This window comes from Schistocerca gregaria, chromosome 1 (assembly GCF_023897955.1).
Source record: "Schistocerca gregaria isolate iqSchGreg1 chromosome 1, iqSchGreg1.2, whole genome shotgun sequence".
Classification (NCBI taxonomy): domain Eukaryota; kingdom Metazoa; phylum Arthropoda; class Insecta; order Orthoptera; family Acrididae; genus Schistocerca; species Schistocerca gregaria.
This window is the reverse complement of record NC_064920.1, coordinates 1,173,560,547-1,173,840,378: the sequence shown is the minus strand read 5'-3', so window position 1 is coordinate 1,173,840,378 and position 279,832 is coordinate 1,173,560,547. Positions and strand designations below refer to the sequence as shown.

Genomic DNA, 279,832 nt, shown 5'->3' with positions numbered 1-279,832 from the left:
AGGATACATGCGGACGTGCATTGTCCTGTTGGAACAGCAAGTTCCCTTGCCGGTCTAGGAATGGTAGAACGATGGGTTCGATGACGGTTTGGATGTACCGTGCACTATTCAGTGTCACCTCGACGATCACCAGAGGTGTACGGCCAGTGTAGGAGATCGCTCCCCACACCATGATGCCGGGTGTTGGCCCTGTGTGCCTCGGTCGTATGCAGTCCTGATTGTGGCGCTCACCTGCAAGGCGCCAAACACGCATACGACCATCATTGGCACCAAGGCAGAAGCGACTCTCATCGCTGAAGACGACACGTCTCCATTCGTCCCTCCATTCACGCCTGTGTGCTGGACCGTAGCCCAGCTTCATGGAGACGGTTGCGAATGGTCCTCGCCGATACCCCAGGAGCAACAGTGTCCCTAATTTGCTGGAAGTGGCGGTGCGGTCCCCTCGGCACTGCGTAGGATCCTACGGTCTTGCCGTGCATCCGTGCATCGCTGCGGTCCGGTCCCAGGTCGACGGGCACGTGCACCTTCCGCCGACCACTGGTGACAACATCGATGTACTGTGGAGACCTCACGCCCCACGTGTTGAGCAATTCGGCGCTACGTCCACCCGGCCTCCCGCATGCCCACTATACGCCCTTACTCAAAGTCCGCCAACTGCACATACGGTTCACGTCCACGCTGTCGCAGCATGCTACCAGTGTTAAAGACTGCGATGGAGCTCCGTATGCCACGGCAAACTGGCTGACACTGACGGCGGCGGTGCACAAACGCTGCGCAGCTAGCGCCATTCGACGGCCAACACCGCGGTTCCTGGTGTGTCCACTGTGCCGTGCGTGTGATCATTGCTTGTACAGCCCTTTCGCAGTGTCCGGAGCAAGTATTGTGGGTCTGACACACCGGTGTCAATGTGTTCTTTTTTCCATTTCCAGGAGTGTATTTTGTGATCTGTCAAAGGGATTTGACTGTGTAAATTAAAATATCCTTGTAAGTAAATTAGAATATTATAGAGTAACAGGAAATGCTGCAAAAATGGTTCAAATCTTATATCTCTAACAGGAAACAAAGGGTGTACATAGGAAAGAGACATGTATCGAGCCATCAGGCATCATCCAACTAGGAACTAATTACATGTGGGGTCCCACAAGATTCTATTTTAGGGCCCCTACTTTTTCTTGTGTATATCAATGACCTTTCACCAGTAACATTACCAGAAGCCAAGTTCGTTTTGTTTGCTGATGATACAAATATTGCAAAAAATAGCAAATCAAGTGTGGTCTTAGAATGGTCAGTTAATAAAATATTTTGGGACACTAATCACTGATTGCTAGCCAATTCTTTGTCACTAAACTTTGAAAAAACACAGTACATGCTGTGCAGAACTTGTAAGCTGTGTCCTGCGAGTATATGACTAACATACGATGACAAGCAAATAGAAGAAGTGGACAGTGTTTAATTCTTCGGATTGTTGTTGTTGTGGTCTTCAGTCCTGAGACTGGTTTGATGCAGCTCTCCATGCTACTCTATCCTGTGCAAGCTCCTCCATCTCCCAGTACCTACTGCAACCTATATCATTCTGAATTGCTTAGTGTATTCATCTATTGGTCTCCCTATACGATTTTTACCCTCCATGCTGCCCTCCAACGCTAAATTTGTGATCCCTTGATGCCTCAGATCATGTCCTACTAACCAGTCCATTCTTTTTGTCAAGTTGTGCCACAAACTCCTCTTCTCCACAATCCTATTCAAATACCTCCTCATTAGTTACGTGATCTATCCACCTTATCTTCAGCATTCTTCTGTAGCACCACATTTCGAAAGCTTCTATTCTCTTCTTGTCCAAACTATTTATCGTCCATGTTTCACTTCCATACATGGCTACACTCCATACAAATACTTTCAGAAACGGCTTCCTGACACTTAAATCTATACTCGATTTTAACAAATTTTTCTTCTCCAGAAACGCTTTTCCTGCCGTTGACAGTCTGCATTTTATATTCTCTCTACTTCTATCATCATCAGTTATTTTGCTCCCCAAGTAGCAAAACTGCTTTACTACTTTAAGTGTCTCATTTCCTAATCTAATTCCTGCAGCATCACCCAACTTAATTCGACTACATTCCATTATCCTCGTTTTGCTTCTGTTGATGTTTATCTTATACCCCCCTTTCAAGACGCTGTCCATTCCGTTCAACTGCTCTTCCAAGTCCTTTGCTGTCTCTGACAGAATTACAATGTCAGCGGCGAACCGCAAAGTTTTTATTTTTTCTCCATGGATTTTAATACCTATTCCGAACTTTTCTTTCGTTTCCTTTACTGCTTGCTCAATATACAGATTGAATAACATTGGGGAGTGGTTACAACCCTGTCTCACTCCCTTCCCAACCACTACTTCCCTTTTTATGTCCCTCGACTCTTATAACTGACATCTGCTTTCTGTACAAATTGTAAATAGCCTTTCGCTCCCTGTATTTTACCCCTGCCACCTTCAGAATTTGAAAGAGAGTATGAAAGTCAACATTGTCAAAAGCTATAAATGCTAGAAACGTAAGTTTACCTTTCCTTAATCTTTGTTCTAAGATAAGTCGTAGCGTCAGTATTGCCTCACATGTTCCAAAATTTCTACTGAATCCAAACTGATCTTCCCCTAGGTCAGTTTCTACCAGTTTTTCCATTCGTCTATAAAGAATTCGCGTTAGTATTTCGCAGCTGTGACTTATTAAACTGATAGTTCGGTAACTTTCACATCTGTCAACACCTGCTTTCTTTGGGAGAGGAATTATTATATTCTTCTTGAAGTCTGAGGGTATTTCGCCTGTCTCATACATCTTGCTCACCAGATGGTAGAGTTTTGTCAGGACTGGCTCTCCCACGGCTGTCAGTAGTTCTAATGGAATGTTGTCTACTCCTGGGGCCTTGTTTCAACTTAGATCTTTCAGTGCTCTGCCAAACTCTTCATGCTGTATCGTATCTCCCATTTCATCTTCATCTACCTCTTCTTCCATTTCCAAAATATAGTCCTCAAGAACATCGCCCCTATATAGACCCTCTATATACTTAGAACTGGGTTTCCATCTTGGGACTACAGCTTAATAATGAATTCAACTGAGAGGAGCACACCACAAAACTGCTGAAGCGTCTTAACAAATCTCTATTTGCAATGTGAACTGTGTCAGACATAGGGGATATGAAAATGAGAATGCTGGCATACTATGCTTACTTTCATTCTATAATGTCATATGGGATTATTTTTTGATGCAATTCATCAAGCCAAGTTTTCTAGGCACAAAACGTGCAGTAAGAATTATATGTGGTGTGAACTCAAGAACATCTTGCAGAAGCCTGTTTAGGGAACTAGGGATACTAACTACTGCTTCCCAATATATTTATTCCTTAATGAAATTTGTCATAAAAAATATATGACTTTTTCAAACCAACAGCTCAATTAATGGAATCAATACTAGAAATAAGAATAATCTTCACAAGGATCTAAAGTCACTTGTACAAAAAGGTGTGCATTTTCAAAAACTTGCCAGCAGCCATAAAAAGCTTAACAACCAATGAAATTCAGTTTAAGATTTATTGGTGGCCAACTCCTTCTACTCCATTGATGAATTTCTCAGTAGAACTAACTGATATATATAACTTCTGCACAATTTCAGTAGAGTAATGTGTTCATTGTAAATAAGTATGTGTGTGTGTGTGTGTGTGTGTGTGTGTGTGTGTGTGTGTGTGCGTGTGTGTGTGTGTGTGTGTGTGTGTGTGTGTGTGTGCATGTGTGTGTGTGTGTGTGTGTGTAACTTCTGCACCAGTTCAGTGCAGTAATGTGTTCATTGTAACTAAGTATTTAGTTGTTGTAATACACGTTTATTACCTTATAAATAAATAAAAAACTTTTTTATTTTAAATTCAGTGCATTAGTATTTATAAAATGATTCTTTCATATAGCGTTCATTAAAAATGACAGTCATGCCACTTGGGACATGTGGAATGGTACATGGGCTTATTTTTTTGAGTTGTAAATATTTGTCATGTATTGTTGTTTTTCTGACATGTTCTACATCCTGGAGGACCTCCTCACTATGGATCAATTGGAATGAAAGTAAATCTAATCTAATCTAATGATATGCACCAACACAGCAGCTTTAACCAACGGAGATTTCTACAGACCTAATGGATTGTGGAACTCTGCTTTTGACAACAGTTCTGAGGAGATCATCCTACATTTATCAATGAATTTAACCATACCATGCTTAGTGACATATCTCCAGTACTATTCCCAAAACCAGTGTCAGGAGATTCAGAACTGATTTCAAATTTTACTTCATAAATACATCTACAGAATATGGGTGGAACATTCTTTCCTGTTTCTTGTGATCTAGTCATCATGCAGTCTCCACCAAAAGTATAAAACAGTGCCCAATTTTCAACAGCCTAACAGCCTATAAATTAAACCTTAAGAAAGTGAATGGAATAAATACAGCAGGATAATTGACTTCATCTCTTATTCCAGTAGCAGCTCTAGAAAAATAAATTTAATTTGCTTCTCAGCAACATAATGAAGCAGCCTGCAGTTCTATTCCACATAAAATAGTATAAACATTTAGCAGTAAGTTTTCATTGCTGTGCTAGGATCAAGAGTGACCTAGTACGGGGAAGATAAGACATGCAAGTAGCTCATTTAAAGAGTACACTACATATGAAAACTTCATAACCTACAAAAATAGATATACTGTTACTAAATGTTGTATCATTTCAGGAAGAAGAAGCACTGAAAGGTATGTTATGGTAAATTATAATAATAATACTAATGACAACAAAAAACATACAGTTGGATCGGGTAGTGGACTACAGGATGTGGCAGAAGATTGAAGATTTTACCAACGTACTCTCCAGTTCTAATGTTTGACACAAACCAATTATTTTCGTACAATGAAATAACACGGACGATTTGGCTCTCCTATCAACTCGTTCAAAACAACAGAAGTGGAAAAAAGTTGCAATTTGCCTCCTGACTCGATACTTGCATATAACCAAATTCACTATGCTATGAATCCTAATATGACAAAAACAATCACCGAGAGAGGTGGCACAATGGTTGGTATACTAGACTTACATTCAGGAGGACGATGGTTCAAACTCGCATCCAGCTATCCAGATTTAGGTTTTCCATGATTTCCCTAAATCGCTTCAGACAAATGCCAGGATGATTCCTTTGCAAGGTTACAGTCGATTTCCTTGCACATCCTTTACACAATCTGACCTTGTGTTCCATCTCTAATGACCTCTATGTCGACGGGACGTTAAACGCAACCTTCCTTCCTACAGAAACAACCATAGGTTATTCCTATCTAGCTTTTCAGCATTGCTTGGAATACAGGGATCATCACTGAGGACTGGACCATGGAAATCATAGTGCTGTTTCTAAATGTATGGAATAATCCCCTGATAATCAGCACCATGCAGACTAATTATGAAAAACTTAAATTGGAAAAAACACACAGAAAGTGTTTTGGGTAAGGCTCGCCAAAGTCTGCATTTTATTGGCAGGACACTTAGAAAATGTAACAGATCTACTAAGGAGACTATCTGCATTACACTTGTCCGTCCTCTTTTAGAATACTGCTACATGATGTGGGATCATTACCAAATAGGATTCATGGAGCGCATTGAAAAAGTTCAAAGAAGGGCAGCATGTTTCGTATTATCGCGAAATATGGGAGAGTGTCACAGAAATGACACAGGATTTGGGCTGGACTTCATTAAAAGAATGGCGTTTTTCGTTGCAGCGGAATCTTCTCATGAATTTCCAATCACCAACTTTCTCCCCCAAATGCGAAAATATTTAGTTGACACCGACATTCATGGGGAGAAACGATCACCACGATAAAATAAGGGAAATCAGAGCTCGTAGGGAAAGATACAGGTGTTCCTTCTTTCCGCGCGCTATATGAGATTGGAATAATAGAGAATTGTGAAAGGGGTTCGATGAACCCATTGCCAGGCATTTAAATCTGGTTAGTAGAGTATCCATGTAGATGCAGATGTAGAATTGAACGTCCATATTGCATGGCTAAAACCTCTGAATCACGCCCTGTTGCCTGGAATAATGACTCAAATACCATCAATTATTCCTGCTAACACAATTTGATTTTCGCAAACCAGATGCATTCTTGATAAGCTTAATATATTGGCTCCAGAGATTGCAAGAATATCCTTAAAAACGGATATTTAACTACTCTGCTTCTAGATACAATTTTTTTAAGTGTTGCTAATTTCTACAGTTGGCAGTATTAGTCGAAAATACACTCCTGGAAATTGAAATAAGAACACCGTGAATTCATTGTCCCAGGAAGGGGAAACTTTATTGACACATTCCTAGGGTCAGATACATCACATGATCACACTGACAGAACCACAGGCACATAGACACAGGCAACAGAGCATGCACAACGTCGGCACTAGTACAGTGTATATCCACCTTTCGCAGCAATACAGGCTGCTATTCTCCCATGGAGACGATCGTAGAGATGCTGGATGTAGTCCTTTGGAACGGCTTGCCATGCCCTTTCCACCTAGCGCCTCAGTTGGACCAGCCTTCGTGCTGAACGTGCAGACCGCGTGAGACGACGCTTCATCCAGTCCCAAACATACTCAATGGGGGACAGATCCGGAGATCTTGCTGGCCAGGGTAGTTGACTTACACCTTCTAGAGCACGTTGGGTGGCACAGGATACATGCGGACATGCATTGTCCTGTTGGAACAGCAAGTTCCCTTGCCGGTCTAGGAATGGTAGAACGATGGGTTCGATGACGGTTTGGATGTACCGTGCACTATTCAGTGTCACCTCGACGATCACCAGAGGTGTACGGCCAGTGTAGGAGATCGCTCCCCACACCATGATGCCGGGTGTTGGCCCTGTGTGCCTCGGTCGTATGCAGTCCTGATTGTGGCGCTCACCTGCACGGCGCCAAACACGCATACGACCATCATTGGCACCAAGGCAGAAGCGACTCTCATCGCTGAAGACGACACGTCTCCATTCGTCCCTCCATTCACGCCTAAGTGCGGGACCGTAGCCCAGCTTCATGGAGACGGTTGCAAATGGTCCTCGCCGATACCCCAGGAGCAACAGTGTCCCTAATTTGCTGGAAGTGGCGGTGCGGTCCCCTACGGCACTGCGTAGGATCCTACGGTCTCGGCGTGCATCTGTGCGTCGCTGCGGTCCGGTCCCAGGTCGACGGGCACGTGCACCTTCCGCCGACCACTGGCGACAACATCGATGTACTGTGGAGACCTCACGCCCCACGTGTTGAGCAATTCGGCGGTACGTCCACCCGGCCTCCCGCATGCCCACTATATGCCCTCACTCAAAGTCCGTCAACTGCACATACGGTTCACGTCCACGCTGTCGCGGCATGCTACCAGTGTTAAAGACTGCGATGGAGCTCCGTATGCCACGGCAAACTGGCTGACACTGACGGCGGCGGTGCACAAACGCTGCGCAGCTAGCGCCATTCTACAGCCAACACCGCGGTTCCTGGTGTGTCCGCTGTGCCGTGCGTGTGATCATTGCTTGTACAGCCCTCTCGCAGTGTCCGGAGCAAGTATGGTGGGTCTGACACACCGGTGTCAATGTGTTCTTTTTTCCCATTTCCAGGAGTGTAAAATGAAGATTCTAAAATAATACATCCAGAAACCAATATGTGCTGAGATATGATGCAACCTATCCTGTCATTTGCATTTGTCTGTTTTGAGGGCTACCAGACGGTCATCCACAGAGTAATGAACGTTTGTGAAAATCACCTAGTGCCGATCCCTGACCACTGCGATCGCACGTCTGCCACTTAACTCCTTCCCCCATCACAGTCAGAGACGAGTTCTGTTGCCGGGCAGTCACGCCTCATTGCTCTGTAACCCTTCGAGATAGCGGCACCCTTTGAAAATCCCGCTAAATGCGAAATGCGTGGTGTTTTCCGATTTCTGAACCAACAAAATATTGGACCTATCAAAATCTATAAGCAAGTAAAGAATGTTTATGGTGACAGCGCAATGAAAGAGTCTTCAGTGATGTGGAATGTTGTCAGCAAAGGTATTTTTGATCCATGACAATGCGCAGCTTCATGTATATATCTGAACACAGAAGGAACTGCAGCGTCTTAAGTGGGAAATTTTTCCACATCCTCCTTACAACCCTCACTTGGCACCAAGTGATTTTCACTTATTCCTAAAACTAAAGGAATTTTGGGGTCAAGAACAGTTTGCAGACGATGAAGACCTTAAATGAGCAGTGACATCCTAGCTCAGATCTTTGGCGCTAGAGGAGTACAAGATGAAAATTGAAAAATTGGTCCCAAGTTACAATACGTATCTTGACAGCTACAGCGACTACAGTAAAAAAATAAAGTAACCTACGGTAACTTCGTAAATAAAGTTTTGTGTTGATATCTTTCGTTTTTTGTTTAGTTATGCCTAAATGTTCTTTGCTTACTGGATGAGCCTTGTAAAACTGGGCACTGTGCACAGTGCTGCATGTGGTTACCACATTCCCTGACACATCATTCAGCCCTTCTTCACAGTAAACCACACACTCTTTCAGATATACCTGATTCCACTCAGATTGAGTCGAATGCGTTGGCCATAAGCTTTTGTAACATCTCGATATTGCCAATGGGTTCGATAAACACTCAAGCCATTAAATGTACAACTGAATCGTTACAATAAGGTACTGTCATATGATCCTCAGAAAATGGGGTGGTACTCCAACATGCTTAAACCACAGTCTCCATCTTTCTGCAAGGGTAATGTCCTCCAATAACGTTGGTAATTAATCTCGCAGAAATCAGTAACACATTGCACCTGTTAACATGATTGTTAGAGTGTATGGTCCTATGAGTTTGTCACCAACAATTCCGCCCCATACATCGATACTGTATACCACGGGCAATATATGTACTGTAGTACCATGTTTTACCATGGCTTGGCATGGCTTGGGGCGCAGTGCCATCTGCTGGCCATCATGTGCAGCTGTGTAGAGTGATTCCAGGTCGCAAGCAGTTAGCGATGGACACTGACGAGCAGCAGATGCTTCCTTCTTCTGGTCGTTGCCGGGTGTTGTGTTTGTATGGGTTGGTGGTTAGGACAACTACAGCTGGAGAGGGCATCTTCGGCGCCCAATTCAATTGAGTTGTGCAGTGGACGTCCAGTGTGACCTGTCCAAGTGTTTCTTGGGGAACAGATAGAGTGTCCCACTGGCATGGTACTTTCTTACCCCTGAATTTGCTGATGGCTGCTTCTTTCAAATGAGAGTGAGTGAGAGCATTCATGTTGGTTGTGCAACGCACAACAGATGTATTGTCGCACCAGGTACACATGTTTTCAGTACGATTGTTGTCTTGAACATTGCCACAGGAAGCTGTTTACTGGTTTGGTTCACTGATGTAAAATGAACCCACCATGTTAAGCACTGGTAGTCAGCTAGCTGTTCTCATTGTGTGAATTTATTCTTTCCCAGGGCACTTCTGGTTGGTTTGGCTATTGATTATCTGATCTGCTGTAAAGGCTTGGAATTATATGGAAGAGTATAGTATGGTTACGCTACACATCAGAAGCAAGGTTCTCAAATTTGGTTACTGTCCTTTAAAGAACTGGTTTTACTGTTCTTTAACATTGGAGACTAGATGGATTTGTGGAGATCTAAGAGCAGTTATTTCTGATTTGTGTTAAATTTTACCTAGCTAGTGCCTTATTGATAAATGTTATGGTGTTATCTTGAAGTGTCAATTTGGCCTGGAGTGTGCTTGTCTCATTCTTGCCATGAGTTACGAATTTTGTCTGGGCTGGTCTGGATGCATGATTTAGGTTTCTGATGGCTGATACAATTTGTTTCTTTTGGGATCATGTTATTGCTCGGTCGCCTGAACTGGTCTGTTTGGCATCGTGGGGCCCTTGTGCCATGCCACGAGCACTACTGTTATTAGTATTATTTGAATGTTTGTATGCGGCATGGACATGTTCACTGACACTTGCATCCGGTCTGCTGTGGGACTTCCCAGCTTCTATCCAGTGCCTGTTAGAAGAAAAAGGAAAGAAAGGAAAGGAGAAGTAGGAGCTGGAGTGTCCTGTAAATGTGTATTTGTGTTTGAATTGTATCTGTTCCATTATCAGTCACTCATGACCAGTATCGATGTGTTATAGACGTGAATCTTTTGGGAATTTCTGGCCATTACCCTGTTTAGTGGCGCTGTGACGTGAATCTCATTTGGAGAAAAGAGCCTTAGTGTGCTTTTTGGGGGATCTGTTGATTGTATTTACATTAACTTATAGTAATATATCGCTATCAGTTTGTGTTACTGTTTCGATTTTTTAACCATTTGAAAAAATTGATTTGTATAAGCTTTTCTCATTATTAAGGTATGATGAAAATTAATTGATCCCTGCTGCTTAAGTACAATTTTGATATTATTATTGTTCTGAGATACAGACAATTTAACTATTTAAACTGATTTTCATAACCTTTTGTCAGTATCGTTGTGTAGGGAAAAATTATTAACTGCTTGAACCCTGTTAGGCTCTTCTTGTTATTATCATTGCACTGGGATTAAAACTTCCTTAACTGTTCAGATATGGGAAGGTGATATTACTGAAATTTTTACATGGAGCTTCAGTACTGCAAATGCTATAGTAAGATGGGCTGATTACAATGATGGAGTTGAAATAAAAGACGCATTACCAAATAAAGGTAAAATTGTTGTAGAAATGTGGAAATTCAGGTACTTATTGTGAAATATTAATCTAATTATGAAATAGAGCAAAGAGAAAATATACTGAAAAATCCAAAAATTCTGATATCTTTTTATGAATTACAAACTACAGAGATAGCTGGATTAAACAGTAAGAAAAATTTTGAGCAAGATATCACGAAATATAATTGAGTGCAGCATGATATGCCTTACTTTATATTTCTTGTGTTTCGAACTAATCGGAAAAATAATTAGTAGATTGATTCATCATATCATGATCATGTAATGCTGTGGAGGAGGAGGAGACTGGTGTACAACATCCCATCGACTTCAGTGTCATTAGAGTTGGAGCATAAGCTCGGATTAGGGAAGGATGGAGAAGGAAATCCGCCATGCCCTTTCAAAGGTACCAATCCAGCATTTAAGTATATCACAAAAAACCTAAATCAGGATTTCCAGATGCAGGTTTGAACTGTCGTCCTCCCAAATGCGAGTCCAGTATGCTAACCACTGCGCTAGCTCGTTCAGTGTAATGCTGCGTACATTACATTTGAAAAATGGGTGAAATGAAGTATTTCCTCAAGAAATGTGTGGTTTAGATCGACCATATGTTTATTTGAAAGTTTATGATGCAATTCGCGAAATTAAACGTCTTACACAATTGAAAGCAGATGCTGATTTAAAATCCATATAATTTTATAACAAGCAATCCTACCTATGTAACTAATATGACACATAGAAAAACATGTAGTAGCTACACAAAAAGCAACAATGAAATTATGTACTGCTTTTAATTAGAAAATACTGGGCAATACACTTGCCTACATAATTATGTATGGAAAGAAAAATATCCCTTATGATGCACAACACAGAAAACTAACTGAAAATTTTTGATACTGATCCATTTAGGTTTTCTAACATAATTTCGTTATACTTTACATTTTGTGTTACATACTTTTATCTGATGATCAGTATTTAACAATTCTGCTGTCTTTGCAATAAAATGCTTGTATAGTAAAGCTTTACCTTTGTAACGTTTGTTAAATATCTCAAACAGATATTCAATGCGATCCATTTTATCAGGCTTAAACATAAATGTGTGCACTACTTCACTAGTAGTTTTATACAAATCCAGTACATGATTATGGAAATATTTAGATCTATATATTTTCTTGTTATGTGTATATGGTTTATTAGGATAACCATTATAGCATTTATTGCCATCACTAAACCATTGCATACAATTTTGACAAAAGTTCTATTGATTACAATCAGGTAGATCAGGCAGATCAATCACCTTGTCTCCATTCGCAACATCATAGGTATATAATTCGTTTTAGACGTAAAATATTCTTTTTTAATCTTAATTTAAGTGCTCACACTGACACTTGCACGTTTTTTACACTTCGTCTCTTCAAGTAAACGAAGCAATACAAAGGAAATCATGTATTTGCATCCAAAAAAACTGTTGAAAATGACTTAATTTGAACCTACTTCATTTCCCGAAGAATATATATATATATATATATATATATATATATATATATATATATATATATATATATATAAGCTACTGTAGTCTGTCAAACTCTATACAAATACGTTGACTGAAGGATGTGGCCATTATTGAAAGGAGTCTTATATACGATATGTTTGGAGAGAGCTAGCCATTTGGCAAAACATTTTCTATCTTCACTTCTGAACGACTCACTGCCATCTGCTGGGTAGATTTTAATACCTGTCCTAAAGGAGGAATGGCATATTCAGTCCAAATTAAAGGAGGACTCTGTTAATTCAGAGACGGGACTCTGTGATGCGCTGACGTTCAGGAGGCCAGAAGTCTAAAGATCAGTGAGGCAGTTGATTCACTGAGTAGAAGGCGCTCGATAGGAGACGTTTTGCACTTTTTTCTCTTGATTGTACAAGCGAAGTTTTCTTGAAGTAATAACTGGCCTCATAATTGTTTTCATGAAAATGTTGCATTATTTCAATGTCGGTAGAATGTGGTTACACTGTGCGCACTGATATATAAAATCTGAACACACAGAAAGTTAATTTAAATATATACACGAAATCAAATTCAGTGGATGATAATAATCAGTCATTCAATACTAAGTGCTAACACACTCAGTGCTTTCTGGTCTCCTGACTGGAAGTGTTGAAAATACGAATGCAACATCTCAAGCAATATTGTATATTTGCATCTAGATTACAATAATGATTTAGAATAATGTTTTTATTAATACTCGCATGCATGGCAATACTATCAGTGCACTATATAAGACAGCATGGAGAACATCTTTCACAGTCTTCAATGGTCCACCTGAAGATGACTGGCAGGTGACCAGTTGAAATATTGTGGAGTACAGTTTACAGCGACAAGCTGCAATCCCGAAATCTCTTAAAACATTTAATTCCCTGGGAAAATTCCACAGCTTTATAACTTGTCACAACTCGCCACGGATGTTATCATAAGTGACTCAGAAACACAAATTAAATTCTACGACAAGGACATCAATTTAAGAAAAATACAAATTAACAAGAGTGACACAGACCTATTGGAGAAAGGACTTCATCATAACTTAAAGTACTATTTATGGAAGAAATACATTAAAGAAATAATTTCTAAGCTTGTATTTGTATCATATTAACCAAATATGAAGAAACTAAAGCAGCTTACAAACTAGCAAAGTCCTACATAATACACTACACACAAATGCTTCTCTACACTAGTAAGAACTTTAAACAAGAAATTTCTACATGCAGAAGCACTAGTGATAAAATCTGATGAGGGTAATTCTACAGAGCTATTATATGACAAAGATTACATTGACAGAACATTATAGTATTTCGAACACAACGACAAAAACATTAGTAAAGGTCTACTCAATAAGCTCCAGACCGAACGAAAAAGAAAAGTTGATACTTCTCTATTCGTATTTAACCCATTAGAAAAACTTAGATTGAAGGTGATGACGCTAAGGATTGCTACTGAAAGAGCTCTGATTAAAATATGTCAACCTGGCAAATCAATTATACACACATAAAAAAAGTTTTGCATCACATTGGTTCTGAGAGTTCCGGAACCTGTACAGAAAACTGGAATAGAGATCAACATAAATATCATTTCCGGCCTATTTATTGCTTATGAAAACTACACATTGCATGTTGTATAACCATACAATGAGACCTTCAGATGTGGTGATCCAGATTACCGTACACACCAGTACCTATAACACCCAGTAGCTCGATCCCTTGTATTGATGCATACTATCTGTAAGTTCATCAAAGCACTGACGGTCCAGATTGTCCCGCTCTTCAAAGGCGATTCTTCGTAGATTCCTCAGAGAGGTTGGTAGGTCAAGTTGTCCATAAATGACCCTTTTCAATCCATCCCAGGCATATTCGATAGGGTTAATGACTGGAGAGCATGCTGGCCACTCTAGTCGAGCGATGTCGTTATCCTGAAGGAAGTCATTCACAAGATGTGCACGATGGGGGTGCGAATTGTCGTCCATGAAGACGAATGCTGCTGATATGGTTGCACTATTGGTCAGAGGATGGCATTCACATATTGTACAGCCGTTACGGCGCCTTCCATGACCACCAACGACGTATGTTGGCCCCACATAATGCCACCACAAAACAGCAGGGAACCTCCACCTTCCTGCACTCGCTGGCCAGTGCGTCTAAGGCGTTCAGCCTGACTGGTTTGCCTTCAAACACGTCTCCGACGAATGTCTGGTTGGAGGCATATGTGACACCCATCGATGAAGAGAATGTGATGCCAATCCTGAGTGGTGAATTTTTCACCAAACTATTTCGGAATTGAAAAATAAAGTAGATGAGCTCCTGCTTTGTTTAGATGACATTGAATCTGATAATGTAATAGATATACTATGCCTGTCTGAGCATAACATTGTCTCTGATATGGAAAAGGTAAATATCAGTGGTTGTAAACTAGCTGCACACATGAGTAGAGAGAATAAGGTGGGAGGAGGAGTTATCACTGTGTAAAACGCTGAGATACAAAAAAGTTTTGTCTAGAGCAACAAATAGAAACATGTGCCTGTCAACTTAAACTGAAGGAGGGCTCTTTTATAATTGTAACAGTATATAGGTCCCCTTCACGAAACTTTCATTTATTCCTGGAAAACTTGGATGCCTTGTTGTGCTATCTGTCAGATAAAGGAAAGCCAATTATTATTTGTGGGGACTTCAGTGTTGATTTACTGAAAGAGTGTAATAGGAAGAATGACCTGGAAGTCTTGCTCGGTTCTTACAGTTTGACATCTGTCATTAATTTTGGGTAGTAAAGGACAGCAGCACATTGATAGATAACACTTTTATAGACCAAGAAAGGTATACAAAACAAAAATTCTTGTCCTTTTGAGAATGGGCTTTCTGAGCATGATGCTCAGCTAGTTACAGAATATGACATACCTCCATTCAGTAATTCAAAATTACCCTCCAAAGTTGTACGTTCAATTAATGACTCAACAATTAGAAATTTCAGAGAAATTCTTCAGCAGTTAGACTGGTATGAGGTGTACAATGAACCCGATGCTAATTAAAAATATAACTTATTTAATGATACGCTTGTAAGAGAATTTGAAAACTGTTTTCCCAAGAAAGTAGTTAAATCTAATTATGAGAAAGCATGCAAAAAACCTTGGCTTACTAAAGGAATAAAAATATCTTGTAACCACAAAAGAGAACTGTATCTAACAACAAGAAAGAGTGATGACCCAGATACAGCCAAATATTATAAAAACTATTGTGCTACATTAAGAAAGTTTATTAAAAAGTCCAGAAGCATGTGCATCATGTGTGAGATTAATACCTCTGATAACAATATCAAAACAATTTGGAATATTATTACAAGGGAGACAGGGCAACCAAGAGTACAGGATGACGGCATCACCATCAAAGCGAATGGAAACTTGATAAACAACAAGCCGGAAGTCGAAAACATTTTGAATAATCATTTTTTAAATGTTGTAGAGAAAATATGATCTAAATGTGCATTAGAAGAAGCAAGGCAGTTAATAGAAGAGGCCTTACCCACACCATTTGATACATATAAAATTCCATCCACCTCTCCTTCTGAAATTAGGAACATAATGAACTCTCTCAAGAATAAAAGGTCACATGGAATTGATGGCATTTCCAGCAGGATAATAAAAACTTGTTCCCAAGAAATAAGTGGCATTCTTAGTCACATATGTAATAGCTCTCTGAAACAGGGTATTTTCACAGATAAACTGAAGTATGCCATTGTTAAACCACTGCATAAAAAAGGGGATACATCTGATGTCAGCAACTACTGCCCGATCTCTCTTCTGACTGTCTTATCCAAAATTCTTGAAAAAGTAATGTATTGTAGAGTAGCTTCACCCCTTAGTAAAAATAAGGTTTTAACAAAATGTCAGTTTGGTTTCGATATGGGTTTTTCAATGGAAAATGCTATATATACTTTCACTAATGAAATATTAAGTGCTCTGAGTAACCTGAAGTCACCCATTGGGATTTTTTGTGATCTATCAAAGGCTTCTGATTGTTTAAATCATGGAATACTTCTAGACAAGCTCAAGTACTGTGGTATGAATGGGAAAATGCTCAAAAGGTTTAAATCATACCTAACTGGAAGACTGCAGAAAGTTGAAATAAACAGTTCACATAATATGCAAAAAACTGGTGATTTCTCAAACTGGGGAACAATCAAGAATGGGGTGGCGCAAGGTTTGGTCTTGGGTCCTCTGCTGTTCTTAATATATATTTATGACTTGCCATTCTATATTCATGAAGATGCAAAGCTGGTACTTTTTGCCGATGATACAAGTATAGCTATCACACCCAACAGACAAGAATTAACTGGTGAAATTGTAAACGATGTTTTTCAGGAAATCATTAAGTGGTTCTCTGCAAATGAGCTCTCATTAAACTTTGACAAAACACAGTATATACAGTTCCACACAGTACATGGAATGACACCATTAATAAATATAAACTTCGATCAGAAATCGGTAGCTAAAGTAGAATATTCAAAATTTCTAGGTGTATGCATTGATGAGCGGTTGAACTGGAAAAAACACACTGAGGATCTGCTGAAACGTTTGAGTTCAGCTACTTATGCTATTAGGGTCATTGCAAATTTTGGAGATATACATCTGAGTAAATTACCTTACCATGCCTATTTTCATTCTCTGCTTTCGTATGTCATAATATTTTGGGGTAACTCATCATTGAGCAAAAGAGTGTTCATTGCACAAAAGCGTCTATTCAGAATAATTGCTGGAGCTCATCCAAGATCATCCTGCAGACACTTATTTAAAGAACTAGAGATCTTCACTGTAGCCTCACAATATATATATTCACTTATGAAATTTGTTATTAAAAATCTGAACGAATTCAAAAGTAATAGCAGTGTACATGGTTACAACACTAGGAGAAAGGATGATCTTCACTACTCAAGGATAAATCTAACTTTGGCTCAGATTGGGGTAAATTATGCTGCCACAAAAGTCTTTGATCACTTACTTAATAGCATCAAAAGTCTGACAGATAGCCATATAGCATTTAAAAGGAAATCAAAAGAATTTCTTAATGGCAACCCCTTCAACTTGTTTGGTGAATTTTTGGATATAGTAAGTGGGTAATTTCCCAACCCCCACAAAAAATTAAAAATATTGAGTGTCATGTAATATTTTGTGTAATGTAATATCTTGTATAGACACCTTTATTAACTTGACACGTTCCACATCATTACGAAGTGTCATATTGATATCTATGGAACAAGTACTAATCTAATCTAGTAAGTTGTTGGGCCCATCTGTACCGCACTGCATGGTGTCGTGGTTGCAAAGATGGACCTTGCCATGGTCGTCAGGAGTGATGTTGTGCATCATGCAGCCTACTGCACACAGTTCGTGTGGTGACACGACGTCCTGTGGCTGCACGAAATAGTATGGCGTTGCCGTCAGGGTTCCCCCAAGCCATAATCTGTAGGTAGTGGTCATTCAATGCAGAAGTAGCACATGAGCGGCCTGAGCAAGGCGTGTTATCGACAGTTCCTGTCTCTCTGTATCTCCTCCATGTCCGAACAACATCGCTTTGGTTTACTACGAGATGCCTGGACACCTCCGTTGTTGAGAGCCCTTTCTGGTACAAAGTAACAATGCGGACGTAATCGAACCGCGGTATTGACCGTCTAGGCATGGCTGAACTACAGACAACACGAGCCATGTACCTTCTTCCTGGTGGAATGACTAGAACTGATCGGCTGTCGGATCCCCTCCATCTAATAGGCGCTGCTCTTGCATGGTTGTTCACATCTTTGGGCAGGTTTGGTGAAATCTCTGAACAAACAAAGGGACTCTGACTGTGATACAGTATCCAGGGTCAACGTATATCTTCAGGAGTTCTGGGAACTGGGGTGATGCAAAACTTTTTTATGTGTGTAATTATTATTAATAATAAACATGCTACCAATAGTGAATTGAATTATGTACTCGATAAAAAAAAACTTAAAAGTGTGTACAAATTTGACAAAACTTTCAGCATCTGGTTTGCTAACAATTTAATAATTGTGACTATCCTAGAAGACGCATTTTCCGCCTCATAGGATGTTGCTAATATGTTTACTAATATACCAATTAATGAAACATTAGAAATAATAAATGTAATTAGTACAGCATAAATCTAAGGCAGTAAGTGAGATTGTAGAGTAGTTAGACTTTTTGTAATTGAGTCTGATTTCATATATTTTATCTTTACTGGAATAATTTACCACGTGGGAGATGGTCTAGCGATGTGTAATAGTTTATCCAGCATCATTTCAGAGACTTATCTTAATGGCTAGGAAATTACATTTTTCGATAAATTCCCGATATAAAGCAAAAAATACCGTATTATCACTGTTATGTAGACGATGATATTGCTCTGCTTAAAGGAAAGAGCAAGATTTAAATGAAGTAAGAAACAAACTTAATCAAATTCATCCAAGAGCTAAGTTTACAGTTGGCATGAAACTAATGGTACTATCAATTTTCTCTATTTATCAATTAGTAGATTAAATGGGAAACATATTTGTAAAGTTTACAGGAAGTCTACATAACCAGTTATAATTATTAGTAATAATTCAGATAACCTAATATAGTACACAAAATCATTTCTATTCAGCTTCACACAGAATGTTAAAATTACCACTTACAAATGAAGACAGAGTTACAGATAATCAAAAAGATAGCATTAAGGAACCGGTACCAAGAATGTGATACAATGAAACTGTACCACATTATACAGAAAAATATTAAACAAAAGAAAAGCAATAGCACAAAAGGCTGTGGAAAAAGAAAGGTGTATAACACACACGTCAAAGGTCCTATAACAGATTATATTGTGAGATGATTCCTAAGACTGTAAATTAAAGTAGCATTTCGATCTAGTAACTCCCTTAGACGTGAACTAATATACAAAAAGAATGTGCATATGGTCAAATACAGTAATTCAGAGGTATATAAAATGAACTGCCAAAATAGCCAGAACACATGCGTTGGCCAAACTAGAAGAATGTTTAAAATACATTATAAGGAACATCGAAATTTAAATGCAAATTGTGTGGCACTGTTTGAAGATTTTAGGAAAACTAACCACATACATTAGGAGATATTCAAGATAGTATGAAAATTATCCACATTGGACATAAAGGTATTCTGTTAAATATTTCTGAAGAATTTCTATTTTTTGTAGAGAAGAAGAAAAACCCGCAAAATGTAGTAACCAAACAAAAAGTATTTAATTTATGTGGGTTCTTCCAGTTATCTGATTTAGTTTTGTAGACAAGTAACAAAAATATAGCACCTCCTATGTTATCCTGACAGAAATATTTTTAAAAATGGTAGTACTGAATTGATTTTTTGTAAATACACTTTGAAATACGTATTTCTTATATGATTCTTGAGTTTCTCCCGGCGCATTTGATAATCAAAATATCCACGGGTGTCCTGCCGGTCTATAGTGTTCAACGGGCACAATATTTCGGCGGTCAAACATGTCGCCATCATCAGGTGATTACGTATTTCTTATGATGTAATTTTGTTTTAATTTTTGCAGATGTACTTGTATATTTGGAAAGATAAGCAGATACGTACAGATATAAGATGTCTATACATAAAAAAGAGGTGATAAAAAGTTAATTTCGTTTTCTGTAGACATAAATTATCTTTGGATACAGTACACCATGAGCAATATAAGTACTGTAGTATCATGGAGGTAAAAATTCTACCCATAGACTTACTAAATAAAAACTAGACCGCGCATTGGCGCTAGTGTCGCGTCCCCACATTGAAAGTGATAGAAGCCGCCATTTGCAGGGAAACAGTGAGTAAACATAGTTCGTTCGTGTGCTGCTTTTAATTGTAACAGTAAGAATGGAAGCAAAGACGAAGACAGAAACAATGTTACATTTCACAGGACATTCATTTCTTGTTGTTTGTTACTTTCTATTACTTGTATATAGTATTTTCATGGAGAAATAATACATCATGAGCGTTTGCTTTTGCTTAGGTTTCCCCCTACAACTGATTTTCTAAATCGGAAATGGATAGTTGCTACTCGGAGAGAGAACTTCCAACCGACAGGAAACCATTTGCTGTGCTCTCTTCATTTTGAAGAGAATTGTTACATGGAAAATTATGTGAATAGACGTCAACTGAAGGACGATACTATATCGACAGCATGTGGATTTCCAACTCATTTCAAAATGGTCTGGAGTGCTATTACTTTTCATAGCAGGACCCGTTTTGTTGTCATCCGCGGCATGCGTACAGCACAGCGATACGTCGACGATATTCTACACCCCGTTTTGTTGCCCTTCATCGCAACCCACAGTGTCCTGGAAATCGTGCAATATAGGCCTATGTTAAATAGTGTGGAAATATTGTCAGTGTGTATAATTTGAAGGTTCCTTTTCCAAGTTACCAAAACAAGGAAACCGCCAAAGCCAAGAAATGTTGAGACTGCAGAAAACGTGTGTGTCGATGTGCACGTTTCTGTTTACACTGGAAACCACAATTACTCATTTCCATCAAGCCCAAATAAGCTGAAGGAAAAGCTCGAAAAAAATTGAAGAAAGGAAGGAAGCAAAAGTTGTGCAATATAAGACTAAGTTAAAATCAGTGAACAAAAAAGAGCAAACGACAGACGCAGAAGATTTGCAAATAAGGAAATATTTTAGAAGAAGCGAAAGCTAAAAGCTTAGTAAACGATACAGTAATCTCATTTACTAACGCTACTCACAGTGACATGTTATTGGAGATGGCCATTACAATGTTCTATGATGTAAATGTCAGTGTGTTAGCTGTTACTTGTGATGGACATTCCACTGATATTACAATTGCAAAGGAGTTAGGGGAAAATATAATCGTACTGTCTGCTACTTTAAAAGTTTCATGTAATTATCTAATGCAAATAACTCGATATAAACTCGCTCCACCTTGTCAGGAAAGAGCCTTACATTCTTGAATTTCGCGTCTCTATGCAGAAGTATTTCGGAAATTAGGAAACTTCATTCATTTAAGTATACTTTTAAAACAGACTTGAATACTCAGTATTTTTTTTAAAACAAACATGTGTTTAATTTGTGCTTCAATTTACTCTTGTTGCGTCTCATTTACTTCAAATGACAACCCCAGTACTAGGATTCATCCCTGCAAATGGCGGCGATCAGCTGCTTCAATTGTGGGACAGTTGCCTCGCTTCTCCGCTATGACGTGGTAGGGGTTTGATTCTACCTCCATGCGTTGCACAGTCAGTATCATCTTTGGTGGTGTTAATATTATGGTTTATGACTGTACTTTAAACATACTTTAAATGTAAGTTTGTGTACTATAGTACATCCAGTCTAGTCTTTAGAGCCGGCAGCCCACTTATACACAATCTTTAATGCCGTGAGTCAGCTTTGAACATAAGTCACCATACTGCAAATATAATATGTACTTTACATAATATCAGTGCAAGTTCTCGTATTATCTCAGTTTGTATCTTTTACACTGTATATTCTGATAATGCCTTTTTCATTTGAAGAGCGAAAGCGGTAAACAGAAAACACAAAGTGCGGCTTTTGGCTGTTTTCAAAATCTTACAGTAGACTGAGATTGCGCATTGAAAGCCATGATGTCACAGGTTCTTCAAAACAAGTGCTAGGTGATGTCCCACAGAACCACCTTCATCCACTGGTATCACGCAGAATGCGACGAGCCGCTTTCGATAAACTGCATGGACTTTCACATCCCGCTATGACTGGTGTAATGATGCAGCTTGTCGCTGACCGATTCACCTGACCAAATGTCGATTTACATCTTGGATGAAAGCATGCACTGCCTGCCAGCGTTCCAGTATAGGACCCATACACAGCCACGACTTGGCTGTTACTCTATTCCTAAGTGCCGTTTTCTGTATTTCCATTTAGATTTCGTTGGGTCCATTCCAGATTCAAATGCGTATTGTTATATTCCATCAGCAATTGACAGAATAACACACTGGGTTGAGGCTACACCAACTCCAGGCATCATGCTGAAAACAATTGCAAAAGCCTTTATGAGTGACTGGATTTCTCATTTTGGTTGCCCTGTTACAATAACAGCAGACCAGGGTACGCAATTCGAGAGAGCACATTTGATGTGAATGGTGAAGGTTTGCTAAGAGGGATTACTAAAGCTGTGTATGAAATTACTTATTAATTAAAACAACTGGCTTTCTTTACAACAGTTGACTTTTCACATGCAACAAAAGTAATACAAAGAATACTATTGCTGCAAAGAAGACAAAGATAAACAGCTGGGCTCACATAAATAAACCCTATGCATTAGTGGTCATAATGTGAGCATAAACAAGAACAAGAACTGCAAACACACACAAATTCAATTATGCAAAACCTTTTCAACAAATTATTACTGAGCTCTGTCATACCTGTGGCCTCTAGTGCTTTTGAACAACAGCTTACCATTCACAAAGTAATGGTTTCGTATATTGCTGGCATCACACACTAAAAACACCCTAATGGATTGTAGCCACCCTATGGGTTCTTCTATGTGGGTATACGGTTTATAAAGCAGACATCAGTGCCTCTCTCGCAGAGCTCCTTTGTGGAGAAACCTTCATTCTTCTGGGAGATTTCACTGAAATGTCACAAATGCCAACAAACAAAGAACTGCCACAGCCTGTCTACAAAATCAAGTAACATATTGCCCCTTAAAGCTCCTACCAATGTAAGCGCCTGGACCCCAGAAAATTTTCGTCCATAAAGCTCTTCATGGCTGTTATCATATAATGCTGCATGACGATACTGTACGGCCAGCACCACATCCGCCCCTCTCAGGACCTCATAAAGTAATTAGACGGTGTGACAATACCTTTGACATATTTCTGCATGGGAAATTGACCTTTGTTATGGTCAAGATAGTTATACCTGTATGATATTACTGATAGTATCGGTATTCACACAGGCGACATTTCGAATGTTAACCTAGACGACAATGTAATTATGTCGCGAGTGGAGCTACACCAGTTCTGACCTGATATGATTTCAGTCAAACTAATCGGTGACCTTCTTGTTGTGGAAGAACTACAAGATGAGCAATGCATCTATGATGGCACACCACCAGAGACATTCTCTCGACAGTACTGCCTCTCGTCAGAGGTCGAATATGATTTCATCACTTCCAAAGTTTCTGCACTTGGGTTTCTGACATTAATGGCTGCTAAAAAGCTTGCCCTCCCCAACCACTGTCACCATAGCAAAGCATATGCACTGCATCCGCTTCACTGCATCCCCCTCTCCCCTCCTCACCTAAGTCTCACTACTTGCAAACTCCAATCTTTATTCTCGTTTTAGACGACCTCATCAGCTATCACCTAATCTCATGCAGTATCTCCTATTTTGGCTGCTACCGGGCACGTCGGCTCCACCTTATTACTGCAGCAAGAAACGGTCTACTCATGCCTTCATGTATAGAGCCAGCGCGACATGGGTGGTCGTGCATACCTGTGCGATACCCATTTTCGTACCCAACATTTCTGGGTCCATTTCTTCTTCGTCATCGTCACTATAAGCTCTTCAGCTAAAAGCTGCACAATTACAGTAGCTCCCGTACGAATATGTTCACTTTTCTGCATCTTGAAAGTCAGGTCAGTAGTGTTTCCAACTTCGACGTGGGGTTAAGTTAATTTGCATGTAATGGTAGTGGTGGGGAGATGCACGCGTAAGTAATTCATGCATGTAGCGACATGGCGTGATATGTTCTGAATGTGTAATCTTTGATGACATAATAATGTTAAATGTAACATATCTTTCGTATATAAGGTTTGGAATGTTGATATTTAAATTCTGTGTATTGCAGTAATAAACAGTAAGTGTGATTCTTTCTGTTAATGGTGGGACATGGTACAGATGAAGTGGGGAAAACTAATTGACAACTGTCCGGTTTCTTATGAGCAGTAAATATATTTGTTTTCGCGCTCTGTAAAGAAGATCACTGTACTGATTTTTTTCTAATTTATCAGGAACAGATATTAAAATTTTGTGGAAAAGTTCGCTTACTTAAAGCAGTAATCATTATATATTCTGGTGGAAACACAAACACACACTGACGACGGACAGTTGATATTGTCAGTGGGTGCTGCAAAACTGTGACAATAAAGTGTATCGTTAGCGTAGAATTTAATATCCGTGACATATTACAGGAACGCTGCACAGGTTTCGTACTGTCAGTTTTTTTGCATTATTTAGCATCCTGATGTGAACTAGAATTCATTCTCAATACCCGTTAATTGAATTGCGTTTTCCACCACCATTTAGGTTTTGACCATGTCTTTAATATAGTTTCCTAATTTCACGGTCGCGTAATGTTAACAGGTTGGCTGTAAAGCAAATCTGCGTTGGAAGAACGTTTTTTGTGGCCAATAAGTTAAGAATTTGAAAGTGTAGTGATACTTTTACAGCCCTATTTTAAGTTAACATAATGGCATTCAGTTTCGGTAATACTGCAAAATTCCCAACGCAAACGTCTGCACCATCTTTTGGTTTTGGCTCCTCGTTAACGACAACCGCTAAACCGGCAGCCACAGGTTTCTCCTTTGGTACTCCTAGTTTTGGCCTTGGTACTACAGCAGCCACAACAACAACAGGTTTTGGTTTTGGCGGCCTTGGATCAACACAGAATACTGGATTCAGCTTTGGTGCCACAACCACGACAGCAGCTGGGACTGGTGGATTTGGTACTGGCAGTTTACAGTTTGGTGCTGGATCAGCCGTATCTGGGACTGGAACTGCTCCGACATTTGGTGGATTTGGAACCACAGGCCAGCAACAAACTGGATTTGGATCTTTTGGCGCGTTTGGTGCAAAACCGGCGACATCAATAGGAGCATTTGGAAGCACTGGTTTATTTTCTCAACCACAACAGCAGCAGCAGCAGTCATTTTTGCAGCAGCAACAAGCGCCTTTGAAAGGGGAAGAGGCCATTGCAAGGGCTGTGTACTTTGTGCAGATATTTGGTGATGAACGTGATCAAGTACTGGCAAAATTTAACATGCTTCAGGCTTTGTGGGGTTGTGGAAAAGGTTACTATTTACCTGGCCAACCACCTGTAGAATTTACTCCTGCTAACCCTTTGTGTCGATTTAAGGGTATAGCTTACAGTCGCAGAGTAGATCCTGAAGAAGCTCGTGAAGGGCTTGTATTGCTCACGTTTGCAAAGGCAGAGGCAGATGTGCGAGCTGGTCAGTCGCAGCTTGTCCAGATCTTGCAAACTGCACTGGGAGATAGAGCTACGATTCACATCGACAGTATTCGCTCTGTAGGAGCTCAGAGAACAACAGTGAGCCTTTATGCTGAAGAAGCACAACAGCAGTTAGGAACAGCAAAACGTCGCTGTGGAGCAGCAGAACTGGCAGCGGGCATACGTCAACATTTGACCCAGCTGGGTGCAGAGTCAGTGCTGCCCCTTACTCTCCTGTTGTCTCCTGAAGTGGAACGATACCTTTCAGAGCCTCCTCCAGGCATTGATGCCCGTCTCTGGAAACAAGCACAGGCTGAAAATCCAGATTCAGCCAATCTCATACCTGTCCCGGTCATTGGGTTTGAAGCACTTGCAGCACGTGCTAAAGCCCAGGAACGTGAGGCAGCTGCACACTTAGCAGCATTAGATCGATCAGCTGCTGAAGTTTCTACTTTGCGTGCAGCATTGGCACGTACAGCTGCTAAGGTTTCTGAGCAACGTCGCCGAGCACTTTCTTTGGAGCATAGAGCACTAGTTGTAGTCGGCAGACAGCAGATCAGACGTAAAGCAGGGCAAGCGCTTGACCCTCGTGAAGAGGCTCTGTTGAGTCGATTGCAGGCACTTCAAGCCCATCTTTCTGCTCCATCTGTTGTTAAAGCTCGACTGAATGAAAGCCTGTCTCAGGTACGCTTGAGGCGAGGAGTTGATGGCACAGCAGGACCAGGAAGTGGTTTACGGAGTTCAGCAATGTTTGGTGATGACTTAAGAAAATTTCTGGAAATGGAACAAGATGGCATTGATCGCCTTGTAGAAGTTGTGCGATCTGACTTGAGCTCTATGCGTACAATTCAGGAAGGACTTTGCAAACTTTTGCCACAGCAGTACAAATGAGATTTCACTTAATTTTGACAAAAAATGGAAATACATGTGAGATGTGATCATTGTGTTTATGGTGAGCTTCTACAATGGAGTTGTTCCTACAGCATTTGGCTGTTTTGTGAATGATATATTTTCTGTGACTATTTTTTTACTCATTTGTTAAAATTTTATTATTGTGCTGTTGGTGTATTTTGAATATAAGACAACTATCTTGTGCTACATTTATAATTCATTAAATTACTACTGCTTCCAGGTCATAGTATTGCATTTAAAATATTGTGGGTGAATTTTATATGCATGGTATGGAATCCATCCTCCATGCCCATGCCCCCTTTTTCTCACCCCTCCCTCTCCTGCTTTGCATACACAGTCATTCAGACATGCAGGTGTAACATGTACACATTGGTTTAAAGTAATGCAGAATGGAATGAATCCAAGGGAATTTTTAACATGTAATCTGAAGAGAAGATGAAATATATTTAGCCAACACCTAGAATTTAGAGCATTGTAAAATGAAAGAAAAAGACCTTAGATTCAGGGTACATATAGGAATATAGAAAAAAAATAGTAGAGTTGCTTAGGAGCTAAGAAGAGATGATTAAGAGAAAAAGGATTGGTCAAACCAAACTGGAAATTGAAGGGATGCAACATTTCATAAAGCAGGAGTGCAAAACTTCATGTTAATGTGGCAAAGTTTCTGCCACAGTCTGATAAGTTGCTAACAGTGTATTCAGTGAATTGGTTTACATTATTGTTGAGTAGTCACTTGGTGTGTGTTAATTAGTGTGGCGTATGTTTTCCTTTTTAAGTCTTAATCATTGCCACAGGTCAAGAGGCAACGACTACACTTTATTCGAAGATTTATTGTTTGATGGAATGTACACACAAATTAGGCCTACTATGTTGTTAAGGAGTGAGTTGGACAGGGTTGCAGTGTGTTTATTTATGGAATGTACACACAAATTACTATGTTGGTATGAAGCGAGTTGGACAAGGTTGCAGTGTGTTTATTTAAAAGTTTGGTTCTCTGGCTTTTTTTCAAACTGCCACCTGTTTCTTGATGTATGTTTATCAAAAAAATTACTTGTTTGTTAAGGGGGGAAAGCCCCGCATGATGAAACCAGAACTTATAATCGATGATTTTATTATTGTCCATTGCTTTGGGCCGTCATTTGTAAGAATTGACCTATTCCATAACATCACTATTTTAAATGTATGTTGCTTATTCATCAGTTTCTTACATGATAGTTTCAATTTCCTCTCAGTGTGTGATTATTATGTGGAAATTTCGTAAATATGATTTGAAAAGAGCAAAATCAAATGTGGAACTGTTCAGAAGATTCTGAAAAAGCTGTACAAAATAAAGTAGTACACCTATTGTTACACTGAACGATAGAAATTTACTATCTGCATAAGGGGGACATTCAGTTCAAACGTTGCAACTGATTTGTTTGCCCTTTGTTGCACTATTGCAGTTGGCAAGTAGGCCTGCTTATTGACCAAAATTGTGAAGAGCTTGTCATTTTCAATATTCACCCCTCCCCACGTTGTCTTAATTGATTTGTAATCTTCATAATATAAATCTTCTTGTACTGTGTTTGTATTCTGCCCCAGAATGATCTAACACTTGTCATTAGAGTGACGATTTGAAATATTTATGTCCACTTCTCAAAGACTTTTGTTTATTCATTGAGAAGACTGATTATATTTTTTTATTTTCAATTTTTTTATGCAGATGTGCAGATAAAACAGTGAATGTAAAAGAATTTTTTATATAGTTTTAATCTGCTTTGATTGTCTTTTACATTACTCCATGCTGCTTTTAAAAAAAATTGAAATCCATTTTATAGACAGACTTGTAATTACTCATATGTGAACTTGTCTTCTTTTAGTTTGTTTCTGCCTGCCATAAAATATTGAAAGATAGTCTACTGAATAATATGATTTCCAAAATGTGACTGAACTTTGATGCAATACCGTTGTGTGTTTGTATTTACATTGGAATGATAAATTAATACAATATATAGCACTAGCATAGGTTGACAAAAATAATTTAAAAAAAATTATTACATTTTTTTGTATTCTGTGCATCCATACCTATACATTCATAATTGTGTGAAACTTCTGACAATAAATCTTGTTGTACTGTGTTCGATCTAACAAGTTATGCATGCTTTTGTCCTTATTATTTTGTTGTTATTTACTAGTAAAAGTTTATTAAAAACTAAAATCAGTTGATTCTAAACCAGAATATTATTTTGACTATACTGAACTAACTTTAATGCAATAGGAACACACCGTTTTTTGTGGACTTTGAAAAAATAACAATTAGAGAATATTTGAAATTGTTGTTGTTAATTGCTTACCTTAGAAAAGTAATGTAAGCATACAATATTCACAGATTAGGTCTTAGACCTGTTTTAACTGGCCATCTGTTACCTACAGAGCATTATGAAGACTGATCTGCGATCGTGAGATATATAATTAGTGTTGCCATGTAAGAAAGTAATTTTTTCTTAAAGCAAGCGGAATGTCAAGTGTAGGTAGAACAAATTGCATTATTTTGAGTGTGTGAGTAAAACTCAATCACTACTTGCCTCTCTCTATTGTTTTGCTCTTAATTATAAGTGAGCAAATAAGTGGCTCTGGTAGAGTTGTGCAAGTAGTTAAAGTGAAGCAGTAATAGGTTGGAGATTGATGTACATGTTTGCAGTTGATAACAAAGTAAGTATGGGAACATAAGTCAGAGAAAATATGTATTATCTGTTTGCAAACTGAAGAGCAGGCATCACTCATAACGGAGGAAATGGTGCTTCTAAGAGGAACACAGCAATTACTCTACAGGAACTCGTAACAAACAGTTCCTTGTATAACAGTGTAGTGCTGTGTGCAGCGATTCATGAAGCTTCTCTTTTTGTGCAGCTCTTGTGTTGGTTATATTATTTACTAACTTTTGTGTTCTGTATAGTGTTAACACATTTAGTAAAAAATTAACACTGTAGCTTGCAGATAAAACCTTTTTTAGCAGGAATGTGGAAATTGCGTGCTCGCTTTCCAGTTAGCCTATACAAAACGTGAAACAATAAATGGCCATTAGCACTGCACACATATGAAATCTATGTCTTAACAATTTCGGATCAAATTATATTATGTGGACACAGAGCAGTGGGAGAAGGCGTGGGGAATTAGGATAAAGAAATAACGATAATGGAAATTCTAAGATGAAGCAGTACATAAAATGATGGAAAGACTGTACCCACATGTAGTGGACTGATGTGTGGCACATAGACACTTGTGACAAAACAGTATTCACACTAGCTTTCAGGCTCACAGACTTTGAGTAGCAGACAGACACAACATAAAGACAGCTATGCATGTGAGCTTAGGGCCAAAAGCCCTCCTCCTAACATAGAAAAAACACAGACTTAAACAGAGCACAACTCACACACGTATGGCCACTGGCCAGACACAGTGATTCGTTGTGTGAATTGTGTGTGCACAAATTGTTTGTTTTTCTATTTTAGAAAAAGACCTTCTGGCTGAAAGCTTCCATGTGTAAGTCTTTTTGTTGTGCCTGTCTGTGACTCAACGTCTCCCCTATACGGTGAGTAGCACTCCATTCTTTTCATAATGTTGTCATTATATACCCACATGGGGGGAGGGGAAGCTGTCTACACTGACCCTTCCCTGTCCATCCAGAATGTAACAGATCTCATTATTCCCTGTATATCATTTTTCTTGGCATGTGTACATTTTGCAATGTTGCTTTTGGTATCTATACCAATTGAAGTGCAGTGGTTAAAACAGATGTTAGGTTTCCTTAAATTTCTTAAAATGAATTATGCCTTTCAAAAGTGTGCAAAGACAGCAGTCACTTAGTGAAAATTATCTGTTGTTACCTGTGTGAGCTCAGTACATATCAACTTCAGGTGAGCGAATGGTTTTCTTTTCTCATTTTTATTCATTGTTCTTGTTGTGGAACGTCCATTGCCTTAACAATTTGATGCATAACTTTTTGTTTGTTATGTTGTCTTAGTTGAATAATGCAAAGGAAAGTAAGTTATCGTCTCATCAGCATTGATTTAATGGGACATGCACTGACTATCTAAGTAGTGATGACAAGATGGGAATTAGCTGTGGCTGTGTTAAATTCGCCTGAAGTGAATTACATAATTTGGCACAGTGTGTGTCAGTATGGCAAGACTAGTATATTTCTGATTTCTCTTAAATAAAACTGCCATGTTAACCATTGTGAGGCTATTTTTGTTTCACACAAGATTCCAGAATTTTAAGTTAGCTTTCACATTTATACTGACTGTCAAGGTACAGTGATTAGGCAATAGAGTAGGATTAAGTTCCCATTTTGGTATTTATGTTTAAGTTTTGAAGACAAGAGTGTTGCTGGTGAACCGTTCTGCAATGTGTGAGGATCAATTTTGCATTTTATAGAAGAATGGATCGGTTGGTAGGACATGTTCTGAGGCATCAAGGGATCACCAACTTAGTACTGGAGGGCAGCTTGGAGGGTAAAAATCGTACAGGGAGACCAAGAGATGAATACACTAAGCAGATTCAGAAGGATGTAGGCTGCAGTAGGTACTGGGAGATGATGAAGCTTGCACAGGATAGAGTAGCATGGAGAGCTGTCTCAGGACTGAAGACAACAACATTGTAGTCTGCAGAAGTTTTGCCTTTTATAAATTTATTTATGTCATCTGCAGATATTGTACACTTCTCAGACTTGCTGAATGACTTGAGATCATTGATAAATATCAAGAATAACACTGATCTACAATAGAATATTGGGACACACTGTAAATAATTTCTTTTCTTTTAGAGTGGTAGGTATACACAATGTTCTCTTCCTGATTTGTTTTTTCTACTGTCTGCCCTCCGATTTTTAGGTATGATGTCACCCATTCACATATCAACCCCCCTAATTCCTGCATATTCCAATATTTGTAGCAGTTAGTTGTGGTCTTATCATATCAAAGGCCTTTGTGAGTTCCAGAAATGTTACTGAAAAACTTTGAGGTTCGCCGATGACATTTTAATTCTGTCAGAGACAGCAAAGGACTTGGAAGAGCAGTTGAATGGAATGGATAGTGTCTTGAAAGGAGGGTATAAGATGAACATCAACAAAAGCAAAATGAGGATAATGGAATGTAGTCGAAGTAAGTCGGGTGATGCTGAGGAGAATTAGATTAGGAAATGAGACACTTAAGTAGTAAAGGAGTTTTGCTATTTGGGGAGCAAAATAACTGATGACGGTCAAAGTAGAGAGGATATTAAATGTAGACTGGCAATGGCAAGGAAAGCGTTTCTGAAGAAGAGAAATTTGTGAACATAGAGTATAGATTTAAGTGTCAGGAAGTCATTTCTGAAAGTATTTGTATGTAGTGTAGCCATGTATGGAAGTGAATCATGGATGATAAATAGTTTGGACAAGAAGAGAATAGAAGCTTTCGAAATGTGGTGCTACAGAAGAATGCTGAAGATTAGATGGGTAGATCACATAACTAATGAGGAAGTATTGAATCGGATTGGGGAGAAGAGAAGTTTGTGGCACAACCTGACCAGAAGAAGGGACCGGTTGGTAGGACATGTTCTGAGGCATCAAGGGATCACCAATTTCGTATTAGAGGGCAGCGTAGAGGGTAAAAATCGTAGAGGGAAACCAAGAGATGACTACACTAAGCAGATTCAGAAGGATGTAGGTTGCAGTAGGTACTGGGAGATGAAGAAGCTTGCTCAGGATAGAGTAGCATGGAGAGCTGCATCAAACCAGTCTCAGGACTGAAGACCACAACAACAACAACATGTTTCATCTGGTCTGTTGCAGTTCAGTGCTTTGTTTTTAGAATCAAAAATTGCTCTTTCTATTGATTTTTTTTCTGATTCCATGTTGGGTTCTTGGTAAAAAAAAAAAAATGGAACAGCTGAGTGATTGGTCTGTAGTTGTTTACATTTGTCTTGTCTCCCTTTTTGAAGAGAGGCCTTACCTTCCACATTTTTTCTCGAAAAACATCTCTACACAACAAAGAGTTACAAAAATGAGTTAGGGGCTTAGTACTATTACACATTTTTTAAATATGTATCAGGAGCATTGTCTATGCCTGATTGTTTATGGAAAAAATAAGTAAAATTAACAGTGTGGGTAAGTTTTAAAGTTAACAGCTGTTCAGTTCTGTAGTTCCTACTTCAACTCCTCCATACCTCCTTGCAACATTTTGTCTCTCCTAATAGATCAGCACAGGTGTTGAGAAGAACAAATGCTAATCATAGCCTCCTCATTTGTTCCGTCAGAGCTGATTACTGTTCCACCACCATCAGCGATGACGACTCCCAACAAATGGAATAAAAATTCAAGAAACAATTTGCTATGATCAAGTTTAATGCTCACACTAGCTACCGCACTCATAGCAGAGTGCTCAGAACACTACTGAACGCTAATTGGCTGTTGGAGAATGCCTGACTTAGGTGCACAGAACACTCGACTGCCGTCATCCGTGTCTCCAACTATAGTCACCATTGATGTAATCTCTCTTTACACCAACCTCCTTCCCTGTCCGCCTGGTGCCGACCAACTCTTAAGGTGGCACTCAGGTGAAAGTGAATCTGTGATGTCTGTACACCTCTCATTAATTTTATAGTCACCAGTAACTATTTCACATTTGAGTGATGGACTTACAAACATCAGTGATTTGGCCTTGAAAACTAGGGTGTCTTATTGTGCCAGCCTTTATGTGGATAATTTTATCAAATTCCACAGATTTTCATTCCCTTGTTTACAATATACTGACAACATTTTACTCTGATATTTTATGGTGCTGGACTTCCTTGAAAATGGTGTCCTTTTAACAAATGAGATTCAAAAATGTTCTTATGTTAAGGATTCAAAGTCTTGACAAAGCGACAACTTATAAAATGAAGTCCATCAGATTTTTTCTAAATTTTGTGTTACCATGCTCAGTTTTGACCTCCGTCTCAGTTATGATATCTCCATACCTCAGAATATCTCAGACACACAAACATGCATCAGTACCTGCAACTTGGCAGCTGTTCCACTCACAAAGTGAGATTCTCTCTCCCCTATAGGTTTAACATTCATGACAAATGGTTCTTTGGATATTATTATTATTATTTTTTCTTTCCTTTCTCAGACGTTATGTCTGGTTAAGAATGGAAAGTGATGCGGACCTTGATCAAGCATGACTTCCTTCTAACTGTATGGTATATGTTGCATTGCATTTAGGAACTTTCGGGTAATTGAACATGTATCAATAATTAGATTTCTGTAGTTGTATATATACGTTTGGATGTCGCTGTATTGCGTTTATGTGGTGGTGGATGTTGTGTGGTATGACTCCTGTAGTTGATAGTATAATTGGTATAACGCCAACTTTATCCTGATGCCACATGTCTTTGACTTCCTCAGCAAGTTGGATGTATTTTTCAATTTTTTCTCCTATTTTCTGCTGTCTATTTGTTGTATTGGGTATGGATATTTCGATTAGTTGTGTTAATTTCTTCTTTTTATTGGTGAGTATGATGTCAGGTTTGTTATGTGGTGGTGTTTTATCTGTTATAATGGTTCTGTTTCAGTATAATTTGTATTCATCATTGTCCAGTACATTTTGTGGTGCATACTTGTATGTGGGTATGTGTTGTTTTATTAGTTTATGTGGTATGGCAAGTTGTTGATGTATTATTTTTGCTACATTGTCATGTCTTCTGGGGTATTCTGTATTTGCTAGTACATCCCCTTGTGATGTGATCTACTGTTTCTATTATTATTATTATTATTATTATTTGTCCAGGGCTTGGACATTCTCGTAGGGGAAAGGAGAGTCCAAACATGGATTTGATTGATGATGACCACGTCATCCACAACACTGCATATGAGTACTTTTGATATGTTGTTATTGACACAGCTAATTGCCAGAAACTTCTGGATTACCCAACACAGTACCTATTATATACCTGTGATTTGCAATGTTTTCATGAGGCTTCTTTTATAGCAAATTCTTCCTGAGTAGGGAAGGTTCTAGCAGCCAACCATCTTAGCTTGGACAAAACCATGTGCTTGAAAGAACACTGTTGAAGTACCTTACATCACAATGTTAGAACCTTCTTAGATCATGCAGGACAATGAAAGAGCTAGTGGTATTAACAGTGTACAAGCCACCAACAGTAAATACCTTTTATTTAAGCAGGAGAGAACTAATGAGGCTGGTAGGCTCATTATTTACTGAAACCTAAACGTTTTCAGTCGGTGCCAATAAAAGACACATGTTGATGTCTTGCTTGGATTATGTCCTATATTTAACTAACCATCAATGATTTAAGGCAATTTATTACAATTTTTGTTATCATTAACCCTTTAACTACTCTGGACATGTTAACGTGCACACCTTTGTACCTGTCCCTGTGTGCTCTGAACATGTTTACGCGTGCCACCAGACCTTCTACCTGGTACTCTGAACATGTCTACAGGTAGGCACGTTCAGAGTACCAGGTAGAACGACTGGTGGTACGAGTAAACATGTTCAGAGCACACAGGGACAGGTACAAAGGCGCGCGTGTTAAGACATGCAGAGCAGAGAAAGGGTTAAATACAAAATGTCAATGTTTCACCACTTATGACAGGGCAGATTATGCTAGTCTTACAGTATCGGGAGAAACATGGTTTCCTACCTAATGATTGTATCCCAACAGGTAACACATCAAACATTCTCAATGTCACTTTCAGAAAACTTTTCAGTGTTATGAATAGTCAATATTTTATGAATATGGAACTTGATTTCGTACTAAAGGTTTCCTGGTTTTCTTTATCACATTTGATGCTGTGCTGACATATTTTCTGAAGGTTTTTCATTAGTTCTGTCTGGATGAAAATGGGACTGCTAAGACATAGTTTCTTAGTTAATATTATCATCATATTTTTCTTCTGGATTAGGACACTAGAAATCTGCTAACTAGCTCCATAACTGTTATCCAAAGCTGATATGGTTATCAAAAAGTGCAGAGATGATAATTAGAAGGAACTATGTTGCATCTCTTAATTTTCTTAAATGTATGTGACACAGTAAAGATTCCACATAGGTGTAAAACATGTCTCTGTCTGCTGAGCTTCATGTTAATGATTGAACCAAGATGTTTTCACAACACCTATACTATTCAAGCACCCATTCTCTTCTAAACTATGTCTAAATTCCTTTGGGATTTTTTGTTCTATAGAGTATTTCAACTACTGCCATCAAGGAGTACAGAGATTAAGAGTTCTGTGTTTTGTTTGGATGATGATAGCTACAGAAATGAGTTATATGAAATAAACAGTCCTTGAATAACCTAGATGGAAATTCTTTATTTGAAGTGCCTAATGATCAGACTTGTACCTGCATTTTGTTTCCTTATTAATTTTAATTCCATGAACCATGGACCTTGCCGTTGGTGGGGAGGCTTGCGTGCCTCAGCGATACAGATAGCCGTACCGTAGGTTCAACCACAATGGCGGGCTATCTGTTGAGAGGCCAGACAAACGTGAGGTTCCTGAAGAGGGGCAGCAGCCTTTTCAGTAGTTGCAGGGGCAACAGTCTGGATGATTGACTGATCTGCCTTGTAACAATAACCAAAACGGCCTTGCTGTGCTGGTACTGTGAACGGCTGAAAGCAAGGGGAAACTACTAATTTTTCCCGAGGGCATGCAGCTTTACTGTATGATTAAATGATGATGGCGTCCTCTTGGGTAAAATATTCCGGAGGTAAAATAGTCCCCCATTCAGATCTCCGGGCAGGGCCTACTCAAGAGGATGTCGTTATAAGGAGAAAGAAAACTGGCATTCTACGGATCGGAGCGTGGAATGTCAGATCCCTTAATCGGGCAGGTAGGTTAGAAAATTTAAAAAGGGAAATGGATAAGTTAAAGTTAGATATAGTGGGAATTAGTGAAGTTCGGTGGCAGGAGGAACAAGACTCAAATAGGAGTAATGCAGGAGTAGGTTTAATAATGAATAGGAAAATAGGAATGCAGGTAAGCTACTACAAACAGCATAGTGAATGCATTATTGTAGCCAAGATAGATAAGAAGCGCACACCTACTACAGTAGTACAAGTTTATATGCCAACTAGCTCTGCAGATGACGAAGAAATTGAAGAAATGTATGATCAAATAAAAGAAATATTCAGATAGTGAAGGGAGATGAAAATTTAAAGTCATGGGTGACTGGAATTCGGTAGTAGGAAAAGGGAGAGAAGGAAACGTAGTAGGTGAATATGGATTGGGGCAAAGAAATGAAAGAGGAAGCTGCCTGGTAGAATTTTGCACAGAGCACAACTTAAATATAGGTAACACTTGGTTCAAGAATCATAAAAGAAGGCTGTATACATGGAAGAAGCCTGGAGATACTGACAGGTTTAAGATAGATTATATAATGGTAAGACAGAGATTTAGGAACCAGGTTTTAAATTGTAAGACATTTCCAGGGGCAGATGTGGACTTTGACCACAATCTATTGGTTATGACTTGTAGATTAAAACTGAAGAAACTGCAAAAAGGTGGAAATTTAAGGAGATGAGACCTGGATAAACTGAAAGAACCAGAGGTTGTACAGAGTTTCAGGGAGAGCATAAGGGAGCAATTGACAGGAATTGGGGAAAGGAATACAGTAGAAGAAGAATGGGTAGCTTTGAGGGATGAAGTAGTGAAGGCAGCAGAGGATCAAGTAGGTAAAAAGACGAGGGCTAGTAGAAATCCTTGGGTAACAGAAGAAATATTGAATTTAATTGATGAAAGGAGAAAATATAAAAATGCAGTAAATGAAGCAGGCAAAAAGGAATATAGACGTCTCAAAAATGAGATCGACAGGAAGGGTAAAATGGCTAAGCAGGGATGGATAGAGGACAAATGTAAGGAGGTAGAGGCTTATCTCAGTAGGGGTAAGATAGATACTGCCTACAGGAAAATTAAAGAGACCTTTGGAGATAAGAGAACCACTTGTACGAACATCAAGAGCTCAGATGGACACCCAGTTCTAAGTAAAGAAGGGAAAGCAGAAAGGTGGAAAGAGTATATAGAGGGTCTATACCAGGGCGATGTACTTGAGGACAATATCATGGAAATGGAAGAGGATGTAGATGAAGATGAAATGGGAGATACGATACTGCGTGAAGAGTTTGACACAGCACTGAAAGACCTGAGTCGAAACAAGGCCCCCGGAGTAGACAACATTCCATTAGAACTACTGACGGCCTTGGGAGAGCGAGTCCTGACAAAACTCTACCATCTGGTGAGCAAGATGTATGAGACAGGTGAAATACCCTCAGACTTCAAGAAGAATATAATAATTCCAATCCGAAAGAAAGCAGGTGTTGACATATGTGAAAATTACCGAATTATCAGTTTAATAAGTCACACTTGCAAAATACTAACCCGAATTCTTTACAGACGAATGAAAAAACTGGTAGAAGCCGACCTTGGGGAAGATCAGTTTGGATTCCGTAGAAATGTTGGAACACGTGAGGCAGTGCTGACCCTACGACTTATCTTAGAAGCTAGATTAAGGAAGGGCAAACCTACGTTTCTAGCATTTGTAGACTTTGTGAAAGCTTTTGACAATGTTGACTGGAATACTCTCTTTCAAATTCTGAAGGTGGCAGGGGTAAAATACAGGGAGCGAAAGGCTATTTACAATTTGTACAGAAACATGATGGCAGTTATAAGAGCCGAGGGACATGAAAGGGAAGCAGTGGTTGGGAAGGGAGTGAGACAGGGTTGTAGCCTCTCCCCGATGTTATTCAATCTGTATATTGGGCAAGCAGTGAAGGAAACAAAAGAAAAGTTCGGTGTAGGTATTAAAAGCTATGGAGAAGAAATAAAACTTTGAGGTTCGCCGATGACATTGTAATTCTGTCAGAGACGGTAAAGGACTTGGAAGAGCAGTTGAACGGAGTGGATAGTGTCTTGAAAGGAGGGTATAAGATGAACATCAACAAAAGCAAAATGAGGATAATGGAATGTAGTCGAATTAAGTCGGTTGATGCTGAGGGAATTATATTAGGAAATGAGGCACTTAAAGCAGTAAAGGAGTTTTACTATTTGGGGAGCAAAATAACTGATGATGGTCGAAGTAGAGAGGATATAAAATGTAGACTGGCAATGGCAAGGAAAGCGTTTCTGAAGAAGAGAAATTTGTGAACATCGAATATAGATTTATGTATCAGGAAGTCGTTTCTGAAACTATATGTATGGAGTGTAGCCATGTATGGAAGTGAAACATGGACGATAAATAGTTTGGACAAGAAGAGCAGAGAAGCTTTCGAAATGTGGTGCTACAGAAGAATGCTGAAGATTAGATGGGTAGATCACATAACTAATGAGGAAGTATCGAATAGGATTGGGGAGAAGAGAAGTTTGTGGCACAACTTGACCAGAAGAAGGGATCGGTTGGTAGGACATGTTCTGAGGCATCAAGGTATCACCAATTTAGTATTGGAGGGCAGTGTGGAGGGTAAAAATCGTAGAGGGTGACCAAGAGATGACTACACTAAGCAGTTTCAGAACGATGTAGGTTGCAGTGGGTACTGGGAGATGAAGATGCTTGCACAGGATAGAGTAGCATGGAGAGCTGCATCAAACCAGTCTTAGGACTGAAGACCACAACAACAACATTAATTTTATGTAATTTTTCTCTTAGTGCTTTAATTCCATGACCATACTGAACATCTACATTATAAACTATATGGGTAGGGTCTGGCCGAAAGTACATGGTCCAATCATGTTAATGTGACTACTGCAGATAAAATAGAAAGAAACTTCCACATGGGAAAAATATATTAAAAACAAAGATTCGGAGACTTACCAAGCGGGAAAGCGCCGGTAGGCAGGCACAATAAATAAAACACACAAACACACACACAGAATTTCTGGCTTTCGCAACCGACGGTTGCTTCTTCAGGAAGGAGAGGGAAAGACGAAAGGATGTGGGTTTTAAGGGAGAGGGTAAGGAGTCATTCCAATCCCGGGAGCGGAAAGACTTACCTTACGGGGAAAAAAAGACAGGTCCCGCTCCCGGGATTGGAATGACTCCTTACCCTCTCCCTTAAAACCCACATCCTTTCATCGTTCCTTCTCCTTCCCTCTTTCCTGAAGAAGCAACCGTCGGTTGCGAAAGCTAGAAATTCTGTGTGTGTGTTTGTGTGTTTTATTTATTGTGCCTGTCTACCGGCGCTTTCTCGCTTGGTAAGTCTTGGAATCTTTGAATACTGCATATGTTTGATGTCAGTGTGCTATAACCACTTGCTGACAGCAAGTCACAGCACTAGCAGTGGAGGATACATAAAGCTTGTTGGAGGAACATAGGAAACAGTGCAGTTATTGTGGTAATGTGGAAATGGAATGATTTACCTGATGTCCAAAATATTTATTTATTTATCCATCTATAGACAATAAATATTGTATGGATGTTGTCCAAAAGTACATGTAAATTTACTGGAAACAATTTGTGCAAAACGAACGTACAAAATTTTACATTAAGTAGCACAAAGAATAATACACACAAAATTGTATAAAAATGCACAAAGAATAATACTTGGTCATACAAGACACAGTAATACAACTTTTTATACATGTATACTAACAGTATTGTAACTGCATACTCTGTTTGCCCCAAGGTTTTACTTTTGTCTTCCCTAAACAGGAAGCCCTTATATTCACTACAATAATTCAGTAAAGATATTACAACACTCAGCAGCTGTCCATCAGATATACAAAATTAACAGATACTTCAGGGGATGAAAGACAGTATTTTCAGTTTTGCCTTAATATATACATTATCAGAAATATTTATTGGCCTAAATAGTTATTTACTGAGTAAAAACATTGTTCAAGTAGAAATTCCTTAAATTCTACTTTAAATGTGTTTTCATCTTCTGACTTCCTGATGTTGGATGGCAGTATGTTGTAGGGTTTTGTACCAATATGGCTCACATTCCTTTGTGTGTGTGTTCTTTTTGTTTGCTGAGTATGGAGTGCTGTGCTATTTCGAGTATTGTAGTTATGCAAGTCGGCATTTGTCTGAAAATTTGCAAGGCCATAACATATAAAACACGTTTGTATATACAGGGTGTTACAAAAAGGTATGGCCAAGCATTCAGGAAACATTCCTCACACACAAAGAAAGAAAATATGTTATGTGGACATGTGTCCAGAAACACTTACTTTCCATGTTAGAGCTCATTTTTTACTTCTCTTCAAATCACATTAATCACGGAATGGAAACACACAGCAACAGAACTTACCAGAGTGACTTCAAACACTTTGTTACAGGAAATGTTCAAAATGTCCTCTGTTAGCGAGGATACATGCATCCACCCTCCGTCGCATGGAATCCCTGATGCGCTGTTGCAGCCCTGGAGAATGGCGTATTGTATCACAGTCGTCCACAATACAAGCACGAAGAGTCTCTACATTTGGTACTGGGGTTGCGCAGACAAGAGCTTTCAAATGCCCCCATAAATGAAAGTCAAGACGGTTGAGGTCAGGAGAGCGTGGAGGCCATGGAATTGGTCCGCCTCTAGCAATCCATCGGTCACCGAATCTGTTGTTGAGAAGCGTACGAACACTTCGACTGAAATGTGCAGGAGCTCCATCGTGCATGAACCACATGTTGTGTCGCACTTGTAAAGGTGCATGTTCTAGCAGCACAGCTAGAGTATTCCGTATGAAATCATGATAACGTACTCCATTGAGCATAGGTGAAAGAACATGGGGCCCAATCAAGACATCACCAACAATGCCTGCCCAAACGTTCACAGAAAATCTGTGTTGGTGACGTGATTGCACAATTGCGTGCAGATCGTCGTCAGCCCACACATGTTGATTGTGAAAATTTACAATTTGGTCACGTTGGAATGAAGCCTCATCCGTAAAGAGAACATTTGCACTGAAATGAGGATTGACACATTGTTGGATGAACCATTCGTAGAAGTGTATCCGTGGAGGCCAATCAGCTGCTGATAGTGCCTGCACATGCTGTACATGGTACGGAAACAACTGGTTCTCCTGTAGCACTCTCCATACAGTGACGTGGTCGACATTACCTTGTACAACAGCAACCTATCTGATGCTGACATTAAGGTTATCGTCAACTGCACGAAGAATTGCCTCGTCCATTGCAGGTGTCTTCGTCATTCTAGGTCTTTCCCAGTCGCGAGTAATAGGCTGGAATGTTCAGTGCTCCCTAAGATGCCGATCAACGTCTTCCTGTCGGGACACCTTCGTTCTGAAAATCTGTCTCGATTCAAATGTACCACGCCACGGCTATTGCCCCATGCTAATCCATACATCAAATGGGCATCTGCCATCTCCGCATTTGTAAACATTGCACTGACTTCAAAACCACGTTCTTGATGAACACTAACCTGTTGATGCTACGTACTGATGTGCTTGATGCTAATACTGTAGAGCAATGCGTTGCGTGTCAACACAAGCACCGAAGTCAACATTACCTTCCTTCAATTGGGCCAACTGGCGGTGAATCGAGGAAGTACAGTACATACTGACGAAACTAAAATGAGCTCTAACATGGAAATTAAGCATTTCCGGGCACATGTCCACATAACATCTTTTCTTTATTTGTGTGTGAGGAATTTTTCCTGAAAGTTTGGCCGTACCTTTTTGTAACACCCTGTATATAAGGACAGTATTGTTAGACCTTTAAGCTTGTTGAATAAGGGTCTGCATTGTCTCTGTGGATCACTGTGTCTTATTATTCAGATAGCCCTCTTCTTTAACAGAAAGATTTGTTTTAGACGGCAAGTGGTGGAATCCCAAAATATTATTCTGCATGTTGCAAGAGACTGAAAACAGCTAAAATATGCCATCCTGGCACCCTCTGCAGTACAAACATTTGCAATAATTCTAAGAGCAAAATGAGCTGAGTTAAGTTTCTGCACAAGTTTTATTACATGATCATTAAAATTAAGATTTTCATCTACATGAATCCCCAGCAATTTTGTTGATGCCACTTTGTCTGTGGCCTTGTCACCCAACAACATGTCAAGATTTACATTTTGACATATTTTCCCAAAATGCATATAATTTGTATTATTTGCATTTAATGTCAACTGGTTTGCATTGAACCAAGTGTGGACATTCTTTATTACTTGATCAGTAGCAGTTTGCAACATTTAGTTTGGTACACCTATTAACTTACTAGTGTCATCTGTGAATAGTATGGCCTTTGCTGCTCCATCTGAGGTGTGAAAGTTATTTATGTAGACAAGGAACAATCAGGGACCTAGAATACTGCCTTGCATCACTCCTATTTCCAGTCTTTTTTGCATCTGATACAAAATTTATTTTGTGTTTGGAGTAATCAGACATCAGTCCTACAATCTGTGTTCTGTTTCGTAGGTATGATTCAAACCACTTTTTCCCTGTCCCATGAATACCTAATACTTCCAGTTTTTCTAAAAGAATGCCTTAATTGACAGTGTCAAATGCTTTGGAGGGATCTAAATTTATTTCTACTATGCCGTTGTCTTTTTCTAGTTTTTTGATTATTTGATCAGTTAGTGCTGTTTCTGTATTTTTACCTTCCTTAAAGCCATGTCGATTTCTATTTATTAATTTGTGATCATTTAGATATTTGTTGATTCTGTGCTTCATTAATTTTTCTATTATTTTGGAAAACGCTGGAAGGAGAGATATTGGCCGATAGTTTGTTACCTTATGCTTGTCGCCGTTTTTGAATAGTGGCTTCACTTTTGCCATTTTCATCTTTTCCGGAAACTCTCCTTCAGTAAATGATGAGTTGGCTATGTATGCCAAGGGCCTTGCGATTTGTGCAGTTGTCATTATTGTGATATAAACAGGCACCTCATCCAATCCTGCTGATATTTTAGGTTTCAAGCTTTTTATTGTTTTGAACACTTCATATTCATCTGTTGGATCTATCCTCATGTTACAAGCAGCTTATGGAAATTCAGGTTTTTCTTGGTTTGTAAATTTCAAGCTTAATGAAGTTGCTGCATTTATAAAATTATTGTTGATGTAATTTGGCAAATCTTGTTTTTTAATATTGACATTTTCTGTGTTGGCCTTTGCATCTCTTTTCTGTTTCAGTTTTCACAATACCCCATATGGCTTTTGATTTGTTATCAGACTGTCTTATTAAATTGTCATTACTCATTAATATTGCCTTGGCAATTACTTTTTGATACACGTATGTAATAGCTCTTTGGAACAGGGTGTTTTCCCCGATAGACTGAAATATACCATTGTAAAACCATTGCATAAAAAGGGGGATACGTCGGAAGTCAATAACAATTGCCCAATCTCTCTTATGACAGCTCTATCAAAAATTTTTGAGAAAGTAATGTATTCAAGAGTAGCCTCCCATATCTGTAAAAATAAAGTACTAACAAAATGTCAGTTTGGTTTTCAGAAAGGCTTTGCAACAGAAAATGCTATATACGCTTTCACTGATCAAATATTAAATGCTCTGAATAACCGGACATCACCCATTGGTATTTTTTGTGATCTCTCAAAGGCCTTTGACTGTGTAAATCATGGAATTCTTTTAGATAAGCTAAATCATTATGGTTTGAGGGGGCAGTGCACAAATGGTTTAATTCATACTTAACTGGAAGAATGCAGAAAGTTGAAATAAGTGGTTCATGTAATGTTAATACAACAGCTGATTCCTCAGACTGGCGGGCTATCAAGTACTGGGTCCCACAGGGTTCGGTCTTAGGTCCCTTACTGTTCTTGATATACATTAATGACTTACCATTCCATATTGATGAAGATGCAAAGTTAGTTCTTTTTGCTGATGATACAAGTTTAGTAATAACATCCAAAAACAAAGAACTAAGTGATGTAATTGTAAATGATGTTTTTCAAAAAATTATTAAGTGAAACTTCCTGGCAGATTAAAACTGTGTGCCCGACCGAGACTCGAACTCGGGACCTTTGCCTTTCGTGGGCAAGTAAAGCTGTGAGTACTGGGCGTGAGTCGTGCTTTGGTAGCTCAGATGGTAGAGCACTTGCCCGCGAAAGGCAAAGGTCCCGAGTTCGAGTCTCGGTCGGGCACACAGTTTTAATCTGCCAGGAAGTTTCATATCAGCACACACTCCGCTGCAGAGTGAAAATCTCATTCTGGAATTATTAAGTGGTTCTCAGCAAACGGACTCTCTTTATATTTTGATAAAACAGTATATACAGTTCCATACAGTAAGTGGCACAATTCCAGTAATAAATATAGACTTTGAACAGAAGGCTGTAGCTAAGGTAGAATTTTCAAAATTTTTAGGTGTGTCCATTGATGAGAGGTTAAACTGGAAGCAACACATTGATGGTCTGCTGAAACGTCTGAGTTTGGCTACGTATGCTATTAGGGTTATTGCAAATTTTGGTGATAATCTCAGTAAATTAGCTTACTATGCCTACTTTCATTCACTGTTTTCGTATGGTATCATATTCTGGGGTAATTCATCGTTGAGTAGAAAAGTATTCATTGCTCAAAAACGTGTAATCAGAATAATTGCTGGAGTCCACCCACGGTCATCCTGCAGACATCTATTTAAGGATCTAGGGATCCTCACAGTATATATATTCACTTATGAAATTTGTTGTTAAATATCCAGCCCAGTTCAAGAGTAATAGCAGTGTGCATAGCTATAACACCAGGAGAAAGGATGATCTTCACTATGCAGGGTTAAATCTGACTTTGGCACAGAAGGGGGTAAATTATGCTGCCACAAAAGTCTTTGGTCACCTACCAAACAGCATCAAAAGCCTGACAGATAGTCAACCAACATTTAAAAATAAATTAAAAGAATTTCTAGATGACAACTCCTTCTACTCATTGGCTGAATTTTTAGATATAAATTAAGGGAAGGAAAAAAAAGTAACTTAAGCATTAGTGTCATGCAATATTTTGTGTAATGTAATATCTTGTACAGACATCTTTCATTAACCTGACACGTTCCACATCATTACGAAGTGTCGTATTCATGATCTATGGAACAAGTTCTAATCTAATGTAATCTAATCTAATACACCCTCTTGTAATTCTTAACATAGTCTATGAACTGTGGATCTATAGACATCTTCAGTTTTGAATTTAGTCTCTTTAGAGTTCCACGAGAAATTTTGATGCCAGCTGTGATCCAAGAACTTGGCTTTGTATTGTGATGTGATTCTTGACAGCTTCTCTGGAATGCACATTTCGAAATATCTCATGAAAATTGAAGAAAAAGTATTATATGCATCATTCGTATTTGCTAGGGACAGCATTTCTGCCCAGGACTCACTAGTTAGGGTATTTATAAATTCTACACAGTTTTTATTGGAAAATTTTCTTTTGTGCATGAAGTACACTTTTTTCTTAGTGGCATTGAAGGAATTTTGAGGATAAGAGCATCATGGTCTGATAATTCCAAATCAGTATTTGTTACTTATACTTCCGTGGATCGTACATTTGAAAATGTATTATCTATAAGACCCTCTTTGTATTATATGTTATTCTTGTGGGTTCGTGTATGCGTGGAAACAGATTGAGACTACATAATAGATTTAGGAATTGATTTTTTAGCCTACTTTCATTCATAAGATATATGTTGAAATCTCCACAGACGACTACATTGGCTCTTTCAGTATTAAAAGGGCCAAGGGTGGAGCCATTTCTGAAATGCCTAAGCTTATTAACTATTTATGTGTCACTGTGATTAAAACATATTGTGTATGGCAAAATGGCGCTATCCGAAACTGGCACCAAGCAACTGGTGCACCATGGGCCATACAAGACAGGGGAGAATGGTGGCTGCAGAGTTTTATGCGGGCAAACGGATGTGCAACTATTGAGCAACTGACCACCCAGATGAACCAAGACACTACAAACAGTGTCTCCTCAACGACTGTTCAGCGAACATAACTGCATATGGGGCCTCGCAGCTGGTGCCTGGTTCATGCACCGTTGTTTACTGCTGTTTATCAGTGGTGCAGGCTGGAATTTGCACAGCAGTACTGCAACTTGATGTCCACTGAGTGGTGACAGGTGGCCTTTTCAAATAAATCTCATTCTATGCTCCATTGGACAGATGGCCATTGATGTGCATGGCATGACAGGTCTGAAAGCAAATGCCCTGTGAGCAGGAGGAAGCATTGTGATCTGGGTAATATTTTCATGGTATTCCCTAGGTGTTTAAATCATTATGGAAGGCACAGTGGATCAACACAAGTATGCACCTATCTTTGGGGCCATGTTCAACCCTACATACAGTTTGTTTTTCCTCAGCAAGATGGCATCTACCAGTAAGACTATGCAATGTGTCACACAGTTCACAGTGTATGTTCTGATCCCCCAATCCTATAATTAGTAATTCAACTAATTATTTAAATACTGTATTTGCTGGTTTTCGGGACATACACTGGGTCCTTTGTAACAGCATACTGAGCAAGCAGCATGGAAAGTTCAGAAATATTGACTGATCACAATAACTTATACTTAGCTGCTAAAATTCTTCTTCGTTGTTTCTTGTGGTTCACATCTAGCGGTCTTCTTTCTTGCTTTCCTGTAGAATATTGACAAAATATTTGGATTTGCAGGAGTTCAGGAGTATCAACTCTTGTGTCAACTCTAATCAAAACAATGAACATGATTCAGTTTACACTTTGCTGAAATATTCTTGAATCATTCCACAAATTTTAAATAACTTTTTTTGTTCACAATTATATATAAAAAAAAAGATGCTTGTGAGCATTGTTATTTAGACATAACAGGCAACACTTGCCCAACTTTGACCACATGTGGTCACACACAACTTCTCTCGGCAAACTACTCCACAGTATCAAACTTATTTTACCCACTGATAGTCTATAGATTGTTAAATACAAAGGCAGCAGCACACAGGTCAAAGATTATTAAATTTCTCTGCACATACACACCTTTGTGACACCTACAGTCACCAAAATAATCAAGACTTGAAACTTCCTGGCAGATTAATCATATTAATATATTAATTAATCATATCAGCGCACACTCCGCTGCAGAGTGAAAATCTCATTCTGTAATCAAGACTTTTTCATAAGAAATATTTACAAAATTTATAAATTAAAAAAGGGTATTGCAAATTGTGTTATAAAACATCTCGTGCCAGAAATTACACTTGGTACATACAACATGACGTGTCAGACCTGTTTCATCACACAAGCCCACCAGTCAGAATGTGAGGATGAGAATGATAACAGGCTGACAGAAACATAAAGGGAACTGGTCTGACTAAAATTTTACATTTTGTACAGTGCAAAATAGTGTGTTTTAGTTTTCTTCATGAAGGGCTCACTTGACCTCTTGTCCACGGCATTGCTAGTTTCTCCTGCTGCAATTCTTTAGCATGATGAGTTGTATGGGTCATTCCTATACAGCTTCATCATCATTACATGTTTCTGGAGATATCTACAACAGATATGAAACTTTGTCACTAAAGAGTGAGGACACAACAATCACAGAAGGGTTTCAGGATTATATTCCAACATGAGACACAGTGGACTATAAAACATAGAGGAAGTTGTCACAGAACTAGGGATAATACAGCAATGAGAACTGTATAAAACTAAATAGCATGAAACACACAAAACATTACAAGAACAATTAGTACTTGTTACTTATGAATAAAAACAAATGTTTTTTGTTGGAACATATTGTATGCTAATTAATTGTTTATTAGTTAAAAAAGAGAAAATATTACAATCAAAATAATAAAACACTACAGTAAGACAAATGTTAAATAAATGGTTTTTCATTAATAGCTCATCAAAAGTGTAGTAGTGAAGAGAAACTTAATAACTCATTAGATGTTTCTGAGAGTTTTTCAGATATTCAAAATGTTTATTCATCATTAATTACCAATACACATGGGAAAAGAAATACATGTAGCTAAAAATAGATGTTTTCACAAATGAGATAGAAATTGTGGTACTAAATAGTGAAAATCCCTTCAAATGGGTAACTGTATATACAAGTACATGATTTACAGAGTATAGCGTACAACAATCTATTTAGAGGTCAGATGCATAAATTATAAAAGACTTGCTCAGAGTGCAATTCTGAGACTTCTGTAAGAGTGCTCAGACAATAATTTTGAAGCTTTAAAGGTTTCTTCTGGTACCTACCAGTAAAACTAGTCAGTTAAAGACTGAAAAAGGGAATCTGCTTATAGAACAATTCTGAGACGTTTTGTTAGGTGGCTCTAACCAGAAAGATTGCTCATGCAACAATATCTGAGACCCTGAATGGCAATACTGCATGGTGAAAACAATATAAGTTCATAAGGATTATTATTAATGTATTCATTTTATCATCATCCTTCTCAGCATTTCAGAATTCATGAGTATCGTACCTATCACAGTTCAAAGCACAAATCAGAAGTTAGTATCACAGTAGGTAAATTATGTAGTGTTAAATCAGTTTACAGCATTTTGTATTTAAATGTTTTCCAGGTAAATATGTAAGTGTTACTTCATGATTGGTGTTTTCAAAAAGAAAATATAGCATTGACAGTAGAGGAAAAGATTGATAGGTTCAAAGAAAGCAGAAGAAGCTGTAGTACAGAAAACTAGCAGAAAACATTATTGCAACATTTAAGGCCTTTGTGCTCGCCAAGCACCTAATGTACAAAGAAGTGTACAGCCCACTGAGGATCACAAACAAGACAATATATTTGCACATACTTCAGCACACATTGATTTAAGGACAAATACTTGAATCAAATTTCATCTAAATTCATATAAACTTACTAGTTTAGCATTTAAATTTCTGTTTACCAGTCTTTTTTTTTCTAGCTAGTTCATTATGAAACACAAGACTTCATATAATCTACTTTTTTGCTTGTACAGTTGTAACCAGGTAATATTCCTCAACCCAAGAAGTTTTCTAGATTTTGGATGAACCAAACAGTATGCATTAGGATGCAGATTTTCAGCAATTTTGAGTGAACCACTGTATATATCAAAGAATTTCTTAGTTCTGCTGTTACCATTTTAGATCTTTCATGTGATTTCACAAGTACTTAATATCCAGTCTTAAACTGTGTTACTTTTACTTTACTGTTATGTCTTGTTTTTCTCCTCTCTTTGCTGTGTAGAAAAAATTGTACATGGTAGGTATTCAACTCTGATCCACTAGAACTGTGTTGTAAGCTATTCATGAAGTCTTCAAAATCACAAATGTATTCAAACCAGAGGTAGCATGCTTTTGACTGCAATAGGTATGACATAGCCACCAATCTCTCTCATGTATCTTGCTACAGGGTTAGACAATGGGTTATACAATTAAGTTGCAAAGTGTTTAATTGCTGTTCTTTCAACAAATGCTTTCCAATTTTTATACATGAACTGTGATCCATTGCTTGACAGAATGACATTTGGTTTTCCTACATTTTTAAAGTAATCCTTTTTAATCTTATAAATAATCTCTTTATTTGTAGCATTTCTAGCAGGGTACAATTCTATAGATTTGGAAAAAATGTCAACAATAACAAAAATTTAACTGTGACCTCCTCTAGTCTTTAGCAAAGATCCATAGAAGTCAACAGTTATCAAATTTTCAGTAATGGTGTTCTGCATTACATCTTGACATTTCCTATTACTTACCCTTACTCTTTGACATCTATCACAGGATGAAAATTCTTTCCTTACCTTTTCAGCCATTTGTAAAAATAAACATTCTCTTGTAACTTTTGAATGCATTCCTGAATGCCATAGCTTTCATACTATTCATGAGTGTACCTGATTTTCATCTTCCTCCTCTGACCAACATAACTCCCAGTTATCAGTGTCAGAATATGTCCAAAACAGTGTTCCTTTGTGTACTTTGTAAAATTTATGCAGTTTTTCTTATCCTCTCTTACCTAAAAAGCTTCTGACTAACCTCCAGTTTAAACTTTCCTCCTCCTGATCATGTAATTCATTAATTCGACCTAAGAGTAGCCTAGATACAGCATCTGCAACAACATTGTCAGTACATTTGATGCATCCCATTTCATAGTCAAATTACTGTAAAAACATAGATCATCTTGTGAGTCTTTCATGATGTAATCTGCACTCTTAAGGTAACTTAATATGTTGTGATTTGAGTATACTTTGATTTTATGACATAACAAATAATTTCAAAACTTGTCGAGTGCCCAGTGAATAGTCAATAACTTTTTTTCAGTAATGCTGTAAGATTTTTCATGTTTGAGTAACAGTCTACTTCCAAAAGCATGTGGGCAATGTGTAGTTTTACCATCAATTTCTTTTCTTTCTGCAATAATTTAGTTCCTAACCCACAATCACTGTAGTCAGTGTGTAACCAAAAAGGCAAACAGAAATCAGGCTAACTGGCCATTCAATTCTTCCTTATTACGTTCAACAGCTTTCTGACATTCATCGCTCCAAATCCACAGAGTTCTTAAGTAAATTTCTCGATTACTAATTTCTTGATTACTAACAAATTTTAGGAGACTCCACATAAACCAAAAAATGACTAACTGCTTTCTGTTATGTGGTGCTGGCAATTTGGAAATGGCTTCTATTTCCTATGGGTCAGCAAGAATCCCATCTTTGGTAATAACATGACCAAACAATTTAAGTTCTGGTACAGCAAGTTTACATTTATACAATTTAAATGTCATTCCCCCTGTCTAACTTATTGCACACCTGTTTCAAAAGCTGAAAGTGTTCATTCCAGTTTTGTCCACTTACCAAAATGTCTTGTATGTAGATTGTCAGTTGTGACAGAGCTTCTTTAACAAGCACATGATCAAAATCTCTCATAAATTCAGCAACGAAATGGTATAAAACAATGTTGATGAAAGTGACCATTATAAAAAAGGCATTATACTTTCTTGAATCATTGCTAAAGATACCTGGTGAAATCCTGAGATCAAATCAAGGCTTGGCATTTATTTTATGTCTTAAATTTGTGTAAAAGTTCATCAGTGTTTTCAGGGTGGTCTGTTTCTCTGTGAAAAAATTTGTTTAATTTGTGTGATTTCAGTCTTTCTTGGCATATTCCACTGATGAATTCTTCTCAGGTTATCAGCTGAATGGTGGTGTCTTCTTGTCGCAACATTTCAATGAGTGTCATACCCATCATCTTCTGGCCAGAAGATGATGAGTACGAAACCCATTGAAATGTTGCGACAAGATGATGCCACCACTCGGCTGATAACCTGAGAAGAATTCATCAATTTGTTTAATTGTCTGGAACCACACACCAGTCTTTCACTTCCATATCTCTTCATAGCTACAATAGGTGATTTACTATAATGACCAGCACTTCCTTTGTAATGTCACATACCTCCATTTTTCTTTAGCACTGGTCTTTTGACAGTTTGTACACTATAAGGTCTTGTAAAAATAGTTTGTAAGGTTTCAGCTGCACAGTAAAGTGGTAGACTTTTACTCTTCCTGGCTCACTATCAAAGACATTACTGTGCTCCCAAGTAAAGATCTATTCCTATAATGAAATTTTCATTCTCCAGCGGAGTGTGCGCTGATATGAAACTTCCTGGCAGATTAAGAGTGTGTGCCAGACAGAGACTTGAACTTGGGACCTTTGCCTTTCTGTGAGCAGAAGGGAATAGTGCAGTAGAAATTCATTGGAGAATGAGCTGAGTGTATGGTGATAACTTCATGACTGATGGTGTTGTGCAGGAATGGTGCCAAAAGTTTAAAGATGGCTGAAATGACATCCATGATGAAGGGAGCCAAGAAGAAGAAGTAGAAGTTTATTGTCTCATTACATACAATTTCAACCCATCAACTTAAAAGTACAGGAGACTCGTAAAAACACAAAAACTGGTTTACAATTTTCCTTATAATACCAGTAATATAATATACCGTACTGAATAATTACTTAATTAAGCAGTTAATAATTTTTCTTCAAAAGTAACAAACTTTTAAGATTAACAGTCCTAAATATTTGCTCTCTCCTGCTCAAATTTTCAGGTTGTCATTTATGAATTCTACTGAATAGTAACATTTCTGCTCTACATCTACATCTACATCCATACTCCGCAAGCCACCTGACTGTGTGTAGCGGAGGGTACCCTGAGTACCTCTATCGTTCTCCCTTCTATTCCAGTCTCGTATTGTACGTGGAAAGAAGGATTGTCGGTATGCCTCCGTGTGGGCTCCAATCTCTCTGATTTTGTCCTCATGGTCTCTTCGCGAGATATACGTAGGAGGGAGCAATATACTGCTTGACTCTTCGGTGAAGGTATGTTCTCGAAACTTTAACAAAAGCCCTTACTGAGCTACTGAGCGTCTTTCCTGCAGAGTCTTCCACTGGAGTTTATCTATCATCTCCGTAACGCTTTCGCAATTACTAAATGATCCTGTAACGAAGCGCGCTGCTCTCCATTGGATCTTCTCTATCTCTTCTATCAACCCTACCTGGTGCGGATCCCACACTGCTGAGCAGTATTCAAGCATTGGGCGAACAAGCGTACTGTAACCTACTTCCTTTGTTGTCGGATTGCATTTCCTTAGGATTCTTCCAATTAATCTCAGTCTGGCATCTGCTTTACCGACGATCAACTTTATATGATCATTCCACTTTAAATCACTCCTAATGAGTACTCCCAGATAATTTATGGAATTAACTGCTTCCAGTTGCTGACCTGCTATTTTGTAGCTAAATGATAAGGGACCTATCTTTCTATGTATTCGCATCACATTACAGTTTTGAACTTTGTCCACTGATCCTCAACACTATCTGCACTTGAGACAAAACTTGTGTTGAGACAAGTACTCTGAAATCTGCTTTTTGTCACTTTTGCTAAACAGAAAAATTTTCCTACCTTTTTTAATATTTCTATTTACGGCTGAAATCATCGATGCAGTAACCGCTTTATGATCGCTGATTCCCTGTTCTGCATTAACTGATTCAAATAGTTCGGGTCTGTTTGTCACCAGAAGGTCTAATATGTTATCGCCACGAGTCGGTTTTCTGTTTAACTGCTCAAGGTAGTTTTCAGATAAAGCACTTAAAAATATTTCACTGGATTCTTTGTCCCTGCCACCCGTTATGAACGTTTGAGTCTCCCAGTCTATATCCGGCAAATTAAAATCTCCACCCAGAACTATAACATGGTGGGGAAATCTACTCGAAATATTTTCCAAATTATTCTTCAGGTGCTGAGCCACAACAGCTGCTGAGCCCGGCGGCCTATAGAGACAGCCAATTACCATGTCTGAGCGTGCTTTAACCGTGACCTTCACCCAAATCATTTCACAATTCGGATCTCCGTCAATTTCCTTCGATACTATTGCACTTCTTACCGCTATAAACACGCCTTCCCCTTCACTGTCCAGCCTATCTCTGCAGTATACATTCCAATCAGAGTTTAGGATTTCATTACTGTTTACGTCTGGTTTCAACCAACTTTCTGTTCCTAGTACTATATGGGCTTTGTGACCGTTTATTAATGAGAGCAGTTCTGGGACCTTTCTATAGACGGTCCTGCAGTTTACTATTAGCACATTAATATTATTATTCCTTGTTGCATTTTGCCTACTCCTGCCTTGCTGCGTCTCAGGAGGCGTCTTGTCGGGCCTAGGGAGGGAATTCTCTAACCTAAAAAAACCCCATGTGCACTCCACACGTACTCCGCTACCCTCGTAGCCGCTTCCGGCGTGTAATGCATGCCTGACCTGTTCAGGAGGACCCTACATTTCTCCACCCGATAGCGGAGGTCGAGAAATTTGCACCCCAGCTCTCCGCAGAATCGTCTGAGCCTCTGGTTTAAGCCTTCCACTCGGCTCCAAACCAGAGGACCGCGATCAGTTCTGGGAATGATACTACAAATAGTTAGCTCTGATTCCACCCCACGAGCGAGGCTTTCCGCTTTCACCAACTCCGCCCACCGCCTGTACGAACTGAGGATGACCTCTGAACCCAGACAGCAGGAGTCATTGGTGCCGACATGAGCAACAATTTGCAGTCGGGTGCACCCAGTGCTCTCTATCGCCGCCGGTAGGGCCTCCTCCACATCTCTGATGAGACCCCCTGGCAAGCAGCCAGAGTGAACACTGGCCTTCTTCCCCGACCTTTCCGCTATTTCCGTAAGGGGCTCCATCACCCGCCTAACGTTGGAGCTCCCAATAACTAATAACCCCCCCGTGTGCCTGCTCGGACCTTACTGAAGGAGCGGCCACATGTCCACTCACAGGCAGAGCGGGCGATGCCACACGGCCAGCCTCCACATTGACCCTCCGCCTCGTGCGCCGCGAACGCCGCTGAACCCGCCACTCCCCTTGGGGAAAGGGTGGCCCAACCGCGCCCGGTACCCGCGAAGATGTCTCGACAGCAGGGACAGTGGGTGAAGCATGTAACACCTGGGGTGTACCTTGCGACGCACCAGACTCCCCACTGCCGCTACACTCCGAGGCAGCAGCCTGAAGACGGCTGACCGCGGCCATCAACACGCTCAGCTGTTCGCGAAGAGTGGCCAGCTCCTCCTGCGTCCGTACACAGCAGCCACACATCCTATCCATCCTAAGAAATCAATTTACTATAGAGTGTTAATCAACTTTTAACTAGACTGCTAATTCACTAAAGGCGGTTGATTATTGACTAAACTGTGATTGCTAACCACTTCTTGTAGAAAACAAGGAAAATAGCACTACCTGTCTCTGGACTGTATTGAAAACAAACACTAGCACTACTAGCACTATGGCTGACTGAAGGGACTCTCTGACTGTATTCAAAACAAACACGAGATCTATGGAACACTTAATAGCACTCGACTATTAAAGCTTCCTAAAAGCAAAAACACGCAGAAGTGACAAGTAAGAAAAATACAGATAATACTTAAATTAAGGTAGCTCGCTGCACAGCAGACGTGAAGCAGACGGCGGTTAGGGTGACACTGACACTACTGGCACTATGGCTGACTAAAGGGACTCTCTCTGACTGTATTCAAAACAAACACGAGATCTATGGAACACTTAATAGCACTCGACTATTCTAGTTTCTCATATAAGGATTTTTTCAGTGTTTCTAAATTTATGCTGAACAATTCTCTTCCTTTCATTTTGTTATAAATTTCCATACCCATATATTACTTTATTATTACTTTATTACTATATCTTCATTGTTTACCAGCCATGGCTGGACAGACTGCGTCACAAATACAATGTTTATCAACTAACATTTATACAACACCATATACAAAATTTATATTACAAATAAAAAAAAAATATTTATGCAGTGCACAAAAGCACACAGAAGATAGCGGGAATGAAATATAACTAAGCAGGAAAGTAAAACTTCATAGCAGCAAATGAAAATACCATAAAACAAAATTTTTACAAGTTAATTGTAGCTCACACACACAAAGTTTAATTTTGGCAAAATATGTACTTTAAGTAAAACACAAAATTAAATGTGCAGTTAACGTAAAAAGAAGATTAAATTTAGGCAAAATTATATATAAAACATAACAATATTTATTATTTTGTCCATTCACTAGAACCGCCGTTGAAAAACTCTTCCAAGGAATATAGTGGATGTTGTTTCAAGTCCTGAGCAATTTTTTCCGAAATAATTCAGGTGGCAGGGATTTCACTTTTGGAGGCAGTTGATTGTACATTTTTAGGGCGACTGTTGGAAAGCTGTCTTGTGTACTTGATAGGCGACACCTTGGGACTTCAATGTTCCTCTTACAGCGAGTGTCATGATTATGTATTTCTTGTCTTATGCTAAAATTCCCTTGATTTTCTTTTATATACATGAGGCAGAAAAACACATACTGGCTAAAAACAGTCATTATGCCTAGCCTAGTGAAAATAGGCTTACAGTGGTCCACTCTTTTGCTAGAGGATATGATCCTGATTTTTTTTTTTGTAACAGCGACACATCTTTGTTGCTTGGGGAGTGTCCCCACAACAACAGTCCATAGCTAATGTGGCTGTGGAAGAGTGCATGGTAGACTATTGTGAGAAACTGGTCAGTTATTACCCTCTTCAGCTTCCTCAGGAGGTATATCACACGAGAAAGTTTGGTGCATACATATGCAGTGTGATCATTCATGGAGAGTTTGCTGTCAATCTTGAAGCCCAGTAGTCTGACAGTCTCCATGTTTTCTTGGTCTTCAATGTTGGTTACACTGCATATCAATTGTTGGGTTTTTTCTTCATTGATCTTCATTTTGTTTATTACGAACCATTCTTTTATTTCTTCAAACATCAAATTTGATGCACCAAGAGCTTCTGCAGCTGTATGTCCTTTGGCAATAAGGGTAGTGTCATCTGCAAACTGCAACATTTGACTATTACATCTCATATCATTGACATATATGAGGAATAGGAGAGGTCCTAAGACTGATCCTTGGGGCACTCCATGTTCCAGTTTGTGTTCAAGGGAAGTTGCTCCGTACACTATTACTACCTGCTTTTGGATTTCCAAATAATATTGGAGTGTTGATAGAACAACACCTCCTACACCATAGCATCTATGGCTATTAGTGTTGTGTGTGAGATGCAGTCAAAGGCTTTGCTGAGGTCACATAGTGTCAGTGACACACTCTCTCTCTCTTTAAAACTCTGTCGAATTGTTTTTAATAAGTCCAGTGTGGCTGTCACTGTTGATCTCCCTTTTGCGGAATTCGTGCTGTGTGTTTTGGAATAAGTTGTTTTCCTCAAAGTAATTCAGTACCTGGTGGTGCATCACAGACTCAGTAACTTTGGCTAGTTCTGGTACCACTGAGATTGGTCTGAAGCTGGACACCTCACATGGATCCCCCTTCTTACATATTGGTACTGTGCGCGCCAGTTTAAGGAAGTCTGGGAAGACACCAGAAGATAGAGATTTGTTTATTGTTATGGCTAGTGGCTGAGCTAATTCTGCAATAATTTTCTTTAGCAGTGTGCAGGACATGCCATAGATGTCTACACTTTCTGAGTGTTTGTAGAAGTTCACAATTTTTATCATGTCTTCAGGGTGAACTTCCTTCCAGTTTTGAATACTGCAACTGTATCATTTCTTATGTTTGCAGTTGGATCTAGGTCAGAGTGTGGAATTTCACTCACTGTCTTTTCCACTATTCTTACAAAATATTCATTGAAGTCATCAGGGCTACACGAATTTAAGCAGGAGGTAGTCTTCTTTCTGTTCTCATTTACAAGCTTCCAGGCAGCTTTACGAGGATTTTGGGCCTCTTTAATGTATGTATCATTATATTTCTTTTTTGCTTCCTCTATGCCTTCCTATAAGCTTTTTTGGCTTTTATGTAGTTGCGGTGATGTAATTCTTTAGCTGGAATGTCCAAAGCTGATTTCATTCGGCCCTTGCTCATTGTTACAATACACTTCAATTTATTGAGCTCGGCAGTGTACCATTGTTTCACATTGATAACATTCTGCCTGCTTTGTGATTTGTCCAGAGGATTCTTCACTGGTCTTACCAGAAACATGTCATCAAATATTGCTTTTAATGTTTGGAACAGACATAAGAAAGAATCACTGCCTACTAACTCTGCAATTTTCTGCTGCCAGTTTACACAAGATAGAGCTGCTTTGAGATCATTTAGTCTCTCTTCTTTAACAAATCTTCTTTTGAATGTGTAGTTTGAATGCCATGTGCTTATCTGCGGTTTGCTCCCCATACTGGTTTCCATTACTAGTGCACAGTGATCTGCTATCATAGGTTCAACTACACTGAGATTATAATCCCAGATGTTGAGGTTGGTGATTATGGTGTCTAGGCACGCACCACTCTTGTTGGGAGTTCATTTGCAATAAACAACGCATAACTGGTGATTAATCTCATAAAGACTCTCTCTCTGGCATCTCCATCACCTATGTGTATGTTAAAATCTCCACACAGTGTGATTTTTGACTTTAGGCGTGTTAGGTAACACAAACAGTTCTCCATATGTCCAATAAAATTCTCAAATTCACCATCTGGTGAATGGTACACAGAAACAACAACTAAATCAATATTTGTTAATAACAGTGCAGCTAATTCAAGATCAAAAACCACACAAAAACTACTTAAATCAACTTCCTGGATGCGTGGAGTTTGAGCATAAAGTTTTAAGTGGTGGGTGGGCAGCATAAAATTATTTTGATTTCTGGTGGTGTAATCATGTTGAAAATGATTTACTACAAATAAATCAGGGTTACTGTGTACAAAGATAATCAGCTCATATATGTATAGTGAGGGAACACTTAATATACTCAGATTTTTTAGAAGTGGTCGAAATGATTTTCTTCGCCCTACATTGTGCATATTTCTAATGATGGCTTTCTGAAGTTTTAGTATTCGACACATATGGTTTGAGGTAGCCCAAAATACAATTCCATACCTTATTACTGACTCAAAGTAGCTATGATATACTACTTTTCTTATGCCCATACTGGTAGCATTGTACGATATTTTCATTGCACATGCTAGGTTATTTAATTTATGTCCAAGATACTGTATGTGTGACCCCCATGATAGATTTTTATCTAGTTACATTCCTAGGAATTTCACACAGCTAGCTTCCTGCAAATCCTGGTTTCTGTGACAGACCTGAATATAATATAATTGCTTGTTTTGTTTTAAATTGCATTAACTGAGTCTTTTCCATGTTAAATTTTAACCTATTTAAATCAAACCAGGTATCTAAGTTTTCTAGAATATATAATACAGTTTGTGGAATTTGATCTGTAATGTTACTTTCAATGATTAAAGATGTGTCATCTACATATAATACTGAGTGACACTCAATATTAAGTGGCACAACAAAAACAGAATGGGACCTAAGACAGAACCTTGGGGTACTCCTTGTGAAATCCCTAAGTATAACTTGCTCTCTCTGATGTTATAACCACTCTTTGTCTTCAGTTGGTTAGATAGGATTTAAACCATTGTAATACCATGCCCCTAATTCCATACTTTTCCAGTTTACAAAGTAGCAAGAAGTGATTCACAGTATAAAAGGCCTTTGATAGGACGTGAAAAATTCCTGTGGCATGCAGTGAGTTGTCTAGAGACGAGCTAATTATATCAACAAAATTATTTATAGTAGATATTGTGGTTTTGCCTTTTTGAAAAGCAAGGATGTAAGTCTGTCGTTGCAACCGACCTTGTTGAATGCATTGACAGAATGGTAAGAGAAAATCATAGGTTCACCATAACTGTTTTGTCTATGGAAATTCTGGAAGTTTCAAGATCTGTCATACACACTATCGTTACTGAACATTTAGGCTACAAAAACTTTGTGCTCGTTGTGTTCCAGAAATGTTGACAGACACCCACAAAAGTCACTGAATGGCATCAACTTTGAATTTCCTTGACTGTTGTCATGATGAAGGACAGAGCCTTTTCAGTTGATACTGGAGATGAAACTTGGATCCAATACGAAACAAAACAACAATCACAACAATGGATGCATCCAAATTGACCAAACAAACAAACAAAAATTCAAACAAACATTCAACAACAGAAAGGTTATGGCTACCATGTTTTGGGACCAAAAAGGTGTGTTGCTTGTAGAGTTTATGCAGCCTGGAACCACTATCAATGCAATTGCTTATTGTGAAACTTTACGATGTTTCAGAGAGCCCTTTAAAACAAACAAAGAGCAATGCTGACTTCAGGAATTGTGTTGATCCATGACAATGCTTGTCCACACACTGTTGGCACAACACAATGGCTCCTTGAAGCAGGGCAGCACTTTCAATCCAGTGAGAGATTGACAAAACAACATCAATGCTGATTTGAAATCATTGGTGACAATGTTTTTTGAAGAGGGTATTGCAAAGCTTGTCCACAGGTACCATAAATGTCTCAGTCTTTTCGGTGGTACGGTGGTGATGTTGAAAAGTAAAAAAGTAACCATAAGTGTACAAAACTTTTGGTAATAAAATAATTGTTTCTATGAAATAATTTTTTTAATTATATTCTACCGGAGGTTAAAAATTAAAATGATAATAATAAAAAAAGGGCCCCGTAGAAGTTCAGTTACCTAAGAAATTTCTCTCGACTGGCATTAATCTACACTCATGCACTTCACTTTTTGTTGTTTACCTATTAATACTTAATTTTGTGCCACCAGAGTGGACACAAAGTTTTAATTAAAATTTTTCTAAAATTTTTGCCATCCTGAATTGCGTTGCTGTTTAATCACAAGTTATAAAAGAGCACTTCATCACCAATTATTTCAGCAGAATGTTATGTGAAGTATATTAACTACTAGGACATAACATTTTATTAGAAATTAAACTTAGGAACTCAGTAGTTTTAGCACTATCATTACAACTGCTCATTTTCTCAACTGTTTCCTTGGATATTTCTACTACCCTTTCATGAACACCATTCTCCTCCTTATCATGATATGCCTGAACTTATTCCTTAAAGCAAACAAAATACTTCTCTTCTACACTTTTCTCCACAATATCTTCATCATCTTCTTCACATTTACTTACACAAACATCACTACAAAAATCTTTACCTTTGAAATCATTCTTAAACATAGCATCACTTTGATATCCAGATTCTCGAGAGTCACTTTCACGTGACACGGAGAGTAAGTGTGTGTGTGTGTGTGATGACTTACTTGTTCCTCCATAAATTCACCAATCCCAAAATAATTACATAATTCAGTTACCTGTTCTGATAAAGTATTGTTTTCTGCTCATTCATAAAAATCTGCTTAATTCATTTGTACTTCATGTTCAATGTTGTCATGTATGTTCTCAATTGTGTCTTTTTGTTTTGATGTGTGACTTTCATACTTCTCTACTGTAATGTTGCATAGTGGATAATACATTTCCTTAAATTATTTTTTTACATCAGATGACTTTATTTGTTGTGGATAATTAGGTTGGTTGGTCAGTTTACTGTTACATTTCTCTGCTCCTAACTTGCAGCCTGACAAAGGAGACCTAGTTAGGTGTTTATTCATTCATTTATTTTTTACTTAATGTACAGTTACACCTTGATGTTCTTTAAAATTGTGGTGCTCTTGCCAATGTCTGTTCCTGTGTTTGAAATTTTTATTGTAGTTCCTTTGCCAATGTATGATAATGATTCTGCTGGTACTAATTATTTTCAGTATGACTACTGTGGCAATAGTCTTTGTGTTCTTTTTTGTGGTAATTATTATTTCCCAAATTTTGATTCACATTTTTGTGTGCAAAGTTGTGGTAACTACAATGCTGTTTTCCTATTTTTTCCAAAGTGCTATTCAACTTGTCAAGGTTCTTCAAAAACTGTTCAAGTGTGTCATCTACTCCATAAAGTAAATCCCACTGAACTTCATCTGGTAATCTATGTCTTAAACCATCAATCGTTGTGAGTTCATCAAAAGGTTTACTAATGTGTGCTAGTTTGTGTGTCTGTTTCCTGCAGAATTGTTTTGTACTGTTTCTCCCTTCCTTGTGCCTTGGTCCATTCAAAAATTCAGTATTGATACGTGCCTTCTCTTTTTCTGGCCAAAACTTCACAACAAATGTATTTTCAAAAACTTCAAATGACATATCAATATAAAATTTGTGGTTTGCCCATGAAAATGCTTTGCCCTCTAAAAACTTTTTAATTAACTTAATTTTCATGCAGGGCACAAAATTATCTTTACGGTGCTGCATAAAACCTACAGGATACATGCTATCTTCATCAGAAAAGTTTTTCACTAGTTATTATATGTCATCATACAAGTTCCTACTGACACTGTCTGCATTGAGGTTTTCCACTTTTTTAGCTAGGACAGAAAAATTACTTCCTAAGTTGCTTACATCATTTTTGCTGATTACATGTTTAAGTTCAACATATATCACAAAAAACTTGACTTTCTGTTCCAGGCTACTTGTAATAGTAACAACCTTCACATTCATATTTTCCCCAAGAATGTTATGTTTTTCTCTAGATTTTCATTGACAGGCATTTTTATTTTTCTCCCTTTCACTAGCAAGTTCATCTGTTAGTTGTTCAATTTTTTTTTAGTAAGGCCCTTATCAATTATCAATTTTGCTCACCGGATGGTAGAGCTTTGTCAGGACTGGCTCTCCCAAGGCTATCAGTAGTTCTAATGGAATGTTGCCTACTCCCGGGGCCTTGTTTCGACTTATGTCTTTCAGTGCTCTATCAAACTCTTCACACAGTATCAAATCTCCCATTTCATCTTCATCTACATCCTCTTCCATTTCCATAATATCACCCTTGTATAGACCCTCTATATACTCATTCCACCTTTCTGCTTTCCCTTCTTTGCTTAGAACTGGGTTTCCATCTGAGCTCTTGATATTCATACAAGTGGTTCTCTTTTCTCCAAAGGTCTCTTTAATTCTTCTGTAGCCAGTATCTATCTTACTCCTGGTGAGATAAGCCTCTACATCCTTACATTTGTTTCCTAGCCAGGCCTGCTTAGCCATTTTGCACTTCCCGTCAATTTCATTTTTGAGTCGTTTGTATTCCCTTTTGCCTGCTTCATTTACTGCATTTTTATATTTTCTCCTTTCATCAATTAAATTCAGTATATCTTCTGTTACCCAAGAACTTCTACTAGCCCTCGACTTTTTACCTACTTGATCCTCTGCTGCCTTCTCTATTTCATCCCTCAAACCTACCCATTCTTCTTCTACTGTATTTCTTTCTCACATTCCTGTCAATTGGTCTCTTATGCTCTCCCTGAAACTCTGTACAACCTCGGGTTTAGTCAGTTTATCCAGGTCCCATCTCCTTAAATTCCTACCTTTTTGCAGTTTCTTCAGTTTTAATCTACAGTTCATAACCAATAGATTGTGGTCAGAATCCACATCTGCCCCTTGAAATGTCTTACAATTTAAAAGATGATTCCCAAATCTCTGTCTTACCATTATATAATCTATCTGAAACCTGTCAGTATCTCCAGGCTTCTTCTATGTATACAACCTTCTTTTATGATTCTTGAACCAAGTGTTAGCTACGATTAAATTATGCTCTGCACAAAATACTACCAAGCAGCTTTCTCTATGATTCCTTTCCCTTAGTCCATATTCACCCACAATTTTTCCTTTTCTTCCCTTTCGTCCTGTCGAATTCCAATCTCCCATCGCATTAAATTTCGTCTCCCTTGACCATATGAATAATTTCTTTTATCTCATGATACATTTGTTCAATCTCTTCATCGTCTGCAGAGATAGCTGGTATATAAGCTAGCACTGCTGTGGTGGGTGTGCACTTCATGTCTATCTTGGCCACAATAAGCGTTCACTATGCTGTTTGTAGTAGCTTACCCGCACACCTATTTTTTTATTTATTATTAAACCTATGCCTGCATAACCCCTATTTGATTTTGTATTTATAGCCCTGTATTTACCTGGCCAAAAGTCTTGTTCCTCCTGCCACCAAACTTCACTAATTCATACTATATCTAACTTTCCCTTTTTAATTTTTCTAACCTACCTGTCCGATTAAGGGATCTGACATTCCACGCTCCGATCCGTAGAACGCCAGTTTTCTTTCTCCTGATAACGACATCCTCCTGAGTAGTCCCCGCCCGGAGATCCGAATGGGTGACTATTTTACCTCCGGAATATTTTACCCAAGAGGATGCCATCATCATTTAACCATACAGTAAAGCTGCACGCCCTCGGGAAAAAGTATGCCTGTAGTTTTCCCTTGCTTTCGGCTGTTCACAGTACCGGCACAGCAAGGCCCGTTTTGGTTAGTGTTCCAAGGCCAGATCAGTCAATCATCCATACTGTTGCCCCTTCAACTACTGAAAAGGCTGCTACCCCTCTTCAGGAACCACACGTTTCTCTGGCCTCTCAACAGATACCCCTCCATTGTGGTTGCACCTACGGTACGGCCATCTGTATCGCAGATGCACGCAAGCCTCCCCACCAACGGCAAGGTCTATGGTTCATGGGAGGGAATATAGGTGTATGCAGTTATATTTATACTGATTGATCAAGAAGTTTGCAAGAGAAATATACTGAATATAGGTATATGCAGTATATTCCTCTGCTACCTTTTTACTCGATCAGTACAGATACAAGTGAGATCTGGCCCCTTTTATGTACTGTAGTTGGTTTTACAGATGGGATATCCAAGCAATCTGTTTAAAATAATGTAATGGTCTTGAAAGTTAAGTACATCTAAATCATACTTAAACATTGGTAGTAGATTGGAACATTTAATGTCTGGTGTGATATGATACCATATACTGAAACTAGAGCAGATAACAGGATTTTTCATTCATTTGTTAGAAGCCGTCCTAATATGCTGAATACTGAATACTATAGACTGATCATGCCCCCATCTCCATTAATAGAATTTGTAGGTGTCGATCACATAGCTCCAAGGCAAGTACAAATGACACTGAATTGTAGAATGTCTAATTTAGCAAGGAGTAATTGCATAGCATTGTGATAAAATATGCAGCCAAAATTAAAGAGGGATCTAATAATGCCTAGGTACATCATTTAACTAATATTGTTTCTTTGGCGGCTCACCAGAGTGTGCCAAGCGGCTGAACCAGGTGGCCTCTATGAGCAGGCCTATGAACTGTACGGGCGCATGATCCCTGTAATCGTGCCTGTCATGAATGAAGGAACATCACTCTTCCCTTCTAGGGGGTGGGAAACGCACTTACATACATAAAAACACTTGGCACAGAAGAATGCATGGTATAGAAAAAATGCACTAGTTCCGAAAGAAAACACTGGTACTGAAAAAGCACTGGTACTGCGAAGAAAAGCACTAGTTTCAGAAGGCACTGAGATTACCAGTCACAGAAAACATGAATGATGGCTTTGATATCCATTTCATCACTCGGCACTGGTGGCTGCAGTATATACATACTGATGTCCTCGTCAAGGTCAGCAGTCGGCGCCAGAGGAGTGAGTGGAACTGTCGGAAATGATGGCCGCACAGGACCCAGCAACAGAGGTGGCGGTGGCTGTGGCATCAGGTGAAGTGATGGCTGCACTGGCGACAGCACTCGAGGAGTGATGGCAGAGGCAGGGACCCCATGCAGAAATCCGCTAGGCAGAAACCTCTGATGCAGCACAAACCAGACCGGTTGCAACACTGGAACCGGCATCGGCAGCAGGGAGTGTGGGGGAGACAGTGGGCCCTCTGGAATAGACCCCACCATGTGCAGCCACAGCTGCTCAAAGTGACGAATTGTCGGCCTGTCAGGAGTGTGGATGGTGCAGAGGCACTGGCCCTGGTGATGCTCGATGATGGCAGGAACCCAGTTGAGCCGGCAGCCAAGACCAGAAGCCTGGCATGTTGACCTGGCTGGAACTGCTGTGGAGTTGGTGGTGCTGGCAGATGAGGCGTTGGATGCAGGAGCTGAACGAGGGTCCAAGGTTGGCGTCCATATAGCTCCTCCACTGGGTTCTTGTCCCCCACCAGGGTAAGTGGTACGAAATCAAAAAATTGTCTAAAGCAGCTTCAGGTTACCTGCCAGATGCATATTTCTGCATCTGAGTTTTAAACAGCTGAACCATGTGTCTGGTCTCACCATTAGATACAGGATGAAATAGAGGAGCTGTGAGATGGCGAACACCACTAGCCTAACAACGAGATGCAAATTCTCGAGAAACAAACTGGGAGCTGTTATTGGTGACCACACCATATGGAAGTCCATCAATTGTAAAAATCTTAGACAGGGACGAAATAGGAGTCACTGCGGACGTGGACAGACAATGCACCACATAGGGAAACTTGGAATAGGCGTCTACTACACTACTGGCCATTAAAATTGCTACACCACGAAGATGACGTGCTACAGAAGCTAATTTTAACCGACAGGAACAAGATGCTGTGATTTGCAAATGATTAGCTTTTCAGAGCATTCACACAAGGTTGGTGCTGGTGGCGACACTTACAACGTGCTGACATGAGGAACGTTTCCAACCGATTTCTCATACACAAACAGCAGTTGACCGGCGTTGCCTGGTGAAACGTTGTGATGCTTTGTGTGAGGAGGAGAAAAGCGCACTGTCACGTTTCCGACTTTGATAAAGGTCGGATTGTAGCCTATCGCGATTGTGGTTTATCGTATCGCGATATTGCTGCTTGCGTTGGTCGAGATCCAATGACTGTTAGCAGAATATGGAATCGGTGGGTTCAGGAGGGTAATGCAGAAACTTCGTGCTGGATCCCAACGGCCTCATATCACAAGCTTGTCGAGATGAAAGGCATCTTATCCTCATGGCTGTAACGGATCGTGCAGCCACGTCTCGATCCCTGAGTCAACAGGTAGGGACACTCGCAAGACAACAACCATCTGCACGAACAGTTCGGCAACTTTTGCAGCAGCATGGACTATCAGCTCGGAGACCATGACTGCGGTTACACTTGACGCTGCATCACAGACAACAACGGACCTGGGTGCACGAATGGCAAAACGTTATTTTTTCGGGTGAATCCAGGTTCTGTTTACAGCATCATGGTGGTCGCATCCGTGTTTGGCAACATCGTGGTGAACGCACATTGGAAGCTTGTATTCGTCATCGCCATACTGGTGTATCATCCGGCATGACGGTATGGGGTGCCATTGGTTACACGTCTCGGTCACCTCTTGTTCGCATTGACGACACTTTGAACAGTGGACGTTACATTTGAGATGTGATACGACCTGTGGCTCTACCCTTCATTCGATCCCTGCGAAACCCTACATTTCAGCAGGATAATGCACGACCGCATGTTGCAGGTCCTGTACGGGCCTTTCTGGACACAGAGAACGTTCGGCTGCTGCCCTGGCCAGCACATTCTCCAGATCTCTTACCAATTGAAAACGTCTGGTCAATGGTGGCCGAGCAACTGGTTCGTCACAATACGCCAGTCACTACTCTTGATGAACTGTGGTACCATGTTGAAGCTGCATGGACAGCTGTACGTGTACACGCCATCCAAGCTCTGTTTGACTCAATGCCAAGGCGTATCAAGGCCGTTATTACAGCCAGATGTGGTTGTTCTGGGTACTGATTTCTCAGGATGTAGGCATTCAAATTGCGTGAAAATGTAATCACATGTCAGTGCTAGTATAATATATTTGTCCAATGAATACCGTTTATCATACTTTTCTTCTTGGTGTAGCAATTTTAATGGCTAGTAGTGTACAATCAGCCAATACTGATTTAGGAAGGCCTCAGCAAAATCGACGTGTTGATGCTCCCACAGGTGTTGTGGCGTCAGCCAGGGGGAAAAGGATGCCTCTGGGGCTTCCTGTTGCTGAACACAGTGAGTGCACAAGCGGTGATAAGCTGTGTGACATCCGAATCTATGCCTGGACAATACACATGCTGGTGGATCTAAGCTTCGGCGCGAGAGGTCCACCAATGACTGACACGGAGAAGGTGCAGTACATCTCTCCACAAGGAAGCGGGATCCTCCATAGTTACCAAAAGAGTCCTGTCCAAGAAAGAAAGGTGTTTTGGTTGAAGAAGACGAATTATGAAAGGGATCCGAGGTACGGTCTGTAGGTTTTTCTGGCCAACCGTATTGCACAAAAGTGAGAACCCAACTAAGCACAGGATCCGTGGTGACAGCTGATGCTGCTGAAGTCGCCGCAAAAGTTTCTTAATGGTTTCTTAATGATGACTAGTGGTGTAGCCCTTTCATTGGAAGAAATAGGCCGAAAGACATTGAGCGACGTTAAACAGTCCAATTCGGCCTTGGCAGAGTCACGCAATATGACAGGCAACCCGAAAGAAACAAGAGTGGGCAGACTCTTTCTTGGTAATGAGAGCTGAAAACTGATAGCTCAACTGAGCCCTGGGGGAAAACAGAGACGAAACCTCAGAGCAGAGAGCTCCAGTTGCCGATACAGAACTTGACCTGGCCCTAAATTTACTTCATCACCAATGGAGAAACCGAAAATGTTTAGTGCCTCTAACCTGAACAGATCTGCAGTATGGGAATGATTCACGACAACGAAAGTGGAGAAACCGAAAGTGTTTAGTGCCTCTAACCTGAACAGATCTGTACTTTGGGAATGATTCACGACAAGGAAAGTGAGAGGGCAAACAACACGTTGTAAGAGACAGGACTAGAGAGTTGATCTAGGATCGAAATCTGCTGTTTGTTGTAGCTAACCAAATTCTGAGAACCTGAGTGAGAGCAGGGGAGCCAAAGTCCACATACATTTGTGTGTGTTTACTAAAGTCAGTGCAGGTCTTGTGTCCACTTTCATTTTTAGCGGTTTATTAAGCACACGCATATCACTAAACAGTTTGTTCAGGGAGACAGTCATTGTAGAAATACAGTGTATCTCCATTCGTACTACTGTATCCACCACGTCTGAAGAGGAGTTACACACTGATGCAATGTGGCCTTTCTTTTGACACTTGTTGTAAACAGCCTGATGCTTAGGGCACACAGCGCACTCATGTTGGCCGAAGCAGTGTGGGCAAGATGGAAGGGGAAAACGCGTCTGCTGCTGTGGCCGAGACGAACGCTGCCCCATGTGACGCTGAGTTGAAGGTTTTACTGCTGTAACGGCTTCCCTGCCATCCAGAACACTTGCAGCGTGCCTAACAGAGTTTGACTGAGCAACCGATACCTTCCCTCCATGCAGCAATCTGATCGCCTGCGGCCCATGACATTTCATGGGACTGTGCTACATTGAGCACATTCGTAAGTGTTGGGTTGTCACATTGAAGTGCTTTTCGCAGCTTTCCCAGTCAGAGACAGACAAATAGTAGCATTACACACCATGTGATCAGCATAGGATTCGTGAGGGATACTAGTGACAAATATACAGACAGTTCAACTCGTGTAATTCTGGAGCCCAAGGCTTTGTAAGATTGGTTTGGGCAGTTCGGACAATGGTAAAATTCCACACATGTAACAGGGATATGCGTTCTGTCACAATAAAAGGTTGAGAGAAGCTTGCATATTTTATCTTTAAATGATTGCAAAGGTGTAAGTTGGCACGACCTGATAAATGCGCGGCGAAAGCCAGAAAAGAAGAAAGATCTACACAGGTTTGCCTTGCCCATGCAAAAAACTTGGCGATGTTGCCGTAACCGTGTCTCGTAGGGGTCCCAATCTTCATTCGACTGACCGTATGCCAGGAAGGGCAACTGTTGCACTTACGGGAGAGTAACCTCCCGCGAACACACAGATGCCACCTAATGGTGGGGGTGGTGGTGAGCGCCTGCTGTTGCTCCACATAACTTTTCTGCTGGGCAATGCTAGATTCGACTACTTCTTTCATTGAGATGTTAGTCGGGTGACACTAACACGCGGAGAAAACGTAACCACGCTCGTCGCCGAGTTTGTTATAGCAAGAATAAATACCATTCGTGGAAGACAGAACTTTTTAGAGCAATACGTAAGATACAGTGAAGTATAGGTTTTTAATTTTAACTCGTTCGTATCTGGATCGAGACAATACAATGAATTATAGTAATGAATATTAAATCGAGATCAGTTAAGTTTACGGATTGGTAAAATATGTTTCATAAAAACTCTCGGCGCTTGAGCATGGCTTTTTCTGTTAAAGGTCCGTTCATGTATTTTTAACCGTGTTTCTTCTCTCTGTGTTTTCACTAAAATCGGACTTCGTAATAAAGACAGCACCCGAAGACGACGGTGGATCGAGCTGGACTACTTTTTGCTTAGAAGTACGAAACTTTTTGCCATGCCAAGTCACCCATTAATCTTACAATCACTAAAGACACCAAATAAAATATACATAGGTTAGTAATAACAGTATATTCTGAAATAAAACGCAATTAAATTACGACAATTACATTGAGACTTGCATTACGCAATTACGAGTGCCGATCGGTTGCAACTTGCGAATGTATTATTAAAATAATGTAGTATTAATGGCGGTGTGCCAAAATACGTCCGATCTGGACCAGACCTAGAAAACAAAAGGTGCCTCATATTCTGCCAATAATCTGACGATCAAAAATCTTTAAATGTTTCCAGCGGCGGCATACAATATTTATACAGCCGTGGACTATATATATGGCTCAAATTATTTCTTTATTTCATTGCTTACAATTACGTTCTCTGCTAATAAGATGCTCAGCATGCAAATGTGCCTTTAAAGGTTGACATAACACAACACTTTGACTGGACAACGGTATTGCAGGTTACAGAACAAGCCGTACACTTGTCTGCGATTGCTTCAATAGTTCAATAATATTGTTTCTTTGACGGTTCACCAGAGCGCTGTAGGGGCAGAACCTGGTGGCATCTATAAGCAGGCCAGTGAACTGTATGGACGCCCCATCTCCTGAAATCGTGTGCGTCATGAGTGAAGATACATCACTTGGGAAACCAGGAAGAAATCACACATAACACCTCTGACTTCAACGTAAATTTTTCTTTGAGAGATCTGGGTGCTAATATCACATGCCATTCTAGATAGTACACTGTTGTTGTTGTGGTCTTCAGTCCTGAGACTGGTTTGATGCAGCTCTCCATGCTACTCTATCCTGTGCAAGCCTCTTCATCTTCCAGTACCTACTGTAGCCTACATCCTTCTGAATATGCTTAGTGTATTCATCTCTTGGTCTCCCTCTACGATTTTTACCCTCCAGTATTAAATTGGTGATCCCTTGATGCCTCAGAACATGTCCTACCAACCGACCCCTTTTTCTAGTCAAGTTGTGCCACAAACTCCTATTCTCCCCAATTCTATTCAATACCTCCTCATTAGTTACGTGGTCTACCCGTCTAATCTTCAGCATTCTTCTGTAACATCACATTTTAAAAGCTTCTATTCTCTTCTTGTCAAAACTATTTATCGTCCATGTTTCAATTCCATACATGGCTACACTCCATACAAATACTTTCAGAAACGACTTCCTGACACTTAAATCACTACTCGATGTTAACAAATTTCTCTTCCTCAGAAACGCTTTCCTTGCCATTGCCAGTCTACCTTTTATATCCTCCCTACTTCGACCATCATCAGTTATTTTGCTCCCCAAATAGCAAAACTCCTTTACTACTTTGTCTCATTTCCTAATCTAATTAGCTCAGCATCAGCCGACTTAATTCGACTACATTCCATTATCCTCGTTTTGCTTTTGTTGACGTTCATCTTATAGACTCCTTTCCAGACACTGTCCATTCCCTTCAACTGCTCTTTCAAGTCCTTTGCTGTCTCTGACAGAATTACAATGTCATCAGCGAACCTCAAAGTTTTTATTTCTTCTCCATGGATTTTAACCGACCGATGTGGATGTGCGATTCTAGGCGCTTCAGTCTGGAGCCGCTACGATCGCAGGTTCGAATCCTGCCTCGGGCATGCATGTGTGTGATGTCCTTAGGTTAGTTAGGTTTAAGTAGTTCTACGTTCTAGGCGACTGATGACCACAGATGTTAAGTCCCATAGTGCTCAGAGCCATTAGGAGTTAATGCCTAAGCCGAACTTTTCTTTTGTTTCCTTTACTACTTGCTCAGTATACTGATTGAATAGCATCGGGGAGAGGCTACAACCCTGTCTCACTCCCTTCCCAACCACTGTTTCCCTTTCATGTCCCTCGACTCTTATAACTACCATCTGGTTTCTGTACAAATTGTAAATAGTCTGTATTTTACCCCTGCCACCTTCAGAATTTTAAAGAGAGTATTCCAGTCAACATTGTCAAAAGCTTTCTCTAAGTCTACAAATACTAGAAACGTAGGTTTGCCTTTCCTCGATCTTTCTTCTAAGATAAGTAGTTCTCTTTTCTCCATAGGTCTCTTTAATTTTCCTATAGGCAGTATCTATCTGACCCCTCGTGAGATAAGCCTCTACATCCTTACATTTGTCCTCTAGCCATCCTTGCTTAGCCATTTTGCACTTCCTGTCGATCTCATTTTTGAGACGTTTGTATTCCTTTTTGCCTGCTTCATTTACTGCACTTTTGTATTGCCTCACTTGTTCCAACATTTCAACGGAATCCTAACTGATCTTCCCCGAGGTCAGCTTCTACCAGTTTTTCCATTCGTCTCTAAAGAATTCGCATTAGTATTTTGCAGCTGCGACTTATTAAACTGGTATTCTTCTTGAAGTCTGAGGGTATTTCGTCTGTCTCATACATCTTGCTCACCAGATGGTAGAGTTTTGTCAGGACTGGCTCTTCCAAGGCTGTCAGTAGTTGTAATGGAATGTTCTCTACTCCTGGGGCCTTGTTTCGACTTAAGTCTTTCAGTGCTCTGTCAAACTCTTCACTCAGTATCATATCTCGAATTCATCTTCATCTCCATGCTCTTCCATTTCCATAATATTTTCCTCAAGATCATCGCCCCTGTATAGACCCTCTATATACTCCTTCCACCTTTCTGCTTTCTCTTCTTTGCTTAGAACTGGGTTTCCATCTGAGGTCTTGATATTCATGCAAGTGGTTCTCTTTTCTCCAAAGGTCTCTTTAATTTTGCTGTAGGCAGTATCTATCTTACCCCTAGTGAGATAAGCCTCTACAGCCTTACGTTTGTCATCTAGCCATTCCTGCTTAGCCATTTTGCACTTCCCGTCGATCTCATTTTTGAGTCGTATGTATGTATTCCCTTTTGCCTGCTTCATTTACTGCGTTTTTATATTTTCTCCTTTCATCAATTAAATTCAGTATATCTTCTGTTACCCAAGAACTTCTACTAGCCCTCGACTTTTTACCTACTTGATCCTCTGCTGCCTTCACTACTTCATCCCTCAAAGCTACCCATTCTTCTTCTACTGTATTTCTTTCCCCCATTCCTGTCAACTGCTCCCTTACGCAAGCCTCCCCACCAACGGCAAGGTTCATGGGGGTGAGTACACTAAGCTTCTCTAATTTATTTAATACAGTGGATGTGATACAGTGATGTGCGCAATGGTTCGGTATTCGAATCGAGGGCTTGGGACATGGTATTTACTGACGAAAAGCAAATGGCAACGGGAGGTGGGCTGCAAGGTTGTATCAGGAGACTGGCAGTGATATTTTCATGTCTGGTGCAAAGTGATATCAAAAGCGCGCGAGAGTTTTTTCTAGTCATGTGTTGTTTTTCTATCTTTACCGTAATACTATAGTGTCTCCTAGTTTTTGTTACTTCTCTTTTGTTTTTTTAGTTTCTTCTCATTGTGAGTTTTTCGTTAACATATTATACCGGATGGCTATGCAATTATTTGTTGTAGGCAAGTCGCCTACGTAATTGGTGGAAATGTTATAGTTGGGAATAATTTGCCGGTCAGACAGTCCGTGATCTTCATCCCTACACTTAGTACGTAAGAAAGATGGATCATGGAGATCGTGTGGGGATTACCGAGTATTAAACTCAAGAAACATTCCAAATAGATACCCGGTACCTAATATACAGGACTTCACATGTGCTTTGGCCGGCGCGAATATTTTAAGCATCCTCGATTGCAAGAAAGCATACAACCAGATGCTGGTGGCTCCAAGAGATGTTCAGAAGACAGCAGTGATTACACCATTTGGATTATTCGAGTTTTTATTTATGCCTTTTGGCCTTAAGAACGCAGCACAGACTTGGCAGCGTTTTATCGACGAAGTTATAAAGGGATTAACATTTTGCTTTGCTTATCTTGATGACCTCTTGGTTTTCTCTTCGGATAGTCAAACACATGAACAACATCTCTGTCAACTTCGCAAGTGTCTATCTGACTACGGAGTCGTTTAAACGAAAATAAATGCGTCATGGACAAGAACCAAGTCACTTTCCTTGGCCATACTGTGTCATCAGATGGTATATTGCCCCTGCCAGAGAAGATCGCGGCGATACAGTCCCTTCCGAAACCGACAAACTACCAAGAGCTACGACGATACATGGGAGTAATAAATTTTTATAGACGTCATCTGCCAGCAACGGCTGCGGTGCAAGCAACACTCACTGATGCACTCAAGGGAGGCAACGCCAAAGGTTGACGAAAGAAATGGAAAAAGCATTTAATGATCTTCAAGCAAGCCTCAGCAAAGCAGTGTTGCTCGCTCACCCAGTTCACTACGCACAGCTAGCTATTGTTGTAGACGGGAGCCAGTCAGCAATAGGGGCGGCGCAGCACCAGCGTGTAGAAGGGCAATGGCAACCACTACGGTTTTTCTCTAAAAAGTTACATACTGCACAACAGAAGTGGAGCGCGTACGACAGAGAATTGTTCGCGATCTACGAAGCAATTCGATACTTCCACCCACAAATAGGGGCTAGACCAAGTGACTGTGTTTACATACCACAAACCCATAACATCGGCTTTTAAAAACACCAGTGATAAGTGCTCACTAAGGCAGTTCCGTTATATTGAGTTTATAAATCAGTTCACGACAGGTATACGACATTTAAGAGGCGCAGAAAATTTAGCGGCTGACTATTTTTCACGTATTTGCGGGATTTTAAGAAATTATAGACTATGATAAACTTTCACTGGAACAGACCAAGGATACAGAGCTACGACAGCTGTTAAACGACCCGTCTACAGGTCTGATGTTCGAGCAAAGTCTGGTGCCTAACTCCAAGCGGAAGCTGTGTTGCGATTTTTCTCAAGGCAGACCGAGACCATTCATTTCAGAAATATTGCGCAAGACGGCATTCGACAGCGTCCACACACTATCGCACCCAGGAACCAACGCTACAATCAAGCTGCTGACAGACCGCTATGTGTAGCCTTCTATGAAAAGAGACGCGCGCCTTTGGGTATGTTCCTGCATTCCTTGTCAACAAAGTAAAGTAGGACGACATGTGCGTACTGACATTGGAGATTTTCAAGGTACCTCTGCTAAATACGCACACGTTCACGTGGACCTGGTTGGACCTCTCCCACAGTCAGAGGGTTACAGGTATTTGTTTACGGCCACAGATAGGTGCACAAGATGGGCAGAAGCAACTCCAATAGTCGATATTTCAGCCGAAACTACTCCGAAGACGTTTCTGTGTATGTGGGTTGCCCGTTTTGGATGCCCCCTTCATGACCTAGGACTTCAGTTGGAATCTACGTTGTTCCTCGAGCTATCCAAAATGTGCGGTTTCCAACGCCGCCACACGACTACCTATCACCCTGCCAATAATGGTATGGTCGAACGATGGTACAGAACACTCAAAGCAGCATTGGTGTGTCATCCAGAGAGATGGACGGAAGCATTACCATTAGTGTTTCTAGACCTGGGGACAGCTCACAAACCCGATATTGGTGCATTAGTTGTCGAGATGGTTTACGGCGAGCAGCTACGGATTCCTACAGATTACTTAGTACCAACCTCACTACCTGGATCAGAGGGCCGCACACACTGGGTGCAGCAGCTAAAACGTCACTGCACAAATATACGTTGCCCGCCACCTTCTCGCCATGGCAACCGTAAGGTGTTTGTACACAAAGACTTACACTATTGCTCTCACGTAATGTTGCGAACAGACTCAGTCAAATCGCCTTTACAACCACCATTTACGGGCCCATTTCAGGTGCTGAGAAGAGATAAGCATACCGTGGACATAATGTACAATGGTGTTCCGACTAAGGTATCGATTGAACGTGTCAAGCCAGCATGGGTTTTACCCTCTCCAACCTCTGACACCACGCCTGTGCATCAACGCATGGTGGACGCAGAGCATACCGAAACACCGCTCAGTACATCGTCCGAGACAGGTGAATCACCACCACAAACAACAACGTCACCGCTCCCGAGACACCCGACGCACACCAGAGCTGGACGTCGAATAAAATTCGCACTTTAAGGAGGGGGGGGGGGCCTTGTGGCAGTGGTATTTTCCATGTCTGGTGCAAAGTGATATCAAAAGTGCGCGAGAGTTTTTTCTGGTCATGTGTTGTTTTTTTATCTTTGCCGTATGACTATAGAGTCTCCTAGTTTTTGTTACTCCTCTGTTGTTTTTCTAGTTTCTTCTCATTGCGAGTTTTTGCGAAAAAATATTTTTCCGTTAACACATTATACCGGATGACTATGCAATTATTTGTTGTAGGCAAGTCGCCTACAAGACCTATCCGCGCCGACAAAAACCAAAGCATACCGGGTGATCAAACAGTCAGTATAAATTTGAAAACTGAATAAATCACGGAATAATGTAGGTAGAGAGGTACAAATTAACACACATGCTTGGAATGACATGGGGTTTTATTAGAACCAAAAAAATACAAAAGTTCAAAACTGTCCGACAGATGGCGCTTCATCTGATCAGAATACCAATAATTAGCATAACAAAGTAAAACAAAGAATGAGATTTTCACTCTGCAGCGGAGTGTGCGCTGATATGAAGCTTCCTGGCAGAGTAAAACTGTGTGCCGGACCGAGACTCGAACTCGGGACCTTTCGCGGGCAAGTGCTCTACCAACTTTTTTTTTTTTCGTTATTGATCGTTGTGTTTTTGGTCGTTGCGGACGTCGCAAGACATCCTGTTCAAGTTCGGTGATTGATCATTCCACTCAGTTTTTTTATTACAGTGGCCAACTGGCTCTCTGACCGTACCAACTGAGCTACCCAAGCACAACTCACGCCCCATCCTCACAGCTCTACTTCCGCCAGTACCTCGTCTCCTACCTTCCAAACTTTACAGAAGCTCTCCTGCGAACCTTGCAGCAATGAGAGAAGTTTCAAGTTTGAAAGTAAGACAAAGCAAAGATGATGTTCTTTATAGGAAATGCTCAATATGTCCACCATCATTCCTCAACAATAGCTGTAGTCGAGGAATAATGTTGTGAACAGCACTGTAAAGCATGTCCGGAGTTATGGTGAGGCATTGGCGCCTGATGTTCTCTTCAGCATCCCTAGAGATGTCTGTCGATCACGATACACTTGCGACTTCAGGTAACTCCAAAGCCAATAATCGCACGGACTGAGGTCTGGGGACCTTGGAGGCCAAGCATGACGAAAGCGGCGGCTGAGCACACGATCATTACCAAACGATGCGCGCAAGAGATTTTCACGCGTCTAGCAATATGGGGTGGAGCGCCATCCTGCATAAACATCGTACATTCCAATAGGCTGGGGATGATGCTGCGACTGCCAGTGCATCTGATTCTCTCTCTCATTACAGCTCCATTTATACACGATTGTCATGCGCAGTCATTGACGTTTTGCTGTCTAGCGCCATCTGTCGGACATTTTGTGAATTTTTTTTGGTTCTAATAAAACCCCATGTCATTCTGAGCATGTGTGTCAATTTTTACCTCTCTATCCACATTATTCCATGGTTTATTAAGTTTTCAAATTTATACTGACTTTTTGAACACCCGGTACAATGTTTGCAACTGTGTTTCGCCATTTGTCTGAGACAGGGTCGTTTCAGGAAGCAGGAAACCATGAAGGTCGTATCCGAACTGTTCAGACACTAGATTTGGAGGAAAATATGATTAATACAGTGGAAGGCGACCTCAGTGTCAGTACAGGGTAAGCCAGATGACCTTGTGGAACATTCTCCATGACGTTTTGTTACTATCTTTATCACTTACAGCGTGTGCAGGGCTTGCTAGCGACAGACTTTCCACGTCAGGAGCAGTTTTGTCACTGGTTTCTTCACCAGGCAACCACAATTCCTGGATTTGTGTCATACATTCTATCAAAGATGAGGCCACCTTTACGCAGAATGGTATCTTTAACTTTCATAATAGTAATATGTGGGATGGTATGCAGAACCCCCATGGTATGGTGACAGCAAATCATCAGCATCGGTGCAGCCAGAATGTGTGGGTCGGGATAACTGGCGTATTTTGAAATCAATCTTCCTTCCACGTTGCCTGAAAGGCCGGAACTATCGCCGTTTCTTGCGGATGGCCTCCCTGCTGGAAGAAGTGCCATTGACAATTCGAAGGGTTATGTGGTTGCTACATGATGGCTCTCCAGCCCACTTCGTCGTGAACGTCCGGACGCATTTCAATCATGTCTTCTCTGGTCAATGGATCAGACGAGGGGTCCGGTTGCATGTCCTGCTCGTTCATTGGATCTCAACCCTTGCGATTTCTGGTTATGGGGCCATCTCAAAAGTATCGTGTATGTAGAGCCCATTCAGGATGTGGAGACATTGGTGTGGCGTATTCATGCTGCCTTTGACTCTGTTCGGATGCAGCCTAGTCAATGTGAACATGTGAGACAGAACATGCTACGTCGCATACGTGGATGTGTTGAGGCACATGGAAACTATTTTCACACACACTGTAACTTTGGCTACATGGTACAGTGTGTATTATACCACAGTCTCTGTAACAATGTATCATTGAACAAATGGTCTATAGCATGGAAACCACACGTCTCTGGAGAGAAGTTCATCAGATCTTTTTAATCCTTTTATCGATCAATCCCTAGAGGTTGTACACGGTGAAAAGAACCACACGGTATACCTCAACATCAATCTTTTAAAGATTTATTAGCATCATTGAGTCAATCTACAAGGAAAGAACGAAGTAACATATGATTGCGATCTATTTCATCTGGAAGTGGAAAACTGAAGTATGGAGCCGATGAGGAAGCAATATATCGATAAAATTTTCTAACCGTGCATTAGTAGAGGGGTTTGGTGAGAGCAGTCTGCTATAACGAAAGTCTTAGTCTTATTCTGATGTTCGTCATGCTAGCTGAACTATAGAATGAGGAGCAGAATTTGATACAATTTTCATTATTAGTCTTTTTTAGAAATCTGTTAATGCGGACAGTAAACCTTCATATTTCCAAAAAATTCTCTGCAGTTGGATACCGGCAATAATACTGCAGAACTAGTCTGCATTTCGTCACTTTCCATGAGCACGCTGGATTCCACCAAGGAGGGGAACGTTGTTTCGTTACCATGATCCCTTTCTTCTGTGGAATGCTGACTGTCGTTGTGGTTTCTGTACAGTCAGAGTAAGTTAATACTTGATAATCATCTGTCTTCCATATGACACCTTGTAAGTTGTCGATTGACAGTTTAATTGTTCACATATACACACATCAAAAAATGTTTTGCGTCACCTAGGTTCCGAGAGTTCCGGAGCCTGTGCAGAAAACTGGAATAGAGATCAATATAAACATCATTTCCGCCCTTTTTATTGCTCGTGAAAACCACACATCGCATGTTGTATCACCAATACAGTGAGAACCTCAGAGGTGGTGGTCCAGATTGCTGTACGCACCTGTACCTGTAATACTCAGTAGACGTCCTCTTGCATTGATGCATGCCTGTATTCGTCCTGGCATACTATCCACAAGTTCATCAAGGCACTGTTGGTCCAGATTGTCATGCCCCTCAACGGCTATTCGTCGCAGATCCCTCAGAGTGGTTGGTGGGTCGTGTCATCCATAAACAGCCCTTTTCCATCTATCCCAGGCATGTTCGATAGGATTTATGTGTGGAGAACATGCTGGCTATTCTATTCGAGCGATATGGTTATCCTGAAGGAAGTCATTCACAAGATGTGCACGATGGGGGCGCGAATTGTCGTCCATGAAGACGAATGCCTCGTCAATATGCTGCCGATATAGTTACACTATCGGTCGGAAAATGTCATTCACGTATCATACAGCCGTTACGGCGCCTTCCATGACCACCAGCGGCGTACGTCGGCCCTACATAATGCCACCCCAAAACAGGAGGGAACCTCCACCTTGCTGCACTCACTGGACAGGGTGTCTAAGGTGTTCAGCCTGACTGGGTTGCCTCCAAACACGGATCCGACGATTGTCTGGTTGAAGGCATATGCGATACTCATCGGTGACGAGGAAGTGATGCCAATCCTGAGCGATCCATTCGCCATGTTGTTGGGCCCATCTGTACCGAGCTGGTTGTTGACGTGGTTGCAAAGATGGCCCAGGTCGAGCGGTTCTAGGCGCTCAGTCCGGAACCGCGCAGGTTCGAATCCTGCCTCGGGCATGGATGTGTGTGATGTCCTTAGGTTAGTTAGGTTTAAGTAGTTCTAAGTTCTAGGGAACTGATGACCACAGATGTTAAGTCCCATAGTGCTCAGAGCCATTTGAACCATTTTTTTGAAAGATGGACGTCGCCATGGGTTTCAGGAGTGAAGTTGCGCATCATGCAGCCTATTGCTCACAGTTTGAGTGGTAACACGACGTCCTCTGGCTGCACGAAAAGCATTATTCAACATTGTTGTTGTCAGGGTTCCTCCGAGCTATAATAAGTAATTTAGCGGTCATCCACTGTAGTAGTAGCCCTTGGGCGGCCTGAGCGAGGCGTGTCATCGACAATTGCTGTCTTTCTGTATCTCCTCCATGTCCGAACAACATCGCTTTAGTTCACTCCGAGGCGCCTGGACACTTCCGTTGTTGAGACCCCTTCCTGACACAAAGTAACATTGCGATATTGACCGTCTAGGCGTGTTTGATCTACAGAAAACACGAGCTGTGTACCGCTTTCCTGGTGGAATGACTGGAACTGATCGGCTGCTGGACCCCTTCCGTCTGATAGGCGCTGCTCATGCATGGTTGTTTACATCTTTGGGCGGGCTTAGTGACATCTCTGAACAGTCAAAGGGACTGCGTCTGTAATACAATATCCACAGCCAACGTCGATCTTCAGGAGTTCTGGGAACCGGGGTGATGCAAAGCTTTTTTTTGATGTGTGTATGTGTTCCAACTAGCCTCTTAATTATCCATTTACTGTTACCATAACATATGTGTGTAGTATCTAACTCTATGCTTATATGAAATTACATTGTCAGGTGACTGAATCATAAGTTATCTGTTTTGGCAAGCCAGTTTAAAATAACAGCTAAGCCTGGTGAGCAGAGAGTAATACCAATCGCGAAAGGTCGGCAGAATGGAGAAGGGATCATAGTGAGATATGCCTCATTGACGATTACCAAGTTATAATCTTCTATGACGTTCTACCACTTCTATCAGTCCAGTCTTCTCCCCACGCAGCATGGCGAGAAGTCAGGTCTCCACTTATTACAGAAGAGGGTGTGATTTGATTAGTTAGATGCCTCCAGTCAACCTCCACAGTTCCATGGTGGGAAGCTTTATATGGGGAGACTACTGTACAAGGTTTAATTGCCACTTGAATTTGTGCCACAACTATTTCGACTTTGTCATTTCTTGAAGAGATTAGACTTATCTTGTTTGGAATCGTATTTTTAACTAAAATACAATATCTTCCTTCCCATTTAGATGGCCTTTTCATATAGCAGAGTAATTTATTGTTCGAGCAGCATAATTATAATGGCTTGGACCATGTTTCACATAAAATAACTACATCAGGCTGATTGATATGTAATTCCGTTGTAAGTTTTCTCTTTTAAAGTTTACTGTCCTTGCATTCCAGTGCAACGCCTCTAAATTTTTCATAATTTATAGTGAATGAGGTTGAAATATGTCTTGCATTAATTGCCTGATATGATTTTCATTCATGTGGCTATTTTGTCTCGTGTTTTGTATTTTCATTTCAATCGCTTTTATTGTTTTCTCTACCATTTTTGCAGAATTAGAAGTAGTTCTGGAATCCAGGATGATGTGGATTCCGTTGTACAGCAGTAATAGGATGCTGAATGGGACAGACCAGTCTTGAAAATAGAGCAGATTTCTGCATTGACACCACTCCCAGATCTTATGGTGAGTTTTATCAGTCAGTTGTGCCATTTCTATCATCTCTATTGACACCCTGAGGATCCAATATGTTTTTGTCTGGGACTGGCTGGAATGCTTGAGAATTTCGAACATCCTAATGGCTCACATTTCTCTGTAATGGATGCACATGTAAGATATCATTGAACTGTGTTTCATTATATGTGATGAGCTCTTGGGCTCGTCGTCTGACTTGGTATTCTGGACATGACCTATCAGTGGATACATGATGACCCCCCCCCCCCCCCCCTCCTCACAAACCCCCCAGTTCTCGCATAGAACATTGGGAGAAGAGCAGTCTTCGACTGGATACGGTCCACTACATTCGACACATCTCAGCTGTGAACAACACTGTTTGCTAACGTGTCCACTTAGAGGAGAGTTATAGCATTAATGGACAGATGGATTATATATATCAACAGAGCATCTTGCGCTGCTTATTTATACTATGGCGAATCAAAAATTAATAAGCATGTCTGTAAAGTCACTATTTGACTTGAGCTATAATTCTCGATAAATCTGCACACACCAATAACTAGGTAAACGGACTGCACAACCTCCAAAATCTAACCTTCTTCAAGGGTCGTGTCGACTTTTCTGGTTATCCCTAGTACATGAACAACAAAGGAGTGTAACGTTCTCTGGCAGCACGGTAGAGGTGAAGGAAAATAATAAAGTATTTCTTTTCAGAGCATTCCAGACGCAGAATAAAAAGAGATAGTAGATCTTATTTTGTGCATTCACAGGTGGATACAAGCTGCAGCTTTTATAAATTTTCACTCAAAAAAGTGATAAATTCTGAACATATCGTAAAGTGTATTTAAAAGTGGATAATTTTTCAGGAGAGCTCAGCAATATTATTTAAAAAAATTCATGTAGTGAAGATAGTCTTACGCTTCAAAGCTAGTCGGGGTATATCCAGTTAAACAAAAATCCACTGCAACATGAAAATGTTTGCTAAGTCTGATGGACAATAATTATTTCATCTTTAGTACTTGAACAAAAGTAAAATTTGAATCATTATTTTGGAATATTCAAGGAAATTCATTTTTATTAATGTGCAACAGAATATTTCATATGTAAAGTGATACAGATGAAAAATTTATTGCAACCTTTCATTTCTCATGTCCATCCATGTATATGTTAAGTTCAATATCAACGGTTTCCCAATCAAATTAAACGCAAAAAGCAAAGAAAGTTTAAAACCAGACGGTCAACTGCCGAATAATTAAAACAGACGGAATCGCATTAAAGAAGGGAATGTAGGATTCTTATTAACTAAAAATTCACTTTGTTAGAAAATTAAACCGGCGGCCAACGTGGGACCCGAATATGCAGCGGCCTAAATAACTGAGAAACAGTTTGGGAATCGTTGCGACTGAACTTTGTTGTAAAAACATTAATCACTTTCAAATGTGTTCTATGTGTTATACAATCCATACTGTGCGATAATCTGTGTAAACGATCTTTTACATGAGAAAACTCAACATCGAGAGAAATGTTCTCAAATCATTAATGGTGAGCTTGTAGTTTGTGAATAGTGAATGCAACAGGACCAAGTGAAAGTAATTAGTTATCTTAGTGTGTAGTGTGGTTACAAGAAATGACCATTTTTTGTGTGTGATTAGGTACTTCAAAACTAAGTGACAGAATATTTAAGTTAATTTTTGCCTGACTATGGTTAAGTTGCGTAGCAAAAGAACAGCAGTATCGATTCGGAACAGCAATCAAGAAGCAGTGATGTTGAAGTAGAAGGTGGGGGCTCTGAGTAGTACTAGCAATTTGTTCAAGGATATACAATGTGAGAATCTGGGGGCAGAGGCGCTAGGAACGGTGCCACTGCCTACCAATGCTCCAGTTGGAAGTAAAGAAACTCTATCACCGACGCAAACAGGACACGAGAGTGGTGAGGTGCCAGGGGGGCAGTCGGTACAAGCAATGGTAGAACGCACGCTCAATTTTCAGGTTAGGTTTCTCCAACAACAGGCAGTGCGTGACGCTAAGCAGGCTGAACGTGAACAAGAAATAGCCGAGTTTATCCAAAAGCAGGCAGAACGTTATCAGAAACAAGAGAGAGACCTGCAACTAATGCAGTCGCTAGAAGTTATGCAGAGCGAGATTGCTTGCTTGAAGCAGAATTATGAAGCAATCCTGAAAGCCTTACAAGAACTGAGCGAAAAGGTTAATAACCTACAGGTGGCCAACATCAGCATAGTTGATGATACAGGTGTATTAACCAACCGAATGGAGAAACTAGAGATAGACACGACCCAAGTCGTAGAACAAAAACTGTGTAAACAAGCCAATAAATCTGAAAAGGAATTTAATACGTGGTTAGGGTCGTAAAAAAGAAGTGCAGAACTTTAAACGAATACTGCACAATGATATTCCACAGTGACAGTGGAAAAGCTCAAAAATGACGAGGATTTAAACACTAAAGCGAAATGATATGACTGCGAGATGGAGCAGGCGACTGACGCGGGTGAAGTAAACAAGTATCATTCGAAAATGGTGATCGAAGAAAGTCTCATAAAGAATAGACAGTTTCCGATCTTTACCAAAGTCAAAAAATCTGTCCACCCCGTCGTGTTTATAAAGGGATTTAGGAACATCCTACTCAGTGTATGCAGCCATGCTCAAAAAATACAGTACGTGATGTCATATATACAAGCGGATGCCGTATTGTGGGTGACAGAAGCAACTGACAACTGCACAACCTACGAACAATTTGAGAAAGCATTTTTGGCTAAATACTGGTCAGCATGCATACAAGAGCGATTGCGTAAAGAAGTTTACAATCCGGAGCCATATTCCCCACGCCTAGGAAATTTAAGGAAATATTTCGAAAAATATATAAATAAAACCCCCTACTGGGATGAACAAATTCAGCAACAGATCTAATAACACTTTTGAAGTCTCACTTACCAATCCATGTAAAAGAAAAACTCATACTTGTGCCAGAACATGACATGGAGCATTTTTTGTCTGTTCTTGACTCCATTGATCTTATTCAAGAAGACGTAAAGGCAGCATCTGATCCGGCGAGAAATAACGGATCCGGATACAGAAATGACCGAAATAATAATACGCCAAACACTATTTGTGGAAACATGGAGGAAACAATAAACTGCAGGAATTTATGCAGAACGGGAATAATGGGAGGAACCGAAACGGCAGTGGTCCACCGTTCAATAACGATAGGAAACGAAGGTTCGATGACCGGTACGAAGCTGGACACCCAGGGAATAGCCGATGGAAAAATTACAGAAGTCCATGGAATAACAATAATCACAGTGACGGAAACCGAACCTGGCAACAGAATCGCAGGCGTAGTCCGGAGCGGTAAAACGGCGAGCGATACGACAATAGCAGGCCAACAACACAAAATGCGCCAATTGCGCACCGTGGCGGCCGGGGCACCAAACTGTACATCTAGTGGAGGTCAATGACACGGAACGACCCTGCACGTCGACAACCAGCAATCCAACACACTAAGTTCGGCCGAGATACGCTCTCCATCGTCGGCCGAGCAATGGAGCGAGAGCAATTTGGCACAATACGATATACCTGAAATCTACACTACTGGCCATTAAAATTGCTACACCACGAAGATGATGTGCTACAGATGCAAAATTTAACCGACAGGAAGAAGATGCTATGGAAATGAAAATGCCGTGTCGCTAGGGCCTCCCGTCGGGTAGACCTTTCGCCTGGTGCAAGTCTTTCTATATGCAAATGATTAGCTTTTCAGAGCATTCACACATTGTTGGCGCCAGTGGTGACACCTACAACTTGCTGACATGAGGAAAGTTTCTAACCGATTTCTCATACACAAAGAGCAGTTGACCGACATTGCCTGGTGAAACATTGTTCTGATGCCTCGTGTAAGGAGGAGAAATGCGTACCATCACGTTTCCGACTTTGATATAGGTCGGAATGTAGCCTATCGTGATTGCTGTTTATCGCATCACGACATTGCTACTCGTGTTGGTCGATATCCAATGACTGTTAGCAGAATATGGAATCGGTGGGTTGCTGTTGTTGTTGTGGTCTTCAGTCCTGAGACTGGTTTGATGCAGCTCTCCATGCTACTCTATCCTGTGCAAGCCTCTTCATCTCCCAGTACCCACTGCAACCTACATACTTCTGAATCTGCGTAGTGTAGTCATCTCTTGGTCTCCCTCTACGATTTTTACCCTCCACGCTGCCCTCCAATACTAAACTGGTGATCCCTTGATGTCTCAGGACATGTCCTACCAACCGATCCCTTCTTCTGGTCAAGTTGTGCCACAAACTTCTCTTCTCCCCAATCCTATTCAATACTTCCTCATTAGTTATACGATCTACCCATCTAATCTTCAGCATTCTTCTGTAGCACCACATTTCGAAAGCTTCTATTCTCTTCTTGTCCAAACTATTTATCGTCCATGTTTCACTTCCATACATGGCTACACTCCATACAAATTCTTTCAGAAATGACTTCCTGACACTTAAATCTATACTCGATGTTAACAAATTTCTCTTCTTCAGAAACGCTTTCCTTGCCATTGTCAGTCTACATTTTATATCCTCTCTACTTCGACCATCATCAGTTATTTTGCTCCCCAAATAGCAAAACTCCTTTACTACTTTAAGTGTCTCATTTCCTAATCTAATTCCCTCAGCATCACCCGACTTAATTCGACTACGTTCCATTATCCTCGTTTTGCTTTTGTTGATGTTCATCTTATATCCTCCTTTCAAGACACTATCCATTCCGTTCAACTGCTCTTCCAAGTCCTTTGCTGTCTCTGACAGAACTACAATGTCATCGGCGAACCTCAAAGTTTTTATTTCTTCTCCATGGATTTTAATACCTACTCCGAAATTTTCTTTTGTTTCCTTTAGTGCTTGCTCAATATACAGATTGAATAAGATCGGGGAGAGGCTACAACCCTGTCTCACTCCCTTCCCAACCACTGCTTCCCTTTCATGTCCCTCGACTCTTATAACTGCCATCTGGTTTCTGTTAAGGAGGGTAATACGGAACGCTGTGCTGGATCCCAATGGCCTCGTATCACTAACAGTCGAGATGACAGGCATCTTATCTGCATGGCTGTAATGGATCGTGTAGCCACATCTCGATCCCTGAGTCAACAGATGGGGACGTTCGCAAGACAACAACCATCTGCACGAACAGTTCGACGACGTTTGCAGCAGTATGGACTATCAGCTCAGAGACCGCGGCTGCGGTTACCCTTGACGCTGCCAAAACGAACAGGAGCACCTGCGATGGTGTACTCAATGATGAACCTGGGTGCACGAATGGCAAAACATCGTTTTTTTTTTCGGGTGAATCCAGGTTCTGTTTACGGCATCCGTGTTTGGCGACATCGCGGTGAACGCACATTGGAAGGGACGTTACATTTCAGATGTGTTACGACCTGTGGCTCTACCCTTCACTCGATCCCTGTGAAACCCTACTTTTCAGCAGGATAATGCATGACCGTATGTTGCAGGTTCTGTACGTGCCTTTCTGGATACACAAAATGTTCGACTGCTGCCCTGGCCAGCACATTTTCCATATCTCTCACCAATTGAAAACGTCTGGTCAATGGTGGCCGAGCAACTGGCTCGTCACAATATGCCAGTCACTACTCTTGATTAGCTATGGTATCGTGTTGAAGCTCCATGGGCAGCTGTACCTGTACACGACATCCAAGCTCTGTTTGATTCAATGCCCAGGCGTATCAAGGCCATTATTACAGCCAGAGGTGGTTGTTCTGGGTAGTGATTTCTCAGGATCTATGCACCCAAATTGCGTGAAAATGTAATCACATGTCAGTTCTAGTATAATATATTTGTCCAATGAATACCCGTTTATCATCTGCATTTCTTCTTGGTGTAGCAATTTTAATGGCCAGTAGTGTATATGCTAAGGTACAGTGACGGAATACTGATGGAGCGGGAGTTATTGACTGAAGCACTCATATGTTGAAGAGAACATAATGAAAAGGTACAGGCGATACTAGACGTCAAAATCAATGACATTGATGTGAAGGCTATAGTGGATACAGGTGCCATTGTCAGCGTTATGCGCATGGAGTTATTCAAGGTGCTGAGAAGAGAAAGGAATAGGCCGACTTTTCCCATGAATAATTGTAGAATCACTGGGGCCATTAGTGCATAGGGACAGATTATCAAACATCAAACGCGGGTGGAAATGCATGTAGGAAGCGAAGCCATAGCGTGCTCGTTCTTAATAGTAAAGGGTTTGAAGGTAGCCTGCATCTTGGGTGTTGATTTATTGAGAGAAAGGGACGCAATTATTGACCTTTCTCTGGGAAAATTAGCAGATTCAGAAGGATGTAGGTGCAGTAGGTACTGGGAGATGAAGAAGCTTGCACAGGATAGAGTAGCATGGAGAGCTGCATCAAACCAGTCTCAGGACTGAAGACCACAACAACAACAACTGGGAAAATTAAGTTTAATGAATTCAGGTAGAAGAGTGGAATCGCCCATGCTGAAATCTGAGGAGTTACTTGTGCCCAGCTGTAATGAGATTAATATCAAATGTGGGAATCAATGGATACTACATTTAGATGATCACTCATTAGGAAGGGATCTCTGTTATCCGGATGTACAAAGTGGTCAATTCAGTGCAAATGGAGATGCACTTATGAATAACGTGATACAATCAGAGACAGCAACGAGATTTAGTACAGTTGTAATCGGACTACAGGGAAGTGTGTTTTGACCAACCTGGAATCGTAAAACGGTATCACTACGATATCGAAATGAAACCACATGAAACATAATGTCGTGCTTCGTATTCCATTCCTTAGTCCAAGAGAGAGGTAGTCGCAAAAGAAATCCGAAAGATGCTGGAATGGGATATTATAGAGCCGTCCTTATCTCCGAATGGTAGCCCCTTGGTGGCAGTAGCAAGGGTAAGACTAGTACTGGATGCTAGAGATATAAATGAAGCCATCGTGCCTGTCAGGACCCACCCAGAAAATTTGGAGGAACAGATACAAAAGTTCCATGGAATACAGTATTTAACATCAATTGAAATGAAAAGTTCATATTGGCATATCCCGCTCACACCCGAGTCGCGGAAGTACACTGCGTTTATATTTGGGGGGTGGAGCCATCAGTTTAAAGTGCTACCTTTCGGCCTAAATGTAAGTGCAGAGGTGTTTATCACAGCCCTCGACGCGGTTCTGGGCCCGGATTTGCTGGAAAAAGTAACGGTATATGTTGACGACTTGGTGATTGCTACCGCCACCTGGGAAGAACACCTGGAATTACTGTGTAGGTTTTTGGAGGGATTTAAACAAGCAGGAGTGTCGGCAAATCTAGAAAAATCTAAGTTTGGACGTAGTAAGATCAAGTTTTTAGGCCATCTCGTAACACCGCAAGGTATCACTCCAGTTAGTAAAAAACTCGAGGCGATCCGTGGTTTTCCAAGTCCGAGGACCAAGAAACAATTAAAGGCATTTATAGGCCTTGCGTCTTTTTTCAGGAGATTCATGCCGAATCAGTTAATGAATAATGCAATGTTTGTGGACGGAAAGATGTTAGCGTGCATTTGACGCAATTAAAGATGCTTTGGTGAATGCGAATATATTACAGCACCCAGATATGACGAAAGATTTTTGCCTTGCAAGGGATTCTTGTTTCATCGGCTTAGGCGCTTGCTTATTCTAGTGGGAAAGAGTCACTGACCTCACAACAGTCAAATTAATCGGATTCGCCAGCTGTACTCTAAATAAGTGCGAGAGAGCCTACTCAACAACGGAGTTGCGCTTGCGCTTGCTGGGCAGTAAAGAAGGTTAATTGCTACGTCTACGGAAAGGAAATCAAAGTATATAATGGCCATCAGGCACAAAGTTTTCTCATGCCATTTCATGCTCGCCTCAAGAGGTGGAGGCTTGCATTACAAGAGTATAGAATTAAGATCATGTATGTAAAAGGACAGGACAACGTCGTAGCCCTTCACCTTGTTGAGATTACCGGTGGGATTACCAGCAGTTGTAGATATTTTGGAACAGGGTGAAAAATACCGTGTACTTCTGGTACAAGACAAAATTCATAGAAGGGGCTTTCTGGATACGTGTAAGAACATGTCAGAATTGCAGAAAACCGACCCAACCTGGCAGGAGGTCATTAAGAAGCTGGCAGGAGGTCATTAAGAAGATTAAAGGCGATAACAATTTTAAAGGTAAACAAAGCTTCAAGACTGTTGACAATATTTTATACCATAAGGTAAATGTAACAAGTGGCAGCTGGGTAGTGTGCATACCTGATCGTTGTTTGTTGTTGTTGTGGTCTTCAGTCCTGAGACTGGTTTGTTGCAGCTCTCCATGCTACTCTATCCTGAGCAAGCTTCTTCATCTCCCAGTACCTACTGCAACCTACATCCTTCTGAATCTGCTTAGTGTATTCATCTCTTGGTCTCCCTCTACGATTTTTTCCCTCCACGATGCCCTCCAATACTAAATTGGTGATCCCTCGATGTCTCGGAAAATGTCCTACCAACTGATCCCTTCTTCTAGTCAAGTTGTGCGACAAACTCCTCTTCTCCTCAATTCTATTCAGTACCTCCTCATTAGATATGTGATCTACCCATCTAATCTTCAGCATTCTTCTGTAGCACCACATTTCGAAAGCTTCTATTCTCTTCTTGTCTAAACTATTTTTATTGTCCACATTTCACTTCCATACATGGTTACACTCCATACAAATACTTTCAGAAACGACATCCTGATATTTAAATCTATACTCAATGTTAACAAATTTCTCTTCTTCAGAAACGCTTTCCTTGCCATTGCCAGTCTACAATTTATATCCTCTCTACTTCGACCATCATCAGTTATTTTGCTCCTCAAGTAGCAAAACTCCTTTACTACTTTAAGTGTTTCATTTCCTAATCTAATTCCCTGAACATCACCCGATTCAATTCGACTACATTCCATTATCCTCGTTTTGCTTTTGTTGATGTTCATCTTATAACCTCCTTTCAAGACACTGTCCATTCCGTTCAACTGCTCTTCCAAGTCCTTTGCTGTGTCTGACAGAATTACCATGTCATCGGCGAACCTCAAAGTTTTTATTTCTTCTCTATGGATTTTAATACCTACTCCGAACTTTTCTTTTGTTTCCTTTACTGCTAGCTCACTATACAGATTGAATAACATCGGGGAGATGCTACAACCCTGTCTCACTCCCTTCCCAACCACTGCTTCCCGTTCATGCCCATCGACTCTTATAACTGCCATCTGGTTTCTGTACAAATTGTGAATAGCCTTTCGCTCCTTGTATTTTACCCCTGCCACCTTAAGAATTTGAAAGAGAGTATTCCAGTCAACATTGTCAAAAGCTTTCTCTAAGTCTACAAATGCTAGAAACGTAGGTTTGCCTTTCCTTAATCTTTCTTCTAAGATAAGTCGTAAGGTCAGTATTGCCTCACGTGTTCCAGTATTTATACGGAATCCAAACTGATCTTCCCCGAGGTCGGCTTCTATTAGTTTTTCCAATCGTCTGTAAAGAATTCGCGTTAGTATTTTGCAGCTGTGTCTTATTAAACTGATAGTTCGGTAATTTTCACATCTGTCAACATCTGCTTTCTTTGGGACTGGAATTATTATATTCTTCTTGAAGTCTGAGGGTATTTCGCATGTCTCATACATCTTGCTCACCAAATGGTAGAGTTTTGTCAGGACTGGCTCTCCCAAGGCTGTCAGTAGTTCTAATGGTATGTTGTCTACTCCTGGGGCCTTGTTTCGACTTAGGTCTTTCAGTGCTCTGTCAGACTCTCCACGCAGTATCGTATCTCCCATTTCATCTTCATCTACATCCTCTTCCATTTCCATAAAATTGTCCTCAAATACATCGCCCTTGTATAGACCCTCTAAATACTTCTTCCGCCTTTCTGCTTTCCCTTCTTTGCTTAGAACTAGGTTTCCATCAAAGCTCTTGGTATTCATGCAAGTGGTTCTCCTTTCTCCAAAGTGATCTTTAATTTTCCTGTAGGCTGGATCCATCTTACCCCTAGTGAGATAAGCGCTAACCGTGTGCATTCTCTCCCACAGCTAATACGTATGTCAGTGAGAATAGTACACTGTGCGTGAATTTGTTCCATGTTTGATGGAGTAGCACAAGGAGAGGGCACGCTTGGAGTCTGGACTGCAACACGCGTCTGCGGTGCCGTGGCGGCACGATGCAGCGGCCACAAGGCCACGCTTCTCCGCGCCGTGGCTGTCCACACTGCGGACATCGACCTCACCGGGGGCCGACACGACGCGACGCGCCGTTCACCGTGCAGCGATTACTGCACGCCGCACGACGAATATGCCATTGTCGATGTGTACTTAAACATTTTCCAAAACCATCCCAATAGAATTTCACGAGAAACATTTGTATGGACACGATTTATGCAAAAGAAACTTAACGTTTGCTGTGTTTAAATTCTAAAAACATTGACTGTATAATGTACGTAAATGAAACCTCCTGGCAGATTAAAACTGTGTGCCTGACCGAGACTCGAACTCGGGACCTTTGCCCGAGTGCTCTACCATCTTTTTTTTTTATCTCATTTTGTTCGTTATGGGTCGTTGCATTTGTTCGTAGCGGACGTCCCCTGACGCCCATTGAAGTTCGTTATTGATCCATTTACCCAGTTTTTTTTATTACAGAGGGCAGCTAACCCTATTTTTTTAATGTCATTTTGTTCGCTTTTGTTCGTTCCATCTGCTCGGGGCGGACGTCGTAAGACATCCGTTTAAGTTCGTTGTTGATCGATAAGCTCAGGTTTTTTTTATTTTTTTATTTTATTTATTTATTTATTTTTTTTTTTTAATACAGAGGGCTGCTAACCCTCTGACTCAACAGGCTGAGCTACCGTGCCGGCTTGTGCCGGCGCCATCTAAGCTACCGAAGCACGACTCACGCCCGGTACTCACAGCTTTACTTCTGCCAGTACCTCGTCTCCTACCTTCCAAACTTTACAGAAGCTCTCCTCCGAGTACCGGGTGCGAGTCGTGCTTCGGTTGCTAAGATGGTAGAGCACTTGCCCGCGAAAGGCAAACGTCCCGAGTTCGAGTCTCGGTCCGGCACACTCTTTTAATATGCCAGGATGTTTCATATCAGCGCACACTCCGCTACAGAGTGAAAATCTCATTCTGTATACGTAAATAATTAGGCAGAACCATATGTTATGATGAAACTTTGACGATCAAGTGTCGTATAAATAACATTTACAAACTGACGCGATAGGTCAAAAGATATGCAAAACTGAAGTAATATCGTGACATAGTATGTACGAGAGAAACGTATACCCAACAAATTATAATATCAGTGACATTTCATTACAGACTGTTAATGTACATAAAAGTGCTTAATGGAAAAATGGACAAATCCAATTACGAACCAAATGGGATGACTGCGCTCCGGCACAGTTTTACCCAGGTTTCTTGTTTGCACGTACCCGAATGGGGGAGCCATAAAAGCTAATATAACCCTGGGCTAAGAAATGGTCATCCCATAAGTGAAGTGTAAAGGTTCATGAACCAAAGGACAACGGTAGTACGAACGTTAATGGCAGCATTGTGTCAAACGTGTCAAAAAACTGTTCACCAAATGCTGCCAGGGGCAATGTAACGTTCTCTGGCAGCACGCATCCAAAATGAAAGTTAAAAGAACATTTTGATGTATAATGCTCATAACAAATAATTTATATGTATTTCAGTTAATTGAATTTCAAAAGGACACTTAATTTTGTAAGGAAAAAGATAATTATGAATTTTGCTATTGTAAATAATTATTCAAAGAGTGTGAAATACTATATGTGGCGGAGGGTGTGAAAACTTAGACAGAAGAAACGATATGTAATCAAAATGACAAAGACTGTACAAGAGAGTTAAGATATAAACAGGTAATATATTATTTTAACAGAATCGCTTGTCTTTGGCACGGACTGAATGGGAGAGGAACACGTGACGTTGCATTAGGCTCTTACGTAGGTTTCATTTGTCATGAGTCGATGATTGACGCCATTTGTAGCTGGGATTGTAAAAGATGTGTAAAGATTTTAATTGCTCCTGTTAAAGTATATTTATCTAGTGAAATCTGTTTGTCAAAATTACTGCGAAGTTCGCACAGGACATTACTCATTTTATTTAAGAAATTTCAGCATTTTATTGGATATCGCTGGTGGTGCAGAGCTGCGCCGCGAGCGAGCAGTCTGCAGCAGCGGCAGATTTAAATATACGATCGCAATAACGACCACATCCCCAAAAGGGTACAGGTAGAGGTGAAGGAAAATAATAAAGTGTTTATTTTCACAGCATTCCAGACGCATTTTATCTTGTGCATTACAGATGGATACAAACTGCAGCTTTTGTAAATTTTCATTCAAAAAAGTGATAAATTCTGAACATATCGTAAAGTGTATTAAAAAGTAGATAATTTTTCAGGAGAGCTTAGCAAAATAAAAAAATAAAAAACAGTTTCATATAGTAAAGATAGTCTTACGCTTCAAAGCTAGTCGGGTATATCCAATTAAAGAAAAATCCACTGCAACGTGAAAATGTTTGCTAAGTTCGATGGACAATAACATTTTCATTCTTGCGCAAACAGCTTTAGTACTTGAATAAAAGTAAAACTTGAGTCATTATTTTGGAATATTCAAGGAAATTCATTTTTATTAATGTGCAACAGGATATTTCGTACGTAAAGTGATACAGATAAAAAATTTATTGCAACCTTTCATTTCTCATGTCCATCCATGTATGTGTTAAGTTCAATCTCAACGGTTTCCCAATCAAATGAAACCCAAAAAGCAAAGGAAGTTTAAAACCAGACGGTCAACTCCCGAATATTTAAAACAGACGGAAACGCATTAAAGGAGGGAATGTAGGATTCTTATTGACTAAAAATTCGGTTTGTTAGGAAATTTTAGTTCCAATTTTACTTTATTTTTACCTACAGAAGAGATGTTGATGACTGCAGTCTTGATTTCTGGCAGAGTGTTATGTAAAAGCTTCCGCAATGCAATTCGGTGCAAACGACCTATATTTTTGTCCAGGCTTGCCATATATAACACAAAAAGACCGTTATCAGTAGTGTAGTAAAAATTAGGAGGTCTCTGAAAACGTGTAGAGAAATATTGCCGAAATTTTCTTGAATAGCATAAAGCCTGTATCGATCGTTACATGTTGTGTATCTATTTGTGTTGAATTACCCTAAGGGTTAACTTTGGGATTTTCCGTGACTGTTGATTTTGGGTTTCTCATAAACTGACTAACCTTATTATGACTCTTACTTCTACCACCTCAGAGACTGGAAGGACATTGTTCTGATGAAACCATCCTCTCTTTCCCATGAGGAACCCCCTTTTTGTCGAGCACAAACTCCATCGATTGACCAATGTCTTTTCTGTTGCTGTCCTGAGGTGATATTGACGTAACTACATTGTTAGACGTCTCAGATACGGATCGCTAATCTAGTAAAGTATTTAATACTGTAGCTTGTGTTTTGTGAGATGTTATTAAAGCTTGCATCTCCGTAATATGGAGATCTTCTTCTGCTAAGGAATGGGCTGCATTAGAAATATTTATGGAAGTTTTAAGATTTCGGAGGGGTCATACCGACCTTCCTCGATTCAGTTTGAAACGTTTATTTTAGGTTTATTCCCTCTTTTTCACAATTAAAGTATACGCGAACTACGAAACAGTGAATTTCGCTTTTTCGTGGTCGGTGTCACTGCAAGCAGTAATTTAAAACTAAAACAGTTGCCACTACTGGCACTTTTTGACCATGTCCGATAGTCCTATGCTATGTTTCTATCCCTTTCACTTACATTTGTCATGCAATAGCTCTTGCAGTCACTCACACACAAAGGTGCTGAGTCGTGAAGAAGACTCGTACGTCGAACGAAATGTGCAAATAGATAGGACTGACGCGCGCAGATTTGGAATTCAACAATCTTATGAATGTAGGACGCATTAGGCGTTTTGTGGGACTACTTCATTAATTTCTCCAATGCGGTGTTACAACTATCGTTGCAGAATCGTGGACACTTGGCCGGATTAAATTAATTTTAGAACGACCACACTGTTTTTGGCTTTCAAGCTGTTTCTGCACCTCATCTCTTTCCTTTAGTATTAAACGAGGATACAGTGCGCTACATTAGTTCTTTGCTTATACAAAACTGTGGATTCATATGAGCGTGAACGTAACAGTGCTTCACGAAAGTATGGTTTGTGAAGTTCAGTTCTTTTAAGACTGCTAGTAAACCTACGTGTTACCTTGAAGTAATCCGCTGTACAGTTTGACAATGGATTCATTAACGCTTCCGAGACTGTACGATAATTGTGTCCACATGCACAGGCGAACGATGACCTACGGCAGTTATGAATCAATTTAAATTATCGCTGCCGGCTGTCTAGTTGGTGACCTTTTATCGGTCCAAGTGACTTCTTGTCGAAGTTGTGGCACTATGCCCTTACAGAGTAACATACAGTCAGTTGCTGTGTCTTCCGGTGAGCAAACGACACTCGTCCCGCTATGTAAGTATTGATTTATCAATATATGTTACATCTTTATAGTTGTAAATACTCGTGTGATTTGTGTGTGTCTGTGCGTGTGTGTACTCGCTTATGTTTTAACTTGTTTAATGGTCACCAAGTTATATTTACGGTTTAATTCGTTCGCTCTTTTTAATTTTCTTTTAGTGTTGGTGAGCTAATGTCGAACATTTCGTATGTTTCGCGCCTCACATCAGCTCAGAGTCGTTAATATTGACATTCTTAACCCCATACGGGCCGAGAAAGTCTGTGTCAATTTTTACCGACCGAATCCCCTGGCCGGAAGTGTATGGCCTTGTTGTTGGGGTATTCAGTCTGAAGTCTGGTTTTATGCATCTCTCCATGCCACTCTATCCTGTGCAAGCCTCTACGTCCCTGAATAAATACTCAGCTTACATCCGTCTGTATTCAGCTTTTGATCTCCCTCTACGGTTTCTACCTCCAACACTTCGCTTGAATACTAAGCTGATCATCCCTTGATGTCTCAGAATGTGTCCTACCAACCGATCCCTTCCTCTAGTCAGGTTGTGCCACAACCCTGTCTCACTCTCTTCTCAATCACTGCTTCCTTTCGATGCCCCTCGATTCTTATAACTGCTGCCTGGTTTCCGTATAAGATGTAAATAGCCTTTCCCTCCCCATGCTTTGCTCCTGCTACCTTCAGAATTTCAAAGAGAATATTCCAGTCAAAACTGTCAAACGCTTTCTCTAAATCTACAAATGCTATAAATGTAGGTTTGCCTTTCCTTAACCTATCTTCTAAGAGAAGTAGAAGGGTCAATATTGCCTCGCGAGTTCCTACATTTCTCCTGAATACAAACTAATCATCACCGAGGTCGCCTTCTATCATTTTTTTCATTCCTCTGTAAAGGATTGATGGTAATATTTTGCAACCATGACTTATTAGACTGACCGTTCGGTAATATTCACACCTGTCAGCACTTACTTTCTTTCGAATTGGAATTACTACATTCTTCTTGAAGAATTTTGTCACGGCTGGCTCTCCAAAGGCTATTAGTAGGTCTGACAGAACACTGTCTACTCCCTGGGCCTTGTTTCGACTTAGGTTTTTCAGAACTCTATCAAATTCTTCTCATGGATGTCTCCGATCTCCTTCTGATCTACGTCTTCTTCTATTTCTATAACATTGCCTGCAAGTTCGTCTCTCTTGTATGGACACTCTAAACACTTCTTCCTCCTTTCAGCTTTCCCTTCTTTGCTTAGGACTGGGTATATATCTGAGCTCTTGATGTTCATATTACATTTTCTCTAAAGGTTTCTTTAATTTTCCTGCAGGCAATATCTATCTTTCCCGTTGTGACATGTGCTTCTATATCCTTACATTTGTCCTCTGACGTCCGCCTCCATAGCGCAACGGTAGCGTAGCAAGGGGGCCCAGGTTCGATTCCCGGCAGGGGACTGGGTGTTGTGTGTCCTTCATCTTTTTCATCATCATTGACACGCAAGTCGCTGAAGTGGCCTCAACTAAAAAGACTTGCAATACGGCGGCCGAACCCCGAAGGGGATATCCCGACCATTAAATGCCAGACGATCATTTCATTTTTGTCCTATGGCCCCTCCTGCTTAGCCAATTTACACTTTCTGTCAGTGTCATTTTTAGACGCTTGTATTCCCTTCTGCCTGCTTCATTTGCTGTATTTTTATATTTTCTTTTTTCATCAGTTAAATTCAATGCCGTATCCCCCGTGTTATCCAAGGATTTCTATTAGAACTTGTCTTTTTAACAATCTGATCCTCTGCTACCTTCACTATTTCATTTTTTTTTCTTCTGCTGTATTCCTTTCCCTTGTTCTACTCAACCTTTTCCCAATGCTCCCTCTGAAACCCTCAACAATGTATGGTTCTTTCAACTTATCCAGATTCCATCTTCTTAATTTTCTAACTTTTTAATTAGTTTTCATCTAAAGTTCTTAACTAATAAATTTTGGTCAGAGTCCACATCTACCCCTGGAAATGTCTTACAATTTAAAATCTGGTTCCTAAATCCCTTCCTTACCATTATATAATCAATTTGAAACCTTCTAGTGTCTACAGGTCTCTTCCACATATTTAGCTTTCTTTTATTATTCTTAAAACACGTGTTAGCTATGATTTAACTATGCTCTGCGCAAAATTCTACCAGGCAACTTTCTCTTTGATTCCTTTCCCTAGTCCAAATTCACCTACAATTTTTCCTTCGCTTCCTTTTCCTTCTGTCGAATTCCAGTCTCCCATTACAATTAAATTCTCTTCTCCCTTAACCATTTGAATAATTTCTCTTATCTCATGCTACAGTTCTTCAATCTCTTCATCATCTGCAGGGATAGCTGGTATATAAACTTGCACTGCTGTGGTGGATGTGCGCTTCGAGTATCTCTTGGCTAAGATAATACAATCACTATACTTTTAATAGAGGGCAACGGCCTTGCCGCAGTGGATACACCGGTTCCTGAGAGATCACAGAAGTTAAGCGCTGTTGGGCGTGGTCGGCACTTGGATGGGTGACCATCCAGGCAGCCATGTGCCGTTGCCATTTTTCGGGGTGCACTCAGCCTCGTGATGTCAATTGAGGAGCTACTCGACCGAATAGTAGCGGCTTCGGTCAAGAATACCATCATAACGACCTGGAGAGCGGTGTGCTGACCTCACGCCCCTCCTATCCGCATCCTCCACTGAGGATGACACGGCGGTCGGATGGTCCCGGTAGGCCACTCGTGGCCTGAAGACAGAGTGTATGCTGTTCATAGTAGTTTACCCACATTCCTATTTTCTTATTAATTATTAAACCTGCTCCTGCACTACCCTTATTTCATTTTGTATTTATAAAGCCACATTCACCTGACTAGAAGTCCTACTCCTCCTGCCACTGAACTTCATTAAATCCCACTATAACTACAACCTATCCATTTCTCTTTTTAATATTTTCTACTTGCCCAATCAAGGGATCCAACATTCCGTGGGCCGATACACAGAACACCAGTTTTGTTTTTCCTGATGACATCCTCATTAATAGTTCCCGCCTGGAGATCCAAATGGGGGACTATTTTACCTCCAGAATATTTTACCCAAAAGGATACCATCATCATTTAACCATACAGTAGAGCTCCATGCCCTTGGGAAAAGTTACGGCTGTAGTTTCCCCTGCCAATCTTGCTTGCGAGATTAAGGCGGAGCTCACCATCTGCAGTATAGTCGATAGAACCGACTGTGGTCCTTTGGTAAAGAGCCGAGTGGACGGTCTGAATCAGAGACACAAGCGGTTCTGTGACCGTGTAGGCTGCAGATTCCTTGGCTTGCGCCATTGGGTGAAGAGTTTCCGGGTTCCACTTTAATGTGTCAGGAGTCCACTACACACAGGAAGCGGCTACACGGGTAGCGGGAGGTGTGTGGAAGGGACTGGGTGGTTTTTTTGGGTTAGTGGGTCTCAGGGAACCACTGAAGAGACGACCGTCTAAGGGGGCAGGTGAAACATAGTAAGGTAGTTGTAGAAACGATCGGTATTGTAGTTGTAAATTGTCGTAGCTGTGTTGGGAAAGAACCAGAGCTCCAAGGCCAAATTGAAAGCACTGAAGCTCAAATAGTTATAGGTACAGAAAGCTGACTAAAGCCGGAAATAAGTTCAGCCGAATTTTTTTCAAACGATCTAACAGTGTTCAGAAAAGATAGATTAAATACATTTGGTGGAAGAGTATTTATTGGTGTCAGAAGCAGTTTACCTTGAAGCGAAATTGAAGTAGATAGTTCCTCCTAAATAGCATGGGTAGAGGTTGTACTTGACAATCGGTCTAAGCTACTAATTGGATCGTTTTACCGACCCCCGACTCAGGATATATAGTTGGTGAATAGTTCAAAGAAAACTTGACTCTCATTTCAAATAGGTACCCCATTCATACAATTATAGTCGGTGGTGACTTCAATCTACCCTCGAAAAAAATTATACGTTTAAAGCCGGCGGCAGGCATAAAACGTCATCCGAAATTATACTGAATGCTTTCTCAGAAAATTATTTTGAACAGTTAGTTCATGAGTCCACTCGAAGCGTAAATGGTTGCGAAAGCATACTTGACCTCTTAGCAACAAATAATCCTGGACAAATAGGGAGTATCGTGACAAATACGGGGATTAGCGACCACAAGGCAGTAGCTGTTAGGCTGAATACCGTTAACACCCTCAACCGTCAAAAAGAATAGCAAGTACGTTTATTCAAAAAAGCTGATAAAAATGTTCTTAACGCCTTTTTAAGAGACAGTCTCCACTTCTTCCGTTCTGAACATGTAAGCGTAGAATGATTTCAAAGAGATAGTATCGACGGCAGTTGAGAGATAATAAGTGATGGTACTGATCCCCCATGGTACAAAAAACGACTCAAATCACTGTCGCAGAAGCAACGGAAAAATCATGCTAATTTAAAGGAACGCAAAATCTCCAAGATTGGCGAAGTTTTGCAGAAGTTCGAGAGATAGCGCGTACTTCATTGCGAGATGCTTATAATAATTTCCACAACGTAACTCTGTCTCGGAATCCGGCAGAGAACCCAAAGAGTTTCTGGTCATACATAAAGCAACCAGTGGCAAGACGCAATCAATACCTTCACTGTGCGGTAACAACGGTGAAGTCACTGATGACACTAAAGCAGAGTTATTAAACACGGTTTTCCGAAAATCCTTCACCAAAGAAGATGAAGTAAATATTCCAGAATTCCAATCAAGAACAACTGCAGAGATGAGAAACATAGTAGTACATATCCTCGGTGTAGCAAAGCCGCTTAAATCACTTAATAAAGGCAATGCCTCAGGTCCAGATTGTACACCAGCCAGGTTCCTTTCAGAGTATGCTGATACAATAACTCGATATTTAGCAACTATGTACAACCAGTCGCTCACAGAGAGATCCGCACCAAAAGACTGGAAAAGAGAAAAACGAGTAATCCGATGAATTATAGGCCCATATCACTAACGTCGATTTGCAGTAGGGTTTTGGAACATATACTGTGTTCGAACATTATGAATTACCTCGAAGAAAACGATTTATTGACACATAGTCAGCACGAATTCAGAAAATGTCGTTCTTGTGAAACACAACTAGCTCTTTATACTCATGAAGTATTGAGTGCTATGAACAGGGGATATCAAATTGATTTCATATTTTTAGATTTCCAGAAGGCTTTCGACACCGTTCCTCACAAGCGTCTTCTAACCAAACTGCTTGCCTATGGAATATCGCCTCAGTTGCGCGACTGGATTCGTGATTTCCTGTCAGAAAGGTCACAGTTCGTAGTAATAGACTGAAAGTCATCGAATAAAACAGAAATAATATCCGGTGTTCCCCAAGGAAGTGTTATAGGCCCTCGACTGTTTCTAATCTATATTAACGACATAGAAGACAATCTGATTAGCCCTCTTAGAATGCTTGCTGATGATGCTATCATTTACCGTGTTGCAAAATCATCAGATACCAAAACGAATTGCAAAATGATTTAGACAAGATATCTGTGTGGTGCAAAGAGTGGCAGTTGACCATGAATAAAGAAATGTGTGAAGTTATTCATATGAGTACTAAAAAAATCCGCTAAATTTCGATTACACTGTAAGTCACGCAAACTTGAAGGCTGTAAATTCAACTAAATACTTAAGGATTACAATTACGAATAACGTAAATTTGAACGATCACATAGATAGTGTTGTGGGTGGAGTAAACCGAAGACTGCAGTTCATTGGCAGAAAACTTAAAAGGTGCAACAGGTCTACTAAAGAGACTGCTTACACCACACTTGTCCGCCCTATTCTGGAGTACTGCTGTGCGGTGAGGGATCTGCATCAGGTGGGACTGACGGCTGACATAGAAAAAGTTCAAAGTAGGACAGTTCTTATTGTATTATAGCGAAATAGGAGAGATAGTGCCACAGACATGATACGTGAATTGGAGTGGCAATCATTAAAACAAAGGCTTTTATCGTTGCGACGGGATCTTCTCATGAAATTTCAATCATTAACTTTCTCTTGCGATTGCGAAAAAATTCTGTTGGCACTCACCCACATAGTGAGAAATGATCATCACGATAAACGAAGAGAAATCAGGGCTCCCACAGAAAAATGTAAGTGCTCATTTTTCCCGCGCGCCGTTCGAGACTGGAACGGTAGAGAGACAGCTTGAAAGTGTTTCATTGAACCCTCTACCAGGCACTTTACTGTTAATAGTAGAGTAATCACGTAGCTGTGGATGTAGATGTATTTGCAGTAACAGCACAGCAAGGCCGTATGGTTGATGTTACAAGGATCTGGTAGCCACGAACAGACCAGACCTCATCGACGGTGTCAGTGTTGAGACAGGGATCAGTGATCATGATGGTGTCATTACGACTATGGTTACGAAAGTTAAAAAGTCGGTCAAAAAGGCTAGGAGAGTATTCTTACTAGAAACAGCAGATAAGCAGTTGTTAGCATCCCACTTAATAAATGAATCTACTTCATTTACTTCCGGTACGATGGACGTGGAAGAATTATGGACAAATTTTAAACACATTGTAAATCACGCATTGGACAAGTATGTGCCGAAGAAGTGGGTTACGGACGGAAAAGACCCACCGTGGTTTAACAGCGCAATTCGGAGAATGCTCAGGAAGAAAAGGCAGTCGCACTAGCGGTACAAGGAAGATCGGGAGAATGAGGACAGGCAAAAGTTAATAGAGATTCGTGCTGCTGTAAAAAGAGCGATGCGCGAAGCATACAACCACAACCACCGTCATACCTTAGCAAAAGATCTTGCTGAAAACCCAAGGAAATTCTGCTCTTACGTAAAATCGGTAAGCGAGTGGAAGGCTTCAATCCAGTCACTCACTGATCAGTCTGGCCTGGCAACGGAAGACAGCAAAACGAAAGCTGAAATTTTAAATTTAGCATTTGAGAAACCTTTCAAGTAGGGGGATCGTACAAATATACCGCCGTTTGAATCTCGTACAGATTCTCGCATGGAGGACATAGTGATAGACATCCCTGCGGTTGTGAAGCAGCTGAATGGGTTGAAAATAAATAAATCGTCAGGTCCTGATGGGATACCAATTCAGTTTTACAGAGAGTACTCTACTGCATTGGCTCCTTACTTAGCTTGCATTTATCGCGAATCTATTGCCCGCCGTAAAGTCCCGAAAAACTGGGAAAAAACAGGTTACGTCTGTATATAAGAAGAGTAGAAGGACGGATCCTCAAAATTACAGACCAATATCCTTAACATTGGTTTGTTGCAGGATTCTCGAACATATTCTAAGTTCAATATAGGCCTAATGAATTTCCTTGAGACAGAGAAGTTGCTGTCCGTGCATCAGCACGGCTTTAACGGCTTTAGGTAGCATCGCTCTTGCGAAACGCAACTCGCTCTTTTTTCACATGATATCTTGCGAACCATGGGTGAAGGGTATCGGACGGATGCCATATTCCTCGACTTCTGGAAAGCGTTGGACTCAGTGCCCCACTGCAGACTCCTAACTAAGGTACGAGCATATGGGATTGTTTCCCAAGTATGTGAGTGGCTCGAAGACTTCTTAAATAATAGAGCCCAGTACGTTGTCCTCGATGGTGATTGTTCATCGGGGGTGAGGGTATCATCTGGAGTGCCCCAGGAAAGTGTGGTAGGTCCGCTGTTGTTTTCTACCTACATAAATGATCTTTTGGATAGGGTGGAAGGCAATGTGCGGCTGTTTGCTGATGATGCTGTGGTGTACGGGAAGGTGTCGTCGTTGAGTGACTGTAGGAGGATACAAGATGACTTGGCACAGTCACGTCGATTAAATATTTGAGCGTAACATTGCAGAGCGATATGAAGTGGGACAAGCATGTAATGGCAGTTGTGGGGAAGGCGTATAGTCGTCTTCAGTTCATTGATAGAATGGAAAGATCTACTGGATGTAGATGTAGATGTAGGGTGGGGTGTACATCTTAGACAGCTTTATTTTGATTTGTGTGCATTCTGTGATGTCTTTTTAGAGCAATGCTTGTTGTATTCTTTGTTCCTGAGATGCTTTCTTTTTAAATTTCGGATTGGCTTCTGCGACATTTGTATTTTACCTTAGTAAATGACTGCAAGTGTTATAAAGATCGCTAGAAACAATTGCCATCATTGATGAGCTTTCTGTTTATACAAAGTTAGTGTAAATGATTCATTCGTTTTCAACGCTTCATGTTTTCGAAAGTATTACATGTACAAATGGAACTGTAAACTCATCAAGTTTGCATGTTGCACTCCCTAAATGTTCTATAATGCCGCTCTCGTCACACGACACACGTCCAAGCAGGAGTCAAGTTCGTTCCAAAGCTTATGTAGCAACATCCTGTCAGTGGTCAGCACAGCAAGGCTGATACGTCTTCTGAGTTGTTCCAGTGTTCTAGGAAGTGGGGTAACGTAAACACGGTCTTTAATGAAAATGCGAAGGAAAAAGTCACAAGGCGTTAGATCAGGCGACCTGAGGAGCCAAGGGAACAGAGCCACACCAACTTCACTACTACATCTATTCCAGCGACGCTAAAGTTCGCGGTTTACGTAGCACCTACATCGATTACGGGAACAACCACAGCTGCAACATATCAAGGTGAAAGGTACAAGTCACAGTCTTCTCACAGAAGAAAAACGAGCCATTCATCTTCGACTGTGACATTGCACAGAAAACATCACCTTTAGACGATTCTCGTCCATGCGCAACAATTTCAAGAGGATATACAGTACTCCACACTCTAACATTGTGCCAACTAACCTTCCTGCTTCGTCAACGAATTGGTGCTTCCTTCATCAGGATGGAAAACTGAAGGCACTGACCATAATCTTCCGATTTTGGTTGCTTCAAGTGTTGTAGACGGTACAGTTTGAAATGTAACCACCATCGCAAAAACTTCGAGTCAGTTTGTTGTGGTGTTCCAAGTTCGTGGCTTGTGCGGACTGTTGATTTATTTATATATTTATTTTTTGACTGCGTGCGAAACTGTCCGTCACCCCCTCCACGTCTGCATCTGGCACACTTAGTCGACCAGCACTCTTCTGTTTACAGAAACGACCAGCGTCCCAATATTGTCGACGTCAACGCACAGTGGTCTGTTTATATGGCGGTTCTATTCGATAATTTTTACGTATGCACGGCGTACTGTTGTAACAGATAAGACATCTCTCACATTATAACACATAAAGAGTCTTTCTTTTCTGTCACCTTGTCGAGACACTGAACCCCTAACGTCAAGTGTTGGACACAGTGCAAACTCTGTGAGTTTCGAGTCCATCCATGCATCAATCACACAAAATGCATCTGAAAATTTGGGTGAATGGCCTCAGAAAATAAAGGAAACAAGAGTTGAAAAAAATATCGCTTTACTGGCCTTCGCAGTAATCACCATTAGCTAGTTCTGACATCGGTTGTAAAGCTTTTGGAAACTGTCAGCAAACACTTTTCGTGGAGTAACACATTGTTGGATATTCGCATCATTACGGGAGATGAGACCAATGTGGTCCGGAGAATGAGAGACAGTCAATGGCATGATGTCTCCCACTTTCTTCGGATAGAAATTCATGATAGATAAAGTCCTTGTCGTCAAGAAAGGCTATCAACGTTGTCTTAATCTTGAATTTTGACAGCTGACTTTCTCGGGAGGCGGGGAAGACGATGAACAATGTGCCACTGACAGTCGCTTGGCCTCTGGATCGTACTCGTATTATCAGGTCTTATCTCCTGTAATGAGGTGGATACACTGTATGACCACGGTATTTCTAGCTATTCTACAAGAAGCGTTTGCTAACGGTTTTCAACAACTCTACAACCTGTGTCACAAGTGTGTTGTATCTGACAGTGATTACTTTCAAGGCCAGTAAAAGTATTTTCTTTGTAACTCCTGTTTATTTTCTCAGACCGCTCACCGAACTCTTCAAGTGCACTTTATATTTGTACGTGTAATACTTTTAGGAAAATGTATAACTTTGAAAAGGAATGAAACGTATATAGTAACCATGTATTTCATTACCATAGGTCTCATTTGACTGAAATTGATGTTTTTGTAAAATCAGGCACTTTACAAGCTACTGCATGGTGCAAGGCAGAGGACTTCTTCATATCTATACTAGACATTGTCTAACACTTTTTTACTAAAATAGGCTAAAAGAGCAGCAGCTGCCCTCTCTGTGAACATTTTTAGCTTAAATATAGAAATTAGTTGGCCAGTTGTATACACAGGGTGTGTCACTAACTATTGCCACCTAGAATAACTCCGGAAGTATGATAGTAGCTGAAAAGTTTGTGGGACAAATGTTGCATGGGACAACGAGGGCCATAATATGGCGTTGGTTTTTTGTTGCTAGGTGGGGTCGCGTCAGTGATATAAAGGTCAACTTTGTTTTATTTAAAAAAAAAAAATTAAACGGGGTGCTATAGTTTGGTACTTATTTTCTAATAGCGGCAACGAATCCAGTGATGTGTAATAGTAATGTTTTCGAAGGTCAACGAAGGTCAAGAAGATGGCATGAACGTCCATTTATAGAAGGTGTTCCAGGTGATGACCATTGGTATCAGTGCAGTGCTGCAGTCTTCTTATCATGGATTGAGTGGTATTCCTTATCACTTCGTCACTTACCGAAATACATGTCTGACAATTCTCTCTTGTATATCGTGTAAATAGCAAATATTCGCCGAGTACGGCGTATCCGTCTAACGTGCCATTGACACACACTACTGGCCATTAAAATTGCTACACCAAGAAGAAATGCAGATGATAAACGGGTATTCATTGGACAAATATGATATACTAGAACTGACATGTGATTACATTTACACGCAATTTGGGTACGTAGATCCTGAGAAATCAGTACCCAGAACAACCACCTCTGGCAGTAGTAACGGCCTTGATATACCTCGGCATTGAGTCAAACAGAGCTTGGATGGAGTGTACAGGTACAGCTGCCCATGCAGCTTCAACATGATACCACAGTTCATCAAGAGCAGTGGCTGGCGTATTGTGGCGGGCCAGTTGCTCGGTCACCACTGACCAGACGTTTTCAGTTAGTGAGAGATCTGGAGAATGTGCTGGCCAGGGCAGCAGTCGAACATTTTCTGTATCGAGAAAGGCCCGTACAGGACCTGCAACATGCTGTCGTGCATTATCCTACTGAAATGTAGGGTTTCGCAGGAATCGAAGAAAGGGTACACTCACAGGTCGTAACACATCTGAATTGTAACGTCCACTGTTCAAAGTGCAGTCAGTGCGAACAAGAGACGACCGTGGCGTGTAACCAATGGCACCCCATTGTGATGTCACCGGCAGACACCACACTTGCTAGGTGGTAGCCTTTCAAATGGGCCGCGGTCCGTTAGTGTACGTCGGACCCGCGTGTCGCCACTATCAGTGATTGCAGACCGAGCGCCGCCACACGGCGGATCTAGTCTGGACTCCCTAGCACTCGCCCCAGTTGGACAGCCGACTTTGCTAGTGATGGTTCACAGTCTACATATGCTCTCATTTGCCGAAACGACAGTTTAGCATAGCTTTCAGCTACGTCATTTGCTACAACCTAGCAAGGCGCCGTATTCAGTTACTATTTTGAACAGATAATATAGTGAATCATGTACCGTCAAGAGCGACGTTCATCATTAAGGGATTAAAGTTACGTATCAAACTAATTACGTCCGCTTTCTGAATTCTAATTCCTTGTCATGTTCCAGACCTCACGTCAGCAGAGTACTTTCCTCCTCAAGCCAGCCTGCGTGTGCTGAAACGCGTGCATTTCGGCCCCCACTAGTAACACGATGTTGGCTCTTCTGCCAACACAACACCCATACCATCACGCCGGGCGATACGCTAGTATGGCGATGACGAATACACGCTTCCAATGTGCGTTCACCGCGATGTCGCCAAACACGGATGCGACCATCATGATGCTGTAAACAGAACTTGAATTCATCCGAACAAAAAATGACGTTTTGCCATTCGTGCAGCCAGATTCGTCGTTGAGTACAACATCGTAGGAGCTCCTGTCTGCGATGTAGCGTCAAAGGTAACCGCAGCCATGGTCTCCGAGCTGACAGTCCATGTTGCTGCAAACGTCGTCGAATTGTTCGTGCAGATGGTTGTTGTCTTGCAAACGACCCCATCTGTTGACACAGGGATCGAGACGTGGCTGCACGATCTGTTACAACCATGCGGATAAGATGCCTGCCTGTCATCTCCACTGCTAGTGATACGAGGCCGTTGGGATCCAGCACGGCGTTCAGTATTACCCTCCTGAACCCACTGATAACATATTCTGCTAACAGTCATTGGATCTCGACCAACGCGACCAGCAATGTCGCGATACTATAATCCGCAATCGCGATAGGCTACAATCCGACCTTTATCAAAGTCGGAAACGTGATGGTACGCATTTCTCCTCCTTACACGAGGCATCAGAACAATGTTTCACCAGGCAACGCTGGTCAATTGCTGTTTGTGTATGAGAAATCGGTTGGAAACTTTCTTCATGTCAGCACGTTGTAGGTGTCACCACCGGCACCAACCTTGTGTGAATGCTCTGAAAAGTTAATCATTTGCATATCACAGCATATACTTCCAGTCGGTTAAATTTCGCGTCTGTAGCACGTCATCTTCGAAGTGTAGCAACTTTAATGGCCAGTTGTGTATAAACACCATTCGACAGCTTCGCAATACAACAGTAATAGGAACGGTAAGACTGGTATCCCCGAATCAAGCAAATGTGAATGATGTATTCCTTCGAAGAACAAGTCGATATGCTTCTCATTTACAGAGAATGCCAACGAAATTCAATGAGAGCTAGAGACTTATACGCTTAAAGATATCCTCAAGGTACTCATCCTACACGTCGCACATTTAAATATGTGTATGATAAATTGAGAACAACTGGATCTTTAATGCATCGGAAACACATCCGGCAAAGGAAAGTTGCTAACGAGGGAACGGAAATCGGTACTCTTGCCACTGTGGTTAGAGATCCTTGTGTTAGTTTGCGTCAAATCGAAAGGGGATCTTTCATGAGCCAGAGGAGTGTTGTTCGTGTTCTGCATGGCCATAAATATCATCCTTACCATAACAGTCTCCACCAAGAATGAACTGGTATGGATTGTATTCTGCCTATGGGCTCAACTTCAGATTCAAAGGGACGACACAGTTATTAATTTGATTTTATTTACAGATGACTCTACATTCATGAACTACAGAAGTATTAATTTGCATAACATGCATTATTGGGCAACTGAAAATCCAGGTTGGCTGCAGCAAGTTGCACACCGAAAACCGTGGTAGCTGAATGTGTGGTGTGAGATTCTGGAGAACAGAATTATAGGTCCCTAACTCACCGCAGCTCGTGGTCTCGCGGTAGCGTTCTCGCTTACCGAGCACGGGGCCCCGGGTTCGATTCCCGGCGGGGTCAGGGTTTTTCCTACCTCGAGATGACTGGGTGTTGTTGTGTCGTGTTCATCATCATCATCATCATTCATCCCCATTACGGTCGGAGGAAGGCAATGGCAAACCACCTCCACTAGGACCTTGCCTAGTAAGGCGGCGCGGGTCTCCCGCGACGCTCCCCTATGCTCTGTAAAGGAGTATGGGACTCATCAACTCATTGAAGGAAATCTTAATGTTGGAAGTACACCACATTCCTGCAAGAAATATTAGGTCTGTTATTGGAAGAAATATCTTTAGGAACAAGGAACACAATGTGGTATCAACACGATGGGTATCCGGCACTTTTTTGCTGATGGCTAGAAATGAGCTGCAGAGGCAATTCCCAAATCGTTGTATTGGACGTGGAGGAGATGTGTCATGGCTGGCTCGTTCGCCAAACTTGATAGCCTCTAGATTCTTCCTTGTGTGGATATGTAAAAGACACTCTTTATAAAGACATTCCAACTACACCTGAAGATATGTGAGAGAGAATTGTCAGAGTATGTACTTCGATAAGTGCTGATTTGATAAGGAGTACCACTCAATCCATGATAAGAAGATTACAGCACTGCATTGACACCAATGGTCATTACTTCGAACACCTTCTGTAAATGGACGTTCATGCCACCTTTATGACCTGCATTGACCTATAAAGATCTTACTATTACACATCATTGGATTCGTCTAGATAGCTACTATCAGAAAATAAGTACCAAAATATAGCATCCCATTTAAAAAAACAAAGATGACCTTCATATCTCCGAAGCGACCCCACCTAGCAACAAAAACCCAACGTCACGTTGTGGCCCCCGGTGTCCCATGCGACTTTTGTCCACAAACTTTTCAGCTCCTATCACACTTGCGGAGTTACTCTTGGTGGCAATAGTTAGTGATTCACTCTGTATATTTATTACAAATTGCCAGAGTAGCTGCAGTGGCGTTTGTGTAAGAAGCTGCTTGACAGTTGCAGTGGACTGGGTGTGGCAGCTTTGCACGTCTACCCTCAACCAGTTATGTAACGTGATTTTGTTAAAGTCTCTATGGCTACGCCTCAGTGTTGCCACAGCTCTGCATATGGTTACTGTTTTCGTCTGCACCCTTCTGCGCTTTGCATTTGGAAGCTGGCAACACCGCTGCTAGCTGTCAGGGATTTTCTGACACCAATTCGACTATAGTTACATCACTAAATTGTCCTCCACTTGTTCTGTAGTACCATGTAGTGCGACAGCACATTTAATTGAGTGAACTGTAATATTGGAAAAAGAGCAGGTAAGTCGTCTCGAATGTTTAGGCCTCTAAAAAGGACGTCAGTTTTGGCCATTAGGTGGTAGTACATTTCAGACAGCTTGGCGTCTAGGATCTCGAACACAGCACTGCTCCAATTCCTTCGGTACTACTTGGCCACGTTTGCCAACTGTAGGGGATGCATGCAGTTGGGTAGGCTAAGTTGCAGTCTGGGGCGGTTCTTTCAGATCACCCCCGCTTGTGTTGTTACTCACAGTCATGTTTGGGAGTACTCAACAGAAAAAGTCGAAAGGCGAGTCTATAAAGCCGCCATCAGCCCATTGTTCTCCCCCAGTTTTTCGCAGCTGTTAATTGAGTTACGTGGTCGTTTGTGGTCATTCACCACCACCTCTGGTACGCCGACACGTGTGTAACTTTCATGAGGTGAGCCATCTCATCATTACTTTTCCTTGTGGTACAGTCCAGGCTTTTCCTTCGGGTTAGGCCTTTCTTAAGGTGATTTCTAGTGTGATTAGTTGCAGTTGGGCAATATGCTGCATCCAGTTCCCCCCTTTTCACGTAAACGACAACATCTTCACCAGTTGCCACAAGCTAATCGACCTCCTGCGTCCCCATCATACTGCAGCGTCTCATACACTGCAGTAACTACTAACAGCAGCATTCAGCTATGAATGAAATCACAAATTGCGCATATTGTTCTGCATCAGCTGTAGAATATTTCAGAACAAATGAAAATTTGTGCCACATCGGAACTCAAATCCAGATTTCCCGCATGTCACAAGCGGCCGCCTTAACTATTTCGGCTATCCAAGCATGCTTCCAGAAGCAGCTCATATCTTCATTTGTCCTGCTACCTAATCTACCTTCTACTCGCACTGTTTTATCGTGGTTCCTGCACAGGGTGAGACTCTATTTTCTCTCGCCATTGCCTCGCTATGTTACGAAATATTGCAGTGCAGTGTCGGAGACACTGCGTTAGCGATTAAGGGCCACATTTAATTAACAATCTGAATGTAGTTGCTTTTCCTATTTGATTCATTTGCGGAGCGAGGAGAGAATGGGTGCACACTTCCACACACACCACTTTTTTTTAGAAGATTTTTATATGTGATTTTCAGTTTAATAAAAATGATTGGTAAAACAATACTTACATGTTGTTGTTGTTGTGGTCTTCAGTCCTGAGACTGGTTTGATGCAGATAGTTAATACACAAGGCAATGAACCACTAAAATGAGCAGAAGCTGCAGAGTCAGCTTAAAGCCTAATTACACGGGGGTGACAAAAGTAATGTCGTGCTTCCTAATGTCATGTCAGACCTCATTTTACCCAGCGTAGTCGAGCAACGCGATGTGGCATGGACTCCACAACTCCTTGGAAGTCCCCTGCAGAAATATTGCGCCATACTGCTTCTACAGCGAGCCACAGTTGCGTATTGTTTCTGGCGCAGTGTTTTGAGCACGAACTGGCCTCTCGTTTATGTCCCACGTAGGGAGATCTACACTCCTGGAAATTGAAATAAGAACACCGTGAATTCATTGTCCCAGGAAGGGGAAACTTTATTGACACATTTCTGGGGTCAGATACATCACATGATCACACTGACAGAACCACAGGCACATAGACACATGCAACAGAGCATGCACAATGTCGGCACTAGTACAGTGTATATCCACCTTTCGCAGCAATGCAGGCTGCTATTCTCCCATGGAGACGATCGTAGAGATGCTGGATGTAGTCCTGTGGAACGGCTTGCCATGCCATTTCCACCTGGCGCCTCAGTTGGACCAGCGTTCGTGCTGGACGTGCAGACCGCGTGAGACGACGCTTCATCCAGTCCCAGACATGCTCAATGGGGGACAGATCCGGAGATCTTGCTGGCCAGGGTAGTTGACTTACACCTTCTAGAGCACGTTGGGTGGCACGGGATACATGCGGACGTGCATTGTCCTGTTGGAACAGCAAGTTCCCTTGCCGGTCTAGGAATGGTAGAACGATGGGTTCGATGACGGTTTGGATGTACCGTGCACTATTCAGTGTCCCCTCGGCGATCACCAGAGGTGTACGGCCAGTGTAGGAGATCGCTCCCCACACCATGATGCCGGGTGTTGGCCCTGTGTGCCTCGGTCGTATGCAGTCCTGATTGTGGCGCTCACCTGCACGGCGCCAAACACGCATACGACCATCATTGGCACCAAGGCAGAAGCGACTCTCATTGCTGAAGACGACACGTCTCCATTCGTCCCTCCATTCACGCCTGTCGCGACACCACTGGAGGCGGGCTGCACGATGTTGGGGCGTGAGCGGAACACGGCCTAACGGTGTGCGGGACCGTAGCCCAGCTTCATGGAGACGGTTGCGAATGATCCTCGCCGATACCCCAGGAGCAACAGTGTCCCTAATTTGCTGGGAAGTGGCGGTGCGGTCCCCTACGGCACTGCGTAGGATCCTACGGTCTTGGCGTGCATCCGTGCGTCGCTGAGGTCCGGTCCCAGGTCGACGGGCACGTGCACCTTCCGCCGACCACTGGCGACAACATCGATGTACTGTGGAAACCTCACGCCCCATGTGTTGAGCAATTCGGCGGTACGTCCACCCGGCCTCCCGCATGCCCACTATACGCCCTCGCTCAAAGTCCATCAACTGCACATACGGTTCACGTCCACGCTGTCGCGGCATGCTACCAGTGTTAAAGACTGCGATGGAGCTCCGTATGCCACGGCAAACTGGCTGACACTGACGGCGGCGGTGCACAAATGCTGCGCAGCTAGCGCCATTCGACGGCCAACACCGCGGTTCCTGGTGTGTCCGCTGTGCCGTGCGTGTGATCATTGCTCGTACAGCCCTCTCGCAGTGTCCGGAGCAAGTATGGTGGGTCTGACACACCGGTGTCAATGTGTTCTTTTTTCCATTTGCAGGAGTGTAGGTGGACAAATACACTGGTGTCCAAAATTAAAGCGAAAAGCCACTATTTCCCCGTCCTGCGTCTGATTCACGATATAATCATACCAATCGTCAACCAGATGTCCGTACGAACATGTTCTGCAAGGAAGATGTCATTCCGGTCAACGGGCAACCATATCAACGATGACATCTGGGCAACTATGAAACGACGTAATGTTTGCCAGTAGTTAACCATCCACAACAGCTGTGTACACAGTCACAGACGGTGCAATATGGCACAGATAAAGTGCCTACCAGACTCTCTGTGGTGGAGTGCCATAGAAGAAAGGAAGCAGTACAGTCACAAACTGATTTGGCCCGATGGCATAATGTGAATCGTTCTGTTGTTGCTTGGAGACGCGACAGTTCATAGAGACCTCAACTGAATCCCGAAGACCAGGGCAGGGTCGACCACATGAGGCTTCAGAAGAGAGGACCGTTATTTGGGTGTAACGAGACGACAGTATAACCTTATTACTACACGGCACTGGCATGTGAGCTTGCAGCGTCCACTAGGCGTATTGTATGAAGGCAAACGGTGTACAGAAGGCTTCGACAGAGTGGCCTTTACTATCAGAGACCTGCTGTTTGTCTACCTCTGATGCGTCTTCACAGAAGGGAACATCCAGAGTGGAGTTATCAGTATGCCACCTGGACGCTCGAACAGTGGGCCAATACTGTTTTCGCAGATGAGACCCGATTTAGTCTGGAGAGTGATGCTCGATGGATTCGCATCTGGAGGGAAAGTTGTACACGATTTTGGGACCCAAACATTGTGGAAAGAGAACGAGATTGAGGTGGGCAGGGATTATGTTAACCTCTCGAACCCCTGTTTGTGAAAATGGCAAGGCTTAACTGCTGCCAGTTATCGTGACAAGATCTTGGGACGTCATCTGCGGTTATTGCCAGGTGCCGTGGTCTGCGCGCTCTCCCAATTTGAATCCCACAGAGCATATCTGGGATGCACTAGGGAGACGGCTTGCATCCGCCAACTCCCCAAGTCTGCGAGCAGCTGTGCAGGAAGAATTGCCGTTATTGCCATAACAGGGAACTGTGACGTCATTCACAGCACGCCTTGCCGTTGCTGATAGAGGTAGTCACACCCCATTCTGAGCATATGAACCAGTTGTCGGTGTGTGTGTGGAAATCCGTTAAGATGGAAGAAACGAAGAACATTATTCTCTACCGTTATACATGTTGTAGTTGTTTGCGTTCTGTATTCTTTACATAGTATCTACTTTACTATCACCCATTTACACTGGTTTGTGCCAAAATAGAAGCAACCTCGCAAAATTTCCTTTTGTTGCTTTAATTTTGGACCACAGGGTAATTCGTTTCAACTGTGCTGAATGTTCTTGAAACCAATCACAAACGATTGTGGCCTGGTGACATGGCGCTTTGTCATCCAAAAACACTCCATCGTTGTTTGGGATCATGAATGGCTACAAGTGGTCTCCCAAACGTAACCATTTCCAGTCAGTGATTGGTTCAGTTGGACTAGAGGAGTGAGTCCTTTCCATGTAAACAGAGCCCACACTATTATGGAGCCACCACCAGCTTGACAGTGCCTTGTTGACAACTTCAATCAATGGCGTTGTGGCGTCTGCTCCGCACCCGAAACTTACCATGAGCTCTTACCAACAGAAATTGGAGCTCATGTGACCAGATCGCCCTCCAATCGTCAAGGGTCCAACTTACAGCTCCAACTTACATGGTCACGAGCCTAGGAGAGGTCCTGTAGGCATTATCATGCTGTCAACAAAGGCACTCGCGTCGGCTGTACCCCATTAACGCCAAATTTCGCTGCATATCCTAATGGATACGTTCATCGTACGTTCTATATTGGTATCTTCGGTTATTTCACGCAGTGTTGCTTGGCTGTTAGCACTGAAAACTCTACGCAAACGCTGCTGCTCTCGGTCGTTGAGTGAAGGCTGTAGGCCAACGGCCACTGCGTTATGCGTGGTGAGATGTAGTGTCTGAAATTTCGTATTCTCGGCACACTCTTGACACTGTGGCTTTCGGAATACTGAATTCTTTAACGATTTCCGAAATTGAATCTCCCATGTGTCTAGTTGCAATTACCATTCTGCTGTTCGTGGTCTGTTGGTGCTCGTTGTGCGGCCATTTTCATGTCGGAAACCTTTTCGCATGAATCACCTGAGTCCAAATGATAGCTCCGCACTGCCGTATACATCTCATGTACGCGATACTACCGCCATTTGTAGGCTATATGTGGATACCGCTACCCCAAACTTTTGTCACCTCACTGTAATGTACCAATTTTAAGAAGTTAACTAATATGTTGCTGTTATCCTGCCAACCCACTGTTTTAAACTGTTCGTAATGTATATAACAATGGTATTCTTTAAAATGGCCAATGTAATTCTGATCTACGAGAGCTGCTATGTAACCAATGACTCAGAGAGCAATGTTATGTTCTGTCGCGTTTATCGAGTTGATACAGCACTGTTTCATCGACACACATTGTTTAATCGAAAGTATCCGAACGTCTGTCAGTGGACAGTATTAGAGAATGAGTGATCGTTTCACCTGTGTGAAGGCTTGAACTCTGTTGGAGACGCTTTCAGTGAGGTGTCTGAGTCTGTGGAGGAAAGGCAGCCCGTCCTTCCTCCACAGTCAAAACCAGAGAAGGTAATGGGGTATGGGCTCTCAAGTGAAGTCGACGCTCTAATTCATCCCAAAGGTGTTCTGTTGGGTGGAGGTCGCGACTTTGGTCAGACAAGTTCGTTTCAGGTACGTTATTGTCCACAAAATATTGCCTCCCAGATGCTGCTTGATGACAGAGTGCTTTGTCGTGCTGAATCAGTTATCAATCATCGTCTTCGAATTGTTCTTCTACTGTGCTGCTCGTCAAACCGTCAATCGTGACCTGCTGCAGTGCAGAACAAAATTAGTCAGATGCATGTACCCTACACCACAAGCGAAGAGATTCCGAAGGTAATAAAGCAAATGAAAAATAAAAATTCCACTGGTGGTGATCTAGTATAGCACTGCTGCAGTTTTATTCTTTAAGTTGCCTGTCATATATTTGAGTCCATGAATCAAGGTACTGTCTCTAATATACTCATGAAACCATCGTTCAAAAAAAGGCGATGAAGCTGATGTTTTCAACTACTGGTCAGTTTCATTGTTGCAAGTCTCTCTAAAATACTAGAGAAACTAACGTTCAAGAGAATCATCAATCATCTTAATAAAAAATAAAATCCTTAATAAAAATCAGTTTGGATTCCAAAAGCGTACTTCAACCGAACATGACATTTTTCCCATTTGTCAACCAACTCCTTGAATCCATAAACAATAAAATGTCACCAGTTGAAATTTTCTGTGATCTGTCTAAAGCATTTAACTGTGCAGATCACAAATTTCTACTTAGGAAGGCCAAGCGAGCACTATGGATTAAATGGTAAAATAAGGAAGTGGCTCAAGTCATATCTAGATGACAGAAGGCAGAAGGCAGTACTGAACAATTCTGCAGTTACACCTTTCTGCTCTGACTGGAGGACAGTAAAATATGAAGTGCCACAGGGCTTGATGCTTAGTCCCTTACTTTTCCTCATCTTTATCAATGATCTGCCGTGCTGTATGATACAAAAAGAACACTTTACCCTGTTTGCTGATGTCATAACCATTATGGTTGACAAAACACCTAAGTGCAGTCTGGAGAACATTGTGGCCACTGTATTCAAAGAAGCTCTAGATTGGTTCACTTCAGATGGTCCATATAGAACTAGGGACAGAAAGTTGGCTGAAACCAGACGTAAACAGTAATGAAATCCTAAAGTCAGATTGGAATGTATACCGCAGAGACAGGCTGGACAGTGAAGGAGGAGGCCTATTTATAGCGATAAGAAGTGCAATAGTATCAAAGGAAATTGACGGAGATCCGAAATGAAAAATAATTTGGGTGAAGGTCATGGTTACAGCAGGCTCAGACATGGTAATTGGATGTCTCTATAGGCCCCCTGGCTCAGCAGCTGTTGTGGCTGAGCACCTGAAGGATAATTTGGAAAATTTTTCGAGTAGATTTCCCCACCACGTTATAGTTGTGGGTGGAGATTTTAATCTGCCGGATATAGGCTGGGAGACTCAAACGTTCATAATGGGTGGTAGGGACAAAGAATCCAGTGAAATTTTTTAAAGTGCTTTATCTGAAAACTACCTTGAGCAGTTAAACAGAGAACCGACTCGTGGCGATAACATATTAGACCTTCTGGTGACAAACAGACCCGAACTATTTGAAACAGTTAATGCAGAACAGAGAATCAGCGATCATAAAGCGGTTACTGCATTACAGCCGTAAATAGAAATATTAAAAAAGGTAGGAAGATTTTTCTGTTTAGCAAAAGTGACAAAAAGCAGGTTACAGAGTACCTGACGGCTCAACACAAAGGTTTTGTCTCAAGTACAGATAGTGTTGAGGATCAGTGGACAATGTTCAAAACCATTGTACAATATGCGTTAGAGGAGTATGTGCCAAGCAAGATCGTAAGAGAGGAAAAGAGCCACCGTGGTACAACAACCGAGTTAGAAAAATGCTGCGGAAGCAAAGGGAACTTCACAGCAAACATAATCATAGCCAAAGCCTTGCACACAAACATAAATTACGCGAAGCGAAATGTAGTGTGAGGAGGGCTATTCGAGAGGCGTTCAATGAATTCGAAAGTAAAGTTCTGTGTACTGACTTGGCAGAAAATCCTAAGAAATTTTGGTCTTATGTCAAAGCGATAGGTGGATCAAAGCAAAATATCCAGACACTCTGTGACCAAAATGGTACTGAAACAGAGGATGACAGACTAAAGGCCGAAATACTAAATGTCTTTTTCCAAAGCTGTTTCATAGAGGAAGACTGCACTGTAGTTCCTTCTCTAGATTGTCGCACAGATGACAAAATTGTAGATATCGAAATAGACGACAAAGGGATAGAGAAACAATTAAAATCGCTCAATAGAGGAAAGGCCGCTGGACATGATGGGATACCAGTTCGATTTTACACAGAGTACGCGAAGGAACTTGCCCCCTTATTGCAGCGGTGTACCGTAGGTCTCTTAGAAAAGCGTAGCGTTCCAAAGGATTGGATAAGGGCACAGGTCATCCCCGTTATCAAGAAGGGACGTCGAACAAATGTGCAGAACTATAGACCTATATATCTATCGTCGATCAGTTGTAGAATTTTGGAACACATATTATGTTCGAGTATAATGACTTTTCTGGAGACTAGAAATCTACTCTGTAGGAATCAGCATGGGTTTCGAAAAAGACGGTCGTGTGAAGCACAGCTCGCGCTAATCGTCCACGAGACTAAGAGGGCCATAGACACGGGTTCACAGGTAGATGCCGTGTTTCTTGACTTCCGCAAGGCGTTCGATACAGTTCCCCACAGTCGTTTAATGAACAAAGTAAGAGCATACGGACTATCAGACCAATTGTGTGATTGGATTGAAGAGTTCCTAGATAACAGAACAAAGCATGTCATTCTAAATGGAGAGAAGTCTTCCGAAGTAAGAGTGATTTCAGGTGTGCCGCAGGGGAGTGTCATAGGACCGTTGATATTCACAATATACATAAATGACCTTGTGGATGACATAGGAAGTTCACTGAGGCTTTTTGCAGATGATGCTGTGGTGTATCGAGAGGTTGTAACAATGGAAAATCTTACTGAAATGCAGGAGGATCTGCAGCAAATTGACGCATGGTGCAGGGAATGGCAGTTGAATCTCAATGTAGACAAGTGTAATGTGCTGCGAATGCACAGAAAGATAGAACCCTTATCATTTAGCTACAAAATAGCAGGTCAGCAACTGGAAGCAGTTAATTCCATAAATTATCTGGGAGTACGCATTAGGAGTGATTTAAAATGGAATGATCATATAAAGTTGATCGTCGGTAAAGCAGATGCCAGACTGAGATTAATTGGAAGAATCCTAAGGAAATGCAATCCGAAAACAAAGGAAGTAGGTTACAGTACGCTTGTTCGCCCACTGCTTAAATACTGCTCAGCAGTGTGGGATCCGTACCAGATAGAGTTGATAGAAGAGATGGAGAAGATCCAACGAAGAGCAGCGCGCTTCGTTACAGAATCATTTAGTAATCGCGAAAGCGTTACGGAGATGATAGATAAACTCCAGTGGAAGACTCTGCAGGTAAACTCCAGTGGAAGACTCTGCAGGAGAGACGCTCAGTAGCTCGGTACGGGCTTTTGTTAAAGTTTCGAGAACATACCTTCAGCGAGGAGTAAAGCAGTATATTGCTCCCTCCTACGTATATCTCGCGAAGAGACCATGAGGATAAAATCAGAGAGATTAGAACCCACACAGAAGCATACCGACAATCCTTCTTTTCACAAACAATACGAAACTGGAATAGAAGGGAGAACCAATAGAGGTACTCAGAGTACCCTCCGCCACACACCGTCAGGTGGCTTGCGGAGTATGGGTGTAGATGTAGATGTAGATGGTCTGTCACTCAATATTAACAAGGCTCATTTCATTCAACTTTAAACAGCAAATTAGAAACTGAAACAATATTGAAATTAAATGTGGTGACAAAGAATATTGAGAATTGAGTATTCTAAATTCCTGGGATTAAACACAAACAACAAACTAAACTGGTCACTTCACATCAATGACCTATGTAAAAGATGGAATTCAGCAGCATTTGCCATTCGCTTAATTGCATCTGTTTGTGAGTTGGAAACAATTAAAGTTGCATACCTAGGCTATTTCTATTCACTTATGACATATGGCATCATATTTTGTGGTAACCAGTGTTGAGCAAACAAAATCTTTATTGCACCGAAAAGAGTCATCAGAATCTTGGCTAGAGTGCAATCCAGATGTTATTGCAGAAACTTATTCAAACAGCTTGGGATCCTCACCATGCCCTCTCAGCCTATTTTCTCAGTAATGTGCTTTGTGAACAATAATCATACAATCCACAAAACAAACAAGAAGTAAACATGATCTTCACAAAGATATAAAAAATCTTAACATGGTACAAGAAGGAGTACGTTAATCGAGTTAAATCAGCCATTGGGGATATGAATAAATTCAAAAAGCAGCTGAAACTTTACCTTTTGAATAGTTCTTTCAATTATTTACAGGATTTTTTTGACAACATGTAACAATTAGTACAATGTATTTAATTTCAAGCATTCCTATAAGAACTGACTGTGTAGCACTGGCATATCAGTTGATGATATAATACTTTTTATCTGTATTACAATGTGAGACTTGTAATTTGTTTGTGTAATCATTACTGGGCTCTGAGCACTATGGGACTTACCATCTTAGGTCACCAGTCCCCTAGAACTTAGAACTACTTAAACCTAACTAACCTAAGGACATCACACACATCCATGCCCGAGGCAGGATTTGAACCTGCTTCCGTAGCAGTCGCACGGTTCCAGACTGAAGCGCCTACAACCGCTCGGCCACACCGGCCGGCGTGTAATCATTACTACTCTATAATCTGTGTTGTTGCTTAAACATTTGAACCTCATGTATCTGTTTATATACAATTTAGTTTGTAAGCCTCATAAGCATTTAGGTATGGTTATTACTGTAATAATCTGACTTGTTCTACATCCCTCCGATACACTCGCATCAAGGATCTATGGAACACAAAAATAAATAAACTTCAATTCAATAAAGGCATGCAAATTGTACTAATAATATCAATAACAATAGGTTATGAAACTGATATTATACTAGTAATTTTAGAAGGTTTCTTCCTTTTTATATTTTTTATTATGTATTTATACTACGTGATGGTTCCTGTTCTCAGAGCAGATTCATATTTTATGTTTCTCACCTACATACTTAAGTATGTACACTGCCAGTAAAAAAATGCGACACCCTCAAGAACAAGGACAAGGTTATTTTATTGAAAATGATGTGACAGGCAGCTCGTCATTGTAGCGCTATATGATAACAAACTCAGGCCAAATGAAACACACAAGTATTAGTAAAGAGTGTCCAGAAGGTTTGGTCAATTCGCAGTGTACTCCCCATCCCCTGTTGTGGCAAAGTAAGTGTGTATTCTCGTCTGAAAATGATCATAAGAATGCCGAATAGCATCCTGCGATAGATTGTCCCAAGCTCCTTCCGACTTTTGTTTCAATTCTGTAATGGGTCTTGCAGGCCCTGGTGAACAAATAAGTTCTCGCTTCCTCATATGCCCTACGTGTTCAATTGTTGCCAGAGTAGTTGTTGTACAACGCGAAGAGCACGTCGTGTGCCAGCAGCCATGTGTGGATGTGCATTGTACTGCTGAAAAAGCACGATCCCTTCCTGTACAACCGGCAGGAACAAGGGAAAAATAGTCCTTGCAATGTAGTGAGCACTGGTTACTTTACCCTGCAGAAACATCAAATGTGAGGGCGAGATGTAACAGACGGCCTCCCACACCATAAAGCCAGGGATGGAACTTTTGTACTGTGAGCGACTGCACTCTGGAATACGCTGCTCACCAGGTCTACGCCATATGCGTGATCACCCAATACTCACATACAGACACAACCTAGTCTCATCACTGACGACAACACAGTGCCATTAGACTCTCCAGTAAAGTATTTTATGACATCAGAGTAGCCAGCCAGAGTGGCCGAGCGGTTCTAGGCGCTACAGTCTGGAACTGTGCGACCGCTACGGTCACAGGTTCGAATCCTGCCTCGGGCATGGACGGGTGTGATGTCCTTTGGTTAGTTAGGTTTAAGTAGTTCTAAGTTCTAGGGGACTGATGACCTCAGCAGTTAAGTCCCAGAGTGCTCAGAGCCATTTTTTGACATCAGAGTAGCCGCACTTGGCTGTGTTATGTTGTCGGCGATAGCCTGGCCAGAAGCACACGTGATCTTAATACTGATGCAAGCAGATGGTTCCCAGTTGTCCCTGATGACACAAGAGGTGCAACACATGCTCATAATTCGTCTCTGGCTGATATTCGGTTGGCCACCAATGCTGGCACACTGTGTTGATCTTGATATGCGCCTGCCTTACATGGACGTCTAGAATCTGTTCTACAGTTGTGATAAGTTCCACAGATCACTGCTAAAAGCAGCTGTACATCAACAACAATTGTGCCCAACATGTACTGCAGTCTGTTGATACATCCATCCAACTTCCCAAAAGCCCATAAACAACTACATTAAAATATCTGAAAGTGTTCAACACTGTTCACCTCTAAACCTAGCACCCTACACAATTGGCTACGAGTTTGAAAGCCCATAAACAACTACATTAAAAATCTCGAACTGTTCAACACTTTTCATCTCTAAACCTAGCACCCCACACAACGGGCTACGAGTTTGGAACAGTTTCTGAGTGTGCAGTGCGGCTTCATCAGGTTTAGTCATTATAGACACCTTGCTACAACATGTTACTGATCAGCTTGCTTTGGCCATGACTGCTTTGTTGGCTTCCAATAACAGTCCGGGTACTACACACTGGTCTATCCACCCACTTTCACAGCATTTGATAATTCAGATGAGGATTGGGAAGCTGATGAAAAAAGAGTCAGACGGACTTGAAATGAACAAAGCCTAATTCCTCTCGTGGATTCCAACTAAGATGTATCTATTATCGTGTCAGATTGCCGTTTTATAAGAACCGGCAACTCTTACTATTGAGTGTCAGATTGCCCTTTTAGAAGAACCGGCGGCTCTTACTTTTAATCACATGTGCAGTTTATTGTCCAACTATCATTACGAATGAATGCATGTCATAGCGGCGCAATTTGAATTCTAGTGATGCCGCAAGAAACCAGATCACTCAGGCAGGGCCCAGACAACCGAACTTCACAACCTTAGCTGTAAATGCCAGTTCCTTACTAATACCCATAATGATTCTTATGCAGACTCTATGGCGCATTACACAATTATTTGTTTAGCTCCGAACAAGGAAGTGCACCAAAAGCCTTCATTCTGTGTAAACTCCCTGTTGGCAGAAGTTTTGCAAATACCCGCTAGGACGACAGACAGCTTGCACGAGGAACTGGTAGTGACAGCAGTAAACAAGCGGACCCAGTGCTGAGCAGACCAAGGCTGGCCCAAGCAGCTGTGACTGTCAGAGTTCCAGTGTCAGTGTTGTCTGTTTCTGTCTTGTTCTTTGTGCTTTGCCCGGCATGAACATTCAGCATGCCCTAAGCACTGGCATCCTGGTAAAGCTTGCCAGAAGAAAGGCCACATCATCTATATGTGTAGTTCGCTGAAGGTTGCTCAGGATATGGATGTGAACTGTGTGACTCCAGTGCTTGTTACGTCTCCCAAATTATTTATTGAGTAAAGCGTTTTCCCTCAAGTGCTACAGGGCGACACAGGCGCTGCAGGTATGTTACTGAGTTCTCAAACTTCTGTCAATATATGGTCACCATTGTTGACTCCAGTCATGCAGAAGCTGGTCAGTTATTGCAAACAGAACATTGCGCTGCAGGGACAATTTACGGTATCCGACTCTTACAAGTTAGTTGTTCGTCCCATTACTTTTTTGGCGGTTCGTGATGCTGATGTTGAGAACTTTTTGGGATGAATGCATTTCAGGCATTTGGATTTTCTCTCACCGACGCAGTTCAACTTGTGTGTGATCAGGAACTGTATTCTCTGCTGGACGCTGTGTGAGGAGCATTTGGACTTGTTTTCAGAGGTATAGGATGTGCTATGAATTTTTCTGCTCAAATTTCTTTGAAATCCACAGCTCGGCCTCGTTTTGTCGTGGGTATCCTGTTCCTGTCGCCCATAAAGATCAAGTGAAAACAGAGTTGGACAGGCTTGAATATCTAGGGGTAATTCAGCCTATTATGGCTAGTGTATGCTCGTCTCTACTGGGTGTAGTTCAGAAAGTGTTGGGGAATCTTTACCTCTGTGGCGACTTCAGTACTACTATCAAAGTTCAGTTGATTGTGGATACATCACAATCTACATCTACATGGATAATCTGCAAATCACATTTAAGTGCCTGGCAGAGGATTCATCTAACCACCTTCACAATTCTCTATTATTCCAATCTCGTATAGCGCGCGGAAAGAATGGACACCTATATCTTTACGTACGAGCTCTTATTTCCCTGATTTTTTCGTGGTGATCGTTCCTCCCTATGTAGGTCGGTATCAACAAAATATTTTCGCATTCGGAGGAGAAATTTGGTGATTGGAATTTCGTGAGAAGATTCCGTCGCACCGAAAAACGCCTTTCTTCTAACGATTGTGTGTATGTGTGTGTGTGTGTGTGTGTGTGGGGTTTGAGGTTTTCGGGCGCTAAACAGCGTGGTCATCAGCGCCCATAAGGATTTCCAGCCCAAATCCTGTATCATTTCTGTGACACTCTCTCCCATATTTCGCGATAATACAAAACGTGCTGCTTTTCTTTGAACTTTTTCGATGTACTCCGTCAGTCCTATCTGGTCAGGATCCCACACCGCACAGCAGTATTCTAAAAGAGGACGGACAAGCGTAGTGTAGGCAGTCTCCTTAGTAGGTCTGTTACATTTTCGAGTGTCCTGCCAATAAAACGCAGTCTTTGGTTAGCCTTCTCCACAACATTTTCTATGTGTTCCTTCCAATTTAAGTTGTTCGTGATTGTAATACCTAGGTATTTAGTTGAATTTACGGCTTTTAGATTAGACTGATTTATCATGTAACCGAAGTTTAACGAGTTCCTTTTAGCACTCATGTGAATAAAGCCACACTTTACGTTATTCAGCGTCAACTGCCACTTTTCCCACCATTCAGATCTTTTTCCTAAATCGTTTTGCAATTTGTTTTGATCTTCTGATGACTATATAATCGGTAAACGACAGCGTCATCTGCAAACAACCGAACACTGCTGCTCAGGTTGTCTCCCAAATCGTTTATATACACTCCTGGAAATGGAAAAAAGAACACATTGACACCGGTGTGTCAGACCCACCATACTTGCTCCGGACACTGCGAGAGGGCTGTACGAGCAATGATCACACGCACGGCACAGCGGACACACCAGGAACCGCAGTGTTGGCCGTCGAATGGCGCTAGCTGCGCAGCATTTGTGCACCGCCGCCGTCAGTGTCAGCCAGTTTGCCGTGGCATACGGAGCTCCATCGCAGACTTTAACACTGGTAGCATGCCGCGACAGGGTGGTGTCGCGACAGGCGTGAATGGAGGGACGAATGGAGACGTGTCGTCTTCAGCGATGAGAGTCACTTCTGCCTTGGTGCCAATGATGGTCGTATGCGTGTTTGGCGCCGTGCAGGTGAGCGCCACAATCAGGACTGCATACGACCGAGGCACACAGGGCCAACACCCGACATCATGGTGTGGGGAGCGATCTCCTACACTGGCCGTACACCTCTGGTGATCGTCGAGGGAACACTGAATAGTGCACGGTACATCCAAACCGTCATCGAACCCATCGTTCTACCATTCTTAGACCGGCAAGGGAACTTGCTGTTCCAACAGGACAATGCACGTCCGCATGTATCCCGTGCCACCCAACGTGCTCTAGAAGGTTTAAGTCAACTACCCTGGCCAGCAAGATCTCCGGATCTGTTCCCCATTGAGCATGTTTGGGACTGGATGAAGCGTCGTCTCACGCGGTCTGCACGTCCTGCACGGACGCTGGTCCAACTGAGGCGCCAGGTGGAAATGGCATGGCAAGCCGTTCCACAGGACTACATCCAACATCTCTACGATCGTCTCCATGGGAGAATAGCAGCCTGCATTGCTGCGAAAGGTGGATATACACTGTACTAGTGCCGGCATTGTGCATGCTCTGTTGCCTGTGTCTATGTGCCTGTGGTTCTGTCAGTGTGATCATGTGATGTATCTGACCCCAGGAATGTGTCAATAAAGTTTTTCCTTCCTGGGACAATGAATTCACGGTATTCTTATTTCAATTTCCAGGAGTGTAGATAAGGAACAGCAAAGAGCCTGTAACACTACCTTGGGGAACGACGGAAATCACTTCCGTTTTACACGATGACTTTCCGTCAGTTACTACGAACTATGACCTCTCTGACAGGAAATCACAACTCCAGTCACATAACTGACACGATATTCCATAAGCACGCAATTGAGCTCACGGGTTATGCGTCGGTGGGAGGATGAGTGGCTGGAAGTGACTAACAATAAGCTCCGTATAGTCAAGCCCACAACGCGTGTGTGGTGTACTTCCTTTCAGCCCCATCGACGGGACGAGGTTCTCCTCACTCGGCTTCGAATAGACCACAGCCCTATGACGCATGGCTACCTGCTCCGGCGAGAGGACCCTCCAATGTGTGGTGCTTGCGGCGTCCAGGTCACTGTGCGCCACATTTTATTGGACTGCGTTTTATTTTCTGACCAGCGGGCCGCAGCTGACTTGCCAGCGGATCTGCCATCTCTTTTAGGCAACACTCGGACGAATGTGGCTAAAGTTTTAAAGTTCTGTGACATGTCAAATGTTTTTACAAAGATTTTAGGGAGAGGATTTTAATTTGCTGACTGTGTGACAAGCTAGCCCATATTTTATGTAAGTGGGCAGCCAATAACAATTTCCTGTGACATTCTTGTTGCTATGTTTCCCCTTTCCTTAGGTTTTACTTTCTTATGTAGCATTTTCCTTCTTTTCCTGCTTTCTTTGAGTGTGTGCTTTAGTTTTCTTAGGTCTGTCCACGTTCGTTTCTTTTAATGTGTGTCAGGGCGCTGATGACCTCGATGTTGAGCGCCCATAAGCCCCAACACACCACCACCATCAATACGTGCCGCTTGTGTGGTGCAGCGTCAAAAGCCTTCTGGAAATCCAAAAATACGGAATCGATCTGAAATCCCTTATCGATAGTACTCAACACTTCATGCGAATAAAGGACAAGTTGAGTTGCACAAAACGATGTTTTTTAAATCCGTGTTGATTGTGTGTCAATAGACCGCTTTCTTCGAGATAATTCATAATGTTCGAACACAATATATATATATATATATATATATATATATATATATATATATATATATATATATATATATATATATATAAATCCTGCTACATATCGCCGTTAACGATATGGGCCTGTAATTTAGTGGATTACTCATACTACCTTTCTTGAGTATTGGTGTGACCTGTGCAACTTTCCAGTCTTTGGGTTCGGATCTTTCGTCGAGCGAACGGTTCTATATGATTGTTAAGTATGGAGCTAATGCATCAGCATACTCCGAAAGGAACCTAATTGGCAAACAGTCTGGACCAGAAGACTTGCTTTTATTAAGTGATTTAAGTTGCTTCACTACTCTGAGGATATTTATTTCTACGTTACTCATGTTGGTAACTGTTCTTGATTCGAATTCTGGGATATTTACTTCGTCTTCTTTTGTGAAAGTATTTCGGAAGACTGTATTTAATAACTCTGCTTTGGCGCCACTGTCCTCGAGAGTAACTCCATTGCTATCGCGCAGAGAAGGCATTGATTGTTTCTTGCCGCCAAAAATACTTCACATACGACCAGAATCTCTTTGGATTTTCTGCTGGTTTCGAGACAACGTTTCATTGTGGAAACTGTTATAGTCATCTCGCATTGAAGTCCGCGCTAGGATTCGAGTTCCCATGCTAGGAGGAACTGTTGGCAAAACCATCGGGTGGCCAGTACTTTTCTAAAATCTATTTGTCTGAAGCCTATAAGCAGGCTCCTGAGAATGAAGAGTCTCGGCGAGTTCTTTTTCTGAATACTCCTTTTTGGTCTCTATAAATATTTGCACATTCCTTTGGGTATGTCTAGCAGCTCTGCTATTTTCCAAAGATTTTAGAGACACTGACTATGCCTGTCTTGGGTTGTATTAATTATCTGGATGGTATTGTTGTCACAGGCTCCTAAACGGCCAATCACTTGAAAAATATGCGCACTTTGTTTCCTGTCTTACAGTCCACAGGCTTACGGCGTACCTTCACGAAATGTCGGTTTGTTCTCAATCTTCTATTGTTTATTTGGGGTTTGATGTCTCGTGGGATAGGGTTCGCCCTCTGCCAGACCACATCTCTGCTGTTACGTCTATGCATCATCCCTCATCCAACAAGGAGCTTTAAGCCTTCCTAGGGATGATAGCAAACTACCGTAAATTCCTGCTGGGGATGGCCACGTTGGTCCACATGTTGCAGGCCTTGTTATGCAAGAACATATCTTTTTACTGGAGTCCAGCTTTGAATAGTTGAAATTCAACTACCCTTGGCTCCTAATCTGACTACATTCTCTCTGGAGCAGCATGTAGTTTTGGCGACTGGCGCCTCCACAGCAAGGTCCTAGTGCACTGATATGCTGACGGTTCTGTAGGACTTGTTGCTGTCGTCTCTAAATGCCACACTCTGGACCAACTGCGTTACTCACAGGTAGTAAAAGAGGCTCTCGCCATAGTCTATGCTCTCCAGAAACTTCATGTTTTTTGTATGCCTCCAAGTTTCACCTAATAATTGACTATAAACCCTTGGTTTCCTTGTTTAACCATGACACTTAGTTGCCTGACAAGGCAGCACTTGCCTATACTGCAGGGCTCTGTCCTTGTCTCGCTACGATTACGAAATCAAATTTCGACCTACGTTCAAATATGGCAATGCAGACGTTTTATCAAACTTCCTGTGGGTCCTGCTCCTGACTTTGACTGTGAAGAATTACTTTATTTCCAAATACATACTGAGACACAGGCTGTGGTTGAAGGTTTCCCAATTATGATCTCAATCATAGCAACTGCCAGTCTCCCCAGGAATTTCAGTTTGTTCAATAGGGCTGGCCAGATAAACCACTGGGTTGGAATTCAGACCCCATGAGCAACTATTTTTCCTTACAGTATCGCCTCTCTGTTTTTGATGGTGTCCACAGAAGGCCTCTCTCCTTGCAGAGTAGTCATTTCTGCTGCAGTGTGGTGCGAGATTCTAGGCCTTCTCTGTCAGGGCTATTGGAGAGTTTTGGTGCCCTAAAATGTTAGGTAGAAGACATGCCTTTTGGCTAAGGATTGATGGCGAGATTGTCCATTTTTTGTGAGCAGGGTGACTGACAACATGCAGCTTCCAGGGCGTCTCTGTACCCCTGGCCCGCTCCACACCAGGCATAGGAATTCATTCAATGTAGACCTTGCAGTTTCCTTCCCGAATTCCTACTGGATCTTGCGTGTGGATGCATTTCCCAGTTTCCTTACATTCTCTGGTGTGTGTTTATGTTGGTTGAGGTCACAATTCATATGCTTTTGTGTTTTTTTCTGACAGGTTGTTTAGTACCTCAGTTTCTGATAATGGACCCCAGTTCGTTTCTCACACTTTTGAATTGTTTTGTTCGCATTAGTGGCATTTGTCATGTTATGACTCCACCATTTCACCCTCAATGAATTGGTGAGGTGGAGCAACTAATGCATACATTCAAGTCCAAAATGAAAAAGTTTGTTGTGGATTCTTCACTGGACAATGCTCTTCTCCATTTTCTGAGCACCTATCGCTTCATGCCTATTGGGGAATGGATGCCAGTTGAGTTGCTTTACAGCTGGCAGTCACACATACTCCGCCACCTTCTGCAGAATGCGCCACACATGCTACAGTCAGGTTTGTCTAGCTGCTTCACACCGGGACCATTGGTGAGGGCACGAGGTTTTGCTTGCGAGCCCACATAGGTACCAGCTACTGTTGTCCACCACCATAGATGTTGTCTTTGTGAGCTCCGTACAGCCAATGGGCTGGTGGTGAGCCTCTTTGATCAGTTGTCCCCCCCCACTCACTTCTGGAAGCTACAGGTTCGTGGGTGCGGCCCCTGTCGATGCAGCCTGTCCCACTATCCTCTGTCTCAAGCCCCCCATTGCCTGCGATGGAAGTGCCCCGTGCTCCATGTGTGGCGCCCTGGGGTTTCAGCTTCCCGGCACTGGGTGCTGGTCCATCTCTGGCCTTGAATCAATGGCCACAGCCTGCTGCTCCGGTCGGGCCACTCCACCGGCCTCCTTGCCATCATAGCCTCAGCCATCATCGCCACTGGATCCAGCCCCATCTCCTCCACATTGGTACCTGCCTGCTGATGATGACACAGAGATGGTGATGGCACTCCTTCCTGGAGCTGTCGTCAGGCGCCTTGCGGACCCACCACCCTCAGGCATCCCCTTGTCTCTGAACATTCCAGCCACATATTCCAGTGCCAGCCCTTGCTCATGGCACTGGCTGCCACTGCCCCAGATCTGATGAATGTGTCTCTCAACAGGCCACCATCATCTCCTCTGTCACTTGGTTGGCTTCTTTGCATGATGGAGAGGTGTGCTGTAACCTGCTACTAGTGGATGTGAGTGTTAGTGCACCAAGTGTAGTGTCACCACATGTGTCTACTTACATCAACTGCCGACCCTCCCAGCATGTCCCAGCATGAGCCACCCACTAGAGGTCACCTGTACGAAGTGCACAAATTGCACAGTCTCCATTGCATCATCTCCTGGTGACTCACACCTATATATGTGCAGAGCAGTGCTGTCCCACATTCACTATTTTCTTTTAGTTTGTACCACTCTGTGTATCACTTATATTGCACCTTCTGTGTGATTCTTTTGCTTTGTCACATGTGGAGTGACATTCCTGGTATTGTTCAGAGGTTTATGAATAAAGCCATTTTTGTGTTACTTCAATCAGTTTCATGTAGTACTTGGTTACTTCATTGGAACTGTGGGAATTCCTGTTCAGAATAGTTGTAATGAAATGCAGAGAGTAGATTAGAGGAATTCCCACCCATTTTGTTGCTTAATAGGACGCTACAACGAGATTCATGAACACATTACAATAGCATACAGCACACCGAAAGTGTCAAAGTTGCTGTCCTCTTTGGAGCTCAACCACTGACTGAAGAGACTTATTATCTCACAGTTTTATTTGACACTGAGACCCTCACAGAACACCCATTCCCACCATCCTTGGAGTGTCATCATTCTTCCTCCTTTCTCAGAAGGCTCCTGCCATGTGTCGGCACTCACATACAAACTTCAAAGAGCCCATGCTGTAACACTAAAACGTATTCCTTTACCCATAATATATTACACCCTAGCACCTTGCACAATTACTGATAAACACACCAGAATTCCTCTGTCACTTCTTTGATCTCAGTGCACATGGTACCACCCAAATGGGTCCAGCCGCCTTCTAATGTCCACTCCTATACTCCACTTCTTCCTCTTTGTGCAACAGGCAAGGTGGCGCAGTTGTTAGCACACTGGATTATCGGTCGAGAGGACGATGGCTCAAACCCCTGTCCACCCATCCTGATTTAGGTTTTCTGTGATTTCCCTAAATCACTTCAGGTAAATGCTGGGATGGTTCCTGTGAAGGAACATGGCTGACTGCCTTCCCCATACTTCTCTTGTTTGATGGTACCAATGACCTCACCGTTTATTTATTTATTTAGTCCTTCAAATTCCATATGTATAGAACATATACAAGGATATTGGACATCTTTAGGTATTTACAAGATAAAATACAGTTTGTATTGCAATCCTCAGGACTAGATATTGAAGTAATTTAGCAAAGAATCATACATACAACAAACATTAGAGGCAACATACAAAATAAAATATGCATAATGCATCTTTCGATGTTCTCACCTGTTTCATGTGATGGTCAGATTCTTGGCTTGTATTATATGCATGTATATCTTCATTTTTAATAAGATATCTCGGTGTCTATTAATATAGTGTTTGATGAAAATTGATGTTTTGTAGATCAAAATGCAAGGAAGAGGAAGGAAGTTTTTTGAATATGAGTCTGCATGATTATATATTGTTTACCCCTTCAATAATTCTTAATATTCTCTTTTGCATCTTGAAAAGTTAAATATTTGTTGTTGCATTGTCCCAGAAGATTATGCCATATTTAATTAAAGAATGCACATAGGACTAGTATACATTTAACAGGCTGGCTTTGCTGCAAAAAGTTTTTAAGATCCTTATCATGTAACAGGCTTTGCTTAGTTTTCTTTGCAAATATTCAGTGTGTACCTCCCATTTTGTGTTGTTCTGGAGCCAGAGTCCCAGAAATTTTGTGCTGTCTTTTCTTTGTTTATAATTAGCTTGTTATAAATGAACCACTGTTCATTGTTTGGATAGCGGAGTCTTTTAGTTTTTCTTCTGTTTTACCATTAATAAGGAAGATTGTATCGTCTGCAAATTGGAGGGTAGTTTGGCAATACTTATACATTAGTTCATTGACATAGAGGAGAAACAGAATGGGTCTTAATACTGATCCTTGAGGGACGCCATAGTTCACATTTTCATATACTGAATAGTAGTAGCTCATTTTGTTATGGTCAGTATGTCACACTTCAACCACCTGTTTGCGATCACATAGGTATGTCTTGAGCCACTCATTGGATATACCTCTAATTCCTAATTGGTCAAGTTCTGCAGTAGGGAATTATGGTCAATGACGTCAAAAGCTATAGATAAATCACGACATATGCCCGTCATAAACTCACTTTCATCTAGTTTAGATTTCATTAAGAAATTCAAAAATGGTACTTTCAGTTGAATAGCCTTTCCTGAAGCCACACTGTGAGGGAGAGAGAATTTTATTTTTATTTAGGAAATCAGACAATCTCTTTTTAAAAAAGTTTTCTAAAATTTTTGGAAATACAGGCAGTAGGGCTATTGGTCTAAAATTTGAAACACATTCTGGATTTCCTTTTTTGAACTGTGGTTCCAGTTTTGCTGTTTTTAAGCATGAAGGGAGCTGTTGCACAAGTGTGTCAAGGGTTCAGCTAAGGCAAGACAGCATTTTTTAATAAGTGCATCTGGTATTCCATCAATTCCACATGAGTACCGTGTTTTCAAGGTTTTTATAACTGATAAAGTTTCTTCAGTATTTGTGGGTGGAAGGAACAATGATGTAGACAAGAGATTCTAATACCTGTTGTAATCCATTTGTTCTTTTTGAAGTTAGGTTGAATTTTTTTTTATTTTTTAATGAAAATGAAGCTTCAAAGTATGACATGAAGATTTCCATGAATTTTTCAAACTTTTTGTTAGTATTTTCACAAGTATAGACTTCATACCAGGTTTCTTCACTTGGTCTCTGTATAAAAAGTTTATTTGTTTGTTAGTGAATTTCCTTGCTTCTTTTTAAGGCTTCTCTTTCTCAATTGTTTCACTTGGGGTGTGCAAAGAAATAAACTGAGCATAGTGATTTACATTTGTGTTTATTAATATCTGATCAATTGTTGAGCTAGTTGTTGGTGTAACTCTTGTAGGAGAATCTATGGTGGCTTTTATGTTATACGTTTCCAGTAGGGCCATTAAGGTTTATGGTGTTTTGAGATTTCTTGAAAATCAATATTAAAATCTCCACATATTATGACTGTTTTGTTGAAGTTTTTTGTAGTATTTAAAGCTGCTTCTAGTTGATGACATAACTCATTTAAGTTCCCATCAGGGCTTCTATATACACAGATGATTATTAATTTTAATGCAGAGAGTTCAACTTCGGATACTTCAAAAACTTTCTCTTCAGCTAACAGTTCAATGGGTTTTATGTTACAATAATCAATGCCACTTTTAACAAATATACATGACCCTCTATGACTGGATGTAATTCTAGAGAATGATGATGAAAGATTGAAGTCTGCATGTTTTGTGACTGACATTGCATCTTTAGGCAGCCAGTGTCCAGTTATACACATTACAGAAGGGTTTTTTAGCTCATCAGCACATACAATTTCAACTTTACTTAATTTGTTTAGCGATGATTGGACATTTTGATAAATCAGAATGAAATTAAAGGATGTTAGACTTTGGCATATTTAATTGATCCCTTACCTTTATCTTGTCAATAAAAAATCATTCAGGTGTGATGGAAGTACTGCTTTTCTTTTCTGGACTGCACCTATTCTGCAGCAGAATTTTCTTCTGTGTCTGGGTGCCCTGGTAGTTGTTCAGCTGCTGACCCTACTGTTGATAATATCGCTGCTGGTGTTAGACCTGGGTCTGGAATTGGTGGAACTGTTACTGCATTCATTGTTGTTGTTGTGCCTGAATATTGGAGGCACCTTGTTCCTTCTTTTGTTGTTGATTTTGGCGAGAGAGGTCTTGCTGGCGTTGTTTCCTTCGAATATTTGAGGGGCCAATCCAGGATGATTTTTCTTCTGAATGTTTGATGCCTCTTGATCATAATTTCTTCAATTTTTCCCACGAGCAGTTTTTTCCCCACGTTGTTAACGTGCAATCCATGTAATGTGTGGAATCTGTGGTGGCCGTGCGGTTCTAGGTGCTGCAGTCTGGAACTGCGAGACTGCTATGGTCGCAGGTTTGAATCCTGCCTCAGGCATGGATGTGTGTGGTGTCCTTAGGTTAGTTAGGTTTAACTAGTTCTAAGTTCTAGGGGAGTCCCATAGTGCGCCAGAGCCATTTGAACTTTTTTTTTTAATCTGCGCCCGGTATTGTTGACATTTACGAGTTCTACATTTCTGAAATGTTTGCAAAGTAATGAAATTTGTTGGTTGGCATTGATTATTTCTTTATTTACGCATGACCAAGATGGTAAGTCATGCTGATGTGGGATGTTCAGCAGTAAAACATTTGTGTGTGTCAACTGTCCTAAGCACCTTTTTAGTTCTTGTTTTGCTTTGTGAGTTTCGTTTTTGTACACGTCATTTGACCCACCAAATAGTACAACAAAGTCTTCAGAGGATAAGTCAGCAACGTCTGTGGATCGTACATGATTGCAAACTTCCGACATAGAAGCACCAGGCTTTATGTAAGCGATTGTTTGTACACTGGACTGACCATTCAGGAGGCGAGCAAATCCACGAACATGACTGTCTGCCATCACAACTACTTTTCTTCGTTTAGGTTTCTCTGCATGTTTAGAAGGCCCACCGGCGCCATAACCAAACAATTTAGTATCAGCGCTGGACGAACACTTGATATTTAGGTCACACAAGTGTTCAGGTCTTTCAGTTTCATTTCCTTTCATAACAGTAATTGAGTTATTAGGCATTCTTTTGGGTGTATCACTCCGCGTATTTGTAGTTTCACATTCAGCTCGGAAGTTATCTTTATCACATGCACAATGTTTCTTATCTTGCACAGTTGATTGCATACTGAATCTGCTTGTAAGCACGGTATTAGGCTCATACAATAAGCTTCGTTGAGAATGAGACACTTCGTTTTTCACTTTGTCTGGAATTTCGTGGTTACTGTGAGGCAAGTTTGCTGTAGGTTCACACTTTCCAGACGCAAGTATTTTTAGTTCGCTCATCAGAATATTAATGATTAGTTGCGGACTACTTACATCATCATTTAACTTTCTGATTTCATCACTACAATTCGCGCACACGCTGTTTTTATCGGTATAATCTTCACATGAACACTATGTACATCAACACTAGCCGCCATTTTAATTCCACTCCTTGGGCTTCGCTCTTCGTGCACCTGGGATGAACTCTGGAGCATCTCGGAATGGTTGCAGGCATCCAAGATGCACTATTGCAGATCGTGTTGGCAACTGTAGCCTAATGTTGAGTGGTGATGTTGTTTCAGTCCTTGATAAGGTCCTTGGTACCGCAAGCTCCTCGTGTGTCTCATAGCTTCATCCTGTGTCTCCAATATCTCTGTGTTTGCCCTCTGCACCGGTTTCCATACTTCTCTCACCGTTCTCACAAAATCATGGACCAACTCTCCATCCTTTCTCCTTCTTGCTGTAATCATATAAAATGATGATGGCCCTTTCCTGTCATGTACAACCTCTTATTGAGTAAATCCCGTATTAGTGTGGACCTTTGTGAGCTGAAATGACAAATGAGAGATATGTTTCCCACTCATTACGATGACAGTTCACATAGTGGCTTAATATACTTCTGATGGTGTGATGCCCCTGTTCCATTCCATCATTTGACTGTGGATGGAGAGGGCTAGTTCACAGTTTCTTCATACATAACAAGTGAAATAATTCCTTTATCAAGCCCAACATAAAATTTGTCCCTTGGCCTATAATCATAATCATAATCTCTGACATCCCAAACTTAAGTATCCATTCCTTGTGCGACTATCTGGTTGCTAGTTCATCTTAGCAATCATATCCACAATCCAAGAAAAGTGATCTATTATTGACAACAGGTAATGGTTCCCTGCTGGAGTCCAGTGAAGTGGTCATAACGCATTTACCCCTTAATTATTTGAAATGGCTTCAGTGCTTCTGGTAGTTTCTTTAATGGTATTCATTTATGATTTAAGTCTGCAGGCTGCACACAATACCTCACATACTGATCCACCGGGGCGGGGCGTGAGTCGTGCTTGGGTAGCTCAGTTAGTAGAGCACTTGCCTTCGAAAGGCAAAGGTCCCGAGATCCAGTCTCGGTCCGGCACACAGTTTTAATCTGCCAGGAAGTTTCATATCAGCGCACACTCCGCTACAGAGTGATAATCTCATTCTGGAAACATCCCCCAGGCTGTGGCTAAGCCATGTCTCCGCAGTATCCATTCTTTCAGGAGTGCTAGTTCTGCTTGGTTCGCAGGAGAGCTTCTGTAAAGTTTGGAAGGTAGGAGGCGAGATACTGGCAGAAGTAAAGCTGTGAGGGCGGGGCGTGAGTCGTGCTTGGGTAGCTCAGTTAGTAGAGCACTTGCCCACCAAAGGCAAAGGTCCCGAGTTCGAGTCTCGGTCCAGCACACAGTTTTAATCTGCCAGAAAGTTTCACCCTCTGGTTTGTTGCTCTGCACCCTCCATTACCACATAACAATAATCGTGCACCTCTCTCAGGACTTCCTTCTTCAACTTAGCTGGCACCAATGCCCATAGCTGCAACCTAGTAACCTTACAAACCAGATTGTCACACGTGCTGAACTGTATTCTTGTTTTGTGTAGTGTGAAGTCACTGTCCACATTCTGTGTTGCTTGCCATTCGGCAAGGTCATGACCCAATACTTCTGCTATCGCTACCTTTTTGCTTAAAGCATCTGCGTTGCTGTGTTTCTTCCCTGGCATGTGCACCATTTTGTAGCCAAACTCACTGAGTCTTACCACCCGTCTTTGTAGTTTGCTGGATGGTATTTTAACCGAAAATACCATTTCACAGTGACATGACTGGTCACTACCTTAATTCTTCCCATTAAGATAACACCAAAAATATGATCTCATATGTGAGGTTAAGCATCTCTTTTTCTGTGGTAGAATAGTTTTCTACTCTATTAAGTTGTGTCAATGCATAAGCTGCAGGATGCTCTCACCATTGATCTCTCACACAGAAGTTCCAGTGTTAATTGTTGCATGAACTAGAAGTCAGTAATAATACTCATCTGGATGTTTCAAAGAAATTTGTGGCCAACTTGTCTTTCAACATATCTTGGGGTATGACACTTCAAAAGGCTCTGGTGTTAAATGTTTCAATGGTAATACAGCGTCATGGTTCTTGTCATGTGCATTGTATCCAATAACTCTTGTTATAATCATTAATTTTGTAAATGATATTACAGCATTTCTTTTCTTTGTTGTAGATGTACAAAAATTGACATTTCATACTAGATACAGTAGTCACAGTTATCAATTCACAATATAATAGATAACCCTTACAAGAAAAATTAGTCCAACACTTAACCTTTTATGACTTTCCTCTCTCCATTACTCCCAAAAACTACTACTCAGAGATTAAACAAAGACAGCTCAACTTGACAAACTGCCTGTTGCCTTCTGTCTCAGGCTCTTAGGCTGACATTGATACGATTCTCTTTCTGATGTTTCACCAGCATCAGTAGCTACCATTGTCGAAATTTCTCCCTCCTCCATCAGCAATGGAGGGTGAAACTTTGACAATCGCAGTTGGTTAAGCTGAAAAAATGTCAGAAAAATCTTCTGATGAATATCAGCCGAAGAACCTGCGACAGAAGCCAACAGGCAGTTTGTCAACAAGTGGTCACAAAAGCCTTAAAAATACAACACAACTTGTTGGTGCAAAGCATCAAAGATACATTCATACAATATTAACATAATGATCTTTTCTGGTATTTATGACAAATTATAGCAGTTTTTATTTTTATGGACACTGAAATGTTATGATGGACTTCATGTAATTAAATATTTCGCAATGTAAAATACACACCAATTTTCAGTCAAAAGAAATAAATGTAATTTATACAATAATTAACATTTTAAAAAATTACAGATAAAAATGAATTTTCAAAATATTGCAGAACATATGAAAAAGAGAGAAATTATGAAGAAGTGCTCTTACACAATAGATTTGATTTGTAAAATTTCCTTACTGAATATCAGACTTGCAGTTTTTGAAAAAACACAGTTCAAAAATGGATAGAATTGTAGCCTTTGTTAAGCAGAATATGTACTATAGGTTACTACTGAACAGAGATCCCAGTGGTACAGCTTTGTTACAAGAGCAAAATTACACATATCTGTACTTAAAGTCAAGAGCGCAGCATACATTCTCTTAAATACTTCTCGCAGCCATTGCACATAGTTGAAACCGATTCCCCTATATGATAGATGCTTCCTCATGACAGCTCTATACTGGTGACAGGTTTCCATAGCTGTAATGTTTTCCCACTAAGTTCCATAACACTTTGCCAAAGGTCAATCCTGGCATAATGTTGATACAAAAAGCCTATCCCCTGTACCATGGTGTAACACCTGCTTACAAGAGGCACCATTGCCACACATTGCTTAAACTGAACAGCCTCTACCTGGAAATCTGTCTCCACTGGTCCCCATGGTCTTACATCGGTATATTCCACCTCACACAATCTATAGTGTGGTGGGTTCCAAGTACCCCTGTATAATACATCACCTGTTAGCACACTTTCCACCTCAGTATATGTCCTTCCTGCATCTAAGTCTAATGGGACTACCTTTTGCTGAACTTTGGGCTCTCTCTTGTATTTAGCAGCTGCTTCTTTCCTCCCTCTCCGTCCCTAATACTGTTCCCAAAATTCTGTTTCTCACACATATTACCTCCAGACCACTGAGCTGAGACTGGCAGCGCTGTCTGCCCATGCCCTGCCAGTCCACATCTGTAACTGCCTACATTTGGGAAAACACTCCAAGACTATTACATATGCCTGGTGACATACTGATCTCAAAGTCCTTTGCTAACCTGAGAGCAGAATGGAGACCCTTTGGAGTACTCGTGCATATCGTTCTTCATATATCAGGTGGTAAGCCCCTTAGGAACATGTCGAGCACTCTGCATCTTACTTCCTGCAACCAAATTTTAATTACTTCGTCATTCTCCTCCAGATTATGTGTATACACATTCATCTTCTTTATTGTATCAGCAAAATCCTCCAAGGCTTCCCCATGCCTCTTTGTAACAGTAATCAGTTGCTCTTGTAAGGGGTCAACCGCCGCTTACCTATTGAGAACAATACATCTTTGCCTAACGCAGATCGCAGTAGGTACTATCGATAGTCAAGTGCCGGGTGCTCTAAGTAGTCACTGTCGAGACTCCGAAGAAGTGTTGACTGCTAAACGAGCAGGGCGGATTTCGGCGGGACGGCCCACCACCTTTACAATCGTTTAACGGTTGTGTGTGTCACCCAACGCCGTGGGCCTGACCCTCAGAAAATACATAAATGGCATTATTTGAGTAATTTGCTGATGTGTTTAAGTGTTCATTTGTGCACCGTGATTATGCGACGGCCGCGCCGGGCACCCACGGTTTGGATTGCAGTGAGGACTGTGTATTCAGTGCTACATGAAGAATATTGGCGTGTGGCGACATCAATAAGCGACCTTTGATGAGTTAACCGTTGTTATTTCACCAGACGAAGGGAGGAACTGCCTCATTCGTGCTGTTTAGACAATATATGTGTGGCATTAACAACAAGTAAGTACAGATTATTGCTACCTGTCATCCTAATTATTTAAGTTGTATTTGATCCGAAATAGCTCCCGTGCAAATATTAAACGATCAGCCTTTATCAGTCAAACTATCCTAAGCTGTTAGGGTACAATTAACTACTTAATAACGGGGGTTAATAAGGGAGTGTTTCATCGTGGCGTTCAGTGAAAGGTCATTGAAATTTTCGGACAGACGATAAGAGAAGGAGAATAGCGTTAAGTGGTTTAATCGTGCTTACCGCCGGAGAACATTGGCAGTATTAAGACAATAAACTGAAGTTCAAATGGTAACGAAAACTTCACATTAGTATACGTATGAACAATTGGAAAATCGCGTGAAAAACAATCTTCGATAAACAGTACTTCACAATAGTTTTCATTGTGAAAATCTGTCTAAGAAATTTCGGACAGTGTATTACGACGTATTTGCAAGGTTGCAGGGTAATAGAACGTAATTTCGCCTCATCATTAAAACTAATTGGCAATATCGTACGACAGGAACAGTGTTAATGTACTGTATTGTGGCGTACAAACACAGAAATTCGTGTGAAAAACAGTGCAAAGTGAATATTAACGAGACGTGATCGATCGTATATTCACTACAAGCGTATTAGAGAAGTGCTATATTGTGACATTACGCAGGGAACTGGAATTTAACAGTTTTAAAATCGCGAAAATATGATGTGGACACACAAACTATTACGTAGGCTGTAATGCGAGTGTCTTAACGTTATTGTTGAGTAACGTCACGAAGTCTAGCCCAGCAGCCACGTCAAATAATGTCAAGTTATAGGAAGTAACTCGACACAGCACCAGTTTCGGCCGCGTGAGAGTTTCGACTGCATAGACCAGTTACACCACGCAGTAATTGACACCTCGTGGCGAAGGTACGAAGTATTCTGTCCGCAGCGGCATCTGGCCACCGTTCAACGAACTTCGACGACAGCGTCTGCTAGCGTCACGCCTGGAAGCCAGCGACAGCGACGCATCGCACAACAAACATTACCCGCACGGAACGAGAGAGCCTACGGCAGCGGCAACAGCGGCGGCGATTCGGCTGGTAGCGTGACCGCGTACCAGTAAACGCAACGCGCGAAAAGCATTGAATTTCGCAGCATTAGCGTCGTGCGATGAGTGAAGACAATCTGCCTGCGCAATAGTGATTCATATTACGTTATCTGCAGAACATGCAATCACATTTTGTAACGTAAGAAGAATTGCACAGTAATTTTTCCTTCCATTTCGGAATTTTCTGGTCCTGTAGTAGGGCGTCTATGAATCAGTATTTGTGTGTGTGTGTGTGTGTGTGTGTGTGTGTGTGTTCACTAGCAAGGCAGTTGCGAATAGATTTTAAGACTTATGCTGTAGCATTAACTGTTGATTAAAGGTTTTATAGTGTTAATTGGTGATGTTATTAGATTTTTGATGCTTTGGTGTGAGGTGATAAATATTACCATTGGTGTTTAATTCAGATAAGTCGATAAGATCTTGTTATGTCAAGTGTGAATAGCCATTGTTTCTGTTTTGAGCTAGTTTGCTGTCATTATTTTGTTTAAATTGTCAGATGGTGAAGAGTGTTACCCAAGGGTTAACTTATAGTATTGCTGGTATATAGCGTAAGTAACTAAACATATCTACTAAACCCCAGCAGGAAACTGTGGAGGTAGAAGATGGGAAGAAGGTGATGAGGCAGTGTTTCAGGAATCAGTGACTGTGGACTGTACATAGAAAGCACATTCCACCAATTACCTCGAGACATCAGTTAAGACCATGGAGTAATAAATCATACATTGTAGAGGGAGGACTAAAAGGCATGCTATTGGCGATATTAGAAAAGATGGATGCCGAAATTGAAGTTTCCAATCGGAAAAAGGAGGAAGCCAAGCAGGAAATCAAGGAAGACAATAAAGCAATCCAAGAAAAGGGTGAAGCCAAATTTGAAGCTACTAATAAAATAACCTGAGAAAAGATTGTCGCCGTCAGTGTGAAGATTCAGATGACGATACGAGAACAAGAAAATCGGAAGGGAGAATTACAGGATTATAAGGAAGAGGGGAGTGAAGGCAGACTCCAGTGGAGCATAAGCCTGCTCCGAGAGGATTCAAAGAAGATGGGTGAGGAGATAACTGAGAAAGCCCATGAAGAAGTTGGGAAAGAATTAGGGGGAAGGATCGAAGAAATCATTTAGAAGCAACAACAATGTGAAGTAGCTATTAATTGACTAGGCAACAGACAGACTGAATTAGCTCAAAATATACAAAATATAAAAGCAATGCAGAGGGAAGAAGAAAATAGGAGGATGGCATAGGATATGCAACATTTACAAGATGAAATCCAACGAAAACATAGGAGATTGACAGAAAGATTAGTAATGCAACACTAGATACGAGGGAAGGTAAAGTGATAACATTAATGAGTGGTGATAATAGCCATCCATAAGGTCATGTGGGACTAAAATATAAGCCAAAGGGATCACCACGTCCATCGATTTTTATGAAATGACAGCCATTTTTCCAACACATTTTCGAGACCAAGACAAAATTAGTTTGTGATAGATAGAATGGAAGGTGAAGCTTTTACACGGAGAGTGAAGAAGAAAGATGAAGTTAGTAGTTATGAGCAGTTTGAAGGAGAGTTTCTAAAGAAATACTGGTCAAAGAGTCATCAAAGTGCAACACTGGAAAAGCTGCTCCAATTGCAAGTCTCTTAATAATTGGAGAGATACCCTGAGAGAATGTGCTGAGCATTTGTGGAAACTAAATGAAACTTAAAGCAACCCTTAAATGATGAGGGACGGATGACCGCAGCAGTCTGGTCCCTTTAATCTCACAAACCAGCCAACCTTAAATGATGAGATAATGATTTCCGCAGTGAGTGTGGCCTGAGCTCCCAGTTGATGCACATCGACAGTGTAGAAAGATATGTATACAGCTTCTTTTCTATGTTTACTTCGTAGATTCTTACTTAAATTGCATGTGAGTTTCGTATAGGAGGTGTAATTTCGAATTTTAGTTACTGTAATCGTAAAGTCAGGCAGATTGTAGCGCAGTCGTTAGGCATTTGTACAGGTTAGTTAATACATTCTTTGTGTGTTTCCCTTGCATTATGTAGGCACAGACTCGTGTTTCAGTAACTGTTGTTCAACATCGATTAGAATGGACAGGGACTGTGATTGCTGTGTTCGGATGAGGGCTGAGTTGGCATCCCTGCAGGAGGTGCTGACTTCGGTCACGCAGCTTGCGGCTGTTGCCAATGGGCACCATTATGGGGAGCCGGACTTCGGTATGATGGGGATGTCAACCTTGTCCCGTCTGTCTCCAGATCGGTCTGCCGCTGTGGTTGCCCCGGCTGCTGCCCGCAGTGGGGCTGAGCCCTCACCTGTGGTTGATTGGGAGGTCGTTCCAAGGTGTGGCAGGCAGCGAAAGTCGTCCCCAGAGGCTGATCAGAAAGCCTCCCAGGTGCGTCTGACAAACAGGTTTCAGGTACTGTCTCTGGCTGAGCCAGATGCAGCTGCCTGCCCTGTTTCAGAGGATGATTCTCAGCCTTCAAGGTCCGGGCAATCATAGAGGGTGGGCTTATTGGTAGTTGGGAGCTCCAATGTTAGGTGCGTAATGGGGCCCCTTAGGGATATGGTGGCTAAGGAGGGGAAGAAATCTCAGACGGTGTTCAGGAAAGATAGGTTAGGCAGAATTGGTGGTGGAGTGTTTGTGTCTGTCATTAGTGGTTTCTCTTTTAGTGAAGTCGAAGTAGATACTCCGTGGGAATTGATATGAGTGGAGGTTATACTTAACAGCGAAAGTAAGTTAATAATTGGCTCCTCCTACCGACCCCCAGACTTCGATGATATAGTTGCTGAACAGTTCAGAGAAAATTTGAGTCTCGTAACAAATAAATACCCCACTCATACGGTTATGGTTGGTGGGGACTTTAACCTTCCCTCGATATGTTGGCAAAAATAATTGTTCAAAACTGGTGGTAGGCAGAAAACATCTTCCAAAATTGTCCTAAATGCTTTCTCTGAAAATTATTTGGAGCAGTTAGTCCACGAACCCACGCGAATTGTAAATGGTTGCGAAAACACACTTGACCTCTTAGCCACAAACAATCCAGAGCTAATAGAGAGCATCATGACTGATTCAGGGATTAGTGATCACAAGGTCATTGTAACTAGGCTTAATACCGTTTCTTCCAAATCCACCAGAAACAAATGCAAAATAATTTTATTTAAAAAAGCGGATAAAGTGTCACTAGAAGCCTTCCTAAGAGACAATCTCCATTCCTTCCGAACTGACTATGCAAATGTAGACGAGATATGGCTCAAATTCAAAGATACAGTAGCAACAGGAATTGAGAGATTCATACCTCAGAAATTGGTAAGAGATGGAACTGATCCCCCATGGTACACAAAACAGGTCCAAACGCTGTAGCAGACTCAACGGAAAAAGCATGCAAAGTTCAGAAGAACACGAAATCCTGAAGATAGGCTAAAATTTACAGACGCACGAAATTTGACACGGACTTCAATTCGAGATGCCTTTAATAGTTTCCATAACGAAACATTGTCTCGAAATTTGGTAGAAAATCTGAAGAAATTCTGGTCGTATGTAAAGTACACAAGCGGCAAGACGCAGTTAATACCTTCGCTGAGCAGTGCCGATGGTACTGTTGCCGACGACTGTGCCGCTAAAGCGGAGTTATTGAGCACAGTTTTCCAAAATTCCCAAAATTCCTTCACCAGGGAAGACGAATGGAATATTACAGAATTTGAAACACTAACAGCTGCTAGCATGAGTTTCTTAGAAGTAGATACCTTAGGGGTTGCGAAGCAACTCAAATCGCTTGATACGGGCAAGTCTTCAGGTCCAGATTGTATACCGATTAGGTTCCTTTCAGGTTACACTGCTACAATAGCTCCTTACTTAGCAATCATATACAACCACTCGCTCACCGATAGATCTGTACGTACAGATTGGAAAATTGCGCAGGTCGCACCAGTGTTTAAGAAGGGTAGTAGGAGTAATCCATTGAACTGCAGTCCTATATCATTGACATTGGTTTGCAGTAGGGTCTTGGAGTATATATTGTATTCAAACATTATGAATCACCTTGAAGGGAACGATCTATTGATACGTAATCAGCATGGTTTCAGAAAACATCGTTCTTTTGCAACACAGCTAGCTCTGTATTTGCACGAAGTAATAGCCGCTATTGGCAGGGGATCTCAAGTTGATTCCGTATTTCTAGATTTCTGGAAAGATTTTGACACCATTCCTCACAAGCGATTTCTAATCAAGCTGCGGGCCTATGGGTATCATCTTAGTTGTGCGACTGGATTCGTGATTTCCTGTCAGGAAGGTCGCAGTTCGTAGTAATAGACGGCAAATCATCGAGTAAAATTGAAGTGATATCAGGTGTTCCCCAGGGAAGCGTCCTGGGACCTCTGCTGTTCCTGATCTATGTAAATGACCTGAGTGACAATCTGAGCAGTTCTCTTAGGTTGTTCGCAGATGATGCTGTAATTTACCATCTAGTAAGGTCATCCGAAGACCAGTATCAGTTGCGAAGCAATTTAGGAAAGATTGCTGTATGGTGTGGCAGGTGGCAGTTGGCGCTAAATAACGAGAAGTATGAGGTGATCCACATGGGTTCCAAAAGAAATCCGTTGGAATTCGATTACTCAATAAATAGCACAATTCTCAAGGCTGTCAATTCAACTAAGTACTTGGGTTTAAAATTAAGAACAACTTCAGTTGGAAAGACCACATAGATAATATTGTGGGGAAGGCGAGGCAAAGGTTGCGTTTCATTGGCAGGATACTTAGAAGATGCAACAAGTCCACTAAAGAGGCAGCTTACACTACACTTGTTCGTCCTCTGTTAGAATATTGCTGCACGGTGTGGGATCTTTACCAGGTGGGATTGACGGAGGACATCTATAGGGTGCAAAAAAGGGCAGCTTGTTTTGTATTATCACGTAATAGGGGAGAGAGTGTGGCAGATATGATACGCGAGTTGGGATGGAAGTCATTGAAGCAAAGACGTTTTTCGTCACGGTGAGATCTATTTACGAAATTTCAGTCACCAACTTTCTCTTCTGATTGCGAAAATATTTTGTTGAGCCCAGCCTACATAGGTAGGAATGATCATCAAAATAAAATAAGAGAAATCAGAGCTTGGACAGAAAGGTTTAGGTGTTCGTTTTTCCCACGCGCTGTTCGGAAGTGGAATGGTAGAGAGATAATATGATTGTGGTTAGATGAACCCTCTGCCAAGCACTTAAATGTGAATTGCAGAGCAATCATGTAGATGTAGATGAAGAGAAGATTAAGTAGGAGGATGCAAGAAACCTTGTCCAAGCCCTAATGGAGGTACCGGAGCAGTTGGAATCCATGTGTGGGCAAGAGAGTAGTCAAGCAGGTGATCAGGGCCAAAGAGAAGAAAATTATCAATGGAATGATTTTAATAACCAATCGTTCAACTGAGGATGAGGAGGTTATCATGGGGGTAGGGGCCATGGAAATTGGCTATTCTAGAAGGGCTGAAAATACAAGGGAACATGAGAGAGAAGGTGGCAGGTAAAGAAATAGCGAGGTCTAAGATCAGGAGGAAAGGAGTTTGGTAAACTAGACCACACTCCTGATGAGATCCAGTTGGGAGTGGGACAGAGGACCCATATAAATCTGATTATGCATTATGATGGTGATCTGAGAGATGGCTTCATGAGGGAAAAGGAACAGAGTTCCAAAGAACCAAGATTACCTGTAGTCTGGATAAAGATGTGTGGATTAGATGTTGATGCCCTAGTTGACACTGGTAGTGAAGCTATATGAACAGATACTGAGTACTGACGCCAGCTTCCTTAGTTTCCCTGTAAATGGTGTCAGAGTCGTAAATGATGTAAGTGCCAAAAGTAAGCCCATTAAGGAACAAGCATTGATTGGACTTGAAGTAGAGGGAGAAGCATACGAAGCAACATGGTGGTACCAGGTCTTAACATGGCAGTTATTTTGGGAATTGACTGGCTGAACAAAGTAGAAGCAATTATGAATTTCGATGAAGGCACAGTGAGTGTAAAAGGACATGAGGGAGAAAGGAGAGAATTGACCTTTGTAGAAAGTAAGAAGTCAGAAGAGGAAGAAGAGTTCTAACAGGCAAATTTGTGTTATGAGAAGGAGCCTACAGAAGAACAACGGGATGATAAAGTATTGATATTCTACAAGAGATTAGCGCAAGCGGATCAACCTATTGAAGATGCTATAGGCAAGAGACTAGAAGATATGACACATTTGGTTGAAGAGATTCAGAAAACGTTAGTAGAGCTCTTACATAAGTACAGCAATGTCTCCTCTCAGCAGCCAGGAATCATGAAATGGATAGAATGTAAATTGAAAATTAAGGAACACAAGCCTTTTAAGGAACACGAGCCTTTCAGTGTTAAACAATACTCCATTCCTCAGGCTAAAAGGCAAGTGGTAGAAGAATGGTTGACCTTGGGGTTATTGAGAGAACCAAGAGCCAATATAATAGTCCATTATTTGTGGTAGACAAGAAAGATGGGAAGATGAGAATAGTTTTGGATGTATGTACTGTAAATAAAATCATCGAGCCAGAGTGAGACAAGCCAGAAACTATAGAAGAATTAATTCAAAGGTTTTGGGGTGCAAAGATACTTAGTAACATTGACCTGACTGCCGGGTACTGGTAAATACTTCTGTCCCCTGAGTCACATCAGTATATTGCCTTCACGTATGCTGGCAGAAGTTACCATTTTAGAGTATTGCCATTTGAGCTTAACATGTCGGCCTTGGAATTCATTAGAGTGTTGGACATGATTTTGGGTGAAGAATTACTTAAGAAGTTTACTGTTTATGTGGTTGATATGTTAACTGCAAGTGAGACATGGGAAGGACATTTAGAGACACTCGAGGGAGTCTTGCAGGCGTTTCAGAAAGCTGGGGGTGACAGCAGACTTGGATAAGTCAGAATTTGGTAAATCCGATAAAGTTCTTGGGCTTCATAATTACTGAAGAGGGTATTTACCCTGACCCAAGTAAGCTCGAGACAATTAGGCAATTTCCAGGTCCACGTAACAAAAGGCAACTTCAAACATGCTTCGGTGTCTGCAAGTTCTATTAACAAGTCCTGAAAGAACCTGTTTTCAATGCCCCAAAACTGAGAACACTTACTAAAGCCAAAATGACGTGGTCCTGGGATGATGAAAGTCAAGAAGAATTCAAAAGGATTAAAGAAGCATTGTATAATGCAGATATGTTATGTCATCCTGATTTCTCTAGAGACTTTTATTTGGGAGCAGATAGGTCAAATTATGGACTAGGCATACTTTTATACCAGATCGAGAAAAAAGGAGGTATGGAAGTGATATAGACTATAGCCTTTGGTAGCAGAAGCTTGAATGCTTGGGAAAGGAGATATAGCGTTACAGAGAGAGAGGCACTGGCTATTGTGTGATGTTTTAAGTGATTTCATTGTTATATGGCATGACAACAAGTAAAGGTGGTCACAGACCACAAAGCTCTAACATTCTTAACTACAAGTAAACTGAGATACAGCCGCTTGTTAAGATGGGCATTGGCATTGCAAGATTATGACTCGAAGTGATATACAAGCCTGGTAAATTACATACATACCTGATGCGTTATCAAGGCTGCCACTCGATTCTTGGGGCCATGAGTGGACCAGAAGAAGGAGAAGTTTGAGTAAGTATAATGAAGGGAGCACAGCATGTAGATTTTGTGAAGAGGTTCTTGAGAAACATATGTAGAGAGCAGAACCAGGACAAAAACTGAAATTAATCAAGACTAAGTATAGATGCGCTGGTGAAGAAAAGATTAGGACATACTGTTATATCCACCAGGGAAGCGAAGAAGAGAGGGTGAAGAGAGATTATGTACACCAGAGTGTACAATAGACAAGTTAATCTGGGACACACATTACAGCAATGCCAATTATGGACCTAAAAACTGCTTTGAGAAACTGAAATTGGACTGCGTCTTCAACAACATGGGAAGGCATACACACAAGTTGCTGAGTACTTGTGATACACATCAGAAAACTAAAACTACCACTGTTCAACATAAACGTTACCTGCATCCGCTCTTACCAGAATCAATTAGAGACATCCTGGCATTGGACCTGTTCAGTCCCTTGCCTGCAGAAAAAGGAAATTACATGTAAATTCTAGTTGCAGAAGAATTAGTATCTAAATTTGTGAAGTTTTATCCATGAAAGAAAGTGACCAGCAAGGCCATCACTAATAAATTGGAAAAAGATTACTTCAGCAATGTATGTCAACCGAAACAAATCCTAAGTGATAATGAATCCAAATTCTGATCCAAGGACTGGAGGGAAATGGTGAATAGGCATCAAATATAACATATTTCCAACTGTAGATACAGACTGGCCTCGAATCTGGCTGAATGGGTGATGGGAGTTAAATCGTTTGTGTCGGACCTATTGTCACAAGAATCACGGTACTTGGAAGGGATACCTAGAAGAATTTGAGCATATTTGGAACCACCTACCGCATGATTCAACAGGATGTTCACCATAGAAGATCTTAACTTTATCAGGAACTTGGAGTGTTTTTCTTAAGTTGGTGGAATACCCGCAAGGAGATAACCTGACTTGGTAGAGGAAACTTGAACTAGTAGAAATGAACATGAGGGAGAAGGTGAAAATGAGACAGGAAAAACATGATAAATTGGTGAAAACTATAACCTATACAAGGGACCACATAGAATTATCAAGATTGAACACCCCAATACTGTAGAGGTGGAATATGCTCAAACCAGTCAAGCGCATGGCAAGAAACATGTTGAAAATATAAAGAGATACTATCTGTGAGAAGATTGGGGCAACTCAGAGGACAGAAGTAATCAGGTTGATGAAGTAGGGCCTAACCAGGCATAACAGGCAGGATGTTTTTTGAGAATGAGATTTTCACTCTGCAGTGGAGTGTGCGCTGATATGAAACTTCCTGGCAGATTAAAACTGTGTGCCCGACCGGGACTCGAACTTGGAACCTTTGCCTTTCGCGGGCAAGTGCTCTACCATGTGAGCTACCGAAGCACGACTCAGCCTGGTACTCACAGCTTTACTTCTGCCAGTTCCTCATCTCCTACCTTCCAAACTTTACAGACGATCTCCTGCGAACCTTGCAGAACTAGCACTCCAGAAAGAAAGGATATTGCGGAGACATGGCTTAGCCACTGCCTGGAGGATGTTTCCAGAACGAGATTTTCACTCTGCAGCGGAGTGTGCGCTGATATGAAACTTCCTGGCAGATTAAAACTGTGTGCCCGACCAAGACTCGAACTTTGCTGCGAAAGGCAAAGGTCCCAAGTTCGAGTCTCAGTCGGGCACACAGTTTTAATCTGCCAGGAAGTATCATATCAGCGCACACTCCGCTGCAGAGGGAAAATCTCATTCTGGAAACATCCCCCAGGCAGTGGCTAAGTCATGTCTCCGCAATATCCTTTTTTTCAGGAGTGCTAGTTCTGCAAGGTCGCAGGAGAGCTTCTGTAAAGTTTGGAAGGTAGGAGACGAGGTACTGGCAGAAGTAAAGCTGTGAGTACCGGGCGTGAGTCGTGCTTCGGTAGCTCAGATGGTAGAGCACTTGCCCGCGAAAGGCAAAGGTCCCGAGTTCGAGTCTCGGTCGGGCACACAGTTTTAATCTGCCAGGAAGTTCCAGGATGTTCTTTTTTCTTTTTCTTTCTTTCTTTATTATTATTATTATTATTATTATTATTATTATTATTATTATTATTATTTTTTAAAAAGAGTAAAGATCACGAGAAATGGTGTTCAAGTGTCAGCTGTTGTCTTTTGGTTATTATATTTGTATCTATGCAAGATTATGGGTTTTCGTGATGCGAAAAGACTTATCCATATTTAAGGGATGAATTGCATATAAGAACTGAGTTATAGTTATCCTTCATAGTGTGAGAAGTATTAGTGTTTAGAATATTGTAGTGTGTGTTAATGTGATCTGGATATTGAACACTCTGTGAACTGTGTTAATAATAGATGCTCAAAATTGTAGGGCGTGTTTATGTAATCTAGTATCAAACACTCTGTGAACTGTGTTCATAATAGACGCTCAAAAGCAGGAAACACAATTAGTAACCAGTAAGAAAAACATTTCTTTAGAGATTGATCTTATAATGACCACACTGACAATAGATTCATGTATACAGTATTGATTATAGAGTAAATTATTGTTATTTATCTGCATTTGTATTAAGTATTATTTTTTTAATGTACTATGTTTTTGGTCTCTGATGTATTATGTTAAGTAGGTATTAGTCTAATTAGAGGTAGTTATTTCCTGTGATATGTGGCACTAATATAGTAGGATTCTGGTTGTGTTCTGGACAGCAAACCTCACTGAGATGAACTTAAATGAAAATAGTTTTGTTGCGATATGATTCTACAGATATCCAGCATTGTATAGTTCATCACCTGTGGTAGAGAGGAGTAATCTATATATGATAGTTTTGTTTCAACAAATTACAATTTCGAGTTGTGTCATTAGGATAGTTTGTAATTAAGATGTAATCTGTTTTGCAGAGGCATTTTACAATCGGAGTCAGAGGATTTACAATTCAATTTGTAAATTTCAATTTACTTTTATTTATATGTTTATTCTCTTTCTATCACTGTGAGCTCTGTCAGTATTCTTTCCCACCTCTAGTTTCAAAGAAATTCATTGGGGGGGGGGGGGGGGATGTAAGGGGTCAACCGCCCCTTATGTATTGAGAACAATACATCTTTGCCTCATTCAGGTCAAAGTGGGTACTATCGATAGTCAAGTGCCAGGTGTGCCAAGTAGTTGGTTGGTTTGTGGGGGATTGAAGGGACCAGACTACAAAGGCATCAAGTAGTCATTGTTGAGACTCCGAGAAAATGTTGACTGCTAAACGAGCAGGGCAGATTATGGCGTGATGGCTGACTGGGTTAACAATTGTTTAACGGCTGTGAGGATTGTGCATTCACTGATACACTAAACAATACTATATCCTCAGATGACCTCCCAAAAAAGGGAATGATTAGGCTAGTGGCAGCTGGATCCACCTCATGGTATGGTGACCAGAAAAAAATGTTACTTGCTCATCCTCTGCAATTTTTCCTCACAACTCATGTTCCCTGCTGGCAATTGTACTTCCTTTATCATAAACAAATGTACTGCCTCTGGATCCAAAATAGGGAATTTCGTATCCAGAGGCAGTACATTTGTGTCTCTGGCTCTGCCACTGTGACGCCTTTACCCCTTATTCACACACAGTAGAAATACACAAAAATTCACAGACTGAAAATCACCAACAGATTACACTTTATGCCTTATTATTAACCATAAATCCTTATCATTAACCATTTAGACTCCAGGCATTGCCTTGCAAAGTTTCCATAACAATGACAAGTAGTACAAATTACAGATACTGAGTCGGCACACTGTAACCGCCCTGTTAAATTGTTAGAAGCTTAGTCAGCCGGAATTGTAATTTTGAAATTAGAATTAGTATGAATGTCATGTAATAAATATTTCGCTTGAAGTGCAATTGTGGCAGAGGCAAAGGTCACCTGTGGAAACTAAGTCACTGAATATTAAAAGTAGCTTTACTAAGGAATACAGCCGACTGACTACGCAAAATAAGAGGGCACATACATTCACAAGTGAGTGGTTCAAAATAAGAATTAATACTGTAAGGGAAATGGGTCACAAGTATAGTTAAGTCAGTACCGACTGAGTTGTATGCGAACATATGATTTGGATAGAGGCACGTATATTCTAAGTACTATCATTTCCCGTGGCCTGGGTAAAGTGAATTGTGGTTAGAATCCATTTATTCACCTGAGAAAGAAAATAATCAGACTTTGTAATTAAATGAAAAGGAAGATTGCAGGTTCTGAATGTTGCAGCAAATATGATCTAAATGTTGAAGTTGGCATTGGCGGCCATGAAGGGAAAGAGATGAACACATTCACATACCTCTATTGTTGAGCAGTGTCATTGTGAAGATTGTAGCCCCCATCTAAATTCTCTATACAAAATTAAAATAATAATAATAATATTCCAGAGTTGTAGGAGCTGGAATTCATGGTACTGTAAATAGGAAAATCATATTGTTTCAGAAGTTGCTTTCATTATTTAGCACAATATTACTTAAAATTAAGGGACACTTCATTTATACGTCTTACCACCAGGACATGAGAACAACAGAAGGTAACGATTACTAAAACTAGCAAACGGAGAGTGTAAATCTTCTTTTGTCTGCCGGTGTTAAATACTTTTGAAATGAATGTTTGGTATGAGGGTCGAATAATTACCTGTACATTTATCAATAACAAAAAATTATTAAGTTTCTTTTCAACACATAGCAGTATACTCAAGCAGATTATGCTGCAAACATTTAACATGCTCCAACTACTGTGTCTGCAGTTACCCTCAAATTCAGAAAGATCAACTAGTCCTATGGCCTAAACAAAGTAACCTTTAAGTTATGGTGAAATTGAAACTTCCTGGCAGATTAAAACTGTGTGCTGGACTGAAACTCGAAATCGGGACCTTTGCCTTTCGCGGGCAAGTGCTCTACCAACTGAGCTACCCAAGCATGACTCATGCCCCGTCCTCTTAGCAAAGCACGACTCACACCTCATCCTCACAGCATAGCTTTCGTGCTTGGGTAGCTCAGTTGGTAGAGCACTTAGCTGTGAGGATGGGGTGTGAGTCGTGCTTGGGTAGCTCAGTTGGTAGAGCACTTGCCCGCAAAAGGCAAAGGTCCCAAGTTCGAGTCTCGGTCCGGCACACAGTTTTAATCTGTCAGGAAGTTTCATATCAGTGCACACTCCGCTGCAGAGTGAAAATCTTATTCTATATTGAAATTGATACCTGGATCCCATACCTGTCACACACACCAAAAATAGCCAACAGTTCTCTCACTGACCTCATTGTGTTGAAACTGCAGGTCCCAGTCCAGAAACCATGCTGCATGGATGGCAAATCGTGCTGCCCACTGAAGATGACACCACTATTTCTGATGCCAACTATAGCGGACAGTGGATGAGGTGATGTGTCAGTAATGCATTGTTGTAGCCAGTGGTGGGTTGAGATGGGATAGCAGGCTGGTGAAGGCCCAGAGAGACTTAACTCTCAAAATCACCACTTTATTTTACTCGTACATCTGTTCTCCACTGATATGGGATAGTCACCATGACCCCACTCAACATGAAGAGAGCAGGGTGTTGGGCAAGCTGACAATCAGCTTCCAGCTAGCTGGGTGTACTTCACTTTAATGATGCCTGTGTTCAGACTGTGACATGTGACACAGCGTGAGCTGCACCAAAAACACCTTCTGCCTGTAGAACACAGAGGTGACTGTCAAGCTTGCTGCAGTAGCCAGCTCTGCAGTGAATGACTGTGTCCCAGTGGTTGTTGACAAGTGGTGCAGACACAGACATATTGCAAAGGCTGAAGACAGCTGCCATGCACAGGAGTCTGGCTCGCTGATGAGGTGAGCCTGGGATGGCCCGCTGCACTGTGGCACTAAGTCCAAAAGGTGGACTTAGTGCAGGAAGCTGGTACTGCAAGGGGACCCAGGCTTGCGACAGCTGCTGGCTGCTACAAGTGGTGTCCTCAGCCAGTGCAGCCACCATGTCCTAGAGAACTCCAGGAATGCCAGTGAAACTGTTAACAAAATGACAGCTACTTACTCAAGATAGCAGCACACCTGTTATGCCAATGCTCCACTTCTACTGATGCTCTCAGCAACCAAAATCACTAAACCCTACACTTGCCATCTATCAATGGCTGTTGCAATGCTTTGCCACATATTCCTGCAGGATTGTCCATTAAATTTTAGTGTCGCTACAGTTTGGTCCAAGTTACAGTTTCTATGCATATTTTGCTAGCTGCTGTTTCAACTACAACTTTATTTGTTCTGAAGCTCTCTCTTTCAATATTATTTACCCTAAATAACCTAATGACAACATTTCAATATCCTGGGACTGGATGGATAATGTTCACAGATTTAATGCTACTGGCAGATCCATGCAAGTATCCATAGCATCTTGTAAGAGAGATCTGTATGCAGCCATGTGTCATATGATATTAACAAATGAGAACTCATATGTGACACTTTCATCTTGTAAGTCTTTTTCAAATGCAGTACTAACATTATTTTCATGAGTCAAGGTATATGTCAACATAAGACGAAGATATCATAAAGTCTTAATCTGTATACTGTATGAACAGTAAATAAACTTGTGACTGTACCCCATAGTGTTGGTCAGATTTTTGCCATCTAAATTTAATGAAGTAAATTAATAAGAAATCTTCTGTTTTGAAAGAAGCTGCTCCTCCAGTTTTACTATATCGTTGCTGTTTATCTACTATTAGTAACTTAATATTTACTTAATTAATGGTATTTTTGAATAAAATATTTTTATAGCTCTAAATACTGAGTCTTATTTACAGTGCAGTACTACTTGTCATACTGTTTTCTGACAGACACTAGTGCTTGCCATGCTGCTAACAGAACTTTTCAATCTCTGAGTGTAGAAACTCAGATACTTCGTGGAAAGAGTGGTTAACGAGGCATGTTTTTAATTTCCTTTTGAATCAGTAGGGATTCAAATTTCTTGCTTTATGCTAGGGGAGAGTAAGAAACTGGAAATATCCACCATTTCAAGTTATCTGAATATCTAGATTTAGGAACTCATTGCCTTGTTTATGTTTGACTATAAATACATGATCATTCTGCATGTAGGTAAAAAATATTCTGTGTAATTTAATTTGACAGAAGTTGCATATTGGACTGTTCTTCCTTGCATGTGTATTTAAATGTGTCCCCTATAAACAGTAATCAAATAACTAGGTAAAATTGTGTCTTGCATTTCATTAAATGGTAGGATATTTTTCATTGGTTTGGTTTACAGGTGGGTGTCAGGAAGACTCCTATGTTTTACTGTTCTTTGGAATTTCATAAGTGGAACCCCAGAGCAACCAAACATAGTTATAATTGTAGCAGATGATGTGGTAAGTTCAGTATTGCTACTCAGAGGTACTTCTAATGTACCTGGGTAGATGAAAAATCTACTCACCAAGTGGTGGCAGGAGAACTCACACCTATAAAGGTTAAGAAAATTTGCAAGGTTTCAGAGCCATTGGCTCCTTCTTCTGGCAAAAGGGTTGAAGGGGAAGAAAGATGGTTGAAGAAAAAGGACTGGTGAGAGTAAGAAATTGGGAGAGTTTGGAAAAATTGGCCATGACCCTGGTTCAGGAGAGACTTACCAGATGGGATGAGAAGGTAAGATTGATTCTTGGGGACTGCTCCAGATGAGGTTTGAAAACTTGAGAGCTTCGTGGTGAAAGAGAGGGTAATAAGCAAGACAGAGAAGAGTGGAGAGAGTGAGTAGATTTTTATCTATCCAGTAACATTATATGCTCAAAAATTGGAAATTTATTATTTTCTTGTATACTAGCTAAAAAAAGTTATTCTGTAATACAATGATGTTCCATAGATTGAGAATAAATTGCACATTCTGAAGAAAAAGTATGTCTCAGATTTGAACGGTGCTAGCTTCAAGGACTGTGGAGAAGCTGTGAGGCCACCCAATTAAGTCGCCAGCAGTGATGGAAGTACTGTTGGGCGATTGGAGGTGAACAGCCTGCAGTGATGGATGTTATATGTGAGAAATTAGCGTTGATGGAGGGTAGAGGTCTGAAATGTTAGCATAGGCTAATGATCTGTACATGTTCAACATGGAGATTGCAGGCAGAGTTAGAATTGTGGTGATTGACATCATTGCCTCTGATACCAATTGTAATTTATTATAGCCTCATACACAGATAGATGGCCAATAAAAGCCAAGGTTTATTTTAACAATGGTTAATTATCATCTATCTCTGTGTATGGTATGAATGGGTGCTGTTCCTCAGAAAAGCTTCATGTTTTTACAACACGAAACTTTTGATGGCATTCTACTTTGACTTTTAGAGTGTCTTGCCTATAGGAGCAGCCAAAGGTTATTTTACTAATGACATTCTGTCAGCATTACAAAAGGAAAACTTTCCTGTTTGTATTTTTTTGTGGTTAGCCAAGACCTTTCATCTTACAGGTCTTTCTCATTAACTAATCTTTATTCATTTGTATAAATGACAATCAGATCTTGCTAAGGGCATACCCAGTAAGAGGCAGCAGAGGGCAGTTATTACACTAAGAAAATAAAATCTTTACAAACTGACCTCACATCCTGCCATGTCAGACAGTAGACACATCAATTCAGTATCAGTTTGCAGAAATACTAAGCAGGTAACGGTCACTGACTAGCAGCCAGTGTAACCACAGTTGTGAAATCTCAAAACTATTTCATCATTCACTACAAAATTACACTACAAGGGAGACAGTGACACAAAGAGAACTCAGAATTACAGCCTACCTAGCCGCACTATTATTGAAAATTTATGCCAGTTATCTACCGACACTGGATAACATTTAATATTAAACATATGAGTATGACATGGTTGTGATTGTATTTGGCTCAAGCTGTTTGTTTTCAATAGAAACCATGTAAACAACCTAGTACCTACCATGACCCTAATTATACACAAACGCAAGTTAGTGAATTAGATTTTAAAAACAGGTACACAAAGCAGGAGATAAATGTATGTGCTGGAGCCGGGAAGAGTAGGTGTTCTGCTCTGATGACATTTAGTTATGCTGTCAGTGAAATTATTATTATTATTAAATGAGATGTGACAGGATGAATGATTGTAAATACCTAAATACAAGGCAGTAATTCTAGATTGTACTATGACTTTCAGACACAAATGTGCAGTATGAGGACAGTGGTCTTCAATTTTAATTACGTTATCAATATCCTCACATGCAAAACATAAAGAGCAGACTCACACTTGCTGAGATCTTTAATGTCTGCACTATCTGTATTTGATACTGAGAACAATACAGCATGAAGGGCTTGTTAATACAAAAATAATGTACCTGCAGATGTTGCCCATGTTGCCCTACATGCATTTATTATATTGGTAGCATCTGCGTGAATGCTACCATCGCTGCTAAGCTAAAGGTGTTACCAGAAACATATCACTGATGATGAAACATTGATCAGGAGAAACTTAAGTGTTCAGTTATTAAAGGTGTTGTCCATAGCTCCTTTGCAGGACTGGAGATTTATCTAGTGTGACAAAAAGGAACAAGACGGCTCAAACTATTAAAGAGCTATTTGTTCTGGCAAATCAGTACACAAGCATGTTTTGACACTCATATGAATTCTGTCAGAAAGCAAAAATGGCGAAACTCTGGTGCAGTTTCATGTGAAATGACTTGTGGTAGTGTTTCCATTAGTGGAACAAACAAATACGGATGTCTGTAAATTTGCTGTGTCAGTCTCATTCCTTTGCATCAAATTCCACACATGACTTTCTGTGGCTGAGTATAAGAGTGAGTCTGTAGTAAACAACTTGTCCACAGCCATCTAGATGTTGGTTTGATGTAAGGACTCTATTTAAAGGACACTGTTCAAAGTAAAGAAAGTTACACACCAATATACAATGGTTTCTTAAAAAAACCATACTTTCTCATAAAGGGAAACAAAGATTCACATGAACATATTCATAAACAAAAATATGAATCAGGTAGAAGTAAGGCAAAGCCAAACTCAAAAGATTTGGTTCCCTTCTGTTTTTGAAACACATGAATGACTTACCAAATATATTTGAGGGACTTCCAAAAACTACAGTGACTGCTCATGCTGTTAAGGCTTTCTCAGCTGTATGATCTGTTATCCACACGAGATAATTTTCTGTTTTTCTCCATTCACTGCAATTAGTTTAACTATAATATTACAGAAACTGTTATTATGTAATGTCAGATAATTGTAATTATCACACTATTAATAAATGAATTGTTCTATACATTAAAATATTTGTTGGCTTTTGGGATTAATAATGAAGTAGGTGGAATGAACAGATTGATAATTTGATAATAAATACTCAAATGGCTTTATTTGTGCTTCGGTGTCATTGGTGGTCTGGTTCACCCTGTACATGTGTGTGTGTGTGTGTGTGTGTGTGTGTGTGTGTGTGTGTGTGTGTGTGTGTGTGTGTGTATTTTGACATGTTCCACGTATGATCCATAACTAACACCCCCCCCCCCCCCCATATCCTGCACTGTCATGCACTCCACCTCGTATTCCGCATCTGTTTGGTCTCTTGTATCCACATCCCAAACAAATGGAATACCTTCGCCGATCCTATGTCCTATGTCTCTCATAAATCAAAACTCCACTACTGATGGCCACTATCAGCACCAGCAGGAAGTGTGCCCTGCCCCTCCCTCCCCCCCCCCCCCCCTCCCTCCATCCATGGACCAAATATACTCTTGTATTCATTGCTGCATTTATGGAAATATCCATTGTATCACTTCATGAAGAGTGCTGGCCTACATATTCCTATTGTACCCCAGACATGCTCTATGGGTGAAAAATCATGGGACCAGACAAGCCAATCAAACATCCACACAGTCCTCTACATGTTTCTGGTGTGAACTGCAGTCTGGGTTCTTACAGTATGCTTCTGGAAATGCCAATTGGTACCTTGATCATAAAAGGTATGACTACAGGGTATACTAGTCTTGCCACACACTGGCGGACATTCAGCCACACTCTATAACTGAAGACCTCGGCTGTAAGCAGTGGAAGGGACAGCAGATGAGAAACTGAATTATTGCATGTAAAACATGTAAAATGACGTACTTTATTCATATTAGTAAGGCCAATAAACAGAGAAATGGGAGTCTATCTCAGATTCTAACCTATTGCAACTTTTATCAGGATGTCTGCAAGCAAGCAGTGAAAAGTGCCAAAAACATGACTGCCAGTACTAGTAACGTGTGTGGTGTTCATGTTAGGATACTGCATTCCAGGAACGATTTGTACAAATCCAAGGATGATGTGGATAATTAGGACTCGGATAAAGACACTGAATATGTTTCTGGGCACAAATGCACTTCAGAAGTTCTTGCTAATCACATCAAAGTGAATTATTATTTTAGCAAGTAAACAATGTTGTGTCCGTCACCATATTTTATGTCAATTTACGTGAGACTGTGACAGCAGAAAAGTTGAGGGGCATCCTTATGTCATTTATGTGCTGTAGTAAGGCAACAATAAAATTAATTCTACAATGCTCTAAACCCCCCATGAACCATGGACCTTGCCGTTGGTGGGGAGGCTTGCGTGCCTCAGCGATACAGATGGCCGTACCGTAGGTGCAACCACAACGGAGGGGTATCTGTTGAGAGGCCAGACAAACGTGTGGTTCCTGAAGAGGGGCAGCAGCCTTTTCAGTAGTTGCAGGGGCAACAGTCTGGATGATTGACTGATCTGGCCTTGTAACAATAACCAAACGGCCTTGCTGTGCTGGTACTGCGAACGGCTGAAAGCAAGGGGAAACTACAGCCGTAATTTTTCCCGAGGACATGCAGCTTTACTGTATGATTAAATGATGATGGCATCCTCTTGGGTAAAATATTCCGGAGGTAAAATAGTCCCCCATTCGGATCTCCGGGCGGGGACTACTCAGGAGGATGTCGTTATCAGGAGAAAGAAAACTGGCGTTCTACGGATCGGAGCGTGGAATGTCAGATCCCTTAATCGGGCAGGTAGGTTAGAAAATTTAAAAAGGGAAATGGATAGGTTAAAGTTAGATATAGTGGGAATTAGTGAGGTTCGGTGGCAGGAGGAACAAGACTTCTGGTCAGGTGACTACAGGGTTATAAACACAAAATCAAATAGGGGTAATGCAGGAGTAGGTTTAATTATGAATAGGAAAATAGGAATGCGGGTAAGCTACTACAAACAGCATAGTGAACGCATTATTGTGGCCAAGATAGATACGAAGCCCACACCTACTACAGTAGTACAAGTTTATATGCCTACTAGCTCTGCAGATGATGAAGAAATTGAAGAAATGTATGATGAAATAAAAGAAATTATTCAAATAGTGAAGGGAGACGAAAATTTAATAGTAATGGGTGACTGGAATTCGAGTGTAGGAAAAGGGAGAGAAGGAAACATAGTAGGTGAATATGGATTGGGGCTAAGAAATGAAAGAGGAAGCCGCCTAGTAGAATTTTGCACAGAGCACAACTTAATCATAGCTAACACTTGGTTTAAGAATCATGAAAGAAGGTTGTATACGTGGAAGAACCCTGGAGATACTAAAAGGTATCAGATAGATTATATAATGGTAAGACAGAGATTTAGGAACCAGGTTTTAAGTTGTAAGACATTTCCAGGGGCAGATGTGGACTCTGACCACAATCTATTGGTTATGACCTGTAGATTAAAACTGAAGAAACTGCAAAAATGTGAGAAATTAAAGAGATGGGACCTGGATAAACTGAAAGAACCAGAGGTTGTACAGAGTTTCAGAGAGAGCATAAGGGAACAATTGACAGGAATAGGGGAAAGAAATACAGTAGAAGAAGAATGGGTAGCTCTGAGGGATGTAGTAGTGAAGGCAGCAGAGGATAAAGTAGGAACAAAGACGAGGGCTGCTAGAAATCCTTGGGTAACAGAAGAAATATTGAATTTAATTGATGAAAGGAGAAAATATAAAAATGCAGTAAATGAAGCAGGCAAAAAGGAATACAAACGTCTCAAAAATGAGATCGACAGGAAGTGCAAAATGGCTAAACAGGGATGGCTAGAGGACAAATGTAAGGATGTAGAAGCTTATCTCACTAGGGGTAAGATAGATACTGCCTACAGGAAAATTAAAGAGACCTTTGGAGAGAAGAGAACCACGTGTATGAATATCAAGAGCTCAGATGGCAGCCCAGTTCTAAGCAAAGAAGGGAAGGCAGAAAGGTGGAAGGAGTATATAGAAGGTTTATACAAGGGCGATGTACTTGAGGACAATATTATGGAAATAGAAGAGGATGTAGATGAAGACGAAATGGGAGATACAATACTGCGTGAAGAGTTTGACAGAGCACTGAAAGACCTGAGTCGAAACAAGGCCCCCGGAGTAGACAACATTCCATTAGAACTACTGACGGCCTTGGGAGAGCCAATCATGACAAAACTCTACCAGCTGGTGAGCAAGATGTATGAGACAGGCGAAATACCCTCAGACTTCAAGAAGAATATAATAATTCCAATCCCAAAGAAAGCAGGTGCTGACAGATGTGAAAATTACCGAACTATCAGTTTAATAAGCCACGGCTGCAAAATACTAACGCGAATTCTTTACAGACGAATGGAAAAACTGGTAGATGCAGACCTCGGGGAGGATCAGTTTGGATTCCGTCGAAATGTTGGAACACGTGAGGCAATACTGACCTTACGACTTATCTTAGAAGAAAGATTAAGAAAAGGCAAACCTACGTTTCTAGCATTTGTAGACTTAGAGAAAGCTTTTGACAATGTTGACTGGAATACTCTTTTTCAAATTCTAAAGGTGGCAGGGGTAAAATACAGGGAGCGAAAGGCTATTTATAATTTGTACAGAAACCAGATGGCAGTCATAAGAGTCGAGGGGCATGAAAGGGAAGCAGTGGTTGGGAAAGGAGTGAGACAGGGTTGTAGCCTCTCCCCAATGTTATTCAATCTGTATATTGAGCAAGCAGTAAAGGAAACAAAAGAAAAATTTGGAGTAGGTATTAAAATTCATGGAGACGAAGTAAAAACTTTGAGGTTCGCCGATGACATTGTAATTCTGTCAGAGACGGCAAAGGACTTGGAAGAGCAGTTGAACGGATTGGACAGTGTCTTGAAAGGAGGATATAAGATGAACATTAACAAAAGCAAAACGAGGATAATGGAATGTAGTCAAATTAAATCGGGTGATGCTGAGGGAATTAGATTAGGAAATGAGACACTTAAAGTAGTAAAGGAGTTTTGCTATTTAGGAAGTAAAATAACTGATGATGGTCGAAGTAGAGAGGATATAAAATGTAGACTGGCAATGGCAAGGAAAGCGTTTCTGAAGAAGAGAAATTTGTTAACATCAAATATAGATTTATGTATCAGGAAGTCGTTTCTGAAAGTATTTGTTTGGAGTGTAGCCATGTATGGAAGTGAAACATGGACGATAACTAGTTTGGACAAGAAGAGAATAGAAGCTTTCGAAATGTGGTGCTACAGAAGAATACTGAAGATAAGGTGGATAGATCACGTAACTAATGAGGAGGTATTGAATAGGATTGGGGAGAAGAGAAGTTTGTGGCACAACTTGACTAGAAGAAGGGATCGGTTGGTAGGACATGTTTTGAGGCATCAAGGGATCACAAATTTAGCATTGGAGGGCAGCGTGGAGGGTAAAAATCGTAGAGGGAGACCGAGAGATCAGTACACTAAGCAGATTCAGAAGGATGTAGGTTGCAGTAGGTACTGGGAGATGAAGCAGCTTGCACAGGATAGAGTAGCATGGAGAGCTGCATCAAACCAGTCTCAGGACTGAAGACAACAACAACAACAACAACAACAATGCTCTAAATCATAGATTAGATAAGTTGCTTTAATTTACTAGCTACTGGAAAAATCAGTACTCTACTTCTGCGTGACTACTCTGCAGTTCAGTTAAATGCCTGGCTGGAGGCTCTTTGAAAGCAATAAATTGTGCACAATTCTATACTTAGGAAAAGTCTCACTGGATGTAGCCAGAAAGCATAAATCCAGGAGTATAAAAACACCGTTTTGTGGGAACAGTACCGTTGGGCACTTTTTGCCCAGTCGTTAAGACAGCCCCACCTTTGGAAAGGAGTGCAATATGTGAAATTACTTGTAATTGTGGCTAATTCTGGCAGACCCACTTGAAGAAAGAAGTTGGAAACTTAGAAATAATAATGATGATTATTATTATTAAATGAGACATGACAGGGTGAATAATTGTAAATAGCAGTAATTCTAGATTGTACTATGACTTTCAAACCCAAATGTGCAATACCAGGACAGTGGTCTTCATTTATAATTACAATATCAATATCGTCACATGATAAACATAAAGAGCAGACCTACACTTGCTGAGAACTTTTATGTCTGCACTATCAGTATTTGATACTGAGAACACTACAGCATGAAGGGCTTCTTAATACAAAAATAACATACCTACGGATGTAGTGCTACATGCATTTGTTATATTGGTAGCATCAGCATGAATGCTATCGTGACTGCTAAGCCAATGAAGCTTTAAATGTCACTAAATTCCAGCAAGCACTAAGTTATCTGGGTGTGATGATGCACTGAATAAGGTATTACAGCCATATGCAGACTTAGTGATAAGTATGTAACCAATGAGCAAGTGTTGGTATATTTACTGACTAACTAAAAACCAATGTTTGGAAGCAAATGAAATTTGAAAAGAACAGGGACAACATTCGTCAGCATACCATATACTCTTCTAAGACAATACTAGTTGGTTACAATGTACCACAAGGTCCAATTGTAGGTCCTGTATTGTTATCATCAATTGACGATGTAAATACAAAACTCCCTTTTGAATAAACCACACCAGTTGCTGATGACACAAATATTCTGATAATTGACAAAACTGGGAACAACCACAAAAAATGCTTATACTGCTAATGAGTGAGAGCAATTTTGTTGTCAGTGTATCAAAAATGAGTCACATTAGTTTCTGTCACTCCTAACAAAAATGAGAAATTCTTAAACAACCCTTAGGGAAATAGCGGAAATGTCGGGGAAGAAGGCCAGTGTTCACTCTGTCTGCTTGCCGGGGGGTCTCATCCGAGATGTGGAGGAGGCCCTACCGGCGGCGATAGAGAGCACTGGGTGCACCCGACTGCAAATTGTTGCTCATGTCGGCACCAATGACTCTTGCCGTCTGGGTTCAGAGGTCATCCTCAGTTCGTACAGGCGGTTGGCGGAGTTGGTGAAGGTGGAAAGCCTCGCTCGCGGGGTGGAATCAGAGCTAACTATTTGTAGTATCGTTCCGAGAACCGATCGCGGTCCTCTGGTTTGGAGCCGAGTGGAAGGCTTAAACCAGAGGCTCAGACGATTCTGCGGAGAGCTGGGGTGCAAATTTCTCGACCTCCGCTATCGGGTGGAGAAATGTAGGGTCCCCCTGAATAGGTCAGGCGTGCACTACACGCCGGAAGCGGCTACGAGGGTAGCGGAGTACGTGTGGAGTGCACATGGGGTTTTTTTAGGTTAGAGAATTCCCTCCCTAGGCCCGACAAGACGCCTCCTGAGACGCGGCAAGGCAGGAGTAGGCAAAATGCAACAAGGAATAACAATATTAATGTGCTAATAGTAAACTGCAGAAGCGTCTATAGAAAGGTCCCAGAACTGCTCTCATTAATAAACGGTCACAACGCCCATATAGTACTAGGAACAGAAAGTTGGCTGAAACCAGACGTAAACAGTAATGAAATCCTAAACTCTGATTGGAATGTATACCGCAGAGATAGGCTGGACAGTGAAGGGGGAGGCGTGTTTATAGCGATAAGAAGTGCAATAGTATCGAAGGAAATTGACGGAGATTCGAATTGTGAAATGATTTGGGTGAAGGTCACGGTTAAAGCAGGCTCAGACATGGTAATTGGATGTCTCTATAGGCCCCCGGGCTCAGCAGCTGTTGTGGCTCAGCACCTGAAGAATAATTTGGAAAATATTTCGAGTAGATTTCCCCACCATGTTATAGTTCTGGGTGGAGATTTTAATTTGCCGGATATAGACTGGGAGACTCAAACGTTCATAACGGGTGGCAGGGACAAAGAATCCAGTGAAATATTTTTAAGTGCTTTATCTGAAAACTACCTTGAGCAGTTAAACAGAAAACCGACTCGTGGCGATAATATATTAGACCTTCTGGTGACAAACAGACCCGAACTATTTGAATCAGTTAATGCAGAACAGGGAATCAGCGATCATAAAGCAGTTACTGCGTCGATGATTTCAGCCATAAATAGAAATATTAAAAAAGGTAGGAAGATTTTTCTGTTTAGCAAAAGTGACAAAAAGCAGATTACAGAGTACCTGACGGCTCAACACAAAAGTTTTGTCTCAAGTGCAGATAGTGTTGAGGATCAGTGGACAAAGTTCAAAACCATGGTACAATATGCGTTAGATGAGTATGTGCCAAGCAAGATCGTAAGAGATGGAAAAGAGTCACCGTGGTACAACAACCGAGTTAGAAAACTGCTGCGGAAGCAAAGGGAACTTCACAGCAAACATAAACATAGCCAAAGCCTTGCAGACAAACAAAAATTACGCGAAGCGAAATGTAGTGTGAGGAGGGCTATGCGAGAGGCTTTCAATGAATTCGAAAGTAACGTTCTATGTACTGACTTGGCAGAAAATCCTAAGAAATTTTGGTCCTATGTCAAAGCGGTAGGTGGATCAAAACAAAATGTCCAGACACTCTGTGACCAAAATGGTACTGAAACAGAGGATGACAGACTAAAGGCCGAATTACTAAATGTCTTCTTCCAAAGCTGTTTCACAGAGGAAGACTGCACTGTGCTTCCTTCTCTAGATTGTCGCACAGTTGACAAAATGGTAGATTTCGAAGTAGACGACAGAGGGATAGAGAAACAATTAAAATCGCTCAAAAGAGGAAAGGCCGCTGGTCCTGATGGGATACCAGTTCGATTTTACACAGAGTACGTGAAGGAACTTGCCCCCCTTCTTGCAGCGGTGTACCGTAGGTCTCTAGAAGAGCGAAGCGTTCCAAAGGATTGGAAAAGGGCACAGGTCATCCCCGTTCTCAAGAAGGGACGTCGAACAGATGTGCAGAACTATAGACCTATATCTCTAACGTCGATCAGTTGTAGAATTTTGGAACCACGTATTATGTTCGAGTATAATGTCTTTTCTGGAGACTAGAAATCTACTCTGTAGGAATCAGCATGGGTTTCGAAAAAGACGATCGTGTGAAACCCAGCTCGCGCTATTCGTCCACGAGACTCAGAGGGCCTTAGACACGGGTTCACAGGTAGATGCCGTGTTTCTTGACTTCCGCAAGGCGTTTGACACAGTTCCCCATAGTCGTTTAATGAACAAAGTAAGAGCATACGGACTATCAGATCAATTGTGTGATTGGATTGAGGAGTTCCTAGATAACAGAACGCAGCACGTCATTCTCAATGGAGAGAAGTCTTCCGAAGTAAGAGTGATTTCAGGTGTGCCGCAGGGGAGTGTCATAGGACCGTTGCTATTCACAATATACATAAATGACCTGGTGGATGACATCGGAAGTTCACTGAGGCTTTTTGCAGATGATGCTGTGGTGTATCGAGAGGTTGCAACAATGGAAAATTGTACTGAAATGCAGGAGGATCTGCGGCGAATTGACGCATGGTGCACGGAATGGCAATTGAATCTCAATGTAGCGAAGTGTAATGTGATGCGAATACATAGAAAGATAGGTCCCTTATCATTTAGCTACAAAATAGCAGGTCAGCAACTGGAAGCAGTTAATTCCATAAATTATCTGGGAGTACGCATTAGGAGTGATTTAAAATGGAATGATCATATAAAGTTGATCGTCGGTAAAGCAGATGCCAGACTGAGATTCATTGGAAGAATCCTAAGGAAATGCAATCCGACAACAAAGGAAGTAGGTTACAGTACGCTTGTTCGCCCAATGCTTGAATACTGCTCAGCAGTGTGGGATCCACACCAGGTAGGGTTGATAGAAGAGATAGAGAAGATCCAACGGAGAGCAGCGCGCTTCGTTACAGGATCATTTAGTAATTGCGAAAGCGTTACGGAGATGATAGATAAACTCCAGTGGAAGACTCTGCAGGAGAGATGCTCAGTAGCTCGGTACGGGCTTTTGTTGAAGTTTCGAGAACATACCTTCACCGAAGAGTCAAGCAGGATATTGCTCCCTCCTACGTATATCTCGCGAAGAGACCATGAGGATAAAATCAGAGAGATTAGAGCCCACACAGAAGCATACCGACAATCCTTCTTTCCACGTACAATACGAGACTGGAATAGAAGGGAGAACCGATAGAGGTATTCAGGGTACCCTCCGCCACACACCGTCAGGTGGCTTGCGGAGTACGGATGTAGATGTAGATGTAGATGTAGAACAACCAAGAGCTATCAAACAAAACTTAATTTGTATAATGTATAATCTGAAGGAAATTGAGTGATGTTGGCAGTACTTTAGGAGACTTGCTCTTAACACTTTAACATCTGCGTATGTTAATATATTATACCTGTTGCAAGAAGATACCTATTACATAAAGATATCTCATTGAACTTAAATTTTCTCTAACATAATTTTGAAAACAATCAATGCACTAACCTACACATGATTGAATGCCAAACTTCACATAGCCAAAGAAATGTTCTGCACATTGGGATACAGACATTCAGTAAATTATTATTCCTACTGTTGTTGTTGTGGTCTTCAGTTTGTAGCTTTGTTTGATGCATTTCACAGTGCTTGTTTATCCCGTGTAAACCTTTTCATCACTGTAAAACTATTGCTGTTTGTACTGTTTTGTCCAAATCTCACTTCTGTACAAATAAGCTATCAAAGGAAGTTAAAGAAGTGAAAAAGTGAAGATTTCAAGTGTAAATTTAAAAAAAATATTTGAATAAAACTTTTACATAGTAAATGACTTTTTTTAAAAAAATAGTTAAACATGTTACCTCATTTCATGAACATTGAGTGAATGTACTTAGGACTGCAAAGCTGATTATCTTACCCCAAATTCTTAATAATATAATGAATTTGTATTTATTTATGTTGCTATGTGTTATATGTTCCCAGTATTAACACATTATACATGATGTCTGCTCAGTAATGTAACCCCTTTTAGATGGCTCTTCAAACAGCTGAATACTGAAAGCAACCTGTGAGTCACCTCCTTATTTGTCTCACTTAAGTGATGATAACGCTTCTGCTTTTAGTCAGTGATGACTTGTTAACTGATTAATAAAATTTAAGTACCATTGGATGAAGTTCAGGAAGTCCAACAGAATAAGATACAACTAGTGATTTAATAATGCCTTTGTAGATGACAGTTATGAAATTGGGATAATGAAATCATGCCGTGAGGTTCTGATAACATCTTCCTTTCTGAAATGATTCATTCTGGGATGACATCCGTGTAACCACATTAACATTAAACATTATTTGTGCACTTGGCCAAACAAATATTTCAGCACCATTATCTTAACCACTGGCCAATACAGAGTGACAACTCCAACTGTCACACTACATGCCACATGACAGAGGCACGGCAATGTAACCTCATGTTCCTGAAATGCTTAAAATTTTTGACCTTGGATTCATCATGCCTATATAAAATCCAAAGGAAGGAATTGAAAAGAAGCACCAAATGAAACATTTAAGTCATCCAAGAAAGATTACAAATGGCAAGAAAGATCAGTCATTGGGAGAGAAAAAGATGGCGCCGTTAGGATTGTGTGGTGATATGATGCTCCAAAATCAGTTGAAATTAAATAGTTCTTCATGTAGAAAGTGTAAAAAACGTGTAGTCAAAGGAATTCGGTGCATTAAGTGCAGCTTTTGGTTACATGAGAAGTGCGCAAACGTGTGTCTGAAATTTATAAATGACGATATTCAGTGGACGTGCCTCGACTGTACTAGTGACGAACATGCGCGACTAACATCCGCACTAAGCTCTAAGGACGAAATTACCCGTCTTCTTCAAAGTGACATTGATGCTCTGAAAGCAGAAGTGACGTTACTAAAGCAAGAAAATATAGCATTGAAACGTGAAAAGTGTTGTGCATGTGAAAAAACTCAAGTATTGGATGGACCTACTTCGGCAAATACGCGGAGTGATACAACTGACAAAGAACGAAAAAATTCAGCCACCATTACGAAAGAAAAAGAAACTAAAGATACTGACGTACCAAATAAATATAAGTGGACCAGCGTAACGTACAAAAAAGACAGAAAGAAGCATTATAATAAGACAGAAAGTGAATTTTTTATTATAGGTGACTCATTATTGAAAAACATAATCGTACCAAACTCCGAAATTGACGTTCGGCCTGGAATCAGGACGCATCAATTGCATACACACCTAAACAACGTCTTAAACTCAAGAGAGAACGCAGGAAATAAGCATAGCAGAAATCCAAAAGGTGTTTTTATCCATGTGGGAACAAATTCGCTTCGAACCAACAGTGAGGAAGAAATTGTAAACCACACAAGGAACCTCATCCGAACGGCCAGAAGACTGTACCCGAATTCCAGAATAATAATAAGTGGCATTGTGTACAGGAGATCGGTGAGTGACAGCTATGTGCAGCGAATAAACGGCGATATTAAAGAACAGTGCAATAAGCTAGGAGTCGTTTTTATTGATCCCAACAAATTTCTAAGTGCAAAGTGTCTTGCCAAAGATGGTCTACATCTGAACAGGTTGGGCTCAAAAATATTCAGTAAGATGTTCTTAGATACTTGCCAGATCATAAAAAATAAGGGAAACTTATAAGTAGTGATGGGGGTGAAAAAACGTGTGTAGCATTAAGAAAGAAAAAACCAAACCATTATCTGGCAAGAAATATGCTAAAGCCTGTAAGAAATAGTCAAAGTAGGTATGTTATCCACTGGAATATAAATGGCTTAAACACTGATGCTTCTAATAATAAAAGCTCCAAAATAGATGAATTGGAAATCATTCTGTCAGAATATGCAAATATTAAAGTTGTTTGTTTAAATGAACACTGGTTGACTGAGGGGACAATTAAAATTCTGAACAAAATAGGGAACTTCAGATTAGCAAGTAGCTTTTGTAGAAGAAACAAGTTACGTGGAGGCTCATGTATACTTCTACACAATGACATAAATTATGAGACCAGAAACTGTTTTAATTATTTAAATGAAGAATGTGTGTTCGAGAGCTGTTGTGTAGAAATAGTGGACTCGCTAGCAAATGTTATAATAATCTCAATATACAGAATTCCAGGGACATCAACAACAGAACTATTCTTATCTAAGCTTCAAATTATGCTAGAAGACCTTTGTAGAGAAACAAAGAAAAAAGTTGTAATAGCTGCTGATTTTAATATCGATATCACATGTAATAGTAGCCAAGCTTCAAGGTTCACTGACTTAGTTAAGAAATATGGTTTCAAATTGAATTTCTTTGAATCTACCAGGGACAATGGGCAATCAGCAACATGCATTGACAATGTTCTAACTAATTATGTATATGAAGATGTGTATAAATTTTGTGTAGATCTAGGTATTTCAGATCATTATGTATTGTTTATTGAGCTGCCACAGACAGACACAAACATTTCACATACAAGAACCCATATGAGCAGGAACTTTAGCAAAGAAAACTTGCTAACATTTAGTGAGAAGCTAAGAGATAAAACATGGCCTTTTGATTATGGTAACTCAAGTGATAAAAACTTTGAGAAATTCCTAAATAGTTTTCTTGCAGACTTTAATGAAACATTTCCACCTAGACTCTGCAGCAATAAGATAACAAATACAGTAAAGTGGATTACCCAGGGCATAAAAATTTCCAGTGTAAGGAAAAGGCAACTGCACAGAGAACTAAAATATAATAAAGATATAAATTTCATTAAATATGTTAGACTCTATAAAACCATATTTAAAAGAGTTGTCAAGGCAGCAAAACAACTGGCAAACAACAGGTTAATTTTAAATCATAAAAATAAGACAAAGGCTGTGTGGTCAGTCATTAAATCTGAGTTAGGTGTTAAAGCCTGTAACCAAGAAATTCCAAAAATTGACATTGAAGGAAAAACTGTTGTAAATCCAACTCAAATACCAGAGTACTTTAATGAATTCTTTATAAATGTAGCAAAATCTGATGTAGATGTAGCAGATTATCACAACAAAGTAAATCCCTTTGGCCTAGGCAAAAACTCTGAAAACTTTACAAAATTCTCAAAAGTTTCTTTTGAGGATGTAGAAAATGCTATTTTAACATTAAGAAACAAAAAATCTGCAGGTTGGGATAGAATACCCACCAAAGTTATTAAAGTGGTACACAATAGAATTGCAAACCCACTAGCTCAGATAATAAATCAATGTTTTGAAGAGGGCTGTTTCCCAGAGGTACTGAAATATGCTGAAGTCAAACCACTCTTCAAGAAGGGATCAAGAGAGATCATGGGAAATTATCGTCCTATCTCAATTCTCCCAGTCCTATCTAAAATATTTGAAAAACTTGCCGTTGCTCAAATCCAAAACTTCATTGCAAAATATTCTGTTATTCTAAACAATCAATTTGGTTTTCAGCAAGGGAAAAACACCGTAGATGCAGTTAACAGTTTCATTGAGAAAATAAGTACGTCATTAGACAAGAGAAATAAGGTGGCAGGAATTTTCTGCGACCTCACAAAGGCATTCGATTCCGTAAACCACGCATTGCTTGTTTACAAACTTGAAAAGTATGGCATTGGCGGCAGTGCCCTACAATGGCTTAAATCCTACTTATCCAACAGAAAGCAAAGAGTTAGCATTTCTTCAAATGGCGCATATTATTTTTCTGACTGGAAAAAAATTACTCAGGGTGTTCCACAAGGCTCCATATTAGGCCCAGTCCTATTTCTCTTTTATGTTAATGACTTACCATTAAATATCAGCTCCCCATCAGTTCTGTTCGCAGATGATACTTCTGTCTTAGTTGAAGATCAGGATTCAGAAAAAATTCTCAAATCTGTGATCAGTACCCTCAGTACCTTAGAAACTTGGTTTCAGCTAAATGGGCTGAATCTAAACATATCTAAGACTCACGTGATGCAGTTCAAAACCAAACAGTCAAAATGTGAGCAAATTAAGATTGTACACAACAACCAAGTTATAGAAGAAGTTGACTCAGTCAAATTCTTAGGTCTAAAAGTAGATGAAAATTTGAGGTGGCAGGCACACATTGAATACCTTGCAAACAAATTGAGCAGCTTTGCATTTGCAATGCAAATATTATCAACTGCAACGGACATTGACACGCGGAAAGTAGCATATACAAGCTACTTTGAATCCATTATTAGGTATGGTATTGTTTTTTGGGGTAACTCGACAAACATAGTGCGGATACTAAAAATACAGAAAAAAATCATACGAAATATGTGCACTGCCAATCACAAAGAACCATGTCGACCATTATTTAGGAAACTCAAAATATTAACTCTGCCATCCTTATACATATATGAGATTATTATATTTTTGTACTCCAGACGCGACTTATTTGAGGGAAACCATTTTGTCCATTCACATGATACCAGAAACAAAGAAAATTTTATGCTCCCCGCCCACCGCCTCAGACTGTTTGCCCAGGGACCTCAATACATGGGAATGAAAATTTTTAATAAATTAAAAGGGAACAAGTTGATGCAGATGAATTTAGGTTCACTTAAAAGAAAGCTATATGAGGTACTGACAATGAAGTGTTATTACTCAGTGGATGAATTCATGCAGGACAATCTGGAAATTTGAGCTGGGTACAATGTGTTACATGTTCCAAGAAATATCCTTATAGTGTTGTTATTTATTATAGTGCTATCATTAATTAATGTAAAAATCATTGTAATTGTTTTATAAATTTTTGACATGTCTCCTGTACGCAAACCAAATGGATTGCAAATGTACGTCATGAGATGAATAAAACACAATTCACAATTCACAATTCACTCACGTATACATTGTATACTTGACATAACTTAAACTAGTGGAAAGACATGCAGGGTGTCTATAATTTAAGTTCCAGTTTCAAAATGCTGTAGAAAGAGAAAACTGCTCAGAATGACATCAAATTTGAACAGTATTTTGGCTACTAATGACAGATGAATTGCAATATGATGGTTGTGGTTTGACTTGCACAATATGCCATCCATATTGTTCAATGAGGATGACTGCACAAGTTTGGCAGTCAATAGTTTTGGCACTGTTAGTTAGGAAAGCCCATCCACAATGGCAAGTTCATACCACATTGGATGGAAAAAATCGGTTTTTAATAATTGCACTCACTGTGTGTAGGCAGAGGTTACTGCACCTGTGTCACAAGACAGTGATTAATTTTAACACTTGCCATGTTGCCCACGTGTAAAAACAGTATATGGTGCAACACTTTCTATAGTGAATTCACTAGAGCTACCTAAACCAGTCTAGACACTTAACAGGAACAGCCTGAACCAGTCTATTTACGTGGAGATAAACATATAGGGTAGGAGTGACAAGGAGAGAGAGGATAGAGAATGAAAGGGTAAAAGAAGTAGTGAAAGAGAAACCTTTGCAGAGCAGGATAGAAACATCAAGGCTAAGGTAGTATGGGCAGTTAAAGAGAATGGAAAACAAGAAAATTCTGAAGAAGGTACATGAGGTGGAGATGTGAAGAAAAAGACCAAGGAATAGATGGGTGTAAGATACAAGGGAGTGCGTTGAAAAAAGAGGCGAGGACCAGACCAGGGTGAATGCAGAAAAATGGTGGGAAAGCAGGACTAGATGGTGAGCCTTAAGTTCCAAACAGGCCTATCCTGGGGCTGGAAAATGCTCAGGATGATGATGATGATATCAACCAGTGGATAATCCAAGATGGAATGTAACAATATTATGAAAAGGATCTTTGCTACCCACCATATATCAGAGATGCTGAGTTGCAGATAGTCACAACAACAAAAATTGTCACAAAATAAGCTTTCAGTCAACCAGGCCTTTGTAAAAAAAAGACAACAGCAAGACTCAAGCAAATGCAACTCACATACACATGACCACAGTCTCTGGTTGCTGACACTACACTATGAACAGCAGCACATGATGAGAGAGGCATCCGGGTGAGGATAAGGAAGAGGTTGGGGCGGGGAGGAGCAGTGATAACAGAGTAAGGGGGGGGGGGATGGTAAAGTGCTGCTGAAGAAGTGTGAAGGGACAAGGTCAAGAGAGAATAGGGCAGCTTGGTGCAGGTAGGTTACACGGAATGCGGAGAAAGAGAGAAGGAAAATGATCATGGGTGCATTGGTGGAACAGAGGGCTATGTAGTGCTGGAATGAGAACAGGGAGGGGGCTAGATGGGTAAGGACAATGACTGATAAAGGTTGTCGCCAGGAGGGTTATGGGAATGTAGGATATATTGCAGGGAGAGTTCTCACCTATGCAATGCGGAAAAGCTGGTGTTGGTGGGAAGGATCCAGATGCCACAGGACGTAAAGCAGTCATTGAAATGAAGAACGTCATATTGGGTGGCATGCTCCATGACAGGGTGGTCCAGTTGTTTTTTGGCCTCAGTTTGTTGGTGGCCATTCATACGGACAGACAGCTTGTTGGTTGTCATACCCATGTAGAATGCAGCACAGTGGTTGCAGGTTATCTTGTAGATCACATGACTGGTTTCACAAGTAGATGGGATAGGTGATGTTTGTGACTGGACTGGAATAGGTGGTGGTAGGAGGATGTATGGGACAGGTCCTGCGTCTAGGTCTATTACAGTGATATGAGCCATGAGGCAAGGTGTTGATGGGAGCAGCGTTGTGTAGGGATGGACGAAGATATTGTGTATGTTTGGTAGGTGGCGGAATACCACTTTGGGGAGGGGGAGGGGCAGTGGGTAGGGCAGTGAGTAAGACATTGCTCATTTCGGGGCACAATGAGAGGTAGTCAAACCCTGGTGGAGAATGTAATTCAGTTATTCCATTCCTGATGGTATAGAGTCATGAGGGGAATGCTCCTCTGTGGCTGGATGACGGGACTTTGGGAGGTGTTAGTGACTGGAAAGATAAGGTATGGGAGATTGGAAAAATGAGGTATGAGAGATCTGTTTTTGTACAAGTTTGAGGGGTTAATTACATTCTGTAAGGCCTCAGTGTGGGCCTTCGACAAATTTTGAGAGGGACAGATCGTCACTGCAGATGCAGCTGTAACAGGTTGCTAGACTGTATGGAGGAGAATTCTAGTTATAGAACGGGTGGCAGCTGTTAAAATGGAATTATTGCTGGTGGTTGGTAGGTTTGATATGGATAGAGGTAATGATGTAGCCATCATGTGAGGTGGAGGTCAACATCGAGGAAGGTGGCTTGTTGTGTTGAATAGGACCAGGTGAAGTGAATGGGGGAGAAGGTGTTGAGGCTCTGGAGGAATGTGGATAGGGTGTCCTCACCCTTGATCCAGTTCATGAAGATGTCATCAGTGAATCTGAACTTCGTGAGGGGTTTAGGATTCTTGGAGTATAGGAATGATTCCTCTACGTGGCCCAGGAATAGGTTGGTAGACAATGGTGCTATGTGGGTGACCATAGCCGTACTCTGGATTTGTTTGTAGGTAATGCCTTCAAAGAAGTAACTGTGGGTGAGGATATAGTTGTCACAGTGACTAGGAAGGAGGTGGTTGTTTCGAAATCCTTCAGGCATTGAGAAACATAGTGTTCAATAATGATAAGGCCATGGCATTGGAGATGTTAGTGTAATAGAATGTGGCATCAATAGTGACGAGCAGGGCAGAAACTGTGGAGAGTTAATGCAGGAAATGGTTGATATCTTTTATGTAGGAGATTAGGTTGTGGGTAGTAGGCTGAAGATGTTGGTGTATGACAGCAGAGATTCTCTCAGTGTGGGCACAATTACTGGGCACATTGGGGCATCCTGGTTGGTTGGGATTATGGAGTTTAGGGAGCATGTAGAAGGTAGGAGTGGTAGGGGTGAGGAGAGAGATAGACTCAGGGGAGAGGTTCTGGGATGGGCCTAAGGATTTGAGGAGAGAATGGAGATCCTGCTGGATTTCTGGAATGGCGTCACTGTGGCAGGGTTTGTTGTTGGATGAATCTGAGTCGTCCTGCCAGCTAATTCTTGTAGTTCAAGACTACAGTGTTGGAGCCTTTGTCAGCAGGTACGATTATAAGGTCAGGATCAGTTTCTAGGTGGTGGATTGCAGTTCTTTCTGTAGATGTAAGTTTAGTTTGTATGTCGAGGGATTTGGGGAATGATGGTGAGGCAAGATTATTATGACTAACTCTAAAATATTTCTGTTTGCTGATGACATTAGCTTGGTGGTAAAGGATGTGGTGTGCAACTCTGGCTCAGTTTCATAGAGTGCAGTTCGTGACATAAGTTCATGGCCTGTAGAAAATAAACTAACGCTATATGACAGTAAGCCTTGGTTTTTACAATTTCTAACACACAACTTAACAAAACCCAACATTTTAATTTCACAGAATGGGCATGTGATTTGTGAAATTGAACATTTCAAATTTCTAGGCGTTCAGATAGATAGTAAACTGTTATGGAAAGCCCACTTTCAGGATTTGTTCAAAGACTTAATGCTGCCATTTTTACTATTCATATGGTATCTGAAGTAAGTGATCATTCAACACAAAATTTAGTCTACTTTGCTTATTTTCATTCGCTAATGTCATATAGTATTATATTTTGAGGTAACTCTTCCGATTCTAAAAAGATATTTTTGACTCAGAAATGGGCAGTTTGGGCAATAAGTGGTGAAGTTCGCGAACCTCTTGTCAACTCCTGCTCACTAGTCTGTGTATTTTGACATTGGCCTCTCAGTAGGCCTATATATATTCTTTACTGTCGTTTCTTGTTAACAATATCAGCTTATTCCCAAGAATAAGTAGCTTTCACTCAATTAATACTAAGCAGAAATCCAATCTGCATTTGGATCGGACTTCCGTAACTCTTGCGCAGAAAGGTGTGCACTATACTGCTGCATCCATTTTCAACAGGCTACCAGAACAATTCAAAAATCTTAGCAGTAAAGCACATGCTTTCAAATTGAAACTGAAGAGTTTCCTCATGGGTCACTCCTTCTGTTCTGTTGAGGAGTTCCTTGCAAAGTTAAGCTGAGTCTTATGTTATATTATTGATTGTGTTTACTTTAAACTTATGACTTGGCTTTTTTTTGGGTTCATAAACATTTTATTTTTATCTGTTATTACTTTTATGTTGTAACTTCATGTACTGACATGTTCCATGACCTTGGAGATTTGCTCCTCAATTTGATCCTACAGACCTTGTAATGTAAATAAATAAAATAAATAAAGATTTGAGGTTAAGAAATACTGGAAAGCTAACAGGAGGTGATTTGGGGGCAGTGCGAGTGGGTCATGGTTGGGTGGAGGAGTGAAATGGGTCAGCAGGGTTCAACACTGGTCTTTGTTTGAGTCTGACTGGTAGGGTTGGTGGTGAAAAAGTGTTTCCACCGTAGGGACCAGGAGAAGGAGAGAAGATTTTTAACAAGTCCTACATGATTGAATTTGGGAGATGATGCCTTGGGGAAAGGGCTGAAATTTCTGTGGAACTAAGGCTTTTGGAAGAAAGGTTTATTACTTTGTTTCGGGATTCTGTGTGGTGGTGGGAGGAAGTTTTGGAGGGTGGGGTAAATGTAGCAGGTCTCTGAGGCAGGATTTGTCAGCTATGTCCTAGCCCTCACCAACATAGCCCTACAAACCATACCCATCAAGCCCAAGCCTCCTTGCAATACCTTCTTTCCATTCGTAAAATTCTGCTATGCAATCCCAAAATCCTGGATCCCATAACACGCATTGAAACTCTTGCCCTCCAGGAACTAGAGGAACATGGACAACGCCACCTCAAAAAAGGCTCCACCCTGCTCACTTCCTACTGCTACCTTGGGCTACTATTGTCCATCACTTCTACATTAACCTCCAAACCTTTCGCACACCCTCTCAAAGCTGAGAGGGTAGCTTCTCTGCAAAAGTTCTCACATGTTCTGTCGATTTCAACTGACAGTCTATATTCATCCCCAATAATTTGTCACCAGCTGTACAGTCTAGTACATCATTGCCTACTTTCAGTGTCACTGAGTTTTTTTATTTAGTTGGAAGTTTATACAGATTGTCTTTTTCATGTTTAAAGTTACTCTATCTCTGAATGGCCAGTAGTGGAAGTCTCTGTGAGCTTCATTGGGTTTTTCTGTTAACTGTGTTGAATCTTTGTCTGCAATAGCTACCGTTCTGTCATCAGCAAATTGTATTTTTTTCCTTATCTGACACTGTGGGAAATCATTTATCTATATAAGCTCTGCAGATGATGAAGAAATTGAAGATATGTATGATGAAATAAAAGAAATTATTCAGATAGTGTAGGTAACAGAAGAAATATTGAATTGAATTGAATTGATGAAAGGAGAAAATATAAAAATGCAGTAAATGAAGCAGGCAAAAAGGAATACAAACGTCTCAAAAATGAGATCGGCAGGAAGTGCAAAATGGCTAAGCAGGGATGGCTAGATGACAAATGTAAGGCTGTAGAGGCTTATCTCACTAGGGGTAAGATAGATACTGCCTACAGGAAAATTAAAGAGACCTTTGGAGATAAAAGAACCACTTGTATGAACATCAAGAGCTCAGATGGAAACCCAGTTCTAAGCAAAGAAGGGAAAGCAGAAAGGTGGAAGGAGTATATAGAGAGTCTATACAAGGGTGATGCACTTGATAACAATATTATGGAAATAGAAGAGGATGTAGATGAAGATGAAATGGGAGATATGATATTGCGTGAAGAGTTTGACAGAGCACTGAAAGACCTGAGTCGAAACAAGGCCCCTGGAGTAGACAACATTCCATTGGAACTACTGACGGCCTTGGGAGAGCCAGTCCTGACAAAACTCTACCATCTGGTGAGCAAGATGTATGAGACATGCGAAATACCCTCAGACTTCAAGAAGAATATAATAATTCCAATCCCAAAGAAAGCAAGTGTTGACAGATGTGAAAATTACCGAACAATCAGTTTAATAAGCCACAGCTGCAAAATACTAACGTGAATTCTTTACAGACGAATGGAAAAACTAGTAGAAGCCGACCTCGGGGAAGATCAGTTTGGATTCCGTAGAAACACTGGAACACGTGAGGCAATACTGACCTTACGACTTATCTTAGAAGAAAGATTAAGGATAGGCAAATCTACGTTTCTAGCATTTGTAGACTTAGAGAAAGCTTTTGACAATGTTGATTGGAATACTCTCTTTCAAATTCTGAAGGTAGCAGGGGTAAAATACAGGGAGCAAAAGGCTATTTACAATTTGTACAGAAATCAGATGGCAGTTACAAGAGTCGAGGGGCATGAAAGGGAAGCAGTGGTCGAGAAGGGAGTAAGACAGGGTTGTAGCCTCTCCCCAATGTTATTCAATCTGTATATTGAGCAAGTAATAAAGGAAACAAAAGAAAAATTCGGAGTAGGTATTAAAATCCATGGAGAAGAAATAAAAACTTTGAGGTTCGCCGATGACATTGTAATTCTGTCGGAGACAGCAAAGGACTTGGAAGTGCAGTTGAATGGAATGGACAGTGTCTTGAAAGGAGGATATAAGATGAACATCAACAAAAGCAAAATGAGGATAATGGAATGTAGTTGGATTAAGTCGGGTGATGCTGAGGGAATTAGACTAGGAAATGAGACACTTAAAGTAGTAAAGGAGTTTTGCTATTTGGGGAGCAAAATAACTGATGATGGTCGAAGTAGAGAGGATATAGAATGTAGACTGGCAATGGCAAGGAAAGCGTTTCTGAAGAAGAGAAATTTGTTAACATCGAGTATAGATTTAAGTGTCAGGCACTCATTTCTGATAGCATTTGTATGGAGTGTAGCCATGTATGGAAGTGAAACATGGACAATAAATAGTTTGGACAACAAGAGAATATAAGCTTTCGAATGGTGCTACAGAAGAATGCTGAATATTAGATGGGTAGATCACATAACAAATGAAGAAGTATTGAATAGGATTGGGGAGAAGAGAAGTTTGTGGCTCAACTTGACCAGAAGAAGGGATCGGTTGGTAGGACATGTTCTGAGGCATCAAGGGATCACCAATTTGGTATTGGAGGGCAGCGTGGAGTGTAAAAATCGTAGAGGGAGACCAAGAGATGAATACCCTAAGCAGATTCAGAAGGATGTAGGTTGCAGTAGGTACTGGGAGATGAAGAAGCTTGCACAGGATAGAGTAGCATGGAGAGCTGCATCAAACCAGTCTCAGTACTGAAGACTGCAAGAACAACAATATAAGGGACAGGACTGGGCCCAGTACAGCTGTCTGGGGGTGCCTATATTAGTATGATTCAGATCTGGTAAGTGTTTTAGCACCAGTTTTATAGAATATGTGAGACTTCAACATTTTGTACCCAGTTTTCCAAGTATTACTTAAACCAATTCTTTGCACTACCCCATAATTTTTATACTTCTAATTTGTATAGTAGCATTGTGTAGTCAACTGTGTTAGATGATTTTGGCAGATAAAAAAAGCCTGTTGCATTCTCGTCCTCAACTACTGCTTCAAATACACTTTAGTACACTATGCTATAGCTGGCTATGTACCTCTTGTGCGCCTGGAACCAAATTCTTCATTCTTCATGAATTATTCATTGCAGAGAACATCATATTTGTGTAGCTACCTCATTAGTATGTTTTTCTTTATGGTTTATAATGCTTTGGAAATGCAAGATAAAAAAGAAATTGGTCTGTGGTTTTCTATAATTTCTGCCTTACTATTTTTTAGTACAGGTATTACTTTCGCTTCTTTCAGGTATTCAAGAAAGTTGCCAGCACAGAAAGATTTGTTAATTATCATTGTTAATGGGGTTTTTATGTTCTTTATATGTTTGTTGAGGACACTGACTGCGATCTTGTGTAACCCTGTGGATTTTAATTGTTTAATTGGGGTGATATATTACCTATGCCACCTCTTTCTCTGTTGCTGGAAAGAGCACCATTGTTGAGCTAGCTATCAGTTCCTCAAGTTCATTATTCTCACTTTTTAAGTTGCTGTTACTTAATGTATTTCTTGATTCATTTTTGGAATCAACATTTATAGTCAGGTAGTACTTTATATAGGCATCTCCTACACTCCAAGTGGTATCATCACTGTTAATATTCATTGTCAGTCTTAACACTTGGCCTATTATTTCTAAAAGTCACACCTATTCCCACTTTATAGCTCACAAATCATCACTTCTCTCCAATGTTGTTTGAAACAAAATGAAGAGCAGCTGCACGGAAATGTTACACATTCACCATTTGCTGTATTTTTGGTGCATTGGCCATCTACAAATATTGCATTGAAATCATGGTCCAACACATGCACTGCCAATTGTGAGCCCCTTCTTCATTTTGTAAACCAAATGAAAGCCTGTTAATGAGGTTAGATGTACACTATACACTTTACAGTCAAACAGCACACTGAAGATTGAAACTTCCCGGCAGATTAAAACTGTGTGCCGGACTGAAACTCAAACTCGGGACCTTTGCCTTAGAGATTAGATTAGATTAGATTAGATTAATACTTGTTCCATAGATCATGAATACGACACTTCGTAATGATGTGGAACGTGTCAGGTTAATGAAAGATGTTTGTACAAGATATTACATTACACAAAATATTGCATGACACTAATGCTTAAGTTAGTTTTTTTCCCTCCCTTAATTTATATCTAAAAATTCAGCCAATGAGTAGAAGGAGTTGTCATCTAGAAATTCTTTTAATTTATTTTTAAATGTTGGTTGACTATCTGTCAGGCTTTTGATGCTGTTTGGTAGGTGACCAAAGACTTTTGTGGCAGCATAATTTACCCCCTTCTGTGCCAAAGTAGGATTTAACCCTGCATAGTGAAGATCATCCTTTCTCCTGGTGTTATAGCTATGCATACTGCTATTACTTTTGAACTGGGCTGGATAATTAACAAATTTCATAAGTGAATATATATACTGTGAGGTTAGTGTGAGGATCCCTAGAACCTTAAATAGATGCCTGCAAGATGACCATGGGTGGGCTCCAGCGGGCAAGCAAGTGCTCTACCATCTGAGCTATCCAAGCACGACTCAACGCCCCATCCTCACAGCTTTACTTCTGCCAGTATCTTGTTACCTACCTTCCAAATTTTACAGAAGCTCTCCTGCGAGAGGAGGATTACAGAAGATTACTTAGCCACTGGAGGGCTTCTCTGGAAACACTGTGGATGGCTTTAATTCCTCCGTCTTTGAAACCATAAATTATGCAATTTAAAATAAGTTCTGTAGTTTGAAGTCACAGACAGGATCATTTTCAAGATCCTACTTTGTCATTAAGCTTTTACAGGGACCATTTCCAGTCCTTATTCTGTCTAACCTTGTCCAGAGTCTTCTTGGAAGGTCAAACCAGGAATTTGTTTGGTCATGTCACCAATAAGGTATGCATTTTGTGGGGTGTTTCTTTGCTAGTTTTCCTGCCAATCCCTTTCTTCCTTAAAGTCTTGTAATCTTTGGATGGTTTTCCAGAGTGGCGTCCTTGACTTCAATCAATCCTTTGTGTGTAAATGGTGATGAATTGTGAGATCTAATTAGTTTTATGTCTTCTTCCACACTTTTTATTGCATTTTTTGTCTCATGTTTGGTGGTCTGATTTTGGACAGCACTGGTAGCCAAGTTGTGGGGCTTCAGTGAGGCATTTATGATCTCCATTGATTCCTTGAACTTCACATCAACTTTTTTTTGTGTGGGCACTCATTGCCTGTCCTGAGGCATGGTATTCTGCAGTGCTATGCATCACTGCCAATGTGATGTGTGCAGCGTGTTTGCATCATTTCTCCTGGAGCTGCTTGCTAGTTTGGCTAGTATAGACTTTTTCGATTTATGTTCTTCTATATGGTGCCTGTACAAAAATGTACAGTGTAGTTCAACTCCCAAGTATTTAGAGGTGTTTTTATGTTTAACTGGCTCCCCATTGAGTTTTAGGCTCAGCTTCCTGTTAGCTTCCTTGTTGTTTAGACACATAGTGATACTAACAGATTTGGGAGTAGGTCTATTTGGTTTCAAGTGCCATTGGGTAAACACTCGTGAAGAGTATGTAGATTACTATTCATGGTAGTTTGCAGCTGTTCAAATGACTTTGATAGTGTGACAACTACTAAATAATTGACATAGGCAAATTTGTGTTGCTGCATGTTGGGTAAATCTCATTTATATAAGTTGAAAAGTAGGGAGGGTGAGCTATGAACCTCGAAGTAGGCCATTGTGAAATGTTCTGACACTGCCTACCTTAGCTCTCAGATATACTCTGTAAGTTATCTCCATTAACGTAGATTTCATGATCTTTAGCATTTGTTGTATTGTGACTCACTAGTTTGTGTAAAAGCTCTTGATTCCAGACTGTGTCATAAGCTGGTGGATAGATCGAAGGTCTTCCTATATATGTGGTCACCATAAATACTTGTCCACAACAGCTTCTATTTTTCCTGAAACCAACTTGTCCCACCAGCAACACCTTTTCAGTAAGTGGCATTAGTCTTGAGGCCAAAACCCTCTCAAATCATTAATAGATTGTACACAATAGGAAGAGGGGGCTAAAGTTCTTTAGATCATCTGCTGCTTTCCTTGGTTTAAGCACTGTAATTGTCTTTGCTTCCTTCCATATCTTCAGTAGATTTGCAGAGTGAATTCTTTCCATAAAGCATCTGGCCAACCACATTTTAACTTTGTATCAATTAATTGATAATAAAACATCTCCTTTTTCCATTGATATCTTGTTGACTAATTAATAAGAATATAATAGAGAGAAACATTCCACGTGGAAAAAATATATCTGATCTTTGCCTCTGTACTTTCGCCTCGACTGACATCTCTGCCCAAACTCTTTGCCTTTACATATGTCTGCTTGTGTCTGTATATGTGTGGATGGATATGTGTGTGTCTGCGAGTGTATACCTGTCCTTTTTTCCCCCCTAAGTTAAGTTTTTCCACTCCCGGTATTGGAATGACTCCTTACCCTCTCCCTTAAAACCCACATCCTTTTATCTTTCCCTCTCCTTCCCTCTTTCCTGATGAAGCAACCGTGGGTTGCGAAAGCTTGAATTTTGTGTGTGTGTTTGTGTTTGTTTGTGTGTCTATCAACATACCAACACTTTCGTTTGGTGAGTTACATCATCTCTGACTAATTAATAACATTTAATTACCAGTGGCTGAAGTTCAGAAAGTATTAATGCCTCTGCAGAGCATGGTTCTGAAACCAGAATAATGAAATCATACTACAAGAGTCTAATAACATATTGCATTCTGATATGAGTCATCCTGGGATGAGATTCCCTACACTCATACTAATGTTAAATATTATTTGGGTATTTGGCTGAACACATATTACATAACATTTATCTTAACCACCAGCCAATTATGAACAATAACCACAACTGATACACTGTCCTTCCAAAATTAGCAACTATGTATCTGATTATTGTAACCAGAGAGGATTAGCCAAATGTTGTCCAAGCTCACTGAGGCTTTGTTTGCTCTCCTAACAAAATAGGAGCAGCAAAGCTAAACTCTCAAGTTTCGCATTACATTTACTGCCGCGCAATGTTTTTATCGAGAGTCAATTTTCAATTCAGAAGCAACAGAAACATTCATAAATCCAATACTACCAGAAGGGATGACTTACACTATCCACCACTCAGCTTTAGTGTAGCACAGAAAAAGGGTGAAATAACAATGTCCTGGACTTTCCAGAGTAGAGGATGAGGTAATTAGCCATAAAAAACTTTATTCTCTTACTCAGTGAACATTTGCACATGCGTGTTTGTGTGTGTGTTAAAACAAGTTTAAATTCTTAGTATCTAATCAGCTCTCATATATTCTTGCATTGTTACATAGGCCTTTGTGTAATTCATTTCTACATCTACATTTATACTCCGCAAGCCATCCAACGGTGTGTGGTGGAGGGCACTTTACGTGCCACTGTCATTACCTCTCTTTCCTGTTCCAGTCTCGTATGGTTTGCGGGAAGAAGGACTGTCTGAAAGCCTCCGTGTGTGCTCTAATCTCTCTAATTTTACATTCATGATCTCCTCGGGAGGTATAAGTAGGGGGAAGCAATATATTCGATACCTCATCCAGAAACGCACCCTCTCGAAACCTGGCGAGCAAGCTACACCGTGATGCAGAGCGCCTCTCTTGCAGAGTTTGCCACTTGAGTTTGTTAAACATCTCCGTAACGCTATCACGGTTACCAAATAACCCTGTGACGAAACGCACCGCTCTTCTTTGGATCTTCTCTATCTCCTCCGTCATCCCGATCTGGTACGGATCCCTCAATGATGAGCAATACTCAAGTATAGGTCGAACAAGTGCTTTGTAAGCCACCTCCTTTGTTGATGGACTACATTTTCTCAGGACTCTCCCAATGAATCTCAACCTGGTACCCGCCTTACCAACAATTAATTTTATATGATCATTCCACTTCAAATCGTTCCGCACGCATACTCCCAGATATTTAACGGAAGTAACTGCTACCAGTGTTTGTTCTGATATCATATAATCATACAATAAAGGATCCTTCTTTCAATGTATTCGCAATACATTAAATTTGTCTATTTTAAGGTTCAGTTGCCACTCCTAGCACCAAGTGCCTATCCGCTGCAGCTCTTCCTGCATTTCGCTACAATTTTCTAACGCTGCAACTTCTCTGTATACTACAGCATCATCCGCGAAAAGCCCCATCGAAGTTCCCACACTATCTACTAGGTCATTTATATATATTGTGAAAAGCAGTGGTCCCATAACACTCCCCTGTGGCACACCAGGGGTTACCTTAACATCTGTAGACGTCTCTCCATTGATAACAACATGCTGTGTTCTGTTTGCTAAAAACTCTTCAATCCAGTCACACAGCTGGTCTGATATTCCGTAGGCTCTTACTTTATCAGGCGACAGTGAGGAACTGTATCGAACGCCTTCCGGAAGTCAAGAAAAATAGCATCTACCTGGGAGCCTGTATCTAATATTTTCTGGGTCTCATGAACAAATAAAGTGAGTTGGGTCTCACACGATTGCTGTTTCCGGAATCCATGTTGATTCCTACAGAGTAGATTCTGGGTTTCCAAAAACGACATGACACTCGAGCAAAAAACATGTTCTAAAATTCTACAACAGATCGACGTCAGAGATATAGGTCTATAGTTTTGCGCATCTGCTCGACGACCCTTCTTGAAGACTGGGACTACCTGTGCTCTTTTCCAATCATTTGGAACCTTCCGTTCCTTTAGAGACTTGCGGTGCACGGCTGTTAGAAGGGGGGGCAAGTTCTTACGCGTACTCTGTGTGGAATCGAATTGGTATCCTGTCAGGTCCAGTGGGCTTTCCTGTGTTGAGTGATTCCAGTTGCTTGAAATTTCTGTTTTTGAAGGAGCTGTATGCTAACTGAGACAATATTTGCACCCCAGATTGTTATCACATAAGCCAAGTATTATTCAAAACATGTCCTCTTATAGTAAGGCAATAGTAATCATATTAAATAGCACTATTGTGAATCCTTGAATAATTTACAGGGCTGGAATGATGTTGGATTTCATGGATCAGATGAAATACAGACACCAAATATTGATGCTTTAGCATATCAAGGGGTTGTTTTGACTCGCCATTATACTTTGCCATCTTGCACTCCATCACGGTCTGCACTACTCACTGGGCGTTACCCCATCACTACTGGTGAGTGGCAGAAAGAAATGGTATGAGCTGTTCATAGTCATGATGCTGACCATTTAAGATTGTATGTAAGTAATAATGAAATTTACATAATAAATAATAAAATCCAATACAGCATACATGAATGTGAGTAACTCTAAACAAAATCTCTGTATCTGATGAGGTAAGAGGAAATTATCGTGCACCTGATAGAAATAACAGCATCCTGTAAATCACAAGCCTTTGTAAACCTAATTTTCTTCTTTCAGAGTGAATGAGGGCAAAGATAGGGAGATAACACTGGAAGAGGGAGTAATCATTGAGGGGCGGGGGCTGGATTGCAATGCATTACTTTGTGTATCATTAAGTAAATTATATTCTACATCTACATAGATCTATATTCTGCAAAACACCGTGAGGTACATGGCATAGGGTACGTTCTTCCTGTTCCATTCACATATAGAGTGTGGGAAGAATGATTGTTTGAATGCTTCTATGCATGTAGTAATTATTCTAATCTTATCCTCACAACCCCTATGTGAGCAATAAGTAGGTGGTTGTAGTATATTCTTAGTCATCATTGAAAGCCAGTTCCTGAAACTTCGTTAACAGACTTTTTCGGGATAGTTTATGTCTATCTTCAAGAGTCTTCCAGTTCAGTTCTTTCAGTATCTCTATGACATTCTCCCAAGGATCAAACAAACCTGTGACCATTTGTGTTGCCCTTCTCTGTATAAGTTCTGTATCCCCTGTTAGTTCTATTTGGTAGGGGTCCCACAACTTAGGCAATATTCCAGAACTGGTCACACGAGTAATTTGTAAGCAATGTCCTTTGTGGACCGACTGCATTTCCCCAGTATTCTACTAAAAATTGAAGTCTTACCACCTGCGTTACACATGACTGATACTATGTGACCATGCCATTTCTTGTCCCTATGAAGTGTTACACCTAGGTATTAGTATGAGTTGGCCAATTCTAACAGTGCTTCGATGATATTAAACTTATAGGACACTACATTACTTTGTTTTGTGAAGTGTACAATTTTACAATTCTGAATATTTAAAGCAGGTTGCCAATCTTTGCACCACTTTGAAATCTTATCGAGATCTGACTAAATATTTATGCATCTTCTTTCAGATAGAACTTCATTACAGATAACCTCATCATCTGCAAAAAGTCTTAGGTTACTATTAATATTCTCTACAAGGTCATTAATATTGCACCTTGTACAGCAAGGGTCCCAACACTCTTCCCTGGAGCACACCTGTAGTTACTTCAACATCTGACAAATCTTTCCGTTTCATTCACGTAGGGAGTGCAGGAAGCGTAATTGCTTGAATGCCTCTGTGCATGCAGTATATTATAATATATTTCTTGAGTCCGTATTTATCAGCATATTAAGAAATAATAAATTGGGTTTTCCAGTTGTTTATTTTGTTATCAGGTAGCAGTAAACTGACAAAAAATGTAAAAACTTTGTTTTACTGGTTTTTTGAAGCCTGTTTCTTTCATCCAGAAAAAAAGAATAAGGACAGAACTTTACTATGATTAAATCACAAGTCACACAGGATCCTATTTCATGAGAAATACAACACAATGAGACAGTTTGGAAACCAACAGTGAGCTGTGAGCTACAGGTAAGATTTGAAAGACAATACAGTGGTCAGTATGCCAGGAAGAGTGGAAGATAAGTTGGGAAGTGAATGGCAGATGAAACAGATCTGGAGAGAAATTGGTGACAAAGCACACTGAAACAACGTAAGTCTGAAAAGAGTACAACAAAGGAAAGATATGACAATTTTAGTGGCATCAGCATACATTGTAACAGAAACTTATAATGCACGCTGATGAGATTACAATTATATGTGCAGCTAAAATAAAGGAGAAGCTTGAGAAGTAAGCACTCCTCTAAATGTTGAAACTGCAAATAAATATCTATTACAAAACAATCATTTTCTAAATTAATCTAACAAAATATATGTAGTGCTCCAAGCTGGAATGAAATGTATAATGTAAATATTAAATTAAATAGTGAGGCAATTAAAGATAAGCACACTGATTTTCATCATGCACAAAGCAGCAAAAGTTAAGGATTAGAATGTTTTCTGGGCAGTATTCTATACACTTGTGTTCCCACATCTATCCTACTCAATTCTTATATGTAGACAAGCACAAGATACCTACTTAAAAAGAATAATTAAAATTCAGAAAAAAGCAGTGAGGTGTATAGCAAAAATACCACTCAGGCAGTCCGCTTGCTTTGCTGAGTGCTAATGGTCTAGAATAAGATTTTTCTCTCTGCAGCAGAGTGTGTGCCGATATGAAACTTCCTGGTGGATTAGAACTGTGTGCCGAACCGAGACTCGAACTCGGGACCTTTGCCTTTCGCGGGCAAGTGCTCTACAATCTGAGCTATCCAAGCACGACTCCTGCCCCGTCCTCACAGCTTTACTTCTGCTGGTATCTCGTCTCCTACCTTCCAAACTTACAGAAGCTCTTCTGTGGACCTGCTAATGTATCTGCCTATCATGCAGCATGCCTGGGTTCAATTCCCAGCCTGGTTGGACATTTTCTCCAGCCCTGGACTGGCTACTGTGTGCCCTCATCACCACATCATCATTACTGATGCGCAAGTTGCCCATTGTGGTGTCACCTGACTTGTAACTCGGTGGCTGAACTTCCCTGGATGGGGCCTCCTGGCTGTCAATGCCACATGATTGTTTCACTTCATCACTGAGACAAACTTGTAGAGAAGCTTTTGTGCACCGTAATATTATGACAGTGTACTCACTGTATATACAGCGTGGTCAGAAACTGCCTGAAGAGCTTGTAAAGGCGTTGCAGGGTAGGTTGTGGGATTGGGAGGGAAAGGGGGGGGGGGGGTGGAGAAGAAAAACAATGAAGCAGAAAAGGTTGGTGGGTACGTTTGCAGAAAGATGTGCTCAATGAGGGTGAGGGGATGTGAATCAGGAGTAGGTGATGGGACAGAGGGGGCAGAAACTGTTCTGTTGAAGGTGTGGGGACAATAGATCACTGTAGATTGAGGCCTGGATAATTTTAGAAGTGGAGAATGTGTTGTAAAGGTGACTCTCATCTACACAGTTCAGAAAAACTGCTGCTGAAGGGGAGGGTCCAGATTGCCTGGTTTGTGAAGCAGCCATTGAAATCAAGCATGTTATGTACAGCTGCATATTGTGCCACAGTGTGGTCCATTCTGCTTCTGCCCACATTATGGTAGTAGACATTCATCCTGGTGGACAGCTGGTTGGTGGTCATATAAATATGAAAAGCTGTGCAATGATTGCAGCAGAGCTGGAATATGACATGGCTGCTTTGACAGTTGGCCCAGCCTCTGATGGGACAGGATAAGCCTGTGACAGGAAAGGAATAGGAAGTGCTGGGTGAATGGATTGGGCAAGTATTGTTTAGAACAGATTTGATGTGTTGCACAATTTATGAGTTAATTAGCATTGAAGTTTGCCAGTCAGGCAGTTGTGTGCACAAATTCAAGCAGTCAACAAGAGTTGGTGTCACCAAAGATGTTCTTCATTTGGTTTTCTAAAATCAAACAAGAGATGAAAAAAAAAATTGAGAAGTGAGGATCGAACCTGAGCCAAAAGCTGAGCTGTCTCATGTGCTACCATCTACACTATGAGGGCAACTGACACTATTTGCATATGGCAAGCCACTTGAATTTGCATGTATAATGGCATGGCTAACTTCAGTGCCAATTAACTCACAAACAGTGCAAAGTACGGAAGTTTTTTGTAAACAATTATTTCTCAGTAGAGCCTACTCTACGATGTCATTACAAGCTCTTCAGACTGTTTGTGACCACTCTGTATATCAGAATGTTATGGCAGTGGGAGTAACTGATAAACACCTCCTGAGTAAAGATGTAGGCCCACATGACCACACAGTGAAAGGAAAAGAAAATCATTACACAAGATGGTGAAATCTCAAACTGACTATGTGTGCTCTCAGTGGAGCAGACAAAAGTTTTTTTAACGAGCTACCAAAATCTATTAAGGATATAACTGAATTAAATTTACTTAAAAATCATTTGAAAGTATATCTTATAGAGAAATGTACCAGACAGCTATAATAAACTTTCCCTGGAAACATTATAACACGGAACCTAATTACTGTACGAGGACCAACCTTGGCAGCATTAATGTCAAGGACATAGGGAAGAGAAATAATGCAGAATCAATTTAATTGAAACACTTTTAATGTGCTATTATAGTACATCATACCATTACATACTGGTACCATTACTGCTACAAAAGGGGCTCATCAGTGTCAAGATGTGTCTGCACAGCAGAACGAAGCATGTCCATAGGTATGTTGGCTACCTCCCTTGATATGCTGCACTGGTAAACCCTGTCCTTCAGGTAGCCCCAAAACCAGAAATCACAGGGCGTGAGATAAGGTGATTGTGCTGGCCAAGCATTTGGAAACGATCGGCCGATAATTCAATCAGTTCCTAATGTGTTTCGGAGAATGAGTTGAACTTCATAAGCAATGTGCAGGTGGGCCCCTTCTTGGATGAAAACTATTGAGTTCAGTGTGTGTCTCTCTCTCTTGTAGGGCAGGCTGACATGCTGGCAAAGCATATTGCAGTAACATTGGCCAGTCACACTGCACATCTTTGGTCCTTGGGCACCAACCTGTCCAAAAAAGAATGGGCCAATGCTGAATGTAGCCATGGTGACACATTCACCATGAACAGAGACTGGAGGTGAAGATCCCCACACTTGTCAATTCTGTGTCTCCACCTCACCTGTCAGAGAAAAATGAGCTTTGTCTGTCCATGGGATGGGCCAGAGACAGCCCTCATCAACTTAATCCTTGCGAGAAAGTGGGGGCAAAGTCAACATGATGCTGTACATCAAGTGGTGTCAGCTGCTGTATGATATGGATCTTGTATGAATACCATTTGAGAATGGTTCGAAAATCCTTCCGTACAGTGGACCATGGGATGTTCAACTAGTATGACACAGCACACGCGCTGCCTGATGATCAGGAATTGCATGCAGCATTGTCTGCTATAGTAACAGTGATCTCATCAACCACATGCGGTGCAACCGGTTGTCAGCCTGCTCCCGGAGCATTGCCCAGTTTTCCAGTTTCCAGTTGATTCAAACTTCTTCATCATGCTCTGCACAGCAGGTGGAGAAAGAGGACCCTTCCATAATCATTTCAGCCAGCGATATTCTCAAAGTGCGGCTCAGCATTACTGTTGTTTTGATAATAGAGCTTCACCAATAATGTCCTGCTCCTTTTGTCCAAGCTCAATTTGACACATCAACAAGTGCACTGTGACTGTTCAGGTGTGTGAGGCTGTGAATCATGATGACTGATCATGGAACCTGGTGGCCATAGTTGGAATTGGACAGTGGTGCTGTGATGCATGGAAATTATGCACCCCATACTCTGGACATTAATTCTACCAAGTTCGGTACTCGTACAGTAATTAGTATCCATGTTATAACATGTTAAATGGGGAAAGTGTAATTATAACCATCTGATATATATACTGTATGTGTGAATATTAAAGATAAGCTGTTATGTTCTAACAGAAAGTAAGTAATTATCTCATATTTGCCTGAAAATGTACTGTTTTATTTACTGTGCATTCATCGATCATATAAAATTGTACAATTCACACAACTATATCCATGGGCAAAGAATAAATAAATAAATAATAGAATTAGTGGGAGGGGGGAGGGGAGGGAGAGAGAGAGAGAGAGAGAGAGAGAGAGAGAGAGAGAGACATGGGCCTCTCTCTTTGATGTTTATTTTCATTTATCAGTTGTAATTAAATATATCATTAAATAATTAAAAAATAGTGTGTTGACACAATTTTAATTTTGAAACTTTTAAGAACTATAAATTTATTATTAATAATTAATGCAAGAAGTTAGTCATCCTACATTTTAAGGTATATCAAGGGAATTCACGACAGTTCTGGCACGTAAAAGCTGCATTCTTAATAATGGCTGTGTAACTCATTTGCTTACTAATAAGAGCACATTGCAACTTTTCTTCATTTTTAGGAATGCAAGGGTATCCACTACGAGCAGGTGAACCACGTGGTGTACCACTATCTGTACAACTTCTTCCTGAGCATTTCAAAAGAATTGGTTACGCAACACATGCCATTGGGAAGTGGCATATTGGCAGCCATAAATCAAATTTCACTCCCACATACCGAGGATTTGACTCGCATTTTGGTTACTGGTACGGATACGTTGGGTATCATAACCATTCCATAGAACAAGAGGTACAAAATCAATTAGTTATTAAGACAGATAACTTTTTTAATATATAGCAAATTTTTCTCAGTAAATGTAATTTGGTAAAATCATAACATATTTTTCACTGCTGAAACATGACCATATTAGTTTTACACTGGGAGTTCAGCAATTTATAGCATAACCGACTATGTACAAGGACAATGTACAAAGACAATGTACAAAGATGTCAAAAGTATATATTAAATATGTAAGTGGCTCTGTGAACAATATTATGAGAAACAAAGGCTGATACTCTCTGTAAAGATGACATGGTGACATCCAGACAGGCACAATAAAAAGACTGCTAAACAGTTAGCTTTTGGCAAAAGCCTTCTTCAGAAAAGACAACACACGTGCATCCACACAAGCAAGGCACACATCTCATGCACACATGACTGCTACCTCTTGCTGCTCTGGCCAGAAAGCAACAATTACATTGTACAAAAGCAGCAATCTGGAATGGGGCAGGGAAGGGGAAGGGATAGTAGGATATGGACGGGAGGAGAGAAGAGAGTTGTCTGGTGAAGCGCACAGGGACTAGATGGTGGTGGCAGATCAACACTGCCAGGTGCTGTGTTGAGAGGCATTGGGATTGGGAGGGAAAGGGGGGGAGGAGTGGGATGGAGAAGAAAAACAGGGAAGCAGAAAAGGTCAGTGGGTACGTTTGCAGAAAGCTGTGCTCAATGAGGGTGAGGGGATGTGAATCAGGAGTAGGTGATGGGACAGAGGGGGCAGAAACTGTTCTGTCGAAGGCGTGGGGACAATAGATCACTGTAGGTTGAGGCCTGGATAATTTTGGCAGTGGAGAATGTGTTGTAAAGGTGACTCTCATCTACACAGTTCAGAAAAACTGCTGCTGAAGGGGAGGATCCAGATTGCCTGGTTTGTGAAGCAGCCATTGAAATCAAGCATGTTATATTCAGCTGCATATTGTGCCACAGAGTGGTCCATTCTGCTTCTGCCCACATTTTGGTAGTAGACATTCATGCTGGTGGACAGCTGGTGGTTGGTGGTCATATAAATATAAAAAGCTGTGCAATGATTGCAGCAGAGCTGGTATATGACATGGCTGCTTTGACAGGTGGCCCAGCCTCTGATGGGACAGGATAAGCCTGTGACAGGAAAGGAATAGGAAGTGCTGGGTGAATGGATTGGGCAAGTCTTCCATGGGGGTATGATTCCTGTGGCAAGGGCTTGGAGTTGGGAGTGGCATAGGGATGGACTATAATGTTGTGAAGGTTGTGTGGATGATGGAACACCACTTTTGGGGAGATGGGAAGGATCTTGATAAGGATGTTTCTTATTTCAAGGCATATTGATAGACAGTCAAAGCTCTGATGAAGAAGAAGAAGAATGTGGTTGGTTACTTCCGGTCTGAGAGGGTGCTCCTTTGTAGCTGGTTCTTGGGGGTAGGGGGAGCCTTGGGGGTGCATTCACGTCATATACCCACTCTGCTGCAGTCATTGCAGTGCTTTATATTGCTATCACTACCAACCAGCTGTCCACTAGGATGAATGGCCACCACCAAACTGTGGCCATAAGTGAAGTGGACCACCCTGTGGCACAATATGCAGCTGAAGATGATGTGCTTGATTTCAATGGCTACTCCACAGTCCTGGCCATCTGGATCCTCCCCTCCACCACCAGCTTTTGTGAACTGCACAGATGAGAGTTATTCTTACAGCATATTCTCCATTCCCAAAAGTAGTCTGGTCTCAACCTATAGTAACCTACTTTCCACGCACCCTCCACCACAGTTTCTGCCTCCACTGTCCTATCTCATCCTTCCAACTCATATCCCCTCACACACATTGTTTGCCTTTCTCTGCCACTACACTAACCAGTCTTTTCCCTTTCTCTGCCACTACACTAACCAGTCTTTTCCCTTTCTTTGCTCCTCTCATTTTCTGCTCCATATTGCTCCCCCTTCCCCAACTCCCCCCCCCCCCCCACCCCCCCTTCGGCCGCCAACCTCCTGGCATTGTGCCAGCAACTTTGTTATTCTACCATCTACTCCCCGCACGCGCCACCAGACAGCACTTTTCTCTCGCCTCATCTGTATCCTACTATCCCTCCCCCTCCCCCCCCCCCTGCCGCCCCCTCCTCAGTCCAGACTGCTGCTTTTGTTCCACGTAAATGTTGCCTTCTGGCTGGATATATAGTGTTCATGTGTGTGTGTGTGTGAGGTGAGCTTGGTGCTTGCTTGTGAGAATTTGTGCACGTTTTCTTTTCTAAAGAAGTCTTTGGCCAAAAGCTAAATGTGTAACAGTCTTTTTGTTGCAGCTGTCTGCATCTCAATGTGTCAGCTTTATGATGAGTAACAGTTATTCTTTTGTAATATTGTAGGGACTGCTATTCATGTTGAATACTGTGTCCGCACGCATTAGTTCCGTTCACACCATCTATAGATACAGTTGTGTCGCGAATTCAATGACTGCACAGCAACAAATGAATGGCGTAAACCGCCAAGTTTGAAACCGCCACTTGGAGTGCTGAATAATGTTGTTGGCTACTCCTTGGAGTTAAAACTTTTGTTTTTATGTTTATTCTGTTCCTTGGTTACTGTTTTTGTTGTTTACAAGCTACCTATAGCAACTGTCCTTCTTTTTCTGTAATATCAAGTAATAAACCATTCAAGTATATTCTCAGTGTGTGTTTGAATATTTATTAAGTACAGGTAGCTCTACACGATGAAAATATACCCATCCGCTCTGAGGAAACCGGTGCCGCAACAAAATTTATTACAGTTTGTAACCACCTGCAGTATCAAGACTGGCTGTTCACCTCCCATTTTGGCCACATAATAAAGTTCTATGGTTTGCTCAGGTTGAGGCCGGCTTTTGCTATGCCGCAATTACAGTGGATGCGACTAAGTTTGCACTTTTGTCACGAGGAGATCCTAGTCACTACAGAGGACATAGCCGCAAATGATCTAGGAGCTGTTCCTCGACTCAATTCTGTATCAGATGCTGGTCTGACCACTTGCTGGTACCACAGAAGATGTGGTGAGGAGGCTAAAAAGTGCACTAGCCCCTGTGCCTAACCAAGTGCAAACGGCGGTCGGACGTAGGCACCACCAACTGCTCAACTACATCATGGCGCCTATTTATTACTGATAGGATATCAGGCTGGACGTATTTAATAGACACAGGGTCCGAACTTAGTATCCTGCCCAGAGCGTCACTGCACTGTTGCAATCCACCCACTGCATTTAGCTTGTCTGCCACAAATAATTCAGCAATTTCTGCGTATGGCAAGCGGCATGAAGAATTGAATTTTGGGCTCCACCGTCAGGTCAATGGCACTTTACTGCAGCAGATGTGGCCAAAGCAATAATCGGTGCCAATTTATTAGTTGACTATCTGCTCCTACCGGATGTAGTGAATTCCCGCCTAATAGACAATGTTACCGGACTTACAACCATTGGGTATCATCGTGATGCCAGAACATACAACATCAAGGTTATACAGGTTGCAGACGAGGAGTATCGCTTGCTGCTGCATGAGTTCCTGACCTTAACGAGGCCTCCAGGCATGCCACATCAAGTTTTGCATGATACGGTCCACCACATAAAAACTGTGGATAGGCCACCTATGTCTTGCCGGTAGAGACGATTGATTCCAGGACACCTCGCCATTGCTGAAATGGAATTCGACACGATGTTACAAGAAGGTATCATCCGACCCTCAATTAGTCCATGGTCATCTGAATTGCATTTAGTACCCAAAAACGGAGGAGCCTGTCATCTGTGTGGCAATTACAGAGCGCTTAACTCATGGACCACACCTGATCACTACCCAGTGCCACTACTAAAAGTCTATAGCCACCACTGCATTCAGTGTTATAGACTGCACAAAAGCGTATACCTAGATTCCTGTGGCCATAGAGGACATTCCAAAGACTGCTGTTATTACATCATTTGGGTTGTATGAAAGCAAGTTTAAGACCTTCAGCCTGCATAATGCTGCTCAAACCTGGCAGAGGTTCATCGATTCTGTCTTGTATGGGCTGAACTTTTGCTTTGCCTATCTGGATGATGTGTTAGTATATTCATCGTTAAAGGAGCAACATCGTCAGAACCTGAGAGACGTTTTTGAGCATTTTGAGAAATATGGCGTGGTGTTAAACACAGCTAAATGTGTGTTTGGCCAACATCAAGTCGATTTCCTGGTTCATCAAATATCTTCACTAGGCTCATTACCACTCAGTGAGAAAGTTGAAGCCATATTGCAATTACCCAAGCCATCTATAATGAAAGAACTTTGCAGATACTTATGAATGCTCAATTTTTACTACCGCCATTTACCACCCACTGCCAAACAACAGACACTGTTGAACGCAGTACTGGCTGCTCCCAAGCTTTAGAGCATTTCTCCTGTGCAATGGACCAGAGAGATGAATGTGGCTTTCGAAGTAACAAAAAACAGCCTAGCACAAGCAGCACTGCTTGCACACCCCAAGCTTGAAGCTCCACTGGCATTAGTGGTGGATGCCAGTCAGTTAGCCATTGGTGCAGACCTCCAACAATGGGTGGATGATGCCTGGCAGCTGCTGGCTTATTTCTTGCACAAGCTGTTGTTCTGTTCCTTTGCTTCTTTTTCTGTAGTATGAAGTAGTAAACCATTCAAGTATATTCTCAGTGCGTGTTTGATTATTTATTAAGTACGGGTAGCTCTGCACGATGGAAATATACCCGTCAATATCATCAATATTCCAACCTGGACTTTTCATTATTAAAGTGGCCCTAAGGTGTAATCAGAGTAGCAACTTCATGAACCTTGCTCAGTGACTGCTTAACCAGAACTCTATACATTTCTCTGGCGGTGCATTACTGTAACATTGTTCACAGTTCCCATTTAAACACTCTCAGAGGAAAGTTTTTACAAAATGTTAAAATATAAAGCTATTAAATACTCATTAACAACATAAAAGACAGAAATGACAGGTAATACATATAACATCTTCATCTACGTGATTACTCTGCTATTCACAATAGTGCCTGGCAGAGGGTTCAATGAACCACTTTCAAGCTGTCTCTCTACCGTTCCACTCTTGAACGGCACATGGGAAAAACAAGCACTTAAATTTTTCTGTATGAGCCCTGATTTCTCTTATTTTATCATGGTGATCATTTCTCCCTATTTAGATGGGTGCCAACAGAATGTTTTCGCAATTGGAGGAGAAAAACTGGTGACTGAAATTTCATGAGAAGATCCCATCACAACAAAAAACTCCTTCATTTTAATGAATGTCACTCCAATTCATGTATCATGTCTGTGACACTATCTCCTCTATTTCGCGATAATACAAAACGAGCTGTCTTTCTTTGTACCTTTTCAATGTCATCCGTCAGTCCCATCTGATGCGGATCCCATACCGCACAGAAATGCTCCAGAATAAGGGCTGAACGTGTGGTGTAAGCGGTCTCTTTAGTAGATCTGATGCACTGTCTAAGTGTTCTACCATTGAATTGCAGTCTTTGGTTTGCTCTACCCACAATATTATCTATGTGATCATTCCAATTTTGATTATTTTTAATTGTAATCCCTAAGTATTTTGCGGAATGTACAGCCTTCAGATTTGTGTGACTTACTGCATAATCAAAATTGAACTGATTTCTTTTAGTACTCATGTGAATAACTTCACACTTTTCTTTATTCAGGGTCAATTGCCACTTTTTTCACATACAGGTATCTTATCTAAATCATTTTGCAAGTCGTTTTGATCATCTGATGACTTTACAAGATGGTAAATGACAGCATTATCTACAAATAATCTAAGACGGCTATTCAGATTGTCTCCTATGTCATTAATATAGCTCAGGAACAATATAGGGCCAATAACACTTCCTTGGGAAACGACGGATATTACTTCTGTTTTACTCGATGACTTTCCGTCTATTACTACAAACTGTGGTGTTTCTGACAGGAAATCACAAATCCAGTTGTACAACTGAGGCGATACTTCATACGCACGCAGTTTGGTTAGAAGACGCTTGTGAGGAACGGTGTCGAAAGCCTTCTGGAAATCTAAAAATATGGAATCAATTTGAAATCCCCTGTCGATAGCACTCATTACTTCATGAGTATAAAGAGCTAGTTGTGTTTCACAAGAACAATATTTTCTGAAACCGTGCTGACTATGTGTCAATAAATCAGTTTCTTCGAGGTACTTCACAATGTTCGAATACAGTATATGTTCCAAAACCCTACTGCAAATCAATGTTAGTGATATAGGCCTATAATTCAGTGGATTACTCCTACTTACCATTTTGGGTATTGGTGTGACTTGAGGAATTTTACAGTCTTTAGGTACAGATCTTTCTGTGAACGAGTCTTCTTCTTCTTTTAGTGTTCAACCCTGAGGTTGGTTTGCAGCAGAGCGCCATTCCTCTCTTCTGTCTGCTTTCCTCTTCATTTCCACATATGTGTTACATCCAACGTCATTCATGATCTGTTGCATGTATGATATCCTTGGTCGCCCCCGCCGATTCCTTCCCTCAATAACTCCTTCTGCTATTGTTCCAATGATATTGTTGTGTCGTAGGATGTGCCCTACAAGTTTGTCTCTTCTTGTTTGGATGTGCCTCCACAGAGATCTGGTTTCCTGTACTCTTCTAAGCACCTCTTCATTTGTTACTTTGTCTGTCCAGCTGATCTTCATCATCCTTCTATAGCACCACATCTCCAGGGCCTCTAGCCGTCTTCTCTCTGCTCTTCCAACTGTCCAAGTTTCACATCCATATAGGGCCACACTCCAAACGAAACCTTTCATGATGCGTTTCCTTATTTTCAGACTGATGTTGTTGCTGGTGAGTAAGTTCCTTCTCCGATTAAATGCAATTTTGGCCTTTTGTATTCTGGTCGCAATTTCTTTCCGGCTTCTACCATCCCTTGTGATTTTGCTTCCCAGGTAAGTAAATTCCTGTATCACTTCCAGCTCCTCTCTTCCAATTCTAATTCTCGGAGGTTCATATTCTGCTCCTGTGCTGCATACCATCACTTTAGTCTTTTTCTTGTTTATTCTCATTCCATACTGATTGTATAGAATTTTTTCCGTTGTTCTGAGGACTTCCTCTAGATCTTCTTCTGTCTCCGTGACTATAGCAATATCATCTGCATAACGTACCATGTCTATCTTCTGCCCATTAATTTTGATCCCCACCTCAGTAGTTTCTCGAACTTGGTCTATAGCTTCCTGGATGTAAGCATTGAATATAAGAGGAGAGAGAGCACATCCTTGTCTTACCCCTTTTCTAATATTTGCTTGTTGTTCCTGGTGACAGTTCCTAATCACTGCCACCTCATTCTTATAGAAACTGAGTATCACGTGGATGTCTTTGTACTTTATTCCAATTTTCCTCAGCACTCTGAACATCTCTTGCCAGATAACGTTATCAAATGCCTTTTCCATGTCTATAAAGGCAATATAAGTTGGTTTATTTTTCTGTAATTGCTTTTCGATAATGAGTCTTAGTGCCAGAATCGCCTCTCTTGTTCCCAATCCCCTTCTGAAACCAAACTGATCTTCACTCAGCATATCCTCCACCTTCTCTTCAATTCTCTTCAGAACTATTTTTATGAGAATTTTTGATGCATGTGATATTAGGCTAAGAGTTCGGTGCTGTTCACATTTTGTAGCTGCTGCCTTCTTTGGTATAGGAACAATGATACATTTCTGGAAGTCTGTCGGTATCTCTCCTGTGTTATAGATGGACCTAATAAGTTTAAGCAGTCATTTTCATGCCGTCACCAGCATTCTTTATTAGTTCTGCAGGGATGTCATCAATACCCGTTGCTTTGTTGTCCTGTAGTTCTTTTAGAGCTCTGTCAAATTCTTCTTGCAGAATGTCATCTCCCTTGTCATCTTCGTCTACTTCCTCTTCTCTTCCTATTACTTCCTCCGAAAGAGGTGTTCCAGCATACAACTCCTCTATGTATTCTTTCCATCTCTTCAGCATGTCTTCACCAAACAGCATTTTCCTCTCTTTATTTTCTATTGTGCCTGAGAGTACTGTTTTACGTTTGTTAAAAAAAAATTGATTTGCTGTTCTGTAGGCTAAATCAGTTCTTCCGTTTTGCATATTTTCTTCTACTTTCCTGCACATTTCTCCAAGAAAATTTTCTTTTGCTTTCCTAGCTTCTCTATTAACTAAATTCCTTAGTCTTCTGTATTCAGCTTTTCCTTGTTCCTCAGTTGCATTTTTGTATAATCTTCTGTTTTCTATAAGCTCAATAATATCTGCTGTAATCCATTTCCTCTTGTTTTTGGGTTCAGTTCTTCCAACTATCTTTTCTGCTGCTTTGTATATACCAGATTTAATCTGATTCCAGTCTTCATTTACTCCACCATGTTGAAAATTTTTAATTAGGTTGTCTGTTTCATGAGCATAGTGCTTTGCCAGTCCCTCAGTTTTCAGTTTTTCTAGTTCCCATTTAAGTTTTACTGGCTTCTTCTTCAAACGTTTGAATCTCAGTGAACTTTTCATCGTGACCAGGTTATGATCACTGCCTATGTCTGCAGATGGATAGCTCCTGCAATCTTTTATCTGGTTCCTAAAACGTGCTTTCACTAGAATGTAGTCAATCTGTTGTCTCCTCAGGTCTCCAGGGGCCTTCCATGTATATCTTCTTCGTTTGTGGTGTTGGAAAAGTGTGTTTGCAACAACTAATTGGTGCTTTGAGCAGAACTCGATCAGTCGATCACCTCTTTCATTTCTTCTTCCAAGTCCATATTTGCCAACAATTCCTTCCTCCGGGTCTTCACCCACAATCGCGTTCCAGTCCCCCATGGCAATCAGGTTTTCATCTCCCTTAACATTTCTCATCGCATCACTTATTTCTTCGTATATTTCGTCAATGACTGCATCTTCTTCTTTGGATGTTGGCATGTATATTTGTATTATCACAGTGTCCTTTGGTTTAGTTTCAAGTTTGACTAGTATTATTCGAGAGCTATATTGCACATATCCCTTGACATGTGAGCCATAGTTTTTCCTCAAAATTATTCCAACTCCTCCCATTCCCGGTCTATCTTGGTCAGTTCCGGTGTGAATGACTCTGTATTCTCCAGACCAGAAATCACCTGGTTGGGGCCATCTCATCTCCGATATGCCCAGGATATCGATTTCCAGTCGCTCCATTTCAAGTTTTACATTTTCTAGCTTGCTACACTGAAGCAGTTTTCTCACATTCCATGTGGCTATGTTAAAATTGAGATTCATTTCCTTCACGTTGTCTATATCTTTTGCAGTCCCCACCCGGGGATCCGATTGGGGGACTATTTTATCTCCGGAAAATTTTACAGAAGATACTGACATGGTTTACTGCTGATGCTTGGGATAACCGTAGTTCTTTAATGTGGTGGTTTCCCGTTGCCTTCCACATCCTATGCCGTTGACCATCAGCTGGTTCTTCCGCCTTTGGAAATGATTTCTCATTTCCAGGGCAAGAGGGTGCCCTGTCCAGCAGATGCTGGGGTGATGACTTATCCCGGTCATCCTTCGGTCCCTGTCTACGTTAGCCATCATATGAAGTGATGTTGCCCACTCTCTACCGCTTGGAGGTGTAGATCAGGAGTTTCCCTTCATTGGGTCTAGGACCTTAATGGCATTTCCTAGTCCCCTCCAGTACTTTAGAGAACGAGTAGTTGTATATAATTGCTAAATATGGAGCTATTTTTATCAGCATACTCAGAGAGGAATCTGACTGGTATACAATCTGGACTGGTGGCTTTGCCTTTATTAAGTGATTTAAGCTACTTTGTGATGCTGAGGATATCTACTTCTATGTTTCTCATCTTGACAGTTGTTCTTGATTGAAATTCAGGAATATTTACTTCATTTTCTTTGGTGAAGGAGTTTTGGAAAACCGTGTTTAATAATTCTGCTTTAGTGGCACTGTCATCAGTGACTTCACCGTTTCTATCGTGCAGTGAAGGTATTTATTGCATCTTGCCACTGGTGTGCTTTATTTATGAGCAGAATCTCTTTGGGTTTTCTGCCAGATTGCAAGACAGAATTTCGTCATGGAAATCATTAAAAGCATCTCGCATTGAAGTACACACTATGTTTCAAACTTCTGTAAAACTTTGCCAATTTTGGGGATTTTGGATTCTTTTAAATTTGGCATGATTTTTTTGTTGCTTCTGCAACAACGATCTGACCTGTTTTGTGTGCCATGTGGGACCAACACCATCACTTATTAATTTATGTGGTACACATCTCTCAATTGCTGTCGATACTATCTCTTTGAAAAAATTCCACAACTTTTCTACACTTACATGTTCAGATTGGAAGGAGTGAAGACTGTCTCTCAAAAGGGTGTTAAGAGCATTTTTATCAGCTTTTTTTAAAAATACATATACATTGTGTTTCTTTTTGATGCTTTTGGGTATTACGGTATTCAGCCTAGCAGCAACTGCCTTGTGGTCACTAATACCTGTATTCGTCACAATACTCACTATTTGTCCAGGATTATTTGTTGCTAAAAGGTCAAGGTCAAGGGTAGCCCTCTCTCCCCCCCCCCCCCCCCCCCCCCCCCCCATGAACCATGGACCGCCTTGGGTGGGGAGGCTTGAATGCCACAACGATATCGATAGTCGTACTGTAGGTGCAACCACAACAGAGAGGTATCTGTTGAGAGGCCAGACAAACATGTGGTTCTTGAAGAGGGGCAGCAGCCTTTTCAGTAGTTGCAGGGGTAACAGTCCGGATGATTGACTGACCTGGCCTTGTAACACTGACCAAAACGGCCTTGCTGTGCTGGTACTGCGAATGGCTGAAAGCAAGGGGAAACTATAGCAGTAATTTTTCCCGAGGGCATGCAGCTTTACTGTATGATTAAATGATGATGCCATCCTCTTGGGTAAAATATTCCGGATGTAAAATAGTCCCCCATTCGGATCTCTGGTAGGGGACTACTCAAGAGGATGTCGCTATCAGGAGAAAGAAAACTGGCGTTCTACAGATCAGAGTGTGGAATGTCAGATCCCTTAATTGAATTGAATTGAATTGAATTTTATTTAATCCTGTAAGATTACATTGTGTACAGTAAATGTACATGTAATATAGGACATGTCAAAGTGTTAACACTTCTTATCACTTATTTTTCTACACCTTTAGCTTACATTTTTACATTACTGATAATGAGTAACAATATATACAAATTTAATGGCATAAGTATTCTGCAACACTGTAAAACTCTTTTTCAATGAGATAGTCTTTAAGTTTCTTTGGAAATTCATTGTGAAGTACACTATCTTTCAGGGTTTTGGGCAGACTTCTTAGTAGTCTGACACCAAAGTACTGGGGTCATTTTTCTAGCATTGCCAGTCGGTGGGGTATGCTCCGTTCTTCATTCTTCTTTCTTGTATTGTGGGTGTGTACACTAGCATTTGTAATCCAGCCCTCACTACCTTTTGTGATGTACATTATTGTTTTGTATATATACAACGATGAAAAAGTTAAGATATTTAAATTCTTGAAACAGTTTCTGCATGTTTCAGAGGTCTTTCTTCTTAAAATGGTCCTAATTTCTTTTTTTTTGTAATGTGAACACTCGTTTTGTCTCTTGTTTGTTTGAGTTTCCCCACACAGTCACTCCATACTGTAAGTATGGTTCGAAAAGTCCATGATACACTGTACACAGAAGGTTCTTGTCTGAATACTGTGATAGCTGCACCATTAAGAATATGACAGAGCTCAGTTTCTTACAGACATTATTATGTTTTTTCCATTTCAGTTCATTATCCACAAGAATACCTAAGAATATAGCAGATTCTACTTCTTCCAGCCTTGTTCCATCAACCTCTAAATCCATGTCTACAGCCTTTTCCTTGTTTTTAAACACTGCATACATAGTCTTTTTTAGATTTATAACCAGTTCATTTTCCAACAGCCATTGAGCTGTGACATTTGCAGATATGTATGCTCTTTTCTCAAGCTGTTCCATATTTTGCTCACTATTTAGTATTGTCATGTCATCAGCATATAATATTTTCTTTTCTTCCTCCTCAACACCTATATCATTAACAAATACATTAAATCACAATGGCCCCATTACCGAACCCTGCGGCACTCCATATTTGATGGATTTGGTTCCTGATTGGTACGAGTTTCCTAATGATACATACTGCTTGCGGTTGCACAAGTATGATTTTATCCATTCACCTGGTTGCCCCCGAATGCCATAGTTGCTTAATTTTTGTAGCAGCATTTCATGGTCAATGGTGTCAAATGCCTTTGAAAGATCCAGAAACATTGCAGAGACAACCTTTTTCTCATCCAAGGACTGTAAAATGTATTCTGTTAGACTGACAATTGCTGATTCTGTAGATTTACCCTTTCTGAAACCATGTTGTGTGGGCATGAGAATGTTATGTTTGTCCAAATAGTTAACTAATCTGGTATACATAAGCATTTCTAGGATTTTTGAGAAACCTGATATCAGTGAAACTGGTCTGTAGTTGTTGGGATCATCCCTACACCCTTTCTTGTACACTGGCACTACCTTTGTTATCTTCAGTTTTTCAGGAAAAATTGCATATCTGAAAGAACAGTTTGCTATGTTCTTCAGTGGTGTTATTATCTCCTCACATATCAGCTTTATTACATGATTTGATATTTCATCATCACCAGCTGATTTCTTGGACTTCAGTTTCTGTATAGTTTTCCGTAATTCATCTTCTGTGACTGGTCTTAAGAACATAGTACTGCATGATCTTTTTGGTACCTTAATATCCTTCTGTTTTTGACTATTTATTTCCAATTTTAGGTTTTCTACTACACTGATATAGTTATTATTCAGTATGTTTGCTATATCCATACCATCTGTGACCACTGTGTTTTCTATTTTAATTGACCTAATACCTTCTTCTTTGTTTGACCCATCTTTTTTCTTTCTTTCAGCATTGATTGCATTCCAAGTTGCCTTTGCCTTGTTTTTTAACTTCGCTATAGTGGTGTCAATTGCTCTTGCTTTCGCTTCTCTTATTGTTTTTCTATACTTCTTTTTTAACATTTTATAGTTTTCAGCTTTGCCCATCCGTCTCACGTCCTGAAGCTTCCTTCGCTGTTCTAGTATATCACTGGTAATCCACTGTGTTTGATCTTGCTGCCTTTCTTGTCTCTTGACTTTGGGAAATGCTACATTAACATGGTACTTAATTGTTGAAATAAATGCATCATATTTTTCATTTACACTCTGGGCCTGTAGGGTTTCACTCCAGGTTTCCTTGCTTAACATTGTTCTAGAGATGTTGATATTTTGTTCACTGATGATCCTAATTTCTTTGGTTTTTAGTTTTGGTTCTGATACTGAGTCATTACTTCTGCAAAATCTGATTAGTTGCCCATGATGATCAGATATTTCTGTCTGAACTACATGTGACTCATAGTTACACATATTAGTAATTATGTTGTCAATAATTGTCTCACTTTGTGTAGTCACTCTTGTTGGTGCAGTTATTGTCACTTTCATGTTATGCTGTATTAACAATTCTTCAAAATCCTGTATTATTTTTGTGTCTTTTCCCATGTCAATGTTGAAGTCTCCACATATAATAAGATTTCTCTTCATGTTCATTCTCAATAAGCTAGCAATTTTTTTTTAGAAAGATGGTAATATTGCTACATGGTGACCTGTACACACAAAACACTCTAAAATCCTCTGCCACTATACCAGTAACTTCAAAGTCTTTTTCTCTAGCTATGGGAAATGTAGCAGCTTCACTGTTTACATTCTTTGATAGAGTACCTGTTTTAATATATATATACAAACGCCACCACCCTTATATTTAGATCTGCAGAAGTAACTAGCTAGTTTGTAGTCCTTTATTGCCACATTATGTATTTTACTTTCAGTTAGTCCATGTTTACTTATGCATAATATATCTGCTCTTACTCCACTCAGGAGTACTTCTGCTTCTAATTTTTTGTTACCAAAATATTGAATATTTTGATGAAGTAATTTTATGTAATTTTTCTTTTGTTGGTTTACATGTTGTGAGCTGTATTCTGGGACAAATTCTTTAGTATCATCTTTTTTTGTATGGTGCTTATATTTTTCTTTTCCAGCTGGAGTGTATGATTTTTCACCCCCTTCAGGCCATATTAGTTTCCCTTGCATCTAATGATTTTGCAGACATCTGCAAACATTCTGCTGAATGTTACAGACCCCAGTCTATTTAAATGCAAGCCATCCTTCGCTAGTGAGTTTTCACATAGGAATTTGTTTGGGTCTATAAAAATTGCCCCAAGACGATCACATTGCTCTTTAAGAGCACAGTTTATTTTGTCGATATATTTTTCACTCACCGACCTTCTGTTTATGATTCCGCTAAGTATCAGACGAGATCCTGCATACATATTTCTTGCAGAACGGATCATGTTTCTTGTTTCGCTTGCCATTTCTTCCTCGCTGCTGCTCCTTAACGAATTCGTTCCAACATCTATAAACACCCCATTATAGTTATGTCTGGTTTCAGAATCTGGTTCTGTAGTATCTTGTCTTGCATTTACCATATTTTTAAAATGTTTACCGAGTTGATGCGTTCTAATACCAGGTCGTACGTCGATCTTGCAATTGGGGACAGCAATATTCTTCAGCAGTGAATCGCCAATTATTAAAAAGTCATTTTCCTTTTGTTGCGTATCTGTCGCCTTGCATTTCCTTTTGCTGTATGTCACCACCTTCCATTTATATTTATCTTCCGGTTTTTGGCTTACTGAGTTTACCGAGACATCAACGGGAACACTCGAAATGTTGTTTTTACAGTATGATCGGTCATTTGTATTTTCGTGATCTTCTTGCTTTTCCGTTTGATGGCTTTTACACACACAGGACTTCTTTTCTTGTATTAATGTATCGTTTTCTTTCTTGATGGTCGAAAGTTCAGTTTTTAATGCCTCAATGTCACTTCATAGTAACTTTATAATTTCGTTTTTTGTATCAACTGCAGGTAGGTTAGAAAATTTAAAAAGGGACATGGATAGGCTAAAGTTAGATATACTGGGAATTAGTGAAGTTCGGTGGCAAGAGGAACAAGACTTTTGTTCAGGTGAATACAGAGTTATAAATACAAAATCAAATAGGGGTAATGCAGGAGTAGTTTTAATAATGAATAAAATTCAATTCAATTCAATTTTTATTATCACATAACATGCCTTATACAATCAAAGATTGTGACATAAGTGACTTGTCAGTTTTACACTATACATAACAATACTAAAATAGACAATAAACTAATAATATATATGGTGTAACATCTTCAAAGAGGTATTTTAATTACAATTATAATGCATTGTTACCATTCATGAAATCTTCTACACGATAGTAACATTTATCTTTCAGACATTTTTCAAGGTCTCTTTTGGTACCTTTTACATTTGGGTCATCCATATCTTTCCATATTTTATTTACAAATTTCATGCACATATAGTTTGGGGTTTTTTCACATAATTTTAAACAGTGGGTAGGTAACATGTAGCTCGTTCTATGTCTAGTGTCATATTGATGCAAGAAGAGGTTGCCCTCAAAACGTTGTGGGTTTCTTTTCGTGAAAGTGAGAGTTTCATAGATGTATATGCTAGGAATGTTCATTAGATCCAGTTTTACAAATAAAGATTTGCAGTGTTGCTTTGGTTTTGCTCCCACCATTGCTCGGATGATTCTTTTTTGTAGTCTAAAAGCTCTAAGTAAGATTTGTTTTTTCAGACCCCCAGAAAATTATACTATACCTAATGACTGAAAAAAATATGCATTATATACAGTTTTTCTTACAGCTAAATCAGTAATACTATACAAGATATTCATAATATATACAAGGCTATTCAGTTGACCCAGTATGTTGTCCACATGGTGACTCCATAACAGGTTTTTTATTGACTCACACGCCAAGGAAAAAATAGGAGTGCGGGTAAGCTACTACAAACAGCATAGTGAACGCATTATTGTGGCCAAGATAGACACAAAGCCCACACCTAATACAGTAGTACAAGTTTATATGCCAACTAGAACTGCATATGATGAAGAAATTGATGAAATGTATCATGAGATAAAAGAAATTATTCAGGTAGTGAAGAGAGATGAAAATTTAATAGTCATGGGTGACTGGAATTCAACAGTAAAAAAATGGAAGGGAAGAAAACGTAGCAGGCGAATATGGATTGTGGCTAAGAAATGAAAGAGGAAGCCACCTGGTAGAATTATGCACAGAGCATAACTTAATCATAGCTAACAGTTGGTTCAAGAATCATGAAAGAAGGTTGTATACATGGAAGAATCCTGGAGATACTAGAAGGTTTCAGATAGATTATATAATGGTAAGACAGAGATTTAGGAACCAGATTTTAAATTGAAAGACATTTCCAGGGGAAGATGTGGACTCTGACCACAATCTATTGGTTATGAACTGTAGATTAAAACTGAAGAAACTGCAAAAAGGCGGGAATTTAAGGAGATGGGACCTAGATAAACTGACTAAACCAGAGGTTGTACAGAGTTTCAGGGAGAGCATAAGGGAACAATTACCAGGAATGGGGGAAAGAAATACAGTAGAAGAAGAATGGGTAGCTTTGAGGGATGAAACAGTGAAGGCAGCAGAGGATCAAGTAGGTAAAAAGACAAAGGCTAGTAGAAATCCTTGGGTAACAGAAGAGATACTGAATTTAATTGATGCAACAAGAAAATACAAAAATGCAGTCAATGAAGCAGGCAAAAGGAATACAAACGTCTCAAAAGTGAGATCTACAGGAAGTGCAAAATGGCTAAGAAGGGATGGCTAGAGGACAAATGTAAGGATGTAGAGGCTTATCTCATGAGGGGTAAGATAGATACTGCCTACAGGAAAATTAAAGAGACCTTTGGAGAAAAGAGAACCACTTGTATGAACATCAAGAGCTCAGATGGGAACCCAGTTCTAAGCAAAGAAGGGAAAGCAGAAAGGTAGAATGAGTCTATAGAGGGTCTGTTCAATGTACCTGCGGGCAATATTATGGAAATGGAAGAGGATTTAGATGAAGATGAAGTGAGAGTTATGATACTGCATGAAGAGTTGACAGAACACTGAAAGATGTAAGTTGAAACAAGGCCCCGGGAGTAGACAACATTCCATTGGAACTACTGACAGCCTTGGGAGAGCCAGTCTTAACAAAACTCTCCCATCTGGTGAGCAGAATGTATGAGACAGGTGAAATACCCTCAGACTTCAAGAATAATATAATAATTACAATCCCAAAAAAAGCAGGTGTTGACAGATGTGAAAAATACTGAACTATCAGTTTAATAAGTCACGGCTGAAAAATATTAACGTGAATTCTTTACAGATGAATGGAAATACTGGTAGAAGCCAACCTCGGGAAAGATCAGTTTGGATTCCGTAGAAATACTGGAACACGTGAGGCAATACTGACCTTACGACTTATCTTTGAAGAAAGATTAAGGAAAGGCAAACCTACGTTTCTAGCATTTGTAGACCTAGAGAAAGCTTTTGACAATGTTGACTGGAATACTCTCTTTCAAATTCTGAAGGTGGCAGGGGTAAAATACAGGGAGTGAAAGGCTGTACAATTTGTACAGAAAGCCGATGGCAATTATAAGAGTCGAGGGACATGAAAGGGAAGCAGTGCTTGGGAAAGCACTGGTTGGGAAGGGAGTGAGACAGGGTTGTAGCCTCTCCCCGATGCTATTCAATCTGTATATTGAGCAAGCAGTAAAGAAACAAAAGAAAAGTTTGGAGTTGGCATTAAAATCCATGGAAAAGAAATAAAAACTTTGAGGTTCGCCGATGACATTGTAATTCTGTCAGAGACAGCAAAGGACTTGGAAGAGCAGTTGAAAGGAATGGATAGGGTCTGGAAAGGAGGGTATAATATGCACATCAACAAAAGCAAAACGAGGATAATGGAATGTTGTCACATTAAATCGGGTAATGCTGAGGGAATTAGATTAGGAAATGAGACACTTAAAGTAGTAAAGGAGTTTTGCTATTTGGGGAGCAAAATAAATAATGATGTTTGAAGTAGAGGGGATATAAAATGTAGACTGGCTATGGCAAGGAAAGCGTTTCTGAAGAAGAGAAATTTGTTAACATCGAGTATAGATTTAATTGTCAGGAAGTCGTTTATGAAAGTATTTGTATGGAGTGTAGCCATGTATGGAAGTGAAACATGGACGATAAATAGTTAGGACAAGAAGGGAATAGAAGCCTTCAAAATGTGGTGCTACAGAAGAATGCTGAAGATTAGATGGGTAGATCACATAACTAATGAGGAGGTATTGAATAGAATTGGGGAGAAGAGGAGTTTGTGGCACAACTTGACTAGAAGAAGGGATTGGTTGGTGGGACATGTTCTGAGGCATCAAGGGATCACCAATTTAGTACTGGGGGGCAGCGTGGAGGGTAAAAATCGTAGAGGGAGACCAAGAGATGTACACTAAGCAGATTCAGAAGGATGTATGCTGCAGTAGGTACTGGGAGATGAAGAAGCTGGCACAGGATAGAGTAGCATGGAGAGCTGCATCAAACCAGTCTGAGGACTGAAGACCACAACAACGACAACAGCAACAACAACAACAACAACAAAAGGTCAAGCATGCTTTTGCAACCATTTATGGTTCGAGTGGGCTCATGAACTAACTGTTCAAAATAATTTTCTTAGTAAGCATTCAGTACAATTTTGGATGACGTTTTATGCTTGCTGGCAGCTTTAAATGTAAAATTTTTCCAGCATATCGAGGGTAGATTGAAGTCTCCACTGACTATTATTTTATGAGCGAGGTACTTATTTGAAATGAGTCTCAAGTTTTCTTAGAACTTTTCAGCAACTATATCTTCTGAACCAGGGGGTCGGTAAAATGACCCAATTAATAGTTTAGTCTGATTATCAGTTATAACCTCTATCCATACTCTTTCACACAAACTATCTACTTCAATTTTGCTACAAGGCAAATTGCCTCTGACAACAATAAATACTCCACCACCAACTGTATTTAATCTATCATTTCTGAACACTGTTAGATTGTTTCAAAAAATTTCGGCTAAACTTATTTCCGGCTGTAGCCCAGCTCTCTGTACCTACAACTATTTGAGCTTCAGTGCTTTTTGTTAGGGCTTGGAGCTCTGGTTCTTTTTCAACACAGCTACGACAATTTGCAACTACAATACCAATTGTTTTTACAACTGCCTTACTATGTTTTACCTGCCCACTTTTAGATGGACGCCACTTTTGTGATTCCCTGAGACCCTCTAACCTAAAAAACCGCCCAGTCCCTTCCACACAGCCTCCACTGCCTGTGTAGCCACCACCTGTGTGTAGTGGACTAATGACCTATTAAGCAGAACATGGAAACCTACCACCCGATGGCACAAGTCAAGGAATCTGCAGCCTACAGGGTCACAGAACCGCCTGAGATTCTGAATCAGACCCTCCACTTGGCTCTGCACCAAAGGACCACAGTTGGTTTTATCGACAATGCTGCAGGTGGTGAGCTCTGCCTTAATCTTAGAAGCAAGACTGGCAGTCTGTACCATTTCCGCTAGCCACCCGAAACCAGACAGAATCTTCTGCGATTCAAAGCGACACATGTCGTTGGTACCGTCATGAGCCACCACTGCAGTTGGCTGCACCCTGTACTCTTCATGGCATCTGGAAGCACCCTTTCCACATCCAGGATGACTCCTCCCGGAATGCACACGGAGTGCACACTGGCTTCCTTCCCCTCTTCGGCAGCCATTTTCCTAAGGGGCCCCATTACGTGCCTAACTACCAGCAAACCCTGCCTCTGTGAATGCCCAGACCTTGCGGGCCGAGAAACTTCCACTGGAACGGGATGGACGATTGCATCCGGCTCACAGACATCGTCAGCCACAAATAACGCCCGAAACCTGTTCGTCAAACGAACTGGGGAGGCCCTACGATCGGCCCCTTGGAATGTTTTTTGCTGCCTGCCAGACTTTGGAATGATCTCCCACTTGACCACAGGTGAGGGGTCAACCTCAGTGCAGGTAGTATCCGAGGCGGTCGCAGCAGTGGACCAATTGCAGGAAACGTGGGATGTGCTCGATGTTCCTCACATCCCCTCGTTCGATCCCCCACAGTGACGCCCCTTGGCAGCAGCCTCAAGCTGTGTGACTGAAGACAATGGAGCCTGGAGCTGTGAGTGAAGGGTCACCAACTCAGCTCGCATCTGTACTCAACAATCACAGCTCCTGTCCATTATTGCAGTCGCTTCTATTTTAAGCTCGTAAAAATATGCAACAAACAAACAATTTACTCACTTTATTAGCAGCGGGGAATTCAAGTGCTCTCTCACTGACAGTCTAACTGACACTGAGCTGTTCTAACCAAACAAAGAATAGCCTGTATGATAAGAGGGTCGATACAACGGTCGATCGCAACGGCGGTACTGTACACTACACTGTTATTGAAATAAAAGGTGGTACCTAGTAAGCACTGAAACATGCAAGAAATTACAAAAATAAACTAGTAACTAAACAGATAACTGAAAATAAGTCGCTCCTGTTTGAAGCTCATAAAAATATGTAACAAGCGAACAATGTACTCGCCTTATTAGTAGCTAGAACTAGCGGTGCGCTCTCGCTGACAGTCTAACTGACACTTGCCAATGAAGTTGTTCTGTTTATTATTTACATATTTTCAGTGTAGGCTGTTGTATAAGAGCACAAGAGCACCTGAACACCCTGAATTTTGATACCTTGTGGATTTATCGGTTTTTTTCTTTGAACACTGTTAAATGTAACGTAGATGCAGTAATTTAAAATACATGTTCTAAATCTACTGCGCTTTGCTACACTGCTTCTTCTGTGACTTCATGAATCTTGGCATAGGATTGAAAGCACACCTTCAGCTGTGTTCGTTTTAAGAAGCTTCTGTGCATGCGGAACTGGCGTAGCATAATTGTCTTGCGGGGCAAATACAGGGTGTTTCAAAAATGACCGGTATATTTGAAACAGCAATAAAAACTAAACGAGCAGCGATAGAAATACACCGTTTGTTGCAATATGCTTGGGACAACAGTGCATTTTCAGGCGGACAAACTTTCGAAATTACAGTAGTTACAATTGTCAACAACAGAACGGACGTAGCTGGTGGAATACTTAACTTTAATCCATTAATAGAGAACGTCGCTCTTTATGGTACATGATTCACAATATCAATAGTACGGATACTGGCGCCTTGCTAGGTCATAGCAAATAACGTAGCTGAAGGCTATGCTAACTATCGTCTCGGCAAATGAGAGCGTAGAAGTCAGTGAACCATCGCTAGCAAAGTCAGTTGTACAACTGGGGCGAGTGCTAGGAAGTCTCTGTAGACCTGCCGTGTGGCGAAGCTCGGTCTGCAATCACTGATAGTGGCAACACGCGGGTCTGACGTATACTACCGGACCGCGGCCGATTTAAAGGCTACCACCTAGCAAGTGTGGTGTCAGGTGGTGACACCACATTCCTCCCCCGCAAATCAGCGTATGGTTGTGGCATAAGGCTTCCGCCCGCCGCGGGGAGGACCGCATGTTTACGTATGCGACGAGGTGGGGAGCCTAACAACAGGCGAGGCTGTGCCACCCGCACCCTGCCATTCGGACTGCGGGGAGCTAGGAAACGCCTGAAAACCTGCTCCAGGGTGCACGCCAATATGTGGTGTATGAGCCCGTAGAGAGACAGGAGGGGCCGATGGGTCGACCTCCGTCGGGCCGGGACACCCGACAGGCGAAGACGACATATGGTCCGGAGCGGGCAAGAATTCCATGTCGGAGGACAACTGGTCACGGGAAGCGATCAGCGGCGTGGGATCCAGGGAGGCGCCCGGCGGTTGCAGCGACGCGTCCACCGCGGGCGTCTCCGGCGGGAGAACAGGCGGCGGCGGCGGTGGCGGAGGCGCGTCGCCATGGGGCGAAATGGAAGGCAGCGTCGGTAACACCTGGGGCTGAGGCGAGCCAGTAGATGGGTCCCCGGGGTGCTGACCAGACAGCACCGTCGCTGAAAGCAGACGGCGAGCGGCAGATCCCGTGCGACAACAGAGGCGCAGCTGATTGAGATGCCGACGCACCTCGCCAGAGGCCCCCAAAACCAGATACATAGCGCGGCCGAGGCAGCGAAGAATGTGCCCTTCGAGCCAACGCCATGAACCTCGATAGTGGCGATAGTAGACAACGTCGCCTGGAGCAAAAGCAGGTGTCTGCTGCTGCACAGGAACCTGATGGGGCGGATGCAGCAAAGACATCAAGGTTCGATGAGGGCGACCGTGGAGCAACCCAGCCGGCGAGCAACCATCTTGCGTCTGAGAGCGATACGAGGACAAAAAGAGCAATAACGCGTCCTCCCGAGAATGCGAGTCTTTCAACTTCAACATCTGTGACTTGAAAGTCCTGACCAATCGTTCAGCGGCACCGTTTGCCTGTGGCGAAAATGGCACGGACGTCAGATGTTAAATACCATTGGCGTTGCAGAATGACTGAAATACTGCGGATATGAATTGCGGGCCATTGTTGGAAACAATAGTCTGTGGAAGACCGTCAATGCAAAAGATAGCGGATAACGCTTGGATGGTGGCAGAGGATGTCGTGGAAGACATCCGGACAACAAAAGGAAAATTACGGAATGAATCTACCACAACCAACCATCAAGCATTCCAGAATGGATCAGCAAAATCGATGTGTAAGTGTTGCCAAGGGGAAGTGGCTTTTGGCCATGCAAAGAATTTCTGCGGTAGCACTGAGTGTTGTTCGGCACACACCATGCAAGAAGAGCACATATTCGTCATCGCGACATCGATTCCGAACCAAGTACAGTGCTGACGAGCAAGTTGTTTCGTTCTCACTACACCCCAATGTCCTTTGTGGAGAAGCTGTAAGACAGAGGACTGTAACGAACGTGGTACCATGACCCTGTACTGATCATTATCAGAATGCAACAGCAAAACACCACGTCGTACAAAAAGTCTCTCCTAGTGAGCAAAAAATCGGCGAACCAAAGGGTCCCCGATCTGTGGCTTTGACAAGGGCCATTGCGTAGCAGCAAAACGCAGAATGGGAGCAAGGACAGGGTCGGCAACTGTGGCTGTAGCTATACGACGAAAATCAATCGGAAACGATTCAACCACGTCATCGGTTTCTGCATCTATGAACATGCAAGCACGTTCGGAGGAATCGAATGTCCTATCCTCAGCAACAGGCAAGTGGGACAACGCATCGGCGTTTCCGTGCTTAGCAGTGGACCGATACAAGATATCATAGCGATACTGCAAGAGGAAAATAGACCAGCGAATGAACTTCTGTGCTGTACGTGGAGGTACAGGCTCGGCGGATGAAAAAGCGATGTCAAAGGTTTGTGGTCTGTGATTACGGTAAAGTGACGACCATACAAGAAATCATGAAACTTTGTAACACCAAATACGAGAGCCAATGCTTCTTTCTCGATCTGTGAATAATTTCTTTGCGCAGACGAGAGCAATTTGGACGCAAAGGCAATAGGGCGATCGTGCGATCCATCTTTGTGTGCAAGCACAGCACCGATCCCGAAATCCGATGCATCCACCATCAACAAAAGGGGCTTCTGGGGATCGAAAGGCATAAGGCAAGTATTGGAAAGCAACGCCGATTTCAACTGGTGAAAGGCGCGTTCGCACTCCGTCGTCCAGACGAATGGAACACCCTTACGGCGTAAGCAATGAAGCGGAGCTGAAATGGAAGAGGCCTGTGGCACATAGCGATGGTAGTAATTTATTTTTCCCAGCACACTCTGTAGCTGCTTCAAATTCTGCAGCGACGGCAAGTCTTGTATGGCACGCAGGTGCGTGGGACTGGGATGTATGCCTTGGGCATTGATTACATGTCCCAAGTATGGCAAGCCCCGAACAAAAAACACACATTTGTCCTTCCACAAGCGAAGACCATTTTGTCGCAAGACCTGAAATAATGTTCTGAGATTGGCCAAATGTTCTTCTTCCGTCTTTCCAGAGATCACAATATTGTCCAGATAATTTGCTGCAATAGGGACCGACGCACAAGCAGTTTGTAGATATTGCTGAAACAATGCAGGGGCGGATGCACACCCGAATGGCAGTCGTCTGAATCGATACAAACCAAGATGCGTCTTAACCACCAAAACGCGCTGGGATTCTTTGTCCACCAGTATTTGCAAGTATGCGTCTGCTAGGTCCAACTTCGAAAAATATGTACCCGGGCACTGTTGTCAAAAAGATCGTCCGGGCGGGGTAAAGGAAAAGTTGCAATCACTAGTTGTGGATTCACTGTTGTCTTGAAGTCCACACGAAGTCTCAACGTTCCGGAAGGTTTTGGCAAAATTACTAAGGGTGATGCCCAGAGAGAAGCCTGCACACGTTCAATTACACCTTGTGATTCCAAATCGTGTAATGTTTTTGCGACCTCATCACGCAATGCGTGGGGAACATTGCGTGCTCTGAAGAATTTCGGTGGTGCGTTTACTTTCAGTTCCAAATGTGCTTTATAGTTATTAGCGCGACCGAGGCCAGGTGCAAAAATGTCTGCAAATTCTTCACATAGACGAGAAACACTGTCTGAAGGCACAGTCTGGTTCACTGATAGGACCTTATTTACTATAGACAAGTTAAACAACCAAAATAAATCGAAACCAAACAAGTTCACTGCAGAAGCAGAACGAAGGACGTAAAATGACACAAGTTATGTTTGTCCTTTTTATGTTGCAAGAAGGCTGCACCGTCCTAACACAGGGATATCTTCATCGGAATAGCTAGATAATTTAACATTTGCGGCACGCAACGGAGGTCTGCCCAGCAGTTTGTAAGTGTCTTGATTGATCAGTGAAACTGCAGCTCCTGTATTGAGTTGGAATGGTATCACATTGCCGTTTATGTCCAAGTCTACAAAAAGTTTATTGTCCTGCTGACGACAAGAGCGACTGTCTCGTGCAACATGAACTGACACTGGTACATAATCACTTGCGACTTGACGGGAATTCCGGCGATGACAACGCACACTATTTTTGGGACAAACACAGTCACTGTTAGAGAGAGTGGCACTGAGTGGAGTGGAATGAACTACTTGGATTTCCATGGGCGAAGTTTCGTGAGCCTGAGTATCCTTGGTTAGATTCCAATTCCGGCGCGAAGCAAAGGGCCTGGAACGGTTTTGAGCTTCCGATCGGAGCTTTTTCTGGCAAACACTCTGAACATGTCCTTTTTTATTACAATAAAAGCAAATAGCTTGGCGTGACGGGCAATTCTCACCCGAATGTTTAGTAGCACACCGCGGGCATGATTTGATCACTGCATGTGCACACGGCGCGGCACACATGGCTGAGAGCCTGGCGGCAGCGGCGCAGCCGGGCGCGAGGACTGTTTACTGTTCCGTGCATCTCGCCCGGCAGGCCGGTTAACCTGACACACTGCTGGTGAAGTTTCAAATGATTCCTGAGCAAAGTCAAGTGTGTCCTGCCGATCCAATATGTCCATCACTTGTTGAAGGGAGGGATTTACTAGTTTCAAAATCTGTTCCCTTATACGAACATCAGAAACGTTCTGTGCAATTGCATCATGTACCATAGTATCTGAATAAAGGAGTCCACATTGACACTCAAAAGCACAATCCCTAGTATGGCCTTGCAAGGTTGCAACCCACTCCCAGTTAATCTGACCTGCCGTACGTTTTGTACGAAAGAAGGTATACCGTTTGGCAACTACAGTGGCTGATTCTTTGAAATATGCATCTAATGCAGACAAAATTTCTTCTTAGGACAGAGTTGCTACGTCGCGTCGGGGAAATAATTTGACTACCACACGTACGTGGTCACCCCGACGGATGAAAGCAAAAATGGCTGCCGCTCGTTACCTTGAATTCTGTAGGCGGCGAGATGGAATCCAAATTGGCGTGACCACTCTGTCCAGCTTTCCAGTGCAGCATCAAAAGGTCGAAAAGTAGGTGCAACAGCGTGTTGAGGCTGCGGTAGTGGTGAAGCGGCTGCTGCCACATCGTATTGCATTGCACGTTGACCCTGGACGAGCTGTCCAAGGGCATCCAGTAAGGCCTGCGTCTGCTGATTCTGTAAGCGATAAAATTCGGACAGTATATGTGGAGATTGTGGCGAAGCCATTACACAAGTAATTCAGGGCAATATCGATACGAATGCGGTTTTGCCTCGTCGCCAATGTTGTGGTTGGCAGGAGAGCCAACTGTATGGTTAAAGGAGGCCGAAATGCGTGCGTCTCACCTCACGCAGGCTGGCGTGAGGTCTGGAACATGACAAGGGAATTAGAATTGAGAAAAACGGACGTAGCTGGTGGAATACTTAACTTTAATCCATTAATGATGAATGTCGCTCTTTATGGTACATGATTCACAATATCAATAGTACAGATACTGGCGCCTTGCTAGGTCGTAGCAAATAACGTAGCTGAAGGCTATGCTAACTATCGTCTTGGCAAATGAGAGCGTAGAAGTCAGTGAACCATCGCTAGCAAAGTCGGCTGTACAACTGGGGCGAGTGCTAGGAAGTCTCTCTAGACCTGCCGTGTGGCGGCGCTCGGTCTGCAATCACTGATAGTGGCGACACGCGGGTCCAACGTATACTACCAGACCACGGCCGATTTAGAGGGTACCACCTAGCAAGTGTGGTGTCTGGCGGTGACACCACAAAACCAAATGGTAATAACAAATAGGTTTTACTGCATTAATATCAGAAATGTGTGTTTCAGTATTAGTTTACGTTAATTATGTTAAAGGTATACAAATAAACTTGATATGATCTCGCAACACCATTACAATGTATACTCATTACATTTATTAATTTTGTGTGTACAATCACACATTAGTATTGGTTATTCTGGATCACTCAGGTGTCATAGATTTTGTCTGGAAATGGTCCATATTGTTACACTACAATCTCCAACCATACTTATTTACAGCAAACATCTACTTCAATTTAACTATAAGAGAAATTACCTCTGACAATAACAAACATGCCACCTCCAACTGGTTTTAATATATCCTTTCTTTTAACACTGTTTGATCCTTGGTTAAAACTTCAGTTGAATTTATCTCCAGCTTTCAGCTCCTTTAATGATTTCTACCTCATTGTCTTCTGTGAGCACTTCAATTTCCTGTTCCTTAATTATTTACTCACATTGCTGCTTTTACACCTAACATAATTATGATACCACTTATTCCATGTGTTCTGTTATTGTATTAGGTACCAAACCATCAACCGATACAGGGACTAGATATGCATCGTGGTCTTTCAGCAGCATGGGATACAAAAGGAACATATGCCACAGAATTGTTTACCAGAGAAGCAGTGTCCATTATTCAGCATCACAATGTCTCAAGTCCATTACTTCTCTATATTGGCCACTTAGCTCCACACAGTCCACTAGAAGTTCCTGATCAAGCAGCTGCTGATGAAAGGTTCTCTCATATTACTGACCCAGAAAGGAGAATATATGCAGGTACCAAGTTGTCTGGCCAATGAAATATATGACCATTGTACAGTTTAGTTTTATGAAACATTTTGTGATTGATACATTTCAAGATATGCAGATGTGAATGACTCACTTTATCCATTGTTGTTTAAATACAGCTTTATTGAATGTGACTATGTTGCATGAATGTGTGAAGTAAGAGCATACAAAACGAATACTTGTGCAACTTTCTCTCTTCTTCAGAGGCTGGCTGCTGACTTTTAATGAGGTACTCATTCCAGTTAATTACAGTAATAATCACACTATGGCAAAAAGAGAGGGAGAGAAAGAAAAAAATTGTGTATGTGTGGGCGTAGTACAAGAGGGCAGGAGAGGGGGAAGGCTACAGATCAGAGAAGCATCTGAAATTAAAAAAGACGAATGCTACTATATAATTAGATGTGATATGTTTCATGTTTCTTATGAAGTTGTCACTGTGGCTAAATCTTATGCTGAAGGTGTTGTGAGTTGTTACAACAAGCAGTTTAATCATCATAAACATAAGATACACACAGAGGAAAGAAAAAGTTGTAAGGAAATGTCAAAGGAAAGGGAAAGTTAAAGTTAGATAGACATATAAAGTACATGCTACCAGAATCTAAAAAAAAAGTTCCTGTAGCTGAATCATAATTGTTAATGATCATTACGTTGTGTAACAAAATAATATTAATTTTTTTGTATTTATTGACTTAGCATATTCATTTTTGTTTTCCTGATTTAATAAGATAGCAGGATTAAGTAAAAAGATGATATGCCTGTTGTATCCATAGTACAACTGCCCCCTTTCTTGAATACAATAATGCTTGTTCATGTCTTAATTGACATATTCTCAGCACCACTTATAGCACATCCATCTGCAAAACTGTTTACCTTAAATTTAAAATAAATTTCTTTTGGTCCAGTTCTAATAATATATTATTAGTTATATTAGTTATACTGACTGATGAAATCAGATGTCATATCTGACATTCATGAAACTTATATCTGTGACAGAAATGCTTTGGCACCTTGATGTATCTGTTGGTGAAGTAATAAAAGCTCTGCAACAACGCGATATGCTCAATAATACAGTGATTGTGTTCATATCTGATAATGGTGGACAGCCTCATGGCATACACTATAATAAAGCATCAAACTGGCCACTAAGAGGGGTAAGTGACTATTTAAATCAGCTTTTGTATGTTTTAATCTTTAAAAGCTGGAGAGTGTGACTTTCTTTTGTTGTACATTACACAGTCTTTCTTTCCTTTTTCATTTTGTTGCACATGGTCCACAAACTACATTCAAAATAGCATGAGATATTAAATCAGCATAATAGAGACTTTTTAAGGCTGTGGTTTAGGATGTTCGCAGCCAAACAAATTTGTATGTGGTTTGGTGGCTCAGAAAGTAAATGGCAGGCTGCAGATACAAACTGATGAAGGTTTCTCGGGCCTCCAGCCAGGTGGTAGCATTGATATCTCGCGACGTTTCGGGAAGTGTCATACTACCCATCTTCTGGCGAAGTGTTGAGATTCGTGGAGAGTGGGCTATTTATGTGCGTGGTCACCCCCCCCCCCCCCCACTAGACCTCGGGTGGCTGTGGTGGACCAACAGTGTGCGCGCGGTGGTGGTGATGGCGGGCGCCCCCCGATGTAAACATTGTGTCTGCATCTGCGTCTGTGGCGGAGGATGTTGACGGGTGCACTCCCGACGGATTGCCGCTATCGCAGGGTTCCATGCTGCGTTGAGTTGGTGTCCCTCATCTCTTTTGACCAGATTCTCGTGAATCCTTATTTCTATGGATTCTTCGATAACGCTTTTCCAAAAGCCAGAGAGCTCGGCACAGTACCTTCGTGTTTTCGAGATATCAACCTACCACCGGCTGGAGACCCGAGAAACCTTCATCAATAGTTTGTCAGGAAAGCCTACAGTCACATATGCAGATACATAGTTTCAAAACTTTATCCTCAGTTGGATCTAGGATTTCTTATATCACTTTTTGTTTCTTTCACCAATAGGCATTGGTATATTAATGCAAAAAATGAGAAGTTTCACTATTATCACAGAACCACGTAAAGTTTTAGGACTCTATAACTGACTGGATAGCTAGATTGAAAGGTCAGAAAAAGTCAAAGGCCAACCACCTTGAACCAGTGCCGTGCCTGATAAAGCACTGTGGTCTTTAAACCAGTGTTGAGCATTAAAAGATTCGTTTGGCTGTCAGCTACAATTATTTAGGGTTCTCTGTGTATTTTGTGGCAGCATAACTCAATGAAATATTCTTGAATTATAAGTTGAGATTTGATTATGCCAGTTTGAGTATGGTGCTGGGCCTTAACACCTACTGACATATACAGCCTCCAGAAGTCATAGCAGTATAAACATTCTTCACTCTCTTCCTCGTTGTCATTCGACATCAGTTTATTATACCTTGAGCATGAAGGGGTGGTTAAGATGTCAGTAAGGTTCATCACTTTTTCGTTTACATGCAGCATGTTTGGGGACTCCTTTTCATTTAATTTCTTCAGATAGTTCACTCTTATCAGGAGATTCGGTTAAAACAACAGGTTTTTCACGCCTGTTAGATGGTTTCCTTTTTTTAAATCCGCCTTTGGAATAGCTAACACCATTTCAAGGCTGGTAACCTGAAAGTTAGACGAAACAGAGGCTTGGTCGTCAGTTATTAATTGTTCAGGTGTTTTACGTCTTGACAAAATCTCTGATATTTGGTCTTCCGTTTCTGTAACTTCAGATGTGTGAGCTTGATGAATGTCTGTAGTTGAACAGGGAAGGTAATCACGTTCTTGAAACACATTTCTGTTTACAGGACAAATGCCTGTTTTCTGAAACCCGTTCACTGCTGTGGACATTGTAGCGGAATGAATGAAGGCTTTGCTGAATAAACTTGCGATCTGATGCAGCGTAACAACTTTTCCAGGATGGGTGTGAAGCCACGATCTTATTTCATCTTCATAAAATTTACCGAGAGGTTACATAAATGCAATGTCCAATGGTTGAAGACGGTGTGAGCAGTGTGGTGGCAAACACAGCAAGACAACCCCATTTTCGCAGGCCACATCTATCTGTTCTAAATTCTTGGTGTGAGTTTTGTGGCCGTCCAGTATGAGAAGTATAGGTCTTTCTTTTGACGCTCCAGTAAATGCAATAAACTTCTTAAACCAAGTCAAAAATAGTTCTTTCGTCATCCAACCAGTTTCTTGAACTTCTGCCCAGGCACCAGGGGGCAGGCCGGTCTAAAATACCTGTTGCATTCGTTTTCGAGGATAAATTAACATAGGTGCACCCCGACGCTGAAACAAATTTCTGCAGTCACAGTCTGGCCTCTTTCTGCTGAAGTAACTGCTCCCACCTGTCTGCGCCCTTTCAAAGCAACCACCTTTGTGTGACCTTTTGGAATGACTGTAACCAATCTGATCACAATTGAAAATTCTGTCACCCATTAACTTGAATGTGCCTAACTGACTTTCTAACAGATCGAAAAACCGATCTACAGCAACTCGATTAAACCCCATTCTTCGTGCGATTGATGTGGCCTCTGGTTTTCGTATTGTTAAGGTAGGATTTCGTGCAAGAAACCCATTTAACCAATCTCTTCCAGCAGATTTGGCTGCAGTATTAAATGGATGTTTGAGGTTGTTTCGTTCAGCTAGCTGAAGAGCAAGTTCACAAAGTTCTTTTAGTGTTAGGCCAAAATACTGTCCTTCCATCTGTGTTAAGTAGTCTTTAAGTTCTGCCTCGTGTTCTGGGGTAAACACACTGGTGATTGGTCCTAACATTTTCACAATTGCATAGCCAGGATTAGCACGTTTCTTTGCCACATGTCATTCAGTCGTTGTCGGTAGCACGTTGAACTGTTGAGCAGCCCTGAAACAACCCATATGACCTTCCATAACAGCATTTACAGCGCCTTCCATTGACCAATCTTGTCTAGACGTTTGTCGCCGGTACTTGCGAACCATCTGAAATAAAACATGTGGAACATACTATTGGGTCAGATCATTCCTGGTAATCTATATTATATAGTAAATACCATATTTCCAATAGTCAGTCATTAAAGCATAGCAAGAATACTGACTTTGCATGTTTTGTGTATTTTTATTCATCATATAGCCTGAGGCATACTTTGTAATTAATTAGGAAACGTTGGAGTAACGAATACTATTCTATTTACAATTGTATTCAACGTATAATGTACGTGTTCAAAACCCGCAGCAAGGTAAACACATGAGACGATAAGAACGTAATGGTTGGACAAATAGTAGGGGCAAGACGGGGAAGCTTCCCATCTTGCCCCACCCCGTCTTGCCCCCTACCATGCTGTCAGGTTATGTTACGCCTATATGAACACTATTTAGTGAACACTGACTACTTACACAGCAGTTTACTGTTAATAAGACATACTACTCAGTGCTATATATACAGTCTGGACAAATGTTAACAAAACACGTTTTAGGACCTCGAAAGGTGTAAAACATTGCAAATCAGTGTAACAATTGTACGTACCTTGCAAAGCTCACACAAACCACCGTGAAACTAAGGTTCAGCAGTGTCAACACACTGTAGATTATAGCCCACTAACAGTAGTTTATAGCCCTTTCCCATCTTATCCCACCTCCCCATCTTGCCCTGCCTTCCCTATTGTTGCTAAGATTATTGGGTAAGCAACTTTCAGAGGTGTGGACCAGAACAAAACAAGAAAAGATGGGCTCTAAAATGGATATCTTAAGAGCTATGGGCACTTTTCAATAAAATAGGTGTGCTCCATGGTAGCAAAGATGTAAAAGTTCTCATGGCTCTGAAGGTATGCTCTGTAGACATTTTTTCTTTTCTTGGTCCATACCACCACCTCTGAGAGTTTCTTATCCCATACTCTTAGCAACAACTGTACTGGTACAAGTATTTCACTGTGAAAGGTACCAAAACAATTTTGTCTTAATTCATTAGATTTTTCTAACTGCATAACTAAATACATTGTTTAAGAACATCTGAGAGCTACTATCCAGATTTGTTTAAAATGGAACAGTCATAAATCTAATTGCCAGAGGATGAAATACTACACTGATATCATTGGTCTAGTTCTTAGAAACTGTATTTCAGAGAGGGGCTGTAAAATTTATGTATTATACATTTCATTGCATGCAGTATCGCTTTACTGACATTCATCCTCTCCACGTGCTGCTATATAATGAAGTCCCAATGAGGAGAAATGTTCTTCTTATGTGTTTGTGTGTATGTATGGGGGAAGAGTGGGTGGCTTGTTTGGACTACCTGGTGACATGAGTTTTATCCTCATATAGATAATTTCATCCTGAATTTCTTGTAACTGTTTCAGTTAGTTACTTAAATAGTTATTTTCACCCACAATTACAAGCGCCAGATTAATGCAAAGAGAAAAGACAATTGAAAGTCAACTAATTCATTAAACAAGTGTATAATCTTTTTAAATCTAATTTAACTTCCAAAATGTGTAAAATGCTTTTTACAAAATGTATAAAAAAACCAAGTTGTATGGACGTTTTAGAATACATTCATCACATTTAGAAAAGGAAAATGTGTTGTGACTCGCCGATCTTTCAAAGTGCCGCTGCCCAGTTACGCGCGTCCTCTACATGCGGCGCTGTCTGCCAGCCATGCAACACCCGCGTCACCTGAGCGCCCAGCCAGCCAGCGGCCGCTAGACTTGGACTCAGTGCTCATTTGAATGTTGCCGTGTACACTCTTACTTTGCCTACTTGCTCATTGACTTATATGTATTGTGTCATCTTTGAAATATATGTGTTCAACTTGACGTTATATCAATTGGCGATGAGGTAGTGGATTTTTTCTTTTCAACGTTGACCCACAGGTTTCCATAGCGGCATCAAATGCGGGGCGTCTCTTGTCGTTGTCTATACCTCCTTTTCCTCCTTATGACGAGACGGCGGAAGATTGGTCTGATTACGAAAAACGTCTTCGACAGCACTTCTTGGAATTTCACGTCACGGATGAACAAACATGTAAGTCTCTGTTCCTTTCATGGATTTGACCTCAAATGTATCGGCTGTTGTCATAATTGGCTCCTTTGAAAGATCCTGCATCTTTGCTCTTTGCTGAAATGTGCTCACTTCTGTCTGCCAATTTTCAAAAGCAAATGCATGTGGTAGCCTCTCGTGTTGCCTTTTATCGTTGTCAAAAACAACCGAATCAGTCCTATTGTGCTTGGGCTGCTGAACTTCACGGCCTCAGTCGAAAGTGTTGATTTGTTACTGATGTTCACAAAGAATCCTACACCGATTTCATGGTATGGTATGCTATTATCCGGTTGGCACCCAACAAAGAAGTTAGGCAACGTGCCCTTCAGTTGGCAAATCTGACTCTAGATGAAGTCCTATCCATCACGCAGTCTTTTGAAATTTCTCGCGGCGCTTTAGCGCAGATAAAGGCGTCGGGTGACGTCGGGGAAATACAACGTCTGTGCGCTGTTGAGGATGCTTGCGGCTTGTCCCCGCTGGCCGACATGGCCGCAGTACGCTCCCACGCACAGCCTCGGCCTTACTGTAAACAACCCTCTAAGAAACCGCAGCAAAACCCCCGGCAGCTTCCTTCATGTCCGTGGTGTTTTACATAACATTCACTGGAGGATTGTCCCCAACATTGGGCTGTGTGTCACAATTGCAAAGAGAAGGGTCATGTGTCTTCCGTTTGCAAATCTGACCACATACATGATGTTAATGACCGTGGCGCTGATTCTGCTTCTGAGTTGTCTGTCAATTGTATTTCTTCCATTTCAGGGAAGTTATTCCTCACTGTCCAAATACTTCGTCGAGATGTTCGCATGCAGATGGATACTGGTTCTGCTGCCACTATCATCAATTCTCAGATGTATCTTCAGTTGGGTTCTCCAGTCCTGTGACCTGTCACTCGGCAATTATGGACGTACAATAAACAGAAGATTTCTCTTTTGGGATAATTTGATGCTGAGGTATCCAACAAATCCATCGTTCACACTGTTACCATATTTGTGGTCAACCATAGTAAGGCGGAAAAATCTTTTTGGCTTAGTTGCCTTTTGCATTTTTGGGTTCTCCATAGGTGACTCTGTCAATATCGTCTCTGATGCTATTCCTTATGCTCAATTGGATTCCTTATCGATGACATTTTCGTCCCTTTTTTCTCCTGGGTTAGGCCGTATGCAAACGACTTTGAAGCTCGTATCACGCTCAAACCCACTGCTCGGCCTAAGTTTTTTCGGGCTAAGCCCATTCCTGTGGCCCTTCGTGATTGGGTCAAACGGGAGCTGGATCATCTCACTGCTTCAGGGGTCTTGCTTTCTGTCACTTCCAGTGAGTGGTCCTCTCCTGCTGTCATCATTGCCAAGCCAAATGGTGATATTCGTCTCTTTGGTGATTTCAAAGCCACTTTAAATGCTCAATGCCTCATCGACACTTACCCTATGCCCCGACCTGAAGAATTGTTCACTAAACTTGCTGGAGGCCAGTATTTTTCTAAAATTGACTTGTCAGAAGCTTATCACCAATTTCCTCTTGATGCTGCTTCCCAGCAGTTTCTGGCCCTTAACACGCCTCTCGGCCTCTACCAATACCAACGATTGCCATTCGGGGTTGCCAGAACCCCAGCTCTCTTTCAGCAATTCTTGGAACAATTATTGCTCCCTGTCCCTGGTTGTATCAAAAACACAGATGACATTGTCATCACTGGCTCTACCACTGAAGAACATCTTCAGAATCTCCACACACTTTTTCATGTCTCACAGACTGCCGGTCTCAAGTGCAATCTTCATAAATCACAATTTTTTCAGGCATCTATGACGCACTTGGGGTTCCAACTCTCTTGGGATGGTATTCGTCCACTTCAGCAAGGAACTGCAGCCCTTCTTGGGGAAAATAGCACACTATCACAGGTTTTGTACTGTGTGCGCCTTCGGTGGCTCAGCCGTTGCATCGCTGTTGCATAAAAACATGCCTTTTCAGTGGTCCGCGTCATGCGATGCAGCTTTCCAGAAATTGAAGACTATGCTGAAACAGGCCCCGTGCCTGGCTACTTATCGATCTGCCCAACATCTTGTTCATGGCAGGGACGCCTCTCAATACGGAGTCGGTGCAGTCCTGGCACAACATTTTTCTGTCGGTTCTGAACAACCCATTGCTTATGCCTCCAAAACGCTCACTGATGCCTAACGAAAGTATTCTCAAATTGAAAAAGAAGCTTTGGCCATTATTTATGCTCTTCATAAGTTTGGTGTTTTTCTTTATGGATCCAAATTTCATCTTGTTACGGACCACAAACCACTTGTATCTTGTTTCATCCATCAACGTCACTTCCCGACAAAGCTGCACACTGCCTCCAGCGTTGGGCTCTTTACTTGTCTCGTTTTAATTATGAGATTCAGTTTTGGCCGACGGCTCAACATGCGAATGCTGATGCACTGTCTTGCCTTCCCATGGGTCCTGATCTGGGATTCGACAGGAACGAACTTTTGTGTTTCCACCTGGATGTTGCCGAGCAGCGGGTTGTGAACAGGTTCCCCATCACCGGGGACTGGCTGGCAGCTGCTAGGGGTTCTGATCCTACCCTCTACCGGGTTTTATGCTGTATTCTGAAGGGTTGGCCAGATCATCCGTCCACTAAGAAGTCTGATCCATTGCAGAACTACTAAGCTTTGTGCTACCACCTCACAGCTAGGGATGGTGTTATCCTCATTTCCACCAACAATGCTTCGCAGCGTGTTGTGGTACCTGTGTCTTTGCATGCCTTGGTCTTGCGCCTCCTTCACCAAGGGCACTGGGATGTCTCTTGCACAAAATCTCTGGTGCGCTGTCATGTGTATTGGCCCGGCATCGACTCTGAAATCGCACACATGGTCACTGCATGCAGCCCCCATGGGCGACCACAGCCTGACTGAGCTCTTACATGGCAGACAGCCCCGCACGCTACTTCATCTTCTGCGGCCTTCCACCTCACGGCTGCGGGTGCCTTCGCATGGCCGGTTCACTGCCGGTGACCTTGTATGGGTACATGGATATGGCAGGCGGCCAAAATGGAGTGCTGGCCGCATCTCACGACACTGTGGCCAATGGCTGTATGAAATCCAGATGGACACAGGTGTTGCAGTGCATCATTCGGACCAGCTTCGGCCTCGTGTGCCGGCAACTCCTGTTCCGAATGCTGCTACACCACCTTCGGCTCTACCAGATGCTCAGGATCTTGGCATCTCCCATTACTCACAACGCAGCCCTCTCACCATAATCTCGATGCCAGCACAAGAACAGATGCCACCAGGAGACGTTTCCATGCAGGAACCGGATGACCATCATCTGTCGGAGCAACTCTACTCGCCTCCTTCTCCTATGGACGCCAACACATCGCCCATGTCTCCTGTCATAAAAACCGGACTTGCCGCAATGGGCAGATTGGTGCACGGGGCCCCAGCAGATTCAACCCGTAAGTCTCCTGGCATCTCGACCTGTTATCAACGGGACACTTCCGTCTGTACGGAAAGCCTCCTCCTCAAGACTTTACGGCGAGTCAAACAGCACCTATGGACGTTAGCAATCTACAGGCCACCTCCATCAAGACCAGTGCAAAAAATTCAAAGGGGGGGGAAAAGTGTTGTGACTCACTGACCTTTCAAAGTGCCACCGCGCAGTTACACGCGTCCTCCACATGCGGCGCTATCTGCCAGCCATGCAGCAGCCACGCCACCTGAGAGGTCAGCCAGCCAGCGGCCGCTAGACATGGACTCAGTGCTGATTTGACTGTTAAAGTGTACACATGTCTTACTCTGTTTACTTGATCTGTGACTTTCATGTACTGTGTCGCCTTTGAAATATGTGTGTTCAACTTGACGTTATATCAACATGGTATATGAACATGGGAACAGTAAAATTTAATTTCTGTCAGAATTCATATTCTTCAAATCTTCACCATAGATTACTCATGTAAAAACAGGCTGTGTCAGGAGCTAGAAGATAACCCTCATATCAATGTAATGAAACATGCAGTTTTTACACAGTGGAGTTCCTCTTCGTTGCAGTATTAATGCCTTCATCCTCTAAACAATAGCTTACATGACATATGGATAAGAAGTGATGGATTAATTTCCTGGTTTCCATAACCTCCTGACCTAAACTAATAGGCCTTTGTTTGTGGGAGCATTTGAAAGCTCCTATGTATCAAACTTCAGAATAACACACACACACACACACACACACACACACACACACACACACACACACACTATAACATCCCAGCTTCCTCAACCAAATTATAACATTTCAGCTCCTCAACACCAAATTAAAACGTTGCATTAGGAGGTGTCTGCTTCGTGCAAAAGGTCTTGAGTTCATATTGACGACAACAAGCAATTCTTCATTACAGACGTTTATTTACAAAACAGAACTGACAGACTTCACAGACTCAACAACTGACTCTCCGAGCTAACCGCACTGCATATCCGAACTGGCCACTGACAACCCCTAGGTGTATTAATATCTTTCCAAACAATGAGAGTCTTCGACAATGTTTTGTTTACAATACGATAGCAATTCACGACTTAAAACTAAATTAGACATTACAGAATTTTAGTACAGATTAAAGTAAGTAAAAGGATCAGTACATATAAATTCTTACAAGCAAAATTTCCAAATAGATTTTATAACATTTTTCTACCAGCTTCAGGATAACCTTCACCAGATTTGTACCGATGTTTCCAGAAATATCTTGACATTTGATTCTGGATATTTCTTGAGTGATTTAGAACAACTATTTATATGTAAAATGATTTAAATCATGTTTCAAAACGTAAATAAATCTTTTTAGCAATATTTCTTGATACAAATCGTCTTTCGAAATTAGGTTATGAAACAGTTTTCACAAGTTTTCGTATTTTTGCGAGCATAATATAGAATTTCTTCATAGAAAGTTCCAGAAGTGTGCATTAAACGTTCATTTATAGACTTTCTCTTTAGCTGGTGAGTTTTTAAAAGTATCTTGTCCATATTATACGAAATAATTTAGCTCAAAACTGATAATTTATACAATTAATCAGAGCTACAGCAAACTGTGAGTCTTTCTTTTACAAAATGAAATATAATTACAAAATTGAATGAAAATAGGTTACTAACACTAATATATATTTACATTAATTCTATTTTTGTTCTTTCTGTGCAAAATGTCCTAATATTGACACAGTACAATATTTAAACATCACCAAAGTTTCCCTTTACATTTTGCATATCTGTATCGACATCCCCTAAAAGTCTACAGTATCGAATACTTCAATATGTCCCAATATGTCCTGTAATGTTACAACACACACACACACACACACACACACACACACACACACACACACACACTATCTCTTTCAGCTGACATCGGGATAAATGTGACACTTCTGTCTTCTATTCCCTATTTTGAGTCAGTGTCCCTCCGTAGTGTAAGAGATGTATATATGTGTTCCTATGTAAAATGTTACATGAGGCAACATAGTGTTTAAGCCACTTTAATCATATTATGGAAGATCTACATTTGTATCTCCGCCTGCCAGTCCAATGTCATTTTAAAAAAATGAAATCATGTGAACAGGCGTTGGCTACTCCCTGTTGTTACTTTGGTAATGGAAATTTATTGAGGAATATAAATAATTTAAGGCATAAAGATTACAACTCGCGAAACTGTGGTACTGAGATACTTACAGGCACATGAGCAAAACTGAGAACATGCACACACGCACTTATACTGGTATGACTACATAGTTACAGTTGACTGCATTGTGTGGCACAGCAACTCAACTGCTGGCACAATGTGGTTTTCAGGGACAATGGAGCCATACACTTCTTCTGTGGTGTGTGTGTGTGTGTGTGTGTAAGTGTGTGTGTGTGGGGGGGGGGGGGGGGGGGGGGGCGAGCGCGCGTGTGCTCGCGCATGTGTGTCTTCTCCATACGTCTGAAGAAGGCATTCATCCAAAAGTTAGCAATGTTCTCAGTTTCATTTATGTGTTTGACAACAATTTAGCATCTCTACTATTTGATGAGTTGTTACATATACTCCTTAAATTATTTTTAACATTACTTTTTCCTCCAGTGCAATGTCTCTGCCAATTAAAAGTTTTTTCTCATTTTACTATAGATATTCATCTAATCATCAAACTGTTATGACCAGTTTATATTCTCGATAGTGATAAAGACTCCAGTATGGTTCACTCCAAGAATTATTGTGAATTTCTGATCCCATAACAGTCTTTTAACTGCTTCATTCCTTGCAACAAAGATCTTGTGTATTACTCAGTCTGCTTGTTGTGAACTTTCCTCTTTGATCCCATCTACAAAGAGCCACTTAATTGTGCATTTCACATAAAGGATCAACATTTGCATTTTGATAATTGTTACAACTTCCCAACCCACTCATAGTTGGTGTACATGACAAATAATTTGCTCGTGGTTATTGGTATATTAGTGCCACCAAGATAGAGTAACAATCAGTATCATTATTAAAAAGATAGTTCTTACTGATTCCACCACACAGACTTCAGCTAACATCTTTATGCCATGGAGCTACATCTATTTCTACATCCACATCTCCATAGGAACGCTGCAAGCCACCGTAAGGTGTGTGGCTGAGGGTACCCTGAGCCACTACTAGTCACTTCCTTTCCTGTTCCACTTGCAAATAGAGCAAGGGAAAAATGACTGTTCATATGCCTCTGTGTTGTTGTTGTTGAGGTCTTCAGTCCTGAGACTGGTTTGATGCAGCTCTCCAAGCTACTCTATCCTGTGCAAGCTTCTTCATCTCCCAGTACCTACTTCAACCTACATCCTTCTGAATCTGCTTAGTGTATCCATGTCTTGGTCTCCCTCTACGATTTTTACACTCCACGCTGCCCTCCAATACTAAGTTGGTGATCCCTTGATGCCTCAGAACATGTTATACCAATCGATCCCTTTTTCTAGTCAAGTTGTGCCACAAATTTCTCTTCTCTCCAATTCTATTCAATACCTCCTCATTAGTTATGTGATCTACCCATCTAATCTTCAGCATTCTTCTGTAGCACCACATTTTGAAAGCTTCTATTCTCTTGTTGCCTAAACTATTTATTGTCCATGTTTCACTTCCATACATGGCTAAACTCCATACAAATACTTTCAGAAAAGACTTCCTGACACTTAAATCTGTAATGTTAATAAATTTCTCTTCTTCAGAAACGCTTTCCTTGCCATAGCCAGTCTACATTTTATATCCTCTCTACTTCGACCATCATCAGTTATTTTGCTCCCCAAATAGCAAAACTACTACAAGTGTCTCATTTCCTAATCTAATACTCTCAGCATCTCCCGACTTAATTCAACTACATTCCATTATCCTCGTTTTGCTTTTGTTGATGTTCATCTTATATCCCCCTTTCAAGACGCTTTCCATTCCGTTCAACTGCTCTTCCAAGTCCTTTGTTGTCTCTGACAGAATTACAATGTCATCGGCGAACCTCAAGGTTTTTATTTCTTCTCCATGGATTTTAACACCTACTCCAAAATTTTCTTTTGTTTCCTTTAGTGCTTGCTCAATATACAGATTGAATAACTTCGGGGAGAGGTTGCAACCCTGTCTCACTCCCTTCCCTTTTATGCCCCTCAATTCTTATAACTGCCATTCCTCTTCCACTGTATTTCTTTCCCCCCTCCTGTCAATTGTTGCCTTATGCTCTCCCTGAAACTCTGTACAACCTCTGGTTCTTTCAGTTTATCCAGGTCCCATCTCCTTCAATTCCCACCTTTTTTCAGTTTCTTCAGCTTTAATCTACAGTTCATAACCAATAGATTGTGGTCAGAGTCCACATCTGCCCCTGGAAACGTCTTACAATTTAAAATCTGGTTCCTAAGTCTCTGTCGTACCATTATATAATCTATCTGATACCTTCTAGTATCTCCAGGATTCTCCCATGTGTACAACATTCTTTTATGATTCTTGAACCAAGTGTTAGCTATGATTAAGTTGTGCTCCGTGCAAAATTCTACTAGGCGGCTTCCTCTTTCATTTCTTACCCCCAATCCATATTCACCTACTACGTTTCCTTCACTCCTGTTTCCTACTACCGAATTCCAGTCACCCATGACTATTAAATTTTCGTCTCCCTTCACTATCTGAATAATTTCTTTTATTTCATCATACATTTCTTCAATTTCTTCGTCATCTGCAGACTTAGTTGGCATATAAGCTTGTACTACTGTAGTAGGCGTGGGCTTTGTATCTATCTTGGCCACAATAATGCGTTCACTATGCTGTTTGTAGTAGCTTACCCGCACTCCTATTTTTTTATTCATTATTAAACCTACTCCTGCATTACCCCTATTTGACTTTGTATTTATAACCCTGTATTCGCCTGACCAAAAGTCTTGTTCCTCCTGCTATCGAACTTAACTAATTCCCACTATATCTAACTTTAACCTATCCATTTCCCTTTTTAAATTTTCTAACCTACCTGCCCGATTAAGGGATCTGACATTCCACTGTCCGATCCGTAGAACACCAGTTTTCTTTCTCCTGATAACAACATCCTCTTGAGTAGTCCCCGCCCGGAGATCCGAAAGGGGGACTATTTTACCTCCGGAATATTTTACCCAAGAGGACGCCATCATCATTAACCGTACCATAGAGTTGCATGCCCTCGGGAACAATAACGGCTGTAGTTTTCCCTTGCTTTCAACCGTTTGCAGTACCAGCACAGCAAGGCCATTTTGGTTAGTGTTGCACGGCCAGATCAGTCAGTCATCCAGACTGTTGCCCCTGCAACTACTGAAAAGGCTACTCTGCCCCTCTTCAGGAACCACACGTTTGTCTGGCCTCTCAACAGATACCCCTCCGTTGTGGTTGCACCTACGGTACGGCTATCTGTATTGCTGAGGCACGCAAGCCTCCCCACCAATGGCAAGGTCCATGGTTCATTCCTCTGTAGGAGAGCTAATTTATTGTATCTTAGTTTTGTGGTCCTTATACACAGTTCATGATGGTGGCAGTAGAATCATTTGGCAGTCAGCTTTAAATGCCAGTTCTTTAAATTTTCTCAATAGTGTTTCCGGAAATAACATCGCCTTCCTTCCAAGGATTCCCCTTTGAGCTCTCAAAGCATCTCCATAGCACTTATGTGTTGTTTCAACCTACTGGTAACAAATCTAGTAGCCCGCCTCTGAATTGTTTCATTGTCTTCCTTCAGTCCGACCTGGTACGTATCCCAAACACGAGAGTAGTACTCAAGAACTTATTGCACTAGTGTCCTATATGCTGCCTGCTTTACAGGTGAATCACTCTTTCCTATAATTCTCCCAATAAACCGAAGTCAACCAATCATCTTCCCTACCGCAGTTCTCACGTGCTCGTTCCATTTCCTGTCATCCTGCAACATTATGCCCAGTTATTTAAATGACTTTACTGAGTCACGCAGGACACTACTAATAGTGTATCCGAACATTACAGGTTTGTTCATCCTACTCATCTGGATTAACTTACATTTTTCCGCATTTCGTGCCAATTAGAAATTTTGTCTAAATCGTTGTGTATCTTCCTACAGTGACTCAACTTCAACACCTTTTCATCTGCCACCGCATCATCAGCAAACAAGTGCAGATTGTTGCCCACCATGTCCTCCAAATCGTTTGTGTATATAGGGAACAGCAGCACTCCTGTCACACTTCCCTTGGGCACCCATGACAGTACCCTTGTCTCTGATGAACACTCATGTACTGTGTACTTGTATATCCAGGTATGATACTCCAAGAAAAACAGTAAATGACTAGAATTAATGACATTGGTCATAGATATTGGCGTGAGCATGAAAAATGATGCACAATGAGATCATGGAATTTTGCAAGTTGCATATCTAACAGCGTCCAGGGGCAACAAAAATTTAATTTTCAGTGTTTCATGTAATTATTGACGAAAAAATGCTTCATAATCTACTAGCTAAGCGGAATAATGTGATACTAAAGGTATAAACAAAAAGACAGATATTAAAGTTAGAAGCTTTGTACATATCTTGAGGAGTGTAACTCATGGTCCCCAAATTACCCAGATTATATTAATCAGTATTTAAGAATGAGAGAACTTCATGACTTCCAACAAACTTTATACATAATTTTAAACATGTTTGGAATTTTTGCTTGCTGACGCCCCTCACAAAATAATGAAAGAAAAAAGTTTATTGCTTACTACATTTTTGCTATTCAGGCCGTAAAACTTCAGCATAAAGTATGATGTTTTAATTTATTACTTCTTTAATACTAAATCTATTCAGAAATTTTGTTTTGGTTTTGATTTTTTACTCGTTTGTGGGTGAATAATCTGAAATTAATAAAATAAAGATAATGAAGGTTCTATGCTTATAACCATAAATGTTTTACATATTTAACACATTAACTCATTTAAAGTAAGTAGATTTCTTAAACTGTTTTTACTTGGGTATTTGATTCTGTAAAGAATTGCTGATGCGGAGGGGGTGCTGTTACTGGGTTTTGTAGTTATTTTGGGGTGGTGTAATTTTACCTGGGAAAGAAGAGTATTATTGGAGCTATTCTGAGGATGATATATATCTGGGATCCTTATCAGGCTAGAATGACAGGAAAAATGGAATGAAACTATGAAGAAGAATTATGTGATTTATTTATATGCATGGGCAACCTTAAAGATTAATAAGAATACTTGAAACTCTGATGGAAAAGTGTTTACATAACTACCTCATTTTGATCACTGTGATGTAATGTGAGAAATTGGGGCACATACGGAAATGTAAAGCCAGCTCCACTCCTCACCTCCACTCAGGGTGTGGTATTCATTAACTGATTCTCATAGCAGTTGTCTTCGCTGTATGCCAAATGCCAACTTAGTAAATGCTCCTCAGAGCATGTAATCCTATCCCCCCTTCTATCAGTTTGTAAGGTATTAGAATTATGGAAAGGGATAGCTTACCACTAGGTCATGTATAACTGTTCCTGACCATGTGGCTACACCAACCTACACTGTGCCAGTAATTGATCAAGCTGTTCATTAAATCTAGTGGAAAGATAATTCAAATGGAAGATGTTATAGAGGTTGCTGCATTGTTGAGCATAACTAAACAAGATTTGTCTGCAGAGTTTCTATCACAAACACACACATCTGTCACAAAATCCACAATAGTTTTTCTCTCACTCTCTCTTTAATATTTAGCTCGTGAGAGGAATAAATTGAACACAGTGTATTTTTGTCTTCTTTGGAACAGACTAGTGACAGTTTGTTTACTCGTTCAAAGGTTATTACTCTTTGTAACTGATTCTTTTAACAGTTGATGGTATTGCATCAATAAGAAAATAAAGTTTTTTGATATAGCATTTTGGTAGCCTTTGGTCTATTTAATTTTGTAGCGAATACACAGGAGCACTACAAAGTAGTGATCGATCCCACAAAAATATGAAAATACACAGGCAGGGATGCAAAGCTAAACAATATCTTCAGCACAAGAGGTGAGTTGGATTCAGACTATAGTCAGCTATTGGACCTACAGAATGATTTATAGAGGTGGAAAAAAGAACTCCAATTGGCTACAAAGGTACAGGAAAATTCATTGATGAGTCCATCTACAGCAGCCAACAGCAGAATTATAGTTGTCAGAAAGGTATGAATGGAGCAGTTATTACCAGAAAAATCAGAACTTTGGTTCACAAAGCTTGAACTAGCATTTGCGCAAAACAAGATGACCAATGAGCACACGGAATTTGCAGTGGCAGTGAATGGACTATTGTGTTGTATTTATTGCTCCTGTTATCTACAAAGCAGCTTATGCATAAGACATTGGACAGGTCAAGTTATAAGTACACAGGTCAACGTCATTCCTTGGTGTACTTATTTAAGGTTACAATAATACACTTAAGGCATAAGTATTTATATAACCATATTCTAAATTTAAATATTCTTCAGTGGAGTAAAAAGCAGTGATGCTGTAAATATGACTTGAGAGATTTTCCAAAGGTATTGACCTCAGTAATAGCTTTTATGTTTTCAGGAAATTTGTTATAAAGCTTAACTCCCATGTGAAAAATACCTTTTTGGCACATAGCTGTGCTGACTTGGCTTATATGTAAGTTTGTGTTTTGTCTGGTAAAGTGATCATGTATAGCAGTCTTTTTGCAGTCTACCGTCTGTACCTAATACAGTTATTTTAAAGAATAAAAGGGTTTCCATAATGTTTACATATGGTAATGGAGGAATGCCAGATTTCTTAAACAGAGGTTTACAAGAGTCTCTAGGCTTGCACTCCTTTTTTGTAATTTAAAAGTGCTATTAGCTGTTTTAGAGTTTCTCAAGAAAGTGACCCCTATCTACAACAAGAATAAAAGTAGGCATGATGTGCATTCATTACTGTTTTCTCACAACGGCATGATTTTAGTGAGCGAAGGAGACTAAAAGCTAGGTTGGCTATAGGTGCAGATGTAATACTACAATTGCCACAAGATCAGCAATATACAACTCTAAAGAGGGTGTTAGTCAGTGGAGTATGCAAACCATCAAATACAGTAAGTGCTGAATAATGAGAAAATAGGAGACATTACACCCTCTGAAATATTGATGGCATTCACAAGACATTGTAGAAGAAACAAGCACCAGATGTGATGCTGCGGCACATCTGGATGGACAACTGCTGGAGGCGATAAAGTCAGCAGTGGAAATGTGTGAAAAGGATTATGTCTACGCAGGGACTGCAGTAGCAGACAAAGTTTATGCAACATTAGGACAGTGCACACACAGCATGCCTAACAATGGTTACCAAGGAAATCGTTACACAAGAGATTGCAGCTATCCAAAAAGGGCAACAATTGGACATACCCAAGTGGCATCAGCAGTTGATAGTAGGTGCAGTGGACCACGAGAACCAGCAAGAGTGCCTTATACAGAGAGGCGATTACAGTGAGGGATGCAACAGGGTGAGTCATCTAATGAGCTTATCAAAACCTTTACAGCAGTTATATGTAAAGGACGTGAAATCATATCATTACTACCTCATCTACTCTGGGTCAGATGTCAGCACATCACAATTTGGTGAGATGCAGCTGCAACCTCACCAATAAGCCTCATAGCAGCAATTAGTTTACCAGTATTGACATACGGAAGTCATGAAGTGGAGGTTGATCTATGTTTTCGTAAAAAGTGTAGATGGTAATTCATGCTAGCAGAGGTGGCAGAGCCTATATTAGGAGCAAACATTCCTAGTCAAAAAAGGACTGAGATCAGTCTCAGCACCACTCAGACCAGGAAAGATGGAGAAGGTCCCAGGTTTCTTAGGCTGAAACACGTTAAATACCATGGGCTAAACACACAGTTTGGTGTTGTGGAAGGATAGTGGTGGTACCATGTCACCCATATAATGGGTGCCACACAACACGGTGCATTATATTAGGAGCATGCTTGAGCATACAGACTTACAGCAGCTGAGAAGGTTAGTGCCAGACTGATTTGTGGTCGCAAAAGCAGAGTTTGTTGGCATGCTGCAAAAGGGTGTGATACAAATGTCCACTGTTGTTAGCATGCCTATTTTTTAAAATGTGCTTACATGAAGTTCAAAGATTTGTGTGCAATGAATACTTGATGTTTGTGTGTGTAAAAAAATGCATATGACTTCAGTGAATGAAAGTATGTAAAATAAGCTAACTTTCTGATGCTTTTATCACCAAAATCAGCAATTATATGTAGAGCAAGCATTTGAGAAGATTTGTAATATGTAATTTTCAGTTCTGATCAGTATGCACATCCCACAATATCGATCAATCAATTTTACATATTTTCTTCCCCTTTGCTTTGATCTGTTCAGAACTGAATTAACTATGGTTTTTTTAAGTGATAGCCATTTATCAATCAATAACACTTAAAATATTTTGGTTATTGCTCATTCTGTTGTTGCAGCTCGGTTGGAGTTGACTATGATGCATCATCAGCAAAGAGCACAGTTTCTGCTTTATCAGTTACACATCATTCACATATAGCAAGAACAGGAAAGGTTCTAGAATTGAACGCTGTGGAGTGACAGTAGTAATTTGTCCCCATTCAGAATTAGATTTGTGATGAGAGTTCCACAAGTTATCCTAACAAGACATTTTGCTTCCTATTAGTTAAATATGAAATAAACCACTTACTCAGTATACCTTAAAAACCACAAACTTTAGGCTTCTCCAAAAGAATGTTATGATTTGTACAGTCAGTTATCTTAGACAGATCACAAAAAAGTTGCTATAGATGAAATATTGTCAATCAGATATTTTAATACTTGTAACTGAAATGGGGAATGGCATGTTCACTGGAGAAGTCTTTCTGAAATACAAATTGTGGCTGACTCGGTATATTTTATTTTTATGTATCCTCAGCCTTTCTTAAATACATGATCTTTACCAAATTTTTTGAGAATGATGTTTATGGCTAACAGTTTGATAGTTATTAATATCTGTCCTATTACCTTCCTTAATGAGGGGTCTAACAATGGCATACTTTAGTCTGTCTGGAAATACACCTTTTGAAATTTCTCTATTTCTGTAGTATTTGGAAATTCAGTTCTCCCATTTCTACCTTTTTGGATGGGGAGGGTAGTCTGAACAAGGAGTCCCTCTGACATGGGTAATTATGGGAATTCTGTTGTGCAACTGTGTTCTTCCCCACTTCCGAATATCTACTCTCTCAGCCCTTAAATCTGCTAACCTGTCTGTCCCATTCTGATTAAGGTGTAGGTCATATTTGATGTACTCCCATCTTCCAATAGCACAAACTTAGATAGCTCCAATGCGAGCTCTCTCTGAATCTTACAGCTATCCTCTCAGTTCCCAGTAAACTTACTGCATAGTATTCAGTTCTTCTGATCATAACATGAACATTCATCACCACTAGCTGTCTGAATTTGCAGGCTAGCAAGGAGAATCTGCATGTGCAGTATCATTTGCTTCTTCTAACTAACTAATGTGTTTCTCCGTAAAAAAATGTATTGGTTCGAAGCAACAAATGCATCCACCACATAACTTCCTCTTCCTATCATTCAGTATTATCCAAAACAAGAAACAACGTATTCTAGGTGGTAAATAATGTTTATGACTATTTTCATTTAGTTTAGCAAAGATTGTTTTTACAATTATTGTTATTTCATTGTAAATAATAAAATCATTGACACATTTTCAGACAAAATTCACTCTGTTTGAGGGTGGCGTAAGAACTGTTGCAGCTTTGTGGACTTCTAAACTAAGACAAGCAGGCAGCATTAGTGACATCTTTGTTCACATTACAGACTGGTTGCCAACACTTTACAGTGCTGCAGGTATGTATTGGACAGATTTTTCATTTAGAATTTTTAGTGTTACTAACAAATATTTTTGTTCCTTCTGTAAGGGTATGACTGCCATTCTTTCTCATAAAAAATAACATTTCATTGACAGGAGGCAATTTGTCAGATTTGGGGCCAGTGGATGGTGTGAATCTTTGGCCATGGCTAGGAGCTAGCAATAGTACACACATTCCCAAAGGGCCCCCACCACGTGTAGGGATGCTGCTCAACATAGATGAAATTTTAGGACTTGAAGCAATTATTCATGGCCGCTGGAAGCTTACACGTGGATCATTTCATAATGGTCAATATGACAGTCACTCAGGACAAACAAGTCAACAGCCCGATGGATTGGACTCTATTGCAAATGCCTTATCAGGATCTGCTGCACATGCTTTAGCAGCAGCTGGAATATCTGGACCGACAACGAGGGCCCAAGCATTTGCAGTACGCTCACAGGCAACTATCAACTGCCAAAAAGAAATGTCTTTTTTGCCTACAAATCTTACAGGAACACCATTATGTTCTAGTAACTACTGTCTCTTCAATATTTTTGTGAGTATTATGTTATTATTACAAGTTTCTAAGTTTTATCTAGATCTGAAAGTTATTGTTCTGTACCAGCTATTTTGTGTGTGTGTGTGTGTGTGTCTGTGTGTGTGTGTGTGGGAGGAGGGGGGGGCACGCACACGCAGATAGGGTTGGGGGGTGGGGGTGAGGGTTGCAAACAAGCTCACTGGTTTCATTTTCATTGAATGTGTATTCGACATACATCTTTATGCAAAACCAGTAAGCACACATGTATTCTAAAAGTGTGGGAAGATGTATAAGGCAGTCAGAGCTATGTTTTTGTACAAAGAGAAAAAAGTCATAATTATTAATAGTTACAAATACATACCAAATTTCTTGGGAACAGCTCTGTTATTTTTTTTTATTTCTGAAAAAGACATTATTAGCTGGGAAGACATTAATACTGCTTTGTTGTGGACAATTCATATAGTTGTTCAGATTTTCTGTAGACCCCAGTTTCACTCAGGCACAAATAAATCTCTTCTTCTTCTTCTCATTATTATTATTATTGCTGTTATTGTTACTATTTGACAAACACTGTGCATTGCTTCTTAATGGAATATAGAAAATACATAATTTTGTTTCAAAAGGAGAAGACATTTATTTTGCTTCTTTTTACACTCCAAAAATTGTACATACAATTTCCAAACATCACTCTCCTGTAACAGTTTGGGAAACAAATTCTTTAAGGCATCCATGAAATTAATTTTCCCAGCTCTGCCTTGATGAACATGAGGGAGGAGTAGATGAGTGAGTTCTTGCTGTGTGACTGTTGGTCTGAGGCAAGTTTTAATTTCGCAAAAAGTGATGAATGATCTCTCACATGATGCTGTAAGTACTAGAAATGTCATAATCAGATTCATGACGTGACAAACTTCTTGAAACAGTTTTTAACCCTACCATGTTCAACACTAAACCGTCTTCAAGTAGAGGATACATTACGTGGTGATATATGTACCACTCATAATGTTTGGCAGTATTTTGAGCTGTGCATAAAGCCTATCTAGGTTAAAGTATTCTGCATGTATTTTAAGCAACTCTTCCATATGTTGTGTAGATGGAGGACTTGTTTGGGAGGATATAAAAATTAGCTTTTCAAGATGGGATAGTCATTTTAGATTCTCTTGGTTAAAACTTTGATAAATATTATACAGAAAGAGATCAAGAATTTCAAATTTTTTTAAGTCTCCATTCATGAGTCAGTTCTTCAAGAATGTGTCTCGGGTATTTTCTCTTAACTATGATACATTTGAGTATTTAAGTTTTAGGTTCTTAGAATAATCTTTGGCTTTCTCTATCATCTGCTTCCACTGATCTAAGGGTCACAAGAGCTGCTTTTAGAACATCTACGTGATGTTTCTTTCTGGTTGCACTAAAATTTGCTTTCTATAAGATCTGTCCAGTTCTTAACGGTATCAAAAGAATTCAGTAATGACTGTCGTTTAAAAATAGTCTCAAACCTTTTGAACTACATCCCATAGCCCAATAGGGTTGGCCATATATCATTTTTATTTGAACTCTGTGTGCTCAATACTCCACACACAGATTTTTGGATCCAGTCATAGTTTTTCGTAGAATGTTTCAAAGATTTACTCTTAAATGCTACCTGATCAGATGCAGTGGTATCAGCCATTGAACTTCAGATTTGGTATCACCTCCTTGACACCATATGGTAGCACAATATCTGCAGACATGTTTTCCATTTTTGTGGATCCTAGAATTATATTTGAGATGTGTTTCACAGTTACCAGGACATTGCACAATGGATCACAGTTTCTTGAAACTTCCTGTTGTGGAATGAATATTGCAGTGTCTGTAACAGCTCTTTGGCTGGCCTTCAAGAAGAATTTCCTTCACAACCTTGATCTGTCCAGATGTATTAATTGCACCATCAACACAGTAGGTCCGCAGAAACTCCATTCCCAGTGACAGTCTTAGAAAGATGTCTGTAACAATAGTTACAATTGTTTCTGCTGTGGAGTGTGGTGGATAGTATAAATATAGAAAAAGTTCTTTTACTCTGACCATCTTAGGGTTGACACAACATACACAAAAAGTGGATGACCCAACATACATGATGAATGAAATGCTCCAGGGTATCCATTCTATTGTTGAACATGTCATAATTCTGTAAAACGGAGAATTTTTCATTTGCTGCATACTGTATTGCTGGATCATGTGAGCCATAATTTTGAGAATTTCATTTTATATCACTGGGGCCAACTCTTTGTTATGGGACCTAAGCAAAATTTTCAGGTCTGAACACTGTTTTCCTTTCATTAAGAAGTGTCATGAAGATTTCAGCAGACATTTCATGAACTGTCACTGGGTTTTATGTTTGACGTAGAAATGTGACTCAACTTACAGTTACTAGTAAAGCAATTCTAGCTTTATTTGGATTGCCATAAATTGTTGCATGACTTGGGAGATGGCAGGTGTGCTATGTTCATCTTGCTGAATAACTGAAATGACTGTCAATGAAATAGATTCTCCTCATGTATTCTGAACTTTTCTGTGGAATTTTTTCAATTACAGAAACCTTTAAGTAAAACTGGTCTTCTATTGCTCACTGTAAGGATTGATTTAATGTGATCATAACAGAGAACACTGTCCTTCTTTTCTTCATAATACAGGGTGATTCAAAAAGAATACCACAACTTTAAAAATGTGTATTTAATGAAAGAAACATAATATAACCTTCTGTTATACATCATTACAAAGAGTATTTAAAAAGGTTTTTTTTTTTCACTCAAAAACAAGTTCAGAGATGTTCAATATGGCACCCTCTAGACACTTGAGCAATATCAACCCGATACTCCAACTCGTTCCACACTCTCTGTAGCATATCAGGCGTAACAGTCTGGATAGCTGCTGTTATTTCTCATTTCAAATCATCAATGGTGGCTGGGAGAGGTGGCCGAAACACCATATCCTTAACATACCCCCATAAGAAAAAATCGCAGGGGGTAAGATCAGGGCTTCTTGGAGGCCAGTGATGAAGTGCTCTGTCACGGGCTGCCTTGCGGCCGATCCATCGCCTCGGGTAGTTGACGTTCAGGTAGTTACGGACAGATAAGTGCCAATGTGGTGACGCTCCATCCTGCTGAAATATGAATTGTTGTGCTTCTTGTTTGAGCTGAGGGAACAGCCAATTCTCTAACATCTCCAGATACTGTAGTCCAGTTACAGTAGCACCTTCGAAGAAAAACGGACCAAAAACTTTATTGGCTGAAATGGCACAGAAAACGTTCACCTTAGGCGAGTCACGTTCATACTGAGTTGTTTCCCGCGGATTCTCAGTGCCCCATATACAGACATTGTGACGGTTGACTTTCCCGTTAGTGTGGAAAGTTGCTTCATCACTAAACACAATCTTTGAAACGAAAGATTCATCTGTTTCCATTTGAGCAAGAATAAAATCACAGAAATCGATTCTTTTAATTTTATCAGCCGCAGACAGTGCTTGAACCAATTTCAGACGATAAGGTTTCATAACTAACCTTTTTCTTAGGACTCTCCATACAGTTGACTGTGCAATTTGCAGCTCTCTGCTAGCTCTGCGAGTCGATTTTCCTGGGCTGCGAACAAATGCTTGCTGGATGCGTGCTACATTTTCATCACTCATTCTCAGCTGTCCAGAACTTTTCCATTTGCACAAACACCCATTCTCTGTATACTGTTTATACCAACGTTTAATACACCACCTATCAGGAGGTTTAACACCATACTTCGTTCGAAATGCACGCTGAACAACTGTCGTCGATTCACTTCTGCCGTACTCAATAACACAAAAAGCTTTCTGTTGAGCGGTCGCCATCTTAGCATCAACTGACGCTGACGCCTAGTCAACAGTGCGTCAAGCGAACAAATGTACAACTAAATGAAACTTTATAGCTCCCTTATTTCGCCGACAGATAGTGCTTAGCTCTGCCTTTTGTCATTGCAGAGTTTTAAATTCCTAAAGTTGTGATATTCTTTTTGAATCACCCTGTATAGCCATGGATAAGGCACAAACCATTCCAGGTTACTAGATCTTCCATTCCTTCACGGAAACTTTTGACAGAACGGGAAAGGAGAAATTGTACTTTTAATTATAAGATATTTGATTTTATTTGTAAAACAGTGAAAAATTCAGGATGGAATGTGACAATATTGTGAAAAGGATAGTTTCAACTCACTACTTAGCAGAGATGCTGAGTTACAGATAGGCATGACAGAAAGACTTGTCAGTAAGTGAGCTTTCACTTAACAAGGATTCATTAGAAAGAAACAAAACACAAACACACACACACACACACACACACACACACACACACACTCACACTCACACTCACACGCACCCACACATGCACGCTCGTAAATGCAACTAACACACACACATGACCACAATCTCTGGCCTTGTTAACTTTGCAGACTTTCTTAACCTCAAACTTTGTCCCACCATCATTTCCCAAATCCCTCAACATGCAAAATACCTCACATCCAAAGAAAGAACTACAATCTACCATCTAAAAACTGATCCCATCCTTGTAATCCTATGTGCTGACAAACATTCCATCACTATTATTTCGAACAGCAAGGATTACCTGGCAGAACAACTCTGCCTGCTGTCATATTCATCCACCTAAAAACTCCTCCACAGTGACCCCATTCCATAAATCCAGCCGGATCCTCAGTCTCTCCTCAAAATCCTTCGCCCCACCGCAGAACCTCTCCCTGGAGCCCATCATCCTCTTCACCCCTACCATTCCCTGCACTCCTACCTTTTACCTGCTTCCTAAAATCCCTAAACTCAACCACACAGGACACCCCATTGTGGCTGGCTACTGTGCCCCCGCCCCTCCCCAGCCCCCTCCCCCGAGAGAATCTCTGCTCTCATACATCAACACTTTCCGCCTGTTACCCACAACCTCTCGAGGGAGGTTCGAGTCCTCCCTTGGGCATGGATGTGTGCGTTGTTCTTAGCATAAGTTAGTTTAAGTAGTATGTAAGTCTAGGGACTGATGACCTCAGTAGTTTTTTCCCTTAGGCATTCACACACCCATCACATGGTGCCCTGCTAATCACTATTGATGTCACTTTCCTTTACAGTACCGTCCCTAATGCCCATGGCCTTAACATATTGAACACTACCTTTCCCAATGCCTGATGGATTCCAAACCTACAACCTCCTTCATAGTCACCGTGACCAACTACATCCTCATCCACAACTATCTTCTCCTGTGAAGACATTACCTACAAACAAATCTGGAGTACAGCTATAGCTAATGAGGATCTCCTATAAAGGGCAATTTGCATAATGTGCAAAGCAAATTGTAAAGAAAATGATTCACTTAATGAGTTATGTTTCACACAACAAGTGATGAGTATTTAGTGTGATGTCACCAGCCGTTCATTGGCGGCAGAAGAAACATTTAACAATATGAACACCTGTTGTTGTTTGCAGGGGCATATGAGCAATGTCTGTAGTTCATATTGCAATATGGGTTTAGTGCTCTTTCTGCTACCGTCTTAGTGCAGCTAGTGATCACACATTTTTCTGAACTTGTGTTCACACAATATTTCTCTGTGTGCAAATATTAATAACCTTCATAGAAATCTCCCCAAAGATAAAGCCACATGAAGATGACCATAAGTGAAAGAAAATTACCTTAGAAATGGAATGTAAAATCATTGAAAAACACTAACCTGGTGTGAGCGTTGCATATACAGTCAGTCTACATCAACTGTTTGCACTATTTTCAAGAACAAAGACAAAGTAGAAGGTATAGATGCTTCAAACAGAGTGACAAGAGTATCTAAAAATCTTTTCATATTCTGGATTACCATCAAAAAGTTGCTCCTTATATGGATAAATAGAAAGCAATTGCAAGGTGACACTATTAACGAGAACATCATTTGTGAGAAGGTGAGAATGATATTCGCCGACCTCATTAAGAAGATGCTAATATCATCAGTGGCTGAAGAAGTGTTTAAGGGAAGCTGTCGATGGTTCAAGAAGTTTAAGAGAAGAACTGGCAGAGAACTTCATCAGCAACTTCAAGATGCTCATAGATTCTGACGGTTACCTTCTGCAATAGATTTTTAACTGTGACAAAACAGGTCTACTATGGAAAAAGATGCCGAAGCATACCTTCTAACTGCAGAGGAGAATGCATTGCCTGGTCACTGGCAAATGAAAGACCATCTTACACTGGTATTCTGTGCAAATGCAAACAGTGATTTGAAAATTAAACAACTGCTTGTTTACCATTCAGAAACTCCATGAGCCTTAACAAGGTGTAAAGTCCAGAAGAGCAGGCTAAATGTGATGTGGAGGTCCAACAACAAAGCGTGGATGACACATGACCTTTTTTGTGATTGGATCAATGAAGTGTTTGGTCCTTTTGTGAAAAAATCTGACTGTCTTTGAAGAATTTCTTTCATCAAGATCCAGTTTCTGGCTCACAACACCACTCCGTTACTTCAGCATATGGACCAGCAGATGATTTCTAACTTTAAGAAGATCTGCATTAAAGCACTCTTCGAGCATTGCTTTGAGTTGCCTGAAGCTACCAGTCTAACACTCTGAGAATTTTGGAAATAATCACTTTGGCATTATGCCTGTGTCAAGATGATCCAAAAGGCATGGAGGGGGCTACCACGAGAACTCTCACTTCAGATTGGAAAAAGCTTTGGCCAGAGTGCATTGTCGAATGTGACTCTGAGGCATTTGAGTCAATTGTGGAGCCTGTAGTCAACAAGATTGTTTCTGTGACCAAGAGCATGAGTCTAGAAGCGGATAACAATAATATTGATGGGCTTGTGGAAGATCACAGCCCAAAAAAGACCACTGAAGAGCTTATGGAGTTGCAGTGTGTTTCACAGCAGGAAGGTATGAAGAGGAGCTCTTCAGAGGAGGAGGAGGAGGAGGTGGTGGTGGTGGTAAGAGCAAAGCAACAGTCTTCTACTGCAACAAGAGAAAAGCCGTAAGTATGGGAATCGGTTGCATCGTACATTGAAAATCATCACCCCAATAAAGCAATGACTATGTGCTCTACAAATTTATTTGATGATAATGATGTATCACATTTTGTCAAGTATTGAAGCAATGGAGTAAGAAATGGCCATAGATACCTCCCTAGTAAAAGATAATTAGTTATGTCTCGTGAATAATAAGTACATAATACTGTATGTATAATTTTCTTTGAATAAATGGCATGAATAATATTAAACTTAAAGTACTTCTGTATGGAAATACATTACCATATCTTACATCAATTTGTATGGGACAAATTGTTTCACATAATAAGTGTTTTACACTACAAGTAATACAAGTAATATTCTGGAATGAATTATGCTTGCTATGCAAGGTTCCACCGTATTATACAGTCCCGTAACCCTCCTGACCTCAACCTTCATTAATCATTGTCCCAACCCATCAGGCCCCTTCCTTGTTCCCATTCCAGCACCACACAGCCCTCTATTCCATCAATGCACTAACAGTCTTTTTACGTCTCTCCTTTTCTGCTACCCTCCCCCCCCTCCCCCCATTCTCTGTCTAACATCCCAACTACTTCAAGCTGCCCTACCATCTCTCTACCTCGGCCCTGTATTATCCTACAAGCAGCACTTTACTGCCTCCACCTTTTACCCTGCTTTCCCTCCCCCTCCTTGCCCCAGTGTCAACCTTACCCCAATCACCCGGATGCTTCTTCCATCATGCATTGCTACTTGCTGTCTGGCATCAGTAACCAGAGACTGTGGTCAAGTTTGTGTGAGCTGTGTTTGCATGTCGTCTATTTCTGGTGAAGGGCTGTTCACTGAAAACTTCACTTATCTGTGATTCAGCACCTCCGCTACATCGTTAGTAGCAACTATACTTTTCGTAATATTGTTAATATTATTTGTCAAATATTGGCCTCCCAAATATGTCAGTCTGATTCAATCATGAGCAAAAATGGCTGTTCACCAAAATACAGGGTGAGTCAAAAGTCCTTGGACACCTTCGTAAGTTGGAAGATTAAAGGGAAAATTGAAATGTGATGATGGGAACATAGGTTTGATGTGGGACTGCAACTTTTGGAGTGAATGTCATTCATGGCCGCCATCTTTAAATCCGCCATTTTGGATTCAAATCATGTTTTTCAATGTGAAGTGGGGTGTATGACACATCAAATAACTCGCTTGAGCGCTGGATTTTAGTGGTGTAAATTGTTTTGGTCTATCTTGTACAATTTAGAGGATATTAAAGTTCACTGTTGGGAAATTACCTTCATACCGACTGCTACAATACATGTTCTACGTGTTGTCCATCCCGTGCCATGCCCAACTGTAGTCGTCGCAACCACTCTGACTGCACACGGAGGAGAGTGTCTCCTGCAATTTGGTCACAGGCGTGTTGTATGCGTTCCTCCAGGTGTCCCAAATCATGGATGCTCTCAGCATACACTAACCCAGTTCGGATTTGTGTCACTCCAGTATCGACAATTATGTCGATTAATCTCCCTGTTCAAAGTGAAATATGCCTCGACGCTGAACAGTATGCCCTTGGCAAACGAAGGATCCAGTTTGTGTTGTTCAGTAGCCCACAGGCAGAACTCCAACCAGCGATCAGGGTCATCCTCGTTGAGTCGATGTTGCATCTACAGCTTGTAAGGATGCCACTTATTGGTGTGCAATATCCGGACAATGGAGGTTTGGCGTATTCCGCATGCTAGCGCCACACAATGGGTACTTCATTTAGGACTTTTCACAAATGACGCAACAACCGCACTTACAGTTTCCTCATTGGTGGCAGTCCTTGGTCGGCCACTACGTGCCCTATCGTGAACAGAGCCTGTCTCCTGGAATATGGTGATCACGTGAGCCACCGTGCTGTGTGATACCAGTTCTCTGACTGGGCGCCGTCTGTTGTAATCAGCTGCTATTGTTCAGTAGCTGTGTTCTGCTGATATAAGGATGATTTTAATCTTCTGTTCACATGTCAAGCCAATTTTAGATCACCTGGAACAAAGAGAGAAATGAGTCGGTATCAAGGTAACTTTGAACATTAATAACTTCTAAAGTGTACAAGGTAGACAAAAACAAATTACACCAATGAGTTCCAGAGCTCAGGCGAGTGTTATTCGATGTGTCATACATCCCCCTTCCCATAAAAAAAAAGACTTGAATCCAAAATGGCAAATTTCAAGATGACGGCCATGAATGACATTCACTCCAAAAGTTGCGGCCCTACGTCAAACATATGTTCCCTTCATCACATTTCAATTTTCCCTTTAACCTTCTGACTTATGAAGGTGTCCAAGGACTTTTGACTCACCCTGTATAAGTGTGTATCTACTGGTGTATAGCCTACTTTTTATCACTGTGTCTTATGATGTCTCTGCTGAAAATGTGATGAATTTAAACAGTTTTAACTCATAACTAGTGCACCTGTCCGTTGCAGATAGGGAAAGTGGTGCCAAAATAATTTGATGACATTCTTACCAGGTTCCTTTGAACTATGGCCTCTCACAGTTTGAAGTGAGTACCAAACCAACACTCTTCCTATTTGCTTGTGCAGTGTATGAAATCCCAATAACACTAGAAGCTGCTATGAATGCTTGACCACAGAAGTGAAATGTGATCATAGTTCATTCACAGCCCACCTGTACTTCATCAAGGAGGCATTGTATACAGTGGGACTGTTCTTACATCACATTAATGATGACTCATTGGTATGAAAATTGCTTCAGTGTTTTCAGATACAAAAAAAGTGTATAAAATTTGTTTACTTGCCACATTACTAGATGGATCTGTGTTAAAACAAAAATTAATGCATATTATTTAACATTTATTACTGACTATAAACATAGATTTTTAAATTATTCATCTGTAAGAAAATAAAATAAACCTAGGATACAATTTTTGCATTTTATATACCATTATCTGTTATATTTCCAGTCTTTTCTAAGGGCCATCTGGAGAAAAGCAACCCACAGTCCTTACATTACACACTTTTCTTTTTAAAGTTAATTTTTTTAGAACAAACAAACATTTCTCCCTTATAAAATATCCTTGAAACCATCATCCTTCTGTGCAAAATATTTTACGATATTCACTCATTACTCGTTTCCATTATATTAGAAAATACATTGGGGAATGTGAAAAACTTACGTCGGGTCTAGTTATGTCAGGACAAATTATGCCCTGACACTGTGTCAGAACATTTCCAGACTGGCTAAAATATGCTGAAGTTAAGTCCCTTTACAAGAAGGGGGCTGAAGAGATACCTGTCAACCAATTTCACTTATACCAGATTCTTCAAAAATATTTCAAAAAGTTGTGTTCAAGCATCTCTTTAAGCATCTAATTGTAAATAATATATTGTCCAAGTCATGTTTTGGGTATCTTAAGGGTCCTGATACAGTGAGAATTTAGTTTATTCATTAGATAACAAATTAGAGGCTACTGGCATTTTCAGTGAACTGTCAAATGCCTTTGACTGTGTGAATCACAGCATTATCTGAAGTAAATTAGAATATTATGGTGTCACCACATGTGCTGCAAAATGGTTTGAGACTTACCTAACTAACAGGAAACAAAGGGTGTTGTTGTGAAATACCAGTCTTCATCTGATTGGAAACTGATTATATGTGGTGTTCTTCAAGGTTCCAGACACAAACATTGCAATAAGTAGCAAGTCAAGTACAGATTTAGAAATAGCTGCTAAACAAATTTTCACTGACATTAATAAATGGTTTAAAGCTAATTCACAGTACTTTGAAAAGACTCACTATATGCAGCTAAGAGTCTGTAAGAAATTTCCTTCCAGCATGTGCATAACATACGAAAAATGCATATCGAAGAGGTTGACAGTGTTAAATTTCTGGAATTACAACTCCATAATAAATTCCGTTTGGAAGGGAATACTGCAGAATTGTTGAAGTGCCTAAACAATTCTGTATTCACAGTGAGAATGATGTCCAATACAGGAGATATAAATATAAAGAAAACTTGCATACTTGTTACTTTCATTCCATTATGTCATATGTGATCATATTCTGGGGTAACTTGTCAAATCGAGCAAAAGCATGTAATAAGACTCATTTGTGGCGTAAATTCAAAAGCTTCACGTAGAAACTTGTTCAAGGAAATGTGTATTCTAACCACTGCTTCTCAGTATATTTGTTCCTTAATGAAACTGCTTGCAAGTAATATATCTCTGTTTCCAACCAACAGCTCAATACATAGTATCGATACTAGGAATAAGAACAAACTACATAAAAATCTAAAATCACTTACATTGGTCCAGAAAGGGGTCCAATATTCAGGAACACAAATTTTCAATAAACTGCCAGCAACAGTACAAAACATGGTTTAAGATAAAGCTCAGTTTAAACAGAGTTTGATAGATTTTTTGAAAGGCAGCTCCTCCTACTCTCTAGATGAATATCTTAACAGGGACTGTTAGACCATCTTAAGTAAAAATGTCTGTTGTATTTCAGTTTTGACAGCACAGAAAAAGGTAAGGTATTCTGCATATGATAAATTTATTAAAATTGCATAAGTATCTCTCATTCTGACACAGTATTAATTCTGTAAATATTAGCAGATCCAGTTTACTGTAATTTGTTCACCTATTATGACAATTTCCTGACAAATGATCAGGTTAATGAGTATTATATTCAGATGTTTTAAGTTTTTTTGTCATACTTTCTGACTTGTTCCACACCCACGAGAATCATCTCATTTTTGGGTCTGTGGTATGAAAACTGATTTTAATGTAATCTAATCTAATCTTTGTTGTGTGTGTGTGTGGGGGGGGGGGGGGGGGGAGGAGCAGGAAGGAAGAATTTCATATTGCAGCAGTCACCCCTTCTCCTGCCTATTAGATTGTGAGGTGGTGAGTGATGCAAGACTTGTTGCTGAACATCACAGAATGGCACTCAGTGTGCCAGTTGATTCTGGCTCTACGTCATGTCTTTCAGATGGTCTCAACCCAGCTTCCAGTTATCTGTGCCTGGCAGTTTGTGATGACACTCTGCCTGTAACTTCTGGCCAGATTTAAAATTTTGCCATCTGTCTTTTTGTCAGATCCAATTGAACAATCCTGTGATCTTCTTTTGGTGTAGTCCATTTGGAAGTGCCTGTGCTTATTTGTCGTAGCATACTTTTGTCCTGAGTCCATCTTCTCCCCACTCATTATGCAGTCATTGCACTACAGCCAAATATACAAGGGTCCTATCAGTATGATGCTTCCATGTCCCACTACCCAATGCTCAGAGTCTGAAAGATGGTGATAATCTACCTGCACATCTCATCTGGGTATGCTGTGTTGCAATCTCCACCAGAAATCATCCAGTAATGTTAGACACAACTGGTACATATCAAGTTCTTGCACCATTCTCTATCTGTAGGGCTGGAATTTTTTAAAGCTGAAAATAACCTTGCATGAGGGTTAATCAACATAATCCATAAGTATAAAAATACTGGGTTACCAGTTTGATAAGTGTTCATATTGAAATACTTTAGTTTTCTGTCTTTGTATGTTGCTACAAAGTTGCATTATGGTTGGTTGGTGGATAGGTCTTTTAAGTCCCACCAGTGATGAGGACATTACAGGCAGATCTTCATTCTAGGTATGAGGTGAAAGGGGAAGGAAATTGGCTGCCCTCCTCATGGGAACCATCACAACTTTGTGCTTAGTTGGTTTTTGGGAAACCACAGAAAATTAAAATATCGATATCTGGACAGGGATTTTAACCACATTCTTACTGAATGTGAGCCTAGTCTCTTAAGCAAAACGTGCACTGAGAAAATTTGTTATTAAATACATGGTGGAAGTGTCTCCAAAGATCTTCGATACCAACAATATGGAAAGGATAGATTGCTACTCACCACATAGGGGAGACACTGAGTCTCAGGCAGACACAAAGAAAAGGAAAACTAGAAATATTTTCAGCTTTCAGACAAAGTCTTTCTTCATAACTTGAATGCTCACACATTCACATGACAACTCATACACACATGCCATCTGTTGTCAGGCACTAAGATCTGATAGTGAGTGCATCTGACGTGAGCTGCAGTCTGGCTGGAGCGGGTAATGGGGGTAACGAGGAGGTGTGGGACGGGGAGCAGGAGGGATAGCAAGGTAGGGGTGTGGTAAATTTTTGCCCCAGCTGCGTAGTATGGAGGGACACGGTGAGGACTACTTAGTGGGGGTGGGGAGCGGGGGTGTCAGGAGGAGAGAAAGTGAGGGGACAGAAGTAGAGAATGGAACAGTGGAACAGCACAATGTAGGTGCACCATCAGAAAAGAAGGTGTTTGTGTCCTTACTGGAATGGGAGGAGGGAATGGGATAGACATACAGAGGTGAGGAACTAGTGAAGATTGAGGTCAGGGGAGTTACAGGAAAATATGATTTGTTGCAGCGAGATATTCCATTTGGGCAATTCAGAGAAGTTAGTGTTGGTGTGAAGAATTTGGATGGCATAGGCTATGGAGCAGCCACCAAAGTGAAGGACATTTTTCACCGTTAGCCCTATCACTCAGGCTCAATCCAAAGCCAATATTGATCTCTGCCAGCCACTGTGGCCAAGTGGTTCTAGGCACTTCAGTCTGGAACCGGCATGGATGTGTGTGATGTCCTTAGGTTAATTAGGTTTAAGTAGTTCTAAGTCTAGGGGACTGATGACCTTAGATGTTAAGTCCCATAGTGCTTAGAGCCATTGATCTCTGACTGACTCTGTTTGCTCCATCATCCAACTGTGATCACCCCAACAGCCCCCAAATAACCCACTGCTAACTTTCCAGAATTTCCTACTCTTGAACCTTGCCTGCCTGTTCATTCCCTAAATCCCTCAACACGGCAACCAAAGTCACATTCACATACAAAACCACAATAAATCACATAAAACTGATCCAGACCATATAACCTTACCTGATGACAAAGGTTCCACCACTGTGGTTATGAACCACATGGATTATCAGGTGGAAGATTTCTGCCAACTGTCAGCTAATCCACTTATAAGCCCTGCCACTATGCCCCCATTCCAGAAACCCTGCAGGATCTCCAGTCCTTCCTCAAATCCAACCTCCTAACCCTTTGCCTCATGGCTTGTATCCTTGCACTAAACCTAGATGCAAGACTTGTCCCTTACATCCTCCCGCTACTACCTACTGCAGTCCTGTCATTGGCATCTCATAACACATCAAATGCAGGGCCACCTGTGAATGCAGCCATGTAATTTAAAAACTTAACTGCAACACTGTGCAGTATTCTGTGCGGACATGACAACTAACAAACTTTGTGTCTGTATGAATGGCCACAGCCGAATCATGGCCAAGATAAACTAACCACCTGGTAGCTGAAGATGTTATCCAACATAATATGCTTTATTTAATGACTTTTTCATAGGCTTTTGCTATCTGCATGCTTCCCATCAACATCAGGTTTTCACAGAAAGAAGTCTTGAGCAATTCATGCCCATATTCCAGGAGCAGTCCACTCATCCAAAAACTCACTATTGGAAATGTGAGATTAGATTGATACAGACATTTGTCTTCTTCCATATTCCATGTAAAGGATTTCTGATTTGATAGCTGGAAGATTACATCTTCTATTGTAGCGTGTCCACCAATTTCTCTTCTTGTATCAAATAAGTGATTGATGAACTGTTGACAGTTGGTCAAGGATGGTGGTCTTGTTCCAGCCCTTTGCTGATTAGGCAGTCAGATATTTGTGTGTTCCAGGGATCATAATTGCAACTTGCCATGACTGTGTGCTTGTATATATTGGACATCATATTTCGTGTATAGGACACACTGAGTTGCAGACAGGTGCAACAAAAAAGAATGGTATAAATAGTTCAGCTTTCCAACAAAGTCCTTCTTCATAAGTTGGTGGTCACACATTCACACATCTTGTACATACATGACCACTGTCTCTAGGTGCCAAGGCCCAACTGCAAGTGCATCCGATGTGAGCATCAGTCTAGCTAGGATTGGTAGTGTGGTTAAGGAGAAAGCATTGGATGTGGAGGAGAAGAGATAGCAGGGTAGGGATGCGATAAAATGCCAGCCCTGCCTGTGAGAGCATCCAGAGATGTACTGAGGACAGGAAATAAATAGTAGGTGCAGCATCAGGATGCTATGGTGCTCATAGGGCAGAGGGGGGGGGGGGGGGGTGGCAGGAGATAAGTGGTGAAAGGGAAAAGACTGTGTAGGGAGTGCTGGCAGGACAGATGGCATGTGTAGAACTGTAATGGGAGCATGGAAGGGGATAAGCAGGTGGAGGACAGGGATTAACATAGGCTGAGGCCAGTAAGGTTACAGGAATGAAAGATATGTTGCAGGAAACGTAAGTGCACAGTTCAGAAAGAATCCAGATGGCACAATCTTTGAAACAGTCATTAAAGTGAAGCAAATCATGTTATATGCCATTTTCAGCAACTGGGTGGTCCAGCTATCTCTTGGCCAAAGTTTGGCAGTGCCATTTATGCAGACAGGCAGCTTGTTAGTTGTCATGCACCAGCAAAATGCAGCATGGAGTTGCAGCTTAGTTTGTAGATCACATGGCTGCTTTCACAGGTGGCTCTGTTTTTGATGGGGTAGGAGACGACTGCAACAGGACTGAAGTAGGTGGTTGTGAGACAATGTATGGGACAGGGTTTTGTATGTAGATCTTGCTGTGGCACGCACAGCCACGCAAATACGACGGGCAGCTACCGCTGCAGAATAAGCCACACCTGCAACGTAGTTCTGGCGCATTCCACCAGCCAGCACTAGAGGCGTTTCTCGCCAAACGTGAAAGCAGCCGCCGAATATGCATGCGCGCAACCCCTTTTTCCGACGCAGATGGTAATACGATGACATCACCATCCGCCAATCGGGTATTGCTAATGGCCGCCGATCCTCACGATAGAATCCATGGAGGAAGACTAGAGCCGCCCGGTTAAATAAACGGCAGGAAAGGAAACAGGTGTCTTTCAACCTGCCGCGGAGTGCCGCCAGGAGGAAACATTGTCGCAGCCGGATCGACCAGGCACCCGTCTTCAACCCGGAAGCAGCACCCGTCTAACTCCTCGGCATCTGTTGGAGAGCATCGAGAGAGCACTACCAAGGAATGTAAAATCAGTTCAGTTATAAAAGTCAATTCTATTAAGGTTGTATATTCGTGTTTTGATACTAAATTTTTGGGCAGGAGAAAAGCCTTTTTATTTTCCAAAGAAGGTTATTTGATGTAAATTTAAGTGGTGTCCTGGGTACACCTAATAAATCAAATTTTATTAGCACGTGGGTGTTGATCAGTGAATATAACAGATCTATTGCAGGGATATGAGCCATGAGGCAAGGGGATGGGAGCAGGGGTGGATTAAGAATGAGCAATGATGTGGCGTATTGGGTGGCAGTGGAATACCACTGTGGAAGAGATTGAGAAAATATTTCTCATTTCAGGACAGGATGAGAGATGGTCAAAACTCTGGCAGAGGATGAGCATCCGTTGCTACTGTCTTGGGTGGTTCTGAGTCACCAGAGGAGTGCTTCTTTGTGCCAGACTAGGTATTTAAGCGATAGTAAGAGACTGGTAAGACAAGGTATGGGAGATCCATTTTTGGACAAGATTGAAGGGGTAATTTCAGTCTATTAAGGCCTCAGTGATACTTTTGGCATATTTAGTGAGACACTGCTTGTCACCACATATGTGATGATCATGGGTGGCTAGGCTGTATGGAAGGGACTTCTTAGGCTGGAATGGATGGCAGTTGTCAAAGTAGAGGTATAATCCACAAAGGCACAGTTTCTCCCTGTGCGGACACAGCAACCAGCCATATGGACTTACTTTTCAGATCTACTACCTTTACCATATTCCCACAAAACTGTTTCCTGCCACCAATAGAAGCCTGTGCCTAAACAGAACCATAAAACAGTCATGACACTGTCCTGCAATAGCTTTTTCCCAAAGAAGTATAACTCCTTCCATAGGCCTTACCTTTTAATCCCACTCCCGAACTCAGTCATGCATGGCTTGTTAGAGACCTTCTCTCCTTCTCCTAGTTTGTACAGTGGAAACACTTTTTGCCACTAACTCTACCACTCAGACTCAACTCAGTGCCAACATTAATCTCTGCCACACTCATTTACTTCTCCAACCAACCATGGTCACCCCCACTGCTGCCAATTCAACCACGGTTAACTTTCCAGAATTTCCTTGTCTCTCCATCATTCACCATATCTCTCAACAAGGTAACCAACCTCACATGCACATAAAGAATGCAGCCCAACACCTAAAATCTGATCCTGCTCTTACAACACTACCTGTCAACAAAGGTTCCAGCACTGCGGTTATGAACCAGGTGAAAAGTTTCCTTTAAATCAACCTATGAGCCCTGCTACGGTGCCCCCTTCCATAAGTCCAGCTGGATCTCCAGTCCCTCCTCAAATCCACAGGTCCATCTCAGAGCACTTCCCCTAAGTCTGTCTCTCTCCCCACACTCCTATCTTCTATGTGCTTCCTAAAATTCATAAACTGAATCATCCAGAATGCCCTATTGTGACCGGCAGCTATGCCCCATCAGGGAAAAAATGCTCCCCTTGCAGATAAACATCTCAGCCTATTCCCTGTAGCCCACTCACCTATATAAAAATACCAACAATTTTCTCCTCTGACTCGCCACATTCAATCCTTTAACCCTTGTTGAACACACTGCCCTCCACATAACATATCTAATACCCATGGCCTTGCTTCTGTTGAACACTACCTCACCCAGAGCCCAACTGATTCCAAACCTACCTTCTACCTTGGTCAACACACTAAACTATATCCTCACCCCCAATTACTTCCGTTTTGAAGGCGTTAAATCTGGTTCAGATACATTGATACTTTTTCTTGATCTTCTCTGATGTTGAGGACACACTATCCACATTTCTTCAGAACCTGAACACGTTCTCCCTCATTGCTTTCCTCCTCAGAGAACCTTTGTTCGCATCAGATCTACTAACCACTAACAATACCTCCACTGTGACAGCTGCCACCCATTCTACACCAAGAAGTCCCCTCCTTACAGCCTTTCCACCAGTGATCATTATCTTTAGTGACAGGTAGTCCCTCTCCAAATGTGCCGAAAGTCTCATGCCTTGACAGTAATCCTCTCAACCTTATCCAGAGACAGAACTCCTGTGCCTTGTCTCAGCAGTCGTCTACCGTCACCCATATATTCACTGTCTGGCCACAAAACGCCTCTTGTTACTCAATGCCATCAGTACGTGAGCAATTGACTCACATTCTCTGTCAGGGTTTTGAGTTGCTCCCATCATGCCCTGAAATGAGAAATATCCTCCCTACCACTCCCAAAGTAGTATTCTGCAATGGTGAAACCACTACCTAATACCTACCACACAGAGTCTGTGTAACTCGAGTTGAAAGTCAGCTCCTGAAAGTCCATATTAAAAAAAATTGGGCATTTGGAGGATGCAATCTACTTGCAGAAAGCATTTAAAAATTAGATTGAATCTGCTTTTTATTCATATGGAAACACATGAAACGGCTATTAAGTCCTTATTTACTATGGTAAACTTTATCCTTCAAAATTCACTGCCTGTGCAACGAATTTTCACTCGCAAAGCAGCCAGAATTTTTACAAGTCCGACCCAACTAATTTTCACAGTCTAACAGTCACAGACCCATCACTCTTTGCGAGTTAAACATTCAGTCATTTCAGTTACCTTCTTAGTAAGAAGTGCTCACCAAAGCAAGTTCACATACTCATAAACCTCCAACTATTTAATTTAAAATCACCAAACTTTCATTAAAATGTTCATAACTCCAGTCACTTCAGTCATGACATGAGCTAACTGAAATGAACTCACTAGTTCTTCATCTTAGAGACTATTTTTATGGAGCTATCTAACATGGTGTTATCCATAGGCTGGTTAGCAAGCGACTATCTCGAGCTCCTCTACTCTCTGCCCACCTCACTATATTCATGCAGGAAAAGTTTAATTCTGATTGGCTGTTGATCTAAACCACCAATCAGAATGTTCCTTCCAGATTATTCTCCAGGCAAAACTTGCCTTATCAAATCAGTAATCTGATAATAATTAATGTCATAAAAACTTCAATTTCTAGTATATTGTTTAACCAAAATAAGCAAAGTGCAAAATATTCTCCAAATTGATAAATAAATAAATTTATTCTGCCTCTAACTTTCATTCTGGCTGCTTTTATACAAAAGCAAGCTCACACTGACATACGTCATCTGAACTGTGGTTACACCATAACTTTCCCTCTGTTTGTTTGTACAAGGTTTTACATAAAATGATATATTAAGTTTTAACGTATGTCCCACATACACTCTCTCAATCATTCTATAGCACTCACACAGAAAAATTACAAGCAAATAATAATTTTAAGCAATTTTTGTATTGTTGTTGTTGTTGTTGTGGTCTTCAGTCCTGAGACTGGTTTGATGCAGCTCTCCATGCTACTCTATCCTGTGCAAGCTTCTTCATCTCCCAGTACCTACTGCAACCTACATCCTTCTGAATCTGCTTAGTGTACTCATCTCTCGGTCTCCCTCTACGATTTTTACCCTCCACACTGCCCTCCAATGCTAAATTTGTGATCCCTTGATGCCTCAAAACATGTCCTACCAACCGATCCCTTCTTCTAGTCAAGTTGTGCCACAAATTTCTCTTCTCCCCAATCCTATTCAATACCTCCTCATTAGTTACGTGATCTATCCACCTTATCTTCAGTATTCTTCTGTAGCACCACATTTCGAAAGCTTCTATTCTCTTCTTGTCCAAACTATTTATCGTCCATGTTTCACTTCCATACATGGCTACACTCCAAACAAATATTTTCAGAAATGACTTCGATGTTAACAAATTTCTCTTCTTCAGAAACGCTTTCCTTGCCATTGCCAGTCTACATTTTATATCCTCTCTACTTCGACCATCATCAGTTATTTTACTTCCTAAATAGCAAAACTCCTTTACTACTTTAAGTGTCTCATTTCCTAATCTAATTCCCTCAGCATCACCCGATTTAATTGGACTACATTCCATTATCCTCGTTTTGCTTTTGTTGATGTTCATCTTATATCCTCCTTTCAAGACACTGTCCATTCTGTTCAACTGCTCTTCCAAGTCCTTTGCCGTCTCTGACAGAATTACAATGTCATCGGCGAACCTCAAAGTTTTTACTTCGTCTCCATGAATTTTAATACCTACTCCAAATTTTTCTTTTGTTTCCTTTACTGCTTGCTCAATATACAGATTGAATAACATCGGGGAGAGGCTACAACCCTGTCTCACTCCTTTCCCAACCACTGCTTCCCTTTCATGCCCCTCGACTCTTATGACTGCCATCTGGTTTCTGTACAAATTGTAAATAGCCTTTCGCTCTCTGTATTTTACCCCTGCCACCTTTAGAATTTGAAAAAGAGTATTCCAGTCAACATTGTCAAAAGCTTTCTCTAAGTCTACAAATGCTAGAAACATAGGTTTCCCTTTTCTTAATCTTTCTTCTAAGATAAGTCGTAAGGTCAGTATTGCCTCACGTGTTCCAACATTTCGACGGAATCCAAACTGATCCTCCCCGAGGTCCGCATCTACCAGTTTTTCCATTCGTCTGTAAAGAATTCGCATTAGTATTTTGCAGCTGTGACTTATTAAACTGATAGTTCGGTAATTTTCACATCTGTCAGCGCCTGCTTTCTTTGGGATTGGAATTATTATATTCTTCTTGAAGTCTGAGGGTATTTCGCCTGTCTCATACATCTTGCTCACCAGCTGGTAGAGTTTTGTCATGACTGGCTCTCCCAAGGCCGTCAGTAGTTCCAATGGAATGTTGTCTACTCCGGGGGCCTTGTTTTGACTCAGGTCTTTCAGTGCTCTGTCAAACTCTTCACGCAGTATCGTATCACCCATTTCGTCTTCATCTACATCCTCTTCCATTTCCATAATATTGTCCTCAAGTACATCACCCTTGTATAAACCTTCTATATACTCCTTCCACCTTTCTGCCTTCCCTTCTTTGCTTAGAACTGGGTTGCCATCTGAGCTCTTGATATTCATACACGTGGTTCTCTTCTCTCCAAAGGTCTCTTTAATTTTCCTGTAGGCAGTATCTATCTTACCCCTAGTGAGATAAGCCTCTACATCCTTACATTTGTCCTCTAGCCATCCCTGTTTAGCCATTTTGCACTTCCTGTCGATCTCATTTTTGAGACGTTTGTATTCCTTTTTGCCTGCTTCATTTACTGCATTTTTATATTTTCTCCTTTCATCAATTAATTTGTATTATGCAATATAAAGTAGCTAAAGTTTTTACAAGAAGATTCTAATTAATTGATTTTATGCACTGATAATTTTATAATGGCTTCAAATGATAATGAAAGTCAATTTGTTATTGTTCTTAACTGGGTTTGAAATATGAGTGTCAGTTTCTGGACTTTTAAATAATTTTGCATATCTCTGGAACTATAATAAATAAAAATCTGAAATTTTGACACCATCTTTCTGTTACTAACAAAAGGCTGTGTACCAGATTTGAACAAAATCGAATTGTAACTAATGTGGGTTATGTAGATTCGTAAAGGGTATGAATTTTTGTACTGACTGAATGTTACCCTATGCAATTCTCATCGCAGGCAGTGTCAGTTGCACTGTGAGCAAAGCAAAAAAAGAAAGAAAGAAAAATGTAGCCATCCTGCAGTCACGTACCAAACGGTTGCATGTCTTATTGCAGTGAATCTTATCTCATAATAACTTGCTTTGTTGCATCTCCCAACGTATGCAATGATCTTGTCCATTCCTACTCCATCCCTGATCCCAACCTGTAGCCTCTTTTCTCTGGAAATACACCTAGATGAAAGATCTGTCCCATATGTTCTCCCACCATCACCAATCACAGTCATCTTTTACAAAGTGTGTTTTTTAAGTAAGATCCATTTTGTTGTAGACACTAGTAGTTTGCGCGCACGCCGCAATGAGCACATGCATTGTGTACCGGCATGCCTCGGGAACAACTGAGCTCAGTTTCAGCTCTGTAGCTAACCTGTACGGTTCTGTTCTATGCTTTAGAAGACTCTGACTGAAAAATAAGGTAACACCTGCATAATTCTACCTTCCTCAGCACCTTTAAAATTTTCTCAAAAATTTTGGAATGTGAACATAGTCACCCTTTTTTATACTGAGAGATAATGGAGACAGTGACAGTGGGAAAGACATGGAAAAATAGTAAATAGTGGCTGTGATATAGAAAGAGTGAAGGAGATAATGGGACTGTGAGAGGAAGATTGGGACAGTGGCAGTGGAACATAGTTGACATTGACAATAGTAGTAGGAAAAGAGTGATGGAGACAGTGCCATTGGGAGAGAAATAAAGGGAAGGAGGAAGTAGGGGTGGGTGAGAGCCAGTGATAATATGGGTCTGTGACATTGACAGTGAGGAAGAGATGGGTAGTGACAGTGAGAAGAGAGACACCAGTGGGAAGGAATGAATCAGATAAGTGTAGAAAGAGAGAGCAAGCGAGAGACAGTGGCAGTGAGAGTAGACAGTAGTAGTAGGACAGAATGAAGGAGATTGTGGCTGTGAGACAGGAGATGTGACAGTTAGAGAGACATATAGAGACAATGACAATGAGTTGGGCTGAAAAGGGTGAGCAAGAGTAGACAAGTGGGAGTGGATGAGTGTGAGCGACTTACAGCAGTAGACTAGTGGGTGTGGGAAAGTTACCATTAGGGAAGCTTGTGGGAGTGAAAGTGAATTTCATGTTAAAAAAGAGTGTGAATATCCTTCCATGTCAAAAATTTTGGGCAAATTTTAAAGATGGTGAGAGAGGTGGATGCGGCAGCTGTTACACGACTTTTCAGTCCAGAGTCTTTTATACGAGAGCATATTCACTTTGACTCTTCCCCCCCCCCCCCCCCCCACCCCCACCCCCCCGATGGAAGAATTTCTCTACTCGTTCCTGCTGCACATTCTTTTTTTTTTTTTTTATAGGTGTTCCAGTAGTAAAAATAGTGATGGATGCAAATGTAATTCCAACACAAAAAATTTCCAAATTAATTAATCACATACAAAAAAAGGAATATTTTCTAAATGTATTTTGACTAACGTCATTCAAGTACAAAATTAATTAAATTAATGTATGAATTAAATAATCTAATTTCAATTTTTTTACTTCAATACATGTATCTACTGTGGTTAGAAGTTACAAACAAATTATACATGTAAAACAAAATTACACATGAAGCTTTATTAGATTGCAATTTGAATAAATAACTGTTTCATATTCTTTATTAAATAGCAACAGTGTAACACTGACCAGTTCATTACAATTTGAAGGGATTTTGAAATGAATGTGCTCGTTAAAAATTAATAAAACCAATGTATGCAATATACGGAATACAGAAGGGTACACTCAGGTCAGTCTCAGAGGCTCTCAGTCTGTCTTCACAGGCCATGGGGTGAAATTACTCTTATGTCAGAATAAAGTCTTAAAGTAGGTATAAGAAAGGGACCACATAATTGCTAGCTGGAAGCTGGTTTGGAGCCAATTCTTTACAGCAGTGGCCAGCAGTTATTCACATGGTTTCCTCTAGCTACATATTAGCTACCCTCAATGGGTACGTAGTGGGAAGGCTAGCAGCAGATCACACTCCACAGGAACAAACAACCTTTGGTGAAGTGACAATCCTGCTTGATATGTAGACTACAATGAACTGTACTTGAATGTTACCGTATAACATTAAAATGAAAAATAAATATCAGACTGGCTATGTGAGCTTCGCATGTTATCACATTTATGAATGTTGCTATTGTCAGCTATGACTGACTGTTGATAACTAACTTCATAAAAGAGCACCTTTTATCTGAGGCTGTTGTCGGTATTCCCAATTGTTTAAGGAGCTGTCGATAAGGGGTTCTGGAGTGAACACTGCATTATTCTTATTACGCCCTTTTGTGCAACTAATAATTTTTTCCCACAGTGATGAGTTACCTCATAACATGATACTACAAGACATTAGTGAATGAAAATAGGAAACTTTTTTACATTTTCATTTCTAAAATCTGAAATTATGTGTAATGCAAAATTCGTGGAGCTTAGGTGTTTAAGATGATCTGTAACATGTGATTTCCAGTTCAGGTGCTTGTTAATATAAACACCTAAGAATTTAAAATACTCCCTTTAAGTGTAGATGTAGATGTAAGTTATTGAAATATCCTTATACATTACTCCTAATTGTGTGGTTAGGCCTTGTACAGTACTTAATTCCATGCATTGTGTTCTATCTAAATTTGTCGACAGTCCATTTGCAGAGAATCAGTTACTAATTTTCAAGAAAATATTATTTATATTCAAAAGTGTTGAAGTTACTCCAAAGACTTACTATAATACCTACATCATCAACAAAGGGAATTATTTTTGCTTGGTTCTTACATACAAATTTTTTCCCCAGTAGTGTCAAGGAGCAGCTAACTAATGACTGATCAGTAATTATTAATATCTGTATTACAACATTCTTGTAAAGGATCCTGACAATAGCATATTTCAGTCAGTCTGAAAATATTCCTTGTGATTTTGTTGTGTTGCATATGTGACTGAATACACTGTATAAAAGTGAAGAACAGGATTTTGATGCTGTACTTGAGATATTGTCAGCTCTTTGAGAGTTTTTTGGCAGAGCCTGTAGTAATTTTTATTTGACTGTATGTAAGCAGCATTACTTCTTTCATATATTCTATTCCTTTATCCTTGCCAATTTTATGAGTTATTTCAAAGAAGTGATTTCTAAATACTTCTGCTATCTGACTGCTATCATTTATTATGCAGCTGTTTTCTTTATTAACAAATGGCTGCTAACAAGTTGTATGTTCATTCAAACCTACTTAAATCTGCCATTTGCTAGAGCACAGTTACCATTCTTCTTCCACAAAGAAAGCAGTTCTCAGTGCAAAAAACATGGTCTTCATTCGAAATTTCAGAACCTGGGGTTATGCCCCTTTACCTCTCAGGAATGGGCAGTAATACTGGATTTCACAAAATAAATGTCCAACAAAAGAAACTTTGGATTATACTTTGTCTATTTGCACGATTTTGTCTAAATGTTCCTATACTTATGTAAATAAAACAGAAAGAAACTTCCACATGGGAAAAATGTATGTGCGGATGGATATGTGTGTGTGCGTGCGAGTGTACACCTGTCCTTTTTTTTTTCCCCTAAGGGAAGTCTTTCCACTCCCGGGATTGGAATAACTCCTTACCCTCTCCCTTAAAACTCACACCCTTTCATTTTTCCCTCTCCTTCCTTCCTTCCTGACGAAGCAACTGCCAGTTGCGAAAGCTCGTAATTTTGTGTGTGTGTTTGTGTGTTTTGTTCATGTGCCTGTCTGCCGGCGCTTTCCCGCTTGGTAAGTCTTGGAATCTTTGTTCCTATACTTATTTATGTGTCAGTTTCAGCAGACACTGCATGTCTCAAACATTGTACTGTAAAACAGAAAAAAGGTCTTTTGTGTGCTGTCTGCATAACTGAATCCTAATGCTATCTGAGATTCATTGGTGTGCCACTAAAATTTGTTTCACTGCTTTTAATATCAAAGAACAAAGTTTCAAATACAAATAGTACTCAACTCACTGAGTCTTCTTCACTAAATTAAATGTGTTGTTTCTACAGTGATAATATATTTAGTTAAACATAACTTAAATATTTGCAATTCATGTAATATTTTATGTATATTATTCATAATTAGGTCTCAATGTTATTGCAGGAAGACCCATGTGAAGTGGAGGACATTGCTAGCAGCAACCCAACAATAGTTACATCACTCATTCTGGAGCTCAATAAATTTAGGTCAAGACTAGTCCCACAAACTAACTGTCCTGTTGATATATCATCTGATCCTGCTCAGTTCAACAACACGTGGCACCCTTGGCTTGATTAGGCTACTAAGAAGATTGGTTTTGGTTGATAGACAATAGAAAAGCCACAATCAAGTGAGATAAACATGTGTCAGAGTTACATTGTTTTGTACAGTAGATCTATGAAGATCATTTGGTATAGCATCTTCTGCTAGAAAATTTAATATCTGACATTTTTTTGTGAGATTATCACTGACATTAACTCACCAGTCACAGTTGATAAATCATAGAAAAGAACCTTTAGGGATGTGGAATGAGTAAAAATATGCATTATTAATTCACAGACATAGTCACTGCAGGCTACTTAAGTAAATTATACTAATGACCAATTGCAACTAATGCTAATCTGCTCCTGTTTATAATGATGGGAATTATGACCAGATTACTATTAGTAAAAAATAGCTACTTTATAAAGAGCCAGTCCTTTCCCTCTTACACTGCTCATTTCTGTTTTTATCTAATACTGCCAACTGAGCACTTGTGTAACTTTACACAGAACGCTATCAGCTGTCTATACATTAGTAAAACTCTGTATTATGTGAACGTTAATGTTAACATTAATTTACTTCCCAAATCCAAATATTTTGATAAATTGTCAGAGTTGCTGAAATGTATTTTTAATTTAGTTTTAAAGATTTGGGAATGTGTAATCTCCTGGTGCCTGCCAGCAAACTGTTAAAAGACTTTTGCACTAAAATATTAAATTACATTCTTAACTCTAGCCAATTGGAAAGTATCTTTACTTCTAGTATTGTGTTTATGAATTACACAGTTCGTCCCAAATTCACTCATAAATTTAACTACAAATATAATTAGGGATTAAATTTATTAGCACATAAATGTGAGAATTTTGATGGTCCTAATGAGGCTTCTGAAAGATGTTTGCTTATCAATCTTACATAACTATGAATAAAATATGCAATCCCTAGTAATTTAATATAGGAAAATACTGAAGTGATTGTGAATATTGTCTGTCATTAGTGTTCCACTTTGTAAGCAATTAGGAAGATAAATATGTACTGCATACATATGTCAGTATGAATTTTGTTAACAAAAGTATGATGATTTTCTGTCACATTTTATCATCCTCTTGCCACTGACATTACTACCTGCAAAAGCTGAATACAAGTAATGTGATGGTGGCTTGAATATGAGGTCTACAAAGTGAAATGTATGAATGATAAATCTGGACCCTGCTGGTTACCAGCTATAAAGGTACAGTGTTATATCAAAATGCTGTTATTACACTGAAACTTGCTCATTTTTTACAAATTAAATACACATGTACACATTCTTTTCTAATACATTAATGGTACTCATTCTCATATTTAAAAAAAGTAGCTAATTAAATGACCACTAGTGCCAAGAACCATGCACCAAATGCTCAAAACACATTATCACCAATATACACTTATTATTTCTGCTATTCTGTCCAGTATTCAATCCACTCATCATGCAGCCTTGTTCTATCATTCTCATAAACGTATCACTTTTCTACGCATGGAGCAGCAACCACTACTCAGCACTCTGGCCCATGTTAGACTCTACTACCCAAAGATTAGAGCAGGGCAAATATATCACAGTAAGGCAAGGAAAACTTGCATTGCTGGGCAGACTTCTTTTCCAAAGTTGACAAAAAGTGTGGGAAACAACAAAAACAAGAATAGGTAAAAACTTGCAGGTAATAAAGTTAGAATCACATAACCGGTTCCACAAACTAATGTACTTCGCTATTGTTCCACCTTAGTTTGGTTGTAGACAACTCATTAATATTAAAACAAACCCTTAAACATACATATATGTACATATTTTTCTGAACTCATTCTACTCTCATGATTCATTGTCCCTGATTTTTTATATAACAAGTAGACGTAAACATATAATAAGATTAACCACTGAATGACACAGCTGAACGTGAGGCATCAATCACTAAATGATTCTGTTGCAGAAAATCCATATTATCAGTCACCTTACATCTTTGGTTCAAATCTATGAAATGGAAGAAAATGGTACATAAATTGCCAAAAAGAAAACATGTAACATGGAGTTTTATTTTTTTTCCCACTTGCCATTCATACACATGAACACTTCCATTTGAGGCTGTGCTGAACTCCATTTGTGGTCCATCGTGGTAAGGTCGGTGCAACCCTTGTGAGTCCTCAAATGGCCCTCTTAGTAAACAGCTGTTGGTATCTCATAACCAGCTGAAGGTCATCGCCCCCCCTCTTGTGGTGACTATTGGCAGTGTTTGTGGCAAGATCTCAGACATGTGCCGAATCATGGAATCATGCCTGATGGCCCCATATGTAGCAGTAGTGGTGGCGACAAGTTGAGCTGCCCCTTGCATGCAGAGTGCTGATATTTGGGCATGCAGCTGCAGTCACCTCCTCACATGTGAGTCAAAACAATTCATAATGATGGGTATGTGGCAATTCCTGTGTTTTAGCTGACAGTTTGGGCACAAATCCTAAGTTCACTATGGGGCCAGAGTGTGTGTTCCTATTCACCTTATATCTCCACACATCCAAAGTCTTTTTGCTCTATCAATGCTACTTGATGCAGGCCAAAAAGAAGTATGTGTGGAATTTTTCTATGCCTGTCAGGATGTGTCAGTGTCATCCACGTCTTCTGCCAGTTCATTTGCTTCCTTTGTGTAGTGTTTGTTGATTTTCCTGACAAGCTCTTTTCTATTATGAGCTTTTGGTTTCCCCCAACTCCAACTGTGCTGTACTCTTCTCTTACTGCAGATTTCTTGAGGTGCTGTTTTGCAAATTATAGTAGATGCACAGTTATTTTTATTTTTTATGGTGGTGCTTTGATTAAGCTCTGCTTCCTTATGTTGCATTAGTAGAGTGGCTAATTTATTATTCATTGTGCTACATGTACCTTCAATTCCTCAATTTTTGGGTGATTTTGTTTTCTTCCATTGTGTGTTGTTCTTTTTTGGGCTCCTCCCATTCCAAACTTCAGTATTTTAAGTAATCCATGTGTGTCTGCTTCCTGTAGCCTCCTTCTATTGTAGCACAGGATATCCTTCTAAACACCTCAATATCTCTTGTAGTCTTCTTCTGAGTATAAATAACTGTTTGCTCTCTCACCCTGCTGAATATTTATGACATTTTCTGCAGAATTAAACTCTACTTGACATTCTGTCTACCAGTCTTCTCTCCACACATAAGATAGGTGCTACTAAAGCCTGCATGGTAGGTATTTGACCTTCTATTACCACATCCAATAACACTTGGCATTTTACAGGTTTGCTTATAACTCCAATTGTGCATACAAATTTGTATCCATTTAAGGGAAATGCTAACTCGCTTCCACTCTTCTCAAAAACTTCTCATACAGATTTTTCAAAACAGAAGAAACATCACTTCCTGAATCTAAAAGGGCTGGCTGTTCAATTTTTTAAATATATATTTAATGTTATTTTTGGTGACCTTTGCTCTTTCTTCTGCATCTTATTCTCTGACATCAGTCCCACTTTCTCTTCTTGTATCTTGTCAGTACATATTACTAGTACTTGAGCTGACCCTCATTTTCCGGTTCCAGATCAGGTCTCTTCTATAAGTCAATTAGATTTTCAATTCTGGACATGGGCTCCTCCTTCCATTTGTTCTTTGTGCTTCTGGTATGTATCTTCATCTCAGCTATATGTACCTCTGTGTCCTCTGCCATTCCCAAAAGTACCATACCATGCCTCAACACCTTGTTCATAGCAGCTGCTTTCCTGCCGAGTACCGATCAAGGTGGTGCAGTGGTTAGCACACTGGACTCGCATTCGGAAGGACAACATTTCAATCCTGCATCCGGCCATCCTGATTTAGGTTTTCCGTGATTTCCCTAAATCGCTTTGGGCAGATACTAGGATGGTTCCTTTGACAGGGCATGGCCGACTTACTTCCCCATCCTTCGCTAATCCGATGAGACCGATGACCTCACTGTTCGGTCTCCTCCCACAAATCAACCTCAGACCTTCCTGCCAAGTCCGCTGGTCATGCCCAGTTAAGCCATCACAACACTAATTGTAGTCTTACTGTGAGTTATTGTGATCGTTTCTCAGTTTTTGGGTATTAATAATTTGATACCAGTGTCTGAGTTTAATGTGTACAGCACCGAAGATGATCACTATGTGATTGAAAATCGACTCTGCTATCAATAAAACATCAATATTATGACCAACGCTGACCTTCCTTTTAATGTAACTACCAAGGTTTTAAAATGGCATCAACATCCAAAAGACAGAGAAGACCATTATCCAACGAGCTTAAACAGGCACTTCTTTGTGGGCTCAGATGGAACAAGAACATGACCTAGGCACTAAAATGAATTTGGTTGTTACCACGCAGTCAATAGAGGCTCAACTCAAGAATAAAAACAAAAATATAAGTGGGTGAATGGTAATGACTCAATCTTTTTACATTACATAACAGCAACTGGTTTTATATTATTAGTACTTAAGAAAACATATTTTCTCTCTTTTCCCCCTTTTCTCAATATGAATAGGTGTAACGTATTCTTCGTTCATAATGATGTCTCTGTGGGCATGTAACAAAACAAGTTCACTTAAGCAAATTTGCGCACATTGTTGTCTCAACCAAGTCCTCATGAGTTTCACTGTCAACAGATCTTTCTGTTGTTGCAGTTGACACTGGAAGAGAAGAAAATATCAACATCAAATATCTAATTACAGGGAAAATTTCTGAAGTGCAAAACTGCAAACACTGAACAGCACAGCCAGTCAGAAGTGTTCTGTTTTCATCTTCTGTACATCATTTTGTAATTTTGCTACCACAGTTTGATTTCTTCATTCAGATGAGAAATGCAATCACTTTCATCCTTGAAAATTGTAGCCATAGTTTCTGCATTCCCAATCACGGCCTCCATGGACCTTGTTGGAAATGCGCAGACTTTTTGTATAAATATGTTGGGATTGTAGAGACTGAGATAATCTTTAGAAAATGCGTTTTCTAGATTGATGTTTATTGTGTCATGAATAAGGATACAGACATTCACCCTAAAATAACTTTCTATACTTAACAGAGTAGCATTAGGCCTGTTAACTTATCAAGCTGTAATTCTGGGTGTTTGAATGATGTGTAATAGGATGACCGAAGCGGGTGAAGTGGTTGGGGTAGTAGGGCATGGCTGGGTAAAAGAAGGTGGCTGTTTTTAGCAATCTTCCTCTTTATTGTTGGTTCTTCCAATACATTTTCCTGTAGCTCAGCCCAACCACTCGTGTCGTGGTGGAGATGTGCTGATGCACGCAGCCCAGGGAATGCGACGTCTTGCTCAGTCAGTGGCTGCGCAGGCGGTAGGAGGTTAGCAGCACGAGGCCTGGCCTAGCTCGCCCCCTGCAGACGTGGCGGCTCATGACGGTGCCAGGAGTCGCCGATGCAGCAGCGGGCAACACCCTCCGCCGGCCAGTCCTCGGGGGACAGCGTCACTAACGATGACGACTTAACAGCGACTGAATGCCCAATCGGTCGAGCCGAATGCTGACACCCACCTCTGATGCCCTTAAATAGTGCAGACCGCTTCTGAATCCACCGGTTACGTGGCACCATTTTTATTAGAATGTTCTCGATGAGTTGGCTAATGCAAGCGCGCCACACGTGGCCCACACATGCGTAATTCTGCTAATGCTGCAGTCTGGCTGTTGATGGCTGCCGTGCACGTACGCACATACCGACGCACGTTGCAAAACTGTGTCACCTGCATAACGTGCCGGCCAGCCTTCGTCCATCATCTGCCGTGAGGCTGGCGCTTAGTGCACTGAAACACACTAAATCACAATTTCGACCCATATTTCCTAAAAATAACCCCTTGTCATCTACAATTCCTCCCTCGTACGAAAAGAATTCATCCCCGAATTCAACCTAAAAGTCAAAACCACTACAGTTCACTTCACAAACACCACAAAATGCAATTGATTCACTATTTACACTGTGTTCATTCATTTCTATCCTCAGTCTAATCTTTGTTGATAAACATTACTCAGTGTTCTTCTGCAGTGCCTCACAACTGTTCAGTGATTTTGTCTGGACCCTTATGTTAAAGGTTGGAAGGGGCGGGATGTGGGCTACCTTCCTCTTGAGCCGATAGTACACTAATCCTATGACAAAGATAAAAATACAGGTGGCGGTGGTTGATGATCCAATAAGTAGTAAGCATTGCTTATGCTCATTACGGTACTCATGCACTCGTTGAAAAAGATGTTCCATAGGTATACATCCATCCTGAGCTGCTAGCATCTGGTCCATAGAGTCAAGCAAAATCGGGTCTAATGTGCTGTTCAAAAGAGTGCATGTGCGTGTTATTTTCATGATTGTAGCTCCAGTAATCACAGCTGGTAAATGGCAAGTTGGCCCTGAAATGTCACACTGTGTGCCATTAATTAACAGTCCCTGTCCCTGCAATTCTATTGTTTGCGTACTCCCTTGCTTACCGTGCTCGTAACAAACGCAAATAATGACTGTATTTTCCATTACTGAAAATACCCAATGTGGACCCATTTGCTGAAATAACTGCACCATGCCTGCTGTTCAAAAGAGTGAGATTTTCTTTCGTGATGAATTGCACTGGTTGTTCAGGTACATAGGTCAATGTGCGTGTTATGTTCATGATTGTAGCTCCAGTAATCACAGCTGGTAAATGGAAAGTTGGCACTGACTGCACTCCGCGACTGGTTCTCGAGAGTAGAATAGAGAATAGTCACAAGATTTGGGAACAGTGTGTAACAATTTCGCGGGCCAGATGGTAACCGGACCTGTTTGACAACACAGCAAGTATTGTGCAGAGAGGAACACATGAACTTGTCTGTTACGTGCCACTAACAATATTTCTTGTACGGTTAATTGTACGAATTTCTGCAAAATTTCCCGCTTCACTGGATATGTATGCAAGGCGTAACATTCAAATTTACAGTTCTTACATGTTAATGGTATTATGATATGAATTCTCAGTAGGATACCCATCCACGTACTGGTAACAGTGGCCATTTTGTAGTACAGAAATAAGTGTTCGTCTGTTAGTGTCATCAGTAGCTCCAGGGATGCGGGCAATTCTGATTGATCTTTCCGTAATCCTTCCCGAAGTTGTTCCGAAGTTAACACTAGCGGGGTAAGGTGCCCGCACATTGCGTGCAACAAAGCCTCCTGTAGTTCCGTGGCTTCTATGCATGCTTCTGTAATACTATCAGCAAGAAAATGGAGCAGCTTAGCGATTGTCAGCTGTGAATCGATGTTATCCAACTGGTACTTGATTAAACCCAAGTCATGATTGATTGTGTTGGCTGTTGCCTTAATGTGGGACATCAAGGTCGTGGCCAAAGCTCGCAATTGGCGAGTATTATTAACTACATCTTTCTCCAAATTCTCTAATTGGGTTGTGTGAAAATCTAGCATTGCCTGGTTGTTATTCACATTATCCTGTACCTGCTGTAGCATTTCATTAATACTATTAATATCTTCCGCATCAGCGGTCACTAAAACAGTTTTTAGGATACGGTCACCTGTGTCTAACCATCCTATTTTCCTACGGACGTGCAGGATTATCCCTGCAGTTTGCCACAACTGAGCTTGTAAGCGTGCAAAAGCTGATCATAGTAGCTGATTTCCCCCTGTGTGTCATTAAACCTTGACTAACCATGGAATGAAGTTCATTAAATGTATCCTCTAATTTACAAATTTCGTCTTCAACCGCCCAAACATTACAGTCCACCCTTAAGGTCCATTGATGGAACAGAAAAGGGAAGTAATGACAGTGGCACGTAAAGTGCCCTCCGCCACACACCGTTGGGTGGCTTGCAGAGTATAAATGTAGATGTAGATGTCTGGGCACAATTACTTCGCTTGCCGCGAGAACAAAACACCACTTGATATTGGACGTACCTCAAGGCTTCAGCTAAGTTGCAACAGCAAAACAGAATAACTATGCTGAGAGACAGTGCACACCTTCCCTCTTCCCTCTTCAGCGCAACCCATGACGCTGGATCTGCTGGTCTCACCAGAACGTCATGCCTCCTGAGAAACAAAAGAAAAACAACTCACATTAGCTCTTCCTTTTTACGTGTGGCCTAAGAGCATAATAGCACATCTGATCGCTTCCACAATTAACTTTGTTCTCTTGTTTATCTACTCCTTTCTTATTCTTTTTCTGAGATTCATCTTTCTCTCCACTAGAAGTTACTGCGGAAAATGAAGGAAGTTCCTCAAAATGCCCCTTGAAAGGCCTAATTCGGCTCACATGCACAATAATAGGGCGAGCTGGAAGCTGTAATTTTACATTCAATGTCATCTCGATCACCTGGAAAGGACCTTGATAACAGGATACAAATTTTTTCGTTTTGTGTTTTGGCACATATGGATTAGTCATCTTCACCCATTGTCCTACATGATATTTGGATAAAGCCGCCTTTCTACTGTGAACTTTGTCCTGCCTCTCTAATGCTTTAGTGTTCATTTTTTTCACCTGCCGCCAGATTGTTTTCAACTTTGTGGTTAAATCCTTAACAACTGAAATATCGGTTCCTGGTGGGGTCTTGAGCAATTCAAATGGAGATGGCATCTTCCGACTGAACAGTACTTCATACGGAGACATTCCTGTACTTTCATGTATATTTGAGTTATATGCCGTGGTTACAAATGCCAATAGGGTACCCCAATTATTGTGTTGCAAACTTACATAATAACTTAACATCTTAGCTATTGCATGATGAACTCTCTCGGTCTGACCATTAGCCTGCGGGTATAACACACTGATTTTCAATTTTTTTACATGCAACAACTTGGCAACTGTTTCATCAAATTGGACATAAAGTTTGTCCCTAGATCTGTAACTATAGTTTCAGGTGTCCTGAATTTCAATATCCATTGATGTCCCATGGCGTGAGCCACTGTTTTGGCTCGCTGGTCCAGAATAGCTGTCATAGACACATACTGTGAAAAATTATCTATTTATTATTGTTAAAACATAGCGATTACCCACTGATGTTTGCACAAACGGTCCCAAGACGTCTACACCCAGTAATTGGAGAGTTCTATTTGCTTCCAGTAGTCATTGCAACACAATTTTCTGATGACTCAATTCTTCCCGTTGAGCGCATGGAATGCAATTCTTTATGTACTGATCGACATCTTGCCTGACCACCAACAACTCTGTGCTACCCTCCTTTCCGTTGCTCTTTGCCCCGAATGACCAGAAACCATTGAATCATGCTTGCCTAAAAATTTCGCTTCGCAATTTTTCTGGTACGACTATGCGTGGACCGTTCCTAGTTTTACAGTACAATATCCCGTCTTCCAAGATTAACTGTCACTGCGAGGTAAATCATTGACAATCTGTGTCAACGATTTGCCTCCACCCATTCGTTCTCACTTATTCCTGCGGGTTCCATGGCGCATACTTTACGACTCAGACCATCCACGATTCCGTGCAATTTACCCGGTCGATAAATAACTTCAAATTCGTACTCACTAAGACGCAAAGCCCACTTAGTTAATCTACTCATTGGGTCTTAAAGCCCTAACAACCAATTAAGTGCTGCATGGTCAGTAATCACCTTGAAACATCGGCCACACAAATAACACGGGAAATAGGTTATTCCGAAAATTAATGCCAATAACTCCTTCTCGGTTGCTGAGTAAGTTTTTTCTGCATTGTTTAGATGACTGGAAGTATATGCTATCGGGTATTCTTGCCCATGTGTTTCCTGAGATAATACAATACCCAAAGCAAAATTGCTGGAGTCACAAGATAATGTTGTTGTTGTTGTGGTCTTCAGTCCTGAGACTGGTTTGATGCAGCTCTCCATGCTACTCTATCCTGTGCAAGCTTCTTCATCTCCCAGTACCCACTGCAACCCACATCCTTCTGAATCTGCTTAGTGCAGTCATCTCTTGGTCTCCCTCTATGATTTTGACCCTCTACGCTGCCCTCCAATACTAAATTGGTGATCCCTTGATGCCTCAGAACATGTCCTACCAACCAATCCCTTCTTCTGGTCAAGTTGTGCCACAAACTT

The 279,832-nt window shown here is 40.8% G+C and overlaps 2 protein-coding genes, 1 long non-coding RNA gene and 1 pseudogene across 7 annotated transcripts; all 4 read left to right on the top strand.

Moving 5' to 3' along the window:
* The first annotated feature begins 24,088 nt into the window (after window positions 1-24,088).
* Window positions 24,089-60,265, top strand: LOC126284490 (uncharacterized). The gene is made up of 3 exons (XR_007551487.1): window positions 24,089-24,149; window positions 59,676-59,917; window positions 59,997-60,265. It is a non-coding gene; the product is annotated as an uncharacterized LOC126284490 (long non-coding RNA).
* On the top strand, window positions 24,146-28,549 carry LOC126284475 (probable nucleoporin Nup54). The gene has a single exon (XM_049983434.1). The coding sequence runs from the start codon at window positions 24,762-24,764 to the stop codon at window positions 26,409-26,411; it is 1,650 nt and encodes a 549-aa protein (XP_049839391.1). The 5' UTR covers window positions 24,146-24,761; the 3' UTR covers window positions 26,412-28,549.
* A 36,060-nt stretch (window positions 60,266-96,325) lies between the features above and the next one.
* On the top strand, window positions 96,326-270,864 carry LOC126284387 (arylsulfatase B-like). Of its 5 annotated transcripts, none has more exons than XM_049983298.1 (9): window positions 96,326-96,413; window positions 156,789-156,888; window positions 188,117-188,276; window positions 194,313-194,539; window positions 221,757-222,012; window positions 223,018-223,175; window positions 243,205-243,340; window positions 243,459-243,901; window positions 269,658-270,864. In XM_049983298.1, coding segments are annotated over exons 1-9 (1,656 nt in total). In that variant the 5' UTR covers window positions 96,326-96,411; the 3' UTR covers window positions 269,832-270,864. The 5 variants fall into 5 exon arrangements, with proteins under 5 accessions (XP_049839255.1, XP_049839270.1, XP_049839246.1 ...); XM_049983289.1 differs by lacking the exon at window positions 96,326-96,413 and adding an exon at window positions 140,423-140,820; XM_049983280.1 differs by lacking the exon at window positions 96,326-96,413 and adding an exon at window positions 141,818-142,041.
* LOC126291559 (5S ribosomal RNA) lies at window positions 98,847-98,964 on the top strand (annotated as a pseudogene).
* Window positions 270,865-279,832: the final 8,968 nt, after the last annotated feature.

What these genes read in the sequence shown, in the direction of transcription:
- LOC126284475 (XM_049983434.1), top strand. Translation starts at nt 24,762, where the DNA reads ATGGCATTCAGTTTCGGTAATACTGCAAAATTCCCAACGCAAACGTCT.
- LOC126284387 (XM_049983289.1), top strand. Translation starts at nt 140,801, where the DNA reads ATGTGTGGCATTAACAACAA. An exon ending in ACCATTCCATAGAACAAGAG is followed by an intron (nt 194,540 to 221,756) that starts GTACAAAATCAA and finishes TTATTGTATTAG; the next exon opens with GTACCAAACCATCAACCGAT. An exon ending in CAAACTGGCCACTAAGAGGG is followed by an intron (nt 223,176 to 243,204) that starts GTAAGTGACTAT and finishes ACACATTTTCAG; the next exon opens with ACAAAATTCACTCTGTTTGA.